Raw genomic sequence first — 215577 nt, 5'->3', positions numbered from 1 at the left:
TGTAAGATGATAAGGGTGCGCCCCTCGCTTCACACGGGTGTGATTTTTGAACAATCTTTAGTATAGGATTAATGTGTGTAACATTAGATTGTGAAATTATCAAAAATGAATATCAAAGACCAGAGAGCTTAGTGCTTACATTTCCCAAAAGGATATGCATGTATTTAATTCAGTCTGACCAGAGGCAGGGATAAAAATAATCCCACCGGCCAGCCCACACAAATTAATGACCAGAGTGGGGATATTAGAAGCATGCTGAGGCATCCAACCTTGAGTCTTCACTAATGTCTCCAACTGTCATTTTGTCTCACACACAATCCATGACTTATTTTTCTGCACAGAGCTCCCTTTCCGCTTCCGAATTGATTTTAGGATTTTAATGTATGCCTTTAAAATTCGTTGACACCACACAGAGCCTTGAGGTCAGCCGACCAGCTGCTGCTGAAGGTGCTAACGACCAAAAAAAGAACTAGGGCTGACCTGCAGGCCTTTGCGGCGGCTGCCCCTCAGGCACTGGGACAATCAGAGCCGCCGAGTCGATATCTATTTTTAAATCCTTGCTAAAGACTTATTTCTTCTCCCTGGCCATTCAGTGACAGTTGATATAGCCTTGTTTTCCCTCACTTGTGCTGATGTTTGTTTGTTTGTGCTCATTGATTGCTAATTGTATATATAAAAAAATAAACTTGTACAGCACTTTGGTTGACCTGGTCATGTTAAAGGTGCTTAAATCATTTTAAATGTTAAGTTGAGTTTTGAGAACAAGCCTGCTCAGTGTTGCAGTTCACCATAATGACCAGCAAGGGGGGGTACTTACACTCAACTCTATACTTCTCCATCTCCTGCACCTCAGCAATGCTCTCCCTGAGGTCACTGACGAAGCGGGTGCGGTCCTGCTGACTGGGTGCCATGAACACGATAAGAACCTTCCTCTCCCCACCTAGGACTGCTGAGGTCAGTCGAATACCATGAGGGTAATCTAAGAAACACACACACACACACACACACACACACACACACACACACACACACACACACACACACACACGCGCACACGCACAGGTATCGGTAAGCCATGGTAACACATACGCAGTATGTATTTTCATGTTCATGTTTCATGTGATGAGAATTATCGAGGGAAATGTTTGTTCAGAGGGGAAGAAAAGATGAGGTGGGTTCCTCACAGGAGTTCTGGAACATGTGGACTTGCATCTCCACCAGAGGAAAAGATTGTCTGAAGTTATAGGTCACTGATGTCTTTTTCTTTTGAAAGATCTTGGTGACCTAAAAACAAGAGAAGGTTGTGCTAAAGATACACTATATGTAACCAATTTGTTGAATAAATGGTATTTTGATAGTATGGTAGCGTGTGTTAACCCATAAAAACCAGGAAAGCATCTGTGTAATTTTAGATTTTTGCATTGGCTGGTCAAAAATAGCAGATATACAAGCTAACAGCTCTTCATGAATCTTTTTATCTCCTTAAAGTGTGAGAACTATTGATTTAGAAGGCATTTGTAGAATCGTCGTTTAATGCAATCAGATAGGACTTTTCTGTTTGGATGCATGGGTTGTAAAGGCCAGAAAGTAGTTTTTTGCCACTCAGTAGGCATTCCTGCATAACTTCCTGGTTTGATGATGATGTCACACGCATACCCTCTATAAGAACAATATTGTAAATATTGGGGTTTTGAAAACAAGTATGTCTCCTAGTATGTCTCGCTGTTCATGTGTTTTCACGTACAAACTTATATTACTTATATAACACATATTAGATATATATGTAAACAAAATGCAGTACAATTTTGTAAAGTAGAAGGGTTGAATTGTATGAGAGAGATACCATCCATTGCCATTCATTTCTTGACAGCAGTGGTTTTCAAATTGGACCTTTAGAGGTCTGTAGCTCTGGGAGTGTACAAATGGAACCTTCAGAGTCCATTTGGTCCTTGAAATAAAAATGTTAGAGAGCCACTGCTTTACAGAAACTGGGCTACCACCACGTAGAAGTAAACAAGCGTTGAGTCTTACCAGTAGGAGGTCGTTGAAAAGGAAGACCTCTCGTTGGTGAACTCCGGTCCGCTGAGGTCTGTTTGGATCCGGCACCTCATACAGCTGGCAGCAACACACCAGCCTACGATGTGGAAGAGACAGCACCTACAGCGCATGCACGCACACACGCACACGCGCACACACACACACACACACACACACACACACACACACACACACACACACACACACACACACACACACACACACACACACACACACACACACACACACACACACACACACACACACACACACACACACACACACACACACACACACACACACACACACACACACACACACACACACACACACACACACACACACACACACACACACACACACACACACACACACATTTCAGGTCCTGTGATCTAATCAATGCCTGTCCCTACCAGGCTACCACTAGTAGTAAGTGATCAGTTAGGCCTAATTATTTAAGTGAAAAGGTAATCTGTATTTCTATGTGTTTTTAAGTGGATGCACTTAACAAAATGTCATTGTATGTTCCATAGTTCCATACAGTAACAATAAACATCACCACCATCAATAAGAAGAAACTCACAGGCTTCTTGCCCACTACAACTCTCTCCACAGCCTGCACTTGGGTCACGTGATCGTCGTTGGTGCGTAGCTCCCACTTCTGAATGCGCTGGTAGATCCCCAGCAGCAGGTCTCTGGGGATGTCCTGACCATTGTCCACTCCTTAAAATGCAAAGGTTGGGTCCATTAGTGGTGTATTGACGTTGGGATGATTGTGCTGTGAGACACAGCTTTTCAAAATTGGGCCCCCCACTTCCCAGGTACCGCTACCACCCCCCCTCGGGCTGGAGGTTGAGGACGTTGACAATGAACATCTATACACACACAATTTGTAAGGTAAAGTATTAAAGGAGTTAAAGGAGAGGCAAGGATTTTCTTTTCTTTTTTTAAGCCATTTAGACTACCTCTCAAGTTCTTGACGAAGTCGTCAATCTTCATCTTCCTCTCTGCTTTGACGTTGGGGCTGTACATGTCTGTGTTGAGGAGGATGATGGCGAATGCCAGGATGAAGATGGTGTCAGGGTTCTGGAACTGCCTCACCAGGGTGGGGTTGCACACACAGTACCTCTGACTGCAAGAGGAGACACCAAACATCACAACTCTGCAGTCACAACCATTAGAAAGCAGAAAATCATATTCTAAAGTAATGGCTCGCAACCTCTTCTGGATCCCGAAAGCGTTCAGCCACGTGACCACTTCATGTTTAGTGGTCAGTGGCATTTGACTAACATTATGTTATTTATGTTATTTATCTGTATCACAATGGAAACACAGTTTTAAATGTATGCATGTATTTATTTATCTTTTAATATAATTCAAATCTTCGTGTTTTGCCAATTAGTTGGTGGCCTAATTGCAGTATCATCACCTATCAGTGGGCCCCGGCCCACAGGTTGAGAAAACCTGTCCTAAAGCAGTGCGAGTTTGGGAACCCCTGTCCAAATGCTTGAAACCCACAGAAGCGAGCAGACACCGCTTTTTTCCTTCTGCTTCGATATGAATGACCGGCCACGCACAGACGCAGATTTCCATGCACATTCTCATTGAAACGCATTGACCAGACGTCTTGCTGTGGCCAGATTTGGTGAGGACAGGTCAGTCGCAAACAAACCAACCTCCATGCATAATTAAGTGCTTTTTTTGGTGGGTTCCCAGCGTAAAGCAGCAAATGTGTAGCGTTTGAGTGTGTGTGCTCAGTCTCATCTACAAACCTGAAGGCCTCGATGAGCCGTTCGACCTTCTGGGCTTCTCCTTGAACTCTGATCTGAGCCTGAAACTTCCTGAGAGCATCATCCAGGTCCATTCCTGAGAAGTCCATCTCATCCACCACACAGCTGAAACACACGTTTGTATTACACAGTTATCCATAGTTGTGCATCAGTGTTGTGCACAAACAAACAATGGCTACAAATAGTCTAAACACGTTATAACCTGAGCCCAACAATATAAATAAAGTTATAATATAGTTGGTTTTATTTTGTTGCTACCTCTGCCCCCCATGTAAAGCGTATTTGGGTACTCAGAAAAGCGCTATATAAGTTTGAGATGTTATTATTATTATAAATGACAAAGCATTAAGAAATGATTGTCCTGGGTACCAGTGGCTGTGTGGGAACTGGAAGGATCTTGCAGGTTTCTCCTGGCTGCGTGTCAAAGTGATCTTGAGCAAGACACTGAACCCTGCTCCTGATGAGCAGTTTGCTTCCTTGGATGGTTTTCTCCCCCTCCCGTGTGTGAATGTGTGTGGGAATGGATTGCAAATCTTCGTATCCTTTTGACACGTAATTGTCAATAAAAAAATGACGAATCAGGCTCTCTTCATCTAATCACTCAATGTGCATCTGTATTCTCTACCACATCAATGCACAATCAGATGAACGTTGGGTGTGACACCCAGACTCACTCGAGGACATCCTTGTTGAATTGCTTCTGCCGGTTGCCCAAGAACTCTCCAATCATCTGGCGGCTCAGGCCCTTCCTCTCCAGGATGAAGCGAGCGATCCCGACCGGAGTATCGGACACAAACCCTCGTTCTATCAGGTACTGGATGCCTTTCTCTGGCTTCCTGACACCAGAGACAGAACAAACAATATCACACGAACCTTAGTGTACTTCTGGGTTGAACATTCAGCAGAAATACCCAATTTGAAGGTTACCCCTTTTTTCTCCCAATTTAGTTAACGCCTCCCTCCCTAGACTCTGTGGTGGTGGACAGGTGCTTCACCCAGTGACCTTACATGTTGTAGGTCACTACAACATGTAGTGCTCTTACTTGTTGTAGAGGTTCAGTCCGATGCGGTACTGTCGTCTTTGCACCACATCGTTGTTGAACGGTGGCGAGTCCCAGCTGTGGCGGCTCTCTCTCTGGTAGGTCTGTTTGCCCAGCGGAGGCAGCGGCTCCCGCAGGCTGTCCTGGGACGACGAGCCCGAGCTGCAGTTCACCGTCTCGTTGGAGTTGGTGGTGGAGTTGAGCGAGTCGTTGTCTCCGTCCGAGCAGCACGGCTGCTCCAGGCCGCTGGGGGGCAGCGCCGCCATCGACGAGGGCGACGACAGGGGCGTGGTGGGGGGTTGCTGCGGCGAGGAGGAGGAGGAGGGCGTGTCCGGGTACTGGTGGTGGTGCATGGGGTGGTGGTGGTGGTGAGCCACGTGCTGAGGGACGTGTGTGGGTAAAGGTCTGCCGCTGGCGCGGGTCTGACCCTGTGCAGCAGTGGTGGAGATGGGGCAGCTCCCTGCGTTGGCGGAGTGATTAAGGGTCTCCTGCGGGGAGCCGGACCCTCCGCCGGGCTCCTGCTCGTAGACCAGCTGTCTGCTGAGCGAGCCACGGTCCGAACGGTCACTCATGTCCACTGAGCTGTCGCTGGGCGGCTCGATGGTCAGGAGGGGCAGATGGGCGCCTCTCAGGCGATAGTCCCGACACTCTGTGCAGGGGGTGCTGCGGCGACTATTGCTGCTCCCGCCTCCTTCGGTGTCTCGGCTGTCCTCGCGGACCCCGACGCCCCCGCCAGGGCCCCAGTACTCTGTGTCGGTGCTGCTGTGGGCGCGGTCCAGGGACAGCGGGGACGAGGGATTGCAGTCGTCCATGTACAGGGTCACGTCGCTGTAGGAGGTGGCGGTGCTGTCCCCGTGCATGCTGTGTCCCCCTCCGCCGGCCCGGGCTCTGTCTCCCACCGGACCCCTCTGGGAGGACGGGTTGCTGCTGCTGCTCCACACACACTCCCCAAAGTCCTCCCCGATGGCCCCGCCCTCCCTGCTGCCTTCCTGGGAGTCGTCGCGTCCCGCGCGGCAGGTCAGGGCATCGTCGATGGAGTCCGCCAGGGACTTCACCTGAGGAGGTGCGGAGACGGGGAGGAATCAGGGTCGCTGAACAGAAACAGGACGTACTGCAGAATGCTAATAAAGACAACTACTATAACACGGCACGTTTATCGTCACCATGGTGCATCTTTCACTTAGTTGTCAATGAGTTCATCTAAACTAGCATCTCTGACGGCATGGTAGTGTTTGAACAATTAGGCATTGTTCAGAATGCAGACAAATCTCATCTTTAAGACTGTCTACTCAGTTATTTGCAAGTGATTAGATGGGATTTGTGTATTCTATTCAGTCATCGTCGACCTATCTGCTTTTGTTGCTGTGGTAACAGACCTTGGCGTGAGTAATGCTAAACATATTGGCTATTTTCGGTGAGCGATGCCAGACTGAGACAAATCAGATTTGAATCGCATTTCAAACCACATAAGAATGTGGTTAAAATATGCTTAGCAAAAATGTGTTTCCAAAAATCACACCTGTGTGAAGTGAGGGCCGCTCTTATCATCGTACATCCTCATGACTTAAAATAGACACTAAGCTTATTTGCTCAGACACTATGATGTAAAATTCTCATTTCATTGTCAAAGGGAATTTAGTTTGTCCAGACAAAAATAGACGCTTAGTCGATTTGCTCAGACACATATGATGTAAGTTCTCCATTCATTGTCAATGGAAATGTAATGTTTGTGTAAGACGAGAATCTACACTAATAGCTGAATATAAATAAATAAATAAATATCAAATAAATCTTATTCTAAATCTGGATAGGCAAGACATCTGATTTGGGCTGCCGCTGTCAGTCTGAAGATAGCTTTAAAACCCTTGATGAAGGAGTACCTGTTTGGAGAAGGAGTCCTCTAAGTGTGTGTAGTCTCCCGGGCGGTCTGGATCCGGGGAATGAGGCGGTCCCGCTGCCACGCTGTGGGTGAAGTTGGTCTGCGTCTGGGCCTGCTGCTGTGGCTGACGCTCGTCAAATGAAAACTGCAGCCTCATGTTGGACAGGATGATGCGGCGGGTCAGGCGGCTCTCGGAGGCCGAGCTTCGGAGTCGCTCGAAGTTCTTGTTCATGCGGTAGTGGCGGAATGCCGTCTGAATGGTCCTGGCAGCTCTGCGGCTTACGAAGGACCCGCCGTACTTCCTCTCTAGCATCTCCACCTGGCAGAAGACGCACGCATGCACGCACACACACACACACACACACACACACACACACCCACACACACACACACACACACACACACACACACCAAACATAGTGTATGTTGGTCTCCTTATTTGAACCACATGAGTGCACCCACACACTTCACTGGTTGGTGAACAACCTAAAAGTGCAGAACTTTATTAACAACATAAGCCCTATTTCATAGGGCACAACTTGTGAGTTAATTGTCTTGTTCAGGGACAGTTTGACACACATACTGGGTGGATCGGGGGCGAACCGGTGAACCTTCTAATTACCAGAGGGCCTCTCTACCCACTCAGCTATAGATGATCTTTCTTAAGCCCTAAACCACACCAAAGGGTCAAGATAGTTTTAGCGTTGTCCCTGCGGTGTGATATGTCTTGTTACACGTTGACCCACGTTGACCCTAGTGATTCAACGCATGGAATTCAATGGCCCAAACCACACCAAAGGGTCGTGACGGCTTTAGCGTTAACTCCTTGCAACCGTTTGGACCCAAGGAGTTGCATGGTGACCCTTTGGTATAGGGCTTATGTAAAAAATAGCCTCAAACTGTGAGTCACTGGACAAAAGATCGGCCAGTCAGTGACATTAGTTAGTAAGCATACTATGTAGCTATGGGAAACAGCGGTACCGGAGGCATGTGGCCCATAGGTCAGGAGCCTATCTCTGTTTCTGTAGCGTGAGATGGCTTGATGTGAAAGTACATCCCCCAGCCATGATGTATACATCCCCCAGCCATGATGTACAAGTACATCCCCTGGACATGTCACAGGGACTGAGCAGAAGACCACTGAGCTGGAACCGACATTAGCGTACAAGATTAAATATATCTCTGGAATGATACCTTCTTGTCCTGCAGGTCTGTGGAGAGCTCGTAACTATCTGAGAGGACCTTGCATCTCTTGTTCTCTTCTTCTTCTTGTTTGCGTAGCGCCAGGCTGGCAGGTTGGTGGCGTGTGCGCAGCGCCCAGGCCAAGCTGGCGCTGGAGCTGGAGGCCGGGCCTCGGGGGCCGACGCTGTCACTGAAGCGATCCAAACCGCGCATGTAAGGGGTCTGGCTGTAGGTGATGTCTGCGTTGCCGCCCGTCTCTGGACACTGGGGATCCCCTTCCACACTGCAGGGGGGGGGGGGGGGGGAGTAATAGTCATCATACTGATGAAGTATTTCAACAAAGACTTTTCAAACGGCAATCCACAGAATGATTGCAGATAGAACTGACTTTAAAGTAGCACAGGTCCTTTGTCACTTTTACGTTGATGGCATTTTGATTCCTCAGTAATGGATATATTTTTCCATTACTGAGGTGTATCGGCCTATTCAGGATTGTTATTGAAGTCTGATGCCTCTGGAAACATATCGTTAAATCACACGAAAAATACCACACTTCATCAAAATGATATTCTGAAGGGCTTTTTTCACACAGGAGAGGAAGATATTTTTCACTTTGCTTCATTCATGGAGACGAGAAAGAGGTCAATTTTGTGCCTCGGTTCGCTTTACTTGTGCCGCCCGATGCAGTGTTGCATCATCAGTAATGGTTTATTCTGCTCTAATCCATAAGTAAGTCCCAATATTATGCAGGTGGTCCCTGGTGCCACCATATATGTCTCCTCTATGGGAGGGAGACGTTAGCCTATATGAGAAGTTTGAGAACGCTATGCCAAAAGGCTGGTATGGGCCTTTGATCACTTATACCCTAATACTTATATACTTAGTTGACCAGGGTCCCCCTGACTCCCCCAGTGCTCCTAACATCACTGTGAAGGACCACTGTTTCCCAACACTGGGTCAGGACCCATTTGTGGGTCATGGACACAATTTTATGGGGGGGGCGGTTATTACATTTAGTTTTTAATTATTATCATTTCTAAACATTTGAAACAAAAAACAAAACAAATTGTTTACCCCAGACACACTAGGATTCAAGTGATTTAAAAAAGGTACCAGGTGAGGAACTCACATGTAGACATTCGAGCGGTGAGGAAGAAGAAGAACACGTCTTTTAGAGGACTTCATGGCGGAAATGTACCGGACGGACTGTGGAGTAACAGCTATATCATGAGAATCTGACAGATTATTATGGTAGGCCTACTGGTGTCAGTCACACCAGACGCCATTTAGAACACCACATGACAAGGAGAGCCAATACATGGCTCTGAACTGTAGCTGTAGCAGCTCTACCTCGGACCAGACCAACCGTATATTACAGCTTTAATGGCTGTATAAATCCAAGGGTGAGGTTTAGAGTGAATATGTGCCTTCCTCCTCTATAAGTCAGTCCTGTGAGTTAATATACTACAGAGTTTAATAAGTGGTGTTCTCCCCCCCCTCTCCCTCTCCCTCTCTCTATCTCACACGCACTCGCACACACACTCAGTTTCTCTTTACATCTCTCTCTCACACGCACGCACGCACACCATGCATGCACACACACACACCGCACTAACACACTATAATGTACTGCGAACTACTGACACACTACTCCACAGTAACATGCCACCAGCACCCTTCTGCCAGGAAAGACCAGGTCGTTAACATCAGGTCGTTAACACAGGTTTTTTGTGTTTAACACAAACCACCTGCTCTACAGAAAATGAGCAGAAAATGCATCCACTATCTCTGCAGCACTAAGATACTACATAACATAACAACTACACAACAGCAAAGCAGCTCGATAACAACCCATCAGGGAACAAACACAATTTACAATTTAGGTATTTAGCAGATGCTGTTATCCAGAGCGACTTACAATAAAACAAGGTAAATAAATACATACACAGAATGCAGAGAGAGAGAGAGCAGTGTATAGTGTCTCAAGAAAACTACCAGGTAAACCATAAACCTATCATCTGTCTAAAGTTAACAATGCTGTCTAAATAACAATCTGTACATTGAAACCATAGGATTCCAGGTAAACAATGAACCTGGCATCTGTCTAAATAACATCTGGATTACATTGAGTAACATTTGTCCAAATAAGTCCAAAGAATGCTCCAGCGGTGCACAGCTGACTTGTGGTTCCCATGCAGTGAGTCCATTGGTCAGTCTGCAGGCTGTGGTCTGGGGAACAACTCCATGGTCACATGTTCCTGCCTACGTTTCCTGTGTCCCGCCAGCCAGGCGGCCCCTCCCCCCTGCCCCTCCTGTCAGCTGAGCCCTGTCCCATAAGAAGTACTCAGATTACATAAGTCAAAATACAAAAGTTTTAGCATCAAAGTTTACTTAAAGTAGCAAAAGTAAAAGTAGGCTACTCGTTATGCTGAATGCCTGATTTCAGAATCAAGAGATTATTATTCATCTAAATCTGCAAAGCAAAGCTGTCAAATAATTGTACTGCAGTATTTTCCTCTCAGACGTAGTGGAGGTGAAATATTGGAAGAAATGGAAATGCTCAAGTAAGGTAAAAGTACCTACATTTTTTACTTTCACGTAAAGCACTTGAGTAAATATACTTTCCACCACTGCATTTCCTCTGTGTCCCACCAGGCAGGCGGCCCCTCCCCCTCCTGAGTGTCAGCTGAGGCCCGTCCCGTAACAAGACACAAACCCACTGGCACTAGTGTTGGACCCTGACAAGTATATAAAGGGAAATGTACCTTCCAGAAAACACAGCAGGCTGCGTACCTTTCTGTCAAAAACCTTCCTTGTGTGGCTGACTGTCCTCCGTTTGCACTGAATAATCCCTGCAATACACACCCATGCATGTGCAATCGCTGTCATTTTATTGTTATGTTTATGTGTTTATTTTTTTACTTGGTTTTACTTTTTGTTTTATTGCACTCTCTTAACGCTCGGTGTCTTAATGCCCAATGATTTATATCATTGCTGTCGGATGGAAACCTCATACAGTACCGTATGTCCAAACGGTTAATGCTTAGGGTTCAAATTAAAAAAAAATATATATAGCGTCTACAGAGCTTGTGGATCAGCTATTTTTGCTACTTTCTTGTGCCACTGTAGTATGACAAAGTAGGGCATTCCTTTACGGACAAAAGGATCGAGACTGTACAAACATTTGGACACTCAGACATATAAATGGATAAATGAACATGGAGGATCTTTACTGTGTCGTGGGTTTGTTGCCCTGCAGATTATTATAATTTATAAGAGGCCATATTGCTGAGGGCTCACAGTGAAAAGACCGCAAGGTCCTTCCTCCCTCTACTCCTGTCATTGTCCTGTTCCGTGGACTAGTAGGGATTTCCTGTTAGTGTTGAGTGGGCACATAACATGACATGGTGGACGGAGGGCGGACGAAGAACAAAGAAAGAAACTCACAGTAGTTTACTGAAAAGTGTCACCTTGTTGACGGTTATGTTGCATCACACGCCGGCCACATAGTGAAGAGATGCTTCACAAGAATACAAATGATAAACTAGCAAGTTATTGTAATTACAAACTAACAATTTCTGTATAAGCCTTCATACTGTGTAGAAGTGTAATAAAAAAGGGGAACAACATTGACATCTACTGGGGAGTATGAATCCCTGCAAGTTCATGCATTTTAATTCCTCCTACTATAAATGCAGCACGTCTCTGTACCTGTGTCTATGTACGTACGTACTGTACGTACGTACGTACGTCTGTAATCCACGTAACTCTAAAACCATTCGCCCCACCAACTTCAAATTTGACACACGCATTCCACACCACCACAGGGAGTGCAGTTCCCGGCCTTGATTCGGTCGGATACACTGTTGTCCAGAAACACCACAAAAGGCTCTGGTCAGGCTCTGCCAGTGGACCTAAAGTCTTTGGTATGTCCCGGCCTAAACCCCAACCTACAAATCTCAGCACGGCCGAACACTCTAAACACATGGCCACTGAGCTGGTTACCAAGAGCGTGGCATCCACAGGTTATTTTTTCCATTTCCTGTAAAGTAATGCTCTTGGACATGTATACATGGTTTCCATCCGACAGTGAGAATATCATGTTTTGTTCCAACAGAGCTCCATTGTAAAAAAAAAAAGATCTTGTATCTCATTGGGACTGACCTGTATCAAAAGATATAAAAAATAAATAAATAAAATAAACATATTACTGCTCTTCTCCTAGAAAGATAACACTGAGATGATGTTGCTTGGTGATGGTTGCCATGGGACCTTTGTGGGTGGTGAGGCAGTTGTTAGGATGAGGGAGCATAGTTGCCATGGCAACGTATTGACTGTTGAACCGAAACTGGTGAACTTGAGGATGTTTTGGTTTAGTTCACTAAAGGTGAACTAAAGTGAGGATGCTTTGTTACAGGTACAGTACACAAGTAGCAAAGCACACATAACAATACTATGTAATACTAAATAGCTCTGATGCAATATTTCATTGAGAAAGCAAATTACAAAACAAAGTTTCAGCAGCTAAGCTGCTTTCATCAGGGTTGATCTGATGTAATGACTGTCGACAACACCCTTTTGTTGGGTGTGGAAGAACCACAATTGCTAAGAATGTTATTTTGATAGAATTGATGCTGTTTACCTGGTAGCCTAATTATTTTTGTTGCTTCTCAATGTCTAAATGTAAATTGTGACATGATCAGGATGATTGCCTTCTTACAAACTATTCATACAGCATAATACAATACTGTACCATATTTTGTTGGGATGACTCATTGAAAACCAAATATAGACTACATATTGTCAGACTTTACTGATACTGATATGCTATATATGTACTGTATATAGTAGCATAAATAGAAAAACGATACTTTTATTTTTATAGTTAGTGTGTTATAGTTACATAGTGACTGTGTGATATAGAGTGTCGCAGTCCCGCCCCCTTTCAGAACGACGAGTGGCCCAGGAAATTATTCCCCATTCATTTTCCCCATAGGCTTTTCAAAAAGTATTTATTTAAAGACATTTACACCGCAGACAAAGCCAACTCGGCTCGTGACAAATCATGACAATAAACGTTTTGGGCCGCTCAAATAATTAGTAAGAAGAAAAACTAAACGAAAAGTGTTGGACCCTGTCTTTTTTTTTTCATTGTGTTTATTGTCATGAATTGTCACGATCTGAGTTGGCTTTTTCCACGGTGTAAACGTCTTTAAATAAATACTTTTTGAAAAGCCTATGGGGAAAATGAATGGGGAATTATTTCCTGGGCCACTCGTCGTTCTGAAAAAGCCAACTCAGATCGTGACAATTCATGACAATAAACACAATGAAAAAAAAAAAGACAGGGTCCAACACTTTTCGTTTAGTTTTTCTTCTTACTAATTATTTGAGCGTAGCATTTCATTTAACTGGTTCCAATAACTGAATCCAGGTTACCGTACATTACATGGCATGCCATACATACAGTATGACATCAGAGCATCTGATGTCATACAGAGCAATAAATATATAAATATAAATAATAACACGCCGCTCTCCAGTAAGTTAAACAATCAATTAAACTGTCTGGCATCAATACATAATATTGTTATATGTTAAGGTGGCTGTTGCCTAAAACAAGCTGAAGCACTGCCTTATCTGATGGTGTTGTGTGAAAATAGCCCATCTACAAGCTCATGCTTTGTGAGCTTGGCAATTTAGCTATTTTTGGAAAACAAACTTGTGTTACTTAGAAAATTGGGTTAACAGTGTTTGTGCATTATTAAACATGACTTTCATGAGGTTTTACTCACAGCACAAGGAGGGAGGCAGTAATGACTAATGAGTGTGGTGGGACTAGACAAAGTGAGGATGATATATGAGTGCAAAAACTTTGTTGTATAAATCATGAGCATGCTAGTCACAGTCACAACGTTTCTGTGACTCCGTGTCTGTGACACTGTCACCTGATGAAGGCCACTCACGGCCGAAACGTTGTGTCTGTGACTAGAATGTCAGTGTTTTAATATACCGTAATAAACACTGTTGGAGCTAAGGCTGTGTGCGGACTTCTCCCTCTCCTGTATGCATCAACGTTTTGTCCAGCACCAGCGAGGGACTGGATGTGCGCACTGCGCAAGCCACCTGTTTTTAAATCATGAGCATGGCCATATCACAGCTGCTATCTGCACCTCATTACTTATGCAGGGAACACTGTAGTCCTGTTACAACCCCATGGAAACCTTCTCTGCATGGGACAGTTCACTCATAACATCTTGCTCTGACTTATACTACCATACATACATACATACTGTACCACACATACAGCCTTTCCTTTTGGGAAACCTTTTTTTTTTCTTCTTCAAAAATATAAAAAATCACACCCGTGTGAACTGAGTGGTGCAACTCCCCTCTCCTCTCTCTCTCATTAGCAGGCAACAGTGCAGCACTAATACTATCTCTCTCTCTCTCTCTCTCTCCGTTTCTGGCACAACAGCGACCCTACTGGTACACATAGTCATATACTGGTGCTCATGGCCACATAGGTGAACACTGACATTGCTGTTCCTTGGAGTGGTTGCACCACTCAAAAATAGACAATCTGCTCAGTAGCTTGATGCGTTGTAAAGCGTCACATCACGATGCATTTTGAAATGACAGGAGTAGTAGGAGTAGTGATGTTATATTCAGTGGTGGAAAAAGTACAAAAATATTTTACTTAAGTAAAATACTGATTCTCTACTTGAAAATTACTTAAGTAAAAGTACAAAGTGCCCATTAAGAAAGTTACTTAAGTAAAAGTATAAAAGTACCTCAAATAAAATGTACTTAAGTACAAAAATTTACCCGGCGTAAAATGTACTTAAGTATAAAAGTAAAAATTACAAAGTACAAGTACAAAGTACAAAATACAAAATTATTTTCAAAATGAATACAAAGAAATGAATTTCCAAAATTGTCATCCTGTCAAAAGTGGCTTTATTCCAAAAAATACTGAAAATACAGAACCCCCAACAGCATACATCGTGTTGGGAAAGTTCTTTTTTTTAGGAACTATAGTTCAGTTCACAGTTCAACATTTTTTAAATGAACTAGTTCCGTTCATAGTTCATCATTCCAAATTTTGAAAAATGAACTATTATAGTTCTTTTTCGTTCTTTTTTTGCTTTAATTTTTATATATTTTTTACATTTTACAAAAATTGCTCTTTTGCAATGTGAAATGCCACCGAATTATTTTTCCTTCTCTATATGGGCTTTTGCATGCTTTTATTGTGAAGGCAAAAGTTTCTGAACGTTCTCAGACAGTGCAGGCACATTACAGACGTGAAGGCGTCAGTTGGACGTCGCGTCTGGTCTCAGTTTAATGCCTTCCGGGGCGTTGGGCGGTCCCAAGAGGGGACGCACACGGAAGCCTATTTAAAGGCCTGTAGTTCTCTATTTCTTGGTTGGCGAAGTAGGCGTGAGAGTGACACGTGAGTGACAAGATGTTGACACACAGGGAAAGGCGCATTCTGTTGTAGGCTATATGGTGCTGTGTTGCTACTTAGCTATCGAGTCATGACTCATTAGTCGACTGGTTAACGTACATGCCTTTGGAATGGGGAACCCGAGTTCGCCTCCCGGCTGAGGCCACACTAGTGGCGGTGAGAAGGAGTTTTTGATTGATTGATTGAAATATGAAATATTTATTAACAGTTTGCAGAATAAAGGGCAGTCCATACTCTTAAGACTGTACTGCCCTTAACAGTACATTTCTCTCAAGTCAGTACATTTCAAGCACAAACTCAATACAAAGACTGTTAACTGTGAGTGGACGACCCCATTAAGCATTACACTTGTTTACAACAGGGTCCACATTGTTCAATTCATCAAAACATTTAGAGACGTACAAATAGACACTTCTATAATAGTTAAAGAACAGAACATGAATTCATCATAAAACAGTGTGCCCTGACCGGGATTCGAACCCGGGCCACGGCGGTGAGAGCGCCGAATCCTAACCACTAGACCACCACGGAGAATGGTAATGGAGATGATGATAACGAGCGAAGGGGAAGTTGAAGATAAGGGCTATTTTATAAAGTATGAAGTTATTTTCAATGTCATCATGGATCAGGGTTACAGTAAATGACAATGTAATTCAGCCAGGGGTGCCATGGATGAAAATATTACAGGGGTGATCTGAAGCAAACATGAGAACCACTGCTTTACATTTCTTCAGACAATGTTTTGTTAACAATTTGGACAGAATGTTACTTCGAGGTGCCCACTGCCCACTGCCCAGATGTCTCCCTGTATCCCTCGACATGGGGGGGGGGGGGGGGGGGGGGCGTTTGACTCCGTGAAAGAAGAAAACTACAAGTGAAAACCCGCCCAGTGGATGGGCTGCAGGCTGAATCTTTTCCATTGGCTAGTGCCTATCAGTGCGCTGTGACGCGCTTCTTTTTCACGCTTGTGCGCGGCTTCCATTTGAGTCTGGGGAGAGCCTGCATCTCCGCATGCTGGGGTTGGCTGATCTACAAGCTCACAACGTGTCCGGACCATAGAGTTATTATACAATTCATATATACTCTAAGGTCCGGACGCGACGAGTTGTGAGCTTGTATATCAGCTATTTTCAGCACGGAACACTTTGTACGGCGAAGAATAAATTAGGCTTCACTGTGGAAGAGAGATGTCTTTTGTTGGCCGTTCGTGGCGATATTATGGACACGTACCTCCTCGAAGCGATAATAACCAACTAAGCTATTGGAAGCTATTTTTCGTGGCACATTATGTGTGTACAACAACAAGTTCCCTCAGTGTTTGTGTTAGGAGTTGGGACAGTGTCTGCTGTCTGTCAGCGTGCATGATCATCATGCAGTAGCTAGATGCGCGCTCCAGTGACGGCTGAGAAAGATTAGTTAATTTGTGTCGGATAGGGACTTATTGGTTGGTTTTCCGCTAAATATTAAGGCATGTTTAATGCATCCATGTTGAATGCGTGTGACAAAACAACACAGTGTGTGCGTCTTGCCGTCTTCAAAGCAGGCCAGGCAGCAGAACACAACTCCGCCCCCTATTATCTGAGAGTGGAGCAGCCCTGTTCAATTCTCAACTGCGCATTCCTCCAGTAAGACAAATATAAGATTTTATTATTTAATTTGTAGCGAGTAACGAGGTGTCCGATTTTAAATATAGCGCATTAAAAGTACGATTTTTTCCTTGTAAATGTAACGAAGTAAAAGTAAAAATACAGCAAAAGAAAAGTAGTCAATAAAAGTACAAATTCTCCAAACTTGTACTTAAGTACAGTAACGAAGTAATTGTACTTCGTTATTTTCCACCACTGGTTATATTTAGTAAGTGTGACCCAAGTGCACAGCAAGAGAGGAGGCGTTGTTCAGGTTTAGTTCAGGTTTATTCACAAAAGGTTTGTATGGAAGTGAGTGGGGGTAGTAGTAGAACGGTGGCTCTCCAGGTTGGCCAAACTCAGCATGGGATTCCAAACACATACATGTAGACATGTGAAGCTCTGGCATGGAATGAAGGGCAGACTGGGTTCTTGTAGAGGCAGTGCTTGATTGCAGGATGGAAGACAGGTGCAGAGGATTGGTGCAGGAGAGCAGGTGTGCTGAGTAGAGCCATGGAGTAGTCAGTGAGGGGGGAGTGGCTAAGCAGTGCTTGCATGTGGAGGTGAGGAGGAGTGAGCCGTAACAGTACCCCCCCTCCGAGGGGCGCCTCCTGGCGACCTCCCGGGGGCGTCGGGGTTGGCCCTGTAGAAGTCCCGAAGGAGAGAGGGATCCATGATGAGCTTTCTGGAGATCCAACTGCGTTCCTCGGGGCCGTAACCCTCCCAGTCCGCCAGAAACTGGAAACCTCGACCTCTGCGCCGAACCTTCAGTAGCCGCCGAACTGTCCACTGGGGATGCCCGTCGACCATCTGAGGCGGCGGAGGGGCAGGGGCAGAGGGCATGAGAGGGCTCGAGGACACAGGCTTGATCTTGGACACGTGAAACACGGGATGTACACGCAGAGAGGCCGGGAGCTTGAGACGCACAGCCGCCGGACTCAGGACGTGGTCAATCTCGAAGGGACCGACAAACCGGGGAGCCAACTTCTTGGAAGGCACCTGGAGCGGTAGATCGGCAGAGGAGAGGTACACACGTTGCCCAGCCTGGTACACCGGAGCAGGAGTGCGGCGACGGTTGGCCCCACGGCAGGAACGCTCGTTGGAGCGAAGCAGGGCGGCGCGGACTTTCTTCCACACGCGCCGACACCGACGGAAGTGGGCCTGGACAGAGGGGACAGAGGCCTCCGACTCCTGGAGAGAGAACAACGGGGGTTGGTAACCCAGAGAGGCTTCGAAAGGGGACCTGCCAGTGGCGGCGCAGGTAAGGGCATTGAGTGAGTATTCCACCCAGGGTAGATCCTTGCTCCAGGAGGTGGGGTGGAGAGCAGAGATACAGCGGAGGGCCGACTCCAAGCTCTGGTTGGTCCTCTCAGCCTGGCCGTTGGATTGTGGGTGGTATCCCGAGGAGAGGCTAACGGTGGCGCCGATCTCCTTACAGAAGGCCCGCCAGACCTGGGACGTGAACTGCGGGCCCCTGTCAGAGACAATGTCACTGGGAAGCCCATGAAGACGGTAGACATGCTGGGTGAGGAGTGCGGCCGTCTCCGCAGAGGATGGGAGCTTAGGGAGCGCCACTAGGTGCACCGCCTTGGAAAACCGGTCCACCACAGTGAGGATGACGGTGTTCCCATTAGAAGGGGGAAAACCGGTCACAAAGTCCAAGCCAATGTGAGACCAAGGGCGGGTGGGCACAGGGAGTGGGCGAAGAAGGCCAGCCGGTGGCCGGTGTGACGCCTTGGCACGGGAACAGGTGGCGCAGGCAGCGACAAACTCCCGGACGTCAGTCCTCATTGACGGCCACCAAAACCTCCGGCTCAGGAAGGAGAGGGTGCGCTGATACCCGGGATGGCAAGCAAACTGGCTGGAATGGCCCCACTGCAGCACTCGGGAACGCACCGAATCAGGCACGAAGAGCCGGTGACGAGGACCATCGTCTGGGCCCGGCTCAGCTTGTTGGGCCTGTTTGACCTCAGCCTCAATGTTCATGGTGACCGCTCCTACGATACAAGCAGCCGGAACAATGGGTTCAGGCTCGGCTGAGGATTTCTCCGGGGCATGTTGTCGGGACAAGGAATCCGCCTTGGTGTTACTGGAGCCAGGCCTGTAGGTGATGGTGTAGCTGAACCTATCCAGGAACTGTGCCCACCGTGCCTGGCGAGAGTTGAGACGCTTGGCCTCCCGGATGAAGGTCAGGTTCTTATGGTCGGACCAGACCACCGTGGGCTCTTCAGCACCCTCCAGCCAGTGGCGCCACTCCTCAAAGGCTGCCACCACAGCTAGCAGCTCCCTATTCCCAATATCGTAGTTCTCCTCGGCTGGGCCAAACCGGCGGGAGAGAAAGGCACAGGGGTGTAGCTTCTGGTCCTTTACAGACCGCTGGGATAAGACGGCCCCTAGACCGATGTCAGAAGCATCTACCTCCACTATGAATGGCCTGGAGGGGTCTGGATGGAGAAGGACAGGGGCTGTGGTGAAGTGCTCCTTGAGGGTAGCAAAAGCGGCACCGGCAGCAGGCGTCCAGACGTAAGGACGCAGAGTGGAGGTGAGTCGAGTAAGAGGGGCAGCTATGCGGCTGTAGTTCCGAATGAAACGGCGGTAGAAATTAGCAAACCCTAGGAAACCTTGGAGCTGTCTGCGGGTCGTGGGTTGCGGCCAGTCGACGACGGCTTGGACCTTGTGGGGGTCAGGACGGATACAGCCATCCTCCACAATGAGTCCAAGGAACTCCACAGAAGGCGAGTGAAAGACACATTTCTCAGCCTTAACGTACAGACGATTCTCCAAGAGACGCTGGATGACCATACGGACATGCTGGATATGTTCCTCAATGCCCCGGGAGAATATCAGGATGTCATCAAGGTAAAGGACCACGAATACCTCTAGCATGTCCCGGAGCATGTCGTTCATGAGAGCCTGAAAGACTGAGGGGGCATTTGTGAGACCGAAGGGCATGACCAGGTATTCGTAGTGTCCACGGGGTGTCTTGAAAGCGGTCTTCCATTCATCCCCTTTACGGATACGCACAAGGTGGTATGCGTTCCTGAGATCCAACTTGGTGAAGATGGTAGCACCGACAAGGGGTTCAAAGTTGGAGCTCATGAGGGGGAGAGGATATTTGTTCTTGATGGTGATGTTGTTGAGCTGCCTGTAGTCTATGCACGGCCTCAGATCCCCACCCTTCTTCTTGACGAAGAAAAAGCCCGCTGCCACCGGGGATGTGGATGGACGTATAAGACCCTCAGCCAGACAGCCATTAATGTAACTGTCCATAGCTGCCTTCTCAGGTAGTGAGAGGTTGTAGAGGCGACTGGCTGGAAGCGGAGCGTCAGGATGGAGCTCGATGGCACAGTCGTAGGGTCGGTGAGGAGGAAGAGTGCACGCTCGCTCCTTACTGAATGCCTCACCCAGGTCGTGGTACTCAGGAGGGACCTTGGAAAGATCAGGAGGGGCAAGACTGGGTCGTTCAGGCAGAGAAGGCTTCTGGGCAGACCGAAGGCAGCGGGCGTGGCAGGGAATGCTCCAGCTGAGAATGCGGCCCGAACTCCAACAGACGTGAGGGTTGTGGAGCTCCAGCCAAGGTCTGCCTAGGATAAAAGGTGTGTCAGGAGAGTCGATGACGTAGGGGCGGATGCTCTCTACGTGATTTCCTGAGACAGTGAGGGTGAAAGCCCCACATTGGTGTGTGACAGGACCCATGGGGTGGCCATCCAAAGCGAAAGCAGAGAGGGACTTCTCCAGAGGCACAATGGGGAGTCCTACCTCCTGGGCGTAACGTTGGTCCACGAAGCTCTCATCAGCACCAGAGTCTATCAGGGCAGGAACGGTGAGTGTGTGCCCCGACCAGGCAAGAGTGACAATGAACCTGGACTTGCTGGAGCGGGACAGGGGGTCGGACAAGCGGCTCACTCGGAACCCCCGAGCGGGTGAGCCCTGTCTTTTGGCAGTCGGCCTGAGGAGGCTCTGGAATGCAGGATGGGGCAAGAGTCCACAGAGTGTGCTGAACCTGCACAATACATGCAGAGCCCCCGTAATCTTCGGTGGTCACGTTCAGCAGAGGTTAAGCGGGCTCGGCCCAACTGCATAGGCTCCTCACCGGCGGAGGTAGCGAGATCAGGAAGGAGAGCAGGCCGGCTAAGGCTGGCTGATGGCGAGGAAGACGGCCCAGCAGCAGGACGAGACTGGTGAGCCTTCTCACGTTTGCGTTCCCGGTGACGCTCATCAAGGGAAATAGAGAGGGAGATGAGTTGGTTCAACGTGCAGGGCTTCTCTCTCCCAGACAAGGCATCCTTCACGGGCTCTGACAAGCCCCGCCGGAAAGCACTGAACAAAGCAGGCTCGTTCCACTGGCAACGAGCTGCAAGGATACGAAACTCTGTGGCATACTCCGCCACAGAGCTAGAACCCTGCTGGAGGGTGGAAAGGACTGAGTCTGCATCCTGCCCATGGACATCATGATCGAACACGGTCCTGAACTCCTCAGAAAATGCAGCATAGTCATGCATGTAATGTGCCGAGCCCTCACGACTAGCCATAACCCACCGGCGAGCCTGACCGGTGGTGAGATTTGCTATGTAGGCTATGCGGGCGGCGGCAGTAGAATACATGCTCGGTTGAAGTGCAAAAACATACTCACACTGCATGAGGAATTCACGGCAGTGGGCGAAAGACCCGTCATAGAGAGCCGGTGCCACCAGATGGGGCTCTCGAGTGGGTGGCATGAGGGCCGGATCTGGAGCAGGCCCAGACTGGGCAGAAGCGGGCACGGGGGGAGCCGTGGGTGGAAGGAGTCGAGCACTGAGTGCAGCAACCTGGTCAGCGAGATTCTGGACCACGGCAGAGAGCTGGTCCACCTGGGCTTGCTGTTGGTTGGCCTGGGACTGTTGAAGAGCTGTAACCCCTTGGAGATCCTCTTTAATACTTATGACAGCATTAGAAGCCTCCGTTAATAGGCGAGAGTGTTCATTCAAAACTTGTCCCTGGACCTGAAATGATTTCTCCATGCTGGCTGGGTCCCGATGGCCAGAGCTTACTGTTATATTTAGTAAGTGTGACCCAAGTGCACAGCAAGAGAGGAGGCGTTGTTCAGGTTTAGTTCAGGTTTATTCACAAAAGGTTTGTATGGAAGTGAGTGGGGGTAGTAGTAGAACGGTGGCTCTCCAGGTTGGCCAAACTCAGCATGGGATTCCAAACACATACATGTAGACATGTGAAGCTCTGGCATGGAATGAAGGGCAGACTGGGTTCTTGTAGAGGCAGTGCTTGATTGCAGGATGGAAGACAGGTGCAGAGGATTGGTGCAGGAGAGCAGGTGTGCTGAGTAGAGCCATGGAGTAGTCAGTGAGGGGGGAGTGGCTAAGCAGTGCTTGCATGTGGAGGTGAGGAGGAGTGAGCCGTAACAAGTGACTTATTTTCTATCAAATATGGACCCCATGACGCCTTGAATGCATGCTGATTTGTTGTTTTTCGAGTCAATAATCTGATGACCGGGTCATCGGTCAATAGGAGACTCAGTAGGAGACTGAAAGGACCCCATCAAATCAAATCATTGGCTTAGGAATGCGACAAAAAAAACACACAAAAAAATCACGTGAGACTTCATGGGGTGTGTAAGTATTTTTGGGTTAACTACTCCTTTAAGTTGTAGATCAGCTTATTCAGCTAATGTTCTACGGCAATCAGACAAATTGAAAGTCCGGTATACACACACACAGGTCTAGGACTACTGTATATTTGAAACTCATGAACTTTGTGTATGATAAATATATAAGGCTTAAGTGGTTATGAAAAATGTGTGTGTGTGTGTGTGTGTGTGTGTGTGTGTGTGTGTGTGTGTGTGTGTGTGTGTGTGTGTGGAAACAGCAGTGCAAAAGGAGGAGAAATAAAGTGTAGCACAGAAGTGCACTGAATGAAGAGCACATGACCAGAGTACAGTGAAACACACATGGATCTGCTGTCACCTTCAACCCTCCTACTTATACATTGTTAATGTCCTATTTTCGTTTCCATTTATGCCCTGTTGTTTGTTGTCTTTAGGGTTAATGTTCTTATCTTGCACTTAATTCTCTCCATATAATAGCAGTGTTACATTTGTTAACACTTTTTTTCACATAATAAAACATGATAAGTATTTAACTCAATGCTGAACGGTTGCTTCACGTAAAAACACCTTCAGGAGGCTGAGAGGTTGACATCTGGAGATGTCAATAACTGCTTTGAACTGAAGCTTCATTTGAACAGGAGCATAATGCTCCCTCAGCCCTATGTTCCCTTAGCCCTAACCCAAACCCAACCATAACACCAGTGCTAAACTGAGGGAACATACTGTATTGCTGACCCCATTCAAACTCCCAGCACAAGGCGGTGTCGCTTGTGTTCAGTTCAGTTCATTCCATTCATTCACAATTAGTGTCATTTGTCAAAGCGGCCTGCAGTAGAACGCATTTCTCAGTAATTACTTACCACCAGACAGCTTGTACTTTCAAACGCAGAATGGCGTCACACAAGGTGCATCTATTGACATCACATGGGGAACTTGTCCATTTATGCAGCCCAGTAGGCTTAGTCAGAAACTGAAAGCGTTCTGTCCACCACGAGAAGAAATAAATATTGAACCGGCCTATAATTATTCTCTTTGTCGAACGTGATTCCGCTTAGAACGGCCAAACAGAAAGAAAACAATCCCATCATTCATGGGTGGGCTCCCGGCATTCCAGTGCCGCCAACACGATGTCCTCTTAGTCATGGAACTCTGACACAACGTTCACTTCTGTACCCATTTATCGTTGCCCTTCAAACTGCCACTGGGGTTTAGCTAATGTTTGTCAGTGAATGCAGACTTTGTATTAATCCTAACTTAACACATGATCACATGAACAAATGTGTGTGTGCATGTGACAGATGTGGAATGACAAGAAAATATATTCAAAATAATTTAAAGTCATAACTTGATGATGAGGAGAAATTTTGAGATGAAAGTCGTGTGCCCTTGTGTCTGTGTACATGGTTGAATTGTGTCACATAGGGTGACTTGGCACTGTGTGACATAGAAGTGATGGGTCGGTATGACGTAGACATTAACAGGTAATAACGCCTCGCTTGTTGTTGTTGTTGTTGTTGTACTTCCTCTTATTTTTCAGCTCTATTTCCTTCTACTCAAACAGTGAACAAGCTATTTCATAGAGTTCTATAATGTCATACTCATCAAAAAGAGACAATCCCTGCAGTTACCAGCTCTGGTAAGACTAATATGTATTAAAACGTTCTAGTCATTTGTGTATAATAGAACAAACAATGGAGGTGCATTCAAAAGCCACAGACTGAATGTTCTGTGGCACTACATCAAACACATCATCAGAGCAACAATCAGGAACACTGTTCAGACAGGCCAGTGAGGCCACGATACAGACACTAAAGACTAAAACTACAGACAACTCCACAAATGCTACAGACATTACAGGGACTCCAGTCCAACACACTACACAGACACACAGCAGTCCAACAAGACGTGTTACTGGAGTGGAAAGTGGACGATCTCTGTGTCAGTTTGGGTGACAAATAAAAGTGAAAATGGTTGAGTTCCTACCATACTGCTGCTGTCAGGGAAAGGTCCAATATTAGCTGGCAGAGTGTGATAACAAACTCTCTCTCTCTTCTCTGTCTCGCTCTCTCTCTCTCTCTCTCTCTCTCTCTCTCTCTCTCTCTCTCTCTCTCTCTCACACACACACACACTGATGTCTCCCTCTCACGCAGTCATGCTTCTCACACACACACACGCACGCATGCACGCACGCACGCACGCACGCGCACACGCCCGCCTTGCTCACCCTGTAGTTCTGTACAGGCTACATTCTTGACAGTCTTTGACTGGCTCAGCCTCTCCCCTGCAGCCTCTCCCCTGCAGCGCACCTGTCTCTATACACACTGTCTGTTACACAATGCAAACCCAAACACAACATACTGTATGTAATACTTCAGTGGTTCTCAACCTGTGGGCCGGGGACCACTGGCTGGCCAGAAGGGCATTGCAAGTGGGCCCCCGATGAATTAACAAAACATTAAAGATTGTATTCATGACATGAATAAACACCAATATATAAGAACTTAAAGTATACTATACGTGAGCTATATTGACCACAATAGATTGATCATTAAAATAAACATGGTCTGAAAGGCTGCCGTGTTGAGTGTTCAGATGGATGGGCCACAAACACTTTTGAGATTTTCAAGTGGGCCCCTGATCCAAAAATCTATGTGAAGTGAGGGGCGCTAATATATTAAAGTCTAACTCATGTTGATTAGGTGCTGTAAAACAAACGGTGCCAACACAAACATTAAACGCCATTAACAATAAAGAGACAATATGACGTAAACAACACATTATGACGTAAATTTTCCCTTTAAACAAACTAAGCCTCCACCAGAGGGGTCTAAAGCCCCCATAGCCCCCCCTGGAGCCATCCCTGACTTTAGGGATGGACAGAGGTACAAAATAAGAACACTTCCCCATAAGAGGGGATGAATACAATACTGGGATGGACAGAGGTACAAAATAAGAACACTTCCCCATAAGAGGGGATGAATACAATACTATGCCCAGCTTTCCGGGTTTTGTTTTTTTATGATCAGTACTTTATTTTGATTTTTTACAAATACAGAAAACAGAAAAAACAAACACAAGCAACAACAACAACAGAATACGTATGCATGGACATTGTGTATGAACACAGAAACATAATATAAAACAAGGATAGACAAGATAAACCAATACAAATAAATCTAATTTAAATTTAAAACAAAAGTTTAAATTAGTTTACACGACCAAACACGCAGCATCATCAACCGTATCATATGTATACTAATACAGTAAACAATCAAAAGGGCATTGCCTGACCATGGATCACACCAAGGGACCTGCAACATGACTGAGGAACACGTTCCACTTAGAATCATATTTATCCAACTGATCAAAATTCATCTTAAAGGATAACCTCTCAAAAGCAGCCACAATACCAAGCTGAGTGAACCATACATTTCCATTCCTTAACAATGATTTTCCTGCCCACCATTAATGTTGTATGAATCCAGTCAGCGAGAGGGGAGGTGTTTTAATGGCGATGGATCACCCAGAATAAAGAGAGCAGGTGTGTAAGGAATATTCTGGTTTGTGATTTGCATTATATTCTCATGAATAGCACACCATAGCGTCTGTACCCTAGGCCCAGGGCACTCCCACAATACATGAATAAGTGTACCGGGGTCCTCATCACACCTCCAGCAAACCGGACTATCTCTGAGCTTAGCCTTGAACAATCTTGTCGGAGTCCAGTAGACTCTATTCATTATTTTAAATTGAACTAATCTGGTTCTAAGTTCACGGGACATCTTCTTTGAGTTCCGTAGAATCATCTTCCATTCACTGTCAGTAAAGGATTGATTTAAATCAACCTCCCAAATCCTCTTTACGCTTGAGGGCTGACCATGGTGTGCTATCATATATATATTTTTAATAATATTTGTTTTATTTGGAAAGTGCAATACAATACATATAGCATTTTTACATATTACACAAGAGCAGTTCCCAAGATTTCTTCTTTTTGTTTCCCACCCCTCTTCCCTCCCTCATCCCCCCTCCATGTGGCACCATCTCCAATGTCTCTGTATAGTCCTTTTTCTACATATGACTGTGCTATCATAATTTAATAATATGTTGATGCCTCATGTCCAGTTCCAAATATAGCTAACACCGTTTTCAAAAGGTCAAACTCTGAATGAGATGATTGTCTGTCTGTATACATGCACACATTCTCAATAATGACAATGAACAGGTTGGTCATATACTTAAGACCAGTAAGACGCACAAACGCGGGAAGCGAACGCAGCTGAGACCCTGCAGATCATGTCTGTATGTCTGTCTGTCTGTCTGTCTGTGTGTGTGTCTGTCCCGCTGTTACTGTATATGTGGACCTGGCCCCTTTTGTGCCCATATATGGAGCTGAGTGATTTCTGATGCAACACACTCCATATTTCGACGTATAGCGGGACAGACATATAGTATATGTGGACCTGGCCCCTTTTGTGCCCATATATGGAGCTGAGTGATTGCTGATGCAACACACTCCATATTTGGACGTATAGCGGGACAGACACACAGACAGACAGACAGACACACAGACAGACATGATCTGCTAGGTCTCATAGTAAGTGCTCACTGCATTCGCAATCACTGCGGTCCCAATCAGTATCTGACAGGCAGTTATACACATTAATGCAATGTTGTTGTTTTCTGTGTTTGTTTGTGTGTGTGATTGAAAATAAATACATTTGGGATGAATTTAACATGTGTACAACATTCCAGTGTGGCTGAAGCAACTCAACCCACAGGCTACATACTGTAACTCATCATCAATTACTCATTCTCATTACACATGTGAAACAAAAATGATACAGAGCTACAGAGCTTTAATATGATCAGGAGTCAGGACCTCTTGGGGTCTCAACTAATGCTCAATATATACTTTGCCGTACGATGGACATTGTCGCACAGCGCCGCGTGGTAAACTTGAGTTGTGGGTGTGCGTTCAGCACCAAACACCGTCGTACCATGGAGCATACATTTACAGTAAGCATTGGAACGCACAGTCACAGTGTGTGGAGCTAATCCAACATAATAATGGTGACAGAACTGTGTGCACAAACAACAAAGTGACAACTGAGCTCATGCAAGTAGACATAACTCAACCCTCCATCCCATAATAATATCACAATGTGATCGTTAGGAGCAGATAACATTGATGGATTCTGACAGCCGGAAAAACAGAAAACACCCCAGAGTCAATCTCACATTGAAATTAATTAAATGTGAATTAGTGGCGAGACCACATGATACACGGATGAATAAATGAGGACAATATAACTTTAACAGGGAGAGAGGAATATGCATGCGTCTCATCCAGTGAAATTTGACCCATCTTGCTGTATTTCACACAGAGAGGTGTAAAGTATGAAACTTCAGTCAAAATAACACAAACATACTCCCACTCAATTTTACAATAATGTACGTATAGATTATGCTTGGCAATGAAACACTGGCACATTTTTTCTTTACCAAGTCAACTAAAGTACAAGGATGCCGCTTGCCTAAAAGAGCCGAACAGCCCATCACAGTGCGACACGTTTACACTCCACACCAAAATGAAGAAGATGTATGGAGTGATGATGTTTCCTCTCCCAGTAAAGTTTGATCATTCATCTCTCCATCACAGGAAGACGTACTGTACGTACTGTACGAGGGAGGTCCTCGTTAGTTCATCGAGAGGACGGGCTGCTGCAAGCTGACGCTGCAGGGCAACAGAACTGATGGGCCAACTCATCCCCCTCATCCTCCTCTCTTGGAAAATAACAGGGACGAGTATGGAGACAGGAAGACAGAGACGAACGAGTATGGAGACAGAAAGACAGAGACGAGAATGAAGACAGAAAGACAGAGACGAGTATGGAGACAGAAAGACAGAAAGAAGATAAATGGACAAAGACAAAAGCAGTGAGGAACAAGTGTGAGATATTACGTGAGAAGAAAACAGAGAAAGAGTAAAGACCTGACATCTGGAGACCCGAAAAGCATGCAGAGACAGAGCAGTATTCTTACAACTAGAGAACGGAACGATATAAGTTGGAAATGCGTGTCTCACTCACACAGAGAGCTTGTGGAATTAATAACATGCCGTGGCCAGTAGGTGGCAGTATTGGGGCATCAACTGTCTTGCACTGATGCAGGTGTCACAGGACATGAGAACATGGCTGATGGAGATCATAGGTGAAAATTCACCGGATGAATTTTTGTACTCTCAAGTAAAGTGTTATCTCCATTATAAAATGACTCATGCACCTCCGGTGAAGTGGTCTCTTTCCCTATTCAAAGCTGTCACATTTACAAGCATCAGGATACTACACAATTATAATATATTATATAATTTATGCTGCATGCTGAAAACGATCCAATGTGAGCCTTGCAGGTGTAGAAATCCGAGCTTGTACGAATGGAACCAAATGGATGCTCACATTGCTCACAGGTCTATGGGTCGGGGGGCTTGGTATAGACCAGTGGTTCCCAGGCATGCGAGGACAGGTGTTCTGTTCTTCCAGGTGACAAAACCGTGACATGCGAGGACAGGTGATCTTTCCAGGTGACATGCAAGGGGACGCTGGAGTGGATTCAAAGTGATGCTGTTGGTAAAGCTCCTTGGGTTGTATTTCTACCTGGACACGATAAAGTCCAAATATTGTCAATGATCTTCATAAGTTTTAGTATATAAATAAATGCAAACTAAGTGGACTTAGACTGGTTGAGGCATGTTACCACAGGCTCTATAATACCTGACAGCGATTCCTGGGTTCGATTCCCGGTCTGGGCGGACCTTTACTGTATGTCACTGCAGGACTCTCTCCCTGTTCCCCGTCTTTCTACACTGTAAGTAACTAACTATAAACCCCCCCCCCCCCTTTGTTGAGGGCTCATATGCCCAGCTTTGTGTGTTTGTGTGTGTACCACATTTGAGATCTATGATGATGTATGACTATAAGAGTGCCCCTCACTTCACACATTGAAGATGTTATTTTAAAGTATGATTTTGGGACGGATTAACCAACATGCGGACACCCACATATCGAAGCAACTGATTATCGGCAATATTTGGACTTGTACTATCGCAGCCAGGTACTGTAGATATAGTATACTGTATAAGTCACGGTTCTACCAAAGCTACATTACTTTGTTTTTTAGGGGGTAGTGTTGGTGGTGGAAGGATGGGAGAGCGGGGGTTCATGTTAGGAGGTTCTTATTTTCCAGGCCTCCTTACCTGTCGTCCCCCTGTAAGCTTTGTTCAGCGGAGGGGCAGCAGTACTGATGGAGGCTGCTGAAGCTGTGAATGGTCAGACTGGAGGGGAGAAGCGTGGCAAAGGCTGCACCGCGCCCCCTGGTGGGGGTGGTGGGAGCCGACACAGGCTGCCGCAAAACTGAAGATGGCCTGACACCGACAGACCAGAGAGGACGGACGGAAATACAGACAGACAGACAGACAGACAGACAGAGAAAGCAGAGAACAGAAAGATGCAAAACAACTGAGATGAAAGCAGAAAGAAGAAGCAACATGAGGCAGCAGCACGTTGACAGAATAGTCAAGAATGAAAAGAATGAAACACACAACACAGAGTAAAATGTAGATATGTGTCAATTTATACACTGTGGCCTGCAGAGGATTTAAATATGAATTTACACTCCATCGCACAAGCCAGCGTCGTTAAGCTTGTGATCAATTCTTGTCAGTGAGCGACACATTGTACTATGAAGTATAAATTAGGCTTAACTCTCTGGGTCCTAGAAAACGGAGGAGTGCTGCTTTGACGATCAACTCCACCTCTGAGTGTGTCAGCTCAGCTGACATCTTTTGATCCACATTTAATGACTCAGAGAGGGAGAGTCGAGGAGACAGGCGACTCAACCTAGAGAAACTCATGCATGCATAGTCAAACACAGTCTGAACACAAATGTAGACAAAGTCATTAAACAAGGCAGAGAAAGAGAGACTGAGACACACGTAGGAAGAGAAATGTTATACCCAATTCCCACCAAAATGTGTGTGTAGGCTATGTGGGAAATCCTAAAGCTAAAAATAGCCTGATTGACTCCTTTGCCAGGCAGTATACGAGTACGTCTTTCTGTTGTTGTTGTTGTTTTTTCTTTTTCTGGTGTGTCACGTTTAACGTCACAAATGTACTACATCACTGGCTCTAAAACAGTTTCCAAAGATAAAGATAAAGATCCCAAGTGACACTATTCAGGATGGAAGATGTTATATAAACCATCATAAAAAATAAAGAACCGAACCAGTTCTAGAGCTTTTGGTGGAAAAGAGGCCTGAGGGTCCTGCCCATAGGAAGCGACGAAGCGTCCCCTGGGGTCTGGGTTGCCACACGTTTACTTTTCCTCTGCAAATATTTAAGATCTAGATATTTGCCTTCCAGTAATGCTGACAGGGAGAGGAGGCTGCAGATGGGATTCCCTTAGCAACTAGTTGAGGGGTTGACCTTTTCATGCGCCTGGCTGTGACACTGGACACGTGGCTATTATCTGTCTCTTGACAGGGGCCTGGTAAGGTGTGCTGGGGCATGGGCAGGCACGCCTGGCTGCAGCCACTCCACCATCGGCAGTCTTCCCTATAGACAAATTCAGAAACGGGTCTCATGGTCGCAGCTTACGTATTTCCTGTAGGCAGAGCCGACATAGCTGCGGGGTAAACCTGCACGTCTTCTACTACAGTGAATGGTGAATCAGAGTGACTGATGTTAGACTGCCTCAAACGTTATAGTGTGGTACGAGGCATCAAAAGAAAGATTTTTGTGCTAAAATAGATTGAGAAAATGATGGGGTTCAAATTGTCCCGACCCCCACCCCGTTTCTGAGGGGGGTAATCTATTTGGGACCTCCCAGAACAGTATGCCAGCCAGTTAATATCTGATTTTCATAATATTAGATTGTTTTGTATGTTTTATGATTTCTTAAACTTTTAAAGTGTCCAGAAGAATCTTTACTGACTTTTGGTAGGGGTGTTTCCTCACCTTGGACCTCCCGGACTGACCCCTGTGCCTATAAGTTCTGCTCCTGTTCCAGTAAAACCAAATACGGTAAATACACTGGAGTTTAGCGTTAATCACTTCACTAATCAATGACATGATGTATTTGTTTTTGCCCTGAAGTAGGGCAATTGAAAGGCAGAGAGTTGACAAAAGTTAGCTTTTTTCTAAAAAACTATTTGTTTGACGTTGTGATGTCAGAACAGTCCAGCTCCATGTGGAGCCCGGGCAGGGGCATTGTCCAGAGCCCAGTCATCAACTGACTGAGAGAAAACGCTAATGTTAATGCTGCTGAATTAGTTAGATTTCCACTAGAAGCAGACTGTATCATATATGAGTGACTGACTGTTGCAAACGATACAGAGACACCTCCCTAACAATAACGCAGAGACAGCTTGTTTATTTTTGGACCACAACGCTTATAGTAGATGATATTAAGATCACCCCATGTTATTCTCCATAGAGAAATTACTTCCGCGAACCAGGGGAATCGTCGGGATGAGCGAGTTACGTCAGGACTTCGGTGCTCTATTACACCTCGGTAAAACGGAATCCATCCTCTTTGGGTCCAACCATTCCCTGAGTAGGACAAATGTAGATGATTTTAAGGTCTGTGTCGATGACATACCGGTAGTCATATCTAGCAAAGTAGAGGTCACATATCTAGGATGTATCCTTGACAATAAACTGACAGGAGATAGCATGGCATCAAGGGCGATCAAAAGAATAAATCAAAGGACAAGATTCTTGGGCAGAATCTCCACCTTTATTAACCAAAGGGCCCTTAGGACCTTAGCTGGAGCCCTCATACTGCCCATTTTTGACTATGCTTGTACGTCCTGGTTCCCTAACACCTCAATGGCACAGAAAACCAAGCTTCAAACTTCTCAAAACAAACTAATCCGACTTCTTCTTCACCTAGGGCCCATGACACACCTATATGCGGAGCATTTTGACAGCATAGGCTGGCTCAGGGTGGAAGATAGAGTCAAGCAATTAAAGATGGGCCTGACTTTCAAAATTGTAAATGCAACTTTACCCTCCATGCCCTCAGTACCCACTTATTACTTGTCTAATTACTTTAAAAAAGTGAGCAACACCCACAGCCATAAAACTAGAGGGAGCGTGAACAACGATCTGGTGCCAACCATTTATAAAACAAATATGGGCAAATTCACCTTCCAAAGCACTGCTACCCAGGTGTGGAATGCCCTCCCCTCATCGCTCAAAACAAACAAATTACTGGCTAATTCCTTCAAGACAGGCCTAAAATTCACCTGTCAGCAAGTCAAACGGAGGTGATCGCATCATGAAAAGGGTTGAAAACCACTATTGAAAACTATATTGTGTCCAAGATAAAGTCACCTCAGGAGCCTGACAGTCAAATACATTGTTCAAACGAATTGAGAAACCTGTGAACATTCCCACCTCAGAAGATCACACTTCTTGAGAAAGCATGGTGTTTCTTTCTTTCTGTCGACGTCATCTCGGCAGGTTAGCTTGAACAATTTCCAATTGAGATGTCTGCTCTTACACCTTCACTGAGACAGAGGGAACTAGCAGGGTTCAGGAGATGACTCATGAAAGTAAATTGGGCATCACACTGTGATGATGTGGAGTGTTCATACGATTCTCAATTTATCCGAACCCTTACTGTGACTGTAATAGGTATTTCAAGTGACCGAATTTGACTGGTCAAATTATTCAAGCTTGCAGTGGTGGACATAGTACTGTACATTTTTGGAGTACACTCGGTCTCCAGAATGTGAAACCAGACGTTTTGAGTACCCTAAGCTTTTATGTTAGAAATGTTGAGTATGGGTCCCCAGCTTTTAGAAACTGCCGGATGCTAACTTGCATATTTTGGGCAATTTTCATAATTAGCATAATAAGCTGGGGTACCATTAACATCCAATATAAGGCAACATTTTCAAAATTTCATTATACTTTAAGTAGCATGTGATGGGTCAAACTAGGGTTTTTCAATGATTCTGAATCCATTCCAAGCATAAGTTTTGCACAAAAAACACTCCTTGGGCTACATTTTAGCCGAATGAGTGTGCCCAACATAATGCAAGTTGGCATCTGGCAGTTTCTAAATGCTCAACATTTCTAACATAAAACTTTAGGGTACTCAAAATGTCCGGGTTCACAATGGGGTTCTATGGGGTTCTATCAGACTTATAGCATGTTATGTAGACAGCACTAGAATTGCATTGTATATAGTCATAGCACGCCATAGTACATATGTATAGCATAGTAGTATATATGTAAAGTTTATACGTATAAATTTCATTATATAGATATTCCACTGTTACTTTCTTAGCTTACGCATGTTTCATGATGAATGTTTTTATGTGATGTATTCCCATGCTTTTGTTCTTGCTTAATGTAAGTCGCTCTGGATTAAGAGCGTCTGCTAAATGCCTAAATTGTAAATTGTAAATTGTAAATTGTAATGGGCTGTCAAGTAGACTAACAGGAGCAGAGCGATTAATGTAATGAGTAGGCTACTGAGATGAGTCCGGGGGTCCCGGGTGAAGAAAGACCCAAGCCAAAATTCAGAAAAGATTATTCTGGCTACTTTAAAAGTGTAAGAAATCAACTAAAACCTACAAAACAACACTAATATTATGAAAATCTGACATTAATTGTCTGGCATACTATAAAGGGATGGGGGTCGGGAAAACTTTAACCCCATCATTTTCTGACAGTTTGGTCCAAACTGCAAAGAAATCCTACGGAAGTACACCTCGTACCACACTATTACTCTTTTACCTGCTTTTTACTAACACTAACATTACAAAGATGCCCAGAACATCGGGATGAGCCTGTGTAGTTTATGGCTGCTCCAACAGTAGTGGCAACATAAAAAAAAAGGAATGTCAAAATATATCCACCACGGTGGCTGAGACCAAAGCAATAGAGTAATGGTTGAGACGAAGCAGTGAAAGGTCCTGAAAGATACATAACGTCAGTCTTACCCAATACCCAATATTTCTGTTTTATGAACACAAGGCTGCTGTACTTTATACCTCATACTAAGCATTTAAAGTATGAGGTATAAAGTAAAGCAGCCTTGTGTTCAGGCTTGGTTGCTGCTGTTTACTCTGTTAGAGGAGATAATGATGATGTCATATGCTGCTTTTAATTTGCCATATGCCCAAGGATTTTGGTAGCGATGAGGAAACCATGTCCACCTTTTTGTAGTATCTCTGTAGTGATCGATCAATGCCCTCTGTTCCTTGATCGATCAGGCCATAAGGCCGAGAGGAGATATCACAACATATTCTGGGTCTAATTTTCCATCCACACGTGGTTGCCATGGTTCTGCTTGTTCGAGGGTCTCTCTGCAGCCCAGCAGCCTCTGCTGGGCTGCTGGGAGTTGCCGTCTAAGGTACAGCTGGAGACGGTCCATATCACATTGGAGATCTCTCTCATCTGGTATGAGCACACCTTTGGTTGTTGGTTGAAACCCAGTTCAAAGGACGGTGAAGTATTGTAGAACAGTGCATGTGAATCAATCAGCAGTGAATTCAGGTTGTGGGATGAGACCACTGTCGATGCTCGGATGAGCAAATAAGTAAGACACTTGAACGGCTAAAAAATTGCCTATGTAAATGCTGGGAGTGTGCTGAATTTATTTTGCATATAGAGATGTGTGGTAAAAGTGTGGTTCGGTCGGAGAAAGAGTTGGGATAAACGGCCATGTGCGTATGTACCCCTGTCTATTAGGGTAGCAGGATACTGTAACTATGTCTGTGATACAAAAGAAGCAGTTGTGTTAACCTCAATGATGGCATGACTCTGATGGAGAGCTGTGTAGCCAGCCTGTAGCCAGCCTGTGAAGACAGCAGTCTATGACTCAGCCCCATCAGAGACTCATTGAGAGACAATTTCAAAAATCCAATATAAAAAAATCATCGGAATTGCTTGTAAATGAGCCTGAGATCCAGAAGACATTGCGACCATAGGTCGCAGATTACTATGAAAACCTGCAAAACCTGTCAGTCCGTCAGGCCACCATATACGGCCGTCAGTCCGTCACGCCTCGCTCCATATATGGCCGTCTCCATATATGAAGATCACGACATTGACCTCAACAAACCCTGTATCTATTTTAACATTTGTTAAGTTGGTCACGTGCCAAAAGCGGTGGACAGAAACTGGTCGACAGAAACTGCTGTTGCCCCACAGGGGCAGAAACAAGGCCTTTTAACCAGGCTACTTACACACACTACAACTCGCTTACAATTCGCAAACCTGGCAACACTGCTCTGTGTTCTCATAGGCCCACCAGGCCCGCCCCCACACTACCTTTCACACTCTCACAATCAGCCATCTTGCTTTTTAGGGCTCTCGCAGGATAACAGACAGAAGGAAGGGGAGAAATTATTGGCTCACTATTTTGCTTATCACTTCTAAATCCCTGTATTTACAAAATAAAACACTCAGCGAATCCCTTAGTTAAATCAACATTGTTCATTGTCACTACTTGGATTGTGCCGAAATATTTACATTACACGTATAGCTTTTGCTATTTTCGCCTGCCAGCCAATGCCGACTACACACGCCTGCACACACACACACACACACACACACACACACAGGAATGGCTATACGGCGGCGAGACAGCAGTGCAGAGTTATAATTTTCAGTTTCATTAAATAACTGTCTTTCTCAGCGTGCGCACGTGCGCACACAACATTATTCAAGTGAAATGCGTAACGCCAATATTGGGCTCAACTACGTTCACTTAATGGGGCCAGTCCTTCACAGTGACACACGCGTTAGATGAACCACGCGACCGGGATGGTTTCTACCCCTCAATGTCGTGCATTTGCTGCGCCCTTCTAATGCTGCGCCACGCCTACTCTATACTGGTCCATGCGACTCGAACAGCGTCAGCAGCAGGCTAGCAGCAGCTCCGAGCCTCCGTCAGAAAGGCTGCCCACACCACTGCACAGCCCCACACCCAAATGAATCGAATGAATGAATAAGGCGCTTATATCGCTTTTGCTCAGTGGATGGGACATTTACATTAATAGCAATCGGATGGACGCGTGGATAACGGCATGGTTGTGTGCAATCGGGAAAGCTTCCATAATCCATATAGCTTCCATGCTAGCTGCTTCAGACACAGGGGAGGGGAGGGAGAAATAGTGCGAAATAGCGCTTATGCAACAATTACCCTTAAAACAAACACCTCAACTCGATGTCATTGTGAATAAGAATTTCGAGCGAAAAAAAGTGTGCGTGTGTGTGTGTGTGTGTGTGGGGGGGGGGGGGGGTGTGTGTGTCGCGTCGCCCTCCAGCTGCAATTGCGAGTGTGCGCTGTGTGCAGGGCACACTACTGAGTTTAAAAACACAGCTGAAACATGAAGTGGAGTCTGTCCAACGACGTCGAGTCTGTGGGGGCTATATGAAGAATTAAATAGCCCCTTTTAGCCCCCATGAGGATTTTCGTGGACATTTTATATTAACATTACAGATTTTCTGGGAATTATTGACACTCTGTGACTCTGTCACAGACTGCATACTAGCGTATTTACACATGCTCTGGAATTCCGCCGGCTGTTCAGAGGTGTTAAAAGTACTCAAATGCTAATCGGGTTTCTTTTGTTTTCACCTAGCCAGGTATTATATGCCTACAGTACAGTGCCCATAGGCGGCGGGTGTGTAAGGCAGCAACACTGACACTTTCAGCGGAGTGACTCGAGAAAAGACCCATATCGTCCAAAATAGGCTAATCAGTCGTTGTCTGTGTATAGGCTAATTCATTGGTAAAAGTATGCTAAATAACTCAATTTTAGACCATTTGGGAAATAAATAAATCCGCGGCGGAAAGTACAATGTGCATGCACACAATATGTAAATAAATAAATGTATTTTCTTGCATAAACACAAAGAGCTGTTTCCATAACTGCACAAATTATTGCACATAACATGAGTAGCTGTTATAATAACATAATAACATAACATGAGTAGCTCTTTGCCTGCCTGCCTGTCTGTCTGTCCATGAGTAGTTATTTGTCTGTCTGTCAATGAGTAGCTGTCTTACTGTCTGCCTGTCTATGAGTAGCTGTCTGCCTGCCTGTCTATGAGTAGCTGTCTGCCTGCCTGCCTGTCTGTCCAATTGTCCATGAGTAGCTGTCTGTCTGCCTGTCTGAGTAGCTGTCTGCCTGCCTGCCTAATTGTCCATGAGTAGCTGTCTGTCTGCCTGTCTATGAGTAGCTGTCTGCCTGCCTGCCTGCCTAATTGTCCATGAGTAGCTGTCTGTCTGCCTGTCTATGAGTAGCTGTCTGCCTTCCTGCCTGTCCAATTGTCCATGAGTAGCTGTCTGTCTGTCTATGAGTAGCTGTCTGCCTGCCTGCCTGTCCAATTGTCCATGAGTAGCTGTCTGTCTGTCTATGAGTAGCTGTCTGCCTTCCTGCCTGTCCAATTGTCCATGAGTAGCTGTCTGTCTGTCTATGAGTAGCTGTCTGCCTTCATGCCTGCCTGTCCAATTGTCCATGAGTAGCTGTCTGTCTGCCTGTCTATGAGTAGCTGTCTGCCTGCCTGCCTGTCCAATTCTCCATGAGTAGCTGTCTGTCTGCCTGTCTATGAGTAGCTGTCTGCCTGCCTGCCTGTCCAATTCTCCATGAGTAGCTGTCTGTCTGCCTGTCTATGAGTAGCTGTCTGCCTGCCTGTCCAATTCTCCATGAGTAGCTGTCTGTCTGCCTGTCTATGAGTAGCTGTCTGACTGCCTGCCTGTCCAATTATCCATGAGTAGCTGTCTGTCTGCCTGTCTATGAGTAGCTGTCTGCCTGCCTGCCAGCCAGCAAGTTGGTTAACAGAAAATAAATTGTTATGGCTGAGTAAAATAAAATACAATAAACACAATTTGCCTGAAAATAGATTACCCAGCTATGACCTTTTTCATGAAAAAAATGTAGTAGTGATATGGCTGACTGAGTAAAATAAAACAATCTACCTGAAAATAGATAGCTATAAGTGAAGAACTATTAATGGCAGCTGGGTTTCATCATTCAAATAAAATAGAATTCTGTCCGTTTAGCTATAAAATTATGTCAGGGAATAGGGATACACAGTATATGTCTTTCATTTGCATTGCATCTCCCCCCCCCCCCCCGCCCCAAACTTTTATTTTCGTTCGAGTAATAGTACAACTCTAATAGTATTACTTATAATAATGTAATTAAAGATAACTTCATTCAGATTTATTTATTTTTATTTCATTTTCCAGATTTTTTTTTCCTTTTTTTTAAGATTTTCATTGGTGGGCCAGTCATAATGGTCCCGCGGGCCTGATGTGGCCCGCGGGCCTGAGGTTGAGTATCACTGCTGTAGCCTACCCAAAGTACCAGTGAAAACATCAACTTATTTTTTTCCACCGCTGTGGGGGGGGGGCCTGCGGGGAGGCGGGGCTGCGGGTAGCCCCCATGAGGATCATCAGAACTATTCGGTTCTGAGTCTGTCAACTCCCGCAATTTCCTTCTTCCCATATTGCGCTGCAACGACACTAGGATTTCGCCCCCCGAAGGGGGGCGAAATTCTAGTAGACATACATGGAGAAGACTGGATCATCACCTAGATCTGCATATATGGCACCGGGCAGCAACTCTACATCTGACCTCAAACCTCAAACCCATGGATCTCCATATATGAGCCGACCTGTTCTGACATTCCATATGTTGATCCTTCCATACCCCGTCCTTCCTCTTCGATGTCTCCCTTTTGACTGATACCTGTCACTTTAAACTCTAGATGGGCCGCTCCAAAGTTATTAGTGCAGCCGCGCCCGGCAGCTGGCAAAAACTAGAGTTCTCAACACGCCCGAAAATGAAGGCCCGGCCCTACCTGGGCCCTCATCAAAGCCTGTACACTCAAGCCACTGTCCCCGCTGCCACCCTTAGATCTCTATATATGGAGCTGACCTGTTCTGACATTCCATACGCAATACGTTGATCTGACCTCATCAAAGCCTGTACACTCAAGACATGCTCCATATATGGCCAGTACAGAATTCATTCCATAATGTTGATCTGACCCCCATGCCAAAGCACCAGCGCTCGCCCAGAGTCTGCCGTCACTCAGGCGGATGCGTGGATGCGACCTCGCTCTTTAGGTCGCTTCTCGCCCTCAGGGTGTCTTACTGGTATAGTTTAGATTCGAGATGTTGTGTATAGTTTTTCATTGCACCCCAAAGGTAGCGAGAGTTTGTCAGTTGATATTGTTTGATCCACATTTAATGACAGAGTGGGAGAGCCGAGGCGATACGATAAGACAACCCACCAAAACTCATGCATAGTCAAACAGATCGAGCCTGAATTCAAAAGTAGACAAGTCAGATCAAATGTTGAAAAGTGTTTCAATTAATAACTGGTAACTGAGCATTACCACTGTGTATCCTGATGCTTGCAGAGGGAGAGAGAGAGAGAGAGAGAGAGAGAGAGCACTTATCTTCAATAGTGGCGCATGAGTCACAATATAATGGATATAAATGTCCTCAAAATGCATTGCACCTGCATCAGCGCATGACATTTTGATACCCCAGTATTGGGCCAATACTGCCACCTACAGCTGCAGTGTGCACAAGAAAGTTGGGCGTGATCGGTCCAGTGGTTTGTGAGATTAGCTCCAGGCAGACAGACAGACAGAGACCCGCTTATAGACGGCTACCCCGTCCAGAGCCATGCCATAAAACAAGGAATAAAATAAACTTTTGACTATTGACGAGTCATTTGTTCGGGGAATGAATGCAGACTGCAATCTTTAACATTAAAGACAGAAGTCGGATATGAGCGTGTGTCAGTAGGTGTTAGGTGTTGTTTTTTTGTCTAACAATTCCCGTCACTGTAATGCATTACTTAATCTACTGTTTCTCAATATCGGGTCCGGGGCCTACCAGGGGTCCAAATGGAGAGTATAAGTGAGTAGGCCTGGCCTATACAATGGAACCACATGGGTTCCACAGAACCCACCCAAACGTGCGTCCTGCCCACCCAATCAAAAGTTATGGGCAATAACCTTTGATTGGAGTTGCCCCACTATAATTTCATCTGCCCACTCTGGTGAGGCAGGCTAAAACCGACCCTGTCCCTATCACCACCCATGGTGGCCATATCTACGGGGGTGTTTATGGGTTTATACGTATGTGTATAGTATACATAAAATAGGTATGAAATAGGTATGTGTATGTGTATACATAATGCATTAATTTAATACAAAATAAAACAACCAATCCATTGTCAAACACTACGGTATAGCAATCCCCATGGGAACTCAAATGTAAAATCAATCTCATGTAATACATGCACAACATATGCATTCAACACAAAAGGCCTCTCCACCTCACTCAACATCTGTTTATCATGGCTTCTCTGCCACGTGGGGCTGAACAGCGGTTCAGATTAGCATGTTGGAAATGACAGGTCTGTCATTGCGGCCAGCTGCTGTCAAGGACACTGTGTCCCTGTCACTTAGGTGTGGAGGAGACACACTGAGGAGTGTGGAGAGAGAGGACGAGATAGAGGGATGAGGAGACACTGAGGAGTGTGGAGAGAGGGGACGAGATAGAGGGATGAAGAGACACTGAGGAGTGTGGAGAGAGGGGACGAGATAGAGGGATGAAGAGACACTGAGGAGTGTGGAGAGAGGGGACGAGATAGAGGGATGAAGAGACACTGAGGAGTGTGGAGAGAGGGGACGAGATAAGAGGGATGAAGAGACACTGAGGAGTGTGGAGAGAGAGGACGAGATAGAGGGATGAAGAGACACTGAGGAGTGTGGAGAGAGAGGACGAGATAGAGGGATGAGGAGACACTGAGGAGTGTGGAGAGAGAGGACGAGATAGAGGGATGAAGAGACACTGAGGAGTGTGGAGAGAGAGGACGAGATAGAGGGATGAGGAGACACTGAGGAGTGTGGAGAGAGAGGACGAGATAGAGGGATGAGGAGACACTGAGGAGTGTGGAGAGAGAGGACGAGATAGAGGGATGAGGAGACACTGAGGAGTGTGGAGAGAGAGGACGAGATAGAGGGATGAAGAGACACTGAGGAGTGTGGAGAGAGGAAGATACAGCATAGAGAGGGATAAACGGCAGATAGACGGTAATGAGTTACTCACTGATTTACTTAAAGCAGATGTTATAGAAGTTTCTAATGACACTACAACTACATCTAGCAGCTGTTTTAATGGAGTTCCCACTGAAGACAAGCAACTGATTCGTTAGCCGCTCTACAGTACTCCTCAGTGTTCATTTAACCGAAAGGAACCCTTTTTTTTACTCCTTGTTCCCTTTGTACTCTCTTTGGAATTCATGAAGGACCCTGAAGAAGGCTGTTTTCGAAACAGCCACTGAGTAAAGGCTTTTTCTCCACTTCATTGTATTGTGTACTTTTTATAGACATGAAGTTTATGATACAGATTCCGATGATTCCGGTGGAATTCACTGATCCTGGCTTCAATATTGTGGATATTAAATCTCGACAAACAGAAAGACCATGTGACCTGGCCTACAAGGGTTTCCAAAATCTACATCTACACAGTGACAGCACACATAAAAACACGTAATAATGAACCTAATAATGAACATCAGCTTCAGAGGAAGATGTGCTGGTCGTGGAGAAATCCAGATGCTAATATTACGTAACGCTAAGCCGTGCTCATTCAGTCTGTGTGTGGTGGTTTTGTGAGTCGTATGTTTTATTTTAGCAGCAGCTAATGCATCCCGCTATAGGCGAGAGAGAAGAGAGCCATTCACAGTGACAAGACTCCAGGAACTTATTTCTGCTTCACGAGCACGAGTGCCTGAGTCCCTGAATACCCTAGTACACACACACACACACACACACACACACACACACACACACACACACACACACACACACACACACACACACACACACACACACACACACACACACACACACACACACACACACACACACACACACACACACACACACACACACACACACACACACACACACACACACACTCCATAGAGAAACAAAACTCACATGCTACCCACACACTGCTGGTATATCTCTCCTCCTCCTCCTCCTCCCCCCTCTACTCCCCCCCCCCACTCTCTCTCTCTCTCTCTCTCTTTCTCACCCTCTGACTCACACACACTCTCTCTGTACAGAATAATACACGTTGTGAAACTAAGTGCACTGGTGGAAAGGGTCAAACCATACGGGGTCTTAAGGCCGATCAACAGCAGAGAGTACAGAAAGTGGAGGCTGAAATAGAAAATAATTAATAAATATAATGTAATTGCATTGAGAGGATGAGTGAGCTGGTGGGTATTTAAAGCTGGAGTGTGGCAGAGAGAGGAGTGGGAGGAGAGAGAGAGAGAGGCAGCAGGGTAGAACGTGGAGGAGGGCAAGGGTGAAAATAATGTACAGAAGAGGAAGAGAGGAATGAGAGGAGATGATGGAGAGAATAGAATGGAAATAGGATGTGGAGAGGGGTGGAGGAGATGATGGAGAGAATAGAATGGAAATAGGATGTGGAGAGGGGTGGAGGAGATGATGGAGAGAGTAGAATGGAAATAGGATGTGGAGAGGGGTGGAGGAGATGATGGAGAGAATAGAATGGAAATAGGATGTGGAGAGGGGTGGAGGTGGTAATAACACATCACAGAACACACACGGCTCTATACTGTATATGCTGTACAAGCCGGTTGCTATTATCATACTGTGTACATTCTCAACTTGTTGTAGCTGTTATTGTACCTTCCTTGTAAATAATATTATATGTTATTGGTACAAACTGTGGAGCATGATGTCACAACGACATGCGTGTTACTGCAAATACTTGCGAGAGAGTGACTAATGAAATCTCTTTGAATCTTCAAATGTCTTCCTTCGCCTCGTGGAGGAATGGGGGTGGCAGTGAGTGGGTGGAGTCTATCTATAGCAGAAACACGCATCACCTGCAATGCTACATTGCATCTTAAACTCACATCAAACCACCTGTATCATGCATGGACTGTAAAAAATATGTTTCATGACACAGAGCAACTTCCATTGCCTCCTATTGGCCAGAGAGAGCACTGTAGATGATCTATTAGGGCAAAAAAAGAGAAAAAAGAGAGAGAAAAAAAAATATATATATATTTCCTGTAAAACTGGTATGACCATGAAGCCAGTTCTGATACTGGTAACGAGTAAACCTTTCATACCACCTCCAGTTTGTGAGCCCCGGTCCGGTCCCCCACTACCCCAAAAGAGTGTCGGATAACCCCACACATGCTGCGCTGTAGCCTAAAGTCAAGTGTTTTCATACACCCCCCATGCACCTCACTCCTCTCTGCTTCCCACTTGGAGCTCCAGTCTCCTGCTGCTTGGCAACAGTGTGGACTGACTGTGAGGGGGCGTTCGTTCGCCGAGCGCGGAGCGCCAGGCGAAAACGGTGACGAGGAGGTGCACAGCTACCACTCAGCTCCATCTACGCAACACCAACACCTGCTATGATTGATGTGTAGGCTGGTGGTGTGTCTGTGTGTGTGTGCACACGTTTGCCTGTGTGTGCATGCATGTGTGTCTAACCATGTGGGTTTCCAGATTTAGCCATGATTCATCCAAGAAAAAGTAAAAAAAAAAGTAAATGGCTTTATTTAAAAGAGTTGAAGGACAGAACCAGGAGGACTCATTCCATAAGGTGACAACTGTGTCGCCTTATGTTCAGTCTCAAGTAAATGTCACCAGGCCACTCTTGAGGTCCTTCTGAAGAGGAACCTGTCACCTGTCGTCAGGTTTCGGTCTCTGCATCACTCACTCCATCCTGTCTTTCACCTGCATGTCGTTCTCTCTCCCCAACCCTCTAGTCTCTTCTCTTGCTCTCTCTCCGTTCTACGTCTCTCGCCCACATAGTACAGTTCCCACGGTAACCAGTATTACTATTCTGCTACGTGGAGCATGCACACAAGTGTTTGACTAACATGCCCCATTCAAACTGCCACCTATTGTATGTGCATGTAAGGAACAGCGATGGATAAAGTCACCAGAATATTCCCGGTGACAAACAGCTACTTTATATGGCTCTGCAAGTACAAGAACGTGTGCCTGAAAAACCTGGTGCTGTGTTTAGCGTTGGGATCCATTCCTTTGTGTATTAACAACTCTTTCTTAATGGTCTGATTCCTTAACAACTCCTTCTTAATGGTCTGATTTCCTTAAATGTTCCCCTTTAATGATTCCTATAGCCAGGGTTTCCAATAGACCCTTACAGGTCTGTAACTACTCTCTCAGAGTCAGAGCTATGGTCGTCCTTGAAGAACCGCTGGCTGGCTGTAATTGTACAGCAGACGTGAAGTCCACATACATCTCCGACAGTGTGATAAAAAGGTTCCGGAAACGGTTCCAAATGTGATTATTATTTCACGTGGATTTGTTCCAAATACGTTTATATAGCTGGGTCTCAGATAAGGCTCTCATAACCTAATTTGGGACCCGGTTGTGTGGTACTGAGCCTAGGAACACAGAACTCTGAAGTTATTCATTCAAAAAGTTGTTTCTAATATAATGCAAATAGCTCCAGCAGCTCCACAGGCTCACATTGTGATAAACGTCCTTGGGTTTCTTGAAAGGCGCTATATAAATTCAAGTTATTATAAATAAATAAAAACATCACAGGAATGAAATGTCCTGAGGTACCCTTCAGTAGAGAGATGTCTGATGTCACTGTGGAAGTGCTTCAGTGCTGAATTCAATGTGTGAAACATGTGAAACATGTGAAAAACTATCCTCCGCCAGGCACCACGTATACGGCCACACTTATGAGTCATCACGATATCTTCTGCAGAATTCTCGCCAGAGATTTGGTGTAGAGGGACAAAAGGAGGAGTATAGCCCACCCCCGAGGGAGGTTGGTCAATGAAGTGTATAAGGTTTTAAGTGGCACTGATGCATGAAGTGACAGCACGCTTTCACAAACCTTCCCCGCGCCACGCAGCCCGTGCTAATAACACTCCCCAAGTGCTAATTTGGCTCTAATTTAGTGCGCCTGTTGTTCAGCCATGATTGCGTTCCACACGCAGCTGCCAAATTAACAAAGCAAATGACAAGTGGTGTTGGTGTTATTCCAAACGAGACAAGCCGGGCAGAGGTGAAGAGCGTCTATTTAACTATCTATTGAACTGTCTATTGAAGCCTAGCATCCCAATTCTGGGGCTGGGGATCCACAAGCTCACAATGCATAAGCGCAACATGAATAGTTCGCCTATTTTCAGAAAGGAGATTTGGTGTAGGGGCAAAATGTAGGGGACTCCAGTCAATGAAGTACAGTATGAGTGGCTGGATTTCAACACGGGGTCCGGGGACCACCAGGGGTAAACATTGATCCTAACGAGTCTGTAACTCTGGGAGTGTACAAATTCACTATAACTCCGTGTGGGGGTCCCCGGGGGGTCCCTGGAACTTCCAGACCCACAGGAACGCACCCAGGGTGGCGGGCCGGTTCCGGCGAAACACCCCGCGTCCGAACCGGTCGAGAAATTACAGAGTAGAGTCCCCGGGGGGGGGGTCCCTCTACTGCAGTGGCTGTGGTTCCCAAACTTTTTCATCTCAAGGACCCCCAAATTGACACTAATTAGCCCCGCGGACCCCCATTTGAAAAGATATGCCAGGGACCCCCATAAGAGAAGATTTTTACGTCTCTAGCAGTGATTCTCAACCAGTTTAATTTCAAGGACCCCCAGTTTGACATGCATTAGTCTACGGACCCCGATTTAATGGCATTTCTATCTCTGGGACCCACAATTTATATTGTAAAATCAATGCTAATTTAACTCTGAGAGTGTACAAATGGAACCAAATGGACCCATTAGTACTGAAACTGTGGGCCCATGATGGGACCTGGCAGGTGGGTTGGGGGTGGGGGTGTTGGTGGTAACATATTGGAGCTACCCTCTGGGAACGTTTCACAGTTTCCACAGCAACCATAACTTTCACAATTTTCAAAGAAGCCTGGGCCATGGATGTTTCTCTGACTCCTACAGTGAAAATAAAAACACAACATCACCTTTAAAGTGGATAAAACACTATTCAGCCAAAGCGTCAGGTCCTCAAGAAGTGTGAAAGATTAGAACTCTATTGTACACTACAACGACAAATATGCCTTTAACTTCACTCAGAAAATGTTGTGAATACTATTAGGATGGAAATCTCCAACCTCTCCTTTGGTGGCTATGTGGCTTATGGATATGATGGGGTTTACAATTAGAGGTTCAATAGAAAGGTTCTTCTCTGGCTGGCAGCCATTTATCACCTATTTAGAAAATCTGAGAGTACTTCCGACGGACTAACTTAGTTAATATTGGGTTATTTATTTTACTTTTTATAAATGATTGCCTGAATTGTCAATAAAGGTGTATATAATTGATAGGGGGTGTTATATGACAACATTACAATTCAATTATTACTAGCATAACTTGTGATCATCTCTTGTACTTGGATAACATATATTATTATTTATTTTTACTGTCTTTGTAATTCTCGTTTCATTTTCTTATGTCCCATTGTTTATACTCAATTTTGGACTGTTTTTTTTAATTTGTTAATATTGTCTTGAAAGAAAAGAGTTTGACTCAAAACTGACTCAGTTTGAATCAAACTTTCTACTAATAAAAACATATTTAAAAAAAAAGAAAATGTTTTGACATGATAAAATAATCAATACTAGCTGAGAGAGTGACCAAATCAATATAGCCACAGTATTCACAGTGGAAGTAAGACTCTTATAAGAGTACTCTTAAGAACGCAATAGATGAGTCTTGAGTGCATGCCATCCAGTTTTGAATGGCTGTTGTCTACATTATTACATCAAAGAAAGAATTCTCCTTCATTAGCTGTTGAGTAGATCTTGTCCATCTTCCATCTGCTACATCTTCATCCACTTGTATTATATGTTTCATTCGTCATCAATAGCGGCTGACCCATTTGTATGGGTTATTCTCTACTGATGGTTCTTGAAACACATATACAAGCTTGTGCTCTAACCGCTCTTATTATGTAAACACTTTCACCATGCCAGCCTGCCTACACCACTCTTCTCACAAAGATGCCTCCATGCCAGGGAGCCTTGCACAGAACACACTGAAATATCTACTTTGATACCAATACTTTTGTACTTTTACTCAAGAAAATTCTACATTTCAGTAGTGATACTTTTACATAAGTAAAACATGTGAGTACTTTTCCCACCATGTCAACACAGACCGAGCAGAGCAGACCCAACGTTGACCCTCAGAGTCATGAGGTTAGCTCAGTGTCCTGACAAGTAAGAAAATAATAAGGCACGGGCAGCATACACAGACACGTTTCGGTGTCAAGCCCTAGCGAGTATCATACATAGCCTACCTACAGTATAGGTATGTCTACCTACAGGCATGAAATAGTAGTGCAGCCCTGGGATCCCCTGATCACATCACCCAAAACATGTTATTATGACAAACAACCCGTTTGGTATAGAGCATGTTTTCAGAAAGGTATTATTTTCGCACACTTATAATCTCTGGAGGGATGATTGCTCTGCTCTCTAAATTAATAAAATGACATAGCTGTTGATGACCGCTTTGCTAAAGTGTTGAGAATTGAGGTCCTTGACCGTGGCCTGCTATCAGCGTGGTGAGCATGCACAGAAATATATGCTGATGCCTATTGCCTAGTAGTACCATGCACGATTAGCCGCACGCACACACACACACACACACACACACACACACACACACACACACACACACACACACACACAAAACATCTCCTGGTGGAGATAATCGGCCGTCCATTCAGTGACAATCAGAAAGCAGAGCAGATTGTTCTTTTAGTCAGAATAAGCAGAAGATAAGGACGAAAGGCGTTGAGCAAAACCACTAAAGCAATTTTATTTCTGCATCTTGGTTGTCTCTCTGAGTCATATCTGCTGCAGTGGGAAGAGAGGGCACAGTAAGTGTGAAGGAGATGCAACACATTGTCCTCCACTGAAACAAAAGCTCATAAGCATCATTCTCCACATCATTCTGCCTAATTTAAGCTGTCATACAAGGGCGCCAAAATAACTGATCCGCAAGCTCACGGTGCGTTGCGTCAGCGACTCGTTGTGAGCTTGTAGATCATCTATTTCCGGTGCAAAGACACCGTCGTAACACAAAGTGTAAATCAGGCTTTAAATAAACACTCTCTGAATGTCTCCCTGCAGAACAACAGTGTGCTCAGTGTCCTCAGTGTGCAGAGATAGAGGTGGAGGACGGTGATGGAGATATACTATAGAGCAGCAGTTCTCTAAAAATAATATATTATTATTTTATTTTTTTCTAACTCATTTTTTGAGTGGTCCAACCACTCCAAGGAACAGCAATGTCCGTGTTCACCTATGTGTTCGTTCACCTATGTGTTCACCTATGTGACGTTAATGGGCACCAGTATGACTATGAGTACCAGTAGGGGCGCTGTTGTGCCAGAAACAGAGATAGAGAGAGATAGATAGTGCTGCACTGTTGCCTGCTAATGAGAGAGAGAGAGGGGGGGGGGGGGGGGGTCTTTTCACCTGACAGGGGGGAGTTTCCCCGGTTGGACTTTTGATTGACATCAAAGTTTGCAGGTGTGGTTTGAACAAAATGCCTCAAATCATGAACTCAGCATCATCCTAATATTGTGATAATATATCCTCTACCTACAACACAATACAGTTCCATCTACTTAAGTCGCTCCCAAACAATGCACGCCCACAACAAACATCCCTGACCTGAGACCTTTTTCTAGTTTTGATTATTTTTGTACACAAATCTTCTCTTCTGGTGGTCCCTGCCACAAACATTTTCAGAAGGGGATCCGTGGCCACATGCAATTTGGGTGGTCCTTGGCATGAAAAAGTTTGACAACCACTGTTCTACTGTACACGCAGGCACGCACGCGGACACACACATATACTGTACACACGCAGCAGTAATTATCACCCCTGGGCCAGTTTAATTACTCTCTCTGGTCACACTAATTAATCTCTCACCCTCCCCATTTCACATGTGGCGTGTACTTGCACGAACCTGCTTAGGCAGGCACATGCCATTGTCCGCACGCGCACATTTATCATCTTTATTTGTATTCACATTTTACAAGAAATTTCTTGAACACAAACAATAGTGGATGCGCAAACTTGAGAAAACTCTACAACAAGTGCTTCAGATACAGATCACGGGTACAGAAAGCATCGCCTTCTCCATATATGGCACACACACACACACACACACACACACACACACACACACACACACACACACACACACACACACACACACACACACACACACACACACACACACACACACACACACACACACACACACACACACACACACACACACACACACACACACAGTACAAAGCGGACGGGAGGATCTTGATGTACCAATGTTGACAGAGGAGAGGAAATGAGCTGCTTAGTTTTGATGATGTCACCATGTGCAGGTAGGGGACCCAGAATGTCTGACACAGGTCATGTAGCCTTTCTATTGTTTATGAATTAAAAAAAAACACACACACACACACACACACACACACACACACACACCAGACGCAACGACAACCACTCCTCTGTAGCCAAGACCCAAAAATAATTGTACAGAATGAAAGATGGCCCTTCCCCCCTCCCCAGGTCTCTCTCTCAACCCATTAACAGATGGTGGATCAGTGTGTGTTTCTCTTTTAGTGCAAAGCATGCTGGGACAGGGTCTCACTCCTTCCTTCTCTTTCTCTCCTCTCTCTCTGTCTGTCTCTCTCTCTCTCCTCTCTCTCAATTCAATTGGCTTGAGAAAACATACGTTTATATTGCCAAAGCAAAAGTGGATCAAAACTATAGAAAATGTGGAGCACAAGTCCCCACCAGGTCAGGTAGGTTATTGTGGGACAGCAAAGTTCGGAATTCGCCAGCCAGATCCAACTTGATCACTATAGAGATAATGTGTGCCGATTTGCGTGATGTTTGGACAAAATCTATAGGAGTAATATTAAAAGAATGTGTTTTGCAAAAACCTGCCTCCAGGTGGTGGTATAACAGGACAATGTGAAAAGGGTGGCCTGTCTTCCTCGGCCTAGTCGGAACATGCTTGCAATGTTTCACGGCAACTGGATGCTGCGTTTATGATTTAAGGCATTTTGTTCAAAACAAGCCACTGTTAGATGCTAATCTTAGCCAATCAGGATGGAATATGAAAATTCAGACAGATACAGTACGTGTTGATTACATGACTATAGAGATAATGGGTAATGCTTATAGAGACGATTTGCGTAATGTTAGGAGTAATCTTTAGGAGTAATTATAAAAATGTTAATAAAAGGCAATGTGAAAAATGCTCTCTCCCTCTATGCTTGCAAAGTTTCACGCTGATTGGGCCAACAGTGCCTTCACAGACAAACAAACGGACAGACAAACGCCACGCCTTAATTCGGCCTGGCAGAGACAGTTTCAATTTAGAGAAAACGTAAACTATCTTACGAAACCATAAGAATTGTGCATTTTCTGTGAGACATACTGTAGTTATACATCCATAGCTTGGGATAAACTCTTGAAAAGGTTGACAGCAGTATTTCAGCATTTCAAAACGATTTGTAGTCCTCTCTCTCGCTGTACTGTCTCCCACTGTCTCTCTCCTCACTTCTCTTTCGCTGTCTCTCTCTCAATTTCTCTTTCTCTATATAATCTAATCTGTCTGTAGATTGACAGGAGCATGGCCAATGTAAACACTGCTTTCTTGTTATCAGGGTAGGGGTTCCATCACTGACCCTAAGCTAATAATCACATGTACTGTACAATACAGCTGAATAGGAGGGGGGGGGGGGTGACTCACATCCAGGAAGGGACAACATGGGCCCACAGCGCCGCTGGCTGCCATTTATTAAATGTGACACTTGTGGTGACACGCTTGTCTGAGTCTGCATCTCAGAGAGTGGGTAAGCCACAGCTATACTGTTGGCAATTAACAGGGGAGAATCACCATGATCTACATTTGCACAATTCATCAACACATTTAACGCCCACATAAACACCTAATATGTGCTTGGATCTAGTGACTAACTCACCCCACGGGACGACAGCGGGGAAGCAGCGAGGCATCAGGTGGAAGAGAAACTCCAATCAATAAGGGATTTGGTCTCATCTGAATCAGTCACTGACTAATGGATTGTGAATTTGTGATCATAAGAAGGCAGACACATGGAAGGCATAATCCAGTAATGATAATTGCATACAAGAAACAATGGGTTATTATCTCTAAGAAAGAAACCACTCTATTTCAACTGCCAACATAAGCAGACTCTACACAGGCATGTGTGCCTTCTGTGTGTGTGTGTGTGTGTGTGTGTGTGTGTGTGTGTGTGTGTGTGTGTGTGTGTGTGTGTGTGTGTGTGTGTGTGTGTGTGTGTGTGTGTGTGTGTGTGTGTGTAGTGCGTGTGTGTGTGTAGTGCGTGTTTGTGTGAAGTGTGTGTTTGTGTGTAGTGTGTGTGTGTGTGGGTGTGTGTGTGTGTGTGTGTGTGTAGTGCGTGTGTGTTTAGTTAAAATAAAAACATATAACACTAACAGATTTGTTTGCCAAGGCATTGCTTCCAACACTGTGACCTGCAGATCAGCTTGTCAGCTTGTGTTTGGACCGGATGCGGTGGGTAGATGTTACAAAGAAGATATCTTCGCAGGTCTGAAAAGTTCAAGAAAGGCCAGAGGGGCCTTTCTGTGTATGCAATGAACCTACCTGTACCTACCAAGAGGTCTCACGACTCCTACACACCTTACAGTCCACTGAAGCCAGATGAAATGCAAATTAAATGACCCGCACTAATGAAATCATATGCCCACAATAACAACATGAATCCTAGTGTGTCTCTACTCTTGGCCAAACATTTGGCGAAATCTATAAGCTCACAACACGTTCGTGTTGAGATGCGTTGTGAGCTTGTAGATTGGCTATTTTCGGCAAAGATTGGTGTAGACTGGAGGACAAATTTTAATTTCCCTGAATGAAAGGGAAATGCGATTCGGGGGCTACAATACATCCGGGCTAGGATAACTAAGTGGTTACACAGAGCACACATATTATAAAAATGTATACATGGACTCTCTCTCCACACACACACACACACACACACACACACACACACACACACACACACACACACACACACACAAGCATCCCACGCACTCAATTAAACATTGCTCTGGTACAATGGAAACTTGTACAATGGAAACAGAAAGCTCTGGTACAAATGGAAATCTGATCAGGATTATCAGATTATCAAGTGAACGAAAGACCCTCTTTCTCCACTCCATTCACTCTCTTTCCCTCTCACCTCTCTCACCCTCTCTGTTATACACGCTAGAAGCATGCAGTGGTAAGGTAATACCACAGCTCTGAGCCTATACAGTGTCATAACGGAGGAATCAAATATTCCTTCCATTACAGAGAGGATTAACTCTGACCAGAGTCAGCTGAGCCAAAAAACTTATAAAAGAACATGCAGTAAACCACTTAAACCGTTCTTATTCTGATGGCAAACAAAAAAAGCTCACAACACGCTGAAGGAATGGGGAAAAGTAAGGGGCCTAGTATACAGTAAAGCCCTGGGGGACAAAGTATATTGGGTTTAAGTGGTTAAAAGCCAAGCCAGATATTACACTTCTGCACTATGGTCATTCATTACCACACTCTCCATCTGTATGAACCAGCAACATCATCATCATCATCACCACCACTGCCTGGTGTTCCCTATAGCTGACGACATGAAACACAGCAGGGGACCTGAGGTGACAGAGAACTTACTTTCTGCGTATGGTGGAGCTGCCGTGGCCATCTGTGCAGTCTGCATGCTCCAGCCTCTTGCGCTCCTGCTCGGTCGTGGAGGAACTGCAGGACTGGCCTCGGGTCAGCCTGGTGTGGGACCTCCGCTCTCTGCCAGGCCCTGGGGTCACCGCCGCAGGCCCTGCCACCGCTGCTGCTGCTGCTGCTGCTGCTGATGGTGATGGTGATGGTGATGGTGATGACGGCGACTGCGTCTTTGGAACTGCCGGCGCCGTCGGGGAACTGCCACTGCTACCGACACCGCCATGATGGATGGGCAGGGACAGAGGCTGGCCCGGGCTGTGGTTCTGCTCGGGGGTGTCAGCGGTCCTGTCCTGCCGCAGGTCCTGGTTCTCCTGGCTGACCCGGTTCAGCTTCTCCTCCAGCTCGTCGATGCGCCGGCGCTGGCTCTCCAGGAGCTTGGCCTGGCTTTCGATGATGTTGTTGAGCTCCAAGAGGTACTCCACTGCTCGGCTGGGGCTCTCCGCCAGGCTGCTCTCCATGGTACCAATGGCACCGACACCACCACCCCCCCCACCAGCCCCAGATGAGTGGGCGGGAGGGAGGGACGGACCGGGGCGACCGGGGAGAGGAACTATAGATTTCACAGGTTCACAAACATGAGGTCACATGAACAAAAGATGCTGCGGTGTTAAAAAATAATCACATGTCCACGAATCTCTCCGCAAAGGGAGGCTGATTATGACTCGTCAGTATCCATTGAAAAGGCTGCAACGCCATGCAAAGAAAATGAAATGAAATGCAACACATTTTCTGGTTTCCCATGTTTAGAGCTGATGATGCCAACACTACAGAGTCAATGCTCACAGGGACAGGGGCATTTGGAGTTGAGGGTGCTGCCATATTTGAAGATCAAGTTTATCATCTTTTGATATTTCCTTAAAAATAAATCAACTTGTAGTTGTTCCCTAAAACACCATCCAACATTGTAGGCCTAGAGTCAAACCAGGGAAGGGGGTAAGGGGTGTGGGGGAGTAGTTAGCTATGATCTACCTCTAATTATCCGGATTTGTGAGGCATTACATAACAGAGAAAAAATATGTTCCCTCCCACGTTAAAATGTCCCCACGGTCTATCATCTCAGCGTTCACCCCATGGCTCTTGAGTCCTTCCTCATTAAAGACAAAGACAAAACAAGTGTGACCAACCACTTAATTTCATATCTGACGTCCAAATCCAGCTGGCGCGGACGAACCCAATCAGCAAGTGCTCGGAGAGTCGGAGTTCAGTTCATCACCCAAAGTGCTTTTCCGCGAACACCGTTTACGTCCATAATGTCATGCATGGTTTTAGGCAACTATAGCTTACTTGACAGCATTCGATTCGACTGATTTCGACTGCCCAAAAACTATATCAAATATGTAGGCCTACAACGTTTCTAAGCATGTAACCTACTTTACGCGTGACGCCGTCGAGGTTCCGTTCGCAGGTGCCATCATCAACTGGCTAGGAAATGAAACCTGTAGGCTACGTTGTTTCTTGGTCTTTGGAAAAGATGGAAAAGATGGAAACATGCTCCGCCGTCTTTGGAATGCGTTGTTTGTATGTTGTCCGTCCAGGTTGACTGTCCTCTGTGTTGATGGCGCAGAAATAACCCATGCAGCTGGCAATTCACTCCGTCCGAGTCCTTGCGTGTGAGAAATGAAAAGATGCGAGCGCGCTTTTCTCAGGAGCGCTCCTGGTCGAGAGCGCCTCCAAGTCAAACACACAGCTAGGAGCTCTCCTATAATAGTCAAAGTAAGATATAACATTCATGTTATGTGTATCTCCGAAAACAATTATGTTCTAGTTAGAATAGCCTGTTATCCAAAAGACCCAAACGTATCAGCCAGCCCACAGCAAAAAACTATGCATGGGTTTAACTTAAACCCATGTTAACTATAGTAGATCACTTGACTTAAATGATAACCACAGTAACCTCTTAAATGTGTTTTTTTTATTATTTATCTCTGGCTATAAAAAGCCAGTGCATGGAGGCTGGCATGCTTGTGGCTCTTGAATGTGTAAAGTGTCCATAAGTGGAAGAACTCAATGCAGCTTATAAATAAAAGACCCTCTCCTCCTCTTTGTATTTCTACCTGTGTCACGCGCACCATTAGGTTACTAATATTAGAATGGTATGGGATGGAGAATGTGAAATTCCTATTTATATGAAGCAAAAAATTATCAGACCTGGTCAGGCTCTCAACTGCCAAAAGGCTATAAGCACGTACTCTCTACCACAAATTACAATGTTATTTTATTGTAGGCCTTTAATTTTACAATAAAGTACGTAACATAGGGCCTACTTCCATTTATTATTATTCTGCTGGTGCATGCGAGGCCTAGCTGATTTATAGTTCGTAAACTACGATACAATTACCGATTACATTACATTATCTATGAGAGTTGTAGAATAGGCTACTATTTAAAGTTCAGCCAGCTTCTCTTAAACAGTGCTGCCCTCTACTGTCCGATCTCAATTAAATTAAATTAAATTAAATTCAAAGGGCTTTATTGGCATGTTTATATTGCCAAACCAAACTCACCGATCTCACCAGTCAATGAAGTTATTGCTTTCATTATATAAACACACACACACACACACACACACACACACACACACACACACACACACACACACACACACACACACACAGTAGGCTAGGCTACTGCTAGCTCTGGTCCATAGCTCTAATGCGTTTCATTTAGAGCTATGTTACTCTCGGCTATGGACCAGAGCTAGGCTACTGCCTTCTCTTGCCAAACAGTAAGACATAGGCCTACCAGATATCAGGTCCAGTATTGATGGTTGGCTTGAGCTGCGGTAACCTCGCCTCACCAGGCTTTCCATGAGAGAGCTGAGATTTTTACCTGTAGGCCTACTTTGAGATTTTTCCTGTACTTTTAAACAGAGAGAGAGAGAGAGAGAGAGGGGGGAGGAGGTAAAGTGTCTAGTTATTGAGAGTTGAGGGGGCCCAAGGGGGGTCATCAGCCTCTTTTGTTTGAGTGTGCTGGGTCGTTACTACAACAACAACAACAGATCCACCCACGTAAATTGCACACTGCCTTCATGATTTGAGTCATTTTCAAAATTCCACCTGTTGGTGGCACTGTCTGTGAAAGATTTCACAGACTCCAGGTCCCCAGCTAAATCTTTAACTCTAACAAGTACTGTCTGTAGTGCTTGCTGTAGTGCAGTAAACAGGGCTGATTTGGGGCTGAACTAAAGCCACTTATCCTTTGAATTTACTTCACCTGTGTTTAGTCTGACTGTCTACCTCCCTTCACACATCATATCTGTCTCCTTCATGTCATTCATTCAAATACTTGTTATTCTCCCAGACAATGTTGCTATGAGTACCAGTAGGGGCGAAAGTAATTTATTGGGGTCTAGTAGGACTATAGTAAATAATAAAAAAAGAAATCGCTATAACATTTTGTTAAAAAAAAATACATATTTAGCCCCATGTTCGAATGCCCCCGCCCCCCTGTCAAAAAATCCCAAAACCGAAAGAAAGCAGCAAATGAAAAAATAATTACACTCCTCTTTTAATTTCTCTAACAACAACCTAAAACATGAACCTTGGTTGAAAAAAACTAAAGTTGTCCTTTAAATTATTTTATTTTATTTGAATCTTTATACCACAATTTTTCACCCACTGTCAATTATATAATGTAATCCTGGGCGCTACACTTCCTCTGCCAACCTGGGGAGGGCAGCAGACTGGCCTCATGCCTCCTTCTATGCATGAGGAGTCCAAGCTGCTTCTTTTCACCTGACAGGGGGGAGGAGGGTGACTGACAGCATACCCAGGAGGGTTGCCACTGCTGCTGATGTCACTGTGAGAGGACACGCGCGCATGCGCGCGCGCGCACACACACACACACACACACACACACACACACACACACACACACACACACACACACACACATACACCCCACTGGGGAAAGACATCCATCAAATGTTCTCATTTATTTGCAGTTTATTATGTGTTTACAGTTCATTTATAGACACACGTCTCCCTTAGGAAATGAAAACAAAGAAAAAGTGTATTATAAAAAAGTCTCATGTTGTCTACTATAAACTAGATTGTTCCGTTCATTATGTTCTAGGTTCATCAGTATAATAATAATAATAACAATAATTGATATATTAATAATACAAATAATAGCAATAATTAATAATGATGATGATGATGATTTTTAAGCCACCTGGCTGTGCCAACACCTGCTACTCATGAGCAGCATAACAGTAACAACTGAAGGTCAGAGCACACAAAGCAATTCATTTTCACATCCATTCTTTGCTCAAGTTGGTTAAAATGCATTAGAAACTCCAGATATTCATATTGGAATACATAGAAGCTTTCATTATTGGTTTCCTCATGTTGCCATGACGATCAAATAACACGGGCCACATATGTAAAATAATTGTATGAATGACTGAATGTTACATGAATAGATTTTCTTTCTTTAGCTCAAATGACATAATTAGAGCAAAGAATACTATACACAGCAAAATCCTGGTAACACTTATGAGTACATTTTTACACTCAGAATTAAATGAGCACTCAGGATTTTACTGTGTAGCCTATCTGAAAACCTGAGTATCTAATAAATATATTCTTGTAGAAAAATACCATCTCACAGCATCACCCCAGATCTCATATCGTTTGGCTCCTCTCTTTCAAAATACACTGTTAAAAATGAGTGAAAAAGAAAGAAAGAAAAAAATAAACTATGAACTGTTTTATTGTCCTCTCATATGCAACTTTTACCTGCATAAGTTATTTCCATAACTAGAAGCTTTCATGACTCAATGGCTCCAGCCATCATCTGTCGTGCAGGTTTAGTAGATCAGCATAAGGCAAACGTATGCCTGATCAATAGACTACTGTCATGACGGTCATGATGAAAATAGCACACCTATACAAGCTCACAAGGTGTTGTGGATGTGACACTTTGTGTGAGCTTGTATACGGTGTATGCTACTATTTTTGGCATGCGAAATCGTCGTATGACAGAGCCTAAATTAGGCTGTAGATGGCCACTAGGGCTATGACTTTCTCGTAGCTAGACTAGGCTACTACAGCCTTGTATTGGTCTGGCCGACATATCAGCTATTTATTGTTTCACTTTTATTTGATCTGTCCCATTTTTTTTTACCACTTTCAACATCGCATCCCTATTTTAGGCATGTCATCAAAAAACGTCTCTTGTTGCCATATTGTGTGATCTTACTTAATTGTAGATTAATTGTAGATTTTTGAAACTTTTCGACTACAGCTTAAGTGGTTATATAGTATACAAAATAAAAGTTCAATTTATGTGTATTATAATTTACTTGTTTGCTTCCATGTTCAACGTCTGAAATAAAACTTTAATCAACTCAACGTTTTTCAAATTGATTTGGAAATGTTGTAGGCATATACTTCTTGTAGACTATCACATTTTTGAACATTTTGGGACAATTTTGAAAACACTAGGTTTGAAGCAGTTCAAATCACATTGTGTACACAGAACACAAAGTATTAATCCACATCCAAGCAGCATATTACAAAACATTCATTTCATGAATAATATACAATATAATTCTTCATCTGTTATTACAATCGACAGACTTCATGTGAGCTTCCATCTTGGTTCGTATACACGCTGATAAGTGACATTTATGGTAGCACACGTGTGTCATATATTTATGTGTATGTATATATAGGTTTATCATAATATATCATTACAGCATACAAATCAGGGCTCCAATAAGTAGAATATTTACAATAGATTCTGTCATTTCTTTCATTATAAATATTTACAGAATATAGTTTTTATATACCTTTTATATACCTAAAAAAAAGATTAGCATTGAAATAAATCACAATAAAACAATTTGAACAATATTCACGAGGCTCTGCAATTGTCCATGGACGTTTTCGTTAGTAGACATTGTACAAACAGCACCGCAAATTCCGTTCAAACCACATGTAGAGTAAAGATTCATTCATGCTCTGTCACTTATTGTGGTCGACAAGTGACAGAGTATAAATGTAAATGTATGGCGGACATGTATGGTTGATCACCTTGGACTGTTGTTGCATTATTATTGCTCAGTATCATCATGAGGTATACCTTGATGCCTATGCAGCCTTTCTTCAGCAGGGGGCACCAGAGAAGGGGGAAACAGAAGCTTAATTCGAATTCCAAATGTCTGCCTCCTCACTTCCTCTGTCCTCCAGCATGCATGGTGGTGTTACGGAGAACTTGGTGACCATCTTGTAGATCTTGTAGACTTCACATAACGTCAATGTCCCAACATAAATCACTGCTGTTTGTTTATGAACAGAGCCAAACCTAGTATACTGTATTCTGTTAATAAACAAACAGCAGGGATTTAAGTCTAGGGACATTGACCTGTGAAGGCCACAAGATGATAACATAATTCGGCAGGTCACAAATGACAGAGGAACAGAAGAGAGAGACACAGAGTTAGTAGGCTAGAACCAGAACCAGGGTGCCTGACTCGGCAGCACCTTCTGTGTCCTAGAAACGCCTGCCGTAACAGCAGCAAACATAAAGCGATTGGTGAAAAACATGATGAGGGAGAGAGAGAGAGAGGGGGGGGGGGGGGGGGGGGGCATCAGAAAAATACAAGACTGATTCACAGGGGCATTTTAAAAGACATCTTGGCCCCAGAACTATTTAAAAATGTTCATATAATATTTCTACTCATACAGATATATATAATTTATATATTTATTTATTTAACATCAGCCAGAAGTTAGCTGTAAAAAGGCACAAAGAATATTAATTATTATATTTGGCCAAAAATGTGAAGGAAAAAAAAAACAAGCAGTGCGAGATATTTTGCTGGGAACGCTGGGAGCCGTTTAAAACCCAGCAGAGTCCACCTGCTGTGGGGTGACACGGTGATAGTCACAGTGCGGTGAAAGTATTAAAACCCAGCAGAGTCCCCCTGCTGGGGGGTGACACGGTGACAGTCACAGAGCGGTGACAGTATTAAAACCCAGCAGAGTCCCCCTGCTGGGGGGTGACACGGTGACAGTCACAGTGCGCCTGACAGTATTAAAACCCAGCAGAGTCCCCCTGCTGGGGGGTGACACGGTGACAGTCACAGTGCGCCTGACAGTATTAAAACCCAGCAGAGTCCCCCTGCTGGGGGGTGACACGGTGACAGTCACAGTGCGGGGACAGTATTAAAACCCAGCAGAGTCCCCCTGCTGGGGGGTGACACGGTGACAGTCACAGTGCGGTGACAGTATTAAAACCCAGCAGAATTCCCCTGCTGGGGGGTGACACGGTGACAGTCACAGTGCGCCTGACAGTATTAAAACCCAGCAGAATTCCCCTGCTGGGGGGTGACACGGTGACAGTCACAGTGCGCCTGACAGTATTCTGCGCACGTCGTCACGACACGGCACTCTCCTCTCGCCGCCGGCTCCTCCTCCCTACCATCCCCGGTCCCAGCGGCGCCATCCTGTGCTGGCTGGGTGTTAGCCAGGGGCCCGGCACCACCACGCCAGGGGCCAGAGAGAGACCCGAGATGCTGGCAGCGGACGTGCTGCAGCCGTCGGAGCGGCTGCAGCTGCCTTCGGACCCGTCAGACCCGCCGTCCTCCTCCCCCGGCGGCTCCACCACGGACCACATGGAGGAGAGGAAGTTGAAGGCTTCTCCTCTCGCCGGAGGGTTTAACAGAAGGCCCGGCAGGAGGGGAGGAGTCTGGGACTCCTCCTCACTTTGTACCTCCTCCTCGCCCGCACCGCCACCTTCTTTCTGACTGTTGTCGTACCAGACACCATCTCGCTCCTTCTGATGGACGCTGGGCCTCCTTCCTCCAAACAAACTTACATCCTCCTCTTCATCAAACTTCCTCTGATGGATGCTGGGCCTCCTTCCTCCAAATACACCTTCATCCTCCTCCTCTTCATCAAACTCCCTCTGATGGACACTGGGCCTCCTTCCTCCAAACACACATTCATCCTCCTCCGCCTCCTCCTCTTCCTCTTTGGGGTTAGGCAGCCTCTGCTCAGGGGTTGGGAGGGGTAGAACCTTGTGCTCCTCTCTCTCTGACTCCAACTTCTCCCCTGACTCCTTGTCTTCCTTCACATCCTCCTCCGGAAGGTCTGCCACCTCCTGCTCTTTCCTGTCTCCCTGCTTATTGTTCTCTGTCTGCGTCCCTCCCTCCTCATTCTCTTCTCTCTTCTCTTCGCTCCTCCTCTCCTCACTCTCTCCCCTCTTCTCTCCGCTCCTCCTCTCCTCACTCTCTCCTCTCCTCTCTTTGCTTCTCTTTCGCTCCTCACCATCTCCTCTCCTCTTTCTACTCCTGCCTCTCACCTCACTTCCTCCTCTCCTCTCTTTGCTTCCCCTCTTCCTCTCCTGGCTCCTTGCTCTCCTCTCTCCGCTCCTCTTCCTCGTCCCCTCACTCCTGCTCCTCCTCTCTCCTCCTCCTCTGTGTGCACTACTCCTCCCGTGGCGTTTCCTCTTGCTGTATCCGTCTTTATCGCCGAGTAAACTCCCCCCCCTCTCCCTCTCCTCCTGCCTGGCCCCTGGGGCTCCTCCTCCTTCCCCATCTCCCTCTGAGTGCCAGCCTCTCACTCTCTCACTCTCCTCTCCTCCTTTCCTTCTCTCCCGTCCTTTCGAAGACCTGCTCCTCCTCGACGTCTTCTCCTTCTCCTTCGGGGTGGAGCTGCGGGGCCTCCTCTGATGAACGGCCTCTACTGCAGCCACACTCTGCTGCTCTGGCCGCCGCTGCTGACGCCGTCGGAGGGAGGGGGAGGTGACTCCGTGTTCACGGCCTGATGGGTGGATGTATAGATGGATGGATAGAAGGCAGGTAAGAGGGAGACAGAGAGAGTGAGAGTAGGGGGTTAAACATCCCATTATGTAACGTGTTATTATCACACAACAAAATCAAATCCTCAGTGTTCATTTAAAGTCATTGTAGGCAGCAAGCGAGCGTTCCCAGAGTGCATCTCTGCATGAGCTGTGTTGTTACTTCAGCTTGTGTGACAACAGCTGCTGTCTGGCACGAAACCTCCATGCCCGTGTTCTAAAATATACCACACCTGTACAAATCCTATGCCCTGCAGGCAACACACGCTAATTTATTATATCCCCGTTTAACGTTGTGGCACACTGATTCTCAGCCTTTTTTGTGTGTCAGAGACCCCCAGATTGATATGGTACAGATTAGGCCACAGACATTCATTTGACAAGATTCTGTCACCCCAATCGAGAGTGACTCTGATCAAAATAGCTATAGGGTCTCTCTCTAATTGTACTTGGCAGTGTTGTAAAGTAACTACAGTAAGTACATTTACCCAAGTACTGTATTTAAGTAAAAAAATTGAGGTATTGTTTTTACTTTACTGGAGTATTTTCAATGTTCTGTTACTTCTACTCCACTACATCTCAGCAGCATTAGATTTTGATTAATATTACAAAACACAGGCTACCTAACCCACTTCAGCCCTGTATTTACCTCAGTAAATCTCAGTAGAAAAATAAAATGGTGGGAGATTATTTAATTCTAATTCTACTCCCATCACGCTCTATAAAACAGCTGTGAATGGTGAAGGGGGGGGGGCATGGATATGATGTCACAAATGAGGACGTTTTCAACACAGGGACAATACAGGGACACACTGGAAGGTTATACTTTGTCGTACGACCGCGTCGCTAACCCTGAAATAGTGATCTCACAAGACGTCTTTGTAGATCTGCTATTTGTTTTCAGGGGGGAGGGGAAGTAACTGCGTCGTACGACTGCGTACAAATGAAGCGTTTAGCGTGAGCGGAGTGGGTGTAGAAAAGACAGAAAACATGAGAACTAACAGGAACGACTACCAACCGCGTATTCTCGGTCCGTCCAATCACATAGAAGCAAGGCTCGCCCAGCTTGGAGTTGGTCATACAGAGAGACAAGCTGGACAGTTCCACTGAAGAGAGACAGACAGGAAGAGGAAGGAAGTGTGGAGCGACAGGGAGCAGGAAATAAGTCAAATAGAGCAGGTGAAGTGCAAAGGGAGACAGGGCTGTAGTACAGGAAATGTAAGGAGAATTAAATAAACCAGAAGCAAGAGGGTGATGTTAAATAAATACCCCCGAAGGAGGACAGTAAACAGGATAAGATAAGATTAAACTTCAACCCTGCGAAGAAAAGAATAAATAGATTCCACCCCTAGAGGAAAGTGTCTGACAGACAAAGCAGAGGTTCCACTTATCTCGTCCATTCTCACACACACGCGTGCACATGCACACACACACACACACACACACACGCACATGCACACGCACGCACGCACGCACGCACGCACGCACCCACCCACCCACGCACACACACAATCCAACCCTTGATGCTGAGTGCCACTGGGCACTGGGTCCCATTTTTCTTTGGTATGACCCAGCCATGGGATCGAACCCCGACATCCCAGTCTCAGGGTGGACACTAACCATAAGGCCACTGAGCTGGTACTACGCATGCCTCTATTCCCCTGTTTCAGTCCTTTTTTACAGGTTGTTGTTGTTGGTGTCTGTTGCTTTAAAGGCAAATTAGCTGCTGCTCACCACAACCACTCTGGGATGTTGTGGTTTGTATCCACACTTTTCCTGGGCTATGTGTGCTCCAGTTCCTGTCGATTTGATCCAATGAAAGCCAATGAAACTGGTCAGATGACCAATGATATCCAATGAAATCAACAGGAACTGGAGCACACACAGCCCAGGAAAAGTGTGGATAGACACACACAGGGACTACAAATGTCACGCCCCCAAATGAGACCCCACTTCTGGTCCGTTAGAACGGTGTACTGCAGGCCAGCCCAATAGAGGTCCATTGAAATAATACTGTAGTTAGCCTACTTTTAAAATAATAAGAAATTTACTGAAGACTATATTGATTTGAATAAAAATATGTTTCCAAATGTAAGTGTCTTTGTCAACATATATTGTTGCTTTCTTAATAGAGGTCAAGGATGTATTTCACATTAAATTTACCACGTGAGACCAACAGAGCAGAGGGGAGACGGCAGATAGAGAACCTGACGCTTTTAAGGGACGTCACTGCCTTTACGATGCTACGAGCGCCGACTTTGACGGTGTGTTTTACCGCAAGATGCTGTTTAGATAATAAACACATATATCTGGGTATTGAAAACCTCAAGGGATGCGACCTTGAGGTCGCATCCCTATATACCGTGCGACCCCTTAAGTATATTATAGTACATTGTGGGTTGTATATTCAGATGGCATGTATGTGACATTGAAAAGGACGAATCAAACATATGGGAAACTTTATTAGAACACAAAAAAAAATCGCTACAGCCTCAGTAATGGACCAGTGAAATTAGGGTATTTTATGATGCCTCTCATAGGGATTGCATTGACAGCTGCAGCACACCGTTGAAACGGACCAGAAGTGGGGCCGCTGTCTCATTTGGGGGCGTGACATTTGTAGTCCCCATGTGTCTCTATACACGTTATGGTCTGTACATCCCAGATTTCCAGAGAACGTGTACTGACTAACAAACACTGTGCTAACAAAATGCCTTTTAAAAGAAGGAGACAAATTCTGGTTACCATTCAATGCAGGTGCATACAGACAGAGCTACAGAGGCTATCTGAGCTGAACTCAGAAGCGGGAAGGGTTGTCTTTGTCATTAGTAAGAGACCATGGGCTCCATTTCGTTCTAAATACAGTATTTATTTGGGGATTTAGCAGTGGGGAAGGGGTGTTCCCCCACTAAAGTTGGTATTTTGGTTACCTGTCTAAATCCCTAAAACACCTCCGTTACTCGTTACATTATGCATAGGTGTAGTTTGGGCGTTACAATAATTAAACCAATCACTGTGCCACATGCCATTGCCTTTAAGAGATCCCTTATCCGTTGCCGTTATGCCCAGTTATTGCTTCATAGCCTTACGGGCTCCCATGAAAGAGTGATGCGTTGTTTGCCTTGAAGTCTCTCTTGTGATGAAACTGAACGAGCAAATGGAATCTTTAATAACTTCTTTGACTAGACATAAATAAACACAATGGACACAAGGAAGTGATAGGCACTCACTTCTGCTGAATATAGGAAAATTACAAAGAGATGCATAGGAGAATAAGGAGAGATGATCAGATGAAGCAGCCTGACTCCGGACATCTCCATTGAGGCACGCGGTGAGCACCGCTCTATACCAAACCAATTTGGCATACGGCTTACGGGTGCTTTTAAACTCCACTATGCGCCTACCCAAATGTGTGTGAGCAAAACAGCAATTTAGGGGAAAGCGTGCCAACACGCCTATGACCACACCTCTAGGCGCACATACTGGTGATGCCATAATAGATAGCGGGTGACACTGGACCAAAATACCATTTAGGGACAGAGCAAGCTCCTACTCGAAATTTTCGGGCAGTGGCTGACTTGCGGTGCCGCGTCGCGGGTAACGGCGGAAACGAAAATGGAGCCACAAGTCTCACCATAGTCAGGAACGTAGCCGTTGCCTCTCTTGAGGACCAGGTGAATGCGGTGTCCTCCTCTACGGATCTGCTCCACAGCCTGACTGTGGGTCATTCCAGCGGTGCTGTCTCCATTGATCTCCACCAGCTGATCGCTCACCTATACAGTATGACCACAACGCACAGCACATCATCAATGCACTGCATTTAAGCTGACAATGTTATTTGTAGTATAGTGTAGTATAATGTATTAACCACTTGAACCCCAGTGTTCCTATTCTGGTGGGGAAAACATTTGGCAAAAGATAGCCGATCTGTAAGTGTTGCATAGAGATTAGTAGAGAGGTGAAACGGATAATATTCCACCACTCAACACCTCTTCAAAATGTTAGCATTTCCAGCATAGCCCATTCAAAACATATGCTGTGTTCAGGAAAAAACACCTCAGTGGACACAACACCTTACTGTGGCGCTTCTATGACAGCTGAATTCCCCTCTGGATCAATCAAATCTATCATCAATAATCTACTAGGCAGGAAATGATCCCACCTGTATCTTGTGACTCCGCGAGGCGGGTCCTCCCTCCATCAGCCCCAGGACGTACAGACCCATGTTGTACTCACTGCCCCCCCGCAGGCTGAACCCAAACCCGGTAGAGCCGCGGTCCAGGTCCACACTGTAATACCTGGAGTCATGCTGCGACACAAACACAATACCATTAACCCAAAACCACCATGGTGCTGTGCAACGGTGTTGTGCAAAGACAGTGACAAAATAGAGAGAATATAGGAGGTCTACAAGCTCGCAATGCCTCATAGAGCAAAGCATTTTTTAAGTAAATTTATTTAATCAATTTATTGATGATTTCTTCATAATAGATTGAATCGATACGTCTGAAGTGTTGCACCCCAAATTAATATATTGTGTTCAGAAAAGTGAAGCAGGATGCTGATTATTATTTAGGCTCAGAAAAAAACTATCCTGTCCTCACCTTTGGGCGTGACCTGTGACCTTTCCTGCTCTTGTGACTTGGGTCATAGTCGGTGGATTCTGAAAGACTTGAGGAGTCTAGAAGACATGAAGACATGAGGTTAGACTGCAATGTATAAACTCCCCAGGCTTAATAAATGCAACTCTGAGAGACCTGCAAGGGTCCATTTGGTCCATCTGGTATGCACCCTTACAGGTCTCTCAGAGTAACTCTCAGAGTTACAAAGGGATAAATTAGGACTGCGGATGCGGCTGTGCATTGGTGCAGATATGATATGTGTATGCATGCATGCACGTGTATGCGTGCGTGCGTGTGTGTGTGTGTGTGCATGCGTGCGTGCTCCTCACAGGTGCTGGGTCGTGGGACGATGGTGAGGCGGAGGCTGTTTCCAGCTCGGCGGAGGATCTGTGCCAGCTCTTGGTGGGGCAGGGTCACCACAGGACGGCCCTCCACCGCCTCCAGGCGGTCTCCGGGTCGGATCTGCCCGCTCCGCGCCGCCGGACTGCCCCGGCGTACCGTCACGAAGCGGTGAGGGAGCAGCGACGCAGCTAAACACACAAACCCACACAATTAAAACTACAATCTATTCATTTTAAATATTGGGTTTTTTATATTTTATATATTTTATTTATACTTTCTGGACTGAGACTGTAACAGAGATTCAAACCTGGGGTACAAAAATCCCTGTGGGATACAAAAACACACACGGTACCACTCAAGAGGGAATCTTGAGCTTCAGGCTAGGCTACTTCGTCTTCGTCTAGTACCAGTAGGTGTCCTACCCTCATACCAGGGTCTAAATGTTTCAATGGAGTAGGAAAACAACCTCCAACCACTGCAAATGTACCTTTATATTCATTAAATTACATTGTGAATTGTAGCTTTTATTTAAGTATTTGATAGTTAAATTAACTATGACAGCAGGTGTTGAGGTGTTTACAGAACACCCAGTTGTGGATCGCAGCGATGCAGTGTTATAAGTTAGATGATATATTACTAGAAGAAGCCCTTCGATGAAAACTCTCGATGAGGTCAAATGAAGAAGCGACACATAAAGTAAAGTGCAGCTGAAGATTTAGTTCTTCAGGACGTGATCCAGAACACTTTAAAACAAGATGTGATTAAACGCCGTCTGGTTTATTTGGCCGTCTTTATATAACAGATGACCTCACTCTTTCTTTGTCTACACCCCCACCCCCACCCCCTCCTCCTGTCTCCTTGAAACACTGTGCTGTCCTCCTTCATCCAGTCATCCATCAACCCATCTCCCTCCATCCACGGTCAGGCACGGGAAATGTTTTCTCTGCTCAGTTAATCAGTCTTCACCAGAGTTCTTATGGAGAGCAAGTGCATGCACGCACATGCCACACAGTCATACACGCTGTGGGCGATCTGCTGTGTGTGCACGACCCTGTTCAGTTTGTTCATTACAGGTGCCGATGGATGTGGGCTGAGACATGACGACTGACAGGTAATTATCCTCCACCGGCCCTCTGAACGGGCACCTCACGTTCACCTCACTCTCGCTGACTTCAAAACATTCATTTGCTGGTTCTCAACATGAGGTCTGGGGACCACCAGGGGACCAAATGGACCCTTATTGGGCCTGTAAAAACATTTGAGCGGCACTAGCCGCTCCCAGAGCCGTATAGATGAGAGAGTTATGACAACTCTGTTCACTTCATGGGGCCAGTCCAATGTAACCTGATGCTGCCAGATCCAAGAAGCTTGCTAAACAACATGGTTACTCAATACCGCCCCCATCTGGCAGAGTCAGGTTAAGTCCAATGGCGGCTCTTCTACATAGACTTCTATTGGCGAAGAGTGACAAAGACCTGAACCAGAAGTTGACGGAATGCATTGGAGTCTATGGGCTCTATAGAGTGACAAAAGAGTTACATGAACCTCATTGGCAGAACTCTCCTTTTGATGGCTCTGGCCGCTCCTATTGCACAGCTTTGTGTGTCTGTATGAGCACGGAATGTGCTCCGCTGATTGGCTGAGCACAGAATGTGATGTATGATGATAAGAGTGCCGCTCACTTCACACAAGTGTGATTTGTAATAATTACTGAGGCTTTTACAGTGTAGACTGGGGTCCATACAATGTTTTATCCTCGTTTTAATCCTTTAAAAAAAGTTGAGGATTGCTGACATAACTGAAAGCTATAACTGCCTAAAGGCTGATGAGAAAAGTATTGTTGTGAAAATTCGGATTGTAGATCTGCTATTTTCAATCTTGTAAGATATGAAGTCCAAATCATGGGTCTGTGGCATGAGGGCGAACTGTGCCCAAATATAGACAGACGTAAATCGCTGTTGTTAGGGCCTGGTTTCTGTTCAGGGTGATGTCAGATCAGAGCTTGATCAGAGAGAGAGAGAGAGAGAGAGAGAGAGAGAGAGAGAGAGAGAGAGAGAGAGAGAGAGAGAGAGAGAGAGAGAGAGTATTTCAACACACAATAACCATGTAGTCTAATGCTGGGTACCGAAACATGCTGATCTACAGCACATAACTCCGGCAACGCCAGGCGTCGAGTTTCCTGCGTGTGTCCTAATATAATGAGGAAGGTATGCACACACATCCATGCCCAGGTGCAACACAAGCAGCAGTATCACAAAAGGAGCTCTGCAGTCTGCACATGTAGATGTACAGTACAGGTAATGAATGCTGAAAAAGCTCTGCTGTATTTTACTGCATCGTCAACGTTTCAATCACTCAGATCTTCATCAGGACATATACACCTTATATAACCAATCAGAAAGCAAAGACAGTTTGCGTTTCTTACTCATCCATCAGCCAATTAGATCCTATTCGTAAATGCCAAGAACTGTCGTGGAACTCTGGATCAATCAAATGAGGCGAGAGGAGTTGAAGACGATATTCTAGGTGGTGATGGATATGCTTTAATATATATGATATCATGGGGAGAAGTACAACACTCAGGTCGGTGGTACGGTAGTACTACCAACAACCAACAACAAGACATAACTATCAGGCCTAAATTCTTCCTCAGCCTCCATCTATTCTGGAGCCAACCAGTTCAAGCTCAACCTGGCAATGGCAACCTACCAGACTAGGAGATGACTTAACCAACTTAAACCTACATAATTCATTGACAAGGGGCCCCAAGGGTCTATACCCTTTTATAAAATATATAAAAAAAAAAATAGATAATAAATAATAGTTTCCAAGTGGTACATGGGTTGTATAATGCATGTGTGCACGTTAAGGTGGGTTCCATCCTACAGAGTCAAATGCGCTCTTCAGTATGATCTAAAAAGGGGGTCCATACCTCTATACCCTTTTCAGTTTATTTTTTGTTATTCATGTCCTCACTGTATTGCATTACTGCTTGTTTTTTTAATGTTTATGCTGCTATACAAATAGATTTCTAGTAATTTACGAAAACGTGCATTATGATAATTGATTAAAGACTTTAAACTAGTGATTGAAAATATTCACTTGAATGGAGTGTAAATGCTTCTGCAGCCAGCAGGAGAGAAAATAGTGACATCTGCTGGGCCAACTGCATGCTGAAAATGCATGCTGAACTGCATGCTGAAAATGACTTCTTTTTTGGCCTCAAATCCAGCACACACACACACCAATGGACTGCTTTAAGACCATCCTCTTCCTCTCGTCCCCTGGTTCTCCTGTCCACAGTAATTCCACTGCGGAGCGGGAGCCCCCCCGGGACCCAGCGCCCCCCCCCCCCCCCCCCCCCCCCCCCCCCAGCACCCAGCCCACACTCTGCCGCGCTGCACCGCTTAGCACTGCATCTGCAGAACAGATACATCACAGCCAGCATGGGCATCCTGACAGTCCTACAGCCTGTATGCAGATACTGTATACCTACTGTACTGTATGAGTGTATGTATAGGCTATAGGGAGAGGAGATGAGAGGAGAGGAGGCTGTTGATATTGAGAAGAACAAGGTTTACTGAGGAGGCTCATTGTCTCTGCAAGGTGCAAAACAAATCTTGCCTGTTTGTCTGTCTGTCTGTCTGTCGGTCTGCGACCAGCTAATCTCCAGCACGGTTGGCCCAGACACAGCCAAACTGTGCACACACACACACACACACACACACACACACACACACACACACACACACACACAGACACAGACAAACTGTGCACAGTACACACACACACTCGCTGGATGCCAGAGAAGAACCTCTGCGGCATGTTTTAGATCGACTTATCATAGCGCCACCACGAGGCCGCTTTTTGAAAAACATATTTTGTGATATTACTCCTACAGATTGTGTCCAAAAATCACGCAAATAGGTTAGACACACAGTATCTTATATATTATCAGTCATATTCCATCCCGCTTCCAAAGTTTGCAGGATTGGTACGTTTTTAACAAAATGACTCAACTCATGAACGCAGCTTGCAATTTCCGTGAGATTTTACATGCACATTCTCACTAGGCAGAGGAAAAAAATCAGCCTCATGGTGGCGCTATAACAGACCAATTTGCATTTTGACCTATAGCTGCACCGATCTGCAGCTAGAGGCCTCCATAGAGGCCAAGGAGAAACCTCTGCCCTGCATCTGCTTTTTCTAACTCCACCATGGGGCCGACTTTTGTAAAACACATTTTTTGATATTACTCCTTCAGATTCTGCACAAAAAACAAACAAATCTGTACATAGTATTTCTATAGTCATGTGATCAAGACGGATCAGTTTGATATTTCATATTCCATTCCACATTCTTGGAACAAAATGCCTCAAATCAGAAGATTTGGCAGCCTTTTCACATTGGCCATGGCCACAAGGAAGACACAATAGCCTGCCTGACCTGGTGAAACTTGTTCTAGTTCCTAATGCAATTATCCTGCAGCCGGTAACTTCATGTTGAAGGTAGCCAGCTAAGTCCTGCCCTATGCGGGAGCTAACTATTGCCGTAGACAACGCCCTGGTAACGTCTGTCTCAACAGCCAGGAATCTTGGTGTTGTCCTGGACAGTCGGCTCTCGTTAAAAACTCACATCACAGCTGTCACTCGATCCTGTAGGTTCACACTCTATAACATACGACGAATTAGACCGTTTTCAGACTCCATCATGGCCCATAGCACTTACCCTACCCCCTTAGATAGCATTTATGTAGACTTGGATAGCATTTGATACAGAATTATAGCATGTTATGTAGACAGCACTATAATTGCATTGTATGTAGTCATAGCACGTCATAGTACATATGTATAGCATAGTATAGTATATATGTAGTTTCATTATATAGATATTCCACTGTTACGTTCTTAGCTTACGCAATACGCATGTTTCATGATAAATGCTTTTTCTGTGATGTATTCCCATGCTTTTTTTGTTGCTTAATGAAAATTGCTCTGGATTAAGAGCGTCTGCTAAATGCCTAAATTGTAAATTGTAAATTGTAGCCAATTGTTAAATAAGTGTTAAATGGCTCCATTTTCACCATAGTAACCGCTGCTATAGAGCGTTCATTCAGTAACACAGGTCTCCCCAGGTCCCCATCTCTCAACTTTTCAGGCCGGGATAGTCAGGAGAGAGAACGCATAGTCGCATACATCTATTCTTAATTCAAGAACCGCTGTCTGTCTGTCCACTTCCCTAGCATAGAGCAAGACAGCTGCTCGCTTCCAGCGCCTCCTCACAACGCCACAACGCACGGACAGCCTCACGGAACCTAGTGCCGTGCAGCCCTCCAACCTCAATCTGCCCTGCATTAAACACGCCAAACATTCTAACAATCATCTTCATTAAATTATTTTGCGTCAAAAACAACTCATCTCCCCGCGAATCACGTGTCACCAGTGTCACCACATTCCCCTTGAATGAACGCACCTCCCCTTTCCACACCCCCCCCCAGGCAGGTGATGCCTGGGGGCCTATACTGTACATCAGACCCACACGGGGAAAACAACTCGGACCCATAGTAGCCTACAGCTACTCTTGCGTCCGTCGACATAACTTCTTCTTTGGGGAAGCATCGCGGCCAACGCGGGGGTTGCGTGGCACAGGCACCTGAAAGCCAGCTCTGACAGTTGGACGGGGGCATGTTCACGTGAACACACGCGCTGTTTCGACACCACACTGTCCGCATCCCTCCTCTACCACCTCCTTCGCCGTGTCATACACATGGGCTACATGCACGATGAAAGCCTGGACACTGACAAAGACAGATTACAGCCCTGCGTGCACCCAGCGTGGCTGCGTGACACACTGAACAGGCATAGCTCCATCACAACGGAATGCTTATCTGTCGGGGACTCGGGGTGGCCAAATGGAGACGTTTTCTTAACCGCCTACCGTTAGCACGCAAGAACAACAGGGTTTAACTCATTGCCTTGGCAACAGTTACAATACTGTGCACTTTTATATCTGTTGGATCATAACATATGGTTGCCCAACCCAACTACCCAAAACATTCTGTAAACAATCCCCCCCCCCCCCCCCCATCAGTAATGTGATCTATTACATCACATTACCCACACTGAACATCATTTGCTGTTCATATATTCAGAACGGGTAAGGACTAGTAGGATAAACATATGAAACTGGATGTGATGACAGAATTAAGTGAGCAGACAAAATAGGAAGTGAAACAAACAAATTGAAAAAATCTGCTAAAGAGTTGGAGCGATGGGGACCCCTATTACTGAAACAAACAACAACGATTAATATTGGAGTATCAATACTATATCAGAATATCACTTGCACCACCTTTAAACTTCAGAAGTACCTTTAGTATCATATCATACACAATATAATATAATATCATATAATACCAATTATGACACCAATTTATGACAATAAAATAACACTGAGGACTTGTGCACAGTAACTGCTAATGTCAAATGTCAAATGACCAGATGACAGCGATGATGTCAGAACTCTGACATGCGTACAGACTTTTTTTTTTTTTTTTAATGCCATCAGTTATTTATTTATTATTATTATTTTGTATATTTCCAAATTCCAATCCTCTATCATCCTCCAACAATGTCCTGTTACCTTTCTACCACTTGTGGAGATTATATGGCTCAGTTTAATAAACTGGACAAAAATTCAGGACACGGGACAAGCTGTCACGGTTCCCGAAAAGCTCTGAAGGTCTAACGTGATAACAGAGGGTCCCACTGGGTGAGACACACACACACACACACACACACACACACACACACACACACACAGATGAACATAGAGGTATTATGAATCAATCATAAAGCAAGCATAACTACACATGCAGTACGCACACCCACCTCCAGGCACAGTACTATACAGCAGAGGAGAAACAAAGTGCAATAATTACGTTTGGATTCCTTGACAGTTCTCAAAGCAGACTGAAGCCTCTCCAACATGGCTCTTTGAACAGCATGTGTCGGAAGCAACACGAATCACCGGAAATCCACACAGAGGTGCCGAGGTTGACTAAAGAGAATGACACAAAGCCTGATCAACAGCTCTGTGTTTACGCTGTCGCTTTTCCTCCGCAACGCAGAGTGCTCAGTGTTGCATTCAGAGAAATGAGAGAGGAGAGAGAGGGGGGGATAGAGAGAGAGGGAGAGAGAGAGAGAGAGAGAGGGAGAGAGAGAGAGAGAGAGAGAGAGAGGGGGGGGGGGGAGAGAGAAGGATACAGATGTGAGGTGGAGGAGATGGAGAGAAAGAGAGAAATAGAAGTGGCAGAGGGAGAGAGTGACAGTTTTAATCTTTTGAAAAACCGGACTGAATGCTTTTACTGCAGCAGAGTGGGGAGGGATGAGCGACAGGAACGAGAGAGACAGAGACAGGGGCAGAGAGAGAGCGACAGAGAGAGAGAGGGAGAGACAGAGAGATTGAGGGAGAGAGGTGGGGAACGAGATAAATGACTATGATGAAGAGCGGTGAGAGAAAGTGCGAAGATGAGAAGGCGAGAGCAGCAGCGACTGCCAAAAGAAAGAAACGATTACAACGGAGGTGAGCTGGACGGTGGGGCGAACGAGGACACAGAAAACCAGGAACGGAGCTGCTACCTTAATCTCACCATGACAACGTAAATGCATGTCGGCTCGTCCCATAAAGGAGATTGAAGCGCTTCAGAATGCAGGGGGGGAGGAGGTCATATATCACACACAGGGACACAGTGGCTAACCTTCCATTAATACTAAAAGCTACTAATGCCGTGATGTGTTCCATAAAGCATCATACAGTACAGCACGTCACCGTGTCAGGCAGGAAACCTTGTATGTCCAAAACGGTTACTTTTTCAGGTTCTTTTTTTTGGTTCTTTCACAAAAGAACCAATGGATCCAATGTAGTTATTATTTTAGTCACAATCTCTTGTTAATACTTACATTTACAATACAATACATTTATAAAACCACTTATCATGAATAGCATACTGTACCAGCTGCTATGCTCATCCACCTAATGTCTAAACCTGCGTGATATACATGTGTAAATAAAATATGTAAATATTTTTTTGTTTTTTAATTATTTTTCTTCGCCCTTTCTCCCCCTGTCCTCTTCCCCTCTTTTCTATCTTTCTCTTTCTGGAAACAACAAAAATGACGGGAAAAAACGAATTACACCTGTAAACCTGTGATGTGACAATAAAGATGATTTATCATCAGCACATTTCTAATACTTAACCACTTACACACACACACACACACACAAAGAAATCTAAAATTGCAGATCGGCTAACTATATTTTTGTAAGTCTGTTTTGCGACAAAGTAGGGCTTTACTTTACAAAAAAACTAAAAGTGTGAAATATGGAGATACAAGGTTTGGGGCTGCCAGTGACGATGGAGCAGTCGTGGCTGTGGCTGCGGTGTGTCAGGCCGGTGGGAGCTGACAGAGAGCTGCAGAAGGAAGATGCAGCAGCAGCTATAGCGTGAGAACGAGAACGTTCTGTCAACAAAGGCTTCCCGTGCTGACATGCTGATTTAGACAGAGGATCGCTATACTGGCACACACACATAAAACCTGAGCGCTTAATAGACCTGCAGCGCAGGGCTTCGGCCACGATCATTGGACTATTGATTCTATCGATTTCACTCAAAGTGCACAGCACACAAAAGAGAGCGCACACGCGCGCATGTGTACGTGCGTACAGGATAGGTGCGTGTGCCCACATGCATACTAAACACGCACACATTCAGATATGCATAACTATGCGCAGAAAGGCACATTTGCTTCCATAGTCCCTATGCTCTTAAACAAGCCAATTTCTACTTCAAGGTTATAGAAGAAATAACCAGGAATTCTTCTCATGTGTGACCTCCAAAAAACAGCAATTTACAGCGAGTTCCCCTTTGGGGCAAGTGTCCTGTAGTCCAATTTAACTCACCATTCATCATTTAATGAAGTGTTAAGTACAGTACATATTGAGTTCACAATGACAAACTAATTACATGTCAGGGATCCTCTGCTAAAATAATATTTAGTAGCCGATAATTATGTGTAAACAGTGATCTGTAACAATGCATAAGGCCGATCAGGGACATCAGGCTTGTTAGGGTTGTTACTGTAAAAGCCTCTTTAATAGATCATGACTCATCCAGTGGCATGAAGCCATGGCAACCACCTTTTAATCTGCAATTACCTAATGGCCAATCTACTCCCGACAGCATCCAACTGCATGATTCTTCCCCTAGGCAGGTAACCAAATGGATGCAGCACACTTACAATGTCAATGCTTGAAATCCAACTTTCTGAATAACTTTCAGAATAATACATAATGGGTGCACATACACACACGCACACGCGTGAGCGCGCACACACACACACACACACACACACACACACACACACACACACACACACACACACACACACACACACACACACACATTACGTGTGTCCTACGTCCTATGTGCCTGGAACCATCAGCCAGCTGTGTCCTCTATCAAAGAGCAATCAACAGTACTGTGTAGTCAATGATCCTCATGAGAGAACGATGAAAGGAACCGCTTCATTGAGCCACAGCTGTGTCAGAACATAGCGTGCCTCTTCACTATTAAACCTATGTACCTAGTATATCCGTGTTTTCTACATGAATACACTGATTTACAAGCATGAATGGAGTTAAATTGTAAGAAGAAATACAATGCAGCCATTTAACCACATACACGTTGTTGACCGGAGCTCCACCAGGCTCTATACTATAGTTCCACTAGTAATTCCCCCCCGACACCAAATCTCTTTGCTGAAATCGTTATCATCTTGTAGCCTTGTAGATATGCAATTTCTGCTCCATATTCACTACAGAATAAGGACACTGTATCTCCTGTACTTCAAACATAAACCCTGATCCGCTGCTGAATATTTACAGTATACAACATGAGATAATTTCATAACAGGCAGATGGCTCTCACCTTTGCCGTTTTCCACATCCTGAGAGGCGATGACGAACCCGAACCCCTCTCCTGGCTTTCTCCTGAGCTCCACCTCAAACCCTCGGTGCGGCCGTTCCCCGCCCGGCCTGTCAGTAGGGTTGTTGCCACGATCATGACATTTTAGTTGACGACGATTAATTGTCATACAAAATAATTGCAATTAATTATTTAATTGTCCTTTTTGGCATTGAACATTGGACATTTGTAAACAAAAATTGCACAGGGCAGATACATAACAAAGATACACAAATAAATTAGATACATAGTACACATAAATCACAGACAATGACCAGCAGCAATAATCAAAATAAATAATGTACTATGGCCAAAACAGGCAATGCATTTAATAATATAACTTAAAAGAGAGCTTAAAAGAGCTCTACAGATCTGTAGATCTGCTATTTTAAATGAATTGAATGAATTTTATACAGATGAATGGAATACGATTATGCAAAAATAATTACAAATCTCAAAGGGTAATTGTGATCAGGCGATTGCGTAATGATGGTGACAGGCCTACCTGTCAGGCCCTGCCTCGGTGGGGGGTCCGCCGTCCCCCTCGTCCTCCAGCCCCGTGTTGATCCAGTCTTTAGGCTCCATGGTCAAGGTGACGGGAATGGACTCCAAGAAGCTGGTGCTCTGCACCAGGGAGGAGCGAACGAGGGCCGGAGACGGAGGGGTGCTGATGGACGTCCGGGGAAGAGGCAGCAGGGCCTCTGGGGCCCGAGAGGGCTCATCCGACACCCCGGGGGGAGGAGGCGGTCGTAGAAGAGGTGGGGGCAGCCTCCGTCCAGCGTTGGGGGACACAGAGGAATGACGGTTGCCTGGTTATAACAAATGAAAAACAAATAATGATCTGAGTGTCGAAGTGAAGGTCCTTTCATGTCAATGTTGTGCTTCCATGTGGAATACATAATGAAGACGTAATCAATGTGTTGGTTATGGCAGTGGTTCTCAAATATTTTCCTGATAAGGACATTAATATGTATTTGGCCATGGACCCTCATTTGAAAATATGTTGTGCTAGGGGTTAAGAGATTTGTGTTAAATGTTTACAAAATAATTATTAATTATTAAGAGGCTGTATGCTGGGGACCCCAATGGGTTATGGTATCCATGGCAATAAGCATCATCGATTCCCTCAGCAAAGCAGAGTCACCTGATTTTCTGGAACACTTAAGTAGATCTGCTTATGAATTATCTATGACTCTGAGGTGGGTTGCACAAAAAAGATTCAGCTTTGTTGCTTTAATAATGATTCAATCAAGGTGAATCTATTAATCCAGTTGTGAAAAGCTTTATACCCAGTTTAAAAGTAATGGTTTACATTTAACCCATCCTTCTAATCTTAGTTATCATTTTCTCAATTTTCTCAATAAACAGGAAACATTTTAATCCTGTTGCTCCATTGCTTTAAACTCAGATTTTAATTTAATTTTGCAGCTGAGATGGTGTAAATTTCCAAAATGTCAGAATTTATTGTGATTGAAGAAAGCAAAAGCGTTTCTCAAGGGACCTGTTTGGTGAAGATTTTCAAATCTGAATCCATGCTACTTTTAGTTTAACATAAGTATATGCTAGTTTTCTCACAATAGGGAAGAAACACATGTAACGCTAGTCTCAAGACAAGACAATAACATTGATGCTGTTCATTTACTGGTCAATCCATCATGTCAGGAAATCACAATTAATCGCAGGTTAGGTTTTATTGACTGATTTGTTAAGCAACACTTCAAATTAAGTGGACCAACAAAAATAAAACCTAGATCAACAAATCCTTGTTGTGCCTGAGAGGTAGTGTCAATCACACACTCACCTGCCCTGTAAACCAATAAGACCACCTCTCCTTGTTTGGTGTGTTCCTGCAGTATCCTTTGAACCTGGAAGCAGAACCACCATAATACACTGTAGTAGCTAACATAACAGACATGACATTTTTGTAAGGTTAGTCTCTCGAGACAGGTTCACACAATCTTCAAATGCTTCCCCCTAGCAGTCTGTACATTCGGAGCGCTGAAATGTAAATTCAAAAATATATTTTAAAAAACAAATATGTTTTATATATATATTATCGGGAACATAAATGTCAAACAGATGACAGCATCCACAGCAGAACTTTTAAGGGGTGTAATTACAGATACAAAAAGTAGGTGGCTAGCGCACATCCAGTTCCTGTCTGGTGCTGGACTACGGTAAGTACAGTGAAGAGAAGAGAGGAGAGTCCGCACACAGGTTTGCTCCAAGGTGTTTGCTTTTTATTCCAGACTAATTACAGACTCTCATTTCTATCCATCTGTTGACTCAGCGATTCTCGAAAGTACCCCCAGTTTGAGTTATAGACCTAGAAGGTCAACCACTTCAACCACTTTGAGAAGCACTCACAGTATTACCTGTGCGAATGTGAGGCTCTGAACATCAGCCCCATTGATTTTGACGATAGCGTCCCCCGGCTGCAGGGCGTAGCACTGCCTCCTGTCCCAGACCTTCTTCACCACAGTCATCTGACCCCCCGGCCCCCCGGCGGTCACGCTGAAGCCCAGGCCGCGCTCTGCCTCGCTCTGGGCCAGAGCGACGGGCACCAGCTCCCCACCGCCGCCCCCGCTGACGCTGCCCAGGCTCATGCCTCCCGGGGACCCCGGCACGCTGCTGGGACTGGCGCTGCTGCTGGCCAAACCGTTGTAGCCGCGGTGGTGGGCGGGGCTGTCGGGGGTCGGGGACATCCTGAGGTAGGAGGCGGAGCCGTGCGGCCGGTAGAAGCGAGAGTGAACGTGGACGTTCCGCGGGCCCCCCGGTGACGATGAGGGCCTGAAAGTTTTTGGGTTGATGATTAATTGTTATACAAATAATTGCATTTAAACTAATTAATTGTGGGGGTTTTTTTGGCATTGAACATTGGAAAATAAAACATAAAATACAAACTATTACATTGCTGTTTTGACTTTTAGGCTTTGTAAGTAAATATTGCACAGGGCAGATATGACAAATAATAACAATGACCAGTACCAATAATCCAAGTAAAGTACTATGGACAAAACAGGCTATGCATTTAATAATTCTATACTTTAAATCCTTTAGGCCTAATAGATTAAAAAGGCCTACCTGGGCCTCCTCTCTGAATAAGGTAGGGGGAGTCTGGCTCCTCCAGGAACAGTGCACGTGGACATGTCGCTCTCTGAGGACTTGGAGGTTCCATAGTGAAGCATATGATTGGGCGTCAAGGAGTTATTGTTGTGGTTACGGATCAACGACGCCCTTCAGGAGGAGAGGACGTGTCATGATTTAAAATCACAGTTTCGGTATAAACAACATAGCGGTGAAAATTATTGTTGGACAGTTAAGTTATTTACTCAAGTACTGTAAATAACTCGAATTCCGAGGTACTTTTAGTATGTACAATTTTCAATGCTTTATTACTGTACATAAGACAACTATAGTACTTTTTAATACACTACACGTTTTGACAGCTTTAGATACTACAGTAGTTACAGTTACAGATTATTATTACAAAACATACATACATTAACCCAGGGGTTCTCAACGTTTTTGACTGGAGACCCGCGAAAATGCTTCGGCCTCGCGACCCCCGCCCCTCCCCCCTCCCCACAGCCACCACCAATACAAATTGACCGCTACAATAACCTTAATAATAGAGAAAATACATCATAAATAAATACTGAAACCAGATATAATCATTAAGGGAAGTTTATGCATGCACTATGTGTTTTTCTTATAATTTGGGGACCCCCCAAAATAATTTCGCCACCCCCCGATGGTTGAGAACCCCTGCATTACCAATCTACAAGAGATCTGGATACTGTCTGGTAGATTGGCTATTTTTGAAAAGTTTTAATACATTTACATTGATGCTAATACTTACATTGCAGTTTTGATACTTTTGAAAATACAAAATAATAACATCTGAGTATTTCTTCCACTACTGTAAGATGTAAGATGACACCGTAAGATGACAGGGTCAAGGGTTACCTGTGCGATCCGATGGCAGAAACCACCTCACTGTCGCTCTGGCTGGCAAGCGTGGGGTCGAGGGACAGCAGTCTGGCTCTGGCCAGACTTCTCACCGAGCGGGGAGGTCGCACGGGGCCGGAGGACATGGCATGGCTCACGCTGGAGCGTCTGTACGGCGGGAAGAGCCTGGGAGGCGTGTGGTGGTTGTTCCCATTGGCGTCCAGGTCAATACCCGCCTCCGCGTACCTCCTGTCATCGTGGACCCCGTTGAGGTGAAGGTACTGGGTGTGCAGCGGTGGAAAGAAGCCAAGTCAATTTACACATGTACTGTACTTAAAGAATGGCTTCACCCATTTTCAAACGATCTTTATATAATTGGTGCTCACTAATGCTCATTAGTGTGGTTGCTGTAGGCAACACACTACTGTTCTAGGTCCGAGAACCTTTATGTCACCTAAAGTAAACCTGTTTTTTGTTAACCTTTTTTTATTTCAATGGACAGTTCAATGGACAGTTTTTGTAACATTTTCTGTCTGTAAATAGATCACAGAAGTACTCCTGACGTGACTCCCCCATCCCCTTGTTCCGGGAAGTATTTTCGCTATGGAGAATAATTGGGTTTCTTAAAATCGTCACATATAAGCATTGTGGTCCAAAAATAAACAAACTGTCTTGGCCATATTGTAGCTGTCTTGTATCAATTACGATAGTCAGTCAGTCATATTTGATACATTCTTTGTTCTAGCGGAAAAATAATTGGCAGTCACATTTTCTCACAGTCAGTTGATTCTTCATATCCATATGAATAAAACAGCCGGGATTATTTGTTTATTTTTGTTCTTATTAGTTCTTATTTGACGCGATATAAGAAAAGTCTATAGGAATTCAGAATGGGGAAAAAAACACAACCCAGGTAGGATGTGTAAATTACATCAGACATCAGAAGGAGATCGATCTATAGCCTATGGCAAGACAGAATTCATCAAGAACAGAACTTTCTTGTATAAATCCATGAATTGCAATTTCAATTGCAGTGCAACCACACTTCCCAGAATTGCACCTTTCTAGTTATGATATGGTAAATCTTTTGAGATATACTGCCTATATTGCTTGTAATAGAATATTCTTATGCCGCAGCATTGCGACTTTTACTTAAGTAAATCTGAGTACTTCCTCCAAACCTGCTGGGCGTGTGGAGCGGGTGACGACATGCGAGGCAGGCGTCCGTTCAGAGACTGAGGCTGTGTGGTGGTGGGCAGGAGTGGGGGGTCTCCATGATTTGCCCGCTTGGGACGGCCGTCGGGCTTGTATAGCATGGGGTAACCCCGTCTAACCTCCACGTCCACGGTTTGACCCACCGGCACCAACTTGAGCATCTCCACCACCTCTTTGTGGGTCACGCCCAGCACACACACGTCGTTGATGTAGACCAGGAGGTCCGCTGCGTGGGGAGGCAGGGGAGGGGTATATATCGAAATGTAAACAGCAACATTGACTTTGTATCGTATCTTTTTGCAATAATCTGTATTGTTCTGCAATGGAAATAATTGATTGTATCAATACTAAGTACTTGTGCGTTGTATTTAGCCATTTTAAGACGAAAAAAGAAAAAGAGGGCTTTAATTTATATCACTACACTTGGTCTGTTTTGTCTATGTGATCAAATAATAATGTATTTTCCAGGGAATCACCGTTTACTTATTTATATCCATATTCATACATTTTCCTTTAAAAAACCTGCACTATTCACATTTTCTTTAAATTTTCTTGCTAAATATTTACTGTATTGTTTTTAAATCATTGAATCGTATCACCATAATGAACCAAAGCGCTTTATAAAGTTGCATTAATGTTACATTCCCACATTCACTTCACACACACATTCCCACTCCGACTGGAGGAAACTGTGCAGGGCACCAACCTGCTCATCAGGAGCAGTTGGGGGTTCAGTTAAGGCTCATACATACTATAATGGTGATAGCTTATCACCGCAGTATAGTTTTTAAAGGGTTGGAAAACTACACCATTACGTCAGTCGCTGTGATGATCAGCTACCACCGCGGACACAGACCCATCTCTCTGTTTTTACTATCAGACAAGTCTTTTCACTCTGGAGCTATCACCCCGTTCACTGATTGGTCTAGAAGTTGGGTGGGTGGTCCCCTTGGATTTATGTAAACCACAGGGAGGCGGGGTCAATCCATCACCGCGAGTATGATGGCCTCAACTCTATCACCTCAAAGCTATCACCTAAAACGGTGATAACCTATCACCAAAAACTGAGTATGTATGAGCCTTCAGTGTCTTGCTCAAGAACAGGTCAGCGTGCAGCCAGGAGGAGCCGGGGATTGACCCTGCCTCAATAACATTTCCGTCGCAGTTTGAAGATCGGCTATTGTTTCATTGCAGTCAGTATGTCCGAATTCATCCATGGCTCCGAGTGGGTTTTGACCCCGATGGTTCTCAAAGGAGCCATGGTGTTTAGTACTGATGTCAATTTGGTTTTGAAGCCAAGCCATGTTTCTTCGACTAGTGTGCTCCTGAGCTCATCGGACCAATCCAGATTCTCCAGTTCTAGGTTAAAGGCCTCGCTAGAGTAGGTTTTGATGTCCCTAGATATGACTGTTTTGTGACAGCCAGACTTTAGTTTTTGTTTTTTGCGGGTACAGAAAATCATAAAATTATCGCTAAACCTGCATACAATAACACCTTTCTTGGATATTCTGGATTTGTCCGAGGGCAGATTACAAACAATACAAGATTTCTCTTTTACTTTGCATTTAGCTTTTCCCCCCCCAAAGGCCTTAGTATAATGTGTGCATGCGTGCATGCGTAAGTGTGTGCCGTGCGTGCATGCGTAAGTGTGTGCCGTGCGTGAGGCTGGGGGTTTACCGTACTTTGTATATCTATACATAATATTGTGTGGTCTTTCAATGGCTTTGACTTTATCTCATACGAAGTGTGCTGCACAAACACAACTGACTTGAGCTGACTGATCTAGTACAGTATGTTGAGCCCTTCTTGTACGTGAATCTGAAATCCGACCAGTGTAGTTCATAAATGAAATGCTGTTGGTCTGTTTAGCACTCTATTTGTGTGGGTGTTGATTAATCCATCAAACTAATCCGTCTAAAGCAGCCTATTAACAGAAATGAACCAGATCCCTCCCTGCAGACTGCCTGTATCCCGGGTTCCTGGGATGGAATGTCTGTATCATTTGGCATTGGCAAGCGTTAAGTGCAAGTGTGCATGTGTACACTGTACAGTATGTGTGTCGTATCGGTCCAAATGCGTGTGAAATGATAGCTAGATTATTACATGTGAACCATTAGGATTAAGGATTGATTGAGAGATACAGTACATTTGCTGTGAGAGAGCCGAACATTTACATCATATTTTAATCCAACAGGAGGAGGAGGATGAGAGAGAGAGAGAGAGAGAGAGAGAGAGAGAGAGAGATAGAGATAGAGATAGAGATAGAGATAGAGATAGAGATAGAGATAGAGATAGAGATAGAGATAGAGATAGAGAGATAGAGAGAAAGATATGAAAAGAGATGACGACATATGATCACATGTAGCATGCAGACTACAACTAGAAAAAGTGCCCCTCACAGGTCTCCACAAGGCCAGGTCAGGTTGTGGCCTCCTGGTGGTGCTATAGGCCAATGTGAAAAGGGTGCCATTTCTTTGTTATGCCTTGGATGGCAATTGGATGATTTGAGGCATTTTGGAGACATTATGGAAGGCATCAAGAACCCCCATTGCCCTTCAGTTTCATGTAGCTGACACAAAACCAATGCAAAATGTAAACAAACAAGTCAAATATATCTAAGAATCTGTGTGTGTGTGTGTGTGTGTGTGTGTGTGTGTGTGTGTGTGTGTGTGTGTGTGTGTGTGTGTGTGTGTGTGTGTGTGTATCAATTTGGAGGAGGCATTGTTTCCTTTATCCATGATTTATGTCTGCTGCCCGGTGTCCGACATGTCAGCTGTACTGTATGTAACGATGCTTTGCCGTCCATGCACGTTGTAACTGGTTGCTCTCCCACTGTCAAACTGCACTGGCAGTGTTTATGTCCTTTATACAAGGTATTCCTGTACTTCTCATTATGTGGACATAAATAAACATTTCAAATGTGTGTGTGTGTGTGTGTGTGTGTGTGTGTGTGTGTGTGTGTGTGTGTGTGTGTGTGTGTGTGTGTGTGTGTGTGTGTGTGTTTGTGTGAGAGTGTGTGTGTGTGTGTGTCCTTGTGTCTGTGCATCACTTTTTCAAAAGGTGTAAATCATATTTTGAAATGATTCTTCGTCAATTACATTACCATACATCAGGATGTCAACAACAGCTTAATTCTACTGAAACAATACGACAAGGGGAAAGCAAGACTCCCAAACGTTTGATTTCCTGTATCTGTGTCATGTGTGTTTAGGAGACACGGTATTCGGAAATACTCTCACATAATCTGTCAGTCTTTTTTTTTTTATCCCACGATTTTGTAACCCATTTTTCACCCCTGTGTCAATTATCTAATGTGATCCTGGGCTCTACACACCCTCCGCCAACCTAGTCCCCATATATGGGGGACATGGGGAGACCAACGGACTTGAACTCATGCTTCCTTCATGCCTGAGTGTCCAAGTTGCTCCTTTACACCTGACAGGGGGGAGTTTCCCTGGTTGGACGTAGCGCGTGGAAGGAACACGTTATTCCAACCAGTTCCTTTCCCCTCCATCAGGCGCCCTGGCTGGCCAGGGGGAGGCAGTTCAGAGAGCAGGATTACTGCATGTTTGCAAAGTTTGCATGTAAGAACTCCACACAGAAAGGCCCTTTTGCCAACCCCGCCTTCGGGTATGGGCACTGATGACGCGGAAGAGGAAACACGCCCCCAGCACCCACAGCGTGCCGAGCGGGAATAGAACCCAGGACCTTCTAGCTGTGAGGCGACAGCACTACCAACTGTGCCACCGTGCCCCGGATGCAAGTCTTTTAATCCCGGAGAAGGCTATCTTGTTAAATAAAGGATATGTGGCCCCTAGAGGGCAGCAGTGACTCAGGAAGTAGAGCAGACACTTGGCAAGGTTTGCGGTTATCGACCCCCAGCTCCCTCTGGGTTAGTGTTCAAGTGTCCTTGAGAAAGATACTGATCCCCAGCTCCCTCTGGGTTAGTGTTCAAGTGTCCTTGAGAAAGATACTGATCCCCAGATCCCTCTGGGTTAGTGTTCAAGTGTCCTTGAGAAAGATACTGATCCCCAGATCCCTCTGGGTTAGTGTTCAAGTGTCCTTGAGAAAGATACTGAATCTTTAACTGTTCCCTATGACCAGGTTGGTGCCTTTCCTCAGTCGGCCGTGTGTGAATGGGTTCATGTAATGTGTTTGGATAAAGGCGCTAGGCCTCTACAAAAGCACAATTTTCCATTTATTTTACCAAGAGCCTGTGGTTTACAGTGATTTAGAACAGCTAAGGACGTGAGAGTTTTAATAACAATTCCAGTGCCCGAAAGCCTGCACTATACTGTATATATAATGCCTAATTCATGCTGGATCTGTCTGTGTAAAACATATTTCACTCTACATACTAGCCTGTGATTTACAGTGATTTTAGAACATCTAAGGACGTGAGAGTTTTAATAACAATTCCAGTGCCCGAAAGCCTGCACTATATACTAATGCCTAATTCATGCTGGATCTGTCTGTGTAAAACATATTTCACTCTACATACCTGTCTTGAGTGCAGAGGGCCCCCCTGGCGTCACACTGTATACTTGAAGGAACTCCTGGTGTCTGCTGCCTCCCACGATGTTGAAACCAAACCCTCTGGAACCCTTGACGATGCATGTGTGGATCGGGTAACCCCGGAGCTCCTCTGGCTGGTCTGTGAACCCTGAGAGGACACAGCAGGTGCTTACTGTACCTCCAATGCACGTCAAAATGTCCACGTCAGTGCAGAGGTAAGACAGAGATACCATCAGTGACAAGATCGGAGACACCACATTAGAGACACCACCCACCATCACAGATACCATCAGAGATACAGAGGAGAGATGTTTGAAGTGAGAGAGGAGGAGACAGAGTCACAACCAATGGCAATGACCAGATGGCACTTAGCGAGGAAACCGTGAGCACCATTAACACTAGCACTTTAATGGGGCACAGACTGTGTGTCTGCAGATTACCATCTTTAAGATCGATGTTAAGTAACATAATCCAGTCCCCAGGTCAGAAGAGCAATGCACAGTAAAATCCTCAGTGGTAATTTCACTCTGAAAATGTACGTTCAGACTTGGATGGTTAGATCGGCACGATTACATACAAAGTCAATGCAAAGACAAGACGTTGCGTGAACGGGCATGGTGTGACCTGGCACGGTACAAACGGGACGAACCGAGGCGTATATATATATATATATATATATATATATATATTTAGGTCTGAACGCAGCTTAAGAGTTACAAATGGATAATAATAATCAGTTAACCTTTTGACATTTCAATATATGAAATGTCTCAAATAAATCAAATAAACTGTAATTGGAGGTGTGTTATAATTATGTTACGGTTAGTATTTCAACCATTTAGGCTCCTTTGTTATGCTTTGCATAACATTACCCGATGTTCTCGGTCACTTCACATCCTCAGTTACACTAAATGGCCATGCAGGTACTGTAGCTTAGCCTAGTATTATTCTGCTGCATGCGAATGTCTAGATGACGACCCACCGAAGAAGACATGTGTCCAGATTCAAGAGGAAACTTTGTTTCGTGCCTAAACGCAGTGTGTGCCTGTCGACAATCATTACAAATGTGAGTTTACGTTCTCTACCAATAAGTCCATAGACCATATGAAAAGAATACATATAAATATCAGCTCCTGATTGTGGCTATCATTGCGCTAGTGTTGCTTTTTCTGTTATTATAGTCACTCATAGACAATTTAAGTGAAATAAAGTTTAATTTAGTTTTCTCGAGCATCAACATCATGAACATTATACTGTACATCCAACATTTATTTCTGGTTGATTGAAAAGGCTTAGGCTGAAGCCCAACCAAAGCTGTTATGCCTATCCTACATGTTGATTGATTTACAAAAGTGAATTAATGAACAGTTGAACACGTTTCTTTTTTCTTTCCATTTAAACTATTGTTCATTTACTAAATACTAATACTGATCAGCTCAAAACCTGAAACTCACATGGTTATCCTTGTTGGACGTTCTTGTGATTGTTTTAAACCCACTATTTTGAAAATAGGCCTAACGTAAGTGATGTTGTAATCTCACATCTTTAAAAAGAAGAAAAATAAAGACATTAAGGTAAAGACATTTTAAGTAGGCCTACTTATGGGTGAGTACCTATATATGACTTTTATATAAAACGAAAAGGAAAATAATTAATTTTAACTAAAATAAAAAACAACTAATTTACAATGCAACTACATAATAAGAAATATAATTACATTAGAATAGCTGGTTTTCCATCATATCTTTTAATACAGTATTTCAACTAGAACGAGCTGAGTAGCTATGTGCACATGCATGCGCGTGCACGTGATGTGCACGTGGCGTCATTCAAATACAGCCCTACTAGTTAAAGAATCCACACCGTGTGGGGGTCCCCAGGTGGGCCCTCTACTGTACTGTACTGTTCTGTACTGTCACTGTACTAGTGTACTGTACTGTCTGTAACACCCCAAATAAAAGCTATTTTTGTGCTTGGACACAGCCAGCCAGAGACACACATAGCTGTCTATAGGAGTGGTTGCACCACTCAAAAAGGTTTACTGAAACACAATTCATCTTTTTAGTCAACACACACTCTCTGCCTGAGCTACACTGCCTCCTAGTGGCTGAAGGAGTGCACTGCAGCTTAGTGAGAGGTTTCGCACTCATGTCATTAATGTAGGATATGATTGGTCTCTTGCTGTTTATAATAAGCCACATTGCACAAATACGGCACATCATGTTATGTCCTCATTCTATTCTTTACCAGCTGAGCACATAACAAGATTATAAAAATGTGTCACTGACTGTCCTACTACCACATTATGCTCCTTGGCATGCCTGGAACAGTGCCCGCCACAACACCAGGGGTTTGGGCCTATAGGCCTTAATGAATCATCTTATTAATCACCTTTTTTTTTACCTAAACAAATTTTAAATCACCATGAACGGAATTTAATGATCATATTAATGGCATGTAATAGCAGAAGTCGCTATCCTAATCCACAAGGCTAATTTAAGCTCTGCTGTATGATGATGTGTTGTGTGCTGTAAATAGCTCACTGTGAGCTTGTAGATCAGCTATTTTCAGCGTGCAACATCATCATATGACAAAGTATTCATCTTAAATGCTGAACATTAGATGGTTTCTTTGTGTTTCCTTACGGTTTTCTTTGTATGGTGAAATGGTAATCAATGAGCATACTATATGTACAGTATATAGTACAGCTCCAAATAGTTAACTGAATCTGTTAACCAGATGAACGTCCCTGCTTGCGAAGTATACTTCACGTACCCTAATATTATTACTGGAATGTTGTGTTACATTAGATGGGGAATGGAATAAGCCTCATCCGACTGCAGTCCAAGTCCTACATAACAAGCTATTCATCAAATGATAGATGAGGCTGGTCTGACAACCATACAATACAATAGAGACTATACATTTTACTCCAGAATTGATCCCCCCCACACACACACACACCCCTGTTCCATGAATCTCTGTTGAACTAGTTGAGAAATGTTATATTGGTTGTATTCATACATCAGACCATGCTCTTGTTATTTTTAGTCCATTTCTAATAATAATTCACAGAGATACAGCTGGAAACGGGTCTATAGGTCTATACTACCTGACCCAGATTTCCAAACAGAATTAGAGATACTCATCGAGGACAATCACTTTGCAAAGCCCTGTGGGGGCTTGAATGTTTGTTATTTTGGCTGAATGCTAGCCCCAGGATAGGGGCGCTAGGGTTCATGTGTTTAATATCAAAGGTGATGTGTTTTGGTTAACAAAAGCTTTTTGTTAAAAAGATAAAGCTCTATATTCTGACAGTAATCACTGCTATCCACCTTTTTCCCCGCCAAGGTACCAGGCGTGTAGCGTGGATTAAATGAGTGACTGTGCAAATGGGGGAGGGATGAGGCGCATGTCCGGCCGTTAGGTGATAACGGTTTTGACGACGTGCTAATGGGGGGACCATAGAAAACAAAGGTGGCTTGCATGCTGTGGTTTGCTACTAACAGACATTTGCATGCACAAGGGCTGCCATAGTAGGCTATTTTTTGTAGTTTTTCTTGTTTTTCTTCAAAGTTAAACTGGGCAAGCTCTAAACTGACTGGGCCACGGCGTGTGTGGCCCAGGAGAGAGAAAACATTTATTATTTATCTTAAATTTTATAGCGTTCCATTTTGTCTAGTCATTTCTTTGCGTCATCACTTTCAATTTCACTCTTCTGAACATTTATTTTCTATTCACTAAAGAGCTGGAGAGGCAGAGAGAGAGCGCTGTTAGTGAAAAGTCAAGCAGATATTTTACATAATTTAAGACCTATCTTACACTATCTTTAAATAGAGGAGCAGATGGTTCAAATCGGTTAGAAAATGTAGCTAACCTAACAAATGTTTAGTTGTATAATGTGTGCTGTGTGCCTTATTACACACATCCCAATTCAACTACAAGTAAATTCCATCTCATTTGAATTGATTAACGAGCTGGCAAGCATCTGTTACTTCCTGCCATGATGAATGCGTAGTTTCAATTAGGCTGTTCCACAGTGAAATGCGTCACCCATGAACCCATAATTACATCTGCAATGAAACACGGCACCAGAAACACACAAAGGAGTCTCACATTCATTTTTGTAGACTGCGTCCCTGCTTGACGGTCGGGGACTCTGGGACCAGCTGGGCCTCTTGGGTTTGTGACTTGGAGACAAAAACAACAACAAAAAAAACATCCACATCAGAGTCAAAATGGTGAAAATGTGGCACCACTGGAATTGAACACACTTGAAATAGAAGAGAGATCAGCTTGTCTGTTATGAGCATATTTATAAGCGACAATCAGGATCTTTTTAAAGCTACAATCCATGACTATTACATAGAGCCTTACTCTAGAGCCTTACAGCCTTACTCCAAGGACATCTCCATGCAGGTGTGCGCCGCTCTACCAAACTAATTTGACGAGGCTTACGGGTATAAGTTACGGGTGGTTTTAAACTCCACTGTCGCTTTCCCAAATGTCTGTGACCAAAATAGCAATTTAGGGGAAAGCGTGCCAACACGCCCATGCCCACACCTCTAGGCGCAATTACCGGTGTCTGCAAAAAAGATAGAGGGTGACGCTTGACCAAAATACCATTAAGGGACAGAGCAAGTTCCTATATTCGTGATTTTCGAGCAGCGGCTGAATTGCCGGCCACATCTCGGGTAATGGCGGCGACGAAATTGGAGCCCCATCCTCTGCCATCGTATTGTACTTTCAGACATCATTGCAATTACCTCTCTCTGTCTGGAGAGTGAGACAGTAGACATAAAACTTACAGACATAGCATTTAAAGCCATTTTGAACAGCAACTCAATGGTGTGCAGTTATGTGCAACATAGTGGTTGTAACTCACTCTATATAGTACTCTCCTGGGTCACTGAAGGCCTGTTCCCAGTGGTCCGGCAAAAAGCCCCTGGCCCTGGCGATGTCTCTGCTGTGTATTCCCCCGTTCTCCATCTCCCTGCCATCCCCTCTGTGGGACCCCCGAGGCCGACCAGGGGAATGATGGTCTAGGAGACCGTTGTTGCTGACCCCTGCAGAGCCTCCTGTAACTTCAAAGAAAAGGAGCAAAGGACCCTAAATATACTTAATCAAACAATGACTAGTGAAAAAGCAGAGCTACAAGACTTAAATGCTGTGAGATTGTAGATCTGCTGGAAAATACAGGTCCATAATAGGTTGAAAGTGGTTCAATTGTGGCAGGCTTGGAGGCCGACCATGATCTTAAAGGATGTTTGATCTCCGGCACAGTACTACTGGTACAAACTGGTACTACATCTATGGTGCACACCTGGAGCAAGGCATCGGACTCCAAAAATGCTCCAGCATAACAAATAATAATAAACTAGATAAAGTGCCCCTCGGGGCACAGGTCTCCACCAGGCCAGGTCAGGTTGTGGCCTCCTGGTGGCGCTATAATAGGCCAATGTGAAAGGGTGCCATTTCTTCTTATGCCTTGGTTGGCATGATTTCAGGGATTTTGTTCCAAAAATGTGTTTTGCAAAAATCCACCTGTCGGTGGCGCTATAACAGGAAAAGGGTGGATATATTCCTCAGCCTAGAAGGATAGTCTGTGAAGGATTTCACGTAAATTGCTGATTTTAGGATTTTTGTTCAAAACGGGCCAATCCTGCAAACTTTGAAAGCCAATGTTAACCAATTAGGATGAAATCTGAAATATCGGACAGATCCGTCTTGAACACATAACTATAGAGATACTGTGTAACGATTTGCGGGAGTTTTGGACAGAATCTGGAGGAGTAATATAAGAAAATGTGTTTTACAAAAGTCAGCCTCCCGGCTGGGACTATAACAGGCCGTTCTGGAAAACTTGGGGCAGAGGTTAATCGTTGACATCCAGGGAGTGTGCGTGCAAAATTTGGCACCGACCGGGTTAACAGTGCCGGAGATTAGCTGGTAACAGACGGACAGACATACACACGGACGGAGTGCAAAACATACTCTCTCCCCACGCCTTCGGCCTGGTGGAGATAATAAAGAACAAGCGCTCCATCACAAAAACGAACCACCGTTTTACTTTACGTAAAACTATGATCTATCTATCTATCTATCTATCTATCTATCTATCTATCTATCTATCTATCTATCTATCTATCTATCTATCTATCTATAATTGTGGAGGATCAAACTTATGCATAATTTAAGGTATGGAGTACTAAATGAGGGCAAATATAGCCCAAAGAAAAGGTTAATGTGCTTTAGGGAACTTTTGGGGGGGGGGCATTTATTGAACAGAGATGATTCCATGCCATGGGACATGGGAGAGAGGGACTTTAAATGTACGAGTCCCATCATTACAATGGTGGAAAGCAGAACAGCAGACCTTCTGCTAGGTGTTCCCGGTGAAACCCTGAGGTCAGCATGCAGCCTGTTCCTCCCACTGCGGGACAGAGTGTGATCGAGCATATTCCACCACATAGCGCGCCCAGCTGAGAGAAAACAAGCAGATCTCTCTGCCTGGCTGTCCTTGGGACTGCCCTTCAGCTGTGAGCCTTATATTGGCATGAGGAGAGGACTCCACAAGGCGTCAAGCATCGCGACGGGTGTCATGGCGACTGCCGCAGCACGTGCCAAAGGAGTGGCATGACCCAAGTTTCAGTCCAGCAGATGAGTCAGCAGAGGTCTTGACCTCGGAGGAATTCTCGCCGGCAAACCGACCTGACCGCGTCCTTCTTTCAAATGCCACATTGGTTATTATCTCCCTCCTTGCCTGTGTGGAACACCGCCCACTCTGCCTGGCACTGTGCCAGGCTACCTTTCTGCCTCACCTCCGCCATTCTGCCTGTTATCAGACTGTGGATCTCCCTGTTCCTCCACTGCTGGTGTCTCTGTGATCTCGCCACTGCAGCTCCAGCAGTCTACGTCTAAACCTAGCCTGCTTATCTTTCCTGTCACACCACACAGTCTGATTTGTTACCTCCATCAATATACTCCTTGTTTCCACTTCCCTTCCCTTCCCTTCCCTACCTACCCGCCTGCATGCCTGACCGGCTGCCTGACTGACTGGCTGCCTGGGTGGGTAAAAGCCTGCCTGCATGGGAGGGTAGATGCCTGCCTATACCTTCTGGAGTGCATGCCTGTCTGTGTGGGTGCATGCTTGTCTGTGTGGGTGCATGTCTGTCTGTGTGGGTGCATGCCTGTCTGTGTGGGTGCATGTCTGTCTGTGTGGGTGCATGCCTGTCTGTGTGGGTGCATGTCTGTCTGTGTGGGTGCATGCCTGTCTGTGTGGGTGCATGCCTGTCTGTGTGGGTGCATGCCTGTCTGTGTGTGTGCATGCCTGTCTGTGTGGGTGCATGTCTGTCTGTGTGGGTGCATGTCTGTCTGTGTGGGTGCATGCCTGTCTGTGTGGGTGCATGTCTGTCTGTGTGGGTGCATGCCTGTCTGTGTGGGTGCATGCCTGTCTGTGTGGGTGCATGTCTGTCTGTGTGTGTGCATGCCTGTCTGTGTGGGTGCATGCCTGTCTGTGTGGGTGCATGCCTGTCTGTGTGGGTGCATGCCTGTCTGGGTGGGTGCATGCCTGTCTGTGTGGGTGCATGCCTGTCTGTGTGGGTGCATGTCTGTCTGTGTGGGTGCATGCCTGTCTGGGTGGGTGCATGTCTACAGTACTATCTGCTTGCCTCCATGCCTCCACACCTCAGGGCAGACTGACCTTCTTGTGGAAGTGATCCAGCAATCGATGTGGCCATTACTCCACAGAGAGACAGTGGCATACTAATTGTTCCAATGATTGATTAATTTGGGTGTCAGCGACAGTGGCTATAGATAGAGGGACACTGCAGTTATCTAGCTGCTGGTTACTGTACAGCCCTTGTGCAGGAGGATGCTAAACGCACACCAGTCTTAGTAGTGGTGACAGCTCACGGCAGAAACATGTCTAAAGAGTTAAGTCTTAAAAAGACAAAAGAGTGGCCGCACACACTGATAGCCAAAGTGCCGATTATTTATTAGGATGCAGAGCAGGAACCAACGTTTCAGCGGGTACAACTGCCTTCTTCAGGGTATCCTGTACAGCCCTTAACAAGGGAGCTTCCCCTTAAAGATACAGATTTTGCTCCTATATTAACTTGTATAATATTAACAGTATTTATATCTTGTCACCTAAACTAACCCTAGTGTCCCTATGCTAGGCTTAACATTCAGCAAAAATAGCCCATAGGCTTGTAGGTCAGCTGTTTTCAGCAAAGAGATGGGAGGGAAAAGGGAAAAAAAATAAGCGGACCAAGTATAGACCCATGGGAGGACTCCGGGGTATCCTGCTGTCACGTTACTGCACTAGCTCTGAATCTGATATGACATCAACAACTTATCACAGTCCCTGTAACGGCAGTCCTCTTAGTCATCGTACGGTGCCCCTCGCTCGCTCTGCACCGATCTCTATCTGCTGAAGTCAGACTTGCCTGATAAGCCGGAGTCCTCCTCACTGTTGTCTGCCTCGTCTGCTGTCTTTTCCAGGTTGCTGAGGGACTTGCTGCGCGTTCGGAACTTCCGGAGCAGGTTTCGGTGCTCCTGGTAGGTGATGGGCGGGCTCTCGGGACTGATGTGGACGGGTCGCGGCGTGCCGTAGTAGTTCCCTGGGACGGAGGGATGATCAGGTTACGTAAGAGACCGTTTTGCCTTGACAAACGTGCAACTGTAACGAATGCGCTGCACTTTGAACCACACCGCATGGGCTCCACCGTGTCGTGTGCTCCTCATGCATTTCCTGCACCACTGTTGTGACATTAATTTCTAAGAGAACTGATGCTGCAATGCATCATTCAGGTAATGACTGAAAGTCGTGTGCTGTACGTAGTGTGAAGGTAATCCATTATCATTATTTCAACAAACAAACAACATACAATCTGCATGGTACATTATTTTTATGCCACATGACATCTGAAATGAGGTCATGAGATAAAAGGTTTTGGACATAAAGAAGCCTAGGCTCATTCCTGGTGGGCGGTCCTGCACATATTGCTGTAGCAGGATCTAGTGTATGTGCATTATTATACTCTCCCCTGGGATCAGTAAAATACTGTGTATTTTCTCCATCTGCTCTGCCGGCTGGAAAACAAATCCAATTAATGTCCGTCTCTCTCTCTCTCTCTCTCTCTCTCTCTCTCTCTGTGGTTCAGGGAGATCATGGTTTGAAGGGACACATTACAACCAGGTTACCAGCCGAACATCACTTAGTGCCTTTTTTTTTTTCTGCCGGCGTTCAGCTACTTTCTGCTGATGATTCTCCTGATTGCTTCCACCAGAGCAGTGCGTCTGTCACTGTCACATGCAAGGCAAGGTGAGGATGACATTTATTGCTCCCATTAAACTCTTATGAATTATGGATGGCTAATCTGTCGGAGGCTTTTAATCAGCGGCAGGGAGTCAAACGCAGGATGAGGGAGGAGTCCGCAGGATGGGGATACCCTTTACCAAGGGTCTCAAACCTGTCGTCCGTGGACCTTTGGTGGTCCGTGGACCAGCAAAATTACTTTTATTTTATTTTGAATAAAAATAATGACGCCCATTATTTTTTATCTGTAGGACAGCTACCCCCCAACCGAGCACTCGCTGTTAACGCACACTACTGCTTTGTTGTGGGTACTTGAAAACAATAGACCATGTTAACAGTCCATTAGTCATCTCAATGAGGTGCTTAACAAACTTGTTACAGAATACTACAACATTCATGCCTGTCAGAGATGCAATTATCCCAAACCAGAGAGATCCCATCTTTGCAGTCTGTGTAGAAGCTATAAATATTCACAGCCGTGCATAATGGTCACACTGACTCGTGCGTAATGTGGCCAGTGCCGCAATAATTGAGCTGTATAAAACCAGAATCAGGGGAAGGTGCAGATGTATAAATCTGACGAAGAGAATGCTGTACGTCAGCATAGTTCTGCTCTTGTGTGTGCAGTTTTCACGACTTTGCACTGGTCTCATTCACAAAGTTCCTCCATGATTAAGCAGATCCTACTAGCTAGTTTCTGTAGGCTGCATGCTAAACTAAGTATGTTTAAGGTTAGGTCACGTTTAGGTCAGCTTTAGCATACCGATTGAAAACTGGAATTATTATATGCATTTCCTCAGGGCTGAACTATTCAAAAACAATAGTACAAAATGTGCTGACCTCATCACATTTGTCATGACGTCTATGGCCGTTTTTAGACCAAGGAGTGTTTTTTGTGCAAAACTAATGCTAGGAATGGATTCAAAATCATGAAAAAAACCCTAGTTTGACATGTCACATGCTACTTAAAGCAGAGGCGGAAAGTTCTTATAACGGCAGGGGGTTCAAGCACCCCCCCCCCCCCCCCCCCCAGCGGTGGAAAAAAAACGAGTTTTGTTTTTTCGAACAAAAGCCACCTTATTAGCATTTGAATGCGGCATGCGCGGCGGCCCAACACCTATCTTGTAACCCCTCGTAAAGGTATGTCACTTGTGACTACGTGTATGACAACATGACCACTGGGGAGGGGACATTTCAGTGGACAGTCAGTGGGTGCATAATTTACTGCAGTGCATATAGATATATTTTGCCAAAATGCAGTGGGTTCAGTCGCGCCTTTGCCAAAATGCCAGGGGGTTCAATCGCGCCTCTGAACCCACGGAGTTTCCGCCACTGACTTAAAGCACAAGGAAAGTTTGACATTTTTGACAATTTTGCCTGCCATAGCATGTTAATGGTAGGGTCACAAGAAACCCCTATAAAAAATTGCTCAATACTGACAGCCAGTCAGCAAGTGGATTCATGAATGTATGTATAACTATATAGACAATATTTTAGGCCAATAAAAAAGGTACCAAAATTCCCACAAAAGAAGCCTGTCGGCTGCCGGACTAATGGCTAAGTTTAGAATGCAGCGTACAGAAAAACGATTAGCATATTCTTCCCTCATTAATCAATAAAGAAGAAACAAAGGAAAATGCCATTATGCAAATAGAGGGTATGCGCATGCTTAAAGTGAATGAGTGGCAAATCGAGTGGCAAAGCAACATGCAAAGTGAGTTTAACATTGTTTAACGTTGTTTAATGCAATCAGATAGGACTTTTCTGTTTGGATGTATGGGCTGCCAGAAAATAGTTTTTTGCCACTCAGTAGGCATTCCTGCATAACTTCCGGGTTTGATGATGATGTCACACGCATACCCTCTATAAAGAGAGTAACATTCTATAATACATTGTGGCCAATTTGTGGAATATTGAATAAATAGATAATCAGTTATTTCAATTGGTGACCATCAGAGACAAAATGGAGACATGAGGACACCCCATGTCCCCATGTATGCTTTGTCCCTGATGATCTGTTTATTAACTCATTGTCATTAACTCAGTGCTTATAAATCTAATTATCATTTGATTATCATTGATTAAAAAGTACTATTATAGCCTGGAGAAACCTTTTCAGAGGGTTTTGATATAAATAGTAGCCTAGAAAATGTAGCTAATGAGCAAATGTAAAATGGTCATGAAAACAGTATGGCCTAGAAGATGAATGATGTTACATGTCTAGTTGTCTACTGTACTGTAAGTACAATGATGAGTACAACGGCTCCTTCACCTTTGAACTTGCCGCTCTCCAGCAAAGCTCCCGACTCCTCCAAAGAGAAGAACTCTTCTACTGAGACAAAGTTGTAGTCCACCCCTGAGATCTCCCCTTCTCTGAGCTGTCTGGTCGTACCTGAGGAGAGAAGGTCACATCATACATCACGGACAGACAAAAATAACTCTTGCGGGCAAGCTGGGCACGAGCCAACAAATACTCACACCACTGAAAGAAAACACGTTCAAGGAAACAGAGTGCAATTACAGCTATGGTACCCCTTAGAGAAACACCCGCCACTGTGAAAGGTCCTTTGTGGTTCTGTGCCGATGGTGAAGATTGTGTTTATAATGAACGCATTCACAGATGGGACGAGGGAGAATTCAAGGCTCCACTAAATCCTGTGAAACATTTCGTTGTTTATGCGAAATGGGCCGCCCGGATAACGACACCCCCCGACCTGCCACCCAATGGAATAACGACACCCCTACCTGCCACCCAATGGCAATGACGAGCCTGTCAACAGCCTCATCAATAATATATTAACCATATTAAACATTCATGAGATATTCAGAAACAGCATATGTTATACTATATTCTTATCCACCAATGATGGGCTCTGAGGGCCAGTGGTCTATGTATGAGGTGCATAATTAACCACTTAAATCCTATACACTTTGTTGAAGGGGTTCACCCATAGGCCAGGGTCTATATGTGGTCCCCGCCCTCTTTTTTCCCTCTACACCAAGTCACTTTGCAGAAAATAGCTATTTTCACAGATTGTTCACATTATACCCCGAATAGGGATGCAGGGTTCATTGAGTTGGTTCAAAGTGGTCCAAAAAAACAAAACAAAACAAGGAGCAGTACAACTATAATTTCACCTATAAGCTTGTAAATCAGCTATTTTCGGCAAAGATATTTGGAGTAGAGGGAACACGTTCCCTGGGGCAGTCAATGAAGTAAACAGGGTTTATGTCATTAACCCAATTAAAGAATGTTTAAGGATGAATCTTCAGAAGATTCACTTTCACTTTCCCCACCTAGTATACAGGGTAGAAGTATATGTATGTGTACTACAGTATATCATTATCTAATAATGTAGCACAAATCCTGTATGGATGTCCCTGGTACAAACTCTTTTCAAATGGGTGTCCACAGCCTAGTCAAAAACATGCCTGGAAAGGCTTTTCGTCCACAATGTGTAAGGACAAAACCGCCAATGAACAGGGATACAATACACAAAATATATCCCTCTGTCTCCAAATGGCTATTGCACATTCACAGATTCATCAACACTCATTAAGCCAGTCTATCGGGTGATGTGTAACTCGCCCATTGCCCTCCAATGAGACCTCTGTCATTTTGACCTTGAGATGAGCAAAATCCTTCACTGGGTATAAAATTAGCCCAAGGGCCCAAACCGAGGACACGTGCCTGTCCTTCTGCTGTTGAAACACACATCACAGCAGGACTCGAGTCACACCCACCCAGATACCACATAAAACCTGTGATTAATGCACTGCTTCCCTCAGCTACAATGATACACACATGCTGGCAGACACGCGCGCACGCACATACAGTACTGCAACATACACATATTGCAGTCTACTACACAATGTTCACACAGACAAGTGGACAAATTGATAAAAATGCATGCACAGTTGCACACACACGCGCACACACACACACACACACACACACACACACACACACACACACACCATAAATGTCAAGCACGAGACTGCCTTAAGTCAGCCTGACCCCCTTCGAAGTCTATTTACAAATCCTAATCGGAAGCAGAAGATGAGTCTTTAATTAAACATCTGATAGCAAATCTCCTGATGGTCTTTGACGTGTCTATAACTCTCCTCCTCCCCTGAGGGCACACAGTATCCGTGCTGCTGATATGGAGTGAGGCAGGGATTCATTATCTATGTACCCTCCCTCCCAGATATATATGACATGTCAGTGGGAAGAAGAGTAGCAGTATTATTGACATCTTCCTCCCTGTCGTTTGCCTGTAGGCGCCACGCTCTGATCCCACAGGGGGGGGGGGGGGGGGGATGGGTAATTACACCGGAGTGTATCAACACCCCAGAGTAAGCTGTCCATCAAGACCGGGGGCACGCAGATAGCTGCCCCATGAATCCTCCCACTGGAAACGTTGAGAAGCTGTCCGTCTGCCAGGGCTGGCATATTAGAATAAACCATTTGTGTCTTATATCCGCTCTCTGACTGATTCCGGAGACAATTACAGAACTCCAACCGTTGGTTCTATGACCCATCTGTCTGAAGCACCCAGAGTGTCAGACACTACACTGTTGTTTCTCAACCAAATCAATTTAAGAAGAGTTTTTAAATAACTGGCATAGCATGGGGAAAAAGCTTGAAATGATATAATGACTGGGCTTGATACTGTATATATTTAGTTAGTTTAGAAATAGCACATCTACATGTCTGTGACACGCAAGCTTGTAGATCGGAGATTTTGGTGCGAGACTCCGGCATTCAACAAAGTATAAATTACTGTAGGCAGCTCCTAATTAACAGCATTTCTTATAAATTGAACTGAAAATGTAAAAATCATGAACAAAATACTATACCCTCAAATGTTTTGTTCTATCAAATGCAACATTATAATTAGCTCCAACCGGTTCCTTTCCCCTCCATCAGGCGCCCTGACTGACCAGGTGGAGGCAGTATAAAGACCAGGATTACTGCATGTATTTGGATGAGGGTACAAAGGGACACAGGGAGAACATGCAAACTCCACACAGAAAGGCCCTTTCGCCAACCCCACCTAGGGTATGAGCGTTGATGATGCAGAGGAGAGAACACGCCCCCAGCGGCCACATCGTCCCCACCCCGGCAGTAATCGAGCCCAGGACCTTCTACCAACATGCGCCCTGTATTATGCATTATATTCTGTACATGGAGGTATTGTGCTAGTGGTCAAAATACTAGTATTCCAGAACTCAAAACAGACTGAGCCACTGCACTAAGCCATTATAAGAAATGGTGATACTGTATGTGAAAATGTTGATATTCATATACTGTACATGTTGTATAAGTCATGCAAACAAAATACAGGACAACGTGGAGAACATGGTCGTTAGCATTTTGCACACAGGAAGCAAAAAGGCATCATTAAAGGAACACTTAACTTTTGTCAACGTTATCTCCATATGCCAGTCCTCATTAATGCTAACTATAGGGTGGTAATTGCGGTCAATTCACTCTGGGTCTCAGAGGAGGATTGTGGAGGACTCGAAAATGTACCTCATCAGCAGGGAGTTCAAGCTAATGGAAACTACACAGCCTTCATCTTACTGGAATGTTTGCACACTCAGGTTGGAGACACAGCAAGACAAAAGAGTCTAAAAACTCCACTATAGCGACCCCTTGAGGCATACTGCTCCTTACAGAAGTGCTTTGAAACGACCGACATTGTATCTTTAGACCCAAGGGTTTTTTTTAACACAGAAAAAAAGTAGACATTAGACTATAGAAGAAATGCCAAGAGTCACCTAAATCAGAAGGGCTCATCCCGCAATCCGCCTGTTAGTTCATGAAATATTGGCCTGAGGGTGGCGCTACTGTACATGAATGGTCATAGCGTGATTACAATTAGAGCCCTGCACAGGACTGTGTTCTTAGTCCAGCCCCTCCCATTGGATGTCTAACCATTCCCACAGTGGATTCATTTCTAACTGCCCGCAGTTAATTGCTGAACGCCTGCTCCTATAGCCTGCAGCTAAATTCAAGTACCGTCTAGTCCTGCTGAGCCCCGCAATATCCAATGTCCATTGGGGACCCAAACAGAATCACAGAATGTGTGTGTGAGAGAGAGAGAGAGAGAGAGAGAGAGAGAGAGAGAGAGACACACACACACACACACACACACACACAGATAGAGAACGGCTCTCAGCCGTTCATAGAGAGATGACCATGGACAGCGACACATCACGTTGGCTCTTACTGCTCAACAGTAGGTTATTAGTAAGTAGATGCATACTGTATACTAGTATAGCTGTTTGTAACAACAATGTTTCTAAATAATGTTCTCCTCTGCCTTTAGCCACAAGATAAATGTGTTCATATCAGACTTCCCTTGCTTTGCTTTTGATTTGTAATCTCCTGCTTTGAGTTTCTTTTCAACTTTGTTTGTTGACTCCAAGCTCCAACTGTGCTCCCCCCGAACTGTTGCGTGGTTCAGGTGCACTGCATCTGATTTATCACAGGACGCTGCGGGACCTGCCATTCCCCCCCACATCAAATTAAAAGCCACGGGTCAGGGCCAGTACCCGCGGGATCCCAATCCCAATGCATGGCTCTAATTCAAATGCTTAGAGTTCCAGTGAGCATGAATAAACTTGCCTAGTCTCATGTTAATTAACCCAGTTGTGTGCAAAATTAAAATTGACCGGGCTAGGGAAAAGGCCACAGGGTCACCAGAATCACTGGGGTGCATCCTCTGGGGAGCATAAATGTGCACAGCTAAATCAGCATCTAGCTCTGATGATATGCACAACCTACCTCTGAGACACAAAACCATCGGTATCCGGAATGCTCGCCTTTAAACATGCTCGCCCTCGTTTCTTTTCACCGACCTCACGCCGACCGCTCGGTTCTTGTATTCTATTTGTTTTACAGAGAATAAGATTAGAAATAAGTTTAAGGTTAGGCATAGTTTTATTGAGGATAAGTTTACGTTTAGGAATACCAGCCTGAGCAGTTCTGCCGGATCTATGGCCGCGGGTGACTGTGTTTTGAAGCGAGCTGTCCAGTATTCGAACGATCAGACAGAAAGGGTACAGTACTACAGGTATATTGACCATTATAGTGACAAGGACGACGATACCTACAGTACGGGTTGAAAACATGTGAAGTGTCCCTTTAAATGAGGGTGTTACTGTTAAATCAGCTAAACATAATGCTGGTCACACAGATATGCTGCAATACTACAGTCAGCATAATACTCCACAAATTAACCTGCTCCCCAAGGTTATCACCACACACATGAAGGATCCTGGCTGGTCTAAGTGTGTGCACAGTGCACACACACATTCATTAGACTGCAATCTCCTCCACTTTGGCACTCACGGACATTTACTCAAAATCTAATTCCCCCCCTCTAACCTTATTGATACATGTCCTGCATTTACCTAATCCTGTCATTCATTTCCATGTTAATGTCCTGTTCTGCTGACGGGCTCTCTGTAATTATGCTCCTTTCATCAGTGCCAACTCCAACAACGCAGCACGCATCCTCTTGGAGAAGCATGCTGCATCACAATGCCCTCCGAACGTCAGAGCAGCAGATCCAGGGATATATTTAGTTTAATTTGCTCATAATGAAAAGAAAATGCAGATCAAACATAGACACCATCCTCCTATTGCTATTATAGGTCATATTAGCGTGATTAAAAGCTAAACAAAATAGCAATGCCATTCAATGAGCACAGTTCTAAAACATAAAGGGTCATGATGACTCACAGTGATCCTACCTACTGTACCAGTGGTACTGTACCACTAGTATTATTTATCAGTAGAAAGGTAAGGTCTCCATTAATAGTTTACATACAGGCTAGGCTGTAAGTTCCTGTAGGGGGCCTCAACGAGCCACTGATGAAAACTATTCAGCGTCAACTTCCTGTACCATCCATCACAGCTGCTGCATCCAGGACCAAAAGACAGAACAAAGAAAGGTAGCTCTGTCTAAACATGAAGAGACTGAAGACGGAAGTGTCCGGACACTTTTTATTCCTCCCTGCAGGTGGTCTACAAAGGGATCAGATGGTTTCCAAGCCACAGCACATGTCATACTGTACATGCACGCTTAGCCTCAGCCTGACATGTTCTGTGTGTGTGTGTGTGTGTGTGTGTGTGTGTGTGTGTGTGTGTGTGTGGCATGGGAACCACAGCATCTTACTGTGTCGCCTCACGGTCGCCGGCAGATCAGGGGATTATGCAGCCGTGGAGGGGAGGGGGCGGAGCTTGCCTTGTTGACACTCACAACTAAAAGGAATGCACTGGGAGAGAGGCAGGAAGTTGTTTCACAAGTCCAGCCAGCTCCACAGCGCCACCACCGGGCTGCCTGTGTTCAGTATAAAACAGGCTATCAGTCCATGAGAGCACAAGGATAAATACACAGTGTGTAGTAGGTCTGAATCCTGAATTCAAAGCCCGAAAATCTAACTTTCATCAACCGACCTCACTCCATCGGTCCACATTTGATTAAGAAATGCTTAGATAGCAGCAGAACCGCTCACGGCTCCACGCTGCACATAGGGGTGATTGATTTGAGTAACGTCGTAGGCACTTTTACACAATATAAATATTCATGTCCCATGTTTGGAGGCAGTTTGGAGGCAGTTTGTTGCACCATCTTGGGAGTAGTGACCTGTGCCTTGTTCTGTCAAGCCGTGTGCTGTGGCGTGTGGCGTGGTGTCAGCCTGTCTCACATGACCTACTTCCTAGACTCAAGGAGAGATTAGCAGCAACTCCCCTCTGCCACAGTGCCACAGCCAGGCTAATTCGCAACGATAAGGTGGCCTGTCTCCTCCCTTCTATAGTACAATAAAACAAATACCCACAATAACATGAGAGGATGAGAGAGTCTCCATCATCACAGCATATTCTCTCCTAACCCTCGGGCAGTAGTGGTCACTGCAGTTCACCCTCCTCAAGCCCTTTTGACCGTGACGTCATTTCAGAGGATTAACATATTAGCGTAGCAACAGATGTACTACGACCAACTACCGTTGGCAGCAACTGGACTTGATTTTATTCAGAGACATCACACTCAAGCGGTCCACCACAGTACAGTATGTCCTGCTACAGTATGCAGGATACAATGTGTGTGCTTAAGAAGAGACCATGGGGTGTACTCTATACTGAGGCACTACAGATGCTTGCTGAGGACTCACTTATATGCATTTATCACATTATATTCAATGTTGATAGACTGCACAGCCACAGTATTATCAAGATAACCACTGTAGGAGATTGAGTACAATCTAAATATAAATGTACATACTGTAGTACAGTGCAGACCAAGTGCAGATGTCTAGTAGGAGACTCTAAAGGGCCGGACACACCAAGGACTATAAATATTACAGTAATTTTTTAGAAATCATACAAACTCAAGTGGATGGCAGTCAGTCACACCACAACTATAATGAAGACAGGCGTCACGTTCAGAGCGATTTTATGAACAATATAAACGCAAAGATGCGCCCGAATTTACACAATGTCATGTTTAACACAGCACTCATGTTCAACATGTTTACATGTTGCTATCGCTCATCAGTATGGATGCTCACACCATATGTTTATAGTAAATATTCTTGGTGGGGATGGCCCTTGAGAATATTTAATTGTATTATGTTTCTAAATTAAAAGATCTTCTTATCTCTCTGCTGTTACAGTACCTGGATCTATCCTGGGTTTCACACTTGCTGCTGTTGCTGCTACAACACCTTCATTTCACCACATCAATAAAGGTTTACATCTGATCTTATATACAGATAGAGACAGATAGGACTCTGTGAACTAAAAATCACAATCAGGATTACCTTCCATCCTGACAGTAGTGAAGACAGGAACAGACAAAGCAACAGACAGTGACGAGGAAAGGAACAGGAAAGTGCCAGAGATAATAAAGCCAGTGGTGTGACAGTACGGACAGTTGCTATGGAAAAGTCAAGTCAAGTTCGTACTTGCAAAACACCAATTTCAGTGTATTTGCACATTATTGCCCATGTACATTTTTACACCTTTCAAAGGTTCATTAATTTAATGACCCTTTGAAAAGATTTTATTTTATCATTATTTTTTCATTATTTAGTCTCTATGCAATTGTACTTTTACAAGGGAGCTCTGTTATTATTCTGGACCTAATTGGTAGATAAGCAATAATACCACCAGCATACTTACTATAAAGCAACAGAAAGTCTGAATATCACATAACAAATACAGAGTTGGTTGAACTCCCCCCCACAAATTTCTAAATTGGCCCCCCTGGTGGCCCCCACTTTGAAAGCATGTGGGATAGAACAGAACACTTACAGGGTACTGCACGGAGGTAGAGGTTCTCTCGGATGACCTGTTGAAGCTGGCTGTCCATGGACCCCGGCGTGAAGCACTTGCTCAAATACAACCTGAGGTCTTTGCACAATGTGGAGCCTGAGGGAGATACAGAGGAAGAAATTAAAACTACAGACATTGGCAAGCAACAGCAGTGTCATATTGGTTAGTCTAAGTGTGTTTATGGCCCGCGAAACAGATTGACAGCTTAAGCTAACATACGGTACCAAGGTTTGTTGTCACCGGGTTGGATTTATCGCTGTCATCTGCAAATGACCCTTTCATGAGCGCACACACACACACACACACACACACACACACACACACACACACACACACGTGTGCGTGCGTATAACATGCACACATCTTTCTTCTAAACACCTCACAACACAACACATGCATCCTGTGAACATTTAACAGTGAATCTTCCTGTCTCGTATGCGTATCCTAATAACACAGTGGTAGTGTATCACTGTCTCGTATGCGTATCCTATAATAACACAGTGGTAGTGTATCACATGAAACAGTGGTAGTGTATCACATGAAACAGTGAGGCTTCCAGCGGTCCGTAACGGGATCAGAGCTGATCAGCAGGCCTTCTATCGCTCAGCCTGATCTATTAATTTCATCTCAAGAGCTTTATGGCCTTTGATGACAGGTCACTTGCTGTTATGGATGGCCCTGAGTGCATCACAAGCTTGTCAGTCTGACAGACGAGCAGTCCTCCAGCGGCGCCCACCCACCCAACCCCGGGCCACCGTCTGTTACAGTGGCTCTGCCCAGTAGCAGATTCAATTTGTTGGCCGATTAAAACGCACGTAATAAAACTTTATTAGCTGAGGCAGCCCACTGCACACACACACACACACACACACACACACACACACACACACACAGTACTGTATGACTGGCCACATGTGGTCAATGCGATTGGCCTTGAAGTACAATGCAAAGCCTACAGCGTTTTGGGAGAAACTAATTGGCTTTTATTAATTATGCTGTGGAAAAGGCTTCCCAGAAACGTACTTCGTTGATAGAATCAGAAAATCGGCTTGTGGTGTTTACTGGATACAGTATGAACACGTGACAGTCTGAGAGCTCACATGGCTGTTTTATGGCGAGCTGTCATATCGGGATGAAACACGCATGGATGGTCAGACATCTTTGTACATGGTCAGAAGGTTGTCATCTACAGTATGGGCTGCCATTAAAGTGAAGCACGACTTTCATGACAGGCCTCAAGGTTATGTATCTCAGATACCCAAGAAAACATGTGAGTGAAACTTCAAGCATCCAAACCCCTGACAGCAGAGTGAGTATGCATGCCTTGTGTACAGCCTGTGAAAATATCATTGTGCATAAATTCAATCTGCTATACCAGAAACACAATTGTGCACATAAGTTGTTGCAGGACTAAAGAAATATCTACCTGTATGAATATGGGTGGCCGGTCTTTGTATGCTACATCATAGCCTTCACTTGTGTAGACTATTGATAAATACAATTATTTGTTATAATAAAACAAACATTTATGCAATCAGAGAGAGAGAAAGAGAGAGAGAGAGAGAGAGAGAGAGAGAGAGAGAGAGAGAGAGAGAGAGAGAGAGAGAGAGAGAGAGAGAGAGAGAGATCAAGCACACTTACAGTCTATGGAACACACTCAGTTCTGGCAAAAGATTAAGAATCTTCCTGGTTGACAGATGACAGACATAAATGTATTCATATGTGGTGGATATACTCTGTAGAGAATGTCCATGTAATTTGACACCACTGTCTCAATTGATCAGTTTGGAGGAACTTGGCAACTACCCCAGTGCACAGTCCCTATAAGCTGCTTGACAGAGAGGAGAATGGAGGAAAGCAATGTTGCAATAGCCAACACTTTGGGGGACTCAGCAGGAGCAAGTTATGAATTCATATTAGGCCTGCCTCATTTAATCTTGATCATTTATCATTTTGCCAGGTTCTGTTAAAAAAGCGAGTCTGCATGAGTCTGCAGTGTTTAATACGTCCAACTGCTTTGAGGAGCTTTAAATCATTCGATAAAATATATTGTCGATTGTAAAAATGTCTTCTATGTCAGTCGCTCTTTGATTTTTCAAAAATAGCAGACCTACAGCTATGAGCTTGTAGATCTGCTAAAGCACAACGTAATGCTAACACCAAAACGGGTTCCCGCCCAAAATGGGTTAACAACAGGGACATGCATCCTTGAGCTGTCCAAATCAGAGTTTTGGCCTATCCAGATTGGAATCAGATTAAGTCTGTAGAGCATAAAACCACATGTCAGATTGGTTTGAAATGTGATTCAAATCTGATCACTTGAAAATAACAGTTTGGACAACCAGTCCTAAATGATCAGATTTGAGAAACAAATCAGATTTGTCTGCAGTTTTTGAACAAAACCTTGGCTTTGAGGCTTGGGGAGGAGGGCAGGGGGGGTTGGGGTAGTCCTCATCCATCACTGTCCACCGTGCTACATGCAGTCACACCATCCAGGGAGGACCAGCCACACTTCACAATGATAATGTATCCATTGGTGGCCGAGGGACCAGGAATAACGCTTCTCATTTATACTACTTTGGCCGATTTAGCCATCAATCCTGGCCGGCAAGGCCATCGCGAGGCGCGGTCAGGTGACACAGCTGGTGACATATTGCTCTTTTCAGACCCCCCCCACCCCCCCAACCCCCCCTTATAAATACCAAGGCCCCTCGAGGCTGACGGACAACTGTATAGCCGCATCAGCCTCAACACGCTTGTCATGTGTGTCATCAAGATTTTTGACCTCCGGCCTCCACATATTGACCGAACGCCTTGACACATCCAGACTAATTAATGACAGTGGTGGTGAATAAAGGCTACTCTAAAGGGTACTAAATACCAAGTATTCAAAAGTACAAATTATGAAGTTGATTTCCTTTTTTATAATTACTGTATTGAAATTTAAAAAACCAACAAACAAACTAAACAGAAATGTTCAAATGTTCAAAAGTGAAAATAGTGGTAGTGTGGTACGGCGCATTGTGAGATTGTAGATCGGCTATTTTCACTTTTTGAATTAGGGCTTAAGTGGTTAATTCATAATTTATGATTATAAGTTTGGGGCCAAAGAGTCCCTTCGTAGAACTGTAATGGAGTCAAAAGTACAATATTTCCATTGAAAATGTAGCGGAGTGAAAGTCATGCGCTTGCAAAAAAGAAAATCCTAAAATGCACTTAAGTACAGTAGTACTCAATTAAATGTAGTTACAGTAGTTTACTACTGTCCACCACTGCAAATGAAGGACAGCAAATCGGTGACAGAATGTTACAGGCTACAGATTGTGCCTGTCACAGAGTCAGAGTGGTGGTTAAGTAACAAAGATTACGGTTGACTGGATACAGATGTGAGAGATTCTTCATGATGTTGTAGCGTAATGGAGTGTAACAGAATGTAAAATAAAATAACCCTGAACATCTAAAACTGTCTTTAGTGTTGAAGTGGCAGCTGGAGTGTCCTTTTCAAGCAAGGTTATTATACGTAGCTAACTAAAACTACCGTAATGAGATAATGAAAAAAGGTGGGAAAAGAAAAAAAATTGCTAAAGGAAAAAGATAACTAACTGAAACTGTATTGATAAAAACGTAATAATCATCTTACAACGTATTTAAAAAAAAAAACGAATGAAAATTTAAAAATGATAATAACCTTGTTTCCAAGATGTGCCATGAGGTTATTAATATGAATTATTAATTAACACAGAACCATTGTGCTCTGCCACATTGTCCAGAAAGGTTGCAAGCATATTGAAAGGCTGAGCCCTACCTGGTGACACTGTCTTCATGCGAATAGGATGGGGACAGGAGTTGAGGACACCTCTGACGTCTCCCAGGGTCATCCCCAGCACAGGTGTCCCCCCAATCTCCAGGATAACATTGCCCACTGTGAGCCCTCCCCCGGGAGCCGAAGTGACGAATGGAAACTCCCCATAGTCCGCTCCGCCGCCGATGGACACACCCAGGTCGCCAGGGGACCCGACCAGGGGCACGAAGCACTCGTGCACCTTGGAACGCCAGTGCAGCTTTTTCACTGCCGCCTTAGACATGACAAACGAACTGAGGAAGAGAAAGGAAGGGCCACAGAGGGGGGTAGAGGAAGGTGAGACAGAGGATGGTGCCAGACTGAAAAGCACTAGTGTCATTTGCAGAACTTCAGAAGGTGACATCTTCATGACTTCACACAGTATGAAGCTCACCGTGTGTGCAGCGCGTTGTTTCACACCTGAATATGAAATATTGTAATTATTCCAGCGTGAAGTATTCCACACACATGCAAGGGTACTTCCTCTCAATACATGAGAACCTGATATTCAGGAATAACCTGGAAACGGTCTGTGTGTTATGCAAACACACACAGTAAGTGATTTGTTAAACAACCATGTCCAACTACAGCTATACAGACAATGGGCCAACACTGATAAAAGTCTCACACCCACATCCACGGGAGCTGATGTACACAGGTGTGCCCAGTTCCACACCTGAGCCTGTTTTGACTGATTAGTCCAAGCATTTATTGCCTGTATCATCATTATTTTCTATACCTGCTGCTCATCAGACCAGTTTGCCGTTAGTTTAGCAGGCAAAAAGTACCTAAGATTTATTCTATTAAATTCTGCCTGTTTGTATTTTCATTCTGACCCCTGCCTGTGAAATTACCTCCGCCTAACCCCTTTGTACAAAATGATTACATGTTACTACATGTTGAGTCTTGACTCAGTAAGATAGCCATCCCCCTATCCACAAGGAGGAGCAGTGCACCAAAGCATTATGGGAATTGTAGTCCAGGATGGAAGGAAGTGAGCTCAGTGTCCATGACATCAGAGACACTGGGCTCACTGCTAAAATCTAAAATATCTAAAACCACATATTACACACATAAAGACCCACAGGAAAGTGTTCTAAATCTTCTAAACGTCATTAACATGCAAAAAGGGTGAAGTGTCCCTTTAAGCCTGATCGAACGGACGACCCATGCTGTGCGCATCCTGGACTGGACCCACGGCTAAGCCCAATGTCGTACCCAATGCCCACGATTGCCCCCTCAACAATGATTCTGCCCGGTCCCATTGCCCACGGTTACCTTCCTTCCCCCCAACCCCTGCCAGTGTTGAATACATTGTTGAACTTTCCATATGTCTCCTGAGTCCTGCCTGCTTTCGAGTCCAATATCTATTTGGTGTCTGACATATTTATAATGTAAACACACAACATGGTGGTACAGTACATACGCACAGTACAGTACACATTCACATGGGAAAATCTGATCTGCCCTCCAGATAGTACGGATCATTTAGTAATAATACAGGTAAACTGAGCATTTGTGGAAAACGAGCATACTGATGCAGTTTGCCGGGTGAACGTCTCACGAAGATTCACAATAAGAAAATAATAGCCAGCACTCCGAAGTCCTTCTGGTACTTCTAATTCATGGACGCGTACGTGGATGCTGTCTCTGCGTGTCACTGAGCATTTGTACTGTAGCAACTGAGGAACCCTGGAGCAACCCACGTCATTCATATACTGTATATTATATAGTGTACCTGCAGTGCTGTCCTGAATATCGCACTCACAGAAATATGGATCTATGAATCTTTTCTTGCCAGTGAATAATTGGCTGCAGCCTGCATTGCTCGCACATTTACCTCGAGTCTATGACTCTACTGTCAGCATCGGTTTGATCCTACTGTAACTGTACATCGGCGCGCTCACGGTTAAAAGTGAATAATGTTAAAGGGGGGAAAAACTGTCATGGAAATTCTTTTCATCTCACATAATATATGTGCATTCTTGATTCATTTACTATCGTAGGATGCAGTTTCAGCACAACATGAGTTGTGCATTGAAGCAATTGTCGGGGACGGGTTTCGGGTTTAGCTCTGATGAAGCTGCACCCTGCGTTGAAATGCTAGCCTAGTTTAATAAAGTTTATAGCCTAGTATCCGTCTGTGTGCTCCAGTGCATTAATTCACTAGAGCACTGGAGGGGAGCAGTTCACTGCTACGGTGCTGAGGATATGAAACATATTTATTCATTTGTTGGTTCGGTTCAGGGCCTCTGTGTTGATGTGATGTCCGATGTCCAGAGACGGGTGTCTGGATATCACTGGTCCATGATCTTCACATTTTGTGCAACTGAATCAAATCAACAAACACTCAACATGAACACAAACATCGGTGGTTCCCAAACGTTGGTGTCACCCCACGACCCAAACTATAGTGAAAATAGTCAAGCTTATTTTTTTTATGAAATACTTTTCAAAAATCTATTTAATGAAAAAAATATTGATTGATTGATGATGACATTTGTGCAGTTCTCCTGTTGGCTCAGGGAAGGCTCTAATGTAATGAGGCTGGTTTGAACACAGAGAGAAGGACAAGGTGCAGCTATAATCCGTTTCACTTGAGAGACCAGCTGACTGTCTGAGCTGACATTGTGTGTGTGTGTGTGTGTGTGTGTGTGTGTGTGTGTGGGGGGGGGGGGGTCAAAGATGGACAGCCAGTGAAGCAGAGGGACAGACTGTGTATATGGAAGAGAGTCAAAATGACAAGACCACAGAGACACACTGTCACATTGCGAGAGGCAACTGGGCGAGGTGGGGGAGGGTTAAAGGTCAGATGGAGACTGAGCCTCCACGCTGCCTGGGGTCGACTCTATAGACTCACTACTGTGACCTTCAGCAAAAGGCACCGTGAGTCAGACTTGCGAGTCAACATTCTAGGTTTTTCTTTGACTATTTCATACACAAGTACATTGTGTAGATTTGTTTTTATCAACCACAAGTGTAAAAGAACTATGAATTAGATAGCTTGTTGACAGCTGCTGTAGGTTCAGGTGGTTGTTTGGTATTCTAGTTTATTTGAGGCACTACACTCTCTGCACTCTATTTATGTGACTATACAGTATTTACTTTGTTGTTTATTGACTGGAGTTTATGCTTACTTTGCTTATTCTGATTTCTTGCAAGTCGCTCTGGATAAGAGCTAAATGCCAACATTGTTGTAAATTGAGTAACATTCTTTGGTGGTTTTGGTTGCTCAACATTGTAGCAAAGAAAAGACCAATAAATAATTAAGCATAGAAGAGTACCTTGAGGTTGTGATTGAAATTTGAAGGTGCTGTGTGCACGGGTCCTAATTCTAAATGTCATATCTCTGTATTTTTTACATATGCAATATGTACATGTACGTACAGTATGTGTGTATTAGTGTATATGTTATGTGAATAGTATTAATACATAAGAGGCATGTGCTTGTGTGTATGGTATGTGTTTAAGTTTTGTGAGAGGTGTGTGTGAGCGGTGCATTTTCAGTGTTGCATTGTGAGAGGTGTGTGTATAAGTGGTGTAAGGGGTGGTAATAGAAAAAGCTGAGATGGTGTTTCAAAACAGAGAACCAAGAACTGAGAAGAAAATATCCAGCTATTTTCTATAATAGTGTGGGTTCTGGGCCATTAACTTGTCACTGCGTCCTAGGCCCTGGAGTTCTGAATAACCCGGATCACATGAGTGGAGCCGTTTATGCCAGGGATGCTGCGTGGTCCAACCTGTAGGATGCTTATCACATCATCTGTGATGCCCCCAGTCTCTCTCTGTCTCTCTCTACCCCACTGTGAAGCCTTCTGCAGCAACACTGTCGACCTGTTTCCCTAAGCCAGTCACACACACAGACACGCATGTGTGCGTCACGCGCACGCACGCACACGCACACACACGCACGCACACACACACACACACACACACACACACACACACACACACACACACACACACACACACACACACACACACACGTTTGTTTTTTCTATACTTGTGTGCGGACATCAACATTTTAGGTAATTTTATACATAATAGTAAACCATGCACAAAGCTACAAGCTAACAATGCGTTGCGCCACATAGTGAGCTTGTAGATCGGCTATTTTCAGTGAATGATACTGGCACGCAACTACCGGTATGTATAAAGAAAGAAAAGCAGGTGCGCCTAACTAAGTGGAAAAAGCGGCACTCCAAAATATAAGATGCTGGCTCAGATGCAATTTCTCATGTATATTTGAGCACGCTGATGCATTTTGGCAGTAGCCTTCGTCAGAGCAGACCAACTCCCCAAATCAGTTTTAACTTTAAAATAATCCATTTCTCGCGTGAGAACCAGGGAAATGATCTACCCCTCGCAAAAGAAAAGTAATACAAGCACACACGCCTACACGCCCGCACGCCCGCACGCATGCACGAGAAATGCATGTGAACACATTGATAAGCATCAACTTGTGATGTATTATCGTTGGCAGCTCATTGCAAAGTGCTTCTTATCTGAATGGTATTTCTATAAGCTGTTGGTCTCCGGGTGATTCATCTAAACATCTCCATCTTCTGGGAATAACTGCTTGAAATGCTAAACCCAATGAGTCGAGGAATAGTAGGCCTGTGGTATTTTTCTACTTTGTTATGGAGATGATTTTTCACATATGCCTACTGTGGTATTATATGTTAGTGGTTCTCAAAATGTGTCTTGAGGAGCCTTCCAGAGGGTCAGCTAAATGTCTTAATACAGCCTCACAGCCATCACAATCATTTGAACCTATTTTATACAACATTTTATACAAATAGATCGTGCCACGCTGCAGGATTGTACTTTTTGAATTTATTGAAACATGTATTGAAAAATGATAAAAGTGTTTTTTAATCATTTAGCATAACACAAATCTTCTTGGCACAAAATATTTTCAGACGGGGGGTCTGCGGCCAAATATATATCAATTTGGGGGTCCTTGACATGAAAAGGTTTGAGAACTGCACTGTATATCTAAGCAGTTTATTTGATTCATTTTGTGCAGTTGTTGTGACTGCGTTAAAGTGCGTTATGCTGTGTCTCTATCTGTCGTCTGTTTCAAATGGCAGAATGCAGTGCCCACACTGTGGCTGTTGTCTTAACCTCCTGTGTCTGAGTGAGTTTAATGAGCCACAGTCTGTCAGGTCTGCTGAGACACGCACGCACGCACGCACACACACACACACACACACACACACACACACACACACACACACACACACGCGCGCGCGCGCGCTTCAGTTCGTCCTATAGTGATTATATAAACGTGTCCAGCAAAGTCACTGGGCTGGGCTGTGTTAAGGTTGTAAATAATTATATGTAATGCGATTACAGTAAATAGATTATAAAACTGAAAAACTGACAGTAATTAGATTATAATTATACTTTGAATAAAAAAGATATATCTCTGCTGTTGGGAAGAAACCACCTAACTCCAAAATGTAAAATTTTCAGGAAACCATACTGTATAGTTTTAAAACAAAGCAATACTGCCTCCTCAAAGTTGGTGTTGTGAATTTATATTGTGAATGTATTGCATGAGAGGGGGAGAGGTGCTTTATCAGACAATTTGAGGGTCCAATGGAGTTAAAAGGTTGTTGTTTCTTTTACTACTTTTCATTGGTTTCATTGGTTCAACACGGTTGATTAGCAGTGATTTACTGTAAAAAAAAAAATCTAAAACCTCAGAAATGGTGTTAGGTAGTTTCTACCCGATAGCAACGATATATACAATTTATACATACATGCAGTACAGTACATATATCTCTTATATCATATTCCACATACCCGTGTCGGCACGCACATCGCAGGTGTGAGGGCCACCGAACTCTAGTTGTGAAGCCTGAACCTCTAGTTTTGGAACAAATATACCATCATCATGATATCGATATTGTGACAAAACTGTAATTATCAGTGATGCCTATTAATGCCTATTTTGTCTATAGCCAGGGACAACTGTCTCAAAACATCCACAACACAATTGTCTATTTTCATTCTTGTTTGGGCATTTGGCCCTCACAAGTATAATTAATAACATGCCCTCACGCACGCATGGACACACACGCGCGAGCGTGCACAATCACACGCACATGCACACACACACTTTGCAGCACTGAGTCAGCTCTCTCTTGGGTGTAGAGTGTGTATATAGCCCCAAGGACAGGTCCAGCACACAAAGATAAAGAGGAGAGCACAAAATTAGACAGTTGGAATTACCTGCTGATCAATTAACCCTGGCACAGCAGAGCCCAAATCACACACACTCCTACCACCGTCACCCTGACAACAACCAACCACAAAGTCACAAACCAATAAAACCCTCAGCATAGCCATGCTACCCAGCCATAACTGTGACTACATCATACTATAATTAAGCCAATGTCTGTCTGTCTGTCTGAATGTGTGTCACTGTGACTGCCGTAGCTCCTCACTGCAAGCACCAATCGCTCCCACTTTTCACACAGGCATTGACCATAATAATATGGAGGTCTTAACGAAGCCCTTTTTCCAATTTAACAAATTACCCCCCCCCCCGCCACAAGGCAGCAAGTATTTCACAAAGGGTAAGGGCTAGTACGATAATAAACAGCTGAAATTTGTAGTAAGTCTGCTTTGCTGCTCCTTGCTGATTATAGACATTAGACAATCCACTAAGTAGAAAAAGACAATCCACTGAGTACTCTCACTCTTATAATAAAAGATTTGTACAAAATACAAATGCTAATAAACTGCTTAAATATGGGGCAAAGGGAAAATTCTGAGTACTCAATTCCTGCATATGCGAATACCGGTAGTCAATACATCGATTGGTCAAAATGGATAAAGAACAGAATAAATTTAGTAATAGGATTTGTAGTAGGATTTTAAAGTAGGATAGAAGGATATGACGAACATACAAACAAAATCGTCCTAGGGTTTCAGGCCCCTTTAAGCTTAATTTATATTTAATCGCAAGAACTAAAATTCTGCAAGTGGCACTGTGGTGTATTAGAGTACGGCCACACTGTGACACATCTGTGTCAGAAGTGTTGTTGCCAAATGCACGTTGAGGAGTCGGATGCCGCTGCGCCAATGCCCCCTGTTGTCTTGCAGGTTGTGGTTACATTTTGTTGGACTGAAGTTGGAGTGGTTGGCTCTTGGCTGTATAGTCTGGCATAACCCGACTTTGATACATCTCCGCCGGCTGATGTTCTACCTCTGTGTGGGTTGGAGGCATGGGTGTCATTTAGGGGATGGCAATTGCTACTAGGGATGTCCCAATCACGTTTTATCTGTATCTTCCAATACAGATTTTTTCAGATGCGAAATTTATATTTATGCCATATCACAATAGTACATTATCCCAAATTACAGACAATATCCAGTCTAATATCATGATATGGATATAATATTGGATTGGGATGTCCCGATCACGTTTTTGAGTGGTGCAACGACTCCAAGGAACAGCAATGTCCGTCTCTATGTCCATCCCTATGTTTAGGGCAAAAGTGGCGCAGAGAGAGAGAGAGTGTTGCACTGTTGCCTGCTAATTACAATGTGGAGCGTGCATGAGAGAGAGAGAGAGAGAGAGAGAGAGAGAGAGAGAGAGAGAGAGAGAAGAGTTGTCTGCTAATTCCCCCACCACAGTAACTCTGTCATTTCTTGACCGTTTCGGACGTGGGGCAGCTCGCCGGAACTGGGCCGGCACCCTGGGCGCATTCCTGTGGGTCTGGAAATTCCGGGGACCCCCGGGGACCCCCACACGGAGTTGCACCACTCAGTTCACACGGGTGTGAATTTTTTGCTCCTGATCGGATCCAATTGCGATCATTTGAAAATGAGGTGATCGTGCCCCGATTTCCGATCATGTGATCAGATCGGGACAACGCTAATTGCCACCCCCTTTTTAACCTTTAAGCTTAACATTTAACCTTAAATTCAGTTAATTTATGCATATTGTCCCCAACTCTGAATTGTTTTAGCAGATGAATCTGATTTAATTGCAGTTGATGCCCGTCCATCTACTGTACATGTGACACGTGTTATAAGTTAGTATAGCCTTTTATTGGATGCAACCATTCATTTATTAACCACTTTCAACGTGGCATCCTTATTTTGGGAATGTCATTTTAGGCGAACATTTCCCCACCAAAAATTGCCCCCACACAAACAGTGAAAATAGTGGATCCACAATATTTGCTCTTTTAGAAATGGAGCTATGGTAACTTATTTTTTGCCACACCCAAATAATTTCTTTCCGAAATCACGCCTCTGACTGGAGGTGGGTGATGGTAACAATTCAGAGATGAAAAATGATGTGCTCATTATGTGTGGTAAAAGCGGAAAAGGTGTGTCCTAAAACAACAACACATTACAAGACAAATTCCTGCCAAGAGGGGTCACTCACCGGCTTCTTAGTTATTTTCTATTGGTTGACACTCGGTCCAAGTTCGCCAATGTTTACTCCACTCTTCAGACATTTAAAGCATGTCAAAACAAAGCAACCAGACACTCCACCCCCTTGCTCCCAGCATAGAATGGAAATTGTGCGTTGCCGTGCCCATAGCCACTTAAACCCTATTGACCGGAGTCAATCTAGGCTCTACACTAGGCACCCTCCCGTAATTCACTCTCCAACAAATATCTTCGCAAAAAAAGCAGATCTCCAGAGACTGAAAATGCGTTGCACGTTGTGAGCTCGTTGTTGTGAGCTATCATTGCAAATGTTCTCCCCGGAATAAGGATGCTAGGGCTCAAATATTTAGGCTTTACAGTCAGAGTGAAGCACAGTAAATTGAGGTCTAAATCTGCTCCAGTATTTCTCTTCATTTTCGTGGGATATATTCACCGCCAAAATAGATCTGACGTGAGGGTAAGATGACCCCGCTCTCTGCTCTAATTTCAAATAAAAAACAACAACATCACTAATACCTCCTTGGCTCCTTATATAAACTGCACAGAGAAGGAGAACACAATACTGGATACTGATTCAAGGATATCTAAGCCTATAAAAAGCAGCAAGTATTGAACGTGCTGACCTTAAGGTCAGAAATGAGCTGACCAGCCCGTCTCCTGTTTCACTGACTTCCTCTCCACCAGCAGTGCATTCAGGCCTGTGGCCTTGCTGCCCAGGCTGCACAATGTAATTTCAAACCAGAGCCATCTGTCAAGGACACACAACAGGCTCTTCCCCTGGAAGCTATTCTTAGAGGTTAATGTTTATTTTCTCACGGTATTCCTTTATTCAAACGGCATTTAAATCATGTTTCAGGCTACTGACAGCCGACAGACATAAAACGTAAGCAGCTGATCCCATTCAGGGTTGTTTTGTATCTCTATTTGAGGAATGCCTTTCAGCCCATTCCTCAGAGCCCATTTACTTATGACAGATGCAGATATGTCCGTTATGCAATTTGTCAATACAGATGACGTCAACCAATCAATCCATTAAGCAAAAATAATTCACTATTTCGGCTACAAGAAAATCAATCTTCCTAGTTCTTTGAGATAAAAAGAAAATAAACTATTATCCTGACTTGACCATTAGCCTACATGTATGTTCAAATTATTGCAAGATTTTAGGCACTACACAACTCATCCCTATAGCCCCAGCGTCCGCATCGGGGTATCCTGATTCCCGACAGAGGGAGAGTCCGTCCAAGTGCATTGAAGTCTGAAGATCACCTTTTTCGCAAAACATCCTATGTAAAGGCAGTCCCAGACACCTACAGATATTTGAGGATTTTCCAGAAAGTTATTTTTACGACGGGGTTGAAAAAGAATGCTTATTTAGTCAGCCACTCAGCCTGTGCCATGTTTTCCCATTCCTCCATTCAAACTGGAAGAACCCCACACAGCAGGTGCCAGTAGTGCTCCTGAATTGATGATCTTCAATGCACTTGGATGAACTTTTCCTCTGCCGGGATAGCCTAATCATCTCAGAGTAATAGTAGAGGGTTAGGTTCCAAACAGGGCTAACTTATCCCATAACACTATCATTATAACAAAACAGACATTATATAACTGGCAAGCCCTTGTCACTATAATATTTCAGATTATTTATTCACAACAAAAGTTACACTCAGAGAATGCCACTTCAGATGAGCCTTGCCACAGAGCTCAATAATTCAAAGTCAACTTGAAGCATCGAACAAAGGCAACATGAGAATAGTGCTCAACGTTGAGCTGGAGAGCATTGTCAAAGACCTTCAGGAAAAGGTCGCAAGCAAAACACTTCAATTAAGATGGTGCTTAATTTAATTCATCAGCTTATGCAGCTCCAGCAAGGGTAAGAACACAGCATGTAGGGAGGAAATGAAGCAACCATTTTAGACATTTTGAAAAAGCACGACACCATGTGTCAATCACTTTGTCTGATCACCAACAGTCCAAAATAATCTGTGTTCAATTTACTGAGTTACCAAGTGTTAGGGTTGGATTTATACTTAGTTATACCATCATGTCATGCACCTAAAATGGCTGATCTAACAAGTTCACAACATTGGACTGCAATGTGTTGTGAGCTTGCAGATATGCAATTCTTGGTATGCGCCACCGGCGTGCAAATAAATTGAACGTTAGCAGAGAGCTACCTAAGAGCTACCTAACACTGAAGTTTAGATACCTGGCAGTAACATCCTCTCCATTTTGAGGATCCCAACTAAAATGAGATGAGACATCTCAAGGGGCTTATCCTTTCAATAAAGGTATATATTGCAGTAATTTAAAGTATAAACGCTTTTGTGGCGAATGCAGTGACTGTCAGGCCATGTGATGCTTGGTGTTCCTGCTGTCAATCAATTGTGCCTTGACTTCTCCCATCACATCAAAGTCCTGTCCCTGTCTGTACATCTTCTGACATGATCAGTTTATCGAATGTCTGCAAACCTAACAAAACACAATGCATAGCTGTTGCACTGTGATGCCATTCTCGTCTACTCCCGGTAATGTTATTGTGAATAAATTATGGTGTTGTAAAATGCATCAATACATTTTCAGTACAATATGCATGGCGGCTGTCCTTTGGTAATTGGTGGAAAGCCTTCCCTTTTCTTTAAATGGTCAATTTGACAATGAACTGTGCAATTACCATATTTAATGGCTTTTATGGAATGATTCAAGTGAAGATTGAAGTGGTGCACTAATGCTGGGTGTCATTTTGAAGTGTCCATTGTGATCAATTTTGTGTTTCATCAGCCAGCATGTGACTACTACTGACTACCCACACACAGTGGCACGCACGCACGCACGCACGCACGCACGCACACACACACACACACACACACACACACACACACACACACACACACACACACACACACACACACACACACACACACACACACACACACACACACACACACACACACACACACACACGACAAAGACAGTACAACCCAATTCTTCAATCTGACCTAGCTAAGATTCATACTCCTATTTAGAGCCGAATAAAAGTCGGTTCGGCTCTGTATAGAGCCTACAATGTGACATCATTTGAGGTTCGGGGGGGCAGGTACCGTCTTAAAGTCGGTCGGCTCTTCGGTGGTACTGAAAATGTCTTCTGATGAGCCGAAATCATTTCGGCACTACAGCGCCGAAACAGCGTTAAAATAGGAGTATGAATCAGCCCTAACTGAAAGACAGACAGACAGACAGACAGACAGACAGACAGACAGATTTTCAATTTAAGGTGAAAAAATCTAATCTACACCATATCTACTGTACATGCTCATATTATGGAGAACAATATATATATATATATATATATATATATATATATATATATATATATATATATATATATATATATAATATTATATATCACCAGGGGATTATGGCCAAATACAAGAACTGAATAATCCATAAATGTTTGGAACGTTATTGTCCTGACTTACTATTATATTAAATACTTTTTTGAAGCCAAGGAAGAACGAATGATTAAAAGTCAGTGTTCAGCTTCAATCAGTAATGTTAAAAAACACAACCCACCCAAGCCAGAAATCTTGGTGTAGTCATGGACTCAGATCTGGATTTCAGCCACAGTAAGACAATTACAAAGACAGCCTACTATGACCCTAAGAATATATCACAATTTACAGGATATATGTCTCAGCAGGAAAACTTGGCCATGCATTTATCTTCAGCAGACTCGACTACTGTAACTGTGTCTCCCTAAAGAAATCGACCAGACAACTGCAGCTGATTCAGGACACTGCTGCAGAGTCCTCACTAATACCGAAGTGGATCACATCAGTCCAGTTCTGTGAGAGACAATCCTACATTCTAAGTTGTCTCGCTGCTCACCAGTCAGAGAAGCTCACAGCACGAAGATCAAGACATGGATGACTCAAGATAAAACCTCCGGCGCTATAAGCTCATTTGTTCAGTCCAACCTGTATCACTGCTCCTAATCTTACACCATCCTCCCATATGGGCTCCCATAAAGCAATGCATCTTGAATAACTGCTGGTCTTACATTCATCACAATACAATACCAGCCTGGTCCGTGATGACCTCTCTCTGGGAATACATACACCAGAAGTGTGCACCGTGGGGTGTTTAACTCCCCATTCCTCTCACACTTTCAAATCTAGGCCATGGGGGTGTTCAACACCAAACGGACAGCAGATTTAAAAATAAAAGATTAAATGCTTGTGGGATGAAATATTTACAAAATGACTCTTTCTCTCTCTCTCTCTCTCTCTCTCTCTCTCTCTCTCACACGGCACACGCACACACTATGAAATGAATATGTAGGAAAAGCTTTTTTCTTTGCAGTGGGAAGTACATTCTAAATCTAAATCCTCCGTTCAACCTTAATGATAACTCTGAAACCTATTGTCGTCTTCGTACTGTTCTTATGTGCTCCACATAAGATGTGACTTTATGTGAGATTATACAAGAAACATGTCCAGAGGGAATCACATGCCTACACAGTACGTACACACACACACACACACACACACACACACACACACACACACACACACACACACACACACACACACACACACACACACACACACACGTTTGGTTCCATTTGTACATTCTCAGAGTTAAATTAACACTGACAATTGTACTGTGTAGCCTCCTGGGACGTGCCCTTTGGGGGACACTGAATGGTTTAACCTCACATGAGCAAACGGTTCGGATGAGGGGGTCACCTCGGCAATCACCGTTGCAGTGGTGAGAAATACGCCAGTTGTGTAACAAGTCAGTTTAAACCATCGCCACTCCTCTGTAGTGTGAGATCAGATGAGTTTCTCCCATCAGGGAGTGATAGCAGTTTAATTAAGCAGAGTGGAGAGGCGTTTCAACTCCTTAACGAAGATGATGGATACGGCAAAGAGACAGAGAGAGAGAGAGAGAGAGAGAGAGAGGGAGAAGGAGACAGTGAGCAAACAATGACGGAGCTACAATGACACCAGGAGCATTGAGGAACAGTATAACAAAGTATTCAAAATCATAATAGAAAAAATGAATAATTCATAAGGTGTGGAGGGGCATGGAGTAGCACATTTCAGGGGATAACGAGCATGTTTTTGTGAGGTCACCATGTTGTAACTCAAGCAGCGTGTGTGTGTGTGTGTGTGTCTGTCTGTGTGTGTGTGTGTGTGTGTGTGTGTGTGTGTGTGTGTGTGTGTGTGTGTGTGTGTGTGTGTGTGTGTGTGTGTGTATGGAGAGAAAGATACTGCTGATTCAGTATCGAGGCCTGAAGGTGACCCTACTCTCTGCTACCTCCTCCTTCTTACCACCACCTGATATTGATCCCAGTTGTGCCACTCTGATCTGACTCAAGGATTCTCCTCCTGTGTTGGACCTTCTTGACATTTCAGAAATATTGCTGTGCAACTGTGACTTCCACGCCGTATTATTGATCGTGCATTGATTTGCAATGTCAGTTTGATGTTAGCCACTTATCGCTGGCTTGTTCAGGTCCGCCCCAATGCACATACGCACGCACTCACGCACAGACGCATCACGCACGCACGCATGCACTCACTCACACATGCGCACACGCGCGCGCACACACACACACACACACACACACACACACACACACACACACACACACACACACACATACACACACACACACACACACACACACACACGTCTACATTAGCCACTTTAAACCCTAAGTTTGCTATAGTCTGGGGCAAACATTCAGCGAAAACAGCCGATCTGTGAGCCAATCTGAGCTTGTAGGTCCAACTATTTTTGGTGAAGATGTTTTGGGCTTAGTATAGACCCCTGGGGGTCAACTAAGTATAGGGTCTAAGTGAATCTACACAGTAGATTTACATTTGGTTTCATCTGACAGTTTTGCAATACTTCTAGGATGGGCAGACCAAACGTACTGCTACAAGTATAGAATTCAAATGCAGAGGCTGGGAGCAAAAAGGTTTGGCCCACAGATGGGGGAGAGTGGCTGAGCAGCGGCGGTCCTGTCAAGGGTACATCGCCCCTCGCCTCTCCCCCTCCCAGCATCTCTGCCTCTACCACACCTCAAAAGCGTCACCATGAATATGCATGAGAGCATGCAGGACATGAGAGAAAGGGATCAACATGCGCTATTACGGCAGACAGAGGGACACCGTGTCATTGGCTGGTGTGGAGTGGGTTCATGTTAACACATCAACATGCGTTTCCACTTAGAGCTGGTTCAAAACTTAGCAGTGTAGAAGGGAGATCGCAGAAAACAAACAGGAATTTAATCCTTAGGCTTAATTAGTAATCACTGTACACAATGGGTATTTTAGGCAGCAATTCTCCTCAGGGAGAAGTCAAATTATCCTCAGGGAGAAGTCAAATGAGGACTGCTCACTGGGAACGTGACAGCAATGTATGTGTGCACGTGTGGACAGTCTTTCCATATTGTAACCTTAATTATTAATTAATACTCATAATACCATTACATTTGTAATGTAACCTTGACTACATGCATCACGAGGCCAGAGCACCGCACAATGCCAGGGTCACATACTGTATCACATCACATCAAAACAAGCAAGGACACACCCTATAGTAAACAGTACACACACACGCACATGCTCTCACACACGCGTGCACGCACGCACGCACGCACGCATGCGCACACACACACACACACACACACACACACACACACACACACACACACACACACACACACACACACACACACCTGTAAATCTTGCAAGGATGGACGAAATAGTATATGTATTCAAAATAAGAAAAATTGGCACACATGTGCCTGCCTCTTTGTTTATATGCTGAAAATAAAGATTGGACAAAATTTGGTGCACAATTCAACAACACAAAAACCATAATTAAGAGCAGCAAAGAATTGCGCGAATAAAACAGATTTTTTTAAACAAAACTTTTTTTCCAATCTGTTATTTGTTAATGATATGAAATGACGTGAACTGTATAAGCTCACCCAGGGAAAGTTTAAAGGTATAAACTTCTCCATAGTCAAATGTCACTCTTATCAGCATGTTCTGTTCTGTCACCCCTATCAGCAGGATCTGTCACCCTCATCACAACCATTCTTCTCTCTGACGCCTCTGACAAACACAAGGTTACGCACAACACCACGCTCTCATATTTCTCATATTAGGGTAAAATATACTGACCTGCCTTGGCGCTGACACACACACATTCTCTTCAAGCAGTTCAGCCGTTCAAAGAGAATCCGTTTAAACGCGTCTATATACATTGACCCGACTGTATTAAAATAATAGGCCCACTTAATAAACAATAAATACGAATTGCAAGAAAATTGAAATCGAATAGCTTAAGTGACAGCTGATACCATGCAGTGGCTAGCCCAGAGAAACTCAGACGCGATGTGCACCTCACGCGGAATATGTGTCTACTAGTGTGGAGATGCTCTGAGCACGAGACCCGTGATCATATAGTAGGCTAGAGACTAGAGAGAGGAGAGAGAGAGAGAGAGGAGGAAAAAAACTGTGGCAAATCTGACAGCGTTCAGTTGCACTAGTGGTACCCGGACCAGGGAGGACAGACAGAGACACGGTTAGGCTACAAATGTTTGTTTAAACTTATATATGACGCGTATAAAGTCGTCATTTTAGCCCGAAGAAGAAGAACCTGAAGAAATATCCCAATTAAAAGGTCTTTGTCTGTTTCTACTAGAACTAGATGATTCCCCCCGAATTCTCACCTTCATGTCTGCGTTCTTCTCGGGAATACCCTTCTCGGCGTATCTTCCTTGATCTTCATTTAGCAAAACCGCATTGGTTTATTTTACTCGATATGTCTTCATTGGACCGTCCCGTGTATTAAGTACAAAAAAATACAAAAAATAAAATCACGTCGGTATAGGTAGCCTATAGCCAGGGATTCGCGAGGTAGTATCGATTTTTACCCGACTAGAGTAGAGGTGTCATTGAACTGCAGACGCGGTGCTTTTGCGGCGCCGCGTGGAAGCGCGATGATCAATTAGCGTCTCGTTGACTTATACCATTGTTCCCCCGTAAAGTGTGACATGTATTAAAATCATGCTATATTATCCTTGTTCCCAGAAATTACTTTTAACAGAAAGGGAGAAACGATAATGAGAAAGACAATCAATGTAACTTGGGCGTAAAGGGGAGGGAAAGAAAAGAGTTAAAAGTACCGCCCCTTGCTGTACTTCAGCAGATCAGCAGTTTAGTTTGTGCAGCTTGTGCTTTGGTTCAAGACAAGTTGATGATGGAGGAGAGGCTGATAGCACAGAGCAGCAGAGCACATGCAGCTACCCGGCTACTCAGGCGGCTGCAGTGCAGCCATAGATATACCGATAAGAAAGGCAAAGGCTAGCATATCCAGACCATCCAGACCTAAGATCCAGACCCATCAGCATGCAACTACAAATCACAGCTAATAAACACGCTATAATGCACCTAAACTAAACCATGTGAATGTGTTAGGCTATGACAAGGACACTAGGACAGCCATAAGCAGAATTATTTTGTAGATTCTATTTTGTACCTGGCTTTCATGGTTTCATAATCTATTTGTAGGCTACAATCTTATCTCTGACTCTTCAGTGTACTGGTAGGGCCGACCAACTCTCTCTCTCGACTGAGTCGACTCTGAATAATCATGATCACGTTATTTCTTTGTGTTAATTTATATATAGCCTTTATAATTAAATGAAATCAAACTGCCCCTGATTGCTGCACCCGCCCTGAAGGAACCCCCTCAGGCCTCAAAGTCTCCTGCGGTCCCCCCTGAGAAACACTAAAGCCAGAGCCAAGGTGGCTGTCTTTCACTAATACGGTAATTAAAGTTTATACCCCAAAGGCATTCCGCTCCCGTTATGTAAATAAAGTTATAATTTACATATCGCATCTGTGCGATCTTTGGGAAATGTAGTATTTGCTGTGAAAACAAAAAGGACGGGAAACGCCTACAGAACTACAAGTACCACAATTCCTCCTCTCTTCTGCCTGCCGTTTCCAAACAACCATCATGGCGTCGTGCGGCGACCAGAGCTCTATGGACCAGAGCGACAATGCTGGTGCTTCTGAAGAGCTGGGAGAGAGAAAGACAGGGGCGATATCTTTTGGATTCAGTAAAACTGTAAACAAACCCAAATTCTCCAGCAACAATGCTGTGAATGAGGATGATCGAGATTACTTGACCGGAGTTGATGGGAGGGAGCTGCAAAGGTCTGCTAACATGCTAATTTTTGCAATCGTTATTCTAACGTTGGGCATAATTATTTATTTGATCAAATATGTATTTGTACACACAAGACACAAGGAAGATGACCAGTGATGTTGGTGCCTTTCAAAATAGATACGTTTGTTCGTAGTAAAGCAAACAACGTATTACACATTTAGATAAAACGTTATGTACAGTAAAGTTGTGTAGACAGTAGACTACATATTACGCAACTGGGTTTGTGGGTTATCTGCTTTAATTTATTTATTATTATACTTGTTTTAAGCTACTGTCAGCCACTCTTAATGGACATAATTTGTCTACTGGCTATAGGTACAGTAACACAAGGGAAGCCAGCCATTCATTTAACGTATTCCAATTTCCATGTACACACTAGTACTACATAACACAGCCATAGATCACTCCTATTCCATCTGCATTAAAAGTGGTAGAGCTCTGTTTCTAGTACTCAACCCAATAATTTGTTGCTGTGACTTCGGGTTAACTATGTCATCTAGTTTCATATCCATTTAAAATGGTCTGGCAGAAAACGTGTATTTAGTCAATTATCTCCACTTTACCATGAGATTCACACAGACCACAATTCCTCCAGTGAGCACATAATGTATAATGGTGCACATGTATAGACACTAGACGGGTCACAGGTGTCATTAATTACTTTGCACCAACCAGTTGGACCTGCTGATTTGTGTGCCCCATATGTTTTTGCTCACTGGACGAAACGTGGTCCTGCAAAACTTCGAATCGCAGACGCAGGAGGGCATAGCTGTGTATTATTACAGTCATTCAAGGGATATGACTAGTTAACGTTATCCCTTTCTTACTGTCTTACTGACTGCTAGGCATGTCGTTTCAGTTCAAAGCCGAAGCCGGAGAAGCCGAAGGAACTCATTATTCCTCTAATTCAGAAGAACCGCTGGTGTCGGCCAGACAACGTCGAGGACAAAGCTGAGGACAAAGACATCCAGGGTCAAAGAAAGGATGACAAAACACAAACCACCGATCTCGAACCAGAAACTGTCGAATCCCAGGCCGTCAAAGAACTCATTGAAGGTGTGTGTGTGTGTGTGTGTGTGTGTGTGTGTGTGTGACTGTGTGTGACTGTGTGTGACTGTGTGTGTGCATCATGCATGGACATCTTAATCTATATATCTTGCATCTTTAGATTCCCGGAGGGAGCTTGAGAAGTGGGAGAATGGGCCTCAGACAGAATACAACCTCAGTATCCCTCTGCTGATGCAGAACCAAGCCCCACAAGGCTACGAGGATGGAGACCAGGTCAAGGTGGACTTACGTCCCGATTCTGTAAGTATCTGATACTGTATGTCCATGGGTTAGAAAAGATCTTGTCAGTTTATAGGAGCATGTTGTCATGTCCTGAACCTCAGCCATAGCTAACCAGAGTTATGAGTTAAAAAATGAACTAATTAAGCCTACCTAGCTACATTATTTCATTTTCATTTTAAAGTAGCCCCTTAATTGCTAACCACGCCCATTAAAAAAAATATGTTCTGGTGATTTGAAGTAATAATAAAACAAAATGAAAATCCAGAGTGTCAGGCTAGACATTTAGCTGACTGTTAAGAGGAACTTGGCAAAAGTAATCACAGACAGTATTGTAAGTAATCAGCGCTTACCTGATGTTGATATAATATTTGAGTGATGACTTGATGAAATTCTCTGAAGGTTGGCCCGCAGTGTGGTTTGGTGTAAGATGTTCATTGTTGAATGTCAGTCTTGTATCGTTCCCACTCGTCATCATGTGGCTTCATGGACCATCTTTCTCCATTTGCTTCCCTTGTTTTCCTCACTCATTCTTTTAAATGGATTTTCACACAAAAATCTAACTCTGAGCCTAATGATAAAATAAAAGAATGCTAGAACATTGTGAAGAACAGGGCAAAACATGAAGGGATACAAAATTCGTTTGTAGACCTGCTGTCCACTGAAATGTGAATAAAGGTCTAACCAGAGTAGATGAGTTGATAAAAAAATGTGCCAAGATTGAGAAATTGATGATATCATATCTCAGAATAAACAGAGTAATTTGCTAGAGAAGCATTTCCGAGTCATGTGAACATTCTCAGTAGCTGGTTGAATGCCAGGTAGACGGACTCGTTTCACTGGGAATGAAACTTGAGTGTGTGAAAGTGCTGACTGTAGAATATCTACAGTGACCAGCTAGAACCATACCCCTTTGTATATACCCATATGCATGAGTTACAGTGCAGTGCAGTTACAGTACAGTGCCGTTTGGGAGGCAGATCATGGTCTGCAGATTTCTCTCTACAGTAGAGATGCACAGAGGAGTAACTCTTTCTGAATTCTAGCAGTAGCCCCCCCTCATATCTTGTCCACACGACAAGAGTAATACAAATGACATGAATGAACCCACCCTGCCTGTGGTGTCGGCTTCACTTGAATCCATTTTTGTATGTTAACATGGCTTTGTGCTCTCAGCTTCACTTAGAGTGGGAGCCTGATTAACAAAGCGACTGGCATGTTTGGGGGGGTTGCAGTGCCATGCATCCATATTGCAGTTCCTGCCCGGTGCCTTTTTAGTCTGACAGCCTGGAACCAGAGGGTGGGTTGTAAGAACATCATCAGTAACTGCCAGTCGTAAATTCGTAATGGTGATTTTTTCCCCCCCCCGGCGCTACGGTATTTGAATTTTAAGTTCAAAATAATTAACTAGCCACACACTGTGGTACTGTGCTACGACCAAAAACACCACTGGTAACTGCTGTTCTGAACCTTTTTTTCCTCCTTTATTTACCCAGGGTAGTAGCTGAGCACAAGTGCTCATTTTCAGCAACGCCCTGCATATAGAAACACACAGACAGACACACACACATTAAAACCTGGGAGCTGACCAGTACAACCTCAGTCTTATACTGTTGGCCACTAAACGGCTCCACTGGAGCAGGTGGGGGTTCAGTGCCTTGCTCAAGGGCACTTCAGCGGTGTTGAAGGGGGAATCGAACCGGCAACCTTTCGGCAACACAGCGCTTCTCTAACCCTTAGGCCACCGCTGCCCACAAACTGACGCATAGCGTTTGTTTTTACGAATTGGGAGAATCCCATTTAACCCATAATATCAGTGGTTTTATAGTCATTTTGTCTTTTTAATGGGTTGTTGTGAATAGATGTTATTTCTGAGGGGCCTATGCCCAGCTTTGTCTGTCTGTGTGACTTTTAGCGATGATTTGATTGGCTGATCACCCCATAGCAATGATTTGATTGACTGAGCAAAGTACATATTGAGAGTATTTAAAAATCACACCCGTGTGAAGTGAGGGGCGCTCTTATCATCGTACATCATCATGGATCATCTCATACTAGCCAATCAGAATGCCTGTCACAAATTTATGTCGTATTTGGTAGACATTTGACCTAATTTCTCCTTTGATTGTCAATGGCAAATATTGAGATATGTGGGGACAAGATTTGGCAGACATTTGACCTAATTTCTCCTTTCATTGTCAATGGCAAATATTGAGACGTGTGTGGGGTCACCCATGTGATGAACATGTAAGATGACAACTGAATTTATGTGGTATTTAATGTAGCTGTATATCGTAGGGGCTAGCCAGAGATGCCAGAGCCATAGAGTAAGACAGAGTTACGCAAACTCTGTTCACTTCATGAGGTCAGTCCAATGGCAGCTCTTCTACATAGACTTCTATTGGTTTGTCCCTATTTGAGCCTTCAAATAGGAACAAATAGGAGTCTATGGGCTATGCGCGAGTACATGAACCACGTAACCGGGCTGTTTTCTGCTCCCTCAATATCGCAACTCTTCTATTAGATGGCTCTGATTCTAGCGCCCCTCAAAAATGAGGGCAGAAAATTGAAGATGCCAATTTTGATTGGACGTGATTAAAAACGCCATTGACATGGACAGAGTTTAATGTTTGTTTTGTCTGATAATTATGTCATAAAAGATGTGTATATATTGCACCCCTCACTTCACACGGGTGTTTTATGTTTTATGATTTTTTTAATGTAATGTAATGCTTTAATGTGTGTGTTTAGTTACTGTGTTTGTGTGTGCGCGCCAGTCTACAGAGGCAGATTATGAGAATGTTCCAGTTGAGGCTTATGGAATGGCCATGCTGAAGGGGATGGGCTGGAAGGCAGGGGAAGGAATTGGAAAAGGAACTTTTCAACAGTGAGTGTTCACTCTGACAAAATTCATGCTTCTTGTTAAATTACAGTACTGCTTATTCTCCTCTGAGTTTATTGCCAAGTTCATATTTCAAGTTTTACCACAAATTAACCCATTTTGACCTGAGATCAGATTCTAAAAATGTCTACATCCTGACAGTTTTCTGAAAAAGCTATGTTTCTGTCAGTTGTTTGATTTTTCAAAAATAGCAGAACTACAAGCTTGTAGATCTGCTATTTTTCAATGGCTAAAGCATAACATAATGCTAACACAAAAATGGGTTAAAAGCGGACAAGAGTAATTGCAACGATGCCCAAACAAATAGGTGTTAGCAAGACACCAGGGTCTAAAGGATAAAGTAGAGAGCTCTCCAACAACTGCAGATGTACTAGTTATATTTTATTAACATACTCTACCATACATATTGGTTAAAATCATGTTCACATAATGAAACTGACCCTAATTATCAAATTACATTACAATGCGGAACCATTTTAACCAGGTTAAGAATTCTACCAAACATGTCCTCTAGACAGGATGTTTGGATGTTTTACATCAAGTCATTGTCTTTATCAATTGAAATCCTTTTACATCACTGCACATGTTCAGCTGTCCATTTTATTGATTGAATGCTGTCCCTGTCCGATACAGAGACGTGAAGCCTATTGAACACCAGCTCCGACCGAAGGGTTTGGGTCTGGGAGCCGATCGTTCAGCAATCAAGGACCTGGAGCCCAGTAAACATCGACGGCCGCCCAAGCCTGGTGAGGAGAGGGATAAGGAGGAGACTCTGGAACTGGGGCCGGGGGGCTGTGTTCTGGTGCAATCTGGGGCACACAGAGACCTGTATGGAAAGGTAATGTACTCTCCATGCATCTACAGTATTTGCATCTATTGACCCATAAAATCCATACAGTCCAGCGATGCTAACAGGTTAATGGCAATAATTGGATTGAAGCATTGACAATGACATGCATAGCATTAGTGGGGTTAAGGTATTAACGCTGGTTTGCATGTTTACAAAAAAGTCAGATTTTAGTTGTATATATATTTTAGTTGTGTGTGTGTGTGTGTGTGTGTGTATATACAGTATATATATATATATATATATATATATATATATATATATATGTAGTATGTACTGTACATCAGTTGAAGTGTGATGTCTTTGAATGACTTAAGACAAGTATTCAAACAAATTAAGTAAAAGAACAAAACGTTTACGTGTCCAAATATATCCAAAGCAAGCGACACCATCGCGTGACTGATGTGGTATAAATTAAGCTTCCGTCTACATGTAAACGCACGGTTTTATTTGTTCTTCTCTTGGGCCATTCCTCATGTCTTGTACATGTGTTGATTGTGTTGTGTTGCAGATCGAGGGGTTGGATACAGACAATGCACGCGTTCTGGTGAAGCTCGCAATCGGTGGTCAAACTGCAACGATCAGTCAGTACGCTGTAAAACTGGTGGATCGCAAAGAATATGACAAATACAGCAGAGACCTCAGTAAGTAATCAGTCAGACAAAACATATTTCATGTGACATAATTGCTGTAATCTATTTCATGATAGATACCAGTAAGACGCCCTGAGGTGACGGCAGACTGATGGGTGAGCGCTGGCGCTTTCGCTTTGGCATGGGATTTCGGATCAACATATGGAATGAATTCTGTACTGGCCATATATGGAGCGTGTCTTGGGTGTACAGGGTTTGATGAGGTCAGATCAGCATATGGAATGTCAGAACAGGAAGGACAGGTGGGGAAGAATCAACATACTGTATGGAATGTCAGAACAGGTAAGCTCCATACATGGAGATGTAAGCGTTTGAGGTCAGATGTAGAGTTGCTGGCCGGCTCCATATATGCAGATCTAGGTGATGATCCAGTCTTCTCCATATATGGTTATCCAGGGTTTGATGAGGTCAGTGTCATATTTGGTGGCATGACGTGTCATGAGGTGTGACCATATATGGAGGCGTGGCTATAAATGAAGAAATTATTACATGATACACTACATTTATGTTGTTTTGCTCTTTTTAAAATATAATTAATTATTAAGGGCCGGGCATCCTTTTCTGCACATTAAGGATGTTTTGGCTGTTTCCCCTCCAGCCCAGCGACATTTGATCCTTCATGGGACACAAACACAGCTTTGATTTTGACAAACGCAGTATCACATAGGTGCTTTAGTCCAGTGGTTTGTGAGATTAGTTATGGACACACACAGACCTGCAAAGCCATGCCATGGAAGTTGCACTTCTTAGCAGATAGCATGGTGTTGGAATTGACAATTCTGCTTTTACTTTAGTAAATATTCAGCTATTGGTGTAGATTTTCGTCTTGCATAAACATTAAATTCCCATTGACAATGAATGGAGAATTTACGTCATACAATGTGTGAGCAAATGGCCACCTTCAACCTGGCATGTCTTTATAAAATGGGAATGAAATGTAGGGCTTAAGCGGTCAATAAATTGTAACAAAACAGGAGGAGATGCTGCAATGCTGCTGTGTTTCTGTGCCAAACAGGTCGCCTCGGTAACACCCACAAGGAGAAAGAGAGGGAGAAGGAGAAAGAACGAGAGAAGGAGCGACAGAGAAGGGAGCAGAAAGAGGACGATAGATTAAAACACAAGTCATCAGACAGAGAGCGTGATCGAGGAAAAGATGAGAGGAAAAGAAAACACAAGGATTCGAGTCATGAAAGGTAGGCTTTCAATAAATTATGTAAGGTTTTCATGTGCACTTGTTCATATTTTATTTAGAATACAAAACATATTTGCCATTAGAGATCAGTATGTATTTATTGAACATAGCATTACTTTGTTACAACCTGTATACAATTTCGCATAGTGATTAAGACCAAGAAGATAATGGCAAAATTCTATAATACTTAGCTGACTTATTTAGACTAATTTGATTCATCACTATACTACTGTATACTTAGTTGCCCGGGATCCCACAGGGCTCCATACCAGGTCAGCTAGTATTTCCCTCTACACCTCTGGCAAAAATAGCTGATATACAAGCTCGCAACGCATCACAGCATGTTGTGAGCTCTTTTCACCAAATGTTATCGCCAGAGTAGGGACGCTGGGTTTCAAGTTAAATGAATGCATCATTGAGCACATGAATACTGTTGTCTCCAGAGAGAAGCCCCCAGTGAAGGAAGCACGGCGACCCCCTGCTGCCCCCACCTGGCTCCAGAGAGACCTGAAAGTCCGCTTCATAGACAAGACTTTCAAAGGGGGCAAGTACTACAATGCAAAGGTATTTCTTTTTACATTTTCGGAAAGACTATTGTTAACTACAATATGCCTCCAATATGACCATGGATATGCTCTAAAAGTGTATCATATTTCATTTCAGCTGGTCTTTAAATGTTGCATGGATATTTTATTGTTTTCCCACAGATGCGTATAGAGGACGTCCTGACGCCGGACGTGTGCGTGTGTCGAACTGAAGAAGGCAGATTCGTGGATGGTGAGTTGAGGACATCACCACCTAAAAGCCTTATTGCTTGTTGGCAAATAAAAATGTAGCTATTGGCTGTTGTTATTTTAAAGTCAGTTGATTAACCCGACATGTATGATGTTGTAGATGTGAAACATTCCATGCTGGAGACCATCGTGCCAAAGAATGACTCGGACAGCATCATGGTGGTGTTGGGTGAACACAGGGGACAGGTGAGCAGATAATCCTGTTCTGTGGTTTGACATTTAACCACTTTGAATCTGAGGCATGTCATGGCTTGTACGTATATTGGCTATTTTTGCTCTTTTGTGAAAATATGAGGTCTAAAAGGGGTGTAATATGTATTCTATTTTGTGTATTTTCACTTTAAAAATATATTCAGCAATCCTTGTTCAGTCAAAGAAGGGGCCTCTCCTTAATACATTTTCAGGCCGGGATATGGAAAATTGGAAGTGCTGAAACAAAACAAAAAAAGCTTCTGTTCACTAAAGAACTGGAGAGAAGCGGAGACCCCTATTACTGACACACTATATGAATAATTACTATCAGAATATAGAGCTTCAACCTTTTCACCAAAAAACTCTTTCAACCAATAAATGTCACTTATTTTAGTGGTTAATAAAGTGTAATGTTCTTCATAGCCAGTGGAAACCAGACAAATATGCCACAGGAACAAAAATGCCCTGGGCAGATATAGGTCTGGCACTCCTGTTTTAATTAAAATTCCCATACCCTAGAGTTGCGGGTGACCAATCAGAGGACCACTATTCAAAGTGATGTTGGAATGTGTTTGTAACAGACCCTTGGAAATGAAACTTCCACACCAAAAAGTTCCAGACTAATATCCACGGAGTGATATTAGTCAAGGCTATGTCTTCATTCATTCAATTCCTGTCCTAGAGATGAGGATTTGAATTTGTGTTTTAGGTGGGTCGTATTCTGCAGCGTGACAGGGACCGATGCAAAGCCATGGTACAACTAGACCGCTATGAAGAGAAGGTGTTCACCCTCGATTATGACAATATTTGTCACTACGTTGGAGCTGTTGACCACTGACCGGCATTCATCTCCATTAAAAAAAGAAAATGGAATTCATATTTTGTTTTGTGGTATTGCAATTTTGTAATGTGTAATAGTAGTTGTCTGTGTTTTTATACAATGTACCATCTAATGCAAATAAATATGAATTTCATTACACAATCTAATTTATTAGCAAAATCCATCCTCAAGTCAAAAGTAACAATGAGGTAACTTCAAGGTCATGATACAGGGGGTCATATTTACAACTGTACTAAAAATAAACAAACATGGATTCACTGGTGTTACAGTTGAGTATCCAGACATTAAAGCAGCACTGTGTAACTTTCTTCAATCTCCCAGATACAGGATCTGACATGTTGACCTGATGGTCAATAAATCCCCTGAGCAAAGATTTCAGCGCTTATGCAGGAAACCAGGTTAAATCCAGGGTAAAGAAGAAAGTTACAGTGCAGCATATATATATAGCCCACTGCACACCCACTTCAGAATGCACATCAAAGCTACAATCTGAGTCAGTTAAACAAAACATTTTAACCAATCTGTATAAAGAATGTTAATACAACTAGTACATCTGCAGTGGTCGGAGGTGGTCTCCCTAATCTCCAGACGTTTACCACCCTTGTCAGGTAGGACACACTCACCGGTTGACCATGTCAGTTATGTAAAGCACCAGATTAGAGACTGGATGCGTCGCTATCATGTAGGGATGAATATACAAGTTGATAAAGCATTGGTTCATGGCCAAGCCGTGCTTCCTTATGCATGTATGTCTATTGAAGCAGGAGGTACACATCCACAACTAAAATCATAACTCAATGCATTCTCAAGAGGTTTGGTTTGTTACAGATGCAGTTAGGAATGGATATAGGATACTTAAAAGTAAAAATTTGTTTTCATTTCAAAACACCTTATCTAACTTGAATGATTATGAAACCGAAACATGTTTAATCTCAGGTACTTGTATATAAACAGACATATTTTTCATAGTCGGTTTATGGCCAGATTCCCCTGCCACTATGATGTACGACCCGAGTGGCCTATGTAGCGTCCGTCTATGTGAATTGTGTATGGTTATGGTTACAACTCTGTCCAGTGAGGGAGACAACAGACAAAATTGAGGAGTTGTGTGATTGTTGAACAAAGAGGAGTCATGGTTCTGTTGGTTCTTGAGTTCTGGTCACTCCGGTGGTGGTTTATTTGCTGCGTTGGCTCTGAGGACGGCACCTGGGCTGGGATACGGACGCTGCTGGAACAGAGGCCCTGCCGCTGTGGTGTCTGCACCCGTCTTGGCCTCGTTACGCTTGGGCAAGCCAGTGGACCACGTGCCCCTATAACCAAGAAAGGATGGTATTCATACAGCATGGCAACTGGTCAAAAGGTTTGTGTCAAGTGATTAATAAATTATAATGCAAGCTGTGGTTTAGCGATCTATACTTTGTGTTTAGGTTTAACCAATTTTCCTCTGGCATATCATCACCATTAGAAAATTTTTATTTATGAAAATAGGGCTTAAATAGTTTTGTTTTTTTTAAGAATAAAAGGTGAGGTCAGCTAGCTTCCTCATTACCTTGGAGCATCAGAATAAGCACTAGGATCCATTGGGTCCATCTCATCATCTTTCCTTCCTGAAACATAGATAACAATTCCAGGTATGTATATATACAATCACAGTAATTGAAAACATGCTGTTCAGCAGAACATGGATGTAGCCTGGGCACCATTTCATTTCGGTATATGATCCCGGCTGGAGCCGGATGATATGCTTACGTCATGTTGTAGGCAATGGTTTGCCTACAACTAAAAGCAATAAAAGCTGAGAGGGAAAAGGAAGTTGTCGCCGCCTGTTCCGACTACAAAACAATACTACAACATGACGTAACCACATCATCCGGCCCCAGGCGGGATCATACGGACTTTTGAAACAGAGACCAGGCTTTCCTCCGAGGCGGTGGAAAGCCTGGTGAGGCGAGGTTAACATGGATGTAACTCAGTTACAGTAACTGATACCTCCTCGCTTATTCTTGCCGTAGGGAGCGATGTCCTCTCTCCTCTGCTTCCTTCTGTCTCTGCCGTCATCTCTGTCTACTAGTCGTTCTCTCTGCTCCCGTTCCCTCTCTTTATTCTCCCGCTCTCTGTCTCTGACATCTGGCTTCTCAAACGGCCGCTCGACTCTGTCCTCTGCTCCCTCCACTGGTAGGAACCAACATGACCTCAACATTTAAAACAATTATTCTAAATTCTCCAGTTTTCTGAAATAAATATTTTCACGATTTTTCAAAAATAGCGGACCTACAAGTTCATAGCGCGCCACTCGGTAGCACGCTATGAGCTTGTAGATCTGCTATTTTTCAATCGCTAAATTATAACAATGTTTAAAACACAAAAAAAGGGGTTCCCACCCAAAATGGGTTAATCCCATGAACCCCAGCGTCCATATTCTGGGCTAATTGTCCTAATTGTGACATGTGAACTTTCTTTTTGTCCCTTTTCTTTTAAGCTATTTTCACTGGAGAGATTTGGTGTAGATACACAAGGAGTCAGTAGAGTTTTAGTAGTTAACAATGAAAAACACATCCTAGTAATTAAAGACCAAGAAATACAAGACAGATCAACATCGATCAACTAGCTCCTGTTTGAAGAACTTGATTACAGCTCCATGAAGTTTCAAGCACAAAGCTCTGTCTCACACTTTTGCTATAAATGTCACTCTTACTCTAATAAAATTCCTCAAATGTTTAAAATATTGCATTGCCAATACTGGAAAGTTGAAACATTTGACAACTTTTTAAACACTTTCAAGCAATGACTAGTTTTGTGATGAGTAGCAGTTCATGTGGTTGAGAGAAAGACATCTAAATAATGCAGTTATAATCAAAATGATGTTTTTGCAGTATGAATGAGTTTATAAGGTCATACTGTACCCCTCAGCTTCTTGGCAGGTTTTGTTATGACAGAAGTTGGGTCGGTTGGGGACAGCCAGGCCACCAAATCTGTTTCCACATTCCAGTAGTAAGGGAGGCCACTGTGGATTGTAATTTGCAGTCATGAAGGTACAGCAGTAAAAGAGTTGCTGGTTGTGTTGTGAATACCGATCAAGAAAATAGCAAACAGAACATTCAGCTCCATATAGATGATTTATTAACCTCACCAACTTTTTCTTTGTCAAGCTGTTTCTATATGGAGCTGGGTGTCTTATAACATGTGTTTGATGTCACCAACAGATGTGATCAAACACATTCCTTCAAATAGAGCTACATGTTTAAAATGGTCAATGTCGGCTATTTACACAAAGGAAAGTCAGTCAGACTTTAATTATTTAATCATACATGAGAAATGCTTATACCCAATGCAAAAAACAACCATGAAACTAAAATGGAATAAACCAAAATTTAACAAACTTAATTTTTACAAAGTAGTAATTTCAAGGAAATAAAAATGTAAACTCTAAATGTGCCTTGAAAACTAACTCGAGCAACTACATTTAAATTGAAAAATAAAAACAAATTAAAATAATTGGCAACATTCTTATCATCCAAGTCATTCTTGTGTGCAAAGATAATACAAGTGTATTGTGTTGATAATCAGATAAAAGGATTATACGGCCATCACTTACCAAACAGGGTCAAATACTTTGTACCAGTTTAGTGGTAAACTTTCTAATCTGGTGGCCTCATAATCAACATTGTTATCATCATAGTCCTCTGCAATGATCTCCTCATCACCATCTAGATGGATGAGCACAAAATCATCAAATGTTAGGTAAATGTTATGTTTACATGAAAGCCTAACACGTTAAGGCTTTGTCAGATCGCAGGTGAACCGGATTTCTCAAATGTGATCTTTAGAACTAACTCATTGTCCACAATGTTATTTGCAAGTGATCAGGTCGGATTTGTGTATTCAGACATCGTCAACCTATCTGCATTGGTTGCTGTGTATAATTTACAGTATATCGGACGATGGTGTAAATTGCCGAAAATAGCAGATTAACAAGCTCAATGTGCAGCATCGCAACAAGTTGTCAGCTTGTAGATCTGTTATTTTCAGTGAGCGACACTGTTTTACGATGAAATATGATAGGCTTCAGTGTCCGAAGACCACAGCCCAGACACAACTCTTTTTTTCTTTTTTTAAAAAGATTTGTTTTAGGCTTTTCTGCCTTTATTGAATTTGATAGTATCAAGTGAAGATAGACAGGAAAGAGGGAGAGAGAGAAGGGGAGAGACACGCAGCAAAGGTCGTCATGAACGGGACTCGTACACGCGACACGCTGTCGAGCCAAAGCCTATATGTGGCATGCGCCTGGACCACTTGGCCAGCGGGCGCCCCCCAGACACAGCTTGACATCAGTTTTGAATCGTATTTCAAACCACCTAGAAATGTGGCTCAAATATGATAAGCAAAAATCTTCCATTGTGTTTTCTTGCTGTTCTTCAGACTTGTTCAGCTTCAAACCAATCTGGATAGGCCAAATATTTGGTTTGGACTGCCAGTCTTGACACAGCAAGTCATAATTACACCTTCTTACACATGGCTACCTTGATCTGTCGGCTTCACAATTCCTCTCTTGGCCAAGCGAGCCAACAACGCTGGAGGCAGAGGCATCCTGCAGAAAAGATAAACATTAGACAAGATGCAAACAGCAGGACAACAAAGTCAGTCATTTTCAACTGCCAAATTCAGCAGTCAATCTGGACATTTTGGCAGTAAACTGGTTTGGTTACATACATGCTATGTGGCTAGTTTTGCTGACATACTTTCTACCAAAAGTCAATATTTGCCACCACTTGTCTGGTGGTTTTGATTGATTGATTGATGTATTTATTAACAGTTTAGAGAATTACAGTACATTTCAAGCACAACTCAATAGTCAATACAAAACTGTTAACTGTGGACGACACCATAAAGCATTACACTTGTTTACAATAGGGTTCACCATGTTAAATTCATCATAACATTTGTTTCATAACAATTCAACATAGTAGACATATGACTTATGACCAACTTTCTGTCAAGAAATTTCGTTTGTGTGTTAGCTGAGGGGTACCTCATAGGGGGACCTTATAAACTCATTCATACTGCAAAAACATCATTTTGATTATAACTGCATTATTTAGATGTCTTTCTCTCAAACACAAGAACTGCTACTCATCACAAAACTAGTGTTGGAGTTGGTAAGCACTCGTTTTTATTAACGGGTCGTGCTGCTGCCTCCTGCATTATGTGCAAATTCGAAACAGGTGGTACGCAATACGCAGGCAGGACTGTTCAGCGACTTCGACGGGCGCTTCCAAACTCCAATAGTTAGAAATAGAAAAAAAAATCTTCTCGACAGAAAGTACAAAGTAGCTCATAACATGTCTACAGTGGATTTATGAAACAGACGTGTTGCCGTTTGAAAGAGGATAATTTAAGCTTTCCCTACACAGCTGCAATGTTGGTGAGTTTAACGTCGTTTACAAGCAGATTTTTCAACAAAAACCTAGTGTTGCATATTGCGGCTAATATTGTCATTATCTTTTTATGTCAATGCATCATGGTTCTGGAGTCTCTGGATTGGCCTGGGTAGTCTTAACACTATATTGTTTTGCATCATTTAAAACAGCCATAGCCTGTATCATGTCATATTATGTCTATGCATTGTTGTATGTTAGCACTTAGCAGCCATTTATAGCATCCAAGTTGCTTGTAGCCCTAGAATGGCTACGAGTATGATATGCATGCTAAATTGCTTGCAAGCTAACCCGCAATATGGGGCTGCATACTTGCAGCTAACACCGCACAACATTGTAATATCTGGTGCACTAAATGATTGCCTTCATCAGTCTGTTGCTATAGATAAAATACAATACTTTTTTCAACACATTGAAGAGCGTCGCACAGGACAAACACCCCGGATGTTCCACACCAGCTACTATTCACTACTACTCCGCAGCTATCTCCCACTGTGCATTAGTATAATCACGATCACGTGATAGAATATCTTCATGAATTGATGTGCCGAAGTGTAAAAGGTTAACATGTTACCTTGCTCAACGAATTACCAAACGAACACACCGTGAATAACAATTGTAAACGCCATATAACACGGTTCATGCAAGACCGAAAGCACACACTCGTTTCTCTTTGCCTTTGCGCACAATGATGACGTGACGTCGCCCCCCCCCCCCCCCCCCATAGAGTATTAAAGGGATAGTTCATATTTTTTGAATGGCTTGCCATTAATATAGTGGTTGCAACTGTATTAATTGACCCCTCTATAACACTGTGTGATAGAGGGGTCAACATTCTTGGCCTCATCCTTTTTTCCATGTACCTCCTCCCTCCGGGTTTGATTTTTGAGGGGCCCTCTGCCCCCTCCTATATTCAGCTATTATAGATTTCCGTCACAAACATTAAATTCCAATTGACAATGAATGGAGAATTTTACATCATAGTGTCTATTTTTGAGGGGCGCTAGCCCCTCCTATAGACTATACAGCTTTTTGTCCATAAACTTGTGTGCCGTGTAACATGTTTGTTTTAAAAATGCCATTGACAATGAAGGGGAACCCTAACCCTGAACCTAACTCTATAATCTAACATCAGTACTAAAACTATACATAACCTCAGTAAAACTATGCCTGCCTGGGAGCCAATCAGACACATGGTAAGGCGGGTGGGTCCTGGATCCTGGAACGTTGGTGGAATCCTGAAATGTTGGTGGCATTCCAAATTGCGCGCCTGTGACACCTCCTCTCTGGATCTGGGCCCCTCTACAGCCATTTTTAAAACCGGTGGTCATTTTAAGTTTAAGTTTTAACTCTGTTCCAACTTTTATCAGCTGAGGTTGTTAGCCAAAGTCTAGTCTGCTGTAAACTTTTTTGATTTTGAACGTCTTATCTATGCTTTTATCTCAACCGACTCGACTACTGTAATGCACTTTAACTTAAGCCTGTCACGCCCAAGTTAGTCCAAAACGCGGCAGCTCGCCACTTCAGGGGCAAGGAAGTATGATCAGTTCACATCTCCGGGCAGGTGTTTGTTGACAGTACCCCTGACAACAGGTTGCTGACGTTGAATGCCTGCGCAAATCAGCATAGTTTAGAATGCAATGTAACATTTGTGTTGTGAGTGATGTCAGACCAGAGTCACACGTTCAGCTTGTAATAATATATAAAATGTGAAAATGAGAGTAACATCTTCCAGCTCAACAAAAATCCCTTTCTGGTCCAGTCCTTTCCACTTACATCTCCATTCCTAATGTCCCAATCTTCAGAGACTCCGGTTTTCTCCTGTTCTGAGTGTCCATATGCTTTCACATTCACATCTCGGATCTTCCTCGATAAACACATGAAGAGGAGCCACAAAGACCTCTACTTCCAAATGCAAAGAAATGGACAGATCACCTCGGCAGCCTTCCAGCAAGTAACCAGCTCTGTAACCAGCCTGAACCAAGGAGAAGACGCAGAATGCAAACCAAGATCCAATGATCAACAGTCTGCCAAAACTCAGAAAGGAGAAGTAAAGAAAACTCACAAATGTAAACAGTGTGACAAGAGTTTCAGTCATTTAAGTACTCTTAACAGACACCAACCTGTGCACACTGGAGAAAAACCTTTCCACTGTAAACAGTGTGACATGAGTTTCAGTCATTTAAGCACTCTTAACAGACACCAGTGTCTCCACACTGGAGAAAAAACATTCCACTGCAAACAGTGTGACAAGTGTTTCAGTCAGCGAAGTCACCTGAAGACACACCAGAACATCCACACTGGAGAAAAACCTTTCCACTGTCAACACTGTGACAAGAGTTTTAATGTGTTAAGTAACCTGAAGACTCACCGGCGTTGCCACACCGGGGAAAAGCCTTTCCAATGCAAACATTGCGGCAAGAGTTTTGGCTCGTCAAGCAACTTCAAGGCACACCAACGTCAACACACGGGTGAAAGACCTTTCCGCTGTAAACATTGTGACAAGAGTTTTGGCGCGTCAAGCAACTTGAAGACACACCAGCGTATCCACACAGGAGAAAGACCTTTCCAGTGTAAACATTGTGACAAGAGTTTCAGTGAGTCAGGGAACCTGAGGACACACCAGCGTATCCACACAGGAGAAAGACCTTTCGACTGTAAACAGTGTGGAAAGAGTTTTGGCGCGTCAAGCAACTTGAAGGCACACCAGCGTCAACACACTGGTGAAAGACCTTTCCGCTGTAAACATTGTGACAAGCGTTTTGGCGCGTCAAGCAACTTGAAGGCACACCAACGTCAACACACTGGTGAAAAACCTTTCGGCTGTAAACATTGTGACAAGAGTTTCAGTCTGTCGAGTAACCTGAAGACACACCAGCACCTTCATATTGGGGAACAACCTTTCAGCTGCGCACAGTGTGACAAGAGTTTCAATGAGTCAGGAAGTCTCAGGAGACACCAACGTGTCCACACTTCACAACTCTGCCCATCAGAGGGTGCTGAAACAAGCACACACAAAAAAATCACACTCATATGAAGTGTGCATGGTAATGTCTGTAAAGTGCTCTAAACAAACAACAATAATTAAAAGACTTGTCAAGCTTGGCTTGTGCATCACAGATGACCCAATGTGCAGTGCCGAGTGGGAATTTGGTTGAACCCTGTCCCCTGCTGCCCATTTAATGCCCATATATGGAGTTCCCTTATGTCATCAATATGATTTCATAGTATAATATACTGGACCCTAACTAAGTAGGCTACTATAATAAGTGAGGGGGCCATGTTTTGTCATTTACTTTATTCATTTCTTTTTAGTAATTCTTTTTGACGTTTTAGTCTCCTCCGGCCTCTTCCTGGAGGAGGTTATTTTCCAAAATAATATGGAAAAATAAATGAAAACAGTAAATAATGTATTAGAAGGACAATATCAGTAACCAGAAAAAAGTTTGGGTGTTTTTGATGAATCTATCATGGTTAAAATCGAATTCAAAGTTATAATGGCCGGGTTTGTATAGGAAGGGGTCGGGGCAGCAAAAAGGAATATCAAATATCTAAATACTGAATCAAGTAACTGTCTGGGATGTTCACATAAGCCTGTTTTATCTGATTGATGTCCCATGTTTGTTTTACTACAGAATCCGACTTCTGTATATGTTTCGTCTTGTGTTTTGTCTTTTTTGTTCATGGTGTTTTCGTTGTTTTGAATGTGTATTATTTCTTCGGTGATTATGAGGATACTGATGATGGAGTCTTGTTAGTAAATGTCCTTTGGACAAAACTTGTACTGTTTTATCCACTGCTTGTCAAAAAGAAAAATCTATAAACACACTAAGTCTACTGAAGATAAATGCAGGGACAAGTTTTTCTAAATCCGTTTGAAACAAAAGTCCTTTATGGTCATGACTCATAGCAGGCTGATGTCATCTTAGTCCATGACTACATCAAGATTTCTGGCTTGGGTTGGGGCTTTTAACATTACAGATTGAAGCTGAGCACTATTAATCATTCTTCCTTGGCTCCAGAAACAATGACTTCAGTTTAATTGAAGAAGATTCTGGCACGCCTAAAAACATTGATTTGTTAAGTGCATTTACACAGTGCTTGCATTGGAACATAGTCCCCTGGTGATATGGTTATGTAAATGTCTGTTGTCTGTATTGCAACATATTTTGTTGTTTTCCATCATCTGAGGGGGGTAGTATGTTGAAGTCAAATGCAATAATTGTAGACTTATATTGTGCCACTATATGTTTAATAAGTGGATATCATATCAGTGCTGTAGAGTGGTCAAAATCCTGGCTGCAAAATATGATATCAGTTTACTGCAAAGAAGTTGTTCAGTTGTTGAAAAACTAACTTTTTATTTTGAACACAAAGTTTACACTTGACAGTGACACACTGCAGGACTTTATAACTCTATGCTGCAGCAACCATGATGTCACTCACTGCTGGTTGTCAGCAGAGTGTTGTCAGTAAACGAACCCTGGAAGGAATCATGGAAGGTCAGCATTCCTTGACCTTTTGTTTTGACATCAGTATCTGATGCTATTCATATTCCTATGAACTCTCAGCCACCTTATTGCAGCAAAGCACTTTTTTAAATATATTCTCTCTGTTTGCACTTATGTCTACTATGAAAATGAATATGGCAAATGTAAAAGTAAATTTTCTTATCCAAGCAGCCACAACAAGTACATACATACATTGTTGTGGCTGAATTATTATAGGCTGAATTATAGGCCTACTGTACATATGTGAACTATATGGTTTGGTTTATTTGTCTTTATCTTGGTTTGGTTCTTGACTTTTTCCCTCTCTTGTTTCATTCATACTGTTGTTATGACACCGAGGAACAATACCTGTTTATGTCTAAAAGTGCATAATATGCACATCTACTGTAGCTGCTCTATGGTCTCCTGCCATTTACGGGAGAGGTGCGCCCCCTCTCGTCGTTACGGTGGTCCTGCATGGTATGGAGGTCACAGCAGTCGCTGTCCTAAGTGCTGAAATCAGTTGCCAGTTGCAGCCCTCACTAGCTAGTTGAAAAATAATTTCTACTTTCTAGGAGCATTTCCAATTAGGTCAATCTCTTATAGGACGATTTATTTATTTTAGCTTTCACCGTCTCACAAAACGTGACCGACCAGAGTTTCTTTTCTCCGGCCCTATATCTGTATAGTGTATAGGCTATACCTCCACCCTCCCCTGAGATTTCACCTATCATCCTTTTAAACGGCTCAATTAGTTTAATCCCCAAGACTGACCATCGCAGATACGTATAGCCTACATTAGGCCTATGCGAACGACGTTACTTTTATATTCGACGTGGTTATTAGTATTAGTATAGCCATGTTTGGGCTAAAGTCTTTTCCCGTTTTCATCTGCACGTGGAAGAATTAGCAAATAGTTTAATTGGATTTAACGACAGCGGAATGGACCGATCGTCCGATCGGGACGGACGGGCTTCATATGGACGATGAAACGACTAACTGTTGATGCTCTTTCATTTATTAGACATTACTTTATTGACGGGTTCATATTTATGATCCGTGCCCTATCACAACTACCCTGAGGAGTTTGTTTTTTGACGTGATATCTAGGTTACACTTGACCTAAATCAACTACGACATGGACCCAATAAAGAAAGGTAGGCCTATACGTGATATAAGACAATTGAGCAGGAATTGAGAAGGAACCACCTTCTTATTAGGAAACATTAAGCGTTTGCTCATATATCAGCATTAGCTGTAGCCTACTGTGAAGTAGATTATGCTCTGGGGAATAATGTTCAGTAGGCTATTTACAAATAGTGATCACAATTAGCATCAATAGAATATGTTTTAATATTTATTTTTCTGAAATATGAGTAGTGGGACATTCAGTGAAGGTGATGTAATGTGTCAAACACATTTCAACTTCAACAGTAAAACTAAATCCATACCAAATCTATTCGCACTTAATTGGGCCCTCCAGTCCATAATAGACTATTATGTCATTGCACATTATTTTATGGGCCTTTATCAATTTGGCTATTCATCTCTAATTTTACCTGTCTGCAATCATAAACAAATAGCCTACTCCCCCATCAGGGTTCATGTGTGATCAACACAACAGGTGTCCTGCTTGGGGACAGTGCCACACTGCTCTGAATAAAGAAGTAGGTCACACCTGGGCCTATATCTTCTGAAGCCTTACGGACATGATACCTGACTGCTCTTTTAACTGTGTGTGTGTGTGTGTGTGTGTGTGTGTGTGTGTGTGTGTGTGTGTGTGTGCCACATGGTCAAATCCTTTCCCTCTTGGTGTTGAATACAGTATAGATTCATCATGACTTGTTTAGCGTCAACACAGCAGGGCTTCTATAAGACTCACCCCATGCAGGCAGCAGTTTATGGCCATGCCATCACAGCACCCCCAAGGTCTAGGTCACCATGTGTTTCCCTAGATTTAGTTTTACTATATTGTTATCTTTTTAAACTTTGAACAGCATATCTGACAATGACTATAATTATTACAACTTCAATGGATTTCAAACGTTTTCTATGATCTCTTTGCATTCAGTCTTTCATGCATAAAAACACAAGCAATTATAAATTATAAATTCTTATGTTTTTATAATTAATAATGTGATTTTCAATGGCTGCAACTTGATTATTATTGTATTAGCGATTATTACTTAATATTCAAGAAGCACGTTTGAATTCTTGTATTTTTTAAATAATCATATCTCAACAAATCAACACAAAAAGTAAAAGAAAATGCTGGGGTTCAAGTGGCTGAAAGAAAAACTAAATGATTGTTGTGCAACCCTGTTTGTTTGTTGGCAGATGGCGTCGAGGGGGGCGATGCCGGGAAGTCGGACACCATGGGCTCAACCAGCTCTGTCAAGAGGAGAGGAGGGGGCGGCAAGAAGGCCATGCAGGCCAACAAGTCTGCCCTCAGAGCCCCCCGAGCTCTCTGCTGCCTCACACTTAGCAACCCCATCCGCTTGGCAGCACTGTACCTGGTGGAATGGAAATATCCTTCTCTGTGTTTTATGTGTACTGTGTCCCCTGCACCCTAAAGAGTGGGAACCTTATTATTATTATTATTATTGCTACTATTATGCACATTTCTGTGCATCTGTGTAGTTTTATATTTTAGCGTTGGCTATTCAAAAATAGCAGACATACAAGCTCACAGTGCGTCACTTTGTGCCGCGCTGCTAGGTTGTACATCTACTATTTTGGAACATCTTTGGAAAATCTTGAAAGTTTTCATTCTTATGCAGGTTCAGTTCCTGTCTCCAGGATGTTTGTTACACGTTGAACCTCCTCCTTGCCATTCATGTCGTGTCTGTCTGTCAGTATAGTAGAGATGTGTACCAACTAGCCTACTGTGTATAATCTTTAACCGCAGCCCTGCAAGCCTTTTGATATATTTATTCTACTTGCCATCTTTGCCAACTGCGTGGCCATGGGCGTTACCAAACCGTACCCCGATGACGACTCCAACCGGGTCAATCACAACCTGGTGAGTTGCTCTTGGCTTGTGCTGAGCATACAAGTTAGAAAGGTTTAAAAATGAAACATGTACAACAGTCACCTATATGGATTTGTTGCTGTATTACATTAAACACAATCTACGGTATGTTAGTAATCAAATACCACTTGATATGAAATGGACTTAAGTAATGGACTGAATTCTGTAACTACACAGCAAGGACAGACTGTCATCTTTTAATGCAACAGAGGCAGTTTACTCAAATACTGTACTTAGAGTAAGTACAATCTTTATGTACTTACTCAGAGTCAGACATTTTAGTTTTTTACTCCACTATTGTACAATTATTTTACAGACAAGTTACTTTGCAGATTTAGGTTAAGTTTCCAGCTGCAACATTAAAGTGATGCACAATAATTACTAAAGGAGAAAGACCTTACATTACTCACGCACGCACGCACGCATGCACGCACTCACTCACTCACTCTCTGAAATTATCTGATAATTATGTATACCTGAGCATATACCAAAGTAATTTAAAAAGCAGGTGGCTTGCGCACATCCAGTTCCTGGCTGGTGCTGGACTAAGGTAAATACAGTGAAGAGAAGGACTAAGGTAAATACAGTGAAGAGAAGGAACACCATAAGTAACTTATGGTGTTTTAAATAAAATAAAACACCATTGGAGCAAACCTGTGACTTCCTTCTCTTCACCATATACCAAAGTAAACCATAAACCATTCAAGTATTATTATATTTGACTCACTAAAATCGATTAACCTTGAGCGGTCATTTTACTGCACCCCCACCCCTAGATGCATTGTGGGATGAGTCCCTCCATTGCTTAAGGAGCGGATCCCTTTATTGGATTGGACTCTGAAGTCTAACATAATTCACACCCCACTTGTCAAGGTAGTCAGGTTTATTTAACCACGAGAGAGAGGTGGGGGGGGGGGGAGGGGGGGTCACAGAGATGCAACAACAACAATAGGCCTAGACCAGTAGACCGTACTATAATAATCAGTTATAATAGTCCATGGTGGATTGGTGGTTACAGGGGGTTTACATCCATAGAAGAGTCATGGGAAGATCCACAGCAGTTTCTAAGCCATAGCCGCATATGGCTAGTCCCAGGCAAGCCAGAGTCAGCTCTGTAAGCAAAAAGGAAAGTTTTAAACCTCATCATTTTTGTTATTGATTTCATATAGCCGTATGCAACATGCCTCATTTATCTACTTTCATAAACTGACCGGAAACAAATCAGGTGTCTAAATATTGAGTATGCAATTCCTTATGGATGCACTCCTCATGAGCTTTGTCCATGCTGTGCGTGTCTGTGCCAACTTGTGCTAAAGAACTATTGACAGTGGTGGCAGTGATTAGTATTAGGACAAAGGTTGATAGAAAGGGATCTGGTGACCGGCTTAAACTGTGTTAACCAGGCAGTGGGTCAAGAGGTCACAAAGCCACAGAGATCAGCACTGTGCAGCTAATACTGGTCATTTCTGTGTGGTTGGAAATGCTTACAATGTCTGCCTATACAGAGTAAATCAAACTTAGAAAAAGCTAAAACAGGGACTTAAACAGAAAAAAATTAAATAAACTCCGATACACATAGAATATGGTTTAATCTCTATGGTTATTCCATACTTTTAGAACATGCTTTTATGTTAGTTAGATATAGAACATTCTGTTATGGTTGTTACATAGTATATGTGGGATTTTCAATAGCCCTGATCTGAGGCCCTAATAAAGGAACTGTGTCTTAATATATTCAGAACCTTGTCCATACAACGCCTAATAACATATTCAAATAACTTTAAATTAAAATGTACATCTAACCAATGAAGAGAAGCCCAGCAGTGATGATATGGTGCAACTACATGTTTTCAATTCTGTCTTCGCTCTGCGCCCATGTTGTGTGTATATAGGAACAAGTGGAGTATGTGTTCCTGGTCATCTTCACCATTGAGACCTTCACAAAGATTCTGGCCTATGGTCTGGTCATGCATCCCAGTGCCTACATACGCAGTGGATGGAATCTGCTCGATTTCGTCATCGTCATTGTTGGGTATATATATTTTTTCTTTTACAGCTACAGTACAATATCTAGTAGTGTTATCTCAGTTCTCTGACTCAGATATGTGTGCACTTCAACACACAATTGTTTAGGGCGGTATAACGGATCTGTTCTGCAGCATTGCATTCCCTGTTAGTTATTCCCTGCCCCTGGAGCATTGCACTGAAGGGTTTTCAATATAAATACTTTCAGAAATAACTACTTTACGTAAATACTTTCAGATATACTATATTATACTGTACATTTACATGTGCACACACACAAACTAAACAATTGTCTGAGAGAATAGTCTCAAGCCTGATTTTAAAAGATACCACAGGAGGTTTTGAACAGATATAATGTTAGAGTTGTAGAGTTGTTATTTGTGTGTGTACAGGTAGGGTAGTTCAGTGTGTGTGTGTGTGTGTGTGTGTGTGTGTGTGTGTGTGTGTGTGTGTGTGTGTGTGTGTGTGTGTGTGTGTGTGTGTGCGTGTGCGTGTGTGTGTGTGTGCGTGTGCGTCTGCAGGTTGTTCAGTGTGATAGCAGAAGGGATGACAGATCATGTACCAGGGGAGGCTCACCACGCTGCAGGAAAACCTGGAGGTTTGGACGTCAAAGCTCTCAGAGCCTTCAGAGTGTTGAGACCACTCCGACTGGTCTCTGGAGTACCAAGTAAGTTCACAATGTGTACCATATGTGCTTGCGTGCATGCGTGTGTGTGTGTGTGTGTGTGTGTGTGTGTGTGTGTGTGTGTGTGTGTGTGTGTACATGTGTGTGTGTGTGTGTGTGTGTGTGTGTGTGTGTGTGTGTGTGTGTGTGTGTGTGTGTGCGTGTGTGCGTGCATGCGTGCGTGCGTGCAGGGGTGCAACAGTTAAACAAGCTAATTGATTTAATCGTACAATAATCAATTTTCACAAATTGCAAAAATTGCCGATCTGCAAGCTCAGAGCGCGTCACCGCGTTTTTACCTTGTAGTTCAGCAATTCTTTTGGCTATTTTACATAACATTGTTTGGTCGACGAAGATAAAACAGGGCTGGCTCTGTTCGATTCAGGTGACTAAAGCTATTAGAATTATTTTGCGTTGATTCATTGATGTATAAAAAATTTGGAAAATATAAAAAACAAGAAAACTGTCGATAATTGCAGCCCTACATGTTAGCATGTACAGTACTACTTATGTGGGCTAATGGAAACTGCATGTGGCTCCAGGTCTGCAGATTGTGTTGAACTCCATCATGAAAGCCATGGTTCCTCTGCTGCACATCGGTATGCTGGTGATGTTCGTCATCATCATCTACGCCATCATCGGCCTGGAGCTCTTCATCGGCAGGATGCACAAGACCTGCTACTACTCAGGCACAGGTCTCTGCTCTTCAAACTCAGTTTGAACACACAAAGAATGAAACTCCCAGGATGCATAGGAAAGGACCGCACACTCCGGGTCCTTTCATGTGTATGTTAATCCTATAGTAGAAGGTTTAATTTTACTTTTTTCTTCCCACAACTAGCACCTCTCACCTCTAATTAATCTTAACACAGTGTGTTTGTATTTCACAGCAGTCTACACATCCATGACCATTACAGCCTAGGGCAGTACAACCTGGAATAACATTTCCTTTTTTCACATTTAGCGTTTTTGTCCCGGGCCAGCCTAGCGGTCCAGGCACCCAGGCTTCTAATGCTCAGACCTTTCTAAACATCATAACTTACAGACACTGAATGATAAACTTTGTAGTGAGAGATTAGTGTCTACTCTGAAACTCTCCAATTTCTGATTGGACGCAAAACCTGATCTTCTGTCCTTTGCGTTTCGTTGTTGTAGAGCTGATGGTGGATGACGATGCGACACCGTGTGCATTCGCCGGCAACGGCCGCTTATGCGACATGAACAGCACAGAGTGCAGGGGCAGGTGGGAGGGGCCTAATGGAGGCATCACCAACTTCGACAATATCTTCTTCGCCATGTTGACAGTTTTCCAGTGCATCACCATGGAGGGCTGGACGGACGTCCTCTACTGGGTACAGAGTCATGTTCCTGAGTGCTTCCTTATCCTCACTGGCCCCTTTTCCACCAAAATAACTTTGGTTCTAGAACTGGTTCCGTTCTAGATTGTTGGAACCTTGGTTCTTTCACAGAACTGGCAGCCATTTTTGGTTCCAGTTCCGAACCAACTTTTAGGGTTCTGAACCAATTCATTTCCAGTGGAAACACTCTGAGCTGGTTCAATATTAGGCGGGAAAAAAAGAACTGAACCGGTTCAACGCCGGTGGAAAAGGTGCCACACATGTACACTGTCTCTTTCTCCTCATCGTCACTAATCTGCTCTCTCTCTCTCTCTCTCTCTCTCTCTCTCTCTCTCTCTCTCTCTCTCTCTCTCGTCCGCTCTCCTCTCTCTCTCAACAGATGAACGATGCCATTGGCTTTGAGATTCCCTGGATTTACTTTGTCTCCCTGGTCATCTTTGGATCATTTTTCATTATCAACCTTGTATTGGGTGTGTTGAGCGGGTAAGCAATGAGAAGGTGATCGGTGTTAAAGATACAATCCAGGACTTATATAATAAATGATGACTTTAATACTCTGTATCATAGAGTATGATGATACAATATCATTTGCACATCTTCAGTGGTTGGAGGTGTTCTCCGTTCCACTGAGACAGGGTAGGTCATCTACTGATTGACAACGTCAATACATTTATTTGAAACAGACCGCACACCGGATTGATTGATTGATTGATTGATTGATTGAAATATTTATTAACAGTTTACAGTACAATTCAAGCACAACTCAATACAAAGACTGTTAACTGTGAGTGGACGACCCAATAAAGCATACTACTGTAGATGCACTGGCATCTTTACAGTATTGTAGTTCAGTATACCCTCTCTCCATTGTGTGAGAGAGAGACCACAGACTGTCTGCTCATATTTGTGTTTGTATGATTGTGTGTGTGTGTGTGTGTGTTTGTATGAGTGTATGTGTGCGTGCATGCATGCATGTGCGTGTGTGTATGTGTGCAGTGAGTTCTCCAAGGAAAGAGAGAAGGCTGTAGCACGTGGTGAACTTCAGCAGGCTCAGGAGAGCAGGCAGATGGAGGAAGACATGATCGGCTACATGGACTGGCTCATCGAGGCAGAGATTGTCGATGAAGAGGGCAACAAACGTCAGTACAACACCATGACTCACGCACTCCTACATATGCACATGCACACACACACACACACACACACACACACACACACACACACACACACACACACACACACACACACACACACACACACATGCACGCTGGGTTCAGATCAAAGATTCACTATCAAAGATTCAAAGATTCGCCATTCAGAAGATTTTAAACTTGCAATACAGAATTCCAGCTTGTGTATATACTTTTGAATGAAATTCTAAATTCCCTCCCTAATATTTAAATTATTTATATTTATATTTATATTGTTTAGTTTTTGTCATCATAGCTTAGTTTTCAATTTTCGTCAGTGAAAAAAGGTAGTCGACAAACATTTGTAATCGTTTTCGAACTGTCATCAGGGTGATATAATCTTATGGTGATGTAATCCTCTTCTTCTCCGAAGGTGCTGCCATCGCCAAGAAGAAGATGATGAAGAAGTTTGGCTGGTACAAACACAGTGAGGATGGAGGACCAGGTAAGACCACTCTCACTGCTTCTGTGGTGCCTCCACACAGGGAAATTAACACATTAAGACTCAGACCTAAGGCCGATTCTATACAAATGCCTTTAAATCCTAACAGTTTTCTGATAAACGTATGTTGTTCTAATCAGTGGTGCTCAAACCTTTTCATGTCAAGGAGACAAGGACCTCCAAAATTATATGTATTTGGCCGCCGAGCCCCATCTCAAAATATTTCGTTCCAGGGACCCCCGGAAGCAAAGATTTGCTATAAAAATATATACACAGTATATTATATTCAAAGATTTGCACGACTTTTGAATTGCCAAAGTATATATAGCTTTAAAATGACACAGATGCTTTCCTAGGTTTAATATGTTAACACTGAACACAAAAAGTACCTAAATCCACAAGTGTCTCACAGATAAAAGAACACTGAGGAGTGTGCTATTCATGACTCTTCTATGTTGTTTAACAGAATCGGACTCTGACGATGATATTGCGTATCTGGAAGATGACAGCGGATTCTGTGCTTCACTCGTGTAAGAGAACGGAAAAATGTCCAGGTTTTTGCTTTACATTATAGGTGTGTGGTTTAGTTTGTCGATGGTTTAATTTCATCATTCTCATTTCCTCTTCTTCTCTTTAGGGCTAAGATGCTGGCCAATAGTTTCTGGTAAGTATAATAACATCTATGACTACTTTATAATAATGAGAGAATAACTTCTGAATAAAACATGCCCCAAATAAAAGCTATTCACCAATCATTTCTCTTTCTCTGACATCAGTGACCAGTTGTGTCAGCTGAATCACGCCTTTAGGAAAAACTGTCGCGTTGCCGTCAAGACCAATAACTTCTACTGGCTGGTTCTTCTGCTGGTGTTCCTCAACACTGTAGCCAGCGCCTCAGAACACTACGGACAACCCAAGTGGCTCACAGAGATGCAAGGTAAGGATGGTACACATTTCCTCTTACTTGCCGCGAGAATTTTGCAGACTATCAGCAATAGTTGATGCCTCATTCATACAGGTTAATGCCTTTAATCGTGCTGAAGCGGTTCTTTGTGGATGTACTCATGACAAACAATTGTGTGTGACACACACACACACACACACACACACACACACACACACACACACACAGTACAACTCCCCTGGTGTGTTAGTGTGTCTTTGTCAGAAAACGCTTTCTCTGATAAGTGGGCGTGGCCTTGATGTGGAGGGTTAAGACATATTGTATGATCAAAAATTGTTTCTGTGAGAAAAAAGGAAATAATTGTTGCCTACATAATATAATATTTGCCTATAACGACCAAAGAGGATGCCAGGTTGAAAGCGTGCTGCATGTGTTAAGGGCACTTGTCCACTGCTTACTTAGGATGGGTTAAATGCGGAGGATACATGTACGTGCAAAAAGAGAAGTACGATTAAATTCACAAATAAACCTTTAAAAAGTGGATAAACAATGTCCCACTGACTCCCCATGCATGTCATTCTCTGTCCGTCAGAGCGAGCCAACAAGATCCTGTTGCTGCTCTTCACACTGGAGATGTCTATGAAGATGTACGCGTTCGGCCTGCAGATCTACTTCATGGCTCTGTTCAACCGCTTCGACTGTTTCGTGGTGTGCGGCGGCATCCTGGAGACAATGCTGGTGGAGATGCAGTTCATCCCGCCCATCGGCATCTCTGTGCTGCGTTGCATCCGTCTGCTCAGGATATTCAAGATGACACGGTAACCTCCAAAACAAGAACTAGGGCCGATATTATCACCCTCACAATGTCTGTTTGTTTGTTTTTAATAAGTTACAGGAGTAATTATATTATTGTGTGTGTGTGTGTGTGTGTGTGTGTGTGTGTGTGTGTGTGTGTGTGTGTGTGTGTGTGTGTGTGTGTGTGTGTGTGTGTGTGTGTGTGTGTGTGTGTGTGTGTGTGTGTGTGATATGAAATGTGTGCCTACCATAATCACAGTAATCCTTAATCATATTCCATATATTCAAGGGCTTTTGGAGAGAAATGAGACAGACTTCAGTCACTGATGACAAATTAGAGCACAGCAGAGGGCAGGTGTGTGTGCGTCTCTGTCCGCTGGCGCTCGTTGATGTTTGTTAATGATTCTGCACTGTCAAATAGGCCAACATCTATGTGATGTTGTTACCTGACAATTAGTTGACTTTTGGTGAAAAAGCCCACAAACTGTATATCGATTGATATCAGTATCAGAAATTAGGAGTTGAACAATATCAGTATCTGTATATCGGATATCGGCCAAAAAAAAGGAAATATCGGACATCCCTAACAAGAACTTCCGCACACTAAAGGCCTATTCATAGTCTGGATTTTCGGTGGTGAGCTGACCACCGCGACCACCACGACCACCGCGAAATAACGTTGAGCGGTGGTGAGTAAAAACAGAGAGAAGGGCTGGAGCGGTAGCGGTGGTTTGCTCTTCACCACGGCTCGTGACGTCATGTTGTAGTTCGGTGGTCACTTAACCACCGAAAATCCAGACTATGTATGAGCCTTTAGCTCCTCTAGCTCAGTCAGAACCAATGTGCAGACTTTATTATTTTCTATTGTTGATCTGCCGTTTTTTACAGCACCTGGATGACTAGGATGTACATGGATCTCTCTAACCTCCAAAACAAGACCTCTCCTCTCTTGCCTCATCAAGTTTGAGCCAGAACTCCTACACAGTTCTCATAGCAACCACTCAAACTCCCTGTCATTTTGCAGGCACTGGGCGGCCTTGTCTGACCTGGTCAACTCCCTGCTGAACTCTATGAAGGCCATCCTTTCACTGCTGCTGCTGCTCTTCCTGTTTCTCATCATCTTCGCCCTGCTGGGCATGCAGCTGTTTGGAGGCAAATTCAACTTTGATGACACTCAGATGAAGAGGAGCACGTTTGATTCCTTCCCTCAGGCTCTGCTCACCTGCTTCCAGGTGAGTTGCACTCACCATGTTAATAGTACCATTCATTACTGTATTACTGTATGTATTATTTATTTATATAAGTCTGTCTGTCTGTCTGTCTGTCTGTCTGTCTGTCTGTCTGTCTGTCTGTCTGTCTGTCCAGATCCTGACAGGAGAGGATTGGAATGCGGTGATGTATGATGGTATCATGGCGTATGGAGGGCCAATCTTTCCTAACATGGTTGTGTCTATGTACTTTGTCATCCTCTTCGTCGTTGGTAACTGTATCCTTCCTCTGGTCAGTGACATATCAAAGTACCGTCAGTGTTTTGGTGAGTTTCTTATTGCTGAACATCAAGTAGGTCTGTCTGTATGGGTCTAATTGCACAAACCGCTAGACCGCTCAGAAGGAATTTCTTGTGCGCCCTGCCAGTAGACCACAGAAGTAGGGAGGTCCCCATCACATGTTTTTGCTCCCAATACGATTCGGATAATTTGATTTTGAGTATCTGCCGATACCGATTTTTCACGTTTATGCCATATCACAATAGTACAATATCAAAAAACACAAACAATAGCCAGTCTAATATCAGGATATGGATATAATATTGATACTAGGGAAGTGCCTATCACGTTTCTTTGCTCCTGATCCGATTCCGATCATTTGAAAATGACGTGTTCCGATCACATGATCGGATCGGGACAACTCTAAACAGAAGTACACTAATTTATTTTTCACTGTTTTTTTTACTTTTGGAAATATTTGACTTTAATTTCATAATGGAAGTCAATGGGGCTCTGATTGGGCTGAAACCAGATACATCATAGATAGATATGTCATAAGCGACTGGTGTCACAGGCTGGCCACATGAAGTCTGAGATCCACATGATTCACTTTATATTTGGACATGCCTGATACATAACTCCATATACAGGTATAGGAATAAAAGGACACAGAGAGACAGATACAGAAATCTCCATATATGGGCATAAAAGGGACACAGACAGATGGGTGGAACGGATACTCTGACACAGGTATAACGGGTATTGTATAGCCGGGTGGGGCATGGATCTCCAACTTCCATCGTTACTGACTCGGTGCTCTACAGCCGGGCACCGGTCTCGTTACATTAAAATAGAGAGAAGCAAGCACTCAGGCAAGTAGTTCACAGTACGTATCGGGTGCACGGTTCGCCTCAATGTGTTTCACGCTGAGGAAGGCCTGTGGGCCGAAAAGTCCATATGTTCTGCTGCTAGGGGTGAACCTGTATTTAACAAGAAATCCTAACTGGATCAAAGTGAGTGCTGGTATTCCTTTCTATTATGTTCAATTGTTACTAAAAGCATGGCCGCTGTTGTCCACCTGTTCTTAAGTAGTGCAGTTCCTTCCTTAACGTGGTGTTCAGACATCCTGCTTAACGTCTTCTTGGCCATTGCTGTGGATAACTTAGCAGGCGGAGGATCAAAGAAGAAAGTGGAGTAAGTGAAGTGACGATGAACTAAGATCCATCCTGTTATTGTACAATGTCATATAAGAGCAAAGACGAATATATTAGCTTTCTTTACAATACAACAAATCTGCTCTACCCTGCGCTTGTCTTCGCAGAGAGAAGAAGGATGAGGAAGAGGAGTGGGATGAAGATGAAGAGAAGGAGGGTGAAGGCGAAGAGGTATGGGATGTTTAGTAACTTCAAACTAAGGCTTGGCGTGCTCATCTAAAAAAGGATGTCATTGACCTCTGTCGGGTGCAGATTCCTAGTAATATAGAACATCAAAGAACAAGCACTTTGTTGAACGTCTCTTCAGTTTTCTTTTTCTTAAAGAAAAAAAATTAAAAAATTAAAAGAAATAAAAGAGAGAGAGATATTCAACTTGTGGGTGCGTTTGTTCTTTTGATGTTCTATGTTTAATAACCTTTCACAAGCATTGTTATCTACATCACTGGTTCTCAATTTCTGGCACAGGGACCACCAGTGGTCCAAATGGACCCTTACAGGTCTGGAACTCTGGAGCTAAATGGACCCTTATGAGTCTACCAAATGGAACCAAATGGGCCCATTTGGTTCTATTGGATTTTACAGCATATTGTCCTCTCTGTGTTTCCTGTGTGCAGAACGAAGAAGATGACTGGCAGGAAAATGAGATGATGGGGGCCATTGAGGGACTGGAGGGTGAGTGTGATCTCAATCGGCCACTTTTTGCAACAGTCGTACAGAATGATTAAGTACATAGGGCATTCATTTAAAACACAAGATGAAATGTGGCCACTGTGGTAACTAAGTAACCACATTTCATCTTCATCAGTCTTAGTTGCAGGAATTTCATGAGTGCTGGTACACAGTATAACACCACTGGAAACGTTTCCTGTCAACGTATTACACTAGCAAGGGCTAGCAATCAGGGAACCCATCCCTAAAAAAGGAATTTGAATCATTCACAGAGATCTGAATCTGTCTAGAGATATTACTCCGCTAGTTAGATGCCTAAACATTTAGCCTGTTATTCACACACTCGCTCGAGCCAGACTGATAAACTGTTGTCCCACATTCTTCGTCTTCATCTTTCGTGTATCATCCTCAAATGTCCAACTCTGTATCGTGTAGCCACGCCCTTGTTTCTGGTCCAAATTGGAATAGGCCGGCCTCAGAAGCTGGTCTGTACAGGGGGCAGGTGTTAAGTATGTGTTCGGCAGACTGCTCAGGCTTGCTGCACTCGCATGTTGCACTGTCTGTGAAACTGTCTGATTTGAAGCAGCTGATTTGAAGCGGCCGACTCCGGTTCAGTAGGGTCCATTGCTGGCGTGGTAGGTCCTCTCCTTCAACGCCAACACCCTGGTCCCAGATGTAGCGATGGATATGGGAGGGAGCAGCAGACTCCCACTCCTTCTTCCAGGATGCCGCCAGCCATGCACTTGTGGACAAGTCCTCCGGGATGGAGCGGAGCATCTCTTGTGCCACCTTGTTGTAAGGGTGGCGGGACTTGAGTCCTCTTACGTCTCGGTCTTCCAGCTGGGTAATTGGGTGGCGAGTCTGGCGACATTCGTTATACAAACTGGTCCTGCACCATTTGTTGTTACTTGCAGAACAGGATGCGTGGAGGCTGCCATCTTCTCCTCCCTCTCCACATTGAGGTTCTGCTGTTATATTGTATATCAGCACGGCTGTGATCCAAAGATACAAAGAGTATCTCTCTATAACAGCTATACCTCCTCTCTAAATATTGATATAATTATAATTTATATAATATGTGGGAAGGAGGATGACTAAGTTAAGCAGTCACACCTGGCCTGAGTCAAACTAGAACTGTACTCAGAGCTGGGTGTGGCTGCGCACCTGTTGTGCATGGACTTGATCAAGGCACAACAGGAAAAACTGTCATCTCCACAAACACTCAGAGTGTCCGGACAGTGGAGAGATCGCCTCTCCTGTGTACAATAATATTATTATTATTTAATAATAATTATTATTATTATACACAGGAGAGGCGATCTCTCCACTAGTTCTAGTTTGACTCAGGACAGGTGTGACTGCTTAACTTAGTCATCCTCCTTCCCACAATATAATAGTTATAATAATGTTTCACATACTTTTTATTGCTATTATATCTAAACTGTTGGTCCTTTTTTATGTAGGGATCGCTCCAATGAAACCTGATTTCTCAGCACCCAAGGAGAAAATTGACCCCATTCCTGATGGAAGTTCATTCTTCCTTCTTGGGAAGAAAAACTGGTAATTGCAAATTCTGAATGTATATTTATTTAAGCTATCATTCTATTGTGAGGGTGATGGTGAAACCAGATCCGATCTACAAGCTCATCGCGATGTATTGTGAGCTTGTATATAGGCTATTTTTGCTACTTCTGCATGACACTGTCATAATGTCTAAGTAAAGAATTAGGCCATTAATTTATACTTCTACCCGAGGTTGAGTGAAATTATTGATTGTTTCGTAATAGGTAATAGATTGTATGCTGATCTTTCTGCTTGTCTTTCGACAGTCTGCGAGTGGCGTGTCACAACCTCATCCATCACCCCTACTTCACCAACTTAATTCTCATCTTCATCATCTGCAGCAGTGTCTCTTTGGCCGCCGAGGATCCCATCAAATCTCACTCCTTCAGGAACATTGTAAGAATCATCTCCATCGTATCCAAGTTGTTCTCTTTGCGTTCAGTACTTCATCTCAGCCTGCTCATACAGTACTTAAGCCTCATACTTCATCGTATGTGTTGCTTACAATACGTTGTTAATGTAGATCAGTTAGAGTATGTTGCAACTAAAGTAAAAAACATGACATGACAACATGGCTAGTGAGCAACCGCTGCTACAGCTAATCAAATCAATAATGGGTGTGTTATATAGCTGTGTCCAGAGCTATGGATGTGCCAATGTGCAAGCATAGACAGTAGTAATGTCAACACTAACAGTGTGTCACACACTTAAACACATCCATTACTCATTTGATTAGCTGCAGCCTGCAGCATTGATTGCCTACACCTGGCCTATTGGGCCAAAGTGGGGTCCGGGGACCCCCAGGCGTCCTCGAGGGAGTTCCAGGGGGTCCCCAGCTAAATGATAGTTTGAAACCAAATGGACCCTTATGGGTCTGTAACTCAGAGTGTACAAACATTGCTTTTACAATATAAATCTGGGGTCACAGAGATATAAATGCCATTAAATGGGGGTCCGTAGCCTGATGCATGTCAACCTGGGGGGTCCTTGAAATTAATCGGGTTGAGAATCACTGCTAGAGCCATACAAATCTTCTCTTATGGGGGTCCCTGGCACATCTTTTCAAATTGGGGTCCACGGGATAATTAGTGTCAATTTGGGGGTCCTTGACATGAAAACGTTTGGGAACCACTGCTATAGGGCACCGCTCCACAGAAGCCTTGTGGCGCCTGCCATGTTTTTAGTTTTTAACCTCAACTGGAAAACAAAATCGGACGAGGGCTTCATTTGACATAATTTGACAGCTTGACTTGATTATGTGAATACCATATGAGATGATGTTCCTGTGTGTTGTCCTCAGGTGCTGGGTTATGCTGACTATGTGTTCACCTCAGTGTTTACAGTGGAGATCGTACTGAAGGTCAGCAGCATCTCACCTCATCCAAGTCAGGGCTGAAACACTTCCAATAGCCTAATCAGTTAACAGAAGATTAATCCAATCAAAATATGCATGTTTGTCTTTGTTCCATATTAGAAAATGAAAGGTTATGTTTGATCACACGTTTGTACATAACACTTTGACCGGGGTCCTCAGGGCTCTATATTTGGTCGGCTCCCTTTTCCCAATTTTCGAAATGATCATATATTATAACTACCGGTATGTATTTATTGAATAATGACAGAATAATTGATGGATGTTGCAGCCCTAATAAAATACGGACATGACTCCATCAGTGCTACATGAAGTCAATACTGAGTATAATTCAGTAGTAAACACAAAATTAACAAATGAAACCGATCAGTTGTTCTTAATAATGAAACTGTCAGGATGTAATAGACATTTTTAGAATCTGATCTCAGGTCAGAATGGGTTAAGGTAAGGTCCTGACCCCCAGGGATCAGGGTTCCAGGGGGTCCCCAGCTATATGATTGATAGTTAGGAACCAAATGGACCCAACATGTCTTTAATTGCAAGACGTACAAAAGTACAAAGTACAAAATGTATACAGAGTTATGGGGGTCCGTGGCTTAATGCATACCAATCTGGTATCTATAAAATAAAAGTTTTTTTGAGAATCACTGTTTTAGATAAATCATTGAATTGAATTTGTTTCTTCATCCTACAGATGACGGTTTATGGAGCGGTTCTGCACTCCGGCGCCTTCTGCAGGAACGCCTTCAATCTGCTGGACCTGCTGGTCGTCAGCGTTTCTCTTGCATCCTTCTTCCTCCAGTGAGTAACCTGCCAAAACATTGGCAACAACTGCTGCTGCGGTAAATTAAATACGCTAAAATGTCTTCTGTGAGTGCTACACTGTTTCTTAAGACTGTGAGTCTACACACGTACTTGATTGCCTAAAATGCAGAGCCGTCAATACTTCTCATTGGTCAAATAAATATCATTATTCACAGACAAAGTTAAAGGGGAAATCCACTCATTTTCAACATTGAACTATGTCATTAACATACCTTAGAGTTGTTGTGTGGAAATAATAGAAAAGTCGCCCCCTTCTGTGTAGCCTAGAACTGGAGGTCATGTGATCAGTGATCACGAAGATGTACACATAGTATGTCTTTGTCCAAGGTATCTCCAAGGTATATTAATGACAGTTCAATGTTGAAAATGAGTGGTTTTCCCCTCACTTTCAAAATGTTTCAGAAACAGCAGCATCTACAAGCTCACAACACGTCACAATGAGATATGTTGTGAGCTCTCAGCTCTCAGATCAGATTGTGACAATTTTTTTTAAAAGAACCACCGCTCATCCGCTGAAAAAACGTAAGTGAGGTGCTGGAGCCATAAAGGGACACTGCACACTCAGATCTGCGCACAATCAATGTATTTATTTAGCAAGCTTTCGGTCTACTGACTGAAGAAGGTCAGTGCCATGCCATGCTATTTTTGTGTGACATACTGACATTTGTATGATGAAGTATGAAGAGCAGATACGATTTTGCTGATAGCACTCTCTAGTGTTCAATAAAGGGAGTTTATTCACGGTTTCATTTCTTACAACATTCTGCTTTCACTTTAACATTATTTTTCGTCTCATAGTTTTATTGGTGGTCTTACGTTATTTGACTTCATTATTCTGAATGATACACATTGTTGCTCTCAGCTCAAGTGCCATCTCCGTGGTAAAGATCCTCCGAGTGCTGCGAGTACTGAGGCCCCTGAGGGCCATCAACCGAGCCAAGGGCCTCAAGGTAAGCTTTGTTTGTTAGTTTGTTAGTTTGTTTCTCTCGTCTCATAGGTTGACAACATGGCAGTGGTTCTCAAACTGTTAAATGGTAAGGACCCCTCAAAATCCCCTTCTCAGAGTTACAGACCAGTGTAAGGGTCCATTTGCTTCCTAACTATCATCAATAATTAAGCTGGGGACCCCATGGATCCCCCTCAAGGACCCCTGGGGATCCCCGGACCCCACTTCGAGAACCACTGTGTTAGGGAACATAAATGTGGATTTATGTAAAACCATGTGTTTCTTTGTGTGTTGTCAGAATGTGGTGCAGTGTGTGTTCGTGGCAATCAAAACCATCGGTAACATCCTGGTCGTCACGTCGCTGCTGCAGTTCATGTTCGCCTGCATCGGTGTGCAGCTCTTCAAGGTTTGACTGGACTTTATTAAACATATATGGATATCAGATAATAGTATATAATCAAGGTTGGACTTGTTAAAAAAAACAGAGGGGGAGACATTTTCTTCGCCAAATAGCGAAAACAACTGATCTACACACTCATAGCATCTTGTGATTTGACGTGATCTTCAATACTTTTGGTCTTTTAATCTTCATTTTTGAGTTTGATGATTTTTTTTACAAGTGAAAAACAAAGGGACGCCATGGTTAACATTAATTTTAAATTAAACATTTAAAGTGTTATATTATCAGATCAAAATAAATGACCAGAGGCCGTGGGATATCAAAAGCAGTGGCATGTCCCCCCACATTCCCCCAGCAAATTCAACCCTGCTCAAAATGATTATGTGATACAGGTCTGGTGACTCATTGATATTTTATGTTACAGGGAAGATTTTTTTCTTGCACAGATGAAGCGAAACACACTCCAATTGAGTGCAAGTAAGTTAACTTTATACTTTCTCTTCTACATTGTCTCGTGACGGATGTCACGAGACATCCGTCTCGTGACAATGTGTAAGAACACACACACACACACACACACACACACACACACACACACACACACACACACACACACACACACACACACACACACTCCTGTCTTTTTTGCAACTTAATATCTTGACTGTTGCTACCTAAACTAAACTGTAGAAGGTACTGCTACGACAGCTACTGCTGATGGTTAATATGCCAAGCTTAAAGGTACATTTTACATACAATGTCGCTGATGTATTTTGTATTATTCTATTAGTATAAAACTACAGACTTTCTTTTTCTCTTTCTTTTTCTTTTTACTGATACTGAACTCTGAAGGAAGCCGAACAAAAATATGTGTCATTCTTATGTACTTGTGAAGATGAAAAACTACAACATTGAACCTTAATGTGTTGAACCCCTGTATATGCGTGTGGGCTAACCAATAACACCTGAGCTCTACAGTGTTGTCAGCTACGTAGGTGGTGTGCTTCTTGCCTTTCCTGGCTTTGCCCTGGGTTGGCTCCGATAGTGTCCGTTTGCTTGTAAGGGGCCACTAGTACCGGGTGCCTGACACAGTGCCCTGCCAGCCTCGTGCTTCTCTCTTTGATTTTGTCTGTGTTTGAACCTCAGGGGGACCTACGTGGTTTACAAAGACGGGGACATGAACCATCCCATGGTGAGAGAGAGGCTCTGGCAGAACAATGACTTCAACTTTGACAACGTTCTGCAGGGGATGCTGGCTCTGTTCACCGTGTCGACGTTTGAAGGCTGGCCACAGTGAGTTTCTCAGTGCTTCTCCGATGTTTTCATCTAAAGGAACACCCAAGTTGATATGTATCAGCCCAAATTGCCCTAATAAAAAACTAAAACCATTTTGTTTGTGTGTGTGTATACAGGCTTCTTTACAGAGCTGTTGATGCCAACGCCGTAGACCGAGGCCCAATTTACAACTACAGAGTGGAAATATCCATATTCTTCATCATCTACATCATCATCATCGCCTTCTTCATGATGAATATCTTTGTGGGTTTTGTCATCATCACATTCAGAGAGCAAGGCGAGGTGGAGTTCAAAAACTGTGAACTCAACAAGAATCAAGTTAGTTGGGTTTTTTTGGCTAAATCTTGAAAGATGTTTATACAGTGACGTTTTCTTTACATCATCAAAATGTCATTATTTGTGAAAAGCTAAAGAAAGAGAAAAACTAAGGAGAAGTTTTACTTCTATGGTCAGGCACATGAAAATCCGGGCACAACTGTGAGTTAGGATGGGTGATGGCTCATGTTGATCGAACATCGAACATTCAGCAAAAGAATGCAGCTTGTAGATTACTATTACTATTTATTGTGGCGAAGGGATTTGGTGTATAGTGGGAATTCGGGGGGAAAGTATAGACCCCCTTGGGGACTCCGGTCAAGTGGGCTTGGTTAAAATATGAAGTGCTTTTTACACACAAACTCACTTCGCTGGTACAAAACTTGAATTTCTATGGTGTATTTTTCCACCTCTGGGGACATAAACCAGCTGCTGTATTGAAGTGAAATTCAGTGTAAAGGATGGGAACAGTTTTGACAGATAGATAGTTACATTGCAGCTCTGAGGTACAGTATAGAATAGATGCTATATACTGACTCAGAAAGTTCTACAGTCCAGAACAGGCGGAAGGCTATAGGAGGAAGGCGTAATGTGTTGGTTTTTCGTGTTCTCTCTGTCCTCTAAATAAAGGCTCTTTATTATAACTGCTTTAGGCCCATGCACACATATCCAACACGTGCAAGATAAAATAACAGTCAGTTATAGAACTGTATCTGCATATTATTATTATTTTTTTGCTCCCAAAAGTGATTTTAATTACTTTTTTAATTTAAATTAATTCTTTATTTACCTCAAAATCAAAATATATAACTGATCACTACAGAGGCAGTAAATATCACCATAATTATAAGTTCATGTATTGAGTTAAAAACTTTGGCACACCCAATTATCAAATTGTTATAGGTTTTGGCATTCCTTATTGTTATAGGTTTTGGCATTCCTTGCTGCACTTCATCTTCAACAATAGTACTGTAGATTTCCATTACTCCATATAATCCAACTCCAATTATTTGTTTCTCTTCTATCCTAATCCAGCGTCAGTGTGTGTACTACGCGCTGAAAGCTCAGCCTATAAAGATTTATATTCCCAAAAACCCGTCCCAGCTCAAGTTCTGGAAGATTATCAACTCCAGCCAGTTTGAATACCTGATGTTTGTACTCATTCTGGGCAACACGCTCACCCTGGCTGTGCAGGTAACATATACCATATAATAATATAATAATAATAATAACATATAATATACTGTAAATATATTACATCAGTGATTCCCAACCTGTGGGCCTGGGCCCATTGATGGGCTGCGAGGGTATTGCAAGTCGGCCACAAAATAATTAGCAAAACACTGACTTGTAGCTTTAAATCCTTGAGAAAATGGGTTTTCCTAGTGATACTAATAACATTACACTACGTTGGTTTATTGATCCGAGCCTGAACACAATCTATTGATTGTTTGATTTATATAATTGATTGAAGCTCTGAAAAAGCCTGTGGCCCACCCATCAAAGTGGTCAGATGGGTGGGCCATGAACGTGAACGCTTTCCAAATTTTCAAGTGGTTCAGGTTCAAGGTTAACTTTTCAGAAATGGTTGGGAACCACTGTATTAGATATTGCATTTCACACTTACTTTAGTTACTTTACAATATAATATCACTAACACCCCCTTTAACATTGTTCCGTTTCATGTTTGTTCCTTCAGCATTATGAACAGTCTAAGATGTTCACCTCCGTCATGGACACGCTCAACCTGATCTTCACCTTCGTGTTTACAGTGGAGATGATCATCAAACTGATGGCACTGCGAGCACATGTGAGCTGAAAAATATAACAAAATAATACAGTATCAGTCGTTTCTACTGCCAGAGCTGAAACGTTCATAGATCTATTTGACCACATTAATGTGAGGTTAGTACTATGATGATCACTGAGGCTTCAGAACTCCTTTCACCTTGTAATTGCTGGATGTTATTATGCTAATGATAGATTAATGATTGGTGATCTATTCACAGCACTACTTCATTGATGCTTGGAATTCGTTCGACGCTTTGATCGTGGTGGGCAGTGTGTTGGATATTGCAGTTTCCGAACTCAGCGTAAGTTTGTGACATTGTGGTTTTAGTTGTCATGGTGACAGCAGTCATCACACAGGTTACTGTAGATGTATTTATATACATATATTATATTTGTACTGTACACATTTAGTCGACATTAACGCAGATTTAGTTTTACAAATAAATGCTCATGTTTTATCTTAACTATAGTCTGTTTTCAACCCTCATCTTACATGCTGTCACTGGTTGCTCTGGAATCTTTGGACTATTGATGTAGGGAGGCGGGGCCCATCCTGAGGTAAGAGAGACACACACACATGCATGCACAGACTCAGGGACACAGCACACACGCACGCACATAATATACTGTACAATAATATTTGCTATCTCACAACATTATCCTCCAAACAGCAGAACTGTAAAAGAAAGATTAAGAAAGGAAGAAATGAGTCCATGCTATGATTCACATCATTCACTGTCTGTCATCTCTTTTCAAATAGCCCCCTCTAGTGTCTTACCGCTTGTTGGAGCTATTCACTATTTTGTATTTCACATTCATTTGTTGGATTTGTTTGGTAGAATTATTGTATGCATTATTATTTCAGTTTATTTGTGTTCCAGTTAAAGGCTTTTATTTTGAAGGTATTGGGCAATTGGGTGTGCACAGGTGAATTTATTTAACTGTCATCAGACAGGCACTCATTCAGATTTCAGTTTGGCACTGGGAAGGTTTTTACCAGGGTGACAGGGTCAAAGCAAACTAGCAAAGCAGTTATTTCCATCATGTTTGCCATACTTGTCTGTGAAGGAAATGGAATAAAATATCACCAACCTGCAAGAGCCGTTTCGACATCGACTCATTTATCCACTATACCCGGTGCCTCAGTGGCTTTTTGAACTTTATTGTTGTTGACAAATAGCCACTACACCGCTTATAACCTATAGCTCAAACATATGATTGCCATTGCTACTGGCAGGAGGCCGGCCTGTTTAAACTCCATGGCTCCCACATGAGTTGTGAACTATTGTTTTTCTACCCAGGGTGGAGGTAAAGAAAGCGGCAAAGTGTCCATCACATTCTTTCGCTTGTTCCGAGTCTTGAGATTGGTCAAATTGCTCAGCAAAGGGGAGGGCATTCGAACGCTACTCTGGACTTTTCTCAAGTCCCTCCAGGTCAGTACTGTATTCTGGAAGAAATTGTTAGTTTCATACTGTATACTTAAAGCTGCTATAAGCAACAATATGTCAAATTTGTAATTACTGTTTTTTAGTTTTTTTGGTATTCAGACAGCCAGCAATGAGTCAAACGCTCCTAAAAAATGTAGTCTTTTTGACACATCTAGGGTCCACAATCTGCATTCAAATATGTTGCTAGAAACTTTGTTTGTTGAGAAACGGTTAAACAGGCAGCTGAAGGTCTTATTTTAACCACATTATTTATTTTGGTTTCTCCTAGGCCTTGCCTTATGTCGGCCTGCTGATTGCCATGATCTTTTTCATCTATGCTGTGATTGGCATGCAGGTGAGTATCCTGTGCAGTGTACGCAATGAATATGACTTTGTGTGATGCATCATGCAGAGTTATACAGTTGAAATACTAGTTTGTTGCAAATCTGTTTCTAGGATGGTTGTTTGTCCTTCATAATTATTTTTGTTTCTTGTTTACTGGGTCACGGGTGACTGCGCATTCAGGGGAAAAACCATTTTGACTGAACCGTGTACATCTGTCTGAGTTCTGAGTCCGCTAGTAGAACAGCACGCTAGTGCTACAGTGCACGACCATACTGTAACTAGAAGGATGCATTCCAGATCTGTTGTAAAGAAGAGTGCTGTGTTCTGCCATCAAGAAGCACAGAAACCCATGTTTATGTCCTGCAGGGATGGGAGAGAGCTCCCTGTGACACAGTCAACCGACCTCACCTGTGTTTGCATATTCAAAGTGGTGTGTTCTTTCTCCTTGCAGACGTTCGGAAAGGTGGCCGTAGACGAAAGCACCGACATCAACAGGAACTGTAACTTCCAGACCTTCTTCATGGCTTGCCTGGTGCTCTTCAGGTGTGAAAGGCAGAACAAGAACCTGAGCCTCCGCAAGTTTTCAAACGGCGGCAATTTTGCTCTTACGTCAAACTCGGGCTTCCCATGTCGATGCTGCATTGGCCGCTGCTAGGGTTGTCCCGATCACGTCATTTTTAAATGATCGAATTGGATCGGGGGCAAATAAACGTGATTGGGACATCCCTATATCAATATTATATTCATATCATGATATTAGACTGGATATTGTCTGTGATTTCGGATACTGTTCTACTCTGATGGCATAAACGGGAAACATCTGTATCGGCAGATACAAAAAAAAAAACGTGATCGGATTCGGGACATCCTTAGCCGCTGCTGTTCATCTGAGCGATGATGCATGATGATTGTAGCAGTAATATTGACTGAGGTCTCACCACAATTACAATCATCATAACTTGTTGAATTGTCATCCGACTTCCAAGTGGTTTGTTATGCTCGTCAAATAGAGAAAATGGCCAGGTTCCCCTGCCTGGCAGTGACATTAATGTACAAGTCGACCCACCAACCAATGCACTGACTATCTACGTATATATATCTACATTCATTATATTACAGTAAGAGACCACACCTTCTGCTCAAAGTTTAACGTTTTTTATTGAATGGGGAACCCAGGTTGGGTGAGACTGTAGTCTCAGGAGCGGATGCCGTCGATGGTCGCTCAGAGAGCGATCGTCTCTGCTCCGATACTGTCCCGGGTTTCTGGAAGAGTTGGAGAATAGAGTGGGAAGGGGGAGAATGAGGAGATGGAGGTGGTAGGGGTGGATGGGGTGATTGTTCAAGACCACGTAGGCAGTAAGAATAGGTAAGTGACAGCTCGCAGGTGTATTTATACTGTGGTGATTGTGACGGGGCCGAATGATAATGGAAGGCAGGTGATGTTGATAAGTGTGACATTAGAGAAAAATGGCTGCCATGATGATAAAATGGTTTTGTCGCATTTTCCTCTTCCTTCCAGGTGTGCTACAGGAGAGCAGTGGCAGGAGATCATGCTGGCAGCATTGCCAGGGAAACGCTGTGACCCCCAGGCCGACACAGAGCCTGGAGAAGAGTACAGCTGTGGCAGCAACCTGGCATACATTTACTTTATCAGCTTCTTCATGCTCTGTGCCTACCTGGTGAGAAGAAAATCCATTTTCTATTACAACAGAAATCCTACTAAACAACAAGGAATCCTCTGTCTGTCTGTCTGTCTGTCTGTCTGTCTGTCTGTCTGTCTGTCTGTCTGTCTGTCTGTCTGTCTGTCTGTCTGTCTGTCTTATACAGCATCCAGCCAGCCTCTTGCAGAGCCACGTCATAAAACATATATCAAATATTGTATCTGCTATTGTATTAAGTTCAAATTAAGTCCTGGCAAAATGAAAGTCCTGTTTGTCTCTCCAGATCATCAACTTGTTCATTGCTGTCATCATGGATAACTTTGAGTACTTGACCAGAGATTGGACTGTGTTGGGAACCCACCACCTGGATGAGTTTAAACGAGTCTGGTCGGACTACGACCCTGAGGCCACGTAAGACTTATTTAACCCTATTTGATGTTAGCATTATGTTATGCTTTAGCTATTGTAAAATAGCAGATCTACAAGCTCATAGCGCGCCACCCAGTGGCGCGCTACGAGCCTGTAGGTCTGCTATCTTTGAAAACACCTCAGTCCGTTGCATAAAGTTTGTTATGTCCCCCGTCATGTTTATGAGGCAGCAAAGGCCTGTCATCAAAGTCTGCAACTGTAATGCTACAAGAATATATTAGGTAAAAAGTACCATACCCAGGTTACCCAGCTGAAACAGATGGATACTGTAATGGCTGCTGTCGGCTTACAGAGGTAAACAAAGTAAATTCCCAATCAAGAACCACACCACCAAATAAACAAGTTTAACAACATTTTTTAACGAAAAGAAGAATGCAATGAAACGAATAATGAACAGAAACGATGATGACCCACGATAGGTCATGACGAAAGTGAGAACAGAGGGAGAACTGTGGGTTGGATGGGCTTTTATACGGGTGGAGGTGACCTGATTGGAGGTGGCTTGATAGGAGGTGTAATTGTAATTGTTGTAAGTCCTGACAAAATTATTAAAACATTTTAATTTCACAATCCTAACATTTTCTTGCGGGGCAATACTTTTATTCCCCATGTGATATGTGGATGCTTTAATTTATACCAATAGCCGATCTACAAGAGCTTGTAGATCAACAATTTTTGCACGACAAAATATATGTCCCATTTAAGACATGCAGTATATCTTCCATCCTCTATTCACTGTTTTATCATAGCATTTTGCCTTTCCAACCGTCTGTTAGACCCTATCGACCAGGATTTACCTTAGCAACCAAACACACACACGCACGCACGCACGTGCACACACTCTCTCTCTCCCTCATTTCTTCAAAATCACATATCAATGTCTGTGTCGATTCAATTCAATTCAAATTTATTAAAGTGTCAAATCACAACAAGTTGTCTCAAGACACTTTTTGTAACAGTGGTAACTAAAAACTCCCAGGATCCAGTACATTTTGTTTCAGATTCTTCCATGTTTTAGTGGTGTGATGATTATTATTTTTTATGTTTTGCATTTGCTTAATGTAGCACTTATTATTATTATTATTATTATTACATTTAGACTAGATATTAATTATGAAGAGCCATACGGTCTCTGCCTCCCACAGCTGTACAGTCCATGATCTGCCTCTTGCTTTCAGAGGTCGAATAAAACACATTGATGTGGTGACCATGCTGCGCAGGATTCAGCCTCCTCTCGGTTTTGGAAAGCTGTGCCCTCACCGTGTGGCCTGCAAGGTACACAGAGCTCATATACATTGTGTATACAGTTTATACACACTGTATATACGGTATGATGATATGATGTGTTCAGTATGACATAGACTAATGCTAGCAAGTGAATGGTAGATAAATTCAAGTGGTCAGTAGAATGTATACCCCATCCCCCCTGGTTTGTGTCAACAATCCAATTAGTGGCCTCCTATTCTACCTCCTCTTCTACCTACTCACTCACTCCTCCCTCTCTCTCTCTCTCTCTCTCTCTCTCTCTCTCTCTCTCTCTCTCTCTCTCTCTCTCTCTCTCTCTCTCTCTCTCTCTCTCCCCCCCCCCCTCTCTCTCTCTCTCTCTCTCTCTCTCTCCTCAGAGACTGGTTTCCATGAATGTACCTCTGCACCCTGATGGGACTGTCACCTTCAGTGCCACTCTATTTGCTCTTGTGCGCACCTCACTGAAGATTAAGACAGAAGGTTCTGCCTCTTACACATTAGACACACGCGCACAGGGCAATTTCACATCCTATGCACTGTAATAGAATGGCTGTGCTGTAAACATAAAACCCTTTGATCATGTGTATTGATCTGTCCCTTTAGGTCCCATTGATCAGCAGAACGAGGAGCTGAAGCTGATCATTAAAAAACTATGGAAGCGCACAAAGCCAAAGCTCATCGATGAAATCATTCCACCCCCTAGAGGTAAACCACAGTACTGCCACTGCCCACAGGTTGGGAACTTAGAGTATGTATTAATACAGACGGTACCGGATTCCTCCTCCCATCCACTTGCATTAAGTTGCTCAAAAGCGCATGAGGCGATTTCACTCCTCCTTCCTATAGGAACAGAGTGTATTCTGGGATGGATTACCCCAATAACATGAACGCGCTGGTCGTTGACTATCATTGCGCCGTTTGCGCGCGTTCACGTATGAAACATTCGTTAACGTGTCATGGGCCCAATAACATGAACGTGCGCAATGATAGTCAACAGGCTCGAGCTGCAATGACAAATTCGGCCACTATGTCCATTTCGCCTCAGGGTTTCCTCTGGGTGCGTCTCTATTAATATATACTCTACGGTTGGGAATATAAGGACAATACCCACAATGCATTGTGCACTCTCCGAGTGGAGAAAAGGTTGTTAGTGTTATAGCTATTACGTTAAACACGGGGGCAGTGGCTCAGGAGGTAGAGTGGCCACTTGGGTTTGATCCTGGGCTCCCCCAGAGTTAGTGTCGAAGTGTCCTTGAGCAAAACGCTGAACCCCTAGTTGCTCCCGATGTGCAGGTTGGTGCCTTGCATGGTTTCCTCCGCCATCGGTGTATGAATGTGTGTGTGAATGGGTGAATGCGCCATCTATGTAAAGGACCTTGGATAAAGGCGCTATATAAATGCACCATTTACCATTTTCATTGTTATGTTTGTGTATATGGATACAAGCGTCTGTGTTTAGGCTTTAGGCTAGAGATGGTTAAGTTTATGTTGGAATTGGTGTAGCTAAGCACATAATCCCCATTTGCCAGCTTTATCCATATCACAAATAAAACAATGGTTTTCATTTTACATATAAATGTTTGTTCTCTTCAGGGGATGAGGTCACTTGTGGAAAGTTCTATGCCAGCTTCCTGATCCAGGACTACTTCAAAAAGTACCGTAAGCGTAAGGAGAGGGAAAGGAAGAGCAAGAAGAAGGATAGGGCAGCTTCTCTCCAGGTAAATTATTGTGTGTGTGTGTGTGTGTGTGTGTGTGTGTGTGTGTGTGTGTGTGTGTGTGTGTGTGTGTGTGTGTGGGGTGTGTGGTGTGTGGTGTGTGGTGTGTGGTGTGTGGTGTGTGTGTGTGTGGTGTGTGGTGTGTGGTGTGTGGTGTGTGGTGTGTGTGTGTGTGTGTGTGGACTGAATCATCATAACATCATGTGAGCGTGATTTCCCCGGTATTGTTCACGCTGTACACAAACGACTGTCGGAGTGACTCAGACTCAGTCAGTCACCTGTATTTTTAAATTAGCAGATGAAAAATGTGTTTACATTTTAAATTATGTTACGGCCCCCTGTCTAGGGCAGGGGAAAGTAACAATGGGTTTTCCTTTTTTTTCGTTTTTAGCAGAGGAAAACTTCTTCAAAATGCAGGCTTCAGGTTTACATCAAGAAAACTTACTACAACTAACGGAACCCCCTAACATCAACCTGACCAAAATAATTGAAACAAACTAAATACAATTTACTAACCTACTGTACATACCTAAACTAACAAAAACAAGAATTGGATACACCAAATAAAACACACCCTTACGGGAATGAATGAAGCAGGTTTTAACATAGGAGAGAATATGTATAAGGAATATATAATATATGATATAAAATAGAAATATAATAACTTCGGATCTGTAATTAGCAGAAACCAAAGGTAACCAAGGCTTAACTTACTCAAAGGACTGAACACAAACTACCTAACTCACAGAACCGAACCGAATAGCAAAGAAAACATAAGGGAAAAGGTTGCATTGGGTGGAGAACAAAAGGGAGCGCCTTATTGTTGGTTTGATTGAGGATTATGAGATAAGCTATCGAAGAACAGTGGAATGGTTTGCTGGTTGGTGCAAGAGTAACTTCCTTCAGTTGAATATTAATCCTTTAGGGTTCTACAAAATGTCTTCTAAATCATGACATTGTTCTGAAAAACCTATGTTTCTATGTATCGGTGGTTCTCAAGCCATTTCATGTCAAGGACCCAAAATTTTCTATAAGACTGAGACAGTATAACTTACACAGCCAATACCATATTATTCTACCATTGAGACAGTATAACTTACACAGCCAATACCATATTATGCTACCATTGGGGCGATGGTACACAGTGTACCTCCGCTGCAGGCTAGGGCTTGGAGATCGTTTGTTCCCATTAGTATTGGACTATGACTGGTGGCCTTTTGTTTCTTCCTGCCTCTGGGAGGAGCTGTGAAGTATTGTCAATGTATTGTGTATGTGTTGTTTCTTTGTATCCTGATGACTGCTTGGCACAAAACAAATTTCCATTAGGACAAATAAAGTATCTATCTATCTATCTATCTATCTATCTATCTATCTATCTATCTATCTATCTATCTATCTATCTATCTATCTATCTATCTATCTATCTATCTATCTATAATGCAGGCAAGGTCCCCCTTTTTTAACCAGTATTATTCATTAACCTTATTTCTCGGAAAAACAGGACAATTATGATATTGTTAATGACTATTAGAAATATATTATCTTATTATAAATATCCACAGGTTGCATTGTGAACACGTCCAAAGACATTCTGCCTGGAAATACCCGTTTGTTTATGATCTGATCTATTCCCTCAGCAAGGGCTGCGAACGCTACAGGACCTGGCTCCGGAGATGCGCATGGCGATGGAGTTCGACATGGAGGACGAGGAGGCCACAACTCCCCGAGAAACAACAGACGGCGAGGTGTTCTTCATGGAGGCGGGCGCCTCGGTGATGCCCAGCCCCACCAGCACGCCCCTGCCCACCGCGGAGACGCTGGAACAGATGGCCAATGCTTTCTTCAGCGAAGCCGAGACCCAGCCGGTCAACGACGGCGTGGTGACCATGCAGGTGCGCAGAATTATTATAGTGAATTAAAACAAAATAACTCAAACTAGAATAAAAAAATTACATTTTAGTTAAAACGATGACTGACTGAAACTGTGTTGTGCGTTTACAAAACTAACTAAAGACATTTTGAATCATATGATATGCTTTGTCAGTAGACTATCGCATATTACTCTTAAAATAACAAAAATAGCCGATCTGAGCATTCTGAATCTCTTCCTGATTATCCGATATTACAATAAACTAAAACAAACTCTAAAACTAATAAAAAACAAAAATGAAACGTAGCCGTAAACTAAACTTAAATCCACTGAAGTCAAAACAATATTAAAATAAAAACTAATTGCAAACATTGAAAACTATAATTGCAGGTGACAGGTCTTCCAGTGGAGCAGAGGCCAGAGTTTCAGCTGTCAGCCATCGGAATCGTTACGGAACAGCCTGTCATGTGCGAGCCCGTCCCTCCCAGCAGGTCTGTTTATTTTATCACATCAGTCCACCCACTGGCTGATTTATTTTATTACATTTTTTAATGTTTTTTGTGGCTTTCGCCTTAATTTTATCTTTTTTATGGAGGGACAGACAGTAGGAAACGGGGAGAGAGATGGGGGGGGGGGGTGACACGTGCAGTAAAGGCCGTCGGGATCGGAAGTCGAACCCGCGGCACACTGCCAAACTGGACTACCAGCCAAAGTGCCAGTACCGTTGAGCCACGGCCCAGGCCCACTGGCTGATTGATACTCAAACTTTTTTAATGTCAAGGATCCCCAAATTAATTTGCATTTGGGACAGAGTTGCAGAGCCCTAAGTAAGGGACCATTCGGTTATTAACTATCAGTCATTTAGCTGGGACCACCTGGAACTCCCCCCATGGACCACTGGGGTCCCCGTACCCCACACAGACAACCACTACACTAACACAAAGGTCCACTTGGGAGCATGAATATGATGTAGGCAGCGGTGGCAGCGGTGGCCGAACGGTTTGCGGAGCGGTCTTGATATCGGAAGGTCGCTAGTTCGTATCCCCGGACCGGCATGTTAAATTTACCACCGCTGAAGTGCCCTTGGACAAGGCATTGAACCTCTACCATGAAATGTTCTATGAGCAGGGCCTGGCTGTAAACAAGTTCTTGAGCTTAGTCCAGTTACCCTGGGTAAACATAGTACCTTTCCTTTCCTTTCCATGTCCTGCTAACAGACCAATGGGCCGATAACATAACCCAAGCCCACCTAGGCAGAGGTTCTAACATTTTGTCAATTGAATAATGGATTTAATGATGATCGTGTAAACATGTTTTTATAGTGTCATTTTATTTAATTTGTATTTGTTTTTACAGAAAATCGAAACAACAAAGGTACTCAATTATAGCTTTAAAACAAGATGTATCCGCTTGGCCTCAGATAATGAGCATTTATTTACCTTTATTTTCTAGTTTATTATATTTGCTATGGCATTATTCTATTGCTATGGCTTATTGCGCTTATTGTATATATCATTTTGCATATTGCATAATATGGCATATTTTATATTGGTAGGCCCCTGTTGTTCCTGCTTGCAGCTATATTATTGTTATGTGGATCTTTGAGTTTGCTGTCATGATTATTTATTAATATTTTTGCATCACATAATCCATCATAATGTATACTCCACCACACTACAGTATACTTGCTAACAACAACTGATTTTCAAGCTAGCTGATATGCTGCTAATGCAACATATTTGTAAGCTTAATGATTTGTTTTTCATTTCAATGAAAATTGCTCACCCAGTGTATGTTCCCCTGGAAGTACACTCTCCTTACGGGTTTGGCCCATAAGTACACTCTCCTTACGGGTTTGGCCCATAAGTACACTCTCCTTACGGGTTTGGCCCATAAGTACACTCTCCTTACGGGTTTGGCCCATAAGTACACTCTCCTTACGGGTTTGGCCCATAAGTACACTCTCCTTACGGGTTTGGCCCATAAGTACACTCTCCTTACGGGTTTGGCCCATAAGTGCCAATAAAGCAAGTTCAGGCCATATAGAAGCATGCGCACTGCAGTAGTGTCCTATAAGCACCTAAGCTTGCATTACCAGATTTGGCTTTCTTCAAACATCACTCCCGGTTCTGGGGGCCCGGTATCGTGTCACACACTGAAAATAGCACAATGACATATATAACCTCATAACGCATTTACGTATAAATCAAAAACAGAATCCAAAATGTTCTAATATAACAGGTCTACAAGAAAACAACATGCAAGCAGCATAAAGCGTTGTGAGCTTGTACATCTATTTTTGGTATGCAACACCCACGTCTGTGACACGTTATGAGCTTATAGATCTGACATTTTCAGTGCACAACACGTATAACTCAGGCTGCGTCCGAAATCATTCCCTATGCCCCATATAGTGCACTACTTTGAGGTTCCGCCATTTTGTTATAGTGTCCGAATATGTAGTGAGCATTTTTGCACCCTAACGTAGTGGACTGAAGTATCCCATAATGCACCGGGAATTGTAGGGAGCATCCGATGGTCACTACAAAAACACAGCGAAGCAAATCTGCCCCATAATGCATTGTGCAAGCTCGCTCTTGAGCGCACATGCACGCGTTTGCGCACGTGCGCTGCTTCTGCATGCATGCGCTCATTGCGCTACAACTCAGAAGAGGCAGAAGTTGAACCAGCGAAAGAAATCAACACAAATGTACTTTTTAAACTTTCGTTTTCCCCTCTTTTCTTCCCTGGCGGATCTCGAAGCTACAGATCTCGAGACAAATGATCTGTGCATTTATTTGAAATTGTTTTATTTTATTTATAATAAATCTACTCGTTTGCAATAGTATTACTAATCTGATTCATTGTATCACCCAGGCCCAGCGCATGACGTTAGGAGAGGAATCAGTTGCTTGCTGTAGAATATATTTGTGAGATTCTTTATCACAAATGATAAATGCATTAAAACTTCATTGTGTAGGCAGTCATTTATTGGACTGCTGTTTCTGTTAACACCAAACGTCCGTATTGTGAGCAGAGCTTGTAGATCGGCTACTTTTGGTAATTCTTTACCAAAAGTACCCAAGTAAAAGTATACAAGCTCACAACACGGACGTCGCGCGTTGCTTATAGATCGGCTATTTTTGGTAGGCCTATCCCCCCCGCCCCAGGATTAGCGGGGGTTCATGTGGTTAATCAATCATGCTGCTGATATTTTCATATATTGTCAAGGTTGTGCACTGTTTTCATATTGCTGGATAATGGATATAGCCTAATATTAATTTATTGATAATAATCATAGTAAAATAACCTTTTTATCATAGATATATAGGCCTAAATGCCTGCAAACATATTTTCATTAACCTATTTTTTCTTTATTCATTCATGAATTTAAAAATAACTTTACAAACTGTCCTTGCAGGGAGGTGACAGCCTGCAGTCACTTATTTGATACAGTCTGTTCCTAGCAGAAATTCAGCAGCAGCGTTTTGATTGGTTTCTTGTAGTCAGTTGATTCTTCATCTCCAAATGAGTGAAACGGCCGGGATGATTTGTTTATTTTTCAAACAGTTCTTTATGAGGCGATCTGAAAAAACCTAATGGGGATTTCATGCAAATAAAAAGTACATGAACCCGCGGAACTACAGCGCCCTCTATCGATATTGACGTCAGAGTCGGTGCTCCCCATACAGGGAGTATTGTCCGAAATCATCACTATAGAGTCCACTAGAGTCTGGATCCCCGTATGGGGGATAGGGAGTAGGGAACAACCCTAGCAATTCGGACGCAGCCTCAGACTGTTGGCTTAACTTTGCATCCCGTTTCCCAGGATGCATTGCATGCTCAACGAGATGATAGCCTTTATACCCCAAGACGAGGAGGCTGCTGAAGGCCAAGAAGAGGCGGTGACTGCAGAAGTTCCTGCGGAACCGGCTCCAGTTGTTGAACTGGCTCCAGTTGTTGAACCGGCTCCAGTTGTTGAACCGGCTCCAGTTGTTGAACCGGCTCCAGTTGTTGAACCGGCTCCAGTTGTTGAACCGGCTCCAGTTGTTGAACTGGCTCCAGTTGTTGAACTGGCTCCAGTTGTTGAACTGGCTCCAGTTGTTGAACTGGCTCCAGTTGTTGAACTGGCTCCAGTTGTTGAACTGGCTCCAGTTCCGGCTCCAATTGTTGAACCGGCTCCAGTTCCGGCTCCAGTTGTTGAACCGGCTCCAGTTGTTGAACCGGCTCCAGTTGTAGAAGTTGTGTTCACACCGGCTACACCTGTATACGCTGCAATGACACAGGTGCAGGAAACTGCACCTGTGTCTGCTACAACGCAGCAGTATTACTACAGTCAAGTGGACGTCACCAGCACAGTGCAGACAGACAACAGGTGAGAAACAAGAGGTGTGTGTGTGTGTGTGTGTGTGTGTGTGTGTGTGTGTGTGTGTGTGTGTGTGTGTGTGTGTGTGTGTGTGTGTGTGTGTGTGTGTGTGTGTGTGTGTGTGTGCGTGTGCGTGTGCGTGTGCGCGCTGCAGACAGACAGAATTTCTACAACAATTGGTCGCTCGTTTGCCATAAGTATGATTTATAAATCCAAAATGCCATTGTAATCATAATTTTCTGGTTAGCTAAAAGGCTTGTCTTGTTGGACTTCCTAGATATGCAGAAGTTTCATCTGTTCCGCCTGTCGCTGTGGAGAGCGTCAGTGGAAACGGTTATAACGGCACAGCTTACAACGGCACAGCTTCCAACGGCACAGCTTCCAACGGCACAGTTTATAACGGCACAGCTTATAACGGCACAGCTTCCAACGGCACAGCTTATAACGGCACAGCTTATAACGGCACCGACATGAACGGAGGAAGTGTGTCCTCCTACGCTGCAAACGGATACAACGGGAGCGCATACAGTGACGACTACAGCTTGAACGGCAGCATGTCTATCAACGGCAACGGAAATGGCTACAACGGAAACAGCTACAATGGAAACAGCTACAACGGAAACAGCTACAATGGAAGCGGTTACAACGGAAGTGAAATCGGTGACTCTGGTTTTATCCGGAGACGCATGCTTCCTAACATTCCTTTAGGTAAGACTTGTTGCAAAATGCAGTGAAGCATGATAGAGGTTTTGGTTTTCATAATGAAACCTGTGTGATTCTTTTTAGGTCGAAGGCCGTCATTTAACCTCCAGTGTTTGAGGCAGCAGAGCAGCCTCGATGTCCCTACGCCAGTCCCCCAGTACCGGGGGACACCCGCACTACAGGTTTAAAACACACACACACACACACACACACACACACACACACACACACACACACACACACACACACACACACACACACACAACTATGCATAGTTCACCTAGGTAGCATAGGATCTCTTATTGAAATACAGTCTATGGTGGGATTTGAAACTTGCAACTACTAATAATACAACTGTCAAATTTTCAGAGATGTGGCAAACATGTCTCTTCCAATTGAGTGGGACACTTTCAGTCTAGATCTCTGGCAGTGATGCTCGACATATCGATCAATCAGTCTTTCTTTCTTTCTTTCTTATAAAAAATTGAATATCTACATGCTCGCAATTTTTGTACAACACCGTTTTACAACAAAATATATAGGGCTTAAATTGGTAAACTAATGGATTATTACACAAATGATCAATTAACAATTTTTTCACATCAATTCATTGAAAAGGTTCACACTGCAAGATCATTCGATGAAACGAAAAAGTAATCAATAGAATAAGAGAATAATGTATATGTACAGCCCTTGTCACCATGGTTTGTATTGCTACCGTATTTGTGTCATCATCAGACCCAGCACAGCTTGGACTCCAGACGCAGCAGTGTGTCCTCTGCTTTGTCATCCATCTCGTGGGCCAACACGGCGGGATCATCCAGAGCCACTCCACGAAACGTAGGAGGAGGCATCGGCAACCCGTCGGCACACAGAGGGAAGCTCATCTACACCCCCATGATACTGGTGGATGAGACTACCGGCGCCCAGCAGACCCTGTGGGGCGACGGCTCTGCTAGCATGCCTGCGGGGGCCACTCGGCCAGGGGGCTGGTACCCCGGCGGTCAGGGCCGAACCTACAGCAGCATGAGGATGCCTCCTGTCAGCCAGGGCTTTGTGGACAAAGGCAGCGCTGACAGTCTGGTGGAGTCGGTGAGTGAGATGTGAACATGTATTTCTTTAAGCGTCCGTATTCTGGGCGCGAACATTTGTCAAAAAGACCAGATCTGCAAGTTGTAGATCGGCTCCTGTAGCTCATAAGCCCAATATCTCCCTGGTCAAGCAGGGATTCTGTCTTGCAGGTTCAAATCCTGGTTAAGATATATGAAACCTACTGATTGCAGCTTTAACATTCTTTCTCTGCCCGACATGTGTGTGACTGTGAGAAATCAAAATGTATGTATTGTATTAAAAGCATGTCTCATGTCTCATCCTCCTCCATTCAGATCCTAATATCAGAGGGGCTGAGTGTTTACGCCAGAGACCCAAAGTTTGTGAACTTTGCCAAGCGGGAGATCGCCGAGGCCTGTCACCTGACCCTGGATGAGATGGAGGCGGCTGCCACCGACCTGATTGTGCGCGGTGCTAGCCAATCCATGAGACGCTTTGAGGAAGACCTGGGGGATGAAATAAACTGTGTGGTTTCTTACTGAAACCAAACGAGGAACTCAAAGAACTGTGTGAGTGTGAAGGTTGAACGTCTGAACAAAGGTTGTGTTTTATTTATGTGCTAAGGCCTTCTACTGGCACAAAAACACATGGTTTGGAGAGAGGATCTATCTCATGCTAACTGGGAGGAAGAGTAGTGTAGTGATGTGGAAATAGAGATAGATCTCTTTCACATCATTCCCATTTCTGTCCTACTGGGACCGTCTCAGAGCAATGATCCTACGAGGTTGTTAAGGCTTGGTTTGTGAACGCAAGCAGCTGTTAATTTATCCTTTTGTAACTCTGAGAGTGTACGAATGTTATACTATCTCTGAGTTAAATGAACACTGTGTGAGCTTGAAGTCCATAGGACCTTCTGTTGCGGGGCTCAAAACGGTCTCTGACGTGACTGCATTGTTCTGCAATAATTCATTTAAAATCATATGTAATTTTCTTTTTATTTAATTTTAGCGTTATTTATGAAAATTAGGTTTTTAGATTTTCCTCCTTGTTTTCTACTGTACTTTAACAAGTTAACAACTACTTTCACATTTGTAATATTTGTATGAAAATAGAGCACATTAATTCTATAATAAATTATCATTTCAGGACGAGTGTATGACCCAAAAGAAAGCTACATTAGCATTACCAGTTTTATATTGAACATATTTGAATACTAAACATTTTTCAAGTTGAAAATCATCATCAATCAATAAATAAAAGATAATTGTTGTGACTCTTAACCTGTCTGTAAGGTAGGTTATTATATCTACTCTGCAAGTATGTTGTTGTTTTTTGCTCAGATTTGTACATTAAAAATGGAACGGTCACTGTTGTTTTTCATGTCAAATATGCTGATGCATTAGATTCTTGCATGGCAGATGAGAGAGAAACATCTGGTTTTCAACATTACGGCAGATGAGAAACATCTGGTTTTTCATTCAAGATCAGTTTAGCGCACATCCCCCCTTTCTTGGTGCTGAGACAGAATTCATCAAGGAAAGGAAACAACTCAATTTCTACTGCTCTGTGTGAACAGGCTGTTTAGTGATGTTTCCATCCTCACTGATCTCTTTCAGGTTTTCAACTTTAAAGAATTTGTCTTTGTCTCCACCAGACCGAAGGCATGGGGAGAGTGTGTGTGTGTGTGTGTGTGTGTGTGTGTGTGTGTGTGTGTGTGTGTGTGTGTGTGTGTGTGTGTGTGTGTGTGTGTGTGTGTGTGTGTGTGTGTGTGTGTGTGTGTGTGTGTGTGTGTGTGTGTGTGTGTGTGTGTGTGTGTGTGTGTGTGTGTGTGTGTGTGTGTGTGTGTGTGTGTGTGTTCCAGAACGGCCTGTTATAGCACCACCAGGAGGCGGTTATTTGTAAAACACATTTTTGGATATTACTCCTCCATATTTTGTCCAAAAATCCCACAAATTGTTTCACAGTATCTCTATAGTCATGTGCTCAAGACGGATCTGTCCGATATTTCATATAACATTGGCTTTCAAAGTTTGCAGGATTGGCCCGTTTTTAACAAAAAGCCTCAAATCATGAATGCAGCGTGCAATTTACGTGAAATCTTTCACTCACTTTCCTACTACTAGGCTGAGGAATATATCCCACCCTTTTCACATTGGCCTGTTATAGCGCCACCAACAGGTGGATTTTTGCAAAAATCATTTTTGGAACAAAATGCCTCAAATCATCCAATTGCCATCAAAGGCATAAGAACAAATGGCACCCTTTTCACTATTTCCCTATTATAGCACTTTTGAAACTACTATACTTTGTTGCAGATTTGAAAGCAGTGCTGTCAAGGGGACAAATAACAGGCTGTGGGCTACAGTAGTTGCCTCATTTGCAAATTTGATGAGACGTGCAGCTTTGGACGAGATTGTCCCAGTTTCAAGTCCTGACATAGTCCTGACAAATATCTCTAAAAATGTATTTTGTTTTTACTTTTTCAGAGAAGCTGGATGATCTACAAGCTCACCACGCGCTGCTAAGGATGCCACTGGTTAAGCAAACTCACTTAGTTTATGACGTAATCTCATATAAGTTTGTTGATGTCAGGTCCAGGCACCACCAGGTTCAAATAGACCCTTAAGGGTCTGTAACTCTGAGAGAGTAATGGAACAGGCTTAGGGGTCCATAATAATAACCATGCAAAGACCAGAAGCGACCTTGCACGTGCACACATCCGCCTGGGTGACGGCAAGCTGCTGGGCTGGCTTTGACATGGGGGGTCAGATCCAGATTCCAACATATGGAATGAATTCTGTACTGGCCATATATGGAGCGTATCTTGAGTGTACAGGGTTTGATGAGGTCAGATTAACATATGGAATGTCAGAACAGGTCAGCTCCATATATGGAAATCTAAAGGTGGCAGTGGGGGAAGTGTCTTGAGTATACCCAGGGTTTGATGAGGTCTGGCCGGTTCCATATATGCAGTGTGATGAGCCAGTCTTCTCCATGTTTGGCTATAATATAGCCATATTATGGTGGCATGATGTATCATGAGAGGTAAAGGGCTGACGGCCATATTTGGTGGTGTAACCTTACCTGACGGACCGACGGACAGGTTTTGCAGGATTTCATAGTAATCAGCGACCTACAGTGATACAGTCGCAATAATAATGAGAATAATAATAAAGATGCAATAGACAGTAATACCAGTTATAGGGTTAGGGTCTTGTCTTAGACAGGTACAAGCTTATAAATTGGGGTGCCAGAGATTTAAAAATATATATAATATAATATAATAATAACTAAATAAAAAACACACGTCAAACTGAGGGTCCTCGAAATGCTTGAGGTTGAGATCCAGTGCTCTATCAGCTGCAGTCTACTCATGAGGTTGAGATCCAGTGCTCTATCAGCTGCAGTCTACTCATGAGGTTGAGATCCAGTGCTCTATCAGCTGCAGTCTACTCATGAGGTTGAGATCCAGTGCTCTATCAGCTGCAGTCTACTCATGTAGACCATGTAGATCCAGTGCTCTATCAGCTGCAGTCTACTCATGAGGTTGAGATCCAGTGCTCTATCAGCTGCAGTCTACTCATGAGGTTGAGATCCAGTGCTCTATCAGCTGCAGTCTACTCATGAGGTTGAGATCCAGTGCTCTATCAGCTGCAGTCTACTCATGTAGACCATGTAGATCCAGTGCTCTATCAGCTGCAGTCTACTCATGAGGTTGAGATCCAGTGCTCTATCAGCTGCAGTCTACTCATGAGGTTGAGATCCAGTGCTCTATCAGCTGCAGTCTACTCATGAGGTTGAGATCCAGTGCTCTATCAGCTGCAGTCTACTCATGTAGACCATGTAGATCCAGTGCTCTATCAGCTGCAGTCTACTCATGAGGTTGAGATCCAGTGCTCTATCAGCTGCAGTCTACTCATGTAGACCATGTAGATCCAGTGCTCTATCAGCTGCAGTCTACTCATGTAGACCATGTAGATCCAGTGCTCTATCAGCTGCAGTCTACTCATGTAGACCATGTAGATCCAGTGCTCTATCAGCTGCAGTCTACTCATGGTTGAGATCCAGTGCTCTATCAGCTGCAGTCTACTCATGAGGTTGAGATCCAGTGCTCTATCAGCTGCAGTCTACTCATGGTTGAGATCCAGTGCTCTATCAGCTGCAGTCTACTCATGGTTGAGATCCAGTGCTCTATCAGCTGCAGTCTACTCATGGTTGAGATCCAGTGCTCTATCAGCTGCAGTCTACTCATGGTTGAGATCCAGTGCTCTATCAGCTGCAGTCTACTCATGGTTGAGATCCAGTGCTCTATCAGCTGCAGTCTACTCATGAGGTTGAGATCCAGTGCTCTATCAGCTGCAGTCTACTCATGCGTAACAAACAGTCACCATGAGGTTGAGATCCAGTGCTCTATCAGCTGCAGTCTACTCATGGTTGAGATCCAGTGCTCTATCAGCTGCAGTCTACTCATGCGTAACAAACAGTCACCATGCATGTTGTTTCCGCATTAGGGCTGCAACCCCAGGCAATCTCACACAGTTCCCTAGAATAAACCTGCCTTGTGATTGGTCAGATGGCTCATCCCCATCTCGACTCCCTGTCCAATCACCAGTGGTGGGAGAAGTACTCTGATATTTTACTTAAGTAAAAGTAGCATTAGCAATATCACAATATACCGTAGAAATATACTCTGTTACAACTATAAAGGCCTGTATTCAGAAATGTACTTGAGTGAAAGTGCAAATGTATATACTTGCATTGCAATAAAGTATACCAAAAGTAAAAGTAGCCTAGCCTACTCATTATGCAGATATATGGTCTCATTTCACTTTTGTATATTAAATATATTATATAACTACCGGTATATCTACAGTTTTAAAATAATTATAGTGGAGCATGTGGAGATCGATGTAATGGATGGTACTACTAGCCTACTAATGGAGTAGCCTATGCCTATAGGTGTTGTGTAAAGTATAAACTAACGTGGGCTATTGAAAAAATGCACTCAAAATACCTACAGCACTTGAGTAAATGTAATATAGTTACTTTCCACCACTGCCCAGTCACGTCACTAGCGTGCCGACGCATCACATGCCCTCAACGAGCATCGTGACGTGACGGCACACATAGGCTGTTACGCGCTGGTGACGGTCTCCCCCGCGAGGCTGTTCCGGACGAGACACTGCCCTCCCACCGCTACTCTGATCCTCTTATCGACCAGTAAGCGGCCAAGATGGATGTTGTAAACCAGGTAAGGTTCTGCAAGATAATCACGTTTCAATACCGTCTTCTTTGCATGTCATAATTAATATATCTATTAGATAGTTGATGCAGATTGCTTTGCAAAATGTAGTAGTAGCTGGTCTATATAAGAAAATAATTCCACCGACCTTTACATTTCAAATACAGTCTGTGGTGCACAACATGCACTTATAGATCGGCTATTCGTCAAACCAGAGTAATGCGTAAAATTCGTGACTGAGCGCTTTGCTATTTGGGCTTTTTGGTGCAGTCGATGTGATGCAGCTACCAGGGTAGAAAAATGTGTACATGCGGGCTGTGGAAGGCTGCTGCAGCGGTGATCAAATATGATGGAGCCAGGGTGTGATTTGGTGCGATATAAAAATGATTCAGCTGTTTTGACTTGGGTCGCTGGTATTCCAGCAGAGCTCGGTGCTAAGTCGACATGCAGGAGAAGACATTATTATTTTTGCATTCATTTGGGGGCCTCAGTTCTCAGTTCTCAGTTGCCCGCAGTAGGCCTGCTTCGTGCACTCGTGCAGGGACAGTGTGTATGGATGGATGATATTCAGAACACTTCCACTGGCTTCTGATGCATTTAAAGGGGATTTCCATATTTAAAGGGCAATGAGAATATATAGAGGGCACGTTATATTTTGGCACCGTTATCCTTGTGCGTCATTGGGGAATGTTTGTGAAACACAAACACGAGAGAAACAACACAGAATAAGAGGAGCCTCAGGATAAAACAGAATTCGTATTGACGGGCGAGTCGCTTTCCGACAATAACAGATCTCCATTCTCCAAACTAAACTAAGTGTCCATCGTACGATGGAGAATACATTAGTATAGCCGAGCGTATTATTGCGTTAGTTTGTTGACGCGCAGGGGGACACACCGTGTCGCATTCACCTGCGCATTCTGGCTCATTTTGCGGGTTATAATGGACCTTACGCACGCGAGGTTCTCGGCTGCTATAGGCTATGCTGCTATAAAATATAATGTAGGCTATTATAATATACTGTAATATATCATAATAACATACACTATCATACAATACTACAGAGAGCAAAGCGTTCAAACAGTACATAGTAGAGAAAACAGCGGGATAAGCAGCTTTGTCTAATTGTAATACTGTCAAGAGCTGCTCTCTCTCTCTCTCTCTCTCTCTCTCTCTCTCTCTCTGTCTCTCTCCAGTCTCCCCCCACACACACACCTGTCATCATTGCATACACCATGTCGCGCTTCAATAAAAACTGCGGGTGTGTGCACTGTGTTGAATTATAGACATGTATGTCTCTGTGTGTGTGTGTGTGTGTGTGTGTGTGTGTGTGTGTGTGTGTGTGTGTGTGTGGTGTGGCACGAACTCTCAGCTCATGAAAGACTGTGTTGAAGCACCTTTGCTGACTCAAGGTAGATAAACAAGCTGCAGGTTGACAGCAGAACAGTGCCTTTAATTAGAGCTGATAAATTATTTTGGGAGTGTCCACCCACGTGCACAGCACACCCTTGCATGATTGCACCAACCTATTTGATCTGTTATCACAGTGGTTCTTATTTCTTCCCCCTCCCTTCTGAAAATATTTGTGCCAGAGACCCCCCTGCATGAAAATGAAAATGTTGTGTTAATTATTCAAAAATATTTCATACATATTTCAAGATATGTATAGTAAGTTATTGTTAACTAATTTGCTGGGTACCCACTGGAACCCCCCACCGCAGTGACCTCACTCCACCCCCAAGGACCCTTGTCGGTCCATGGGCCCCAGTTTGAGAAAACCACAGTGGGTTTTTTTTTAATCCAATACTGAGTGCTATACCTTTTATTTTGACAGCTGGTGGCTCAAGGGCAGTTCACAATAATCAAGCAACCTTTGGGGTTCATAAAGATTCTACAATGGGTAAGTCTGTCCGTTTCATATCTTGTATTATGTGCTGTTTGCTATGCTGATTGATTTCATTGGGCTTAGCAGATAGACCTGTCCAGTGTCTTAGTATAGGACCTATGGCACTGACACCTAGGTCAGTGCCTCATAGGTGGTCAGTGATTCTCAACCTTTTGAATTTCGAGGACCCCAGTTTAATATGCATTTGGCAGTGGTCCGCAAATGTTTTCATATCAAGGACCCCCAAAGGAACATGGATTTGGTCGCGGACCCCTGTCTGAAAATACTTTGTGCCAGAGACCTACATACAGGATTTCTGTTGTTAAAATGTTTCAAAAATATTACAAATGTAAATAGCCAATGTACATAGGTTTGAAGTGGTTAAACAGATTTTTGATGCTATTGACAAATTTAGTTGGGGACCCCTCAATGACCCCTGGTGGTCCTCAGACCCAATGTTGAAAACCAGTGCTGTAGAATGCAATAGTGGAATACTGTTCACTGTAGGCTAATGATTTTTTTTATTTTTATGTATCGTTTCTTACGATGAACAATGATAGTGGTGTCCATTCCTATCACATGTTTGTCCTTCTGTCACACAGAGGTCACAGAGCTAGGTTGTGAGGCTTTAAAACGCTGGTGACACCAGACAGGCAGCCGTAGTTCTGGCTGGCTGGCTGGCGGTCACCAGCGGTCACCAGCAGCTGTGTGTGGTCTGAGATCAACCACCAGATGCGTTATTAATTATATACTGTGTAGAGTAACATCCTGTCTGACGTCAAAGACACACCCACCGGGACATCAATACATCTTCCCCATTAAAACAAAAATCACATTGATTTTATTTGATAGATTAATGCAGAAAAATTAATACTTAAAATTTCAAGGATCCCAGTTTGATATACAGATTAGGCCACAGACTCCCATTTGATTAAAGAAATGATGGGCACGTTCGTAAATAGCGCACTGAGCGCACTGTGCAATGCAAACTATAATATAGGCAAGTGCGCTCTGATGCGGTATTTCCGAACCCGCCCAATGTTTTAATCTCTAAGACTAGACCCCGATCTGCACTGTTGAATCCAGATCCAGAGTTAGAGATCCACAAGGATCGACTTCGACTCCTAGTGGTCCTAGTGGACCCGACTTGGAGAACCAGTGAATAAATATTAGAAATGTTTTCCATAAATAAGTCCAGCCATTTTGCTCATGGTTACCAAAACTGATGGCAGAAAAGTACTAATTTATCCAAAGTTCAGTTATTTTTGACTGTATCAAATAAAACTAAACTAAATATCATAAATGATATACAGAGCCACCTTCCTGACAGAATGACCAACAGACTTATATTAAGTGATTTTAGTGGGATTTTTGAATGGGTGTATTTCTTTGTGAAGAAGGCAGGGGGTGTGGCTTTGACATTGATGAGAAAGGTTAAAATGGTAAAAATGGTAAATGGTGCATTTATATAGCGCCTTTATCCAAGGCGCTCACCCATTTACACACACATTCATACACTGATGGCGGCGGAAACCATACAAGGCACCAACCAGCACATCAGGAGCAATTTGGTGTTCAGTGTCTTGCTCAAGGACACTTCGACACTAACTCTGGGGGAGCCCGGGTTCGAACTGGCAACCTTACGGTAATACCATCCAGCCATTCTACCCCTGAGCCACCGCCGCCCGGTTATGATTATGATGAAGGTTATGATTTATCGTCACAAATCCCTCTTTGAGGCACAACTCTGATTTTATCCTGCATAATCTTCTTTCACCAGATGATGGCGCAAGAGCACTGCCTATCTGGTGTAAATTTGCTAATTGAACTAAAGTGAATTATGACAGTTACAGCTACCAGAAATGCCACTGTGTTTGAATACTGAAACATTCTATTTCACGCACGCACGCACGCACGCACGCACGCACGCACGCACGCACGCACGCACGCACGCACGCACGCACGCACACACACACACACACACACACACACACACACACACACACACACACACATTTTAAGGTCAAGGCATATTTTTCGTCTTCCACAAACAGCATATTCATGATGATGATGTATATCAATTTGGCGGTCGTTGACATGAAAACGTTTGAGAATCACTGTTACGTCATTTAAATTCCCCCCAGCGAGTGTGTCAGAGGTATGCAAGGCAAGCTGTACTCTGACTCACAGTGTAGTCGCCCCCTGGAGCTGTGTGTGTGTGTGTGTGTGTGTGTGTGTGTGTGTGTGTGTGTGTGTGTGTGTGTGTGTGTGTGTGTGTGTGTGCGTGCGTGTGCGTGTGCGTGTGTGTGTGTGTGTGTGTGTGTTCCAGCGTCTCATCACTGTATCTCTGGGTCATGTGATGAGCCCACCGGCCAATCAACAGCCACGCTCAGGAGGCTGAGGCCTGCATGAATCATCTGTGTGTCTCGACGTCATGAATAGAGAATCAGCACTTAAAGCTGCACTGCTCTTCCTGGAGGTTGGGATGGGTATTGTTAGGACTTTATCGATTCCGCTTATGGATTCCCTGATTCAACAAAGGTCATATATTTATTATTTAGATAACAATATCTTCATTATTTTTATTTTAAGCACTCACATAAGTAAATTGTACTAGAACAAACTGTGTAGTAATACTGGCATATAGTACAGCCAATGCTGAAATTTGATGATGAAAATAGTGGCGTTTAAATGAACCAAACACAACTGTCCCAATCAATGAAATATAATGAACCTCTATTATATGTTTATTCCATGACAACACAATGGAAAGCAGTATGAGTTAAAGCTTGTTGTATGCTTAATTTATAGGAAAGCATCTGGATCCTTAAATTATTACAATTCTATCGATTCAGATTATTTCGTATACCGGCCGGTACCCGGGAATTCCATTCCTCACTTCTTTGGAACTGATCGAGTTTCAATACTCAACCCTAATGCTGCAAAGCTGCAATTTGTACATTTCATGTCCTACCTGGGATGGGACTTGAACCTGCAGGTCTCCCATGTGAGGCTCTTCTAAGACAATAATCCTTGCTTGTTGACCAGGGGAGATGTTGCAGTTATGAGCTTCAGGCCGGGCTGCTTTACTTGCCAACCAGGAAGCGTACCCTACTAAATGTATGCATGAGACCACCTCCATCCAACCACTGATGTACTTGGTATATTGTATTAACATACTTTACCATACAGATTGGTTAAAATAACATTGTATTTTCCTCTCCTGTGTCTGTGCTTATAATAATAATAATAATAATAATAATGGACTTCCGCTTCCGCCCAGATGGAGTAGTCGCATGATTAAGTGCTCCGTCTAAGTTTTATCATTTATTCAAGTTTGATTTGACCAAAACTGCCACTTTTATGTCAAACTACACGTGCAACTAGTTAAAGTACAAATAAGTATATGGAACTGAGGTCAACTAAATCGCAGCTTCCTAAAACTACAACCGAGACAAACCCTCCCGGCGCAATGGACCCCGACAAGCAACCTCTCTCCCTCGCCATGCTGAGAGCGGAGCTGCAATCGTCTCGGGAGGCAGGGCTCCGTGAGATAAAAACTGAAATAGCAACCATACGGCAAGAAATCAAAAACGATATCACAGCACTCCGTGAAGAGGCAAAAGCAGAATATGCCTCCATTCGCTCGGAAATAGCACAAGACCTCACCTCGCTGTCTTCCAAGCACACAGAGTTAGCTTCGGAGCAGTCAGACATGGGGAGATCTCTGAGTGATACTATGGACCGTGTTGCTGTACTGGAACATTCACTGGGCTCGATGGCAAAGGAGAACAAAGTCTTACAGGAGAAATGTTTAGATTTAGAATGCAGAAGCCGTAGACAGAACCTAATTTTATTCAACATAGCTGAAAATTCTGAAGCAGGTGACCCGGTTGGGTTCGCAGCCAACTTCTTCCCTACGGTGCTCGGTGCTGAGAACTTCCAGAACCCCATCGTTGTTGACCGCTGTCACAGACTAGGGGCAAAGTCAAATGATAAGAAGGACAGACCTCGCATCATGATACTACGTCTACACTATTTCTCTGACAAGGAAAAGATCCTGCAGCTGTCCAGAAGACAAGGCAGCCTACGCTACAACGGCTCTCCAGTGTTTATTCATCCAGACGTGCCCCAAGTGATTACAAAACTTCGCGCAACGTATGGCCCGATTAAGACCAAGTTGCGCGAAGCTAAACGCCGTCTCCCGGGCCTAGATTACAGTCTATATCACCCGGCCAGATTCACAATAACATTGGACGGGATCCGGTACTCTCTCAACTCTCCTGAAGCGGCTGAAGAATTCTATCAAAAGAAAATAGCATCCGCGGCAGCACCGACTGTTACAGCCGATGGGGAGCCTGCAGAAGACTAGCTGGCCGGGACATACACCCTGAACAATGATCACAGACTTGCTTTCTCCCCGTGGACATTACTCTGTCTGCACACCCTCCACTATCATTACTACATGGATACAACGATGACAAATTCACGCTCAACTTTAAAAAGAAGGTAATGTTTGTGTGAAAAGGATCTGGCGAAAGCTACTACTAAGACTAACTTTATCCCTTTAATGCTTGGAATGCACATAAACACCGTAATAATTCTACTTTGTTTATCTATTGAATTTATTTTTTATTTTATTTTTTTATGGTTATTGTATTTGATCATTCGTATTATCAGTCTAAAAGACGGGGTTATAGTTTACATTACTAGTGTCAGTATATAGCAGCTTTGCTAATGATGCTATTATGGAGTCACCATGGAGGCCGCCATTTCTGTTTTATTTATTTTTGTCCACTGTAGCACTGCGTTCGCGACCTGCGGTGCATTTGTTATCTTGTTTAGTACAAGTGCTAGCATCCTTGCTATTGCTGTTGTTGTCATGTAGCCTCCATGGAGGCCGCCATTTTGTGTACTATGACGCTAGCAACCTACGGTGCGCCTCGAGGGACAAAAAGGACGTCGTTTGTAATGTAGTGAGGGAGGGGAGGGAGAGACGTTAAGTTACGAATGTAACTATGGTTATATGAGTGAGATTCGCCTCCACTTCTGCCGTTTTGGATATGAGGAGGTTGCCTTGAGTTCTTTACATTCCTCTTTAGATCCATTTTATTGCCAACATTATGGTTTTAAAAGATATCATTTGCTAAAAAATACTTTTGAGCAAACAAAAGTGGGAAAAGTTGTTACTTTATAATTAGGATGAGGGATTTTTCATTTTTTCATTTATTTTCTTGTGAAAGTATGTGTTCATGCGTATGTGTGTATGCATATATATATACAAATTGGTTTGTTTTTCCTTGGTTTTTGTGAACTAAGTTGCACTGACTGTGGTTTGTGTCTGTCTGTTTGAATGTGGATTGTGTGTTTTTTGTGTCTGTCTTTGTTTGTATACCCCTCTTTATTTGAACGTTAAATTGTATTTATATATTAATACATGTATATAAGTGCAGGGATATGTTTATGCGGGGATGTGTGTGTGTGTGTGTGTGTGTGTGTGTGTGTGTGTGTATGTGAGTGAGAGTAATGATCATCTGGTTGTTTTGGTTCAAAATAAGATTGTATCTTTTCATTTTATTTAATACATAACAATGGACGGTTAGCTAAGGTCTTCCCATTGTAGTTTTTTTTTGTTTCTCTATTTTCACTATAGCTGCTTGTGTCTTAGACATAGAAAGCTGGTTAGCTTAGGCTTTTTCTTCTGTGACTGCTATTTGAGAGCAGGCATGGAGGGTTTTGGGGTTTCTCCCGTTTGTTGTTTTAATGTGTTTTTGTGTTTCTCTGTTTTTATTTTTGTTCTCTTGCACTTCTATTCCGAATTCAGATTGATGTCGGCATTTACACTCAGTCCTTTTTTTATATTAATTCCTGATTTATACAATGGCTAATTCTATTCCAAATTCTAATATTGTAAGAGGGGAAAGCTTGGTTCAATACACTACTTGGAACTGTAGAGGTCTGAATGGAGCGGTGAAACGTGGCAATGTATTGGCTCATTTAAAGAAGCTGGGGACAGAAATTGCTTTTTTACAGGAGACTCACTTACGGAATCAGGATCATAACCGCCTACGAAGAAATTGGGTAGGCCAAATATTTCACTCCCATTTCAATTTCAAATCCAGGGGCACAGCAATACTTATAAACAAGAACATTCCTTTTATACTAAATAAAACTATCCAAGACCTACACGGCAGATATATTATAGTTACTGGAAAGCTTTATAATTGTCCTATTGTTCTGGCTAATATCTACGCCCCTAATCATGACGATGAACGATTCATATCTTCTTTTTTGGCTACTTTGCCTGACCTTGACACTCACCAATTGATCTTAGGTGGAGATCTGAATTTTATTCTTCATCCTACGCTTGATAGATCTTCACATAGACCCTATACTCTGACTAAATCAGCTAAAATAGTGAATACATTCATGGACACATTTAAATTATCAGATCCATGGAGATTCTTAAATCCAGCTCAACGTAAATATTCGTTTTTTTCTTCTGTACATCACACTTTCACAAGATTAGATTACTTCCTTATAGATTCAAAACTTCTTCCCTCAATAAGACACTGTGAGTATGAAGCAATTGTAATATCCGATCATAGTCCCCTAGTCCTCAAACTAGCATTTCAGAACAGACATATGGCCAGGACTTGGAGATTTGATAACACACTAATAACTAGGCAAGGGTGTGTGGATGATATTAAAACCCAAATACAGTTCTATCTCTCTACAAACGACACACCCGATGTATCAAGAAGTACACTATGGGAAGCACTTAAAGCGTATATACGGGGGCAGCTTATTTCACGACAGGCTTTAATCTCCCGTCTACGTAAGGAACAAGGCAAAGCTCTGACTGATCGATTACTTGAAATAGACCTACAGTATGCAGAATCTCCTTCTCCTGAATTATACAGAGAAAGGGTCTCGACTCAAGCCGAATTCAATCTCCTATCCACAAATGAGACAACTAATTTGATGACACGGTCACGCCATAGGTTTTATGAACATGGGGATAAGGCGGGCAAAATACTTGCACTTCAAATTAGGGAATCAGCTGCTTCTAGATTAATTACAGAGATCCATACAAACACTGGTCAAACTACTATTAATCAGCAGGAAATTAATGATGTATTTAAACGCTTTTATTCAGATTTGTATACTTCGGAATCACTAGGAGATTCTAATTTGATTGATACTTTTTCAGAAAATTTAAACATACCTTCCATTAGTCAACAACATAAGGTTCAACTTGAAAGAGCTATTACTTTAGATGAAATACATCAGGCAATCTCACAAATGCAGTGCTCAAAAGCCCCAGGACCCGATGGCTATACCTCTGAATTTTACAAGACATTTACTGAACTCATATCTCCCCTTTTACTTAAAGTGTTTAATGAATCTCTCAACACCGGCCACCTCCCACCAACTTTCTACCAAGCTAGCATCTCTGTTCTACTTAAAAAGGATAAAGACCCGCTTAATCCAGGTTCATACAGGCCTCTGAGTCTTTTGAATGTTGATGCTAAAATTTTAGCAAAAGTTGTGGCTACACGCTTGGAAAAAGTGCTCCCAACTGTGATACATACTGATCAAACGGGGTTTATAAAAGATAGACATCTATTTTTTAATCTTAGACGCCTATTCAACATTATATATTCTCCCAGTAGCACCCCCCAAGATACGGAAATACTGTTATCTCTTGATGCCGAGAAGGCCTTTGATAGGGTAGAGTGGGACTTCCTCCTCTCGACCCTGTCAAAATTTGGGTTTGGTCCAACCTTCACTTCCTGGGTTAAACTACTTTATGCTTCTCCATTAGCTTCTGTACAAACAAACGGATACAGGTCTGAAAACTTCCCTTTGAATCGCTCGACCAGACAAGGCTGCCCTCTCTCACCACTGCTCTTTGCCTTATCTATTGAGCCTCTTGCAATTGCGTTGCGTGCTTCAGACACCTACACTGGTATCTTCAGAGGAGATAGAGAGCATAAAGTTTCACTTTACGCTGATGATTTATTATTATACATATCCAAACCGTCCACATCAATTCCTAGTATCATGTCCACCTTGGAGAGTTTTGGCAGGGTTTCGGGGTATAAAGTCAACGTTTCCAAAAGCGTTTTATTTCCTATCAATACACAAGGCAATCAAACTTTTGGCTCCCACCCATTTAATGTTACAACCAGCTTTCGATATTTAGGAATCATAGTAACCAAAGCACTTAATGACTTGCTCAAGCAAAACCATACAAAACTTTTTGAACGTACTGAACAAGACTTAACGAAATGGTCGAACCTTCCTATCTCACTTGCCGGCCGAATTAATATAATTAAAATGAATGTCCTCCCTAAATATCTGTTTCTATTCCAATGTATTCCAATTTTTGTTAACAACACTTTTTTTAAGAATCTGGATAAAATTATCTCCAAGTTCATTTGGGATAAGAAACACCCTCGAATAAAGAAGGATTTTTTGCAGAGGCCTAAATCAGATGGCGGAATGGCATTACCTAACTTCAAACTCTATTACTGGGCGTGTAATTTACGTGCACTCTCATTTTGGCTCCAAGATCAATTGCCTACATGGGCATTTATTGAAGGTCAATGTTGTCCCCCAACATCGTTGTCAGCTTTAATCTTTTCCCCAGTGGCCTCAAGATATACTAAGTTGCCAAAGAATTCTATAGTCTCGCATTCTCTCAAAATTTGGCTCTCAATACGAAAGCATTTCGGTTGGCACCCGGGCTCTGTGCGCGCACCACTGGTCGCTAACCATGCTTTTTTACCGTCCCTCTCTGACTCATTATTTAAAGTGTGGCATAGAAATGGTATTCACTCCTTCAAAGATCTTTATATTGATGGGTTATTTCCGACCTTTGAACAAATACGACGCAAATTCAATTTACCCCAATCACATTTCTTTAGATTTCTACAGATACGACATTTTTTAACACAACACACTGATTCATTTCCAAACATACCTCCCAACTCATCAATGGAATCTATATTTCTACCTGACCCATTGCTCAAAGGAGGTGTTTCTATTATTTATAACTCTCTCTCATGTTTAGATAATAATGCCTCCTTGGAGTATTTAAAAACTGCTTGGGAAAACGACTTAGGAATATCTATCACTGACGAGCAATGGTCTACATCTCAAAAGTTTGTGCACTCTTCTTCAGTATGTGCCAGGCACGGTCTTATACAGTTTAAAATATTACACAGATTACATTTGTCAAAGGAAAAACTCAACAGAATGTATCCAAATGTGAATCCAGCCTGCGACAGATGTGGCCAGTCGCCGGCCACTCTAGCTCATATGTTCTGGCATTGCACAAAACTAAGATCATATTGGCAAAGCATATTTAAATCACTGTCAGACATTGTTGAAAGACCTTTTGACCCGGATCCACTAACAGCAATTATGGGAGTCACAGGGCCCGGGGTCAAACTGTCTACTTCCCAATATAACATGGTAAAATATGTGACTCTACTGGCTCGCAGACTGATACTGTTGAATTGGAAACAAGCACAGGTTCCAACTCACACTTCACTTATGAAGGATGTTATGCATTACTTACAATTGGAAAAGATTAAATTTGAATTGAGAGGGAGTGAAGATAGGTTCTACCAGACATGGCAACCCTTCATTGAATATTTTAATAGGTGCACGCTAACCCCTCCTACACAATAGATAGCACAATAGAAAATTGGAAAGAAAGAAAAGGAACTGAAAGAAAAGGAACTGAGTGTTTTTTCTTTATTTTATTTTTTATTATTTAAATAAGAATGTCTAACTTACTTAATTCACAACATGTTGGAAGTTTGAGAGCAAGAGTGTCTGTCCTGTTGTCTGTTTTGTTTGTCTGTTTTTTTGTTTTACACTTATGTCTTTTTTATTATACTGTATGTGGAACATTTACATTGCTTGTTATTTTTTTCATTTTTATTTAATTGAATTACTTATCATTGTCTAAATCTGAAATTGTCTTAAATCTGAAAAAATGCCTAATAAAAACAGTATTAAAAAAAAAAATAATAATAATAATAATAATAATAATAATAATAATAAAACTTTTTAAAACCTTTCATGACATGAAATGCAGCTCAAAGTATTGACCCCTGGCCCTGGGGCACCCCACCAAAGATATATAGCAGGGGTAAGTAGTGAAGGAGGTGTGATTACACTAATGCTAAGACTTTCAAGAAAAACAGATTTACTAGAAAAGAGCTGATTTTCAACCAGAAAACACAAGTTAAATGTGTTATTTTATAGTCTTTTTAGGCAAGTGATAAAAAAAAAAAGTGAAAATATTTACAAGCTCACAACACATCGTAATGCAACACATTATGACCTTGTAGATCAGCTATTTCCGCTATTTCTGTCCATCATCATTTTACAACAAAGAATAATACAGGATTATGAGTTTAATCAGAAGAATATATTTAGTCGACTTTTGTGTGGACTCTTGATTATTTAATTGAGGAAGATTAAGTCAGTTATTGGTTCTAAATATCGGTTTGATTAGGGTTGTCCCGCCAATCAGATTGGGAGCAAAAAAACGTGATCGGGATTCGGGACATCCCTAGTATCACTATTATATCCATATCATGAGATTAGACTGGATATCGTCTGTGATTTTGAATATTGTACTATTGTGATATGGCATAAATGTGTTTTATAAATAAAAAAAATATCGGATTGGGAAGAAATCGGTATCGGCAGATACTACTCAAAATCAATTGATCGTGAATCGGATTTTGACCAAAAAAATTTGATCGGGACATCCCTAGTTTGGATATATGTTGGGTGAATTGGCCAGCCTTAGTAGAAACCTACCCTCCATGCGGATGCTGCCAGGAGCGTTACCATGGCACCTGGCAGTCTTCTCTCAGTCTCTTCCCCTCCTCCACCTCTGCGTGTGTCCATCCGTCTGTCCGTCAGTGGTGTAAAGTAACTGAGTACATTTACTCAAGTACAGTACAAATTTGAGGTATTTTTTACTTTACTGGAGTATTTCCAAGTTTCTGTATGTTTGTAAACTTTAGTAAACTAACTTGTAGATTTGGATTATTATTACAAAACATGCATTATCCACTTCAGCCCTATATACATTTCGGCCATTTGAAAATAGGCAATATAAAATAGCCAATTACAGCTATTGTAGCTTGTGGATCTGCTATTTAAAAAAAAAAAGCATACTACATACTGGATACTGAATTGGCCACTGCTGTTCATTGGTCTCAGGTTCTTATATAACTCAGGTACATAATTATACAACTTGTAAGAGCCATAAGATGTCTACTGATTTAAATGGTATATATATTGATGACATCACAGCAGGGCATGGGCGAGGCCAAAGTTGCCATGGTTACCCAGGGTATTTAAACCTAGTCCCTGATTGAGCACAGGTGTTGCTGACAGGCAGAGGCACACTGTTTTAAACTGTGTTTGTTAGGCTGATGGTCTCTGTATGCGTAAATGGCAGTTTGTTTATTTCATTGTATTTAATTTCTAGACTGAAGTATAGGGCTTTGGACTTTGAATAAATATGATTTAATACCAACTGAATGGGAACGTTTTGGACTTTAGTTCTTCTACACACGTCTGAACAACCTCCTAAACGTCAGTAACCAGTAGTGCCAGTAGTATAGGGCTTTGGGCACTATATAACTCAAGAAAAGACAGCATGAAAGACATGCACATCCCCAACCCAAGTTTGAGCAGGTGCTGAGCGACGACCGAACAGTTTAAGGAATAACAAGAAAAAGCTTGCACACTGATACATACAGGTATACAACTCGGGCTTATTTCTTGCAGTGGAATTATGGCAAGTTACTAGAACAGATCAATATAACGTATATTAAGGAGCCACATCACGATGAAATATCAATATTGCTTGTATAATGTTATATACTGTCTGTGTATGACAAACCTTCCCTTACTGAGTTTCTGCACGTGAGCTCTGAGTGTCTGATATTAGCTGGCCCACAGACACATTCCAAGAAGGGCCTATAGTGATCAATTGCAAAGGTTTGCTATGAAATTGTAAAGGCTATTGAATTGGACCGTGGATACCGCTTACTTAGTATCGGTGAAAAAAGAAAAGCAGGTGTGCTTCCTCTGGAAACTGCCCTTGGTTATGGCAGTGGGTGCTCAGCTTTAAATATAACTTAACTCATAAACCAGCAAAGTGGAAAAAGCGGCACTCCAAAATAAAAGATGCAAGACTGGCTCAGCCTTCATCAGAGCAGATTTAAAAAGTATTTAATTAGTATCATTGGTCATCTGTTTGTTTACACTTTTCATGTCGATATGGCTGCTGTGAAAAGGGTCATTTAATGGGCAGTGTTTCTGCACCAGAAGCATATTAAAATGCAATTAATCTCAAATTATGTCATTCTGTAACTTGCTGGAGGATTTAATTCTTGCTCTGCTTTAGAGAGCTACACTGTGGAAGACATCTTATTTCATATTATTTGTAATATTCTGTGCTGCTCAGCCGTAACATCCTCCCCCTTCACACACAGCCCAGTTAAGTTGAGTTAACACCACCCCCTTCATCACACCCACCCTCTTCATCACACCCTCTTCAACACATCCACCCTCATCTATAGGTTATTAAAACCTGTTAATTAATTTCAGTTTAAGTTCAATTAAGTATACCTTTAAGGTTAATTTTCACTACAATTATTTGACAGCTTTAGATTGTTGTTACTTTGAAGATTTAGATTATTATTACTAAACATACATGCCCTATGTGATACTAAAAAATGGGGATGCACACGCAGATCCGACTCGGATCTGCATGTGGTTCATCCGACACACCAAAGGTCCGATATGTGGAAACAATGGTCGGACATGCGGTCGAACAAGCTCACTGTGCTCATTATGACATGTTGCCTACTATTGTATACATGTTGTATACTACAGGACATTGTACTTGTAACAGTATTTCTACCTTGTGGTATTGGTACTTTTACCTAAGTACAAAGTTAGGTGCTTCTTCCATCACTGTTCATTTCCATTTTCCAGTGAAACCAAGAGACAGAGTGGGAGGTGTGGGTTTTCTTTCACCTCCTGCTGTTAAATCCCATTTCTTGCTCGTGTGGAGAATACATTATTGTTGTTGTTAGTTACCATGGAGACTGTCTATGGTCCAGTCCAGTCAAAGTGCCCCCGACGTTCATTAACAAGAAGATTACTGTCTGCGTTAATGTGTCCATATCTGTGTCAGCCACTACTACAAGAGGAAGTGACATGACGTGTGCATGTGAGAGGGACTCTTAAGAGTGCTGCTCAAATGTAACTCTATGGGGGAAAGAATCCTTTTCTATGCAAAAATTGCATTTTATACGTGTGGTGGGGGGCTCAGAGTGAGTCCACCGCAAAACCACAAACCGTAGAGAAAACATTATTTTTATTTTCTCTACAGTCTGGTCTGCATTTCATGCTAGTGCAGGAAGACGAAAGTAGCATAGCTATGGACTGTGTGTGTGTGTGTGTGTGTGTGTGTGTGTGTGTGTGTGTGTGTGTGTGTGTGTGTGTGTGTGTGTGTGCGTGCGTGTGTGTGTGTGTGTGTGTGTGTGTGTGTGTGTGTGTGTGTGTGTGTGTGTCGGTGTCGGTGTAACTGGCTTTAACAATAGTAGCATTTAGTGACAGATGGCACCTCAGTCAGATTAATAGCCAGATCTTCTATCCAATCGGATCTGGCGTTCTGGCGACGGAAGGGTGTGGTTAAAAATAGTATGGCTTCTTGACTAATCTGCTCCATATGTGAGTGGGTGAGTTTATCTTTGCACTCGTCTGTCTGTGTACCTGGCCGTAGGTATAGTAAGCACAGAAGACAAGGGAGGATTGCATCATCATCATCATCGTAATAATTATCCTACTATTAAACAAACTGAAGTCTCCATTTATCTCCTCAGTGGTTTGCTCAATACACAGGTATTGATCATTCGCATATGCAGCGAGTGAGGATTCTTCACATTTCTCAAATTTAAGCTGTTTATTAGCATTTTTGCAACTGTTGCCACGGACCCTGCAGCTGCAGGCTAGGGGATCTGTAGTCGTGGTTACGATCCCATTATAAATTCTAGATTATTTTATTAAATATTTTTGAATATATTATATTATATATATAATATAATATATTTAGGTATCATCTGTAGGAAAAAACTTTCGCACACCTAGAAGTCAGGCGTCTGCCGTCTGCACAGGTGCGTAGGCCAGTGGACATCAATGAAAGGAATAGAATGCACCCGCACACTGTATATTTGCTCAGTACAAGAGTATTTTTCTTTTTGAGTGGTGCAACCACTCCAAGGAACAGCAATGTCCGTGCCTATATGCGCCTATGTGACGTTAACCCACCCATGCACCTTTGTGACTGTGAGCACCAGTGACTATTAATACCAGTAGGGGCCCTGTTGTGCCAGAAACAGAGAGAGGGATAGTGCTGCACTGTTGCCTGCTAATGAGAGAGAGAGAGAGAGAGAGAGAGAGAGAGAGAGAGAAAGAGAGAGAGAGGAGGGGGGGGGGGGGGGGGGGGAGAGAGTTGCACCACTCAGTTCACACGGGTGTGATTTTTAATGGAAACTTCTTCACCTGCCTGAAGAAGGTTCGCAGGGACCTTCTAGCTGTGAGGCGACAGCATGCCGACTGTGCCACCGTGCCCCTTAGAACCACTGTTTTAATATACTTGTAACTATGGCAACCCGGTGAATTGCTGATTGCTGTATTGATTTTCCCTGTGTGGCTTGGTCAGCATTGTTAGCTGGATACTCATTTAAATGCAATGTGAGCTCGTACGACAGAGCATTAACTTACTCCATGCGGCATCATTACTACAATCTTTGAAGAAAGTATTTGATACATTCACCATGCTGTCTTTTTAGTGCAAAGCTACTGCATGTGCCTGTCTGACTGTATAATAAAGACAGATATCAGTTAGGTTATATATATACTGTATCATCCATTATTTTAGTTTTGACGACATCTATGACTTTTTTTACCGGGGCCCTCTTTGAGAGCGGTTTTGAAGGAGGGTAGGGATTCACATTCCTTTTCGACTGTTGGTTTGACTCCTTGTTTGAGCCGAATCTGGGTTGAATGTGATTTGTGGAGCTCCCTCTGGTGTTGTGATTGTGGACTTTGTTAAAGATAGAGTGCCGTGATTTTTCTCCACCCTTAAACATAATCATCAAGTATTACTATTATATTATATATTTTTTTCTCCAAAAAGTGTACAGTAGGCTATTTGTTCAAATGTAATTTTTATGTGGACACGCCCACCAATTAATTAAGTATGCCTGGTTTGTCTGGTGGGTGCTGAACGGAAACCACATCTCAGGTACATGGGTGTGTACGTGTAGACCAGGCCCATTACAAGTTATGTTCCCTACGGCATGTACAGCATCCCTATTATTCTGGCCAAATGTTAACTTTTTCTTTTTCTAGACCCTCAGAATGCGAGCTTCACTATACTATACTCCCTCTTCCTCCTGTTGTCTTATCCGTTACTCCTCTCTCTCCTGTTCTATAATTCATTATTTCTCTTCATTCTGCAGATCTTCGCCATCTTCGCCTTCTCAACATGTGGCAGTTACTCCGGCATGTTCAAGATGAGTGTGGAGTGTAAGAACCGCTCGGAGAGCGACCTGGGAATAGAAGTAGAGTTTGAATACCCCTTCAGGTCAGTATGCAATCTATGCATCACATTATTCAAATACATTACAATAATGTGTACAGAAGCTGAATGGGTCGTTTTTATGTATTTGTGCACTGGATTGGATGATGGGCATATTGATATGCTTGATAGATGTAGGCAGTGCCTACATCTATCAAGCATATCAATATGCCCACCTAGTTTAAAAAAGCATGTGCCTACTAGGCACATGCTTTTTTAAACTAGGCTACAAAGTGCTTTTTTGAAATGACAAACATTACTGCAGAACAAAGAAGAAACAAAATATAAAAACAATAAGTAATAAAATAACAAAGGAGATGTAGGTGATGGCTGACACATTTGCCTGAGTAAAACTAATTAGACTGAGCTGGGTGTGTCCACGCACCTGTAGTGCCTTGATCTAATTGATGCACACATGATCATGTAATACATTTGTACTAGTTAGTATGAGAAATGCATTAATTAACTCAGTATGTTTTCAATACTTTATATTTCTACTCCACTACACCTCATTTTTACTATTATTTTGATGGCAATATGTGTACACAAAATTTGGAATCCAGGCCTTTTACTTGAAATAGTATTTTTATATTGTGGCACTACTGCTACTTTTCCAAATATCTGACTACTTCTTCCCACCACTGTTGTCTGTCTGGATTGTCTTTAGGCTCCATCAGGTTTATTTCGACGCCCCCACCTGTAAGACAGGGAACCCTGAGCGTCTGTTCCTGGTCGGAGATTACTCCTCTTCAGCCGAGTTCTTCGTCACCATCGGTGTCTTCTCCTTCCTGTATTCCATGGCATCTCTTGGTGTATATTGTTTTGTACTGGAGAAATACCGCGAAAACCAGAAGGGTCCTCAGATCGTGAGTTTGAGTGTCCATCACATTTACATTTACAAAGTACTTTACACGATAATTTGATAATTTGAATTTATAGTATGTTCCCTAGATCACATGGCTCTCAAACATTTTGTTAAGGACCCCTTATTGTGATAGGATTTTGTGCCCAGGCCATAATAGAAGATTTGTGTTACAAAACGTTCAAAACAATCCAAAAGTGTTGGATTTGCAATTGTTCAAAGAATATCAGAGGTGCTGTGATGCAACGCCTTGTGAGCCTGCTATTTTTGAATAGCAGGCCTGGATTCCAGGACCCCCTGGAATCCTCTCAAGGACCCCTGAGGGTCCCCAGGCCTCTTTTTTTTTTGAAGCTTGGCATGGCGCGATTTATTTCAAGCATGGCGCAGTGCCATGCCAACAACATTGTGCAGGAAACCCTGCAGCATCAGAGTTTTGTATTCTGTGCAGTCAGCGACCGAGAGCCAATGGAGGGAGTGGAGAAGGGGGGGAGACATGTGAGAATTTTGGCTGGTTGAAGACCAAGCGAGCTGCGGCATTTTTGATCAGTTGGAGAGGCTTAAGTGCGCATGCCGGTAGATCAGTAAGGTGGGAGTTACGATAGTCAAGTTTTGACATGACTGTTGTCTGGATAAGGAGCTGGGACATCCAGTCATCACCAGTCATCACCTGGCCAGCTCCATATATGGAGGTCAAGCCTACATCCACCCAAAGATTTTGGCGGAGCATGACTTGTGCACAAACTGTGCCCCAGGACCCAACGCCTGACCTTTGGAAACCTGACCTTAGAAACATGTTCTGAATCTGAATTATTCTGTGAATTTCACTTTTATAATTATGAAAGTAACATTATTGTGGTTTCTGAAGACCTGAACCTTTGCCCTGTCAGAATGTGTTTATAGCAAGAAGATGCAGCATCGGTGGTGTAATGCACGACAATAAGTAAGAAGAATCGCAGGGACGTAGCTGACCATTTGGTTGCCCTACTCGTAGGATATTTGTGCTGCCCCCCCTCCGGACGAGAGCACTGCTATTCCTCATGCAGATCGGCTATTTTAGCTGTTTGCGAGGACGCACACAAGTCCGCTCGTTATTATGCGACAGAACCATAGAGAAACTTTTTATTATACGTACATTTTGTTTCCCCCCTCGGCGTATTGCCCTACACGCAGTGCATATTGCGCGTATAGGTAGCGACGGCACAGGCGAATCGACATTCCATTAAGGGTCTGGTCTGAAAGATCTTGGTATTAGAGATGGCAGTAATGATAATGATTTTTAGGCAGGGGGAAATGCACACCGAGCATGTTGCACAAGGTTCTGGCACTGGCATTAATAAAAAACAACAAAGAATGATCATATACAGGTACAAGAAGCGAAAGGCAATTGTTTGAGGTCCACAGAGTAACAAAAATAAGAAGAAGCCTTTCAGCAGTATCCACTGTATTGCATAATTATGGCAGGGAGAAAATAATAATAATAATAAATATGAAGGCTGATCATGTTGACTGTCACCGTCCTCATCCTCAGGACTTTGTTGTGACTGCGGTGTTCACCTTCATGTGGCTGGTGTCCTCGTGTGCCTGGGCCAAGGGCCTGTCCGACGTGAAGACGGCCACCGACCCGGAGACGGTCATCAGGCTGATCAGTGCCTGTGAAGAGCCCGAGAACCGCTGTCGTGAGCTCTACGACCCCAAGGTCTCCGGTCTCAACACCTCTGTGGTATGTTTGTCAAATTAACTCTCGGACCAAACTCTTCAGACTGGTGACAAATTCCAGTCATTCTAGCTGTTCCATTTTCACACAAATGTGTTGTTGATTGACTTGATGTAGCGGGTGCACACAGGTGATACAGGTTGTGCATCTGCACCAATGTTAACTAAAACAAAAAACTTTTAAAACAGTAAATGTGTCAACAGTTCGATTATGGGATATCGGTATATTGGTGAATGGTGTATTCTTTGTAGACTATACTCCACAGATAAAACTGATGTCTCCATGTGTTGTGGTGGGTTCACAGGCGTTCGGCTTCTGCAACCTCATCCTCTGGGCAGGAAACATGTGGTTTGTGTTCAAGGAGACCGGCTGGCTGGCTCTGTTCGGTGGCACGTATGTGCCGTCGAGCGGGGAGAAGCAGCCAGCACCCGACGCCTACGCCCAGGAGCAGTCTTACGGCCAGCAGCAGGACCCATACGCCGGCTCCCAAGGCGGCTACCAGCCTGAATATGGCCAGCAACAGGGTGGCTACAACGAGCAGCAGGGCGGAGATTATAGTCAGGGCTTTGAACAGCAGCCCACGTCCTTCGCCAATCAGATGTGAGCCGGTCCAGAGACCTGACCAGTCAGATCGCAGCTGCAAGACGGTGGGTGTCAATGATGTGGACTGGATAGAGCAGTGGTTCTCAAAGTTGGAATATAGCAATTATTTTAACCACTTTAACACTATTTTACTTATTGACGTCACGACCATGTGAGCAACAGATTTTAGAAAGCAACAACGCGACAAATAATACTGTGATCTTTGCAGCTTTGCATCTTTTGCTTCTGCCCGTGTGAGCGCAGCATTATGGGGATCTCTGGCTCAAAATCCTTTCAGAAGGGTGTTCGCAGCCTAATCCATATCAATGTGGGGGTCCTTAACATGTAAATGTTTATGAACCACTGTGATAGAGTCAACGCTTTATTTATGTTGATCACAGTCTGCTTGTGTCCTTGCAGCTACGGCTCTTTCACAATATTGAATTGTGACAACAATATACATTTTTGTATTCATTTCAAAGCGAATATGTCAAATCTACCAGCTCACTACATTTTGCACCATGACGCATTGTGTGAGCTTGTAGATTGTCTATTTGTGTTACTAGACCGGTGCCCGGCTGTAGAGCACCGAGTCGATAATGATGGAAGTCCATGCCCCACCCGGCTATGCAATACCCGCTGTAGCCGTGTCAGAGTACCCTTCTGTCTGTGTCCTTTTTATGCCCATACTGTATAATGGGGATGTATCTGTCTCTCTGTGTCCTTTTATAATGCATGCCCCACCCAGATATTATGTCGGGCAGAGGCCTTTTTGGGTAGGTTCTGGTGACCGACTCGACACCGGGCACTGCACCCCCTGTGGTGGAGTGGAACGCATGTGTCGAATTTGAAGTCGGTGTGTCAAACGGTTCTCGAGTTACATGAATTTGGTGCATTTATAGTTTATTTTATCATAATATTTAAAAATCCTAGGCGATAGCCTGGCATTTTGGATACCAGTATATCCATATATGACCCAGCCTTACAAGCAGTACAATTTAGGGCACTATTTTGTCATTATCTATTCATCCTCACACCAGTTGACACATGTTGACACACTTGTTTGTATGTACAGTGTTTCTTTAATTTACATTTATACAATTTTGGCATTTAATATACGCTCTTAATCCAGAGCGATTTACAGTAAGCAAGTAAAAACATGATCAAACATATCAAATGCATAGAAATAGTAATCTAGGATCATCAGTAAACAAAGAAGATAAATCTAAACAATAGAAAATCCAATAAATCCATTTCTATGTACCGAGGTCACTTGATGCAGACACTGCAGGAATACACACAATGATTAGTAGTCTTTAAAGTGGTTGTGTTACATTTGATGCCCTTTTCCTATCACAGCAGCTCACACATCTTGCTGCTGTGTTTGCACATCGCCCAGCAGATATGGGTGTTTTTTGTCATTAGTAATGTTTTCAAACTCTCCTTGGGTGATTGTAATCTGTGGGAACTATGTGTCTCTGATTAAATATCTGTAAAATATCTGTTGTTACTGTCTATATCTGATAGTTTCTCCCCTCTTTAATCTCTCCCCTTTATCTCTACCCAGGGTGACCTTCGGTTCCTGAACACCACCGACAGTTCTGCACTCCTCTGTTTGTTTGTGTATCTGTAAGTTGACAAGACGAGGGAGGAAGGGTGGGGAGGGGAGGGGTAAATTGGGGTCTTGGGGCGTGGGGTGGGCCGGTGGGGGTCACGCAGCTGTGGGAGAGGGTTGGGTGGGGGGGCTTGGATCTTTGCTGTGACATGCTGTTTATTCACGTGTTGTATTTAACTGTAGAAGACAACAGAGGATTGTCTGTTTGGTTATATGATAAAAACTTGAATACAATACCAAAACATTCATTGATAAATCAAGGAAATTTATGGAGGGTAAAAAAAAGAACATTGTAGTAATATTTAACTTGGGAGAATGTATTTGTCTGTGCTGTGTAAATATCAACATGCTGATATAATATTATTATTATTACTATAAGTACACAGTTGAATAATTGTGCACTCCATATTAGTTGTTATACAACATATGTTGAGCACAGAGTTATTCAATTGCATCGACTGGTTCTGTTTAGGAGCTCACATAGTCTAGCCCTCTTTTCCTTTTCTAATATTCAATTCAATTTATTGATTCATTCCACAATGTTGTTTTTGTTGATTTCTTTCAGAAGAGATGGACATCTTTTTTTTTTTAATTTTCTCATTGTGTATTTTGTTTTTTAATTCATCAAAGTTACTGAGGGTTTAATGCCTGATTTATGCTCTGTTGTGCAGTGTCACATGCCCGAAATAGCCGAAAAGTATATATGAATTGGGTTTAAGGGGCATGAGGTTCTTTATATTGTGACGCAAATGTTACAACCAGAAAGGGCACAAAAACATAATAGTGAGTTATGACTTGAGAGTGAGTGTGCTTAGAGAGTGGTTAAGGTGTGATAATCATGTTAGCTGTGTGTCATTCTGAGTAGGTTTTGTTTCCATTTTGTTTTTGTGTTTTTATATATATTTTTCCATCAAAATATCACTGTCAAGAAAAAGGTTTAGCTCTCATATTATTCAGAAAATAATAAAATAAAATAAAAATAAATTTTGAAAATGGTCATGTAAAAAGCAAAGATGTGTTGAGTAATGCCTGATTTATGCTTCTTCACACGACACTGTCATATGACGGAGAATAAATTAGGCTTAATAATGACAATTATAAAGCATGTTAGCAACTGATTATGTGCTGATACGATGCTGTCCCAAACTGCTGTAGTGTGATGTTGTGAGTTGGGGATGTGAAACAGATGTTTAGCAGTGTGTGTGTTTGTTTGTTTATTTATTTGTTTGGATTCATGTAGTGTAGACAATATAGACATCAGCATTGGACAGATTTTGTCGACAAATCTAAATGTCCTGTCTGAATCGCCTTTTCGTTGGTCCAGAAAGTAATCAAGACATATGAGAGTCATATAGTTTTTTAACTAACATTTCTATCGCGCGGCCATTATGGGGACACATATTCACACTAACATGTATTGTAGTTTACGGCGAGAACAAAGAGAATGCTACTATGTTTTAAAGACCTTGCTAGAGTTATAGGAACCAAGTAATATTCTGAGGCAGTCTGAACAAGATCTCTCCGTATTATATAATTGCTCCTGCACTCTCCCATTCCTATTCTCTTAAGGCAAGGGATCCTTATGCATGCAGCTTACTTCTTATGCTTAATGTGTACTCCGTTGTACGACGAAGTATAACTTTATCCTAAAGCAGACAGGAACTCATAGGAGAGGTTTAGAATAGTACAGTGTTAGACCATATAGAAATTCCACAGTGTGATTGACTCATAATTATGGTTACAGAACAGCACACACACAGTACAATATGTTAATTTAACTCTGAAGAGCGTACGAAATGGGGTTCCATTTGTATGATCTTCGGAGTTACGTGAACACTAGGTTTACCAAGGAGCAGCTCTGCTATATTCTGAAACAAAGCACACACGGTGAGTGCTGCAATAAATACTCCTTTCCGAGATAATTGTACTTTAACCTCCTACTGCCAATCCTCTGTTTGGATATGAGAAGGAAGTGTTTTGCCTATAGGTTTTAAGAGACGCGCCTTGATTTGGCAGTGTTGTTGCTTCCACAAACCACAGCGCTCATCATCAAATTGAGAGATTTCTTTGTTTCATCCCATGTTGGATTTTCTACACAGTTCTGGAGGCATTTGTTCTTTTTCAATCAGGGTCCTTTGAATCAGACAGTATAGAGGCACCTCGCTTTCTTTCCTCTAACCACTTTTTCTCTACATTTCTCTCTCTCTCTCTTACACACACACACACACACACACACACACACACACACACACACACACACACACTCTCTCTCTCTGTCCTTTTTCTCCAATCTCTCTGACTGTAGCTCTATAAATATGCTCTAATAAAAGTATAATCTGTTGTTAGTGGTGAATGATGTCTTGTGATCCTCTCTACACCTTTGGATAGTGCTGTGTTTATTGTGTATGATGTATACATATTAGTATTTATGATATTGATTGATAAGTCAGAGGAAAAAGCAATGTCCAAGACTCCAGAATTCTGCTGTATTCTTATTATATGGAATCCATGTGAAACAAAAATGAAATAAACTTTAAATTATTCTGTTGACAGTTAAATGTGCTCTTTTCCTTATATGCCTGTTTGTTGAGCTGATAGATTTGTTACAAACCATCTGTTTTGCTCTTTCTTTTCCAGGAGAGGGCAGTGCAACTCAATGACTAAATGTTCCAATGAATAGGCCATCTACCACAAGGCTTATTTGGGAATAATAATAATTATTATATATATATATATATATATATATATATATATATATATATATATATATATATATATATATATAATTTAACATTGATTGATTGATTGATTGATTGATTGATTGATTGATTGATTGATTGATTGGTTGGTTGGTTGGTTGGTTGAATCAGAAATGTAAACAGCACTTGGTATAGGCTACAGTGAGACATAAGGCTAAAAAGATAGCACAAAAAAGTCATTGGGACTAGATTTACAAATCCATTCTGGCCCTGCATATAACATATTAAGTTATTTGCAAATAATAATGATTGTAAGAGCCATTTGAGCCTCCTTATCATCTCTGTGATGACACTACAGGGCAATGCCTTATCAATCAAGGCCTAGGTTGCCATAGTTACAGGGAGGGTACTTAACCCTGTCCCTAATTAATTGCAGGTGTTGCTGATAGGAGGCAAAGTGGCAAACTGTTTTCTGACTGTGCAGACAGGGACTGTTTCATTCACCACGTTGACTGTTTGTTATTTATGTTATTTGCGTTCAAAGTATAGGATTCTTGACAGTAAATAAATGTAATTTAATAGCCACTCAACGAACATTCTGGACCTCAGTTCTTTCAGTTTCAGCACACGTCTAAACGTCATCCTCAACCGTCAGCAGCCATGTAGCACCTATAGGGATTTAGGCGCTACAATATGATCTGTGGTAACGTTTTCATTTTTAACTGATAAACTTATGGCAAAAAACAGAGAGCAGAGTTGTAGTTAGCTAATATTTCAATAGTAGGCTATCATTTACTATGCAGTATGCACCTATTCGGATTGGTTTCAGTTAATAAGATAACCACAGCATTTAAGTTATTCACAAATACAAATCTAATAGACCATGGCACAGTGGAAAATGAAACGCGTTGCTATGGGAACAGCTTATTTTCCTGTCAGCTACTGATATTCACAAACACTCAACAGGAAATAAACCTGAAGCCATTTGTTGTTGCTTGAATTGCGGAAAAGGTCAATATAATTAACTGCAAACACTGTTTGAATAGAGCCCTTCACTGGAATGCTTAGAATGCCCATTTAAACTAGCTTTGGGTTCCAGCCTGATTTGCTGCATTCCGCGGATCTGAAAATGTCACAAAAATAATATAGCCTATATAGGCCTACTAAATGTTATAATGTAGTGTCTGATTACTGTAAACAACATAGACAGTATAGTATACGACTATACGTGGAAAAGTAATTTCATTCTTAAATTCCAGGGTAGACTATTGGTAGGCTAGCTACCTCTACCACAGTACCGCTGCAGAGAATTTATGCATGTTCTTTTGCAAGTGGTTGCCATGGTTACAGATAGCCA

At 43.2% G+C, this 215577-nt stretch overlaps 6 protein-coding genes across 7 annotated transcripts in view; 3 read left to right on the top strand and 3 right to left on the bottom strand.

Annotated features, from left to right (window-relative positions):
• iqsec2b (IQ motif and Sec7 domain ArfGEF 2b) overlaps positions 1-53560 on the bottom strand; it is a 60307-nt gene extending 6747 nt beyond the window's left edge. The window contains 11 exon segments of the mRNA XM_080764347.1: positions 818-979; positions 1185-1284; positions 2032-2157; positions 2621-2760; positions 3003-3169; positions 3810-3932; positions 4502-4663; positions 4871-5922; positions 6748-7065; positions 7941-8211; positions 53468-53560. Coding sequence (XP_080620473.1) covers positions 818-979; positions 1185-1284; positions 2032-2157; positions 2621-2760; positions 3003-3169; positions 3810-3932; positions 4502-4663; positions 4871-5922; positions 6748-7065; positions 7941-8141 — 2551 coding nt within the window. The 5' untranslated portion in view covers positions 8142-8211; positions 53468-53560.
• A 3885-nt stretch (positions 53561-57445) lies between these two features.
• magixb (MAGI family member, X-linked b) lies at positions 57446-126221 on the bottom strand (the record flags this gene model as incomplete). The annotated part of the gene is made up of 21 exons (XM_080762950.1): positions 57446-61809; positions 61966-62301; positions 65973-66111; positions 66501-66647; positions 66943-67019; positions 67290-67490; positions 77291-77397; positions 77832-78135; positions 79128-79191; positions 79702-80116; positions 80411-80563; positions 81296-81558; positions 82459-82718; positions 86994-87155; positions 91124-91197; positions 91893-92091; positions 95458-95631; positions 98602-98721; positions 106657-106773; positions 110483-110772; positions 126139-126221. 21 exons carry the CDS (start codon positions 126219-126221, stop codon positions 60914-60916), a joined length of 4581 nt encoding a protein of 1526 aa, XP_080619076.1. The 3' UTR covers positions 57446-60913.
• A 1755-nt stretch (positions 126222-127976) lies between these two features.
• On the top strand, positions 127977-136925 carry gpkow (G patch domain and KOW motifs). 2 transcript variants are annotated; one of them, XR_013964078.1, is made up of 11 exons: positions 127977-128181; positions 129054-129250; positions 129363-129502; positions 132259-132368; positions 133017-133221; positions 133742-133874; positions 134899-135076; positions 135519-135619; positions 135783-135852; positions 135970-136055; positions 136771-136826. XR_013964078.1 is itself a non-coding variant. In XM_080763904.1 (11 exons), exons 1-11 carry the CDS (start codon positions 127982-127984, stop codon positions 136897-136899), a joined length of 1569 nt encoding a protein of 522 aa, XP_080620030.1. In that variant the 5' UTR covers positions 127977-127981; the 3' UTR covers positions 136900-136925. The 2 variants fall into 2 exon arrangements, 1 of the variants encoding a protein (XP_080620030.1); XM_080763904.1 differs by having other exon boundaries at positions 135519-135639; positions 136771-136925.
• A 105-nt stretch (positions 136926-137030) lies between these two features.
• Positions 137031-143021, bottom strand: pqbp1 (polyglutamine binding protein 1). Its single transcript, XM_080763907.1, has 7 exons — positions 142912-143021; positions 141423-141490; positions 140498-140609; positions 139806-139906; positions 138892-139074; positions 138452-138509; positions 137031-138212 (listed from the first exon to the last, which is right to left on the bottom strand). The coding sequence occupies exons 2-7, from the start codon at positions 141487-141489 to the stop codon at positions 138062-138064; spliced, it is 672 nt and encodes a 223-aa protein (XP_080620033.1). The 5' UTR covers position 141490; positions 142912-143021; the 3' UTR covers positions 137031-138061.
• Positions 143022-149181: 6160 nt separating this feature from the next.
• cacna1fa (calcium channel, voltage-dependent, L type, alpha 1F subunit a) lies at positions 149182-184466 on the top strand (the record flags this gene model as incomplete). Its single annotated transcript, XM_080762949.1, has 48 exons — positions 149182-149355; positions 149745-149849; positions 151751-151890; positions 152405-152550; positions 153090-153242; positions 153703-153899; positions 154285-154388; positions 154902-155044; positions 155469-155540; positions 156004-156067; positions 156175-156201; positions 156314-156474; positions 157034-157259; positions 158261-158468; positions 158602-158722; positions 159845-159917; positions 160045-160108; positions 160552-160609; positions 162070-162166; positions 162436-162565; positions 163470-163529; positions 164236-164342; positions 165229-165316; positions 165611-165718; positions 166137-166189; positions 166859-167005; positions 167125-167326; positions 168359-168517; positions 169023-169133; positions 169333-169416; positions 169652-169672; positions 170416-170547; positions 170831-170896; positions 171338-171429; positions 172406-172565; positions 172831-172958; positions 174155-174251; positions 174599-174701; positions 174825-174926; positions 175815-175939; positions 177574-177828; positions 178197-178297; positions 179163-179180; positions 181636-182181; positions 182450-182880; positions 182959-183056; positions 183613-183966; positions 184260-184466. Exons 1-48 carry the CDS (start codon positions 149203-149205, stop codon positions 184464-184466), a joined length of 6597 nt encoding a protein of 2198 aa, XP_080619075.1. The 5' UTR covers positions 149182-149202.
• A 4690-nt stretch (positions 184467-189156) lies between these two features.
• Positions 189157-211559, top strand: sypb (synaptophysin b). Its single transcript, XM_080763906.1, has 7 exons — positions 189157-189175; positions 191001-191066; positions 206630-206754; positions 207416-207614; positions 209139-209330; positions 209629-209971; positions 211474-211559. The coding sequence occupies exons 1-6, from the start codon at positions 189158-189160 to the stop codon at positions 209926-209928; spliced, it is 900 nt and encodes a 299-aa protein (XP_080620032.1). The 5' UTR covers position 189157; the 3' UTR covers positions 209929-209971; positions 211474-211559.
• Positions 211560-215577: the final 4018 nt, after the last annotated feature.

This window comes from Protomyctophum bolini (genome assembly GCF_963924005.1).
Source record: "Protomyctophum bolini genome assembly, chromosome: 5".
In the NCBI taxonomy this organism is placed as follows: Eukaryota; Metazoa; Chordata; class Actinopteri; order Myctophiformes; family Myctophidae; genus Protomyctophum; species Protomyctophum bolini.
This window is presented reverse-complemented; position numbering and strand designations above follow the sequence as displayed.

Bases quoted from the DNA above. Each gene is read 5' to 3' on its own strand.
- gpkow (XM_080763904.1), top strand. From the start codon at position 127,982: ATGGCGTCGTGCGGCGACCAGAGCTCTATGGACCAGAGCGACAATGCT. The intron at 129,251-129,362 runs GTGTGTGTGTGT...TTGCATCTTTAG, and splicing joins CGTCAAAGAACTCATTGAAG to ATTCCCGGAGGGAGCTTGAG. The intron at 129,503-132,258 runs GTAAGTATCTGA...TGTGCGCGCCAG, and splicing joins TGGACTTACGTCCCGATTCT to TCTACAGAGGCAGATTATGA.
- pqbp1 (XM_080763907.1), bottom strand. From the start codon at position 141,489: ATGCCTCTGCCTCCAGCGTTGTTGGCTCGCTTGGCCAAGAGAGGAATT. The intron at 139,907-140,497 runs GTAAGTGATGGC...TACAATCCACAG, and splicing joins AAAGTATTTGACCCTGTTTG to TGGCCTCCCTTACTACTGGA. The intron at 138,510-138,891 runs GTATCAGTTACT...TCTATGTTTCAG, and splicing joins CGGCAAGAATAAGCGAGGAG to GAAGGAAAGATGATGAGATG.
- sypb (XM_080763906.1), top strand. The intron at 206,755-207,415 runs GTCAGTATGCAA...GATTGTCTTTAG, and splicing joins GAGTTTGAATACCCCTTCAG to GCTCCATCAGGTTTATTTCG. The intron at 207,615-209,138 runs GTGAGTTTGAGT...CCTCATCCTCAG, and splicing joins ACCAGAAGGGTCCTCAGATC to GACTTTGTTGTGACTGCGGT.